A 267,066-nucleotide genomic window follows, 5' to 3' on the forward strand; every position below is an offset into this window, starting at 1 on the left:
AGACAGGTGCAGAGGCAAACAGACCTGTCACCAGAGAGTAACAGATGAAACCTCATGAAACCTTGATCCATAAGGACATGGTAGTTCTGGAGCATGGGGCAGCCATCACCAACCACATGCAGCAGAAAGCCCAGAGGTGTAACACACAGCCAGGCCCTTCACCTGTTGGTAGGACATGATCCATTGGGAGCAGCACACCCAACTGTCTTTTGTCAGCATGTGACATGGCTCGTTAGCAAATACCAGGTCTGGTCGTGTACAGGTGCTCCATAATATTACCACTGCAGGTTTCTTGGAGTCATATAGCATTGGTGCCTGTGATGCAGTTTCTACACTGCCAGTGAGCTCAAGAGAGCAACCTCTGAATGCGGAAGCAGATTTGTCCCCAGCTTCTCAGTCCTGGAGCTGAAACTGTGTCTCTAGCCAGGGCTGCCCATAGCCAGGGCTATGCCCTGCAGCCAGCCTGTGAGTGTGGGCCATGCTGAACCCTGCACTTGGTGCTGTGTCTCCCTCCATGCAGGTAGTGTCACAGCTCCAGGACAAGCAGTCTGTTTGCCTTGGCACAAGACTGCAGAGAAGACCTGGGCAGCCCAAGGGGTTTGGCCACCTCTACCCAGGTCTGTTTGGCCTTGCTTGTGGCAAGTGGCACTTGATTGTGGCACAGTAGTGCTACTTTGGTCTCTAGTCCCAGTGATCTGGGGGACCTTTCCCAAACCCATCCTTGCAAGAACAGTCATCTCACTGTTGATATGCAGCTTGTAAATAAAGCCATTTTTTAGGGCACTCTGGAAAACAATTCCTCGATTGCCTCCCAGTGTGTATTGGTGGTTCAAACCTCATATCCTAACTGACAGGATTCTTGGAGATGCAGATGGCTGCTCTAGTCTTCTGAGAAAGCCCTGAAAGGGTTGGTGTGTTTCACGGAATAGTTTGGGCTGGAACTGACCTCAAAGCTTGTTTCATTCCCCTGTCATGGGCAGGAGCACTTTCCATTATACCAGCTTGCTCCAAGACCTGTCCAACCTGACCCAGAACACTTACAGAGATGGGGTAGCCACAGCTTCTCTGGGCAACATGCCAGTGCTTTACCATCCTCACAGAGAAGAATTTCTTCCTAATATCTAAATCTTTCCTCTGTCAGTTTAAAACCACTGTCTCTTATCCTATCACTACCTTCCCCCCCACTCCCACCCCCAAGTACTGGAAGGCAGCAATGAGGTCTCCCTAGAGCCTTCTCCAGGCTGAGCAGTATTTGAAGATGTCTAGAGCCTGGGTTTTAGGGGTAAGTGACCAGGAGTGGCATCTTTCCTGAACCCCTTTTCTTTTTCCAAATCCTTCCTTCCTTAGCCACAGCAGATCTCAACATTTGATTTATGGGCTTTTGAGGAGTCTTTAAAAGGGAAAAAAAAAAGCTGTGTTCATTCAGTATGACAGAGAAATTGGAAAGGCAGGAGGGAAGATTGCTGTTAGGTCACCTCTCAGGAATGTCCTATCTGTGGAAATACTGAGGCAGCTCCCTCAGTGTAACACACGACTAGGGAGGGCTTCATGTGAGATCCCAGAGCTGCAGCTGAGCTGGAGCCTCCCTCTGTTCTGATAGCACAAAGATATTTCTCTCCAGCTTCAGATGGAGCTTCTGACATGTCCAGGAGTTGAGGTCCCCCTCGGACCTTGTTTCTCACCACTGCTCAAGGCACAGAGAAAATCAGGATGAGAGTCCTGTGGGTCAGCACGGTGGGAGGGATGCAACCCCTTGGAGGAAGGACAGTCAGACAAGGGACATTAGGAGGTCTGGGCAGGCTAGAAGCGAAATTCTGCAGCCTACCAGTGCCATCTAAACAGGGGCACAGCCCCGTGGGAAGTTCAGATGCCACAGAGAGCCTCTGCAGCCCCTGGCAGCAGTGGCTGTGCAGCAGGACAGGGACCATGCGTTCAGCTTGGGTACACATGTTGCCATGCACAGATCCATCTGTAAATGCCAGCATACAGCAGGGAAGGGAGGTTCCCACTCTTCTTTGCAGGCTGGCAGCCCTGTGGTTGTGGGAGATGCTAACATCAAGGCCCTGACATTTTTCAAGCACTCTAGTCCTCTGGGCCCACTCCCAGGGAACAGCCTGCAGCCTGGGGAGTCATGTCCTGAGCAGATGCTAGTTCCACAGCAGCTTCTGCCTGTGGGCTCCCTCTGCTCCTGCTTGTGGCTGCATCCTGCACTTTGGGGTGCTGTGCAGTGCCCTGGGCTCCTGGGCTGCTGCAGTGCTGGGTACTGAGAGTGTTTTCCTCTCCCCTCCTTCCTGGGGCACAGGCAAGGTGGACTCATGGCCAAGAGGTGCTCAGGTAGGAGCAGGCTGTGTCAGAGACACTGCAGCAGAAGCAGATCCAGGCTCCTGTGGTAGATGTGGCGCTAAAGAATAGACCCACTGACTCCTGTGGCATGGCAGGGAATGGGACAGACTGTGCTCGCTTCACAGGATCCTTGGGGGGTTCTGTGCAGGACAGGGGCCAAAGGTCAGTGGAGGGAAATGGATTCACTTATCTGGGTTTTAACTCCTACAAGCCAAGGCTGTGGTGGGGCAGGAGCTCAGTGTCCCAGTGCTGCAACCCCCACAGCACAAATTGAGCTGGACAAGGGTGGGCATGGGCAGGAAGGGTGCTGACCCAGCACCTCATGTGTGGATCTACGCTCTGGAGAGGCTCCACCAGGAGTGCATGTACATGCCCTGAGCAGGCTAAGCCCCCGAGTACTCACCAGCATTACTCCTATACCAGCACAGTCAACAGACAAGAGCCTGCAGACAGACGGATAGGCCTGCCTGTTCTCTTTCTCGATGCAGGTAAAGAGGCACAACAGAGATCCAGCCCCCAAGACCCGCACCTGGAGCAAATTGCTTCTAGCTCATAGGGAAGTGGTGTGTGCTTTCCGCATGCCAGTCCCCATACCGGCCAGCCAAGTGGGACAACTGGAGCCCTCAGTGTATGTGGCAGCACTGATCCTCCTTGGGCAATGTAGCACACCAAAAGTAGGACTTTCCTTGTCACAGGGCTCCTTCCCATCCCAGATGAAGCAGCACCCCCAGGCAGGTAGGAGGCTGCCCAGTGCCCCTGCCAGCAGCAGGATGTGAGGGATCCATCACACCTGATCCTGCCCTGGCTCCCAGCAGGATGTGAATCATGCCTGAGAAATGGGGACATGTTTAGGCATGAGTACCCTGTCCTAAGCAAGTGGCACCAGTTCTGTGCAGACAGGTGGTCCCTGTGGCTGGTCTGGCTGCAGAAGAGCTGCCATACTGCTGCCTTCCTGCTGCTGCTGCCCTCCAGCTGCACAGTGTGTCCCAGAACACCTTCCTGTGCATCAGCCTGGCCACTCTGTGCTACCCAGCCTCCAGCCACACCCAAGGACAGCCCTTAACCCATCCCTTGAACTGACCCATCATGGGTGTACCCATGCCCAGGTTCTGCCATCTCTCAGAGGACACAGCACTACATCCACCCCAAGTCCTGCTGCTCTGGCCTGTCTTCATGTCAGCCTCTGAATTAAGCAACCTTCATAGTTTCCAGGGACTTACTGTCAGGGAGGATCTTGGCACATCATCACACCCAAGGCTGCAATTCTCAGGAGTGAGAGGAGGAAGAGGAGGCAGGGAGAGCCCAACTTCTGCAGCTCCAGGCAGATGGAGGAACTTCTCTCCTGCCCAGACGAGCTGGGAACCACGGGGGTACTCTGCCATGGGGGGCCCTGGGAAGTAGGTCTGAGAGTTCCAAAACTCAACCACCATGATGTCACTGTTGATTATAGCATGGTGTCCTGTGGGAGCTGCCCTGCTGTCAGCATACAGAGGAGTGGCAGCAGCATCAGGGTTCACATGTGTATGCCATGGGCAAACAGCACAGTGCAGTGAGGCCAAGAACTATCCTTCTCCTCCCCTTTTTCCTCCTCCTCTTCCTCTCCCTCTCCATCTCCCTCTTCCTTTCCCTCTTCTTCCTCCTCCTCCTCCCCTGCCGGCCTTAGCTCATCCTACTGCTTTGGTCAGCCAGGAGTTCGTGCCTGGCCCAAACATACACCTGGGGTGACGGGTCTCTCCTCCCTGACTTCCTCTGGGACTGAAGCCAGCCAGGTCAAGCCAATTTGTGATTTTGGAAGCAGTCACAAAATACTGGGGGTGTGGACAGTGGGATGGACATAGGTCTGTGCATGTCAGAAGTTCTCAGGTGAGGAAGTAAGAAACCAGGAAAGCTTCAGGAGGAAGAAGAAGAGATGGATTCCAGGACCCTCCTCTGCCCAGTGCAGCCTGTGTGAGCCTGCACTGACAGAGGGTCTGTGTTGCCAGAACAGCAGGGTAATGCTGGCCCCACACTGTGCTCCTGTGCACAGAGGAAGGGCTATGCCCCAAATGAGATTGAATTGAATTGAATTGAATTGAATTGAATTGAATTGAATTGAATTGAATTGAATTGAATTGAATTTTAATTTAATTTAATTTAATTTAATTGATTGAATTTTCCCTGCCTGGCACTACAGTCACATCCCTACCCGTGTCTGCATTGTCCCATCCCTAAGTCAGACAGGTGCACAGACCAGTTCCAGACATGTGCTTGCACAATAAAATGCCATCACTGCTATTTAACATTATGTTTAGTATTCTCAAAGGGAACCCAAAGGATTCTTGTCCCTCCTCCCTTTCCTGCAGTTGTCCCCTGGCTGGGGGAGCCCCCAGGACCTGTGCACCCAGCCAGGCCTCTGCCCCCTGATGCAGGTTCATCTCATCCACTGAGCAATATGACCACCTTTGTCAGCACAGAACACACAACAGCATGCTGTGATTGCTGCAAACTGGTGAGATCAGTCCCTCACCTGCTGTGCATCAAAATATACAGGGCAGCCTCCCCACAGTCCTCCCAGAGCCTGGCCTGGAGCTGGAACCCTGGGCTCTCCAAAGGGTTTGTAAATATCTCCTTGCTCCACTTCATGGAATAAGGAGGTCTGCTTGGAGTCTGTGCTTGGCTGTCTGCATGCTCACCTCACCCCCAGGAAGCCCTGCATATGCTGTGTGGCGGCTGGATCCTGCGGATATGGCAGTGGGTCAGTGAGGATGTGACAGGATCACTACCTGGGGAATGGAGCCAGGAGTGGTGCAGACCTGTGGGAGCACAGGCAGGATACATGCTGAGAGCTGTGCACCCAAGGCTACTTTATCCACACTGCTCAGCATGCTTCTGCTTCCAGGTGCTCCATATAGGAAGACCACGCGCAGATCTGTCTGGAAATACCAGCAAACAGCAGGGAAGGGAGGTTCCCATCTGTCCTGGTTTGTGAGATAAGCTTGTATTCTATTTGCCATCTGTTGGAGGTTGGGCAGGTTTGTTATCTCTTCCAAGAACAATGGTTTGCTCCGAAGAGGTAATGGTTTGTTAATGGGCCATTGACTGACTCACTGCAGGGCTGGTAACGTAACACCATCCCATTGTGAGATGCTCCACCCAGAGCGGGAAGCCAAGCACTTTTTTTTTTTTTTGTATAAAGGGGTACCTTTTGGGGGGACAGGGCAGCTCTCGCTCTCTTTGCAGGATTCCGAGAGAAGCAGCTCTCGGCGGGATTCCCAGAGAAGCAGCTGGAGCGCGGTGAGGCGGCGGCGGCGGAGCTCGGAGGCGGCCCCGGCGCAGAGGAAGACCGGCCCAACTGCCACCAGATCTTCAGAGAAAACTATACCCTTCTAAAGATCACCACTTCAGCTGCAATTCATCAGCCACTGCAAGAGGAGCAGCTGTCATTTCAACCGGACTGCTACCAACACCCCGAATCCTCAGGTTGTGGACTTTATCACTAGTTTTGTTTGTACCAATTGCATTTGCCTTTTTAAATTGTTATCTAGTTTTCTCCTAGTAAAGAATTGTTACTCCCATTCCCATATCTTTGCCTGAGAGCCTTTTAATTTAAAAATCCTGGTAATTCGGAGGGAGTGGGTTTACCTTCTCCATTGCACAGGAGGTTTTTGCCCTCCTTCACAGACTCCTGTCTTGTCAAACTAAGACAGATTTTGGCGCATCAACGTGCGGCTCGAGGGCATTGAGAGGGAAAAAGGATTAACAATTCTTAAGTAATTTGGTTTTTTGTTGTGTGTAGAAACATCTTAAGCATCACCATGTGGTCTAGTTTACCTTGGTTTGGGTGGCATGTGATCATAGCTATACTTTTCCCATTTGCAGACCCTTATCTAAAAATGGGTCCTATAACTAAGGCTACTGTGTCTGTTATCAAGTTTGGCTTCTGGCTTAATTGGGTGAGGAATTCATGGATCTTTAATTTCCTCTGGAAGGCAGGTACATGGATTAATAGCTATCACACACTAACTGTATGTTTTTGGGGTTACTTTAATAACGGTACCTACTGCGAGGAAATAGCACCTGGGGAAACTTTCTCCCAACCTTTTAACCATCTTTTTGGGTCTGCTCCACCAGTTCTCAAAGGGTTAAGATCCTCTCTAAGTGCTAATGATATCATACAATGGGTGGTGTTGCTGATAGGCCTGTTATATTTAGCACTCAAAGATAAGGGAAGATTAACCTGGATAACTACCCTCACACCTACACCAGAGGCTAGGGATGCTCCTGCAGAACCTGACACTGCCCCAGAGACTCAAGATGCTGCTGCTCCAGAGCCTGACCCTGCCCCACAGCCCACCTCAGAAATGAACCACCCAGATTGGGTGAGGGTTCTGGTTAAGGAGATACGAGAGATGCTGAAGGAGTGCATTTCCCCAGCTGGTGAGAAACCAGCCCTTTGCCTTGAGGAGGGACAGTCTAATAGTACAGCTATGGAACCCACAAATGTTACAACTGTCCAGGTTCCAGCTGAACCACAAAGGCAGTCACAGCCAGCAGCAGTTGCCCCGGTAGAAACAAGGAAGTCTAAGATGAAAGCAGAGCACCCTGCAGATAGGGGCAGGAATGGAGGAACCTCACAACCCACAAGGGAGCCAGAGATTGCTATCATCGCCGAGTCCCTGACGTACGAAAGTCTTCGTAATCTGCAAAAAGACATTGTGAGATGAGGGTGTGAGGCTTATACTACTTGGTTACTCCGGGTTTGGGATCTTATGGGTACAGGCGTGCAGCTGGACGGTGGTGAGGCAAGGAACTTGGGACCCTTGACCCAGGACTCGGGTATAAATCAGATTTTTGTAAGGGAACCAGGGTCCCTTTCTCTCTGGGAGCGGCTCTTAATGAGTGTCAGGGAGAGGTTTGTCCACAGAGAGAGAATGCAGGAGCACCATCATAGAATGCGCTGGAAGACCCTCGAGGAAGGGATCCAACAGCTGAGGGAAGTGGCAGTATTGGAAGTACTCTTTGGGAGGGATGGACGACACAATAATGACCCCGACAAGGTCAGGTGTACAGGGCAAATGCTGTGGAGTCTAGCAAGTCTTGGGCCATCTCAATACACCACTTTCATTGCAACAATCAATGCTGACACTCACCGGGAGACAGTGGGTTCTGTTGCCAACAAACTTAGGAATTATGAGAGTATGATTAATGGCCCAATGCAGGCTCATATCTCAGCTGTGATTAAGGAGTTTAAAGAGGAGATGAGGGAGGAGATGAGGAAGGTTAATGCAGCACCCATGAGAGTCACAGGCCCCAGAATCAGCGCCCAACAATCCCCAGCTAGAGAGAGAGGGTACACCGCAAGGGCTAATCTGTGGTTCTTCCTGCTGACCATTGGGAAGACATGGGGAGGTGGGATGGGAAACCCACTTCTGTCCTGGCAGCATGGGTCCGTCAACTCAAGGAGGGAAACTCTAACCGGGGGAGTTCCACCAAAGTGAAGGTAGCCTCAACCTTCCGTGACCAAGCTTGTGGGTACGATCTGTCAGACCCCCTTGAAGGGACCTCTAGTATGTATGCCCAGGAAAGAAATAATAACCAGTGTTAGAGGGGCCCTGTCTCTAGCCAGGGAGAGGCACGGGAAAACCGGATCTTCTGGACAGTGTGGATCCGATGGCCTGGCACATCAGAGCCACGAAAATATGATGCTTTAGTTGATCCTGGTGCACAGTGTACTCTGATACCATCGGGACATGTGGGGGCAGAGCCTGTTTCCATTGCTGGTGTGACAGGGGGATCACAACAATTGACTCTGGTGGAAGCCGAGGTGAGCCTGACTGGGAAGGAGTGGAAGAAACATCCTATAGTAACTGGCCCAGATGCTCCGTGTAGCCTAGGCATAGACTTCCTCTGGAACGGCTATTACAAAGACCCAAAGGGACTCAGGTGGGCTTTTGGAATAGCCGCTGTAGAGGCAGAAGACATTAAGCAATTGAACACCTTGCCTGGACTGTCAGAAAACCCCTCTGCAGTAGGACTCCTAAGGGTAGAAAAACAACGTCTGCCAATTGCAACCTCAACAGCGCACCGCTGGCAGTATCGGACGGATCAAGGTGCCGTGATCCCCATCCACAAAATGATTCGGGAGCTGGAGAGCCAAGGGGTGGTCAGCAAAACCCACTCGCCCTTCAACAGCCCCATCTGGCCTGTGCGCAAATCTGACAAAGAATGGAGATTGACTGTGGACTATCGTGGCTTAAATGAAGTGACTCCACCACTGAGCGCTGCTGTACCGGATATGCTGGAACTCCAGTATGAGCTGGAGTCCAAGGCAGCAAAGTGGTATGCCACCATTGATATTGCTAATGTGTTTTTCTCCATTCCTCTGGCAGCAGAATGCAGGCCTCAGTTCGCTTTCACCTGGAGGGGCGTGCAGTACACCTGGAACCGACTGCCCCAGGGGTGGAAACACAGCCCCACCATCTGCCATGGGCTGATCCAGACTGCACTAGAAAAGGGTGAGGCTCCAGAACACCTGCAATACATTGATGACATCATTGTGTAGGGGAGCACAGCGGCAGAAGTGTTTGAGAAAGGTGAGAGGATCATCCAGATACTACTAGAAGCTGGCTTCACCATCAAGAAGAGCAAAGTCAAGGGACCTGCCCGAGAGATCCAGTTCCTGGGAGTGAAATGGCAAGAGACGGACGGCGCCAGATTCCCACTGAGGTCATCAACAAGATCACAGCTATGTCCCCACCAACCAGCAAAAAGGAAACACAAGCTTTCCTAGGTGCCATAGGTTTCTGGAGAATGCACATTCCCGAGTATAGCCAGATTGTGAGCCCTCTTTATCTGGTTACCCGAAAGAAGAATGATTTCCACTGGGGCCCTGAGCAGCAACAAGCCTTCACCCAGATCAAGCAGGAGATCGCTCACGCTGTAGCCCTTGGCCCAGTCAGGACGGGACCAGAGGTCAAGAATGTGCTCTACTCTGCAGCCGGGAACCATGGGTTGTCCTGGAGCCTTTGGCAGAAAGTGCCTGGGGAGACTCGAGGCCGACCACTGGGATTCTGGAGCCAAAGTTACAGAGGGTCTGAAGCCAACTACACTCCCACAGAGAAGGAAATCTTGGCTACCTTTGAAGGAGTTCAAGCCACCTCGGAGGTAATTGGCACAGAGGCACAACTCCTCCTAGCACCCCGACTACCGGTGCTGGGGTGGATGTTTAAAGGAAAGGTTCCTACTACCCACCATGCCACCGACGCCACATGGAGCAAATGGATTGCCCTCATCACTCAGCGCGCCCGTATTGGAAACCTGAATCGCCCTGGGATTTTGGAGATAATTACGAACTGGCCAGAAGGTGAAAACTTTGGTCTCACTGATGATGAGGAGCAGGTACAAGTGGCAAGGGCTGAAGAAGCTCCACCATACAACCAACTACCAGCAGAGGAGACCTGCTACGCTCTTTTCACTGACGGCTCCTGTCGCATTGTAGGGATGAACCGGAAGTGGAAAGCAGCCGTATGGAGCCCCACATGCCAAGTTGCACAAGCTACCGAAGGAGAAGGTGGATCAAGCCAACTCGCTGAGCTCAAGGCCGTTCAGCTGGCTCTGGACATTGCTGAAAGGGAGAAGTGGCCAAAGCTCTACCTTTATACTGATTCGTGGATGGTAGCCAATGCTCTGTGGGGCTGGCTGAGAAGGTGGAGGAAGGCCAACTGGCAACGTAGAGGAAAGCCAATCTGGGCTGCTGATATATGGAAAGACATTGCCTCCCTGGTGGAAAAGCTAACGGTGAAAGTCCGTCATGTAGATGCCCATGTCCCCAAAAGTCGGGCTAATGAGGAGCACCGAAACAACAAGCAGGTAGATCAGGCAGCAAAAATAGAGGTGTCAAAGATAGACTTAGACTGGCACCATAAGGGGGAGTTGTTCCTGGCTCGATGGGCTCATGATGCCTCAGGTCATCAGGGCAGAGATGCCGCCTACAAGTGGGCACGAGACCAAGGGGTGGATCTAACCATGGACAGTTTTTCTCAGGTTATCCATGACTGTGAGACATGTGCTGCCATCAAACAGGCCAAGCAGGTGAAGCCCCTCTGGTATAGTGGGCAGTGGTCCAAGTACAAGTATGGGGAGGCCTGGCAGATTGACTATATCACACTGCCCCAGACACGCCAAGGCAAGCGCTACGTGCTGACCATGGTGAAAGCCACCACTGGATGGCTGGAGACTTTCCCTGTACCTCATGCCACTGCCCGGAACACCATCTTAGGCTTGGAAAAGCAAATCCTGTGGAGACACGGCACACCTGAGAGAATTGAGTCTGACAACGGCACCCATTTCAAGAACAGCCTTATCAACACCTGGGCCAGAGAACATGGTATCAAATGGATATATCATATTCCCTATCATGCTCCAGCTGCCGGCAAAGTTGAACGGTGCAACGGACTCCTTAAGACTACCCTAAAGGCACTTGGTGGGAGAACATTTAGAAACTGGGAAATTAACGTGGCAAAGGCAGCCTGGATGGTCAACACCCAAGGGTCTGTCAATCGAGCTGGCCCTGCCCAGTCAGAGCCCTTACACACAGTAGATGGAGATAAGGTCCCTGTAGTACATATGAAAGGTATTTTAGGGAAAACTGTTTGGATTAATCCCACCTCAGGCAAAGACCAACCCATTCGTGGGATTGTCTTTGCTCAAGGACCTGGTTACACTTGGTGGGTAATGCAGAAAGATGGGGAGACCCGCTGTGTACCACAGGGAAACTTGGTCTTAAGTGAGAACTGGGTGTAAGATTTCATGGTGTGCAGATGGAAATAGAATAAGGGGTGGATAATGTCCTGGGTTGTAAGATAAGCTTGTATTCTATTTGCCATCTGTTGGAAGTTGAGCAGGTTTGTTATCTCTTCCAAGAACAATGGTTTGCTCCGAAGAGGTAATGGTTTGTTAATGGGCCATTGACTGACTCACTGCAGGTCTGGTAAGGTAACACCATCCCATTGTGAGATGCTCCACACAGAGGGGGAAGCCAAGCACTCTTTTATTGTATAAAGGGGTACCTTTTGGGAGACAGAGCAGCTCTCTCTTTGCGGGATTCCCAGAGAAGCGGCTTCTTCGGCAGGACTCCCGAGAGAAGCAGCCGGAGCGTGGTGAGGCAGTGGCGGCGGAGCTCGGAGGCAACCCCGGCGCAGAGGAAGACCGGCCCAACTGCCACCAGATCTTCAGAGAAAACTATACCCTTCTAAAGATCACCACTTCAGCTGCAATTCATCAGCCACTGCAAGAGGAGCAGCTGTCATTTCAACCGGACTGCTACCAACACCCCGAATCCTCAGGTTGTGGACTTTATCACTAGTTTTGTTTGTACCAATTGCATTTGCCTTTTTAAATTGTTATCTAGTTTTCTCCTAGAAAAGAATTGTTACTCCCATTCCCATATCTTTGCCTGAGAGCCTTTTAATTTAAAAATCCTGGTAATTCGGAGGGAGGGGTGGGGGATGATTATGCTCCTCTGCAGGGTGGGGGTGTAGGGAGGCAGAGATCTCTGAAGCTTGCTCTTGGGGAGAGAGGTTTATTCAAAGATTCAGGAATGCCTGAGCCTCGTGCTCTCAGGCGTAGCACGTGGCTGGGCTTAGGAGGATGGGGGAGGGGAGAGAGAAACGGAGGGTTTAGGAGAGGGGAAGCCCCAGGGAGGGAGGGAGTCCTAGAGGGGAGGAGGGAGGAAGTCCAAGAGGCCGCATGGCCCCTCGGAGCCCCCTTATCAGGGGTTCCCAGGTGGACTGGGACAAGGCATGGGCCAATGGGGTTACAGACTCTGTTTTAGGGGCAGGTACAGAGGTGCAGGATGAACCACAATCTCTTGCGGGGTGGGATGGAACAGTCCATTTCACTCCAGGATTCATCCAAGGGTAGAAGTGACATTCGGCTAGCTAAGATAACAATCATATTTATCTATCCTCTGCAACAATTGCCCCTTTTCGTTAAACTTTTGAAAAGGTAAATACAGACTTAATTACTGTTTTTGCACAACTTGGGGTACATAACATATTGCTAATGAAACTACACTTATTATTCTTAAAAAAATCAAGCTTACTTTACAGAGTTCCTTCAGCCAAGATGCAGAGCTCAAACCTTCAGATAAACTGTTTAGCTAGATTATTAATTGTAATTGAGGTGGTGTTTATTTCTTTACTGATTGTGCATTTTAACCTTTTGACTGTTTTAGTCTAATGGAAGAATTTAACTGAGGTAGTGTTATTAAAACCTTTTGGGGAAGGTTCTATAATTGACTAGGTTGAAAAAGTCTATTAGAGCTTTGTATCAGTTAGAGATATGGTATCAGAGCTTGCAGTCTTGGCCAGAGTAACCCAGGCATTTGTCTTTGGTTAACCTATAGGTGAAACTTCAATACAAAAATTTGAAATAAGAGAACAAATGTAACAACAAGGGTACAAAAGTAACATGCATGTGAAAACAAATGTCCATAGCCTTGAGTTGTTTTTGGCATGTAGTTTTCATCTCGTCTTAGCACAGTTCAAATCTGAGCACTTGCTTCTTGGTTTGCACCTGCAAAGTCATTGCCATTGGTGAGGGCACTGCCAGATTTCGGTGTATGGTAAGGCCTTACATTCTTTGCCGGGATCCATCTGAGTCCTTCGCCTGTAGAGACACAAGCAAACCCTCTCTCCCATGTTACAAGGTTGCATGGGCTTTCTATTTGTCCTGTGACTGAGGTCTTGATTAAGACTTTTATTTTTACTTTTTTGTTGTTCAGAAAGTGTCTGTAAATGGGGATGTCAGGCTGTCCTATACAGCAATTTGAAAAATTGTATGCATATGGGGCTTTGCTGAACCTATTTTGGGGTGTGGCCTGATATATTCCCCTCTTCTGTTTTAATAAGCTATTTTCTAGGGCCTCAGATGTCTTTTCCATGGTACCCCCCAACAGCTGGTAACCATAGGAGAAAGGGAAGCAACTATCTCCTGCCGCTACTAGGAATTCTCTCTCGTCCAGAGATGGGACAGCTGTCCACTCTCTGGGACTATGAGGCTTGGATATATGCCTGTCCATCAGTTGGAGGCCATCAATGATCCCCTGAGCATCCTGGGAAACTGAGGCAGCAGGGGTGGTATTGGTAGGGGTAGCACAGTTCTCCGTGGATCCTGTACTCGTCAAAACAGCTGGCAGGTGCTGTTCCTCTTTCCCTGGCTGCATGCTAAGCTGTAAGTCAGATGCAGCAGCTGCCAACAGCTGGGGCAGAGGGGCAGGAGTGGAGACTGTCAGCAAAGGCTCATGGGAGAAACCTGAGGATGAGGAGGGATCTCTCCAAGCTGAGGCTGCAGAATCATCAAATCTTGCCGGCACACTGGCTGGGGAGTTTGTGGGGTTTGTAGGCTGTGGTTTCAGAGAAGCTGCTGGTGGCCCTAGGGCAGAGGCATCCAGGGGTGGCGGGGGCGGTGGTGTGAGGGGAACTATTTGTTGCGCGGCTGGAGAGAGTTCCGGGCGAGTATCTGGCGCGGAGGGACTTAGCGGCGAACCCGGAAGTGACTCGGCGATTCCCGGCCGCGGCAGTGGCGGTGGAACTCCTTCTGGCGGCCCCGGGGGTCCTGCCGGCGCCACCGCTGAGCTCGGGGGTTCTGGTTGATCGCACATCGCGGCACGGGGTGCGTGGGGATCAGCAGGCTCCATCGGCAGCGCGGCAGAGGCGGCAGGAACTGGCCGGACCGGGGGCACCGCGAACCGCGCATGCGTGGCGCGCGTCACGTGTTCCACCGGCTGAGCCAACATGGCGGCCGCGTCTGCCGCCCCGCCAGAGCCGTCTGATGTTGGGCCCGCACCGCGGGGGGGTTGCCAGGGGGCGGGGGGTGGTGGGGTCGCGGCACGGGGCGCGGCGGGAGTGGCAGGCTCTATCGGCGGCACGGCAGAGGCGACGGGGACTGGCCGGACCGGGGGCACCGCGAACCGCGCATGCGCGGGGCGCACCATGTGTTCCGCCGGCTGAACCAAGATGGCGGCCGCATCTGCCGCCCCGCTGGAGCTCTCTGGGGTTGGGCCCGCACTGCGGGGGGTTGCCAGGGGGCGGGGGGTGGCGGGGTCGCGACGCGGGGCCCCGGGGTGTCCCCCCACGGCCGGGGCTCGGGCTGGGGTGGGCGCACCGGGCTTCCCGGTGCTTCCTGCCGCACGTCCGGGATTGGGGGCGTGGCCACGCGCCCTCCCGGCATGGGCAGCGGCGGCAAGGCAGCGGCTGCGAGTGCCGGGTCGAGCGTTTGTAGAAACGCGGCGAAGCCGCTTTGTAGGAAGCCAGCGAAAGTAGCAACAGCCGCTGCTATTAGAGGGTTTTCGGGGGGAGCCAGGGCGGGCACGAGCCCCACGGCCAGTGGGGGGGGCGGGGTGGCCGCGGGGGCCGGGACAGGAGCGGCGGCCGCGGGGGCCAGGGGTGGGGTCACGGTGGAGTCGGGAGGGGCGGGGGCGGCCACGGCGGGGGCGGGAGGGGCGGGGTGGCCGCGGCGGGGGCCGCTGAGCCCGGCGGCAGGCGGCGCGGCGCGGGGATCGGGTGGGTGCGGGGGGTGGTCGCGGGGGCCGGAGCAGCCGCGGCGGTTGGGGGTGGGGTCGCGGTCGCGGCGGAAGCGGCAGGGGTGGAAGCGGCCGCGGGGGCCGGCGGCAGGCGGCGCGGCGCGGGGGTTGGGTGGGGGGTCGCAGGGGCCGGGGCGGGGGCAGCGGGATCTGCGTCACTCAGGGGGGCGGCCGCGGCGGTTGCGGCCGGGGCCGGGGCCGCGGCGGGAGGGGGAGGGGCGGGGCGGAAGGGGATCGCGGCGCGGTCGTCAGCAGCCGCGCAGGCCGGCCACATGGCCGGGACTGGCTTTCGCGGAACGAACAATTCGGCCACAGCTCTAAAAGCTGGGAGTAACTCGCAAGCAACGGCGTCTCTCCTATAAATCTCAATAAAAAGCTTATCACCTACTGAGTCCCAGAAGTCTTTGGTAAAGGCGGCTGATCGATCAGTATGAGGGAAGTGGGGCAGGACCCATTCCAAGAGGGATTTTAACTCTTTCTTAGGCAAAGTACTGTTATAACTACGTAAAAGATGGTTCAATTGTTTATAGAGATCTCTATCTAGGGTAGAGTGGGATTGTCCCATATTTTAGACCTGTGTAGCTCACCTCGAGTTCGCAAAAGCAGAGATCCTCTCCTCAGGACTCTGCACAGGTCCCCTCAGAGCTCCGGACGTCTCTCCGGATGGCTTTTCCGTGCTCGGGACCTTCAGACCTCCCCCCTCGGGGCTTCCAGCGCAGGCAGTGCTAAGCAGTGCTCGGTGCGCTCTCTTAACGTGGCCACGTGCCACCAGCTCACAGCTCCTTGCTCGGGCAGTCCCAAGAGCTCCAAAAGCCGGCTATTCACAGGCGATGGTGCTCGAGGGTAAAATGCCTCGGCAAACTTTAAAGAGATAAGGCTTCTACGTTGCTTAGCAACGACAGCCTGTGCTCAGAGCGAAGAGGAGGCTATCACAGGTAATTACCGTGCATGGAGGTGTCGAGATTCGTGGATTCCTTTTTCTTTCACGTCGGGCACCAGTTGAGGGATGATTATGCTCCTCTGCAGGGTGGGGGTGTAGGGAGGCAGAGATCTCTGAAGCTTGCTCTTGGGGAGAGAGGTTTATTGGAGGATTCAGGAATGCCTGAGCCTCGTGCTCTCAGGCGTAGCACGTGGCTGGGCTTAGGAGGACGGGGGAGGGGAGAGAGAAACGGAGGGTTTAGGAGAGGGGAAGCCCCAGGGAGGGAGGGAGTCCTAGAGGGGAGGAGGGAGGAAGTCCAAGAGACCGCATGGCCCCTCGGAGCCCCCTTTTCAGGGGCTCCCAGGTGGACTGGGACAAGGCATGGGCCAATGGGGTTACAGACTCTGTTTTAGGGGCAGGTACAGAGGTGCGGGATGAACCACAATCTCTTGTGGGGTGGGATGGAACAGTCCATTTCACTCCAGGATTCATCCAAGGGTAGAAGTGACATTCGGCTAGCTAAGATAACAATCATATCTATCTATCCTCTGCAACAGAGGGGGTTTACCTTCTCCATTGCACGGGAGGCTTTTGCCCTCCTTCACAGACTCCTGTCTTGTCAAACCAAGACACCATCCATGATGCCAGCCACACATCAGTATCCATTGCCCTGCCCAGTGCTGCTGCTGGCAGAAGGGCTGGGGAACAAACCTGATGTAACTTCAATAGCTGAAGGTTGGTAGTGGGGTCCCCCCCATACTTCAAAGGCAGATGAGCTGCTGTCATCTGTGCTGCCTGAAAGCCAGGAGCTGGATATGTGGCAGTGCCTGTTGCCACGTGACAGCAGAGCTGCAAGTGATGCAGACCCCTGAGTGTGCTGGTGCCTGGTCCCTGAGGGGCTGTGTGACAGCAGAGATGGAGGGCAGGGCAGATCCCTGTGTGGCAGCTCTGTGGCAGACATGCAAGGATCATCTTGCAAGTGAAGATGATGTTGCTGCTGAGACTGGCAGAGGGTGATGTTATGTTAGATGGCACAGTGCTTGGAGGGGTTGGCTTTAGTTGCTTGGGCAGGGGCTGTCATGCTGCAGTGGAGCCCAATGCTGTTCAGGCCTGGAGAGTGGAGAGCTGCTGAGGAACGTAGGGGAGCAGAGTGCTCTGGGATGCCAGTGCTGCTGGAGACCCACCCTGCCAAATGGGCCTGATGTGAACCAACATGCCCAGTATGGAAACTGCTGAATCTTCTAGGCACTTCTACCACACCCCGTCTTTCTAGCCTACCGTGGCGGGTTCTTGCCTGTGTCAGATGATGCTGTGATCCTGCTCCATCCCACCCATCTTCCCAGAATGCTGGGAACTCCCAGAAAAGCAGTGAACTTAATCTCCGTGACCTTCTCTGGAGAAGCCCCTTGGTCTCTGGGTTGCTGGACAAGGCAGGGATCAGCACCTCTCCCCCTCACCTAGGAGCTGGAGGCAGATGGCAGCTGCCTGCTTTGCAGAGCCCACAGTACCTCAGGTACTTAGTCCTCTCCAGGGAGTACTTCTGGCCTTTGCCCAGAAACAAGATCGAGCCCCAACAAATTTGTCCTCTACAGAGCAGGGCTGCACTTCAACTGCATGTATGGAGCTTGGGGTCTCCAGGGGAAACCTCTCGACAGTGAGACACCAGGGCTTGGCTGTCCCTGCACTGCCTTCTAGGACCTGGAACAGGATGTAAGGACAAGGACACCACAAGCAGCTTCTGAGTTGGAGCAAGCAGCAGGACTATGTGGGGGGCACAACACATCCCCAGGGAGCCCTCACAAGTTTTTGGAGGTGCCCTGGGCATTAATCCTGCAGCGGTGTCAAGAAGCAGCTCAAACAGCTCCGCAGAGCATGCAGGGGCATCCCACGGTGTGATCCCCCAAGGCCGGTGGGGGAGGGCCTCTGGGCAGGAGGTGCTGGTGGCTCTCTGCCCCGCATCCCGCCCGCCGAGGGGCGCAGCAGCTCCTGCGGGTGGGGAGTCCGGGCGGCCCCGCTGGGCTCGGGGACACTCTGCGGGCAGCGATACACCCTGGAGTGCCATCCCAAGGGAGCCAGGCTCGAGTTCCGCTACACCGGCACCGGCATAGGGTCTGGGACAGGCGTGAGTCCGGAGCGGCACGGCACAGCACGGCTGCCGGTGCACGGTGCCGGGACAGGGCTGGGCACCGGGATATGGGAGCCGCAGGTCCGGCGGGGCGGCGCCGGGCCGTGTTGGCGGCGGCGGGGCGAGGCGGGGCGATAGGAGGCGGCGGGAAGCGGCGGAGCTGCGGCGCTGTTGGGAGCACGAACGGGAGCGGAGCGGAGCCGGGAAGGGAGGAAGCGGGGCGGGGCGGGAGCGCAGTCGAACCCAGCGCAGGGCCGCGCTGCCCCGGCCGTGCTTTGTTGTCTCGAGTCCCGGCCGCAGCAGCGCGGGCCCGACGGGCAGGATGTCCCAGGAGAACCTCCTCGGGATGGACGAGGGAGCGCTGCGGAAGCTGGTGAGTCCCCGGCTGCGCCGGGGCTCGGGGTACGCTCGCGGCGGTTCCGAGGGCGGATCATGCCTGGAGGTGCCTCGGCTCCTTGAACCCCCCCCGGGCCAGGGGCTGCTGTCTAAGGCGCGGGCAGAATGGGACCGGGCGGGCTTCGGGTCTGTCGCTCGGCCGAGGGATTTCAGAGCCATGTCTGGGAGCGGATGTAGCGCTGGAGACCCAGCGCTGATCCCAGGCAGCAGCACCTGGAGGGGCCCGCGCTGGCCCGGGTCGGGCTCCGGGCCGGGGTGAGCTCCAGCACGAGCTCTGGTGATTCCGAAAGCTCTGGCTCCCCTGCTCTGGCCGCTTTTGGCCCTTGGCTCGCAACCGCGCCTGGCCGTACCGCCTTTCCCGGCTCCATCTTCTCAGCCGGCGGATCCCGGGGAATCGTCCCCCGAGGCTGGCACAGTTCCCTGCTCCCCGCTCTCCCCTTGCGGGCTCCCGCGCTGCCGGGGCTGGCGCAGTGCCAGGCGCGCTTCCCGGGCTCTGCCCGAATGGCTTTGCATCCCACCCCCTCTTTCTGGAGCACCGGCCGGAACGCTGCCCCTGGAGCGAGAGCCGTGCGCTGCCGCGGCCGGTGGGCTCTGGGGGACGAGGGCCTTCGTGTTCCGAACACGGGACACAGGATACTCAGCCAGGTCTGGTGTCCTGGGAAGCCCCTACAACTGCCCGGCTTTGGGCAGCCCCAGGGACCCCCAGCCCGGGGCTAGGGCTGTGCTGACTGCCCCGGGGCTTGAGCCGGGGTGGCCCGGGCACGAGATGGGCAATAGTCACAGCAGGAAGCTGAGTCAGCCAGGAAGGCAGGTCTGCTGGAACAGGAAAGAGTCGGGATGCCGGCGGGAAGTGAGGGCTGTGCAGTGGATCCCCGGTTGAGCCTTGTCCTGCAACCATCAGGCAGCTCTGAGTGACGACACGCAGACCTGCCCGTGGTTCGAGCTGAGGAGCCCACTGGCTTCTCGTGGGGTGATGTCGGGGCCAGTGGATTATCCATCCAGAGGTATGGGGGTGGGTGGTCAGGGTGTCATCCCATCTTGACAGTGCTCCAGCTCTGCCATGTCCCATCTGAGGTCTCTGATCTGAAATGGAGCCTCAAGAGCAGTGGGTTTCTAGTGTCTGGCCAGCCCAGGAAGGTGGATCTCATCCTGCAGTGAGCACTGCTTCTATGGATGCTTTTTCTTTGACATGCTGAGGCTTTGCCTCCCCAAAGCACTGTGCTTGTGACCCACATTTCCCTGTGCTTTGTGGCACAGGCTGGGAAAAGCCTCATCTGAGCTGACGTGAGGCAGGGAAGGAATTCTTTTTCTTCTGGTTAGGTTTTTGGCTCCACTCAGCTGGAAGAGGATTAGTCCATATAAGGGAAAACTGCCTCTCCCACCACTTCCTCCCTTCTTCTCTGCTCTCCCCAGCTCTCCACTCTGCCTTGCTTCTCTTCATTTCTCCCAAGTGACACCTAGGCAGCAGCATCTGATGTCCCCAGGGAAACTGGAAGAAGGAGGCTGGGGGACTTGAGGTCCCTGCAGTCCCCTCACTCCTGTGCTGGCTGGGCTGGGAGCTGTCAGGAAGCCGCTGCCCTGCAACTCCTGCCATAGGCATCCATATGATTCCTTCTCCAGCTGCCCACTGGTATCTCAGCCTCAGGGAGGCCAGTTGTGATGAACCAATGGTGCAGCATAAAGGTGACCAAGGGCTTAAAGAAGCTGGAGGAGGGAGCGGTGGGGGATGGGGTGGGTGCTACTGCAAGGTGGCCCTTAGGTGGATGTCCAGAAGCAAGAGATTGTTTGAGTGCTCACAGCTGTACTGAGCTCCGGGCTGAGGTCTGCCAGCTTTGGGCTGAGGAGTGCTTCCCTCTCTCAGCCCCTCCAGTTCTTAGTCTGGTTGATTAAGGAGGATATAAATACCTTTGGAGACAAAGACAGGGCAGGCTTGAGCTAGGAAAGTTGCTGCCATGAGATCCCCTGTCACTGTCGAGGCAGGATGGGAATGAAGAGACTCTGACCAGATCAGAAGGCTGGTGAAAATGAAACTCCAATTTATTCAAAATACACTGATCTTTTATACATAGCTTTGTGAGGACCAATTCCGTTGGTTCTGAAGCAAAAACAACCCACAGCATTGGTGCAAAGTGCTTGATGCACAGTGATAGAACTTACCTATAAACAATGTGAAAAACAAGAGAGATAAAGAATTATTTACATTCTTTTCCAACTCTTTCCCAAGCATCTGCCTGGCTAGAAACTTCTGTTTCTCTCTTAGACTGAGTCTGAGTCCCACAATCCCCTTCCTCTTATACCCAGTAGCCTTTGGCAAATCGTCAATGGCCCTGAGAAGTGGCCACTGCATCCCTGCCATGTCCCTGTCATCCAGTGTCCTTCCTGCTTTCCTCTGCCCGGGGGGCAGCCATGCTCCCCATGGCTCTTTCCAAAGGTGACAGTGAAGCTTGGGGCTGTAGGAGGTGCTCAATGTGCCAGGCTCATCCGATGTCTCAAAGCAGTTTCCCCGTGGCCATGCTCCATCCTCCAAATTGCTGTGTGCTGCGGCACTCCAAAGAACCAGATGGATGCCAGGCTAATTGCAGCCCTCCTGAAGGAGCTGCCCACTGCATCAGGGCTCTGAGCACTGCTGTGTTGGGCACCAGTGGGGAAGCAGCCTATGGGTGCTGTGCCAGTGCCCTTTCACAAAGGCAGTCTGTGTGCTGAGGGGGGTGTTTTCTTGGAACCATTAATTTGCTGGCAGCTGGGCAGGGCCCATGGGACCCCGGCATGTGCCAATCCCTGAGCCTTCCTGTGCTCAGGAAGGGCAGGGTTGGGCCCCTTGGTCCCTTTGCAGCTGTTGTGGTTTCCGTCATGCTTACCCGTGCTACTGCTCATTTGCCAAAGCTGCTCATTTGCCTCATCCCAGCTCCCTGCTGATGTGGGCTTGGAATAAGGCATTTTCTCCTGTGGGGAGAAGCCTTTCAGGACCTGAGTGCAGGTCAAGTCCCAGCTGGAGCCTCCTGGGTAGGGCAGACCCGAGAGCTGGCAGGTGGGTGCCACACAGCACACACTGGTGCCAGCATGTTCCTGCACCAGGGCCTGCAGTGCTGGTGTCCCATTATGTCCTTTCCTGGCACTCACAACTTCTGCAGCTGCTGTGCACATGCCCCTTCTCCTCTCTCCCCACCTTCCCCACTGCCCTGACCCAGCTGCTGGGGCCAAGCCACTCACTGCCAGCAGCTTATTTAGGGAAGGGCCAAGGCCTTGGCCACCCAATATGCAGTTGAGGACTGTTTTCCTGTCCTCAGAGCCTTTGGATGGCTGCAGGAATAGTTGTCCTTACCACAAAGTTCTGCCTCCAGCCCCTCATTTTGAGCTGAACCAAATTCCACCACTTCCCAGCCCATTAATGCTGCCCTGTTTGCAGAGAGCCAGGTCTCCTGGCTGGCTGACATTGCTGCTGGACCATGCCTTTGTCCTGGTAGTAGTTGTCCCCACTGCAGTGGCATCCTTGGGATGCCGGCAGCCATCCAGGGTAGACTGAAAATGAGAGGCCCACACCCTCCACTGCTCTGGTAGTGCCATGGCTCATGCTCTTCCCAGCTGCTTCCCTGGCCTTGTGATGGCAGAGGTGCCTGCCCTGGATAAAAGCCCAGAGCGTGCTGCAGGTCTCAGCTCTAGTTGGGATGCTGGAAGGGATGGTACTGCCTGCTGGCCTAGTGGGCGCTGCTGAGGTGGGAAGGAAAGAGCACCCTGGCTCCAGGCAGCTCTCCCAGAGGTTATGTGTGTTTTTAGAGTTGGCTTGCCCTAGGAGTTGGTAGTCCTGGCCACTGGTATCTTCTCAGTTGGGGAAGGATAATGCTCCCTGTTGGGCTTTGTGACTGGCAAGGGTTGGAGGACCGCAGTTTTGGCTGCTGCTGGGGTGGCACATGGCATCTCTGTGCCTGCTCTGTGCTTGCTGGCTTCACTAAGATGGGAATTCCTTCCCATATCACCAAAGCAGAGAGGGCAAAGGGCAGTAGCTTCTCAGGAAAGATAGCTTCTCTGCAGAGAAGTCTGCATACAGGCAGTGGTGTGGGGACCCCCGTGTGGCTTAATTTAGGTCCAGTCAAGGGACTGACCCTGGATCCCTGCTGCAGCGGAACCCAGAGAGCCTGGCTGGGTGGCCTGTCAGTGGCCCATGGGACAGGAAGGGAAGGGACTGATGTGCTTGTCCTATGGCACAGCCATGGCTTCTCCCAGTGCAATGGAGCTTGATGCTGACAGCAGCTGCTGTTGGTCACTGGGTTTATTTTTGACAAGCTCCATGGGAAATCACCTCCTGGGTTCCTGATGTCAGGGCAGTGTTGATGTCCTACAGCAGGACAGTGTGAGGATAGCAGGGCCATGCCTGCCCTGGCTGACCTTTCACTGCAGATCTGGCTGCCTTCTGCCCCTTGAACATCAGGAGGTGTGTTCATAGCCCTCTGGAAAAACTCGAGCTGGTAGTGGGGCTGGGCTGTGACCTGATCTGGAAGAGGGGGAGCAGCTCTGCATGCCGATGCCAGGTGCTGGCCTTGGGTGGGCTGAGGAGCACCTGGAGTGCCTGTGAGATGTTCATGAGGGACATTTGTGGGGCAGTTGCGGCTGTACTTCCCACACATAAAGGGTTGGACTTGGATTTAGGACAGATCCCACTCATGGATTTGGTTCCAAGAGCCGCCTACCATCTGCTAGCAGTGAATGAGGGTGGGGAGGGCTGCAGGGTGGACAAGATGAGTCCTAGGTGGGATGCTGGAGTCCTTTCACCCAGTGCCCCCTGGGGAACATGGGATGAGAAGAGAATGAGCTCTCCTGTCCCTTCGCTGCTGGAGGAGCTGGCATGGGTAGGAGGACTCATTCCAGAGCTGGTGGTACTGGGAGGGGCAGAGCACCAATCCTTGCAGACAGCAGGACCACTGGTGGGCGTTCATTTTCCATGCTCATCACTTTGACCTTTACATGCCCGGAGGTCTCAGTGCTACAATGACAGCCCCTCCTCACCATGGCTGATTCCAGCATCCTGCCTCAGGGGAGCTATGCCCACCTCCCGCAGGGCCTGGCAGTGCCGGGCAGCATGCACTGGGCACGTGGGTGCCACACACAGACAGCGCCTTTGTCCAGAGTGTGGGCAGCTCATGGCAGTGTGGCAGAGGGCAGCACCAGGGCCGAGATGAGGGCTCAGTGGCCAGAGCCAGTGCTGAGCCCTGCCTTGTGCACCCAGCTGGAGGCCACACTGGACCTGGCTGAGCGGCGCCGCATCCGCTCGGCTATCCGGGAACTGCAGCGGCAGGAGTTGGAGCGGGACGAGGAGACGTTGGCATCCAAGCGCTTCCGCCCAGAACGCAGCAGCCACCGACAGGACAACAAGGAGAACTGGCCACAGTGAGTCCTGTTGTGAGCTGGGGTGTCATTCCCTGCCTCTGCCCTGGGACATTGGGGCTGTGGTACCTGGCCCCACTATGGTTGTGACAGATTTGAGTGAACGTGAGGGTGGGAACAGCCTGGCACAGAGCAGCTTGGTGCATGGTGGGGCTTCTTGCCTGGATCTGCCACCTGCCCACAAGGGGACTTTGCTCGCAAGCACCCATGACAGCCCCCAGATGGCCACCCCTCTCACCCTGCTCAGGTCCCAGCGCCTGGAAGAGCAGCAGCAGGCAGCCCTGGCTGCCTTGTCTGAGCAGCTTGAAGCTATCACCAGTGTGGAGGAACTGACAAAACTGGTGAGTGACTGTGTGCCAGGGCAGACCATTTGCTGGGGTGGAACTTGTGGTGGGGCTGATCATGGGTCACCCTGTGCTGGGGCTTTCCTGGGTCCTTTCCTCTTATAGCTGCGGGCAGCAGGTGAGTATGAGGAGCGCAAGCTGATCCGAGCTGCCATCCGTAAGCTGCGGGCTGAGGAGATTGAAGGTGAGGCACCATTCCCTTGTTCTGGGGGGGAAGTCCCGGAAAGTGTGAGATGTGGGCAGCTCCTTCCTGAAAACCATCTTTGCTCCCACCCAGCCGCGACCCTGGCTGGGAATGTGCAGAGCAGCCGAAGGGATGACAGCAAGCCCCGCACTGTGCCTGGGGAAATTAAAATTGTCCAGAGGGACAATGCTGAAACACCAGCCCTTACTGGGAGTGAAGAAAGCTGTGTTGAAGGCAGCACCAAACCTCCAGACACAGACAAGAGCGGGGAGAGCAGCCAGCAGGATGATGCAGAGCCAGCACTGGCTGGGCCAGAGGAGAGTGGATATGAGGATGCTGTGGAGCAGGCCCCTGCCCAGGAGCCCAAAGGCTCAGCGGTGAGTATGTAGAGCACTGCAGGGGGTGGAACTGTTCAAGATTTCACCCTTTCCTGTGCCAGCCTGTCTGGAGCACAGAGCCCTGGGCAAGTTGTACTTGCCTGTCCATAGGTGAGGCTGGAGTCTTTGGGGACAGGGAAACACAGCTGGGCTGTGCCAGTGTGGCCCCAGCAGTGGTGAGCTGGGGCTGGGTCTTCAGGCCAGGGTGCCCCTTGAGCTTCTCCCAAGGATGCTACCTGGTGGGGATCTGGGAGCCCCTTGGTGCAGCTGGTACACCCATCTCTGCTCCAGTTCTTGGGGATGGGGCTCTTTGGAGGCAACAGCTATTCATCTCTCCTGCAGCAGTTCCCTTGCGTGGGTAGAAACCTCGATTCCCTGTCCCCCTTCTCATGATGGTTGTTCCTCACAGCCTTCGAGGGGCCAGGGCTCATTCTGGAGTGAAGCTGCTGGGAGCTTTCTCGATGGGGGAGGGATAAGCTGGTGGGCAGAACTGGAAGGAATGAACACAAACTGGGGTTTTCGGTGCAGCAAGGGTGACACTGCAGAGACTCTGTGGTGGTAGGAGACCTCTGCATCCAACCCTGTGGGGTTGTCCTTTGAGGGTGAGAAGAGGAGAAGCAATGGGTGTACTCACAGCCAGGAAAGAAGGTGTGGGTTCTCCCATCTGCCTCTGTCCAGTCCTGCTTCTTCCTCCACCTGCCCCAGAGCTGTAGCAGGAGATTGCCAAAGGGATGTGGCCTTGTTCCACCTTTCAGCATTGTCTGCCTCCTCATCTGGATGTGCTGGCATGCTGCCCCCAAGCCCTGGCTGGGCTGAGACATCACTGAGCAGCTGAGAGGGCTGTTCTGCTTGATCTGGCTGATTTCGATCTGGCCATTTCCATTCTTGGGTTTGAGGCCTGGCTCTCCTATGCCCCCTCAGGGTATGGGCCCCTCTTCACCTCCCCCTGCCCTAGAGTCATGGGGCTGCTAGAGGCACTGGCACAGCCAGGACTGGCACCTTGTTCCCTACCTGATACTAGGACACCCTAGGCCTGCTCAGACTTATGTCAGAGACAGATCTGTCACCTGTGTGTGGTCCTATGTCCAGAATATTTCATCATTTGCCAAGCAGAGCTGCAGGTGCTACGGACAAGGACAGGGTAATGTAAAACTGGATGTTCCCTGCATCATGGAGCCCTAGAGTGCCTGGGCTGCAGGCATGGGGGAGGTTTGGTGTCCCCCTTCACTAGACACTGTCTCCTGCCCTGCCCACAGGATGCAGCAGGGTGTGGGGACACTTGTCCCCCTGTGAGCCTCTTGTGACTCCTGTGCTTGTCAATTCCCAGCAGCATGCAGGCAGGGACCTGGATAGCATGGGAAGAGTCCACAGCCTATGCATCCCTGGCTAGAATGGGCCATGGTGGCCCAGTGAGAGACTGGAGCAGGGCTGGTTCTACTCCCCCCAGGCCCCCAGGCGAGAGGATGTGGTGGAGGAGGAGCATGTCCCAGCTGGGATGCAGGAGCTGTGCAGCCAGCAGGCAGGAGACCCTCAGAAACCCAGTGCTCAGGGTGAGTCCCCACAAATGTCCGTGGCAGAATCCTATGTGGGTTGTGTGCCTGGGGCCAGAGCTGTGCCTGGCCAGATGCAGGACGATGGAGAGCAATACTATCTCACAAAGGTGGGCAGGGTAACCGGGTGCCTGGAGGGGCTGCAGGGTCCATTGCAGGCAACTGCAGGCTCCCTGAACAGTCTCTTTTCATCCACAGCTGTGGTTTCAGGGACCCTCATGCTCCTGGAGCTGCAGCCAGCCTCAGAGCCCAGTCCAGAGCCTGAGGATGGTGGTGAGGACCTGCAGCAGGGTCTGCCCCTGGGGCAGCCCCCAGCAGCCTGGAAAGAAGGGAACCTGGGCAGCCCTGCCAGCGCCCCAGAGCCCAGTGTGGCACAAAGCTCCAGAGGGGAGCAACTCACCCTGGGCCAGCCCAGTGCTGGCAGCCAGGTACAAAACTGGCGGCAGCTGCCGCTGCCCTCCTTGCCCAGGGCTGGCAGTCTGTGGGTGAAGCTAATTTGATGGGTGTACTGCATGTAACCCCCAGCTGAGTGCTCTGCCCCTCTACTCCCACAGCTTCATGTTGGGGTGCACTGCCAGGTGCTGGGGCCAGGTGGGAGACACGCAAGGCCATCAGTGGGTAAGTGTAGCCCTGAGGGGGGGGGTGACAGGAGAGCTGTGGCCCCTTGCCAGCTGGGCGGTGCCACCCCAAAGCCCCCCCACTCCCCTGTCCTGCAGCATCCCAGGCAGCCCTGGGGACATGACTCCAGCCCACGTGTGCTGGGCCAGGAATGTGAGTGCAGGACACGGCCAGGTCAAAGGCCACCCCTAGCTGGGGGCCAATTGCTGCCTAGCCAAGTGGTGGCAATGCCCACCCCAGCCAGGGAACTGGGTGCCAGGCAGGCTGTTTACTGGGGCTCCCACTCTGGCTGGGTTACTGCAGGGCCATGAAAGGGAATCGGTGCCAGTAGCAAACCCTGGCCTTTTGCATTCTTTGTCCCAATAAGGCTGGGAGCTGTGCATGGCTGGCTCTGACCACCCCCACCCTGGGCCCAGCACCCTGCAGGGCCTCCCCACAGTCCTGAGAGATTCCAGTGGACAGCAGTTGCCCTCTTCATACTGTTAGGAAAACCATCCCTGTGGATGTGCCGAGAGGAAATGGGGAAAAACCAAAAAGCAGCTCTCTGCTTCAAGGGTCAGGGGTGCTGCCCTGACAGGCGGAGGTTGCTGTCCTTCTGAGGAGCCCCTGGAGGCTGCTGGCTCCTGGGAAGGAAGAAGCCCTGGGAAGATGCTAGGGGTGGTGGGTTGCAGCATGGCACAGCCCTGGGGTAGAGGCAAGTGTGCAGGCTGTGACCCCCCGGCCTCACAAGGGGCTCAAACCTGGATTCTGAGAAGCTGAGCCCCCTCCCTCCATGGGCACCAATGACTCCAGCCCAAGGGCAGAGCCCTTTCTGCAGCCTTGAAGGCTAAGCTACCTGGGCCCTTCAACACTCCAGAGGTGATGGTGTGCCAGTGCCTGGTGAGGACAAGCGTGATCCCAACCTTTCAACACAGATCCCAGGGACCCCCACTGCACTGCTGGGCACAGAGCCTACCCTCTGCAGTGTGGTTTTGCATTGCAAGACAGCCCATGCCTGGGGTGCAGGGCAGCCAAAAAGTTCTGATGGATTTTGGCACTAAATTCTGGGGAGTGTGGAGTGATGAGGAGGGAGACTGCAGGGTGCTGTGCTGGGGTGGGGGGATGCCAGAAGCACCTGTGCAGTGCTCACCCTCTGCCCGCTTTGTGTCATTTCTTCCCTGACCTGTCTCTTTCCAAGCATCAGTGCCCACCCAGGGGGACACAGGGACCCCGGCTCGCCTGAATACTCACCGGTGGGAGCTGGTGCCCTCCTCTCCTTGCCTGGCTGGCCCCACGGGTAAGATCCTAGGGGTCGCTGCCTCCATTCTCTGCTTCCCGGTGGTGGGATGTCCCCGGTGGAACCTGGGCAGGTGTGGAGCTCCACAGTGCTGGGATGGCGCAGGATGCTGCTGGCTGCCCACCTGCCCTTTTGCTTCCTGCCCAGAATCCCTCCCTCCCTCCCTTCCTATCCATGTGCACGAGCATCCGGCACCAGTGGGGGGAGGGAGCAGAGGCTTTGAGGGGCTGCAGCCACCCTGGGAAATGCTGGCTGTGCGATGGGATCTCTGGGGGACAGCGGTACCTCCCGTGAGCACGTGAGGGATTGCATGCACGGTCAGGCACTCCGGGGGCTTTGTGCGTCGTGTGGGCAGCCGAGGGGGTGCTGTATGCACAGTGTGGCATCCCGGGGCGGGGCCGGCACGCATCGCAGGGGGCACCCCAGGGTGGGGGGCAGCGTGTATGGGGCACCGCGGGGCGCCGCACGCACGGTGCGGGGCCAGGTCCCGGCGGGGACGCGCGCGGCGGCCGCAGCCCGGTAACCCCGCGCCCGTCCCCGCAGCGCCGCGCCCCGCGGGACCCGCGCCCTCCCCCGCCGCCGGCTCGGTGCGGGAGCGCGCGCAGCGGTTCGGGCCCGCGGGGGCGGGCGGCGCGGGGGGGCGGGCCGGGGCCGGGGCCGGGGCCGCCCAATGGCAACGGGGGCCCCGCACGGCCCCGCCGCCGCCCGCTCAAAACGCGCGGGGCAGCGGCGGCGCAGAGCAGCGTCCGGCCCCGCGCCCCGTCGGCTCCCGCCTCGACGCCATGAAGACCTTCTTCACCATCGAGATCAAGGATGGGCGCGCGCAGCCCCTGGCGCCCCGCATCACGGCCACCCCTGGCAGCCAGCGGGCAGGTGGGCACTGATGGGGTACGGGGTGTGCAGGACAGGTGGCATCTGTCATGAGGCTTCACACTGTAGGGGTGATGGGCATGGGCCTCATGCAGGGAGGTGGGACTGGGAAAGGTGTGGATCTCTCAGGAAGGTGAGCACCACAGGGGAGTGGACATCCACCGGGCTGTAAGCCCTACAGGACTGTGCTCCTAATACGACAATGCGCACAGCTGGGCAGTGGAGCAGGTGGGTGCCAGTAGGCTGTCGGGCACTGACATTTGGTGGGCACAAATGGGTAGGTGAAGGCAGGCAGGCTGAGCCAGGCCAGTTGGGTGCTGATCGGCAGCAGGGACATTTGAGTGCTGCCAGAAGAACAAAGCATGCGTGGTAGCCCTCATCCTTTGGCATACACTCTTATCCTGCTTGGGGCATCTAAGTTCGGGGAGATCATCTGGCCCTGCAGCCTGTCCCCAGCTCCAATGTCTTACTGTGTTTATGTTTGTGGTCATTCTTCAATCCCTGCCCTACCCCATGCTCTCCCCGCTGACCTGCTGGTTCAGGGGAGCCCACGCCATCCTGCTCTGTCCCATCCCACTGCTGCACCATGTCTGTTCCAGCCCAGCCCCAGCCCTGCTTGCCCGCAGATGTGGCTGGCTCGGGATGTTCCTGTGGCCATCCCTCTCACTGGGGGGTCTTGGCTCCAGCTGAAACACTGCAAAAAGTGCCCTTCCTTGGGGAGGATGATAAGCCAGGGCAGTGAGGGGTCTCTTGCTTGCCCCAAAGCACCTTTCCCTGTGCCACAGTTCAGTGCTCACTGCCAGGGCAGGATGTGTGGGGGAGGCAGATAGCCCAGCCAGAGCCACTCCCCAGCTGTGGGGCTGAGCCTGTGGGCTGGATCAGACCCTACATGCCTCTTGCTCCCCTTGCAGAGGTGACTCTGGATCTGCGGAGCACCCCCATCCGTATTACCACCGTCCCTAGCAGCGTCAGCAGCATCTGCAACATCAGCAGTGTCAGCAGCAATGTCACCAAGGTGAGTGCTCAGGGGGTCTGTGGGGCTGTGTCCCACCTGGCCATTGCCTGGCAGCTCCAAGGGCTTGGGGTGGGGAGCAGGGACCAAGGAATTAGTGTAGGCAGCATGCTCCAGAGGCTCTGTCTTGTTTTGGTTGGTGCTTTTGATAGGGTTTTTTTCATCAAGAGACCCTGGACTTTGTGTGTGGTTGCACAGCCCCAAGTGAGCCTCCTGCACTCTGGACTGTGCCACCATGTACTCAGACACTTGGGGAGGTGGGCAGATGGGGACAAGGAATATTAGTGGGTCTCCCTTTGTTTTAAACACCTTTAAGGGTGGCAGCAACTCAGGGAAAAACCCATTGCCAACCACCCCCCCTCTGTTTTTCCTTGTGGGGATGGACCTTGGCCATGTATCTGGGGAGCCTGCCTTGGAGGGGGGCTACTCCTCAAAGGTGTCTAAAGCACCCTGGAGCTGTGAGTTGGGGTCTTTCATGTTTCTGCTATGCCATCCTGAGTGGAGAGTGCCCAAAGCCCAAGCCTGCTTAGGAGGGATTCTTGGGTGCAACTGGAGAAAAAAACCTGAAAAAAAAACCCTCTGCAGTGTCTTTGCGGGGAGAGCAGGCTGTGGCCATCCTGGGCTGGGTGCATACAGGAGACAGCCTTTCAAGTGCTTTAATCTGCTCCTGCCCATCTAGGGTAATGCAAGGCGCCCGTGTGCCGCCTTGGCAGGAGCCAGGATGTCAAACGTGGCTCTGTTTCACTCATGGCCCTGTGCACGCCTGGCTGCCTCTGCAGGAATAGCACTGTGGGAGGCCTGTGTCACTGCCAGTAGCTGTGGTACCACCTGTGGCCTGGGGCATACTGGTTGCTGTGGTACCACTGGCTTCATCCCATCCTCAGCCCAGCCCTCACCAGCATGAGGCAAAGCAGTGCCCACAGGTGCTGCCCACACCTGCCAGCAGGTCCTGCCTGTAAGCAGCTGGCTGCGGTGGGGTGACTTCCCTGTGATAATGTGCTTGGGCCTGCTTGGCCTGAGCACTTGTCAGCTCTCATTAAAGTATTAGTGGGTCTGTCTGGTGAGGTGGGGGACCTGAGACCTGCTGGCTGCCTGGCAGGGGATGCAACCTCCAGCTATGCTCCTGGTTAGCAGTGAGGAGGAGGAGGATGAGGCAGTGGTGCTGGCAGCCCTGCCAGGTAGGGCTTGGTTGGAGGACCAGCAGGCTGTAGGGACCTGCAGGCAGCAGCCGCAGCGGCATGTCTTCTCATTGGTGGGGTGCTGCCTGTACCTATGCAGGGACCTGCTCCCCCTGGGGCAGGCATTGGGGAGCACAGGGGTATGAAGACCTAAAATCCAAGCTGTGACCAAGGCCTTTGTACCAATGCCAGCCTGGGGCTGGAGATGTTGTGTTGTGGGTGATGCTGGCCCAGAGTGGGAAGGCACTTGGACAGAAGAACACAGCAGTGGTTGGCTTTTTCATTCACCCAGCGCTGCAGTGGTCAGGGCTGGTCCCCACCACTTTGTCCTACAGCCCCCAGGCTGGTATCTGGCCCTAGAAGCCTTCAGGGGTGGGGGGGCCACTTGCAGGACTCCCCTTGCTGAGCCACCTGGTCCCATAGCCGAATGTGCTGCCAAGTCTGGCGCCTGGCTCAGCACCCCTGCACGGGACCCCCGGCTGCTGGGACCAGAATAGCCCACAGGCAGGGAGCGGGCCAGCCTCCAGCCGGGGGGGGGGTGCCTGGGCCCCTATAAAGGGCAGCAGGACAGATGAGCAGGGCTCACCACAGCGCCTGCATTGCCACCATGCCAGGGCTCAGCTTGGAGGGGCTGGCGCAGACTAGGGTGGCTGAGCTGGCAGAGCTGCGGCAGGAGCTGGTGGCATTCCGGGAGGCAGCAGAGGGGCAACTGGAGCGGGCTCTGCAGCAAGTGCAGGCGCTGGTGCAGGCACTGCAGACATTGGAACAGGAGCACCTGGAGTTGCGGGCAGAGCTGGGGCGCCTGGGCCGCCATCTCGATCTGCTGGCGCCAGGGCTGCAGGCACCCCCCAGGGAGGACATCAGCACCCTCTTTCTGGAAGCACAGGACCCTTGCACCCACTTAGAGGGCACTGAGGAGCCCAGTGACCCTGTGGCCCATCCACCTACTTTCTCCAGTACGCACCAGCAGTCGATCCTGCATCTCTCTCGAAGCAACAGCAGCGTGAGTGTGGGCAGCCCTGCTCCATGACTGGGGGAAGGGAGGGGGTCACCAGCCCCCAGGGCTCTTGGGGGTATCTGTAGCCCTGGCACAAGGCATGACTGTGACAGTGGTGCACAGGGACATGGCACTGTGGGGATCTGCCACTCCTTGGGCTCACTGTGGCGGGGCTGTGCACCCACCTGTTTCGCATTCCCAGTGTGCCAGGTGGGAGGCCACAGGCAGTAGTCTTGCCCCACCACAGCATCAGGCACAGGTGGTGGATGGGCGCATGTAGCCAGTGTCAACTCCTGCTGTGGCTTTGCCATGGATCAGTTTACCATGTCAGAGGATGCAGGATGGGGCCAGGTGTGTGCATGGCTCCTCTGGCCCCGCTCTGTCATCCCTGGTGCCTCTCTGCCCTATTCTGGGCCTGGCCCACTGCCTGCTATGCATTGCTGGGGGGTTGTGCTGAAAGGGATTTGGCATCCTGACTGTGCTTGGGCCGAACTGGCCTAGATCCTGGCAGGGATGTGGAGGAAGGCTCTTGATCTCTTGTACAAGCTCTTCTCTACACTAAGTCCCTTAATTCCATGGAAATCCCTGTGCTCTAATGGTGTGCACTGGCCTTGCCAGCACCTTGCTCACTGCTGGGTAACAGCCACTGCCAGTCCAAAGCCCTGGGCAACTCCTGCCTGCTGGGGGACCCAGCTGCCTTCTACCAGGGAGCAGGGAGGATCTAGAGATATTATGGCAGCCAGACTGAAAGGAAGAGAGGGACTGCTGGACCTTCCTGGGGCATGGGGTGCTGCAGATTGTTATGTTCCCCTGCCTGCCTTGGGCGCTGCAGATGCTTGTGGCATCCCACCAGCTGAGAGCACTTATGCCCCATGTGGCACCACCATCCTCTCCAGGGTTCTCACTGCCTGTAGCACTGGGCAGGTGTCAGGGTGATGTCTGGGCCTGGACCCTGCAAAGAGGTGGGGGCATGGCCAAGCTGGCAGGGGGTCTCAGCCGCAGTGATGTCCTTGCAGATGGAGCCAGAGATGGTGGAGCAGCAGCAGGCACCAAGGCGAGAACCAGAGCTGCCCAACGGGATGGAGAAGGTGCAAGTGAGGGAGGTGGAGAGAAGGAGCAAGCTGAATGTCGAGGAGCTGAGCAAGATTGAGGATGAGGATGTTCTGGATAAGATGGTACTTCTTTCTCTGGTTCGGGCTCCTGCAGAAGGTAAAGAGACCTCAAGTTGATGGCAGAAGACTAATGATGACTTCACCTCCTGCAGTTGGATCGGACAACAGACTTTGAGGAGCGACGGCTGATTCGAAATGCCATGCGGGAGCTGCGCCAGCGCAAGCGAGGTACTCAGGGATGGTGATCTCTGCTGGGGTCAGAGAGGTGTTGGTGGCAATATAGGGCATTGAAATGTGGCTGTCCAGCTGCGGAGAAGCAGTAGGAGGGTGTGTGCTGGTTCCTCTATTGCCCCCCTGGCTTTGCAAGGCCAAAGACATCATCCTTCCCACAAACCAGTTATGGGCCAGCAGCAGCTGCAGGACCCCTGCTGCGGCAGGACCCATGGGGCCCACCTCACTTCCCTGATGATACTTGTGTTTGCAGACCAGCGGGAGAAGGAGCGGGACCAGCGGCTGCAGGAGGCTAGAAGCCAATCTGTGACAGGAAGGGCTGGCCATGCCACAGAGACCACCACCACGCAGAGCACTCAGTCAGCCGATGGCTCGGCATGCAGCACTGTCACCAAGACTGAGCGTCTTGTCCAGTCTAGTATGGGCTGGGCTGGGTGGGGAGGGGGTGGTGTGCCAGCCCTTTTGGGGCTTTGCAGAATCCTTCCCAGTGCTCCTCCCCCACAGCTCCTTTGCCATTCACTGCTTGTCCTGAGTCTGGCTAGACTGTCCTGGGAGCAGGACAGTTTTTCAGAGCTGAGTCTCTGGCTTGTCCAGAGCCTGGCTGGGGATAATTAAGGGTTCTGCTCTAGTCACTTCCCTCTGAATCCCCAACCCTGTCAGGGTGGCAGGGCCTCATCTGCACCTTCACCCTGTATCTTGTCTCCTATATCCCTGCTCTCCCAGTTCCTGGATGGCTCAAGCTGAGTGGCTGCAGGGGCTGAGAGATGTCCCAGCTCCCTGCTGCTTTGCACTTGCCTCTTTGTTCTCTGCCTGGGGGGCACATGCCCTCTGTCCTCCCTCTGCCTGCCATGTCCATGTTTCTACCACCTGGGACATTTCCCTGTTGCACAGTGTGGGTGTGAATGTGCTTGGCAGCAGCAGATGTCTGTAGGTACTGCTCCTTCCAGCCCAGTGGTTCCTGTTGCTTTGTCCCTGCAGGTGATGGCACCAAGACCTCTCGTACTACAACCATGGAGTCAAGTTATGTGAAGAGATCAGACAGTAAGAGTTTTTCTTGCCCTTTCCCCCTAGAATCCTCAGGGTGTAACCCTGGGGCATCGCTGCTGCTGAACTGTCACTGCCCTGGTGCAGGCAGAGTTCTGCCTTCCTGGCACAACTGCCCTCAGCTCCTGCCCAGGGCCTCTTTCCTTCCTTTCTCTCTGCAGATGGCAACAGGACTTTTGTTCAAACCAAATCATCCTACAGCTCCTCATCCAAAAAGACAGGCAGGTGAGCAGATGTGCCTGTGAGGAAAGCCCCACATGGTCCCTGTCCCTCATCTGCTTGCACAAACCCTCAACCCAGCTTGCAGTGTCCCCACGCAAATGTGACCCCAAAGCCTGCTGCTCCTTGAGGTACATCCATTGTGTTCAGAGGTTCTCATGGGTCCTTCCTTGGCCACAGAGATACGTCTGCCAGCTAAGGACCTTAAGAGCCACCTCTCTTCTATCCCAGGGACATGGAGGTCTCCAGAGCTCCAGGGCTGGCTATGGGCTGAGACCACGGCTTGCCCTCCTCTGGGCTGCCCACAACCCCTTTAGCATTGCCTGTCTCTCTCCCAGCATTTTTGACCGTGAAGATGAGAGTGCTTCTCGGCAGAGCAGCCTGGCCGCACTGGAGCGGCGTCAGGCGGAGAAGAAGAAGGAACTGATGAAGGCTCAGAGTCTGCCCAAAACATCGGCCTCACAGGCACGCAAAGCTATGATGGAGAAGCTGCAGAAGGAGGGTGGGAGGTGAGGCTGGGCCTAGGGCAGGCTGGCCAGGCCAGTAACTCCTGCACAAATAACAACACCCTGGAGCTATGGATAACACCCCATGTCTCCTGCCACAGTTCAAACCCTGCAGCACCACAGACTGCCGTGCAGCGCTCCTCCAGCTTTGGCGTGCCTAATGCCAACAGTATCAAGCAGATGTTGCTGGACTGGTGCAGAGCCAAGACCCGGGGCTATGAGGTGGGTGCCACATCCTCTTCCTGTCCCAAGGCCAGTCACTCTGGCCCTTGGTAACTTTGTTGCTCTCTCAGCACGTGGACATCCAGAACTTCTCATCCAGCTGGAGTGATGGCATGGCCTTCTGTGCCTTGGTCCACAATTTCTTCCCTGATGCATTTGACTACAGTAAGCTGACGCCTCAGAACCGCCGCCAAAACTTCGAGGTGGCCTTCTCTTCTGCAGAGTACGTACCTCTCTTGCCATCATATGGACTTGGGATGGCTTGGAGCAGCTTGGGGTGGCTCTCCTGCTCGCTGCTGGGCTGAGGGGGGACACATGGAGGTGATGGTGCTGAAGGTGGGTGCCTGTAGGTGTCATTCCCCCATGCAATGCTACAAGGTTAGGTGCTGTGGGGGCAAACAGCAGCTGTATGGGTAGAGTCACAAGAGGCCAGTGTATCCCAGTCTGGTGTGGCAAGGGTAGGTATGGGGGTCTGGGTTCCTGGATGTGGGGCAAAGCACCCACAGGCAGAGCAGCAGTCCCATGAGCCCACCTGGCTTCAGGCAGTACTTTCCATCCTGGGGTACCAGGTGTGGGACTGCAGCCTGTGGGGGGAGAGGGTTTGCCTATGCCAGGTTCCTCCTTTCACAGTTGTAGGGGCTCAAACACCATTGCACCTTCTCCAGTCTCTTCCCTTCCACTTTTGCTTCTGGTTTTCCTGGGTGCTGAGAGGTGGGAGTGCGCCTAGCTGGAGGGCTGGCAGACAGCCCCTCTCTCTTTCTTTCTGTCTCTCTCCCACCCATCCACTCTTCTCCTCCAGCACCCTGCCAGGGGGCAGGGCTGGGTGTGGAGGTTCCATCCTGCTGATGTCCAAGGTGGCAGGGTGAGATGGGGACTCCCACAAGCTCCCAGGGTGCCATGGTGCTGTTTCGTGGAGCGAGAAATGGGCTGTGGGCCTGGGTCTTGGCACTCCTGTTAATGGATTTTTTGCCTTAATTGGGAAACTGGTGTGTGGACTTGAGAGAGCCATCGATCTCTCCGGCCTGGAAGCCAGGTGGCCTCTCGTCCTTCCTCCTCCAGCAGCTCTTGTGAGCGTCCTTTCCTGAGCTTCCTGCACCAGGGCTGTGCCGTGTGGTTCCAAGTGGAGCTGGGCAGGAGGGCTGGGCTTGGCCCCACCCCCTCCTCCCAGCGGGTCTATATAGGAGCTGTATAGAGCGCCGCTCCACTCTGGAACCCGCTCCCCGAGCACCTGGCACACCAGAACACCTCACTCATCCTCCTACTCCTCCCCCTCTTCCGTCTGTCTTTCCCTCTGAACTTCACGCCTCTCCACGCCACTCACATGCCCCTCTCCCCCTTGCTTGTGCCCCCCAGTTTCACTGAATGGCCTTGGCATGGGGTGCCTGGAGCCCTCCTGCCCCTGCATTTGTGCATCCCCAGAGCATGCCAGAGCGGAGCAGCTGCCAGTGGGATGGGAACTGCACTGATCTGTGTCTCTCTTGTTTTCTCTTCCTCCCCTCCCTGACTGGGCTGCGGTCACTGGCTTGCCCCTCTCTCTCCCTGCACCCAGGAAGCACGCGGACTGTCCACAGTTGCTGGACGTGGAGGACATGGTCCGGATGCGCGAGCCAGATTGGAAGTGTGTGTACACATACATTCAGGAATTCTATCGCTGCCTGGTCCAGAAGGGGCTGGTAAAAACCAAAAAGTCGTAGCCCCTTGTCAGCCCCCCCCAGGACCAATGGTGAGAACCTTCCCCTCCAAGTACCTGCCCATGTGCCCACCACCACCAGGGCTCGGTAGGGAACTGACTGCCTCAGCTGTGGAAGAGGCTGGGGGATGCTGATGGGTGAGGGGCAAGTCCTGGCGGTGCCAGACAAGACCCAGCAGAAGATAGGCACAGACAGCTGGCTGGGCTCCAGCCTTCTGGAATAGCACCTCTGGGGGTTTGGGCAGGGGGACTATGTCACCCTGGAGCGCTGTTTGCTCTCCAGCTGTGGGGAGGGCAGTAGTTAGAACAGAGCCCTGCCCCCATGGCTGAGTCTGACCCAGGGGTCAGCTGCTGGGGATGCCACTCAAGGTGTTCTGAATGGTGCTGCCTGAGTGTGGGCGGCCCCCAGGATGCTGTAGCATCACTGCTTCCACTTGCCTCATTGCCCTGCCCCAGGGTGCATGCCCAGCTCCAAGATGCTGCCTGCTCATATATGGGCAGAAGCAGGAGCATGGAAAGTGTGACTCAAGGTTCAGGTCCTGCCTCATCTTGCAGTGTTTGTGCCTGTCTCAGGACATCCTGGCTGGTGCTAGAGCTGTGGCTCCCCTGGCTCTGCACAGTGCTGGCACACCAGGGCCCAAACAATGGCTTTATAAGGGCAGAGTCACTCTGTGTGCACTGCCATTGCTCCGCAACTACCCCCCGAGCCAGGCTGGCAGTGGCAAGGGCTTTCCCAAGGCCCCAAGCATCATTCCCCACCATCCCCACAGTGGCCAAATCATGAGGTGGGGCTGGTGCCAGCCAAGCTGTGGGCTTGGAGCCCACGGAGCAGGCAGCAGAGACCTAATGCAATGGCTGGGGCTATGGGACCCAGAGTGGGGGCCTCTCCTGGGCCCTGGTGCTCCCCAGGGGCTGGAACTGGCTGGAGTCACTCCTTGAGGTGGGGCTGTTCTAGGGGGCCAACATGTGCACTGCGGCTATTGCAGGAGGGGACAGGGGAGGTACAGGGCATGGGGCTTGAGGGTGGTGTTGTGGTGGGTGGCAAGCATAGGGTTCAGACCCTCCTGGTGTACCCTGTCTTTGGGGGCAGAGCCTTGCCTTGGGAGATCCTGCTTGTGCATCCAGATCCTTGGGGCAGAACCTTGAGCAGCCGGGGCCAAAGCACCTGAACTGGCCATGGCAGCAGCACGTGCTGCCAGTTTGTGTCAGCACTGCTCCTAGTGCCAATGCAGCCCTTGCTCCAGCTGCAGCAGCAGCCTGAAGAGGGAACAGTACCAGGTAGGGGTGCAAAGCCTGGGCAGGGCCAGGAAGATTGGCTACAGTGGTAGGGTTGCTTCTGTGCCCCCCACCCCTTCTCTCCCAGTAGAAAGGAGAGGACAAGAGGTGACCAGATCCCCTCCATATCCTTCCTCCTTGTCATCATGACTCCTAATCATGTTGTCAGTCCCTTCAAATGCCCAGGGAGCCCCAGCTTGGGGAGGAATATGGCCCAGGGAACTGGATAGGTGGCAAGGCAGAGTGGGCTGCCCCACCAAAAGTTCAGCAGCAGAGCCCCAAGACTACTATGGGGATGGGGACACAACCACAGCTAATCTGCCAGGGTGCCACAAGGCTGGTAGCTCCTGGAGCTGGGTCCTGCATGGACCCCTGCACTCTGGTGGGGCAGGGAGAGGAGAAGATAGGCCAAGCTGAGTGAGCTGAGGCAGGGCAGTGCCTACTCCAGCAGTAGGGTGTGCTGGGCCTGGTGCAGGTAGGCCCTATGCTCTAGTCCAGGACAAGGGAGGAAGCCAGGTTGGCAGGAATTTGAGGAAGGCAAAAGAGCAGGGCCAGAGTTTGAGGCAGGAGTAAGGGGCAGCACAAAACCAAGACCCGCCCCCTGCTTTCCCTGAACCACTTGGTAGGGTTTGAAGCAGGGGCACAGCAGACACCTGCAGCCAGGCTGGGCTTTCCCTAGAGACCATGAGCATCAACTGGAAGAGCAAGAGGAGGAGGGTGGGCACAGTTTTAGGAGGGGATGACTGCCAGCACCAAGAAGTGGGATGGAGAGCGTCTGAAGAGCCAGGGGTGCAGACAGCTAGGCAACCCCTGCCCTGGGGCAGGCACCTCCCAGGGCAGACAGCACATACTCCTGTGTCAGGAGCAGAAGGGCTGTGGGTACCAGGGTGGGGTGGGCGGTGTGTGAAAGGAGCTCAGCAGGTCTGAGGGCAGCAGTGCCCACGCCAGCAGGCCCTGGGCAGTGTGGGGTGCCCATTCCAGCCCCCACATGGGGTAGCCTGCTTGAGGCCATGCTGAAGGCTTCATCTCTGCAGGACGCTGGTGGACTGCGTGCCGCTGGTGGAGGTTGAAGACATGATGATCATGGGCAAGAAGCCTGACGCCAAGTGCGTCTTCACCTACGTGCAGTCCCTCTATAACCACCTGCGTCGCCACGAGTTGCGCATGCGGCAGAAAGAGTGCTAGAGCCTGCCTTTCCCACCCCCACTGCTGCCCTCGCCCCACAGCTGCCTGCAGGCAAGGGAGCTGCTTGCCTGGGAGGGTCTGGGGGGCCATGGGTCTGGCACTGGGGACATGAGAACTCTTCCACCAGGCCACCTCCACACATCTGCCTTGGCAGAGCTGCTTCTGTCTTGACCAGCTGTGGGCAGAGCCAGGTGGGCACTGCTGGGGATGCTCCCACCTTGGCTTGCCCCCCTTGATCCAGCCTTTTAAGTTATTTGTTCTCCAGGAATTAATTGCCCTGCAGGTACCATCCCTGTGTCCCTGAGGTGGCACAGGCACAGCTGTGGGGCCACGTCACGGGTCTGTGACTGAGCAGGGCTGTGCAGTCCAGCCAGGATCACGGGTACATCCTGCAGGCAGCGCCTCAGTGGTTCCCTTGGCCCCCTGCAAGGAAGCCTCTCTGCCCACTGCAGGCCCTGCTTGGTGTCACCTCCCTGGGGACAGCTCTACAACCATGCCAACTCCCTGCTTCCCACCTCCACGTGCATCTGAGGCACTACCACATTAGGGGCACCTGTGGGCTGGGGAGGGGGGTAGCACAAGGGGTCCCAGGGGAGTGCAAGGTGAACGGACCAAGCTGGGACAACTGCCCCCACTCTCCTCCAGCTCAGGCCACCCATGTGCTCAGCGCTACTCGCCCCTCTGTCACATCTCTACACCCGCGCTGACATATACCAACACCAGCCAGATAATAAAGGTTAATCTAGGGCAATGCCTCTGGCTCAGGTCCTTCTGCCAGTAGCATATTGCACACCACAGTGCTTGGAGAACCCTGGCAGTCCAGCTGCTGCAGGCTCCCTGCAACACAACTGTTTACCCAGCCTGGAGGGACACTGGGGCATGTACTGCTCCTCACGTCATTGATGATGTCCATAGCTGAGCCACCCTGACCAGGGTTCACTGCCCCCTGTTGTCCCAGGCCTGGCACAGAGCAAAGATCCCACGTGGCCAGCAAGGCTGTAGTCAAGTGCAGCTCTGCCCCACTGCCTTCCCTAGCTGAGGGCCACATGTCCCCACTGGGCCAGTGCAGCCATGGGGCTTTGGTTCAACACTGCAGGACTCACTCGTGGGCTCATGCCCATCCTCCCGCACTCTGTGAGAACAGCTCATCCATGCTATGGTGCCCACCACCCTCGCCCCTCTATCATGCTGGGGAGGGGTGGCACAGGAACAGCACAGTTGGTCTATAGGTTGGTATGTGGCTCACCAGCAATGACTATGATTGTGCCATCCTCTCCTGCTTCTGTGAGAAACTCTGGGGACCCAGCTCTGCTTGGAACAGAGCAGTTTGGGATGTACACCACCGAGCTCCCTCTGAAAAGATGACACAGTGCAGATGACTGCAAAATAAAAGCTTTACTAGGAGCTGGATATGACATAAACCCTGCTGGGGAGGGTAAAGCCCCCTTTTTGGGGCAGCTCTCCCACCTTTGGGACTCAGCACATCTACCCTTAGCACCTGGCACTTTCTGCTGAGGGTTTCATCCTGTCCCATGCAGGCAGGATACTGCTGCCCAGTCTATGCACAGCAAGAGATTGAAGGAATGCTCCTCCTTCTGACTGGCCAAGGATAATGGGCTCCAAGGACAGGAGGGCATCAACCAGTACACAAACAAGACTGAGGGGAGAAAACTTTGCCACCCTGTGACATCATGTCCAGCTGCCATAACGCCCTTATTCCCTACACTGGGGACTGGCTGCAGGACCCTGTCCTAAGGGTGGCACTCCTTGCTAGAGGTCTGGGTGTTCTTCCTTGTCATATTTGGGTGGGGTCTTGACATCAGCAGTGGGTGCTTGGGGATGCAGCAGTATTGGCAGAGACTTGGCAGGGGCAAACTGGAACTCCTCTGGCACAGGGGCATCAGGTGTCTCCTTGCGGTAGAAGCCCAACTCCTGCACCAGCTGGTTGATCTCTTCCCGGGTCATGTCGCTCAGGGGAATTCTCTGCACCCAGACAGGGGCTGTAGACTGGCACCTGTGGGGCACTAACCACCCCAGGCCCTGTGGCAGCAGGTGCCACACTGCCCACTCACCTCTAACTCTTCATACCGGAGGCTGAGGAGCACAAGCTCAGGGTCAGCACCAGGCAGGTGTTTCATCTCCAGGTTATGGCTGGGCAATGTGTCAAGGACTGGGCAGCACTGATAAGCCCATGTAACCCTTATCCCATCCCATCCCATCCTTCATCATATCCCCTTCTGTCCTCCGTCATATCCCATTCCTGTCTATCCTGTACCATCCTCCATCCCAGCCCATCTTCTCTCATATCCCACTGCCTTCCATCCCATCTGTTCTGTCCTCCATCCCATCCTTCATTGCATATCATCCTATCCTTCATTACATTCCCCAACTACCCATTCTCCACTCCTCACCAAACACTGTCCTTCATTCCTCAAAAAGCCCCATCCTCCCTCAGCCCATCCACTCCCATGCTTCATTCCTTTGCATCCTGTCCCTCACCGATCCCATCTCGTTGCCCACCCATCCCATCCCATCCCATCCAGTCCCGTCCCGTCCCACTGAGACCCCAGCGCTGCAGCCGCTGCCGGCGGGTACTACAACGGGATGTCCTGGGTGACGAACGCCTTCACCTGCGGAGAGCGGCCGGTCGGGCCTGGCTGAGCGTTGGGAAGCCCCGACCCCCCGCCCCGCCCCGGCCCCAGCACGTACCTCCCTGAGGCGGTTCAGCCGTCACCCGCCGCAGCTCTGCGGGAGAGGACACGCGTCACGCACCAGCGGGCACCGGCTCCGCCCGGCGCGCCCCGCGCTCCCCGCCCGCGCTCACCTCCACCTTGCCGCGGGCCAGGTCCCGCAGCACGGTCTGGCGGAGCCGGGGGTGCTCCGAGCCGCTGCCCGCCACCAGCGCCGCCGTCAGCACCAGCCACAGCCCCGGCCCCGGCCCCGGCCCCGGCGGCGCCGCCCGCATCGCTCCCGCCGCTGCCACGTCCGGCGCGGAACGGGCGCGGCCGCCGCACCGCGCATGCGCGGCCCCTCGCGCGCAAAACACTGGCGCACGCGACAGCAAACCTGGACACGCGAGCGCTCACGTGCGCGGACATGCGCAGAGGCGTGAGCGCAGTGCGTGCGCCGCGAGAGAGCCGCGAGCGCTCAGCGAGCGCGGAGCGACACGGGAGAGCGCACGGGAACACACGGGAACACAGGGGAACACAGGGACACACGGGAACACAGGGGAACACAGGGGAACACAGGGACACACGGGAACACACGGGAACACACGGACACACGGGAACACACGGGAACACAGGAGAACACACGGGAACACAGGGGAACACACGGGAACACACGGACACACGGGAACACACGGGAACACACGGGAACACAGGGGAACACACGGGAACACACGGGAAACACGGGGACACAGGGGAACACAGGGGAACACACGGGAACACAGGGGAACACAGGGACACACGGGAACACACGGGAACACAGGGACACACGGGAACACACGGGAACACAGGGGAACACAGGGGAACACACGGGAACACAGGGGAACACAGGGACACACGGGAACACACGGGAACACAGGGACACACGGGAACACACGGGAACACACGGACACACGGGAACACACGGGAACACACGGGAACACAGGGACACACGGGAACACACGGGAACACAGGGGAACACAGGGACACACGGGAACACAGGGGAACACAGGGGAACACAGGGGAACACAGGGACACACGGGAACACAGGGGAACACAGGGACACACGGGAACACAGGGGAACACAGGGGAACACACGGGAACACGGGAACACACGGGAACACAGGGACACACGGGAACACAGGGGAACACACGGGAACACACGGGAAACACGGGGACACAGGGGAACACAGGGGAACACACGGGAACACACGGGAACACAGGGGAACACACGGGAACACACGGGAAACACGGGGACACAGGGGAACACAGGGGAACACACGGGAACACAGGGGAACACAGGGACACACGGGAACACACGGGAACACAGGGACACACGGGAACACACGGGAACACAGGGGAACACAGGGGAACACACGGGAACACAGGGGAACACAGGGACACACGGGAACACACGGGAACACAGGGACACACGGGAACACACGGGAACACACGGACACACGGGAACACACGGGAACACACGGGAACACAGGGACACACGGGAACACACGGGAACACAGGGGAACACAGGGACACACGGGAACACAGGGGAACACAGGGGAACACAGGGGAACACAGGGACACACGGGAACACAGGGGAACACAGGGACACACGGGAACACAGGGGAACACAGGGGAACACACGGGAACACGGGAACACACGGGAACACAGGGACACACGGGAACACAGGGGAACACACGGGAACACACGGACACACGGGAACACACGGGAACACGGGAACACAGGGACACACGGGAACACAGGGGAACACAGGGACACACGGGAACACACGGGAACACACGGGAACACACGGGAACACAGGGGAACACACGGACACACGGGAACACACGGGAACACAGGGACACACGGGAACACACGGGAACACACGGGAACACACGGACACACGGGAACACACGGGAACACAGGGACACACGGGAACACAGGGACACACGGGAACACACGGCAACACACGGGAACACAGGGACACACGGGAACACACGGACACACGGGAACACAGGGACACACGGGAACACAGGGACACACGGGAACACAGGGGAACACAGGGACACACGGGAACACAGGGGAACACAGGGGAACACAGGGACACACGGGAACACACGGGAACACAGGGACACACGGGAACACACGGACACACGGGAACACAGGGACACACGGGAACACAGGGACACACGGGAACACAGGGGAACACACGGGAACACAGGGGAACACAGGGACACACGGGAACACACGGGAACACACGGGAACACAGGGACACACGGGAACACACGGGAACACACGGGAACACAGGGACACACGGGAACACACGGACACACGGGAACACAGGGGAACACAGGGACACATGGGAACACACGGGAACACACGGACACACGGGAACACACGGACACACGGGAACACACGGGAACACACAGCAACATAAGGGAACACACGGACACACGGGAACACACGGACACACGGGAACACGGGAATGCAGGGACACAGGGGAACACACGGGAACACACGGACACACGGGAACACACGGGAACACACGGACACACGGGAACACACAGACACACGGGAACACACGGCAACATACGGGAACACACGGACACACGGGAACACACGGACACACGGAAACACACGGACACACGGGAACACACGGACACACGGGAACACACGGCAACATACGGGAACACATGGACACACGGGAACACACGGCAACAGACGGAAACACACGGACACACGGGAATACACGGACACACGGCAACACACGGGAACAAAAGGAAACACAAGGGAACACACGGGAACACACAGACACACGGGAACACACGGACACACACGGACACACGGGAACACACGGACACACGGGAACACACGGGAACACACGGGAACACACGGACACACTGCAACACACGGGAACACACGGCAACACAAGGACACACGGGAACACACGGACACACAGGAACACACGGGAAAACACGGCAACACACGGACACACGGGAACACACGGACACACGGGAACACACGGACACATGGGAACACACGGGGACACACGGGAACACACGGACACACGGGAACACACAGGAACACACGGGGACACACGGGAACACACGGACACAGGGGAACACACGGCAACACATGGCAACACACGGGAACACACGTGAACACACTGGGAGACACGGGAACACACGGACACACGGGAACACACGGCAACACGGCAACACATGGGAACACACGGGGACACACGGTGACACACGGGAACACACGTACACACGGGAACACATGGCAACACACGGGAACACACGGCAACCCACGGGGACACACGGGAACACACGGACACACGGGAAGACACGGCAACATGGCAACATACGGACACACGGGAACACAGGAGGACACACGGGAACACACGGACACACACGGACACACTGGGGAACACACGGACACACACGGGAACACAGGGAAACACGGGGACACACGGGAACACACGGACACATGGGAACACAGGGGAACACACGGGGACACACGGGAACACAGGGGAACACACGGGAACACACAGGAACACACGGACACACGGGAACACACGGACACACGGGAACACAGAGGAACACACGGGGACACATGGCAACACACGTCAACACATGGCAACACACGGCAACACACGGGGACACACGGGAACACACGGACACACGGGAACACACGGACACACGGGAACACAGGGGGACACACAGGAACACAGGGGAACACACGGGAACACAGAGGAACATGCGGGGACACACGGGAACACACGGCAACACACAGGGACACACGGCAACACACGTACACATGGCAACACACGGCAACACACAGGGAGACACGGGAACACACGGGAACACGGCAACACATGGGAACACACGGTGACACACGGGAACACACGGACACACAGGGGAACACACGGACACACACGAGAACACAGGGAAACGGGGACACACAGGAACACACGGGAACATATGGACACACGGGAACACAGGGGAACACACGGGAACACAGGGGGACACACGGGAACACAGGGGAACACACGGACACACGGAAACACACGGACAAACGGGGACACATGGACACACGGGAACACACGGCAACCCACGGGGACACACGGGAACACACGGACACACGGGAACACACGGACACACAGGGACACACGGCAACACATGGCAACACACGGCAACACACGGGGACACACGGCAACACACGTGAACACACGGCAACACACGGGGACACACGGACACACAGGAACACACGGCAACACACGAGAACACACGGCAATATGGCAACACATGGGAACACACGGGGACACACATTGACACACGGTGACACACGGGAACACACGGACACACACGGACACACAGGGGAACACACAGGGACACACGGGAACACACGGACACACAGGACTCACAGACACACAGGGGAATACACGGACACACACGGGAACACAGGGAAACACACAGACACAGACGGGAACACACGGGAACACAGGGAAACACGGGGACACACGGGAACACTCGAGATCACAGGGGAACACACGGGAACACACGGACACATGGGAACATACGGCGACACACAGGGACACACAGCAACACACGGCAACACATGGCAACACACGGGAACACACGGCAACACATGGCAACACACGGGAACACACATGAACACACTGGGAGACACGGAAATACATGGACACACGGGAACACACGGCAACACGGCAAGACATGGGAATACACGGCGACACACGGTGACACACGGACACACACGGACACACAGGGGAACACACGGACACACGGGAACACGGGGACACACGGGAACACGGGGACACACGGGAACACACGGGAACACACGGACACACGGGAACACACGGACACACGGGAACACACGGCAACACACGGCAACACATGGCAACACACGGCAACACAGGGGAACACACGGGGACACATGGGAACACAGGGGAACATACGGACACACGGGAACACATGGACACACGGGAACACAGGGGAACACACGGGAACAGAGGGGGACACACGGGAACACAGGAGGACACACGGGAACACACGGACACACTGGGGAACACACGGACACACACGGGAACACAGGGAAACACGGGGACACACGGGAACACACGGACACATGGGAACACAGGGGAACACACGGGAACACACGGACACATGGGAACACACGGACACAGGGGAACACACGGGAACACAGAGGAACACACGGGGACACACGGCAACACACGGCAACACACAGGGACACACAGGAACACACGTACACACGGGAACACACGGCAACACACGGCAACACACAGGGAGACACGGGAACACACGGACACACGGGAACACACGGCAACACACAGGAACACACGGGAACACGGCAACACATGGGAAAACACGGGGACACACGGTGACACACGGGAACACACGGACACACACGGACACACAGGGGAACACACGGACAGACACGAGAACACAGGGAAACACGGGGACACACGGGAACACACGGACACACAGGGACACAAGGACACACAGGGGAACACACGGACACACACGGGAACACAGGGGAACACAGGAACACACGAACACACAGGGACACACGGCAACACACGGCAACACATGGCAACACACGGGAACACACGGGGACACACAAGGACACACGGGAACACACGGATACACACGGGAACACAGGGAAACACGGCAACACACGGGAACACACGGCAACAAACGGGAACACACGGCAATACGGCAACACATGGGAACACACAGGGACACACGGTGACACACGGCAACACACGGGGACACACGGGAACACACGGACACACGGGAAGACACGGCAACACACGGGAACACACGGCAACACGGCAACACATGGGAACACACGGGAACACACGGTGACACACGGGAACACACGGACACACACGGACACACAGGGGAACACACGGACACACACGGGAACACAGGGAAACACGGGAACACACGGACACACGGGGACACACGGACACGCAGGGGAACACATGGACACACACGGGAACACAGACACACATGGACACACAGGGGAACACACGGACACACACGGGAACACAGGGAAACACGGGAACACACGGACACACGGGACACATGGGGACACACGGGAACACACGGACACACGGCAACACATGGGAACACACGGCAACACACGGGAACACACAGGAACACAGGGGAACCTACGGACACACACGGGAGCACAGGGAAACACATGAACACACACGGGAACACACGGACACACATGGGAACATAGGGAAACACACGGGGACACACGGCAACACAGGGAAACACACGGACACACACAGGAACACACGGACACACTCGGGGACACACGGCAACACAGGGAAACACACGGCAACACAGAGTAACAGAGCAACACACGGCAACACACGGAAATACACGGAAACACAGAGGAACACGGCAACACAGAGGAACAGAGCAACACACGGAAATACACAGAAACACAGAGGAACACACGGCAACACACAGCAACACACGGCAACACAGGGCAACAGAGCAACACAAAGCAACACACGGCAGCACATATGAACACACGGCAACAGAGAGCAACACACAGCAATGCACGGCAACACAGAGAAACACATGGCAACACACGGCAACACAGAGCAACACACGGTAACACAGGGCAACACACGGCAACACAGGGCAACAGAGCAACACATGGCAACACATGACAGCACAGATGAACACACGGCAACACAGAGCAACATACGGCAACACAGGGCAACACACGGCAACACAGAGAAACACACGGGAATGCACAGCAACACACGGTAACACATGGCAACACAGTGCAACACACAGCAACACACGGCAACACACTGGCCAACTGTGTTGTTTTTATATTGGAGGCACTCTGGGAAGTGACTTTCTAAAAGAAGCTTTTAAAATTTTCCTGTCTCTGACAAAAAGATAAATCAGTAATTAGTTTTGAGAATCAACAACTTGTTAAACTACTGAGGAAGTTGTAAATGGCTCTGTGAAGATTCCTGTTAAAGACAAAAAAGCCCGGTTGGATCTTTTTCCCTTCTGGCCGGCAAAGAGCGCACCCAGCCGCCCGACCCCGTTCCGCGGGCCCGGCCGTGCCCTGCCCCGCCGCCAGCCCGGGCCCAGCCAGGATCCGCCAGGGGCAGCCAGGGCTGAGCCGGCTCGGCCAAGGCTCTGCTTCTGTTGAGGTTCACCTGCAACCACCGGGCAGGGGGAGGAGAAGCCATCAGCCCGGCCGTGCTGCTGAGATGTGCTGCTGCTGTGTTCTGGCCTGGCTGCTGAGATCCTAACTGCCCCCTAGCCCAGCTGCTGCTCTGGCTGCAAACTACAGAGCCCAGCCAGTGTCTTGTAACCATCTGCAGGCCCTGGGTGAGATATTAACTCTTCAGTGCCTCCCTCGAGTGAGAGAAAAGGACAAAGTACAAACACATAGAAGAACAACATGAAGACACTGATATCAGTGAAGAAGTTAAGTTCCAGATGAGAGGGATGAAGAGATGCCTTTAGTTTTAGGCTGAAAATCCTCTTATAAAGATACAGAGAAGAACATAATTGATACATCAGGCTCTTTTTCCCTGTAATAAACTGGAAAGTATGGGGAGATTAATCGTTCAAACGGTAGATGAAATGAACAGGCCTTATGCCTTTATTAATTCAGCTCTTTATTAAAAAGATCAGTTGGGCAGGGGGCTCAACATGAAGCTCACCCCCACTGTTGTAGCTTTTTCCAAGTAGCTGAAGGGTGAAAAGGCGCGCAGAGTCTGTGGCTGAAGTTCCAGCAGAAGCTGTCCCCTCTCCTTCACTCCTGGTAACACCAGGAAAACCTGCATCTTTGTTCCTGCTTCCCACAGCCCAGTCCAGGCCAGTCTTTAGGTTATGGTGACAGGTCAAACGTCGATCAGGGATGTGTTTCCCTTTTCCTCAGCCAGAGCACCTCTCCAGCCCCCTCGATTGTGTTTAATTCTCCATTTAGGGGTGTCTTTATCCCCAAAACCTGATCCCATGATTCCACAGGTTCCTCTATTTGCATCCCAGTCCTAGAATGGCAGTGGGGGGGAGTATAGGTAATCCCCAGGTGGTAGAGAAAACAGACAGAGCAATTAGCTAATTACCATTTCAATATCCGTACTTAGCTGGAAGTAGCCACTGCTCCGGGGACTCGGGGTGGGGGGTGGGGGGGGTGGGGGGGGGGCATTGGGAACTTTGTTCATTACAGTAGATATCTGGCAAAGGCCTCCCTGCTAAAGTAAGCTGATGTTAAAGTAGCTGTGATCCCATAAGTTTAAACAGAGAGAGAGAGAAGAGTGATGAAGACCCTGTGCCCCCAGGGAGAAAAGACCTCTGTTCCCAGAAATTATTCTTTCAAAGGTAGACAAAGAGAACCTTTGCTCTTAAGCAGCTCATCAAATTGGCATGGCCCATAAACACAGCTCTGGGAAAAGCTGTGAAAAATGGGAAGGACTTCACAATTGCAGATTTTCCTGGCAGCTACTATTAATAGAAATTCGAAGCCACAAGATAACTGTTTTCTTATGGAACAGTCTTCATAAATTAACAAGAGAGATGTCTCTCCCTAAGTAAATGGAAGAAAGACTATTCTAAAAGTAATAAACTGACTGAATTGTTTCTGTACATTGTTAGAGAGAAAGAAGAGGTTATGGGGGGAGAAGCGTTCTAAAAGTTTTATTTGAATTATTATTCTTTCTTGTAGTCACTATTAATAAACTTTTCTTTATATCCTTGTGAGAAACTGCATTGACTTGTTTGTTCATCAAAAGTATGAAATTAGAATAAAAGGGGGGGAAGTCGGGACATGGAATTTGCAGGCTAGACTGGTAACCACAAACAAAGATTGTGAAAGATTTTGCAGGACTGGCTGGAACTGATAACCGCAGTGGAAACCCATTGTTGCTGAAAACTGATAAACCACAGTGGAAGGAGACACACCACCCCACTTGTGAAATCCATTGTTTTTGGGACTGATAACCACGGTGGAACGAGACTCATCACCCCCACTCATGCAAGATAAAAAGGGACTGAAGAGAAGGAAAGGTTGTCAGCTTTTGGCGGAGCCAGGCTCCCAGCTGAACCCAGCGCTGTTTTGCTTGCTATCGCTTGCTGTAATTAATAAAATTATTAATTGATCTTAACAGGCTGAATCAAATTATTCGCCTCAACTTATAACAAATTTGGTGCCGTGACTCGGATCGGAACACCTGGAGAGGAGGTCTCCTGAGGAGGCGCCCCACTGCCTTTGCTTTAACAGTGGCCTTACGGGGACACTCCTCCCCGGACTCCGACCGACGAACCTAAAATCCGATAGCAAGCAAGGAACTGCCGGCTACCCCCTTAATCTTTGTGCACGAAGCCCCAGGCGAAGACACCGGATGGTGTAAGTATTTTCCAAAGGACCTGGTGTCCGGAGGAGGCCTGTTCTGGGAGAATGGGACCGCCTGGTCGGGGGTGGGGATCCTGGAGTGTGACGAGTGTGGTGTATGAGAGGGGAGCCGGCAGCTCGGACTCCCCAGGCAAGTGCGGACCTCATAGGAGTGCGGTTCCCATATCCGGCAACGGACTGGGCCACGAATTGAGGGAAGCAAGTGTGTGTGTGAGAGAAGGCACTCCAGAAGATGGATCAGAGGAAAAGCAAGCCTGCTGAACCCATGGGTGGGGGAATCCCTGTAAAACTTCCCCATATTTCAGAGGATAGTCCATTAGGCTTAATGATTAAATATTGGAATGCCTTTCCTTCTAGGAAGGGAAAAGATAAAGTGAAAATGGCTCATTACTGCATGGAAGTTTGGGGGGGGAAACAAATAAGAGGGGATCAGTTATATTGGCCAGTATTTGGGTCTTCTGAGAATTGGATCTGTCAGGCCCTAAATATTTACGTTAATTCAAAAGAACCCTTTAATCTAGAAGAAAGTGAATATGCAGCCCTCTGGATAAGAGGAGAGACAAGGACAAAATTATTTGCTCTCAATACCGAGAGGAAGAAAAAGAGGTCAAAAGAAATTGAATTACCTCCAGGCATTCCCCCTCCATACATACCGCCACCACCCCCACCTCTTCCATTGCCACCTCCACTGCCACAACTTTTATACCCCACCCCTCCCGGAACCTTCGCTAATCAACCACCCGGGTCCCTCGGCACCCATCCAAGAATTATCGGAGGATGAGGGACCGGAAGGTGAAAGGTTGGAGGAAAATATCCCTGAGGGTTCTCGGCGAGTAACCCGAAGCCAGACCCGACAAAAGGGAAAGCAAGAATTGGGTATATTTCCCCTTAGAGAGCATGGAATGGGAATGGTGCCTAACCCGAATGCTGTGCAACCAGGATAGCCTGCTCAGATTCTGGGAATAGGATATATATCCGTTCCATTAAACTCAGGGGATGTTAGGGAATTTAAAAAGGAAATGGGACATTTGTTAGAAGATCCTTTAGGGGTGGCAGAGCGGTTGGATCAATTTTTGGGACCTAATATTTATACTTGGGAGGAGATGCAATCCATGTTAGGAATTTGTTTTCTGCAGAAGAAAGAAGAATGATTAGAGAAATGGGCATGAGAATCTGGGATGATGAACATCAACAGGGACCATTAGCAGATATTAAATGGCCCCTACATAATCCCCAGTGGAATAATCAAGACCCATTACACCGTACCCATATGGGCGATTTGCGAAATATAATAATACAGGGAATAAGGAAGGCTGTCCCTCGTGGACAGAATGTACAAAAGGCATTCAAGGAACAACAAAAGAAGGATGAAGATCCAACTGAGTGGTTGGAGAGGCTGAGAAAAGCCTTTCAGTTATATTCAGGGGTGGACCCTAACACTCCTGAAGGAGAGACATTGTTGAAAGTTCATTTTGTGGTAAATTCGTGGGTGGATATTCGAAAGAAGTTGGAAAAGTTAGAAGGGTGGCAAGCAAGGGGGCTGGATGAGTTACTGCGGGAGGCTCAGAAGGTTTATGTTAGGAGGGAGGATGAGAACTACAAAAAGCAGTCTAAAATTATGTTAGCAGCTGTAAGGGAAGGACAGAGGCAATCTCCCCAAAGAAGGGGTGGTGGTCACCCAGCAGGTTTGAGGGGAGCTGGTCGACAGGTGCATGAAGTAAGACAAGGTGGAGGAGATAGGATTGTTTGTTTTTACTGTGGGAAAAAGGGACATATGAAACGGGAATGTCGACAAAGGATGGCTGATGAAGAGCAGTTTAAGGAAGATTAGGGGTGTCAGGGGCTCCATCTGCTGGGGACAAGAGAAAGAACAGAGCCCCTGGTAAAATTAAAAATAGGTCCCCAGCAGCAAGAATATGAGTTCCTTGTGGACTCAGGGGCGGAAAGATCGACCGTCCAGACCCTTCCCCAAGGGTGTAAGATTTCATCTGAAATAATACAGGTGATTGGAGCCAAAGGGGAACCCTTTGGAGTACCTATAATCAAGGATGTACTCTTAGAAAGTAACTCCAAATTAGGAATTGGGTCATTTTTATTAGTACCAGAAGCAGATTATAATTTACTGGAAGGGATTTGATGATTGAAATGGGGATAGGGATAGAGATTAGTGAGGGAGAACTGACAGTAAAATTGTGTCCTCTCCGGGCTGAGGATGAGAAAAAGATTAATCCAGAGGTTTGGTACACCCCTGATAGTGTAGGAAAATTGAATATTGAACCCTTTGAAGTAACTATTAGGAACCCAGAGATACCTGTCAGAATTAGGCAATATCCTATATCTAAGGAGGGGAGGCAAGGACTGAAACCGGAAATAGAAAGGCTTTTAGAAAAGGGACATTTAGAACCATGTATGTCCCCTTTTAATACCCCCATTTTACCAGTAAAGAAACCCAATGGTAGTTATAGGTTAGTACATGATTTACGGGAAATTAACAAAAGAACCGTTGAAAGGTTCCCCGTGGTAGCTAACCCACATACCCTTTTAAGTCAACTTGGCCCAGAAAACCAGTGGTATAGTGTAATGATCTCAAAGATGCCTTCTGGGCTTGTCCCCTTAAGGAAACTTCTAGAGATTATTTTGCCTTTGAATGGGAGGATCCAGATACACATAGAAAACAACAATTGAGGTGGACAGTCCTTCCCCAGGGATTTACAGAATCCCCAAATCTGTTTGGACAAGCTTTGGAACAAGTACTGGAAGGTTATTCTTTAGGGGAAGGGATGGTGTTACTACAATATGTGGATGATTTATTAATTGCAGGGAAAGAGGAAAAAAAGGTAAGGGTAAAACTCCTAAATTATTTAAGCCTTAAGGGACTTAAAGTCTCTAAGTCAAAATTGCAATTTGTAGAAGAAGAGGTCAAATATCTCGGGCACTGGTTAACAAGGGGAACCAAGAAATTGGACACTGATAGAATCCAAGGAATACTTTCCGTACAGGCCCCACAGAACAAAAGACAAGTCCGACAGTTACTGGGACTCTTCGGGTATTGCCGACAATGGATCGAAAATTTTAGTGGAAAAGTCAAATTTTTATATGAAAAATTAACTAATGATGGGTTATTGAAATGGAGCACCAATGATGAAGATCAATTAGAAGCATTAAAAACTGAACTAGTCAATGCTCCAGTCCTTAGCATTCCAGATTTAAAGAGATCATTTTACTTATTTATTTGTGCAAATGAGGGAGTAGCATATGGTGTATTAGCTCAGGATTGGGCTGGGAAAAAGAAACCAGTAGCATACCTCTTCAAACTCCTGGATCCCGTTAGCCGGGGGTGGCCCACATGCTTACAGGCTATAGTGGCTGCTGCTCTCCTGGTAGAGGAAGCTGGGAAGATAACCTTTGGAAGTGAGCTAAAAGTCGTATCTCCCCATAACATTCGTGGAGTTTTGCAACAGAAGGCTGATAAATGGATAATGGATGCCAGACTTCTAAGGTATGAAGGCATCCTAGTCTCTTCTCCTAAGTTAAGTATAGAAACAACGAGCCTGCAAAACCCGGCCCAGTTTTATATGGAGAACCAATTACAGAACTAACACATGATTGCCTTCAACAGATAGAGGAACAAACAAAAATAAGGCCGGATCTTGAGGAAGAAGAGCTAGAGGAAGGGACTCGATTGTATGTAGATGGGTCCTCTCGAGTTCTGGAAGGGAAAAGGAAATCCAGGTATGCTATAATAGATGGGAAAACATTTAAGACAGCAGAATCGGGTCCCCTTAGCCCCAGCTGGTCAGCCCAAGCATGCAAATTATATGTGGTGCTTAGGGCTCTAAAATTATTGGAAGGAAAAAGTGGGACTATTTTCACTGATTCTAAATATGCCTATGGAGTAGTTCATACTTTTGGAAAAATCTGGGAAGAAAGGGGACTTATTAACTCACAGGGAAAGGGGCTGGTACATAAAGAATTGAATCGGCAGGTATTACAAGCTTTGAGAGGGCCAGAGAAAATAGCCATTGTCCATGTAAAAGGACATCAAGCAGGGATTGGAAATTCGATACGAGGAAACAATTTGGCGGACCAGGAAGCAAAACGAGCGGCCCTGATGAATTTAAAGCCATGGACAGGGCTTGTCACAAGGAGAGAGGATTGCTCCACTTGTGGAGCTGACTTAGAAGATCCACCGTGTTGGGTTTGCTGTAAATACTATGGGATAGACTCAATAAAATGTGCCTGTGATACCCCTTGAAAGAAACATTGCTGGTTTCATGGACCTATTGATTACATACTAGCCTTCACTGTGCAAGAAAAGGAGAAATTAGGCCAGATGGGGATAAGAGAAAAAGAGGAAGGCAAATGGGTATTGCCCGATGGACGGGAAGTACTCCCAAAAGGGATGGCAATGAGGGTCCTACAAGCAATCCATGAGAAAACCCACTGGGGTACACAAGCCTTGGTTGATCAATTTGCTATAAAATATATGTGTATAGGAGTCTATAACCTTGCAAAACAGGTAACTCAACAGTGTTTAACTTGTCAAAAAGTGAATAAACAACAACTGAGAGAAAGACCAATGGGCGGCAGGGAGCTAGCACAAAGACCCTTCTCACACATACAAGTAGATTTTACAGAATTACCAAAGGCGGGGAGGTATAAATATTTATTGGTACTGGTAGACCATTTGACCCATTACGTGGAAGCCTATCCTACTGCCCGAGCCACCTCAAATACCGTAGTAAAAGTGTTACTAGAACAAATTATTCCCCGATATGGATTAATTGAATATTTAGACTCAGATAGGGGACCTCATTTCACTTCTAAAATCGCAAAAGATGTTTTAACGGCCTTAGGAACCCAGTGGAAATATCACACTCCTTGGCATCCACAGAGCTCGGGGAGAGTGGAAAGGATGAACGGGGAAATAAAAAAACAACTGACGAAGTTGATGATAGAAACCAAGATGTCATAGGTCAAATGTTTGCCTCTGGCTTTATTAAATATTCGAACTCAACCCCGAACTGATGTAGGAATCTCCCCATTTGAAATGCTATTTGGAATGCCTTATGATATGGAAGCCCCTACAGACCATCCATGCTTGAAGGATTCCCAGATTAAGCATTATATCATACAAATTATGAGCCGAAGGCAGGAATTGAGGGAAAAAGGGATGTTGACACAGAGGCCACCTTTAGACATTACAATACATAAAATCAAACCAGGGGACAATGTGCTTATTAAATCCTGGAAAGAAAATTCTTTAACCCCACGTTGGGAAGGCCCCTTTGTTGTTCTGCTTACCACAGGAACTGCGATACGGACAGCCGAGAAGGGGTGGACACATGCCAGTCGAGTTAAAGGTCCGATCACCACAGATGACCAGTGGAAAGTAACCAGCCTGCCTGGGGATTTGAAGGTTACCATTAAGAAAAACCGATGAACTCTGTGTGTACCATTCAAGTTGATCACAAAGGGGAAAATAGGGATATGATTACCTGCTTGTTAGTGATTATTTGATAATTTGTAATAAGGTAGATTGTGATTGTTATCCTTTTGTGTGCTTTGCGTGTAAAGTTTGCCAAGAACGGTGGTGGGTCCATTGCCAAAAGGGGAGGCCGCCAACTGGGGTCTGTACAGAATGCTATAAGGCTGAACGAAAGTTAACCAAAATTGTGTTAAAATTAGGGGAATTGGAAAAACAGTGGGTTCGTTTCGAGTCTGAGGATTGGTGGAAAATATACACAAAAGGAGTGCATCCAGGAAACTTTTGTTTCCATACTAACGAACCAACTCCATTTGTTGCCCAAATTATAAAAGGGTGTTGTCGGAGGGAACTAAAGGGGGTCCCGTGCGACCCACCCCCGGTCAAGGATAAAAATTGGGAACAGTACAAGGTTAGGCAGGAGCAGGGGAAGGGACGCCCAGGCGAGTACCGCTGCTGCCGAGAAGATGGTTCATCTCGCGGCTCGAAGCAACCGGGTCGGCGAGCGAGGCAGAGGGGAAAAAGCCAGGTCCCCCCGCAATGGAATAATGCTGAAATGCTCCAACTATTGCCAACCGAGTACTAGGTTCCCCTGGACGACCCATCTGATTGCCTCTGAAACACCAAAAAGGCAACAAACCCAAAAAGGGAAAACAGGATATTATGCAGTAAAAACAAGGTCAGGACCCCACCCTTATTGGCAAATTATAAGTATTTTAATGCTTTGTATCATACATAAAGGGGAGGGTTCCCCGGCTCTGCACCAGCCCTTTAAGTGGACGCTAACCGGAATAGATGGCAGGGTAATTCGGAGTCAGATAAGATCCGGACCCCCTATTTTTACCCCACAGTTATGTGAACTAGCCCCTGTAGAGCCCTGTTTTAATACCGCAGGATTTTACATGTGTCCAACATCGAACCCAGGAAAGGGGTATTGCAATTACCCTGGAGAATATTTCTGTGGGTACTGGGGGTGTGAAACAATAGCCTCAGACTGGCAAGCAGCAGGAGATAAATTTCTTAAAGTATCATGGGGACCCTATGGGTGTACACCTCCATAAAAGGATTCTAGTGGCGCCTTCTTGGGCGGGTGGAAAGGGAGTTGCCAATTTGTACATTTAAACATAACTGAGCCCACAGACCCAGGATGGATGGTGGGAAGATCATGGGGCTTTCGGTATTGGGAACCTGGAAAAGACAGAGGGAGCGTATTTACCATAAAGAAAGGGCCTGTACCAGCAGACACATAGGCAGTGGGCCCTAATCCTGTAATAGTTGGGGATTTAACAGCTAGGAACCTGATAACGGATAACCAAACTACAACTCCTACAACACCGCCAAGTGGGGATTCCCGGTTTAACACTCTCTGGAAATTAATGGAGGGAGTATATAAAGTCTTAAATGCTACTCAGCCAGAATTAACAGAACACTGTTGGCTCTCCTTTGATGTTAGGCCTCCATTTTACGAAGCTGTAGGGATATCTGAAAAAGCGAGACGTCTTAATGGTAGCAATCCCCCGCAATGTAATTGGAAAGATTCCCGGGGTAAAGGAATGACTTTGGCTTCAATAACAGGGAGGGGACGATGTATTGGCAGAGTACCCACACACCTGGAATATTTATGTGAGACTGTTACTAAAGCTAAACGGGAAGATACTCCAGCTAAATGGCTAGTTCCCACTAAAAACACCAAGTGGATCTGCTCAAAAGGAGGATTCACCCCCTGTATTTCCTTAGAAATATTTGACGAAACCTCTGACTATTGTATACAGGTGGCTGTGATTCCCAAAATTATCTATCACCCCAATGAATATATGTATAATGTACAAAACATCCCAGAACACCACATACAAAAACAAGAGCCTTTGACCGCACTTACAGTGGCAGTTTTAATGCTTGCAGGGGGAGCAGGTATCGGTACGGGAGTAGCCTCCCTAGTAAAACAAACAAAGGAGTTTAATTCCCTGAGGATTGCTGTAGACGAAGATTTGGAATGTATAGAACAATCAAGATCAGCATTGGAAAAGTCAGTAAGGTCCTTATCAGAAGTAGTTCTGTAGAATAGAAGAGGACTAGATCTGCTATTCTTACAACAGGGAGGACTGTGTGCGGCTCTCCGGGAAGAATGTTGTGTGTATGCAGATCACACTGGGGTGGTACGAGACACTATGACAAAACTGAAAGCAGGACTTGAGAAAAGGAAAAGGGAAAGGGAGGCCCAGCAGAGCTGGTATGAGACCTGGTTTAATCACTCCCCTTGGTTAACTACCTTGCTATCTACAATTGCGGGTCCTTTAATATTATTAGTGTTAGGATTAACATTTGGCCCATGTATATTCAACAAGGTAATTAAAATAGTAAAAAGAAGATTGGAAGCAGCACACTTGATGCTAATCAAAGCCAAATATGAAACTCTCCCTAGAGATCCTGAAGTAGAAGAGACTTTGATTCTAGCCCACCAAGAAATAAAACGATTTGATGAACAAAATTATAAAATATGAAATGGGGGACTGTGAGAAACTGCATTGACTTGTTTGTTCATCAAAAGTATGAAATTAGAATAAAAGGGGGGGAAGTCGGGACATGGAATTTGCAGGCTAGACTGGTAACCACAAACAAAGATTGTGAAAGATTTTGCAGGACTGGCTGGAACTGATAACCGCAGTGGAAACCCATTGTTGCTGAAAACTGATAAACCACAGTGGAAGGAGACACACCACCCCACTTGTGAAATCCATTGTTTTTGGGACTGATAACCACGGTGGAACGAGACTCATCACCCCCACTCATGCAAGATAAAAAGGGACTGAAGAGAAGGAAAGGTTGTCAGCTTTTGGCGGAGCCAGGCTCCCAGCTGAACCCAGCGCTGTTTTGCTTGCTATCGCTTGCTGTAATTAATAAAATTATTAATTGATCTTAACAGGCTGAATCAAATTATTCGCCTCAACTTATAACATCCTTTTCAAGTTTTAAGCCTGCTTTGCCTTCCTCCTGCTATGTGTAGTAGATATAATTCACGTCATTTATACATTGAATATTTGTTAAAGTATACACGTTTGTATTAGGAGCCCCCCCCTTACCCTCGCAGGGGAAATCTGGTGTATGTTGAAACCTGATTTACAAGTAAAAGGATGTGGCTCTCTGGAAATGGCTGTAGATACTGGACTGGATGCCCAGGCCTGATCATCTCTTGAACAACCAGAGATGGATATCTTGGAAATCCTCAGGACAGATACATGTGAATGCAGGGTTCCCATAAATTTCATCAAGGGATTCAACAACTCTGGACATCTAATTGTTCTACCTCCTTGCCAAGAAAAGAAATCTCATCAAACTATGGGACTCTGAATAGAAGAAAGGACTGATTACCGAAATCCTGGCCTCAGGCAGAATTTTCCCTATAAAAACCCACTTGTACCAGAATGGTGGTGTGGGCATAGAGGAAAACCTCTGCTGATGCTGACTTCTTTGTTGCACACCCAGTGCCAACCCCAGGCTCAGCTCTGTTCTTTCATTGTGGCTGGCTAGATAGAATTCGAATTGCAAAATAAATATTCTATTTTTTCATTTTAATTTGGCTGGACAAATTTTCTTTTATAACACTCCTAATCTTATGTCACAGCAGGAAATGAATAAGTATATTCTAATAGGTGCCCTGTCATTTAGCCAGCACTGAAACCCACCACACCAACCATGCACAGATCGGCACCACTCAGACCAACAGCAACACCAACAGCACCACACACACAGAGCAACACACACCAGTAGAGCACAGATCAACACACAGAGACCAATAACACCAACACACAGAGCAACACACACAAACAACAACTACACATACACGCAGAACACACCATTGCACTGACTGACACAGAAACAACACATACCAATGACAGCAATGTTATAAATGAAAATTTGTCCAGCCAAATTAATATGAAAAAATAAAATATTTATTTTGCAATAAAATTTTATCTAGCCAGCCACAAGGAAAGAACAGAGCCAAGCCCGGGGTCGGCCCTGGGTGTGCAACAAGGAGTCAGCCTCAGCACAGGTTTTCCCCTGTGCCCACACCCCTCCATCCTGGCACAAGCAGTTTTTATAGGGAAAATTCTGCCTGAGGCCAAGATTTCAGCAATCAGCCTTTTCTTCTATTCAGAGTCCATAGGTTAATAATATTTTCTTTTTTGGTGGTGAGGAGGAATAATTCAGTGTCTGGAGTAGGTGAATCCCTGATGAGATTTACCGGAAGGCTGGGAAGGCTGCATTCACATGTATTTGTCTGAGGATTTCCATGAGATCCATCTTGGGCCGTTTATCCGATGATCAGCACCCGATGATCAACACCTGGAGTCCCCTGGAGTCCTGACATGGCCCATCTCCTGGCCGAGCCACATCTTTTTACTTGTAAATCAGTTTCCAATATACACCCAGTCTCGCCTGCAAAGGTGGGGGAGGAACTAATACAAACGGGCATAATCTAACAAGTATCCAATATTACATATTTCATACAAGGAATGGCGCGAATTATATTTACTACACATAAGAGCAACACACACACCCCAGCACCATACAGCAACACATACATACCAACAGCACACACATCAACACACACACATACATCCTCCACACACAGCCCTGCACACCCTGACCCTCACTGACCGTGAGCTCACCATCTCCTCAGGGCAAAGCAGGTGAATGACATCCTGAGCTGCACTGGGGGTGTTGTCAGCAGGCCACAGGAGGTCATGGAGGCTCCTATGAGGCCACCCCTGGAGTGCTATGTCCAGTGCAGAGCAGTGACATTGACTCTCCTCAGTCCTTTCCCAGTTGCCACCATTGATCACAAATTATTGCAAATGCCCCACCACGATGTCAGGGAGCCACTTCCCACAGTTCCTTTGGCTCCTGACTGAGTCCCATGGGGACCTGGGAATTTTGTACTCTCTGACCAGTATCCTCTTCAGCCTCACTCCTTAATTCACCAGGGTCCTCCTCCTCTTCAAGCTCCAGCCTTCCCCAGACACTGTAGCAGGCACAGGATGAGGATGGACCTGTCACCCAGACTCCTGTGTGTGTGTGCACCCCGAATGCAGGTGTTCAGACCTGCCTGTACAAAGTGCTTCACTGGAGTACATGGGCACTGCCACACACAGGTACAGCAGCACCTAGACACAATGCCACATACACACAGCACACACAGACACACACACACCCAGCTACACACACAGAGCTGCACAGAGCTGCACACACACATCTGCACACACAGACCAGTACACACACAGCGATGCACATGCAGCACACACAGCCCATATGTAAATATCCACACAGCCGGATACAACCACACACACACACACACACACACACACACACACACACACACACACAGCTGCATGACAGTGTGTGTGCTCACCAACAATGCAACAATGGAAACACTCTGCAGCAGACCATAGACATATCTGGCACAAGCTGACACAACAGCTGCAATGGTGAACGGTCATACACACAGTAATGCAACAAGGCGGGCATTAATTTGCATGGGCAGATGTCCACAAGCAAGGACAGATATGCAAGGTTCCTTGCAGGGGCAGGCGTGCAGGGGCGGATACGCGCGCGCGAGGCCGCTTCCGGACAGGTCGCTCCCACGAGGCACGGGCCGTCACGTGAGCGGGGCGGGCCGGCAGGTGGCGGGCGCTGACGTCACCGCCGGCACGTCACGGGGCGGGGCCGCAAGGTGCGCGGGGCCGGGCCGGGCCGGGCCGCTCCGGTCTCCTGGCGCCGATGGACCCGGCCCGGCGCCGCAGCGCCGACCGGGGCTCGGCCTCCGGCGCGGGATCTCGCCCCGGCCCCCCGCGCGGCCCCGGGAGCGCGACTCGGCTGCCGCCCGACGCTGGCGTTTCGGCGGTGCCTTTCCCCGGCAGCGGCGTCCCGGGAGGCCGTAGGAGCTCCCGAGCGGACGGGCACGGCTTCGAGCACGTCTGCCCGCGGCGCGCAGGAACCGAGGAGCGGCCCCAGGCCCAGACCCCGCTGCCGCCCTTACTGTCCCCCGGCCCGGGCGGCCCCCCGTCCCCGGCAGCGCCCGGCCGGGTCACCTTCCCCGCGCCGGCCCCGCCGGAGTGGCGGGAGATGCTGCCCAAAGCGGAGTCCAGCGACCACATCGCGGCCTGGGCGGGCCCCGCCGTGCCCCGCGCCCCGACACTGCCCAAGGCTGTGTCCAGTGAGTCCCTCGCCGGCGGCTGGGCGGGCCTGACCCCCCGAGCAGAGCCGGGCGAGCTGCCCGTCCTTGCCCGGCCCCTCGGTCGTCTCGGCCCCAGCGACGTCTGCGATCTGCTGCCGGACTGCCCGGGACGAGCCCCGGAGGACGGCGCGTTCCGGTGAGTGGGGCCGCGGGGCGCTCGCGGGAACGGGGCTCGCAGTGCCGCGGGACCAGCACCCGCTGTGCCTCTTCTCGCTGTGGCGGATTCAGCAGGATTGGGGTGCGGGGCTGCAGGCAAGCTCCTGGCAGCGAGGGTGTCTGGTGCCCACTGTTCGTGCAGTATATCGTGATACAGACACGGACTGTGGAGGGAGTGCTACCTGCCCCTGCCCCGGCTGTCCCTGAGCACTAGGGCTAGCGTGGCGCTGCTCTTCTTCCCTATTGAATCGTCTCCCCTGTGACTGAGGTTCCTGTCACTACCAAAAGAGCCTGCGGGCCCTTTGCTGGTGCCCGTTGCGCAATGGCATTAATGTGTTGTAACGGATGTGGCTTTGCGTTGGTGAAGGACACCGCTGCGGGGTTGCAGCACTGCTGTCACATGCACTGCCCTGGCCTTTGTGGCTGGCAAGGGCTGGGAACTGAGATCCGGGTCCTTTTCCCCAAGAGCCTGAGCCTTCCTGGGGAAGGGTGGAAAGCGGTTTTCCAGAGACACCCTGTTTCACAGCATGCCTGTGTCAGCTGGTGGTGATGGAAACGAGGGCTCTTTGTGTTGGTTTCTAGAATTTCAGGTGCAGATCCTGGGGGATCTTGGAGACAAGGACCTGTCTCTCTCATACGGGAGTTAAGAACCTGGTGTATATGCCATGACTAAGCTTCAGCCTTGGCTACTTCTGTTGCCAGCAAAAAGCTTCCTTGGTGAATCTGGGGGCTGAACAGGGTTACAAAGAACCCCTCTGAGCCTTCGTGTTAGCCTGCTCTTCCTTTGTCCTCCCAAGCATCACAGTGGTCACCTGGAATGTAGGTACAGCCATGCCCCCAAATGATGTGACGTCTCTGCTGCACCTGAACACGGGCGAGACAAACGATGTGGATATGATCGCCATTGGGTAAGAAGATGAGGTGCAGCTCCCTCTATTCCTTCCCCTCTCCACTCTGGCCAATTGCCTTTTTGGGGAATCCCCAAAGCCCTGAGGGACAAAGAATGGAAGGCAGCCCCAGCCTCCCTTGGAGCATGGGGAGCAGGGAGGGGTGTGCATCACAAATGATGGCATGTCAGAAAAGGTGATGGAGAATCAACTCCTGGTAAAATGAGAGTGCTGAGAGGAACTGAAACCCTTGAGTACTAATTAGACATGAATACTCATCAAGCCTGAGGTTGGCTATACTGGGCCAAGTTAGCCATGCTCTTGCTGTGAGCTGTGGCAGTCGTTGGGTCAGGTCTGTCAAGGTATTTGACTCACCTGGCCAAGTCCTCTGGGAGCATTCTCCTCCTCTGCTTTTGCATGTGGTATGCAAGCATCAAGGGCATAGATCTGCTGTTCTCCAGAGGCTGGATTGGCTCCATGCCCCTGGTACACAGACCTGCTGACAGGGCAGTACCACAGCACTGTGGTGAGGCTGCTGAGGTGAGGGTGGCTGCCCCTCAAGAGACACACCAGTGGTATGTGAATTCCTGCCAAGGCCAAGGATGTGCTGTCTTTGCACAGGGGGCAGGAAGTAGACTCTGCCTATAGGTATGAGGTGGAAAAGCTGGATCTGCCTCCAGGACTGTCCCCGAGCTTCTAGTTGTGGGGGCTTAGTGGTGTAAGGGCTGACACACTGCTGGAGCCATGTTGGAGCCAGCCTGTCAGTCCCCTCAGCCTTGCAGGCCAGTGGAATGGGTCTGTGTGGGTACCAGAGGTCAACCTGAGCTAGATGGATGGGGTGAGGGGTGTAGCTGATAGTAAGGGACCTACTGGGACCATGTTCTGGCCAGGGCAGGGTGTCCTACTACTCCTTACTTCCTGGCATCTGTGCTTGGCTGTGTCCTTCCTCTGACCTGTGTCTCTGTGCTCTAAGCACTCAATATTTTTGGGCGAGACATTTTGTGATTGTGCTGTTCTCTGTGGACGTTTTTCCTTCTCTTCATTAATTGCCAAGCTGGGAGGAGCACTATTAGCTTTCTGGCTGCTGCTGCTCTGAGCTACGCAGCTCGAATACATCTGAACACCTTGTGCTGTTGGGACATGACTTCTCTGTAGAGACTGAAAGGCTCTGTAAGCCCCTCTTGCACACAGAGATGGGCTTTAGGCTTCTGCTCAGCCCTGTGCAGCTTAACTGCTTCTGCTTTAGAAAGGGCCAAGGCTTCCTGGATTCAGGGCCACTTGTGCCTCTGGCCACCACATGGCCCAAAATCATTGGAGCAAGGACATGGCTGGTTTGTGCTCTAAAATCAGTGTCTTCCCTTGACCTGCCCTTCCCACCCTGTCCTGCTGCCCAGCATTGTGCTTTGGCACCTCTCCCAAGTTCTCACTAACTGGGACACAGATGGTTTCCTGGTATAGCTGAAGGACCTTACATTTCCTTTCAGGCTGCAGGAGGTAAACTCCAAGATAAACAAGCGCTTGAAGGATGCCCTCTTCACAGATCAGTGGAGTGAACTCTTCATGGATGTGCTGAGCCCCTTCCACTTCATCCTGGTAAGGAGTCCTAAAGGAGTTGACTGTTGGTGTTCTCTCTGCCTGCCAGGCACGTGGGACACGGGAAGAGAAAGCTGGGAGGGAAGTGCAGTGGGAGAGCGGGCTGGAGGGATAGCCTGCAGCCATCCAGGCAGCAGAGACCGCTGCTGCATCCCACCCAGCAAGTTGTTTGGCTTGTGCCACCCAGCTGCCTTTCCTGCACTTTATGCTTCCCCTCTGGTGCTTTGGGGTGACTTTATGTCGCCTGCTGTATTGAACCAGGGTGAGGAGGTGAATGTGGGAACTGGCCAGTGCTGCTGGTAACAGCCTACAAGACTCAGGGCAGGCTCAGCTTCCCCAGACAGCTTCAGCTCCCCAAGCCATTTGCCTCAGAGCATATGTAAGCCCAGCATCACTGAGGCTCAGGTTTGGCCATCAGTGCTCATGAGGGTATGCACAGATCTCTGAATCAAATAACCTGTTAGTCACCTGTGGGATGGAGTGGCACATGAAGGGTGGGGGTGCTTCCTCATGGCCAGGAGTGGGGCGAGTTGTCCCCTCGTCCCCAGGCTCTCTACTATCCTACTCCAGCCACTGCTCAAATTCCAGGTCAGCACAGTGCGGATGCAAGGTGTGATCCTGCTGGTGTTTGCCAAGTACTACCACCTGCCCTTCCTGCAGGACATCCAGACAGACTGCACCAGGACGGGGCTGGGGGGATACTGGGTGAGTGTGGTCCTGGGGGGAGATTGTAAGGGGCTGTCTTCCCAAGGAGTCATGGGATCCTCTTGGTGCAGGGCAACAAGGGTGGGGTGAGTGTTCGTCTCTGCATCTTCGGCCACATGGTCTGCTTCCTGAACTGCCACTTGCCAGCACACCTGGAGAAGGCGGAGCAGCGGAAGGAGGACTTTGCCACCATACTGCACATGCAGCAGTTTGAGGGGCCCGTGGCCAACGGCATCCTGGACCATGAGTGCGTACCCCACCACTTTGCTCCCTAGTCTGGACTCTAGTGCCAGTCCTAGTCTTTGACCACCTCCATGCAGGGTCTGGGGTCTCCCCTACATCCCAGCACAGCTTGGAGATTAGGTCTTGCCTGCAGAGCTGGCCCAGCATGGACTCAGTATAGTGGGGGAGGTGTTTATAGAGGGGTCTTGGTCTCACCACATTCAGGGCTGGTACAATTCCTGCCTTACTAGCACTGTTGGGGTTTGGGACCAGTCAGAGGGGCCAGCTCTGCCCCTGTGTCCTGGCTTTGTGATCTGAATCCAATGGTGCCTCTCTGTGGAAATTTCCCCCCTTGGTTTCAGCTTGGGGAAGTCTGGCCCATTTGGCTAATGGTGCTTTGTCCTACCTACAGAATCCTGGCAGCTGGCCAGGCTGTTGGCTGAGCAGTGACCTGAGCCAGTGTTCCCATGAGCACCTGTGCTGTGGGCTAAAGGCTGCCCCGAGGCTGGGGACATCTTACCCCTGCTGTCCCTGGCTCTGGTATCCTCAGTCTTTTTTTTTTTTTTTTTCACTGTTGCCCTTGCTGCCATCCACAGCCTTGTGTTCTGGTTTGGGGATCTCAATTTCCGCATCGAGAGCCTGGACATCTGTTTTGTGAAGTACGCCATTGACAGCAATGTCCTGAGCCAGCTCTGGGAGAAGGATCAGGTGAGGGGTGTGTGTGCTGCCAGCCTGCACTGGACCCCTAGCAGTGACTGACTTTCCCCAAAACTGCCCATACAGCTGTGGGACAGGGCATGTCCTCTTGCAACCCATAGGACACAAAGGGCCCTGGCTCTCATGTCTCTGGGGGAGGAAGGGACATCAGAATCCCAGGTCAGTCTGGATGCAGATGGGCACACTTCCCTCATGAGTGTATGAAGAGCTGAGGCATTGAATTTACAGACTAGCTGCTGGCATAGATGGATAAGCCCCAAGAGCTGTGGGAGCTGGCAGGAATGGGACTGGGATATCACAGTGTGTGAGGGTGGGGAGATCTTGGCAGGATCTGCAGAGGGGTCTGGCTATATAGGGGTTGCTGTGCTCCTTGATGTGCTCTCTTCCCCACAGCTGAACATTGCCAAAAACACGTGGCCTGTTCTCAGAGGCTTCCAGGAGGGACCCCTGAACTTCCCACCCACTTTCAAGTTTGATGTGGGCACCAACAAGTATGATAGCAGGTAGGAGAGCAGAACTGGACATGAGCTGGGACTGAGATATGCAGGACCTGTGGGGCTCGGAGCCAGTGCAGGTGGTGGTGTGGATGGATGGGGAAAGCAGCCATGCTGGGGCAGGCACTGACTGGACTGTGATGTGATGGCAGTGCTGGTGCCAGCACAGGTCTGTCCCTGCAGCTGTGCCGAGTGCCAAGATGAGCTGCATCCTCTGCCCACATGTGCTGTAGTGCCAGGGAGAGGCAGATTGGGTCAGAGCCCACTGCCCTTGCCAGGCAAGAGATGCCCCTCTGTGCCCTGCCAGTGCCAAGAAGCGAAAACCTGCCTGGACTGACCGCATCCTGTGGAAGATAAAACCTCCCAGCAAGGGATTAGGCACAGGTGGGCACCGGCCCAGCCAGGGCGTGCTGTCAGTGAGCCAGCTATGCTACTGCAGTCACATGGAATACACCGTCAGTGACCACAAGCCAGTAGCTGCCATCTTTGCTGTGCAGGTGAGCACTGTCCAGGGCTACTGGGAACACAGGCAGGAGCTGCAGGGGTGGGATGTCCAGCCTTGTGTGTGGGGGGCTTACTTCGGTTCGGCAAGCTCAGCTGCCTTGGCTCTTACTGGGGGCTGCTGTGGATATATGCATGGGGTGTCTGGGCAACAGAACCAGCTCTTTGTCATGCCGTTTCTCAGCACATACCTGTCTCTGACAGTTTGCTTCCAAGGTGGACAAGCCCCTGGTTGAGATTTATGTGGCTGACGAGTGGAGCAGGCCTGAACAAGCAGTTGTCAGGTACAAGATGGCTGTTGGCTTCCACCGGAGCTCCTGGGACTGGATAGGACTCTACCGGGTAGGGGCTTGGGGGCTGCTGGGGCTGGAGGGAGTGGGGAGCACTGCGCAGCACTGTGGGGTCCCTTCTGAACTACCCCCACCAGTGAACATGGTGAGGGCATGGAGCTGTGCCCTCCCTTCCCCTGGCATCATGATGTGGTCCTGCTTCTGGAGGCTCTGGTCCAGCAGTTCCTTCTTCCCCCTGCTCTGTGGGCCCCACGGGGCCCCAGGGTATACCTGCAGGGTGGTGCAAGGCAGCTTTGGGTCACCCTCTGTGAACAGAGTGGGCTGAGCAACAGGAGACTGAAGAGTAACTGTGCCAAGTGTGGCTCACATTGTCCCACTCACTTGTATTGTCCTATGTATTGTGCACAGGTGGGCTTTCGGCACCCCAAAGACTATGTGTCCTATGTCTGGGCCAGGAGTGATGATGGGGAGCGCTGCCTGGAGAAGCAGCTGTGTGCACAGGTGAGCTGGGGCCAGCCCTGCTGTCTTGCTGGCACTTCTGCCCCCAGTGGGGGGACAATGGCCCCTTTGTGCCCCTGAATGTGGGAGGCAGGCACCTTGTTATTACCTTTTGCTAGGTATGGGGCAGGCTCATGGTATTGGCAGCAGAGATTTGTGCTTTTAGCTGGGGTTGAAGGTGAGGTGGCAGGGGGGTACCCCTGTGCCAACCTCAGTGCCCATCAGGTGTCTCTGGGCTGCAGGTGATATTCTCTGAGGAAGCACTGCCCAAGGGGAATGGCGAGTACATCCTTGGATACTACAGCAACACCTCCAGTAGCATTGCTGGTGTGACTGAGCCCTTCCAGGTGAGCACAGCCAAGAGGTGAGGGTGAAGGGGGATGGATATGGGGGGAAGGGGGGTGTCTCTTGGGGAGGCCAGCTGGTGTTGTTGTACTCAACAGTCCCTGTGAGGGTCTGCTAGCAGTGCTGATGCATGGGTGCAGATTTCCCTACCCAGGTCAGAGGAGGGCAGCAGCTCTACAGACAGCTCAGGCAGCAGCTCGGAAGAGGATGACAGTACACTTGTCCTCCTGGCTCCCAAATCCCGTAGTCCCAGTCCAGGCAAGATGAAACGTCACCGGAGCCGAAGCCCCAGCCTGGCCAAGTTCCAGGGCCTCATCCTGCGGCCATCAAGCCGGGACAGGGGTACAAGCCGCAGTCCCTCACCCCAGAGCCGTTGCAGCCTCCCCAGAAATATCCCCACCATCAATCTGCCCCAGGAGGAGCCGGGGCACCATGAAGTGAAAAGCAAGGAGCTTGGACAGGCAGCTGAGAGCCCAGATGGCAACTCGTTCTATCAGACTGTGCAGGAACAAAGTGGCCTCCAGCATGTCTCTGCTGACAGCTCCCTGGCCAGGGCTGATCCCCGGAACCTGGGCCTGCTGCCTGCACTGCGCCTGGAGATGATTGACCAGGCCCTGGGCCGGCGGCAGGAGAGTGCAGACCAGGGCTATTATTCCTGCTGGAGAATGAGCCCCACCAGCCCCCCAGGCTGTGGCTCCTCCCCAAAGGAGAGGCACAGCCCCCAAGAACTGGATAGACATAGCTGTCCCATGGGCCGCTGATGCAGTGGCTCCCTCCATCCTCCCCGTAGCGCGCTTGCTGTGTGCTTTCCTCTGCCACTTCCCTGCTGAGACACTCCCTCCTTTATTTATTGCAGTGACTCCTCACCCCTGTTGTGTGCCTGGCAGGTAGAGGCCTTTCCCCTTGCTGCTCCCAGCCCAAGCTCCTGCCCTGGGCTGTGAGGTGACCACACAGGGGAGGGTAGGCAGAGATGGTCTAATGCAGTTTGGGGAACCCCTTACGAACTTCCAAGTGCAAGGACTCTTCTCCCACCGGAGGAGTGCTGTCCTCACACCTGCAGATGGCACAAAAGGCCAGGGCAGGGCTCTAGCAGGAATGGTGATAGGCACAGAGCAAGGACCACCACAGGGTACCCTGGAGAACAAAGCTTGCTCCTTCCCTGCTCTACCATTGTGCCTCAGCCTGAACATAGTGCAAATGACAAAATAAATGGTCCTGCCCACCCCAGCTGCACTGTGCTTACTGCTGGGGGCAGGATCAGCCCTGGGGTGTGGGCCAGAGTGTCAAGAGGGGACAGCAGGCTCAACTCTTGCACCACAAATCATGCTCTGACCACCCACCTTTTATTTTTTCTGCTGCATGCAGGTACTGACCCCAGCCCTACTACCCTGCCTGGGCAAGAGGGTCAGGATTACACCTCACTGCTCAGGCCCCTCAGTTGAAGGGTCACCAATATAGGGGTGGGGTACCCTACCATCCCCCCTGCCACAGAGCACACCAGGGAAGCACAATGGGTTTCCTCTTTCCTGAGCCCTCCTATTTCTTTCCCCTTGCTTTTGGTAGTCATGGATGGCAGTTCCTTGAGAGGCTTCTCAGTCTCTCTGCCTCCTCTGGCTGTGGTCCCCAGCTCCATGCTGTCACGCCAACAGCCATGCTTAGTGCCATCCTTTGACTTGAGGACCAGACCCCAAGCAGCTCCCAGCTGCATCTGCTGTACAGCACATCTTCCTCCCCTTCCCAAGGCAGCACTGCTTGGCTGTCATCGAAGCACTGTGTGTGGCCAAGCTGGTGTCTGCTCTACAATGAGATGCTGGCACTGCTCACAGAGGGTTCCTTCTCCCCTGGCATGTGTCTTCCAATGTACATCCTTGGCCTTGGAGTTCACATGTAGAGGCCCCCAGTGTCTTAGAACCTTTTTGAGCCACCGTGCAGGTACAAGCACAGCCCTGGTCATCATGGTACAGCTGCTGGAAAAGCAAAGCTGTGAGCACCACTGTAACCCTGCAGCACCAACATCCACTGCCCCTGCCCTGCAGCCTGGTTGTGGCATGGCAGAGCAGGGACCAATGCTTGCATTACCAGTTTCCTGCTCCACCTAGCCCCTGGCCCCTCGACCTCCCCACTTACCTGTTCTGTGACCCCCTGCCTGGGCTGCAGGCAGCAGGCAGCTCTAGCACAAAGCAGTTCATGGTGATGCGGTCAGCCAGCACAGCCACGTCTGTGTCACTGCAGTGCCTTGCCCTGTGGAGGCAACGTGCCAGCCTGCAGGCACAGGAGAGCATGTGTCACCAGGTGCTGGCCGGGGCAGGCATCCCACCTCCTCGGATCCCCAGCTGTATGCACACAGTGCCCTTTTCCTCCTGGACTCACACCTGTGTGTGCAGTTGCAGTGGAGGAGCGTCCGGCTGTCCGCATTGTGCAGCTGGTACTTCACTTCATGGGGTGCAATCTGGTGGTCACACTTAGCCAGGTGCTTGTTGCACCTGCACCCCCTGCCCGGGCCTGAGGAGAGTGGGGAGGTAATGGGCACACCCAGCACATGACTCCACCAGCCTGAGGCCTTGAGCCACCCCAGCTGCACTATGCACATGCTGCCCACAGTACCAGCTCACCCTGCTGCCTGCGCCCCTTCACAGCTGGCACGGGGGTGGCTCCACACTGCACTGTGGCTGGGCTGGGTCCAAGGCTGCCATACCAAGGATATGCTGAGATTCCAGCTCCTTGCTCTGCTCCAACTGAATCCTGTCCTGACATTGTCAATGCTGTTGCACGGCCAGGCTCTAGCCCCCACTGCACTGCTGGGTGCCTGGTTGCGAGCTCAGCCTTGTCCCTGGCAAATGCAGGGGTACCTGGGCCCTGTGGTTGCTGGGCTGTCTTAGGTCTTCGTGACCAGTGCCGCCCAGGCTTTGTCTTCAGTTCCTGTCGGAACCGTTTACGCCCTGTTCTAGAGAAATTCCTTCCCTTGCCCGAGGGCTGCACAGTGGGTCTGCCCCTCTCCTCTGCTGGTAGGCTGGGGTGGTAGTGATTCTGCTTCACCATCCTGGCCAGAGGCACTACTCCATAACGCTCGCACCTGGGGACACCGCGTGCTGTGAGGTCGTGCACACCATGCCAAGCCAGTGCCCGAGGGGGCAGCCGTGCAGGCACGCTGAGGGCCGGGCACCCCGGGAACTCACCCGCCCCACCAGTACCACTGGATGCACTCCTCACTCTCTTCCAGCACAAAGCACGGCACCTCCAAGAGGTTGAAGAATGTGACGCCGATGATGTTGGAGACGGTGTCGTTGACGGCGAGTAGGCACCGCCGGAACCTGCGGGCAGGGAACCGGTGAGGAGGGTGGGCTCCCCGGGCCTCCCGTTTCCTCACGCCCCGGGCTCACCTGGCGTCGCAGTCGCAGTGGGACACGGTGTGCAGGCGGTAGTTGCGGATGCCGTAGTTGAACTGCAGCGCCGTGATCTGCGCCCAGCACTGGTCGTGCTCCCGGCAGCACTGGTCGGGGCCGCGGAAGAGCCCTGCGGAGGCGGCGGTGAGCGCGGCCCCGCGGGGGGAGACGGGGCGCTCCCGCCGCCCCCCGCCGCTCCCTACCCAGCTCGCTCCAGTTCCCCGCCGAGTTCCCCGCGCCGCACCACAGCGTTCCCGGCAGCGTCCAGCCCCGGCGGCGGCGGCGTTGCGGTCCCGCCGGCACGGGGTCGGTGCAGGCGGCACGACGCCGCCACAGCACGGACAGGGCCCGGCGCAGCGCGGCCCCGGGCGCGGCAGGCGGCTGTTGCGCGCAGGCGGCGCGGAAGGCGCGAGCGAGGAGCGGATCGCGGCGGGTCCAGCAGGCGCGGAGGCGGCCCGGGGCAGCCCAGACGCTCTCGACCAGCGCGGGTCCGGTGCCGGTGCCGGCAGTCAGGAGCGCCACGTACCGCGCGCCGCCCGCGCCCGCCGCCTCCCGCGCGCACGCGGCCCCGCCGAGCCAAGCGCGCGCGCATGTGCAAAGCGCCGCGCAGGCCAGAACCGCGCGCGCCCACATCCCGCGCACCGGCCCGCCCCCCGCTCCGCTCCCCCTTTTAACTCCGCGCCCCACAGCGAGCCCAGCGCTGATTGGTCCGCGCCGCGCAGGCCCCGCCCCGCCCCGCCCCGGGACAGAGCGGCGGGACCCAGCCGGGGACCCCAGCCCTGGCTCCTCCTCATCCCGGGCACCCCATCTCGGTACCACCATCCTGGGCACCCCCCCCATCCCAGTACCACCCCATCCCGGGCACCCCATCCCGGCACCCCCATCCTGGCACCCCCCATCCCGGCACCCCCATCCCGGTACCACCATCCCGGGCACTCCCATCCTGGCACTCCCCATCCTGGGCACCGCCTGCTACACACACCCCACCCCACGCACTCTCTCCCTGGGCACTCATGAGTGTGCTCTCATGTGCAGGACTCTGGATGCAGGTGTGTGTGCAGCTGTGCATAGGTGCCTGCACACTCACCTTGAGCACACGTATACACACGTGTGTGAGTGTATGGCCATGTGCCATGTGTGCCCAACCATGTGTGTGTCCCGCACAGGCTGTAGCCATATCCCTGCTCAAGTGTTCACTGTGTGCAGTCAGGAACAGAGCATTGTCCTGTCCAGCCTCTGCAGAAGCTGCCCACAGCCCAGGATCACACCTGTTTGAGAGTTGAGGATTGTTGAGGATGGAGCCACCACAGCCCCCCAGGGCAACTCCTGCTGTGACCTGTACTAAGGCCTGACCCTCACAGTACAAAGGTGTTGATATTCAAAGGAACCTCCCATACCCCAGTTTGTGCTTATTGCATTTTGTTCCAGTACTGGGCATCACTGGGAAGAGATGAACTCTTGTCTCTTTGCACCCTCCTTGCCTGTGTATTAGCAGGATTCTGCAAAATTCCTCTGCTCCAGCCTCAGCAGACCCCGCTCCTGCAGCCACCCCACACAGTACAGGTAGTCCAGTCACTCCACCACCATCACAGCACTTTGCTGAACTCACCCCAGCATATCTGATTATCCCAGGTAATCCCAGCTGGAGCTGCATGGCCTCCCCATTGGTGCTCCCTGCCCAGCTTTGCCTGGTGCCATGAGGACACATCCCTGGCTTCTGCTTAGCTGGTGCCCAGCAGGATACCAAGGTCCATCCCTGCAGAGCTGCTTTCCAGCTGGTGGCACAACTTACGCTGGTACAATATCCCCCTGGGAATCAGGATCTCTCTACCCTGGAAATACCTTGGGAGGGTAGCTGGGCTGTGGGGCAGAGCTTCACGTGTCCCAGAGCCCCACTGGCCCAGGGAAGTGTTGTTCAGGGTGGCCTGTGTGTCTGGGAATCCTGCTGCATCCCAAAAGGATGCTGGCCCTGCTCTGGAGAATTGGCCCACTGAAGTCCAAATGCACCTCTCTACCTGAAGCGGGGAGGGAGGGAGGGAGGGAGGTAGGGAGGGAGGGAGGGAGGTTCCTCTGGTATGTTTTTTTCTTCCAGGGCTAGTCTGGAGTCATGTCTGTCCAGGCTGATGCTCTGCCCTGCTGGGGTTCGGGGAGAAGGTCTGTGGATCCCCATGTGCCCTAACCCTAACTGGGAGACACTGGGGCCTGATGGATGGGGCTTGGCAGTGTGGGCTTACCTTATCAGGATTTCCCTGACAGCAATGCACTCCAGACAGGGCAGAGTTCATCCTGTGGCTGTGATAGGTCTGCCATGCGCCACCCATGACATCACCCCATGTGTCACAAAGGTTTCCTGTATCCTGGGAGCTGTGTTCATGAAGCTGGATGAGGGCTGGCAGGACTGGCATGCCAAGGCTGTGGAAGGGCTCTGCGCAGGGATACCCCAGATGTGGGAGAACCAGCCTTCCACCCATAGGGATCCAGAGAGCCCTCCTGAACACTGTGCTGTGCTCATGTCCCAGTGCCCCTAGGACCGCCTAATGCGTGCTTTGTGCCCCATCATGTCCAGCACCCTGGGGCTGCCCTGTGCCTGGGCTGTGTTGGCAGCCCTGTGGGGCCCCACAGGGAGGGATTCCTGGGGCAGCACAGGACAGCCTTGGCTGACAAGTGGATGACTGCTTGAGAGACAGAAAACTCAGTTTAGGTTTGTCTGGAAGATAACAGGGGATAAGGAGGGATGCCTAATGCTCTGGCCTTCACCACCCAAGCAGCCAGTGGGTTACAGGGCTGGCCCTGCAGCAGATCTCCCCACTGTGTAATCATGCAGCTGCTGCCAGCTGCTGGCACAAGGTTGGTGTCTGGCTGGACAGTGAGGATGTGGGGCTGAACCCCGGACTACCCAACCCAACAGGCAGCACTGCCAACCCTGCACCCAGCTCCACTGACGTGGCTCAAGGCTGTAGACAAGGCCAGTGTGCGGCTGAGCTCCCAAGGACACAGGGCTGACCCTGAGTGGGGGAGCACTGAGCTCTGCTGAAGATGCCAGTACTCGTGGTCCATGCAGTGAGGGTGGAGAGTAGTCCCAGCCTGGGTCAGCAGGAGGGCAGATATGGGCTGGTGAAGCAATTCTTTCACCCCTTCTTCTGCACACCGTGCTCCATTTGGGACTCCCCAGTACAAGAAAGATCCCATACTGGAGTGAGGCTGGTAAAGGCTGCTGAACTGGTCAGGACTAGAGCTAGGCTTACTTGGGCTGAAGAAGAGCAGAAATCAGACTTTATCTGCCCTGAACTCTGAGTCATGGCAGGACTCATTTCTTCTCCTTTTGCACTCTCCAGGCCAGCATGGGCATTGGGGTGATGCCTCCTATGGAGACATCTTGCAGGCAGCTGCTGGATGACCAGACTGTGTAAGTGGCTGTCAGATCTGGGACCTTATCCATGTCTCAGTATCCCCATGTCCAGCCTTGCCTTTTGTGCCAGCCAGCAGCACTGGCATATTGTATGTGCGTCACACATGGTGCTCGCCTGCTCGTGTCACCTGGGGACGGGCACCCTTGGAGGAGACACACAGCTCTGCCTCCTGGAAAAGGAATTGCTGCAGCAGAGATAAGCTTCTCTGCTTTTTACTGATCTAAGCTGGAACTTAGAGCTTTGTGAAAGGAAGCAATAGAGCATCCAGGGCATCCATGGCTCTGAACATGAAAGGCAGAACAGGGAAAAAACTTCACAAGAGAAGATGTCTTGTGAAGGTTGGAAGACACAATTCAAGCTGTAATGAGAAAAGGAATGGTGCAGTAATTTCACACCTCAGTTGATTATCAGTTCAAGTACTTTGCAGACCCAGGGAGACCCTTGAGGGCTCCTTTGGACTCTGGCATGTCCACAAGTCCACAAGGACCCATAAGTCCCTCCACCCCATGTTGGTTGGTGGGCACTCCCCAGGCCAGCAGCCAACACAGCCACCACCTGTCTGCATAGGAGAGCCTGGGTCAAGCTGTGGCCCCATGTGACATCTTTGTCCCATCTGGATCCCATCCTTTGGCACCAAGACCCCACACCAGTGCCACCCTATCACACTTGCATGACTTGGGACTGTCATCACACAGCAGCCAGAAGTGCCCCAGCCTGCTGCATCAGGCTACTCAGGCTTTCCATCAGCCTGATAGAGATGTGGGCACTGGGATGTGGTGGGAGACCGTCTCTTTTTGCTGATTTTGTGACATTTGCCTGCTTCCTGGCTACCCTGTGGTGGGCTTAACTCACCTGCACCTTGCAGTCCTGGCTCTAGGGAGAGCACTGGTTCAGGCTGGGGTGGCACTTGTGCCCATGGATGCACATGCCACCCTGGGCAAAGACAGCCCATGTGCCTGGCCCTAGGCTCAGGGAAGGCTGTGCTGGTTGTCATCATGTAGCATCTGCCCAGAGGTCTTCAAGAAAAGAGCCATCCCTCTAGGATATATTGTGTAATTTTATAGGGGGAAGAGACTCTTGCCAGATTCTCATTCCAGAAGCAGAGCTGGCTTCATCAGCTATTTTCAGTGTGAGGCTGGGCTGTAGGGACAATGGAGGTCGTCAGGCTCTGCACATCTGCAGGTCCTGCAGCTCAAAGGAGGCATCTCCTGCTCTGGGTCTTCAGCCACAGCTGCAGCCTCCTCAAGGTCTTTTCCAAGAGTCATAGAGCACCCTGAAGGCCCTGGGCAGCCTTGTTTGGGTGACCCTGCTTGAGCCAGGGACTAGAGAACCTCCACCCTCAGCAAGGAGGTTCCAGCAGTATTTGCCTTGCTTCCAGCAGTAAATAACCAGCCTTGCCTACAGGAAAATACAGAAAGCCCCAAGACTTAAGGTACACAAAGAAAACCACCCCCAATCCACTACAAGGTATAGATGTTCCTTGTAAGAGGATGGTACTTTCCTCCTACTGATAATAGGAAGAAATTCTTACAATTTTCTGTTTTCCCTTCATCCCTAGGCATTTCCTCATGCCACTGTGATCTTGGGACCACCTGGTTTTACTGCCCTGGTGAACACATCCCTATAAATTATGGAAACTACCCAGGAGGAAGCAACTCTGCAAGGAGTAGTACCTGACTGGTGCATATCACTGTACTCCAGGTGAAGGTCAGGTAAGTGATGAATCAGCAGGAGCTGGGTTTACCAAGACCAGGAGGAGCAGCTTAGAGTAGGGACCCCCTTCACAGCATGCATGGGGGCTTGGCAGGAGCTGTGGGCTGGCATGCTGGGGAGAAAAAAGTTCATGGGGTTGAGGCATTTCTGGAAAGCACAGTTGCTTTTCTTTCAATGCCCAAGGAAAACTGGGCTGGAATTATCATCTCTTTGGAAATGAGATGAAAGGACCAAAGCAGCTTGACAAGAGAAAAAATTCCCACATGCTTCAGATTTCCTTCCCATTGTGTGCAACAGATGTGACAAATGATGGGAAGGTTTGGGTGCCTACAACAGGAGGTGTGTATAGCACTGGGTGAATAATTTACTGCAAAGTCAGGCGAACAAGCCACAGCACGTGTGTGCTTGTTACTCCCAGGTGGCAGAGCAGGGCCCTGCATGCAACCAGCTCCACCCCAAGCACCCCATGGGGACTGGCAGGGCTGCAGCCTGTGCATCCTAGCCTGCAACATCCACACCACGTCCACATCATTGTATGGCTCAGCAAAGGGGTATGAATGCAGGACAAGCTTAAAAACTTGAGGATTCCTCCTTGAACTCTACATATCTCCCAGTAAAGCTAGTTTCCCTGGTTTTGGTAAAGGAAGCAGCCAATTTCAGATGGCCTTGGGCCCCAGAGAATCTCTCCTTCCCACTGGAGCTGAGTCTGGTGCAACTGAGTCTGGGCTTCTCCTGGCTCAGTCCAATGAAATTGCTGTCCTGGCTCTAATTTGTAGTCCAGCCTAGACACAAGGCAGGAATCCCAGCAATTTTTATGGAGGGCAAGCATCAGGAACAGTCACACCACAGAACCTCTGCAGATGTTGGCCAGCAGCAGGATGAGGCCAGCTGTGTCCCAGGCTGTTAAAAGTTGCCAGCAGTAACAAAGAAGGGCAGTTACACAGAGCAGCAATTCATGGAGTGAGTCCTAGAGACACGGCACGCTGCTGACACAAGGGATTCTGCAAAGGAGACTGGGAGCTTCCTTGTCCTCTGGCCAAAGATGGTAGCCTTGGCCTGTTCTGCTGTTGTCACGACCCACTGGTCAGAGGAATGATGTTCAGCATAAATCCTCACCAGGCTGAACAAAGCCACTGGACACATGTCAGGAACTCCTATGTTTCATTGTACAGTCACTGTAACTCTGGCAACCAGCCCACTGCTTAGACTCAAAAGATGTTGGCCAACAAGCCTGTAAATTCTTATAATACACTTCCACAAGGTCTAACAAGCTGTCTAACAAGCCACAACACATTTCCATAAACTTACCACTTGCACAACGAAGTTCAGCACAGAGTAATGGGGTGGAATATGGTGTGTTTGGCCCAGGAGAGGAATAAACACAGGAGAGGGAGAAAGGGAACAAAGATTATAATCAGTATGTAGATCCCATCTTGGTCTTGCTGCATGGATGGTCCAGAGCTGGGGTTGTGAGACAAAGAAAATGAAAAAAAAAGGAGGGAAAAGACACTGAGTGGGTCCAATCCACTTTATTTTCTAGTTAACCTGGTACAAGCCTTTTTTGTAAACTTAACTCTTTGTGCTGTTTTGTTCATGCATGCACAGCCAGTCGTTTCAGCCCTCCTGCAGGAAGTGTGTTGGAGGAGGGAATGGAGCATGAAACTCAGGGGGGAGCAGGAAATTGGCTAAGAATGCACTGCCCACCCTCCATGGGACTCTCTCCTACAATCACATCTTTCCAGTTGTAAATCAGAATGATTGAGACAAAACTTGCCTATGCGTGGTCCATTACAGCCATCAGGAATGGTGACTGCAGAAGCCCGAAAGTTTTGTGAGCAGCAGGAGCCCCAGGAAACCCAGCAGGCAGGGGAGTGGATCTGGCCTAGAAAGCTACCAAGTTGTGAAATACAAAGTTGTGTTTCATGTCAGGTAAATAAAGGTAACCTGTGTAATTTTAATTGTGAAATGTGTGGAACACGGCCATGGGACAGTTATAAAGATGAGTTCTAATAAACAACCGAGGAAAGTGTGGAAGAAGACTTTTGGACCAATGTTTTGTTTGCAATTAATGATTATAAGTCTTAGCTGTTTTGTAGTAAGAGTATTTGAATTATAACTTTAGAATGTTGCCTTTTGATAAGAACTTTTTTCTTGTAATGAAGTCTTAAGCTGTTTTGTAATAAGAGTATTTGAATTATAACTTTAGAATGTTGCTTTGTATTAAGGATTTTAAACTGTAGCTTTAGAATGCATAAAGGATTTAAACAAAAGAGGGAAATTAACCTATTCCCAAGCTCCTAGCAAAACAGTGAAAATATCCTGGAAAAGGAAGATGGACATCAACGTCGCTGATTAGTGATTTTGAAAAGGGAAGCTGGACATCACTATCCCAGAATAATGGTCCTAGAAGCTGGACCCCACATCAGGAAGATGGACCCCACTATCTGGGACACACATCATGGAATATACATCCTAGGATGCTGAAAACTAGAATAGATCACAATATAGTATAGAAATTGGAAATGAACCAATCTATGATCTATCACCATCATAGATTTATGATCCTGAAGTATAGAATTGTGACATCAAAAATTTGAAATAGAAACTGCTGAGAAAAGCTTATGAATATGCATGAACATGATCAACATGATCAATAAATACCAGCCAGCCCAGCAATCAGTGTGCAGTTGGAGGGGAAAACTCCCACCACTGTACCCAGCACTGTCTTTGCTCATATGTCACCATATTAATAAATAAATTGAATTGCTGCTTGATCTATTGGCTGAGTCAAGCTTCTCATTTCTAACAAATTAGCAAATCCAGCTGCTCTTCCAGAAATCTCCCCCTGGAGCATCCCTGAAGAAAGGGCAGCTCTGGCCAGGAGGCTGCATATTTTTATTCTGGATACTCATAGCACCTACAACTTTGCTTTAAATCATCCTTGTGTCCTTGTCAGTCAATTTGGAACACCAGAACAGCTTCACAGGCTCTCAAGTGTCAGGATTGCCTCTACCATGTGGCCACACCACATGCACAGTTACCTCATGACGCGTTCCTGAGGCTGATAGTCACCTTTCCTGTGTCCTGTGGCCAGCGGTTCTCCAGAAAAGGAAAAGGGCAGATTTTAATCAATTTCTTTTGGATTCACATCATGGTCAAAGCAGAACTGGCCGTTTATCTTGGAAAGCACAAAGCAAAACACAGGGCACAGGAAAGGTGACTATCAGTCTCAGGAACGCGTCATGAGGTAACTGATTCCACTCACTTTCCAGTTAGTGATGACGTAACCTCTCAGGTCCTCAAGCTGAGGTGGTGACTGAGGCACAAATCACAGCTCTGGCAGAGAGTGCTCCACTTTTATTACAGACATATCCTGGTACCAAGTGGTGACTCCTTCCTGTCAGAGTGTCCCACCAGAAGCCTTACCAGGTCGGCCAAATTCTGCACAGGGCAGAAAGCCCTCAGGTGACCTCATACATGGAGATTCTCAGAGCTGGAGTTCAATTGCCAACCTTGCACAGGGAGGAGCGGCAGAGGGATGGAGGCCACAGCTGGACTCCGGGCGCTGCCACAGCAGGGAATCCATCGCCAGCAGCGGCTCTGAGGCCTGCTGTTGCTCAGAGCTGTGGGAGAAGCGAGAAGCCCCTACACACCTGTGCCAGACTGTCCAGGGGACAGCAGTCTGTGGAGTCGAGACAAGGCTCCGTTCTGACCATGATGAGCTGGTGATGAGCTACTCCCCGAGCTGAGCCCAGCCAAGCCCAGCCGAGCCGCTCGGTGCCGTCGTGCAGCGCTCCGGGCAGTCCGGGAGGCTCCCGCTGCCCGGGGACAGCGCTGGCTCCTGTCCCCGGGACACGGGAGCTCCCGGCAGCATGGACCGTCCGCTGCACTTGCATCCCTGTGATTGCTGTGTGGGAGCCCAGCAGCTCTGCGTTCTTCCAGGGAACGGCATCCAACCATGCTGTTGAGTCAGAGGTAAAGGCCCTCCTTTGAGAAAAGGGGCTTGGAGCAAAAACCTTCCAAGCTAATCCAGTTACTTTGTGAAGAAGCTGTTTGGAAACACAGACCCTACCTGGTGGATTGTCAGAGTTGCAGAGAGATGAGCAAATCTGTGCCTACGAGCACCCAAATCTCTGCAAGCTGGATAGTTTTTCTTTCCACATAGGTTTCTCACTGCCACTGCTTTGAATCTTCCAGCCATACACTTCCTGCGTGTCCTTTGTTCTCTAATTGCCACACCAAATGCATTGTCCTGCTGTATATCCTCCACCAGCCCAGCAGCTGGAAAAGCAGGGTGGACTGTGGAAGCAGGCCATGAGGGGACTCCACAGTCTGCCCCCAGCAGCCTCAGGACAATGGACAGACTGCACTTTGCCAGAACTACTCAGGGTGAGGTGAAGACATCTGCTCTGTGCACCTAGTAGACTCCTACAAAGGTATCCTCCAAACAGACCTAAACAAACCTCTTCTCCCACACAAAGATGTGGAGTACAATGAGAAATTTGGAGGGTAGGCTGGGTTTGTCATCAGTTACCTTCTAGCACACCAACCCTCTGTCCTCCTCTCCTTGTCTTACAAAGGGTGTTCTTTTCACCTCATATCAACTGTGGGCAGGGCTTTGGTCACCCACTTGGTTTTATTGAAGTCTATTGCAAGTTTTCTTGCCAAATCTGTGCTATCACTGCTGCTCAGTGCAGAACAATATAGGTGGGAAGGGACCTTCAGAGGTTTCCAGAACAGCCTCCCACTCCAAACAGATTCCATTACGAGTGGTTGTTCAGGTTCTCCTCTACTTGAGCTTCTAGTGTCTCCAGGGATGGAAATCCCACAGGCTCTCTGGGCTCTGTTCCAGCACCTGAGCCATCTCATGGTAGTTTTTCTCTCTTGTGTACCCAGCTGGAATTCCCTATGTTCTATTGTGTGTGCCCATCAACGCTTGTCCTATCACCATGCACCTCTAAGGACCAGCACTGTCCCCTTGGCATCTTCTCATTAGGCAGGTGCTTCTTAAGGCAGCAACTGGGATCCTCAAAGCCTTTGATATTCCAGCATGAACAAACCCAGTTCCCCCACCCCTCATGCATCCCTTACTTCCAGCCCCAGCAATCCTGGTGGCCTGCAATTGATTTACTTCCGTGTGTCAGTGACATTTTTAATGTATTTACCTGGAGTGCCAGCCTGGACATAGCACCACAGAAGTTTCCTCAGGATGGAGCAGGGTTTGTGGAGTTCCACATTCACTTGCCTCCTGTTTCTGCTTGCACTCTACAGTGGTTTTGGATAATAAAGTGCAAGTTGTTGTTCCAGAAGCTTAAGAACTTCCCATTGCCTGTAGCTCAACATAAAAAACCTTTTTTTCCCAACTGAGGATGCTATTTGGGATCAACAGACATTTCCTGAGAGCCAAGTGGGGTCCAGATGCTTCTTGGGAGCACTGAAGTAGTGCAAGTATCATCTGAACTGAGCCGCCCAGGCTGAACTGCTGTCAGAGCTGGTGAGCACTGACTGCCTTGTGGTGCATTCCAGAGCTCGTCATTTTAGTGAGAGGGATGTCCTTTACAGAGTAGAGGGATATTCCGGCTTCCTGTTCCAAGAAGGCAGAACAGTGTGTGCTCTTGTTGCTGTTTACATTTTTATTTGGTTAATCAGAAGCTTCTTCTTTTGTACCAAAACTTTTGTGTTTGACACAAGAGAACATACTGGAATGCTATTTTTCCAACAAACATCACTACTGGGCTTCAGTGGGATAAAGAATGTTGCTTTTTAAGATCACTGCTCAGCTGGGTCACTGATCATTGGAGCTTTCCAGTTATGTCATTTTTAGGAGTAAAACATGGCTGCAGGAAGACTCAGAACAACTCTCTGAGATGGTATTCCCTCTAAAAACCCCAGAGGAGACTACTGCTGCTGCTGTTGCATTTCTACAGCCCTCCAGGAATCACTGTGTGCATAGTAAACATATGAAAAAAATCTCTGGGAATCTTTGAATGAAGGGTAACTAAACCAAGGACAGGCAAACCTGACATCATTGCAATTTGGGAGAAGGTGTTATGTGCAATATGGATAATTCGTGCCTATAAAGATATATATATATATAGATATGTTATATTGCCAAGGAATATTTGTATAAAGTTTTAAGCTTGCAAGACAGAGCCAAGGGATTGCCTCACATATGTCGAAACCACCACTGAAAAGAGGGAGGAGGACTTCATTTGCAAAAGCATAAAGGTATCTGCCTGGAGATGAGTCGTTCCCCAAGGTGATCTAAGGAACTCCTAAGTGATGATTGACTCAATAAATATCTAAGATTGAGATCGCTGGAGCCACTGGAAAGATACATCTCAATGCCAAGTTCCAGTAACTCAATCATGGACATACATTGCTTTCTGGACACAGTTTTGTTCAACTCAACATAGAGAAAAGGAACTCCATGAATAAGTGGAACACTGAGTAGAAGAATAGCCTGATTGCAGAAAAGTGCCTCAGGCAAAATAAACTGTATAAAAACCACTTGAACGGGAAGGTTGGTGTGAAACATTGGAGACCCTATGCTGTAGCGGTTGGACCTGTATCTCACCCAGTGCTGATTCCAGGCTCAGCACTGTCTTTTTTATTGTGGCCGGCTCAGATTGAATTTTGATCACTGAATAAAACTTATTTTTATTAATTTTTAATTTGGCTGCGTCATTTTTACCTGTAACAAAGGGATGAGCTACCAGGGCCACTGTCAAGGGACTGTCATTAGGCACCAAAGTTAGTGTCGACTTGAGACGCTTTGTATGCTGTGGCAAGACTTGTCACAAGTTAAAGGCCAGCTTCTCTGAAGCTCTAGGCTCCCTCTGGAGCCCTCACTTGTTTTAAAATTTTAAAAGATTAATAGTAATAAAATGGTCATAAAAATAGTAATACAAATTAAAACAATAAGAGTTTGGACAATCAGAGTTAGGACAATAAAGGACAATAATGGAAAAAATTATGAACACTGGGATGCTTTCCTCAAAAAAAGCATGGCTTGCTAACAAAGGATTAACACTTAAAAGCAATAACCTTTTGCATATTCATATATGTCATACATGATGCATACATTCCTTTCAAATAAGGGATTTCTCTGGTTATTGTCAACTTTCCTCCTGTTAGTGCCTCAAAGACAAGAAGGAGGTAGAATAAAGTTTGTCTTTTCCGATAAGGAGGCCTCTTGGGGATTTTGGTGTCTTGTTGCTATTACCTCTCTGCAAAGAATTTCTTGATTATGTTATGTGTAATGAATATAATTCGCACTGGTATAATATGATGTATGTAATATTTGATATTACTGGGAGGATGCACAAATTGGCACTGGGAGTTGCCCCACATATTCGAAAACCGGTCTGACAAAACCTAATTTGCAAGCTAATACATGTGGCTTGTCCAGAGATGGGTTGTTTCTCGAGGTGATACAGGAACTCCTGGGCTATGATCATCCCAGCAACGACTGGAGATTGGGATCGCTGGAACCGTCCAGGCTGATACATCTGAATGCCGTGTTCCAGTAACTACATCAGGGAGATTCATCACTTCCCAGACACTGAATTGTACCAACCCAACACAGAGAAAAGAGACTTTATGAATATGTGGGACTTTGAATAGAAAGAAAAGGCTGATCACCAAAATCCCGGCCTCAGGTGAAATATTCCTTATAAAAACTGCTTGTACTGGGAGGGTGGTGTGTGGGTACAGGGGGAACCCTCTGCCGAGGCTATCCACTCTGTGATGCACCCAGCGCCTATCCCGGGCTCAGCACTGGACTTTTCCTTGTGGCTGGCTCAGAGAGAATTCAATCACTATAATAAAATTTCATTTTTATTTTTTAATTTGGCTGGATCAATTTTTATCTATAACAATTATCTCATCTCTTTCTTGAGCTATTTAAAAAGTATCTTACATAGCATAGTTTCTATTTTAACATTGTTATAACCTAAAACTATATTTAACACACTACTTAAGAGAATTAATACAGCATAACTTTCTAACATAACACACATAATATTAATTTTAATATTTGTGAAAAGCCAATAATAATATATGTGTTTTTCATAAACCCAAAAGGGAGGAGTAGCAGCAGCCAGTGCACATGTCTATGGGGAGCTGGAACAGAGGGAGGCAACCCTAGCTGGCCCAGAACAGAGGTGGAGCAGGGAGCTGTGTGGGGCAGAAAGGGAAAAGGAGGTACTCTGGCAGCTGAGGATTGTGCAGAAAAACCACTCTATGAAAAGCCAGTGTCCATAAAGGAGACAGAGGAGTCCTGCAACTTTATTTGAGTAAGAGAGAGTGTCCAGTGGGACATAACCCTGTGCAATTTCTCGGTTTTGGAAGATGCAAATAGAAGGCAAAAATACTTGTAGAATGCGGTCATGTATTTTGGGGATGACCTCCACAATGCTGCCCACTGGCATAATAAACATACCACCTTCTAACTTTGACTAGAGAGTCTTTGTCCGTGATTTTTGGTTTTAACAGTTCACATTTTCTCTCTTGCTCTTCGATCTTGACCTGCCTTTTCGACACAAGCAGGACTCCAAAGGTGGCTAGCTCAGGTACAAAGAACAAGGGGCATTCAAGAAACTAATTAGCATTGCTGTCAGAGGTGGAAAATTTACCTTAAAAACAGCCCCAGCTTCCTATTGTGTCCCAGATGGGTGCTGGGATGGCCAGAGGCTCAGGGCTCCTTCTGTACTGCTGGTGGGGGCTTCTCCTCTGCAGATAATATCCAGAGCCCCAGACTAAGGATTGGTGGGGAGGGAGGCAACATCAGGTGGTCTGAGGACTAATCAAAAGCTCTGTGGTCTGAAATGGCTTTGGAAGTACAGACAAGTCCAGGATTGAGCAGAACATTCCTTTGCCATCCTGCATCCCAGTACCAGGAGGCCCCTTGTGAGAGACTGAGCTGCGAAGGGATGGTGACTCAAAACATTCTCCCATTTGTGGAGAGCAAGGGTGCTTTGTTAAGATGGAGGAGAGGAGCTTTTGGATATGTAATGGCCAATTTCTGATCTGATAAGACCAAGTCTGTAATGACAAAAGTTCCTGTGGTACACAGGAAAGGCATTTTAGGAAAGACTGCTTAGTTTAATCCTACCGCAGACAAGGGCAAAACCATCTGTAGGATTGTTTTTGCTCAAGGACCTGATTACCCTTGGTGGGTAATGCAGAAGGACAGGGAAACCCGTTGTGTACCTCAAAGAGACCTAATTTTAAGTAAGAACTGTGCGTAAAGTTTCATTCTGTATTTTATATGCATATATATCTGTAAGAGGGTCTTGGTTTGGGTATGATGTAGATGGTAATAGAATAAGGGGTAGATTATGTCCTAGGTTACAATATAAAGATGTATTCTATTCCCATCTTCAAGAGCTGTTGAAGCCAAGAGGGGCATTGTTTTTTCCTTATCTCCTGTTAATGCACCCATCAGTGCCTTGCCCATGCTCCCTCCGGGAGCTATTTCTGTTTAATGGGTAATCAAGGATCCACTGCATGACTCACAGAATGATAGCAGCCCATTGTGAGATGTTTCACCAGCAGGGAGGAGCTAAGCATCCCCACCTGGATATTATCTAGAGTTTGGGACAGAACAAGCAGCCCTTACCCACTGATTTCCAGAGGACAAGAGCTACCAGATCTTTTCTGTGGGATTACCACTTCAACAAGACCATTTCATCTAGACTACTACCACCACCCTAACTAGCAGGGTGTCAAGTTGTATTCTCACTCTGTCAATGGTTTTTCTTTTGTATCATTGCATGCACTTTGGTTTTGGTTTTTTTTTTTCATTTTCTTACTAAATTATATTTCTGACTTGGCATCACTCACTGGTTTTGCTTTCAAACCAGAACACATGGCAAAATGGGATAGGTCATGTAGTGAAAAGTACCATGTAAGGAAACACTGTGCCTTGAAAAAGTGTATAAAATCAGCTCATTTCTTTGAACAAATTATTCAGATTCCCTGCCAGTCTGGGTCCATGTTGCGGTCACTACAGCTCACTGCCAATCTCACAGCACAAATGGCTTCTGGAAAGACGGCTTTGTTTATTTTCAAAGATGCTCTTGAGGCTATTTGTAGTGTTCTGGAAGTGTAACAAAGGCATGTCCTTGTTATAAACGAGAGTTTATTTTAGCCAGATTAAAAAATAAAAATAATTTTATTAGCGGTCAAATTCTATCTAGCCAGCCACACAGAAAGGACAGAGCCGAGCCCGGGGTCGACCCTGGGTGTGCAACAAGGAGTCAGCCTCAGCAGAGGTTTTCCCCTATGCCCACACACCTCCATCCTGGCTCAGGCAGTTTTTATAGGGAAAATTCTGCCTGAGGCCAAGGTTTTAGCAATCAGTCCTTTCTTCTATTCGGAGTCCATATGTTAATAAGGATTTCTTTTTGGTGATGAGGAGAAAAATTCAATGTTGGGCGTTTACGGGAAGGCTTCTTTCACATGGATCTGTCTGAGTATTTCCATGATATCCATCTTGGACGATCAGCACAGACGATCAGCAGACAACGGCCCATCTCCCGGCCGAGCCACATCTGTTTACTTGTAAATCAGTTTCCAGTATACACTCAAGTCTCACCTACAAAAGGGGGGGGAAGGGGGGAGGAACTAATACAACGGGCATGATTTAACAAGCATCCAATATTACATATTTCATACAAGGAATGGCGCGAATTATATTTACTATACATAACATCCTGAACACCAGAGGACTGGACATGGCGAATTGCTCGTTATGACTGTGGCAGAGAGGCCAGGAGTGGGAAGTGTGTAAATCTTCCACCTCTAGACAGTTGTAGTGGTTATTTCCACTTTGACGTGTGAAATTCTTTTTGTTGATGCAAGTGAAGTTTGTGAAGACTGTCATGAATATTTATATTAATGCTAATTACCTTAGCTAAGAGCTGAGAATAGTTCCATCTCTTTCTAAAATAAGTCTTTTTTTGGAATCTGAGATGTTTCTGAAGCTTTTCTTTTCTGCTAGACTGGGGAAGACAGTCCTGGACAAGATCTTTGGACACAGTTGTTTGTCTACCTAGGTAAAGCTTTAGTCAAGATGTTCTTCACCTCTGCATTTCTGAACATGTAGATGACAGGGTTTAGCAATGGTGTTACAGTTGTGTTTAAGACAGTGACTGTTTCGGTCAGTTCCAATGAAACTTTGATGGATGGCTTGACATGGAGAAAGATGGTGAAGAAGTACCAAATAATTACTATGAGATAGGAAGAACAAGTGGAGGAGAATCTTCACTGGCCTTGAGCAGATGGGATGAAGTACAGTGATGATAGAAATAAAAGAGTTCAGGGTAACGACACAGGAGCCGAGGATGACAATGTCTTAGGCTGCAAATGCAAGATGTGGCTGGGGGTGTGTATTCTATTGCCATCTGTTAGACATGGGGCAGTTCTCTTCTGTTCATTGGGCCACCTGCTAAAACCAGGTGGGGCAGTTTTATCTCTTCCACGACCCATTGTCCCTCTGGGAAATATCTTCTGTTCATGGGCCAGTGAGTGTCCCTGCATGGCTGAGAAAATTCCATCATCCCACTGGGAGAAGCTCCACTCAGGGGGAGGAGCCAAGCATTCCTACCTGGATACAATCTGACATTTGGAGCACCACAGCAGCCTTTTCCCCCTGGATTCCTGGAGAAGCAGCTGTCTTCTCCACTGTATTCCCAGAGGAAGACCAGGCCCATCTACACCACCACTAGATCTTCAGAGGAAAATGACATCCTTCTACAGGATCTAACAACTGCTCCAACAGAACAACATCTGGCACTGCAGGAGGGCTGATGCCATGATTTAATGGGACTGCTGCCACCTCCCTAACCCACAGGCTATCAGGTCCTATTCTCACTCTGTCAGAGGTTTTTTCTGTTTGTTTGTACTATTGCATTTGTATTTTTAGTTTTCCTAGTAAAGAACTGTTATACCTATTCCCATATCTTTGCCTGAAAGCCTTTTAATTTCAAAATTTTAATAATTCAGAGGGAGGGGGGGGTTTACATTTTCCATTCAGGAGTCAGGGTGTTGGTAATAGCCCAGTTAAATGGTGGCTGCTCCTCCTGGAGTGGCAGATGAAATGCTGCTGAAGCAGGGATCTGTAGAAGGGCGTAGTTTTCTCTTAAGGTCTGGTGATTGAGTAGTTGGGCCTGGTCTTCTTCTGAGGATCCAGAGGGGAAGAAGCTGCTCCTCTGGGAATCCAGCAAAGGGGCTGCTCTGGTGTCCCAAAAATGCTGATTTTATGCAGGTAGGGGTGCTTGGCTCCTCCCTCTGGGTGGAGCATCTCACAATGGGATGACAGAACTATACCAGTCATGCAGTGAGTCAGTAATGGCCCATTAACAGAAGATCTCTCCCCAGAGGGAGATACTGTTCTTGGCAGAGATAAGAAAACTGCCCAGCTTAAGAGGAACTAACTGCCCACCTCCAACAGATGGCAAAGAGAATACATGCTTATCTTACAAGCCAGGACAGGATACTGCTTTTTATCATGCCAAAGATAAAAACCCCTTACATAACTGGTTCAGGACAGTAAAGCCCCCAGCCCTGGAAAAATAGCAGGACATTCACACCACAGCCTGAGGGTTTTCTTCCCTTTTGATAGGGCATAACTGGCTCAACCACACTGATGTGAGACTCTTAGAAGGTGCCATAAACTGTCCAAGACCCTTGAAGTGCCTCCACATGAATTTCTGGGGCCTTCAACCAGAGGACTGTGCATGATCCACAGTGCTGCAGTGATCCACGGTGTTGCATCTTGCATCTGTCTGATGCAGAGTCCTCCAAAAGAAAAAAGATCATCTTGAGGTCTCCCTGGGAGGAGTCTGGGGCTGCTGCCCAAGACCACAGAGTACTGTAAGAAGTGGGAGGAATCTCAGGTGGATCCCAGAAGATAAGAGTTAATGCCAAATGAGAAACAGTCACCCCAGGCTGCTTTTCTTGGAGGAGCCCTGAGTTGCTGCTGGGTTCTCAGGAGACTAAAGCAGCTGTGTAAAGCCTTCAGGACATGCCTGGGAGGAGTCTGGGATGGGTCCTTGAGGATGTACATCCCATGAATGGAAAAGAATTATCTTGGATACCTTCCCTGGACAAAACTGGGGGTACTGTTTGGGATTTCAGGTGCTGCAATAGAAGACAGAAAGACTCCAGAAGATGCCTAGGAGATGCCTAATGTAGAACCTAGAAGATGCAATTTTCACAAAGAGAGAAAAATCACCTTGGGCAGCTGTGGATGCCAGCCTAGTCAGGGAGAGAGAAATGGCAATCATTTCTCACAGTGGCTTGTGAGAATTTTTAGGGAGTTGTAGGGATGTGATAACTTGTTAGTCTAAACAATCTGAAGGTGATGTTTTTCCACTTGCCTTACTGTTCCTCTCAAGGATGGTGCGTGAAAAAGATGTTTTTATTAGCTAATCAGTCAAATAGAATGTATTGTGTTGGTCTATTTAAACTCAAGTTTCCTTTCCATTAAAGTCTTATTTTCTTCCTTTTTACGCTGTGTCTCTTGTCTGTTCTTGTGTCATTCTTGGTGCAAGGGTGACAGGCAGCTTCCCTGCATGAGTCTGGGGCTGCTGCCTGGGATATCAAATGCCTAAATTAGAGATGAAAAGACTGGGAGATGTCTGGGAGAAGTTGCTGGGAGATTCCAGCAGATACACTTTTGTTCAAAAAGAGAAAAATCTCAGGCCACTTACTTGTAGGAGTCTTGGACTACTACTCAGGATGTCAGGATTTATCTGTATTAATGAACAGACCCTGAGCTGATTGGGAGGAGTCTCAGCTGGATCCTCAAACAGAGCTTCTACCAAAGAGCAAAACATCACAGGCAACTTCTCTGGAGTAGTCTGGGTCTGCTACCTGGGATATAAGGTCTTGAAATCACAGAGCCAAAAGCCCCAGGAGGTGACTGGGAGGAGTCTTGGGGTCATCCAGGATAATTCCCTCCAGAAGAGGTAAAACATCTCCAGTTGCTTCCTTGGAGTGCCCAGGATGTCAGGACTTTAATAAGTAGAAGTAAAAATCTATTTGAACTCTGGCCAGCCCAGCCCAGCTGAATGCAGCCAAAATCAACCCAGCTAAACTCAGCCAAATGCAGCCATATGCGGCCAAACCGCTCTGCTCAAGCTGGTCCTGCAGCCCCCACTGCAGACGGGGCAGCTCCTGCAGCTGCTGATGCTGAGGCCCCGGCCCGCACTCAGGCCCCTCCCACCCCTGCCAAGGTCTCTGGGAACCAGAGAGGAGTGACTGTGGGGGAAGCACTCATCAGGTCCAGCAGGAGCATGGTGGTGTTACCCCAGGATGGCCTCCAGTGTGAGCCAGATGATGGGAGGGGGCAGAGGAGCAGAGCGCCCTGCAGAGCATCCCCTGCCCGCCTTGCACGAGGAGTGAGAGAACCCATCCCAGTACAACCATAGCGCTGCTCCATGTCTGCTCAGCCCAGAGTTCTTCCTCCTTTTTGGGATCCTTCAAGGACTCTAGAGCTATTCCTTGGCACCCAGTCAGTGCTTTTCATAGAATCATGGAATATTCTGAGTTGGAAGGAACTCACAAGATTCATCAAGTCCTACTTCTGGTCCTGCCCAGACAGCCCAACAATCCCACCCTGCGCATTCCTGAGAGTCATCTAGGATAATTCCTTCCAGAAGAGATAAAACATCTCCAGTTGCTTGCTTGGAGTGCCCAGGACATCAGTGTAGTTTTTGTTGTCTGAACACTTCTGGAACTCTATCCCTGCTCACAGAGCAGAGGCCAGTGCCTATCCCTCAAGAGGAGCTGCAGCCCCCTTGGTGAGGTCTGAATAAATCAGCCCTCAGCTGCCCCATGACAACTAGACCCTCCACCATCCTCACAAGCCCTCAATGGATGCTCTCTAAGAGATTTATAATCTTCTTGTATTGAGGTGCCCAAAAGCTCCTGGTGCCAAGCCCACAATGACCCCATGCTTGCAGTGGTCCTGTGCCCATTGAGATGCCATAGCTGTGGTGAGCTAATGAGGGCTAATGGTCCCTGCTGCTGTGTGGGGTCAGTGTGATCATCAACCCTAAGTGTAAACTGGGCTATCTGACCACCCAGTGCAGCCCATGCTCTTCCTCTCATTGTCTCCACCCTGAAAGGACTTTGGCTTCCCTGACTACAACTACAGGTGATGGCCCTGTTCCACCATCACAATGCCCATTGGTCTCCTCCTTAGATGGTTCCTCAGTGGGGGGTCAGAACTCTGGGGCTGCTCCAGCCTTACGCGTGCCATGCCACTGCAGGTACCACCAGATCAGGAAAGGTCACAGTGGAAGAGTGGATAATGTGTGCTCTGACTGAAACTATCAGTACCCCAGTTCTGAGGGACCTGCTGCCTCCATGAGGAGCAGCACACATGGAAGAGTGGGATATGTCCCACAACCCACCTGCCACCACTGCCAGTCCCAGGCTGTCAATAAACCTTGCCTAGGGCTACTCACTGCAGTGAAATGAAGGGACACGGGTGTCAGAGCTGGTGGCTGCGTCCCCATCCTCCAAACCTGCACTGCCATGGTGGGGATGTACAGCCTCCAGCCATGGGCTGCTGGTCCTGTTGCAGGGATGTGTATAGGGTCTCAGGCCCCCCACCTCACCAGACAGATTCACTTTAATGAGAGCTGACAAGTGCTCAGGCCAAGCAGGCCCAAGCACATTATCACAGGGAAGTCACCCCACCGCAGCCAGCTGCTTACAGGCAGGACCTGCTGGCAGGTGTGGGCAGCACCTGTGGGTACTGCTTTGCCTCATGCTGGCGAGGGCTGGGCTGAGGATGAGGTGAAGCCAGTGGTACCACAGCCACCAGTATGCCCCAGGCTATGGGTGGTGCCACAGCCACTGGCACCCACAGCCCAATTCCTCCCTCCTTTAAAACTACACCTGCCTTCTACCACCCATTTATTTACAGAAATTGAAAATTAAAACCACACCTGGGGCCAGCACAGACCTATGGAACCCAGTTTCAGCCACTGGAAAGTCCCAAGTCTCCCACCAGGCAGCTATGGGCAAAGACAACCCAGACCCAAGCATGGCTCTCCCCCACTTCCCTCACTGCAGGAGGGGTGTGCAGTCTCTGTGGTCTGGCCCATGGCCAAGGGGGTCCAGTACCACTCTCCATGGATGTGAGAGCATGGAGTAGGCAGGAAGAGCAGCCCAGCCCTCACTGCTGGAGCTGGAGGTTGGTGTGCAGCAGCCACTCAATGGTTTCCAGCAGGTAGGCCATGCCATAATGCCGGGCAATATTCCGGAAGACACTGACATGATCCATGAAGACCTGGGGAGAGGACAACAGGGAGGGAAGGAGGCTGCCCAGCATCCTGGTCAGCCGGGGATTCTGATGGAGTGGCTGGCCAGGGAGCAGCTCAGCAGGTGCCAGGGGTCGTGCAGTTAGAGCAGAGGCAGAGGCACAGTGCACCTTAGGGCCTCTCACTGAGCTGCTGGGCTGGGGCTGGGCAGGGCAAGTGTTGGAAATACCTGGGAGGAGATGGTGAGGGCGAAGTCTCCAGCACAGCTGCAATACACAGGCATGTGTCTCTCCTTCACGCCGTGACACTTTTTGCACACCTGGAGGCCAAGGAAGTTCAGGTGGGTCAAGAGATGAGGCCAAGCCCCTCTGCCAGTGGCCAAGTGCATGTGTCCAGGCACAGATAACCACAGGAATGGGCAGAGTAGGAGATCCCTGTGCTTACCAGGTCCTGCAGCACAAAGGCCATCAGCTTCTTCTGCAGGGCTTCCACCAGCGCCATCTCAATGGCATCAGTATCATACTGCACATGGCAGTTGGGGCAGAGCCAGCCGGGCAGCACCAACCTATCCTAGGGGCAAAAGAGAGGGATGTAAGCACCGCAAGTCCCATGCACTGGGATGGTGGAACTTGTTTCTGGAGAGGACAGAACATAAGCCAAAGCACAGGCATGCTCAGATCCACCACACGCAGCTAGAAAACATGAACAGAAAATTTGCTTTAGGTGAGGATGATCATGGACAGCAGGGAGAACTGCAGAACAAAGTTGATAAAGGGAGATAAAGTGGGTAAGATGATTGGCTGGCCTCCAGCATTGCTGTACTGGGGCTTCTATTGTCCCTAGGAGAGGGGATGCACCTGGGAAAGGGCAGGGTCCTTGCACAGGTCCAAGTCTCTGCAGAAGTTGCAGTTCCTGCAGATGACTTCAGGAAGCACATAGGAGCGGCAAGGGTCCCGAAACTGGGCTGCTTCTGAGAACTCTCCCACCTCAATGAGGCGCAGCAGGTCCCGGCGTAGTTTGTTCACCTGGTTGGTTATGTTGGTATCTAGGGAGAGGACCTGCAAGGATAAAAGCTAGGTGAGCCAAGCAGCAGAAATGTTCTCAGGACAGCTCAGATCCTTGTGACCCTCATATGGATTTCAGGGCCCAGTAAACTGAAGATACATCCTGGGAAAAGCTGCAGCAATGGACAAGGACCAGAATTTCAGTTCAGACCCCAATCCTTCAGCCAAGGGGCCTGGCCCACCCCCACTGACCTTGCAGACGTATTTGATGAACTCTAGAGCTGGGTTGTTGAGTGGCAGGTAGGAGCCAGGCAGGACTGGGAACATGTCTGAGGGCTCTCTGGCATTCTGGGAACCAGCCATCTTCTTCTGGATCTTCTGGGTGACGGTGAAGAAGCTTTGGGTGAGCTCATTTGCCACATAATCTTGTGAGAAGGTGATCATGCCTAGAGGTGTAAAGCAGACCGTTTGAACTGATTGGTGGCACAGCAGCAAGAAAGGTGGGTGCCCTCTGCCTGCAGCAGGGCTGCCCTGGGGCGTGGCACTCACCAGGCATGGCCCTCAGCTCCCCCAGAGCCTCCTGGGACACCTGACTTGTGCTTCTCCTCTTGATGGGGGTGCTCCCAGGGGTGTTACGCCGCAGTTCCTCCTTCATGCTGTGGTACACAGCCACGATGTAGGCTGGGAAGACATAGGCAAGGCTCCAGCTCCTACCCAGAGTTGGCACAGAAGGGGCACAATGACCTTGGCACCTCTCCATACTGCTCACCTGATATGATCATCAAGAAGTAGCTCTGGCAGGAGCCGGCCTGGGGCAGGAACTGTGCAATGTTCCAGTTGTTCTCCAGCAGCTCCTCCACATCTGGCTCCCCTTTCTCCTCTTCTTCTTCCCTCACCACCTCCTCTTCCCCACTCTCCTCCTCCTCCTCCAATGTCTTGCTGGTGTCCTTCTGGGGGTCCTAAGCATAGCAGTCCCTCATGCCCAGTCAACAGCCCCCTGCTCTGCTCCCAAGGGACAGGGTGCTTCCCATCTCTTACCTCCCCATAATGGATGCGAGAATCCACTTTTCCCTTGATACCTCCATAATTTGCTGGGTCCATCCAGAGCAGGAACTCCCAGCAGCGGGAGAATGAGATAGTCAGAGAGTGGAAGATCTCCTTGGAGTGGATGCTGGAGGGAGGAAACTGCAGTCAGTTCCTGTGTCAGCATAATCTCTTCTCCATGGGACACTGCGGGGAGGTGGTGCTGGCCAGGAGAGAGGGGTGTCCCCTTTCCCATTGGACCCTTGCTAGGGTTCGTAGCGGGGGAAGTCATGGCTCTCTTGTTCTTGTGTCAAGGTGCCTATACCACAGCTGGGATGCAGCCAGCCAGCATCAGCTGCTGGGCATCTCAGGCTCTCCTGGAGGTCTCTTCAGGATTGAATTCTATGAGTATACTTGGAATATTGCTTATAGAGGGCAGCTACAGACAGATCACTACTCCAGGCATGGCAGAAAGAGAACTGGGAAGCTTTGCCCCGTCAGTAGCTTTGCCAGAAAAAGTAATAAATTCAGTTTTGAGGTGCATTAAAAGGCAAAAAGTCAGCATACTCCTCCCTGGCCTTGAGTCCTGCCTCAGCCCCACCACCCAAGAGCCTCATCTCTGGGTGCACCTCACCTGTTGATGATGTACTCCATGTAGCTGATGGCATCCTCAATGTGCCGCTTCTTGGTGCACAGGATGATGCGGTTGAAGTTGGCGTAGACCACAGAGGAGCCCAGGCGTTTGAACTCAGCCACCAGCCTGCAGCAGGGCACAGTGTGGGGTCAGTGGGTGGGAAAGCAATGCCCGAGGGGCAGACGTGACCCAAAGCACATGTGTTGATCCCTCAGCCTAGAGTCAACATGTAGCAACACTGAGCAAGTCACCCAAAGAGGATGAGAGGTTCATCCTACTGCCCACCTTTCTGGCAGATCACTGTGGGTGCCAGCATCCTGGTCACTAACATCACACCTCTCCATTCCCCATCCACCAGACTGGCACACTTCAGACCTCACTTACTGCAGGAAAAGCTTCTTCATCATGTTGTGGAGCGTGCGGTGCAGTGCCGGGTCATAGAGCAGGGAGGAAGGAGAACGGAGCCAGCGGTAAAAATGAATGACCTGGTTGTCTGCATAGACGTTGTGGTATTGTGTGATCTCCTTCACCCAGCTCACCACCATGCTCTTCAAAATTCTGCCAGAGAGCAGAGACCGGCATCACCCCACCAGCCACCAGCAACACCTTCCCCCTTCCTGACAGGGGTATGTTTACAGACACACTAGAGGATTTAGAATAGGAACTCCCTTCTTCAGCCCTCAGCATATAATATGTGCCTCTACATCCTGGTGGAGCATGAACAAAGGAGAAAGCAACATCCCCACACATCTGTTAGCTGAGGCACCAGGCAGCTCTGAGGATCTTCCAATGTGTTGGAGAAGATGCCTGCCATGCATCTGAGGCCTGGATTTATACTTGGAGCACCCTACAAGCTCCACGGCGGGGGAAAGGCTAAACCCTGGGGGACCTGCCAGGATGGAGACCACCTATTCTACCTCCTCCTCTTTCTCAAGCCACACCTGAAAGTGTTGGAACAGAGGGCAGTCTCATCATAGCTGGCTGGGATGTTGGCAGCTTGGTTCCCTGTCACCATGTCCTCCAGGGACGCCTGCTGAATCACATCGAAGCTAATGCTCATGCTGGAGCCTCCTTCCATGTCATTCACGTGGTGGGACTGCAACACGGTGTTCACAGCCAGGCTCTGGATGTCCAGCTCCAGACACACTAAGAGCAGACACAACTGTCAGCAGGGAGGCAGGGAAAGGACCAGGAACACCCTCCCTGCTGCTGCCAGAAGTGCTTTTCACAAGTACAGGTGATCTATAGATGCTACTGCACTCAGAGGGCAGATGCTTTCACAGGCATGACTGGACCTTCATAGCTGTTGACTGAGCCTTGTCTTTCAACAAGACTTGGGCCTACTGACCTTCTGGAGACCAACAGCTTTCCTGCAAATTGGACCTCAGAAGAACTCATTACACTCAAACTGCCTAAGAGAGACCTGTCCCAGTGTGACCAGTGATGACCAAGTGAGCTGTCCTTGTGCTGACAACATTGCAGGTGGACTGCCAAGTGCTGCTGTCATTGGCCATTGGTAAAGAATTCCCATTTTGATGCCTAAAGATGTTTCAGATGAGCCTTCCTTCCTTGCTCCAGGACATGCCCCTAGCATCCTCCTTACAACTGTTACTACTATCACCATAGAGACTCTTTGGGGATTGCATCCACACCTCTGCAGGACTCACAAAACAGGATCCAGCTCTGCCCCATTCAGTGCTACCACCTTTCTCCCTCTTCACCTGTGGAGTAGCAGCCAGGGTTGTTGATCTCAACTGAGGCTCTCTCATCAAACTCCATGACCAGGCGGTTGTCATCAGCCTCCTTCCCCCCCAGGTCAGGGCGGGCTGTGGGGGACAGCCACAACAGGTGGTTGTGACGACGAAGGTGGCGTGAGAAGAACAGGTCGGAGCCAAAGGTGGAGATATCATCAGGGAGGTTTCCAATGGGGATGTGGTAGTACCTGAAGCACAGAGACATCAGTGGTCACTGGCATGAGCATGGCTGCAGGGAAAACAGGGACCCTGACCATCCCCTCAAGGGATGAGGCTGCTCCTGTGGTTCCACTGAGGGCATGGCAGCCTCAGGGGAGCATGGCCACCCTGGGTACCTGCTCATTTCAAAAGCCTGGGAAAGGCAGGTGTCCAGGTTGAGGTAGTGGCGAATCATGCGGCGGGCAGCATGGCGCTGCCAGTCCAGGACCGAGTAGCTGATGTCATCTACCAGCCGGATGGGGACCAAGGGGAACTCCTCAATGATGGGGATACCACTCGCCAGCTGTTTCAGGTCCCAGTTGGATTGCACAGCCACCAGTGTGGGGCCCCGGCGCTCGTCCTGCACCAAGAAGAAAGAGACATGTCCTAGTGCACCTCTCACATGCTCAACAGGAAGCTGGTTGTGTCAGGTGCCCCATTCCCACAGCAGGTCCCCACGGTCCTGGGACAGCACACCACAGCATTCCTGAAGCATGCACCCACCTCCAACACCACCAGCTGAGCGCAGGGATGAGGCAACATCCTGAGGTGGCACTGCTGCTGGCACTGCCCCAGATAAGCCCCCCACAAGCAAAACAAACACCTACTTCATGACCTTGGGTCCAGCAGTTACAAGCAGGTGTTCTTGGAACTGGTGTACCAGTGCCTTCCACAGCATCCTTCCCTTAGTCCAAACAGTCCCACTGAAACCTTCCCCACACTTTCATCTCACCTTGTAGCCCAAGAGCAGCCGCTGGACACCTCTGTAGATGGCCTTGGGGTCGGTCTCAGCGCGTACCTCAAAGGTGTGTTTGTCTGGGGGCAACAGCTCCTTGCCCACCTTCTCCAGCAGAGCCGCGCGCTCCACCGAGAACAAGGTGGTGAGGTTTGGCATCTGGTTACTGCGTACCTGGGTGCAAGAGGGACCAGGTCAGAGCAGGAGGAGAGCGAGCCTGGGATGTGCAGTGCCAAGGGCCCTGCTGAAATATGGCAGGGATGTGCGATGTATGGAGAAACCTCCTGCTGCCTGGCTCTACCAGGTCTGGAGGGGAAGGGACCTTTAAAGGTTGTCTAGTCCAACCCCCTGCCACGGACAGGGACAATACATAATTTCAGAATTGTTTAGGTTGGAAAATACCTTTATGATCAAGTGCAGCTGTTTACCCAACACTGCCAAGGCCACCACTAAACCCTGTCTCCAAGTGCCACATCCTCACATCTTTTAAATCCCTCCTGGGATGGCAATTCCACCACCGTCCTGGACAGCTGTGCCAGGGCTTGACAACCCTTTTGGTGAAGTTTTTCCTAATATTCATCCTAAACTTCCCCTGGTGCAACCTAAGGTCAACTAGACCAGGTTGCTCCAGGCCCCATCCAACCTGGCCTAGAACACTTCTGGGGATAGGGCAGCCACAGCTTTGCCAGCAAACCTGTGCCAGGGCCTCATCACCCTCACAGGGAACAATTTCCTCCCAATATCCCACCTAACCTTGCTCTCTGGTAGTGGGAAGCTATTTCCCCTTTTTCTGTCACTCCATCCCTTGTCCAAAATTCCTTTCCAGCTCTCTTTAGGTACTGGAAGGGGCTCTAAGGTCCCCCTGGAGCCTTCTCTTCTCCTGGTTGAACACCTCCAGTTCTCCCAGCCTGTATACAAAGCAGAAGTACTCCAGCCTTCATCAGAGCATTTCTGTGGCCTCTGAACTTAATTTAGCAGCTCTGCATCCTTCCTACATTGCAAACCCCAGGCTGGAGTCAGCTCTGCATATGAGCTCTCACCTGAGCAAAGCAGAGGGGCAGAATCTCTCCCTTCTCTGCTACCCACGCTGTGGGGATCAGTCCAGGACATGGGAGCTTTTTGGGCTGTCAGGGCACACAGCCAGGGCATGTGCAGCCATCAGCAGCCCCAATTTTCCACTCTCCACAGCCCTCTTTACCTTGTCCAGCACAAAGATGGCAGCTTTGCGCTGTGAGGGGATGAAGAGGCCCAGGAGTGCCTTGCTGCCCTGAGAGCTGTGGTACAGGTAGATGTGGTGAATACTTCCTAGAGACACAGAGCACAGAACATCAGTGATGCCCATGGGCGCCAGGTGCCCCAGGAGCCCCTCTCCCAGGATGTCTCACCTGGCTCCAGGTAAGGGAACTGAGCCAGTGAGCGCATCTCCAGGTGCTCGATGTTGAAGGTTTCAGCCTCTCGCCCTGCCAGGTGCCGGACAAGATGCCTGCTGACCATGCACACACAGCCCAGGTGGATCAGGGCACGGAAGAGCAGTGGCACCTGTAATGATGGGGAGAGATGTGATGGAATAACTGCTACTAAGCTCTTCTTGGGGGTTGCAGACCCAGAATAACCCAGATTAACCACAGGTAGCACATATCCAAGGTGCCTTGGCATGAGTTTGGTATTACCAGCCTTGCTAAAGGTATAGAACAGGTATCTCAAAATCCACATCTTCCCATCTAGGCCCAGATCCTTCCATGAAGGTACTTTGGAGGACATGTGGACCAATATTTGGGCAATCTTGCTGCTCTTCAACTTGTGGTTTGTCAGTCTGAGGTAGGGGCTCCATTTGAACCTCCAGATGAACAGCACGGTGGGAGATTCACCACAGATCCATCCTGTTTTATTAACCCCGTATCTATCAAATCCAGTGCTGCAGGAGACTCTTGAATGCCTTGCTGAGGAACCTAGTCCCAAACTAGCGAGAAGCAATAAACATTTCTTGCCTGATTGCTCTTCCCTTGTGCTAGTTTTAGTTGTAGAGGCCCCTCACATCTCTTCAGCAAGGTGAAGCATTCCCATCTAAGTTCCATTCCCGAAGGCAAACTGTTCCCTTTCTTGCATCTCTCTGTTATTCCTGCTGCATTTTTTGGGATAATGATCAGAACTGCACTGCAGATGTTTAAAGACCAAGACAGATCTTTCCTTCCCCTGGTCAGTGTTCAGCTGGGTTAACTATGTCTCTGAAGATGAAAACTCCAGAACCCCCTTGGGCAACCTGCTCAACAATATTTTCAGAAGTTTTTTCTGAAATTTACACATCATTTTCATATTTTAGGTTGTGTCTACTGTTGTTCATTCTTTCCTGGGCGCCAGAGCCTGGGTCCTTTTCTCCACTCTTCTGATTGAGCAGGTCCCCTGAGCCTCTTCTAGGCTGCACAGTCCAACTCACTCAACCTCCCCTCAGATGACAGATGCTGCTGCTACCCCATGACTATCTAAAACCCTTCATATCTTTAAAATTTCTCTATGCCCTTTGTTTTACTTCAGCTGCTCATTTTAATTTCCCTTAACTTCTTGGTATTTCCTCTTCCCACTTATTAAACACTACTAGAGTGGAGAAGACTCAGATTTTTCTAGAGGAAGGTCTATAGATCTAAATAATTTGGGTACATGCCAGTCACTTTGGACAAGTAATCTGAAGTTTGTTTTGGGTGCTGCTTACTAAACCGCAGCAGGGTTTGGTGGGCACCATTTTCAATTGCTGTTGGCATATATGGTTCAAACTTTTACATCACCACAGGATTTCACAGCCTCTACATAATCATTAATAGTTGTGCCTTGCCTTCAGAGACCTTTCTTCAAATTTTTCAAAACTAGAAACTTAAGGTGAATAAAAAATTTCTTTAACTATGTCCCACTAGAATTCTTCACAGGTTACACCAGTAACTTGAGTAGCAAGTCTCCCAACTCTGTGATGATCTTTCTGCCCTTGCAGCCTCCTGCACCTCAGAAAGGATTACATAGGCAGTGGCACCTCTGCTCACAGCAAAACTGGTCCTACTCAGGACTTTTAATCCATAATAAACCTACAGTGCATTTCAATATCAAATTCACCTGCCTTTATGCTTTCTTTAACTCCACTCTTATAATGGTGTGGTCTATTCTGCAGTTCTATACAGGCCAGGTCTCTTCACCACAGTATCTTCTTCATTAAATTCCTGTCATTAGCTTTTGATCTACAGGACAAACCAGTATCCTCACCGGGAGCAAGCACCCCAGGTTCCCACCTTCATTTTCAGCATTGGCAAATTGAATTTTAGCCCCATTGCTGTGTAAAGTATTTAATTTAGGTTGTTCTTGCTCTTCCTGAACTTCCAAGTTATATGCTGCTCTTTTTTCTAAAGCTTTTACAACCTTGTTTTAGAGGACATGGCACTCAGACTTTTGTATCACTCCACATATGTTGGGGTTTTCCCCAGCTTTACTCCAAATGCCCCTTCTTTTTCCTGGTTCAAATACCAGCAGCCTGGCTCAGGATTAGTTTAGAGGAAGCTCTCAATTTCTTTCCCCAAAGTTTCCTAACTCCGAATAAATTGAAATCCCTTTCTCAACATACTGCAACCCATGTGCTGATACTTCTGTGCATATGAGCATAACTCCCAGTTTCTTGGACAATGTCCAAGGTTTTGGATTTTTGGTGTCTCACCACTGGAACTCAGACTAACAAGCTACTGCTCAGCAACCCTTAAAGACGAGCACTTGAAGAGTTACCTGTGTCTCATATACTCCCTCAATGTCCGGAGCAGAGAGGTCTGCATTGATTTCATTGATGTGCTCTTGGTACATGTCTTCAGGAACAGAGTATTCATACAAGTTGTAAACTAAGTTTGAGCGGGGCAAGATCCTGTTTACCTGCCAAGGTAAAGGACAGGATAATTGGGACACATCCCACCACATGGCACCACTGCCAGGAGCCAGACTCTGAGCCAGGCCAGCTCCTGGTGCCCTCTCCTAAGGATATCAGTGGGTTATGCTCATGCATGTTACAAATTCCTGTAACAGAGAACTTGATTTCCAGGCAGGCTGGGATTAGCAGAGACGAGGGTCTGGATGAGGGATATCCATGGGGTAGGAGAATGAGGTGTTGTGTGGCAGATGCTCATAACTCCTGCTTACAGGGGAGGTGAGGTGCCTTACCTCAGTGCAAGCAGCTGTTTCCCCTTCCAGAAGGGGCAGGTCCTCACCTTCCTGTAGGCTGTTCCCTCCTCAGGCTTTGGGACACGCTGGTTGACATAGAAGACACGGGGGATGCTCAGCTTGATGCAGTGCAGGTCGCTCCCTATCACCGCCCACAACCGGAACAGCCCAGGCTGGCTGGTCTCAGTGATCTGCAGGACATGGGGCATGAGGTCAGTGTTAGCAGGAGATCCAATATGCCATCAGTGCTTACATCTACACTGCAGAGTGCTCTGGGGATCTATATGTCAGTTGGTGGCTAAAAACAAAGTGGGGGGCTTAGAGAGTCATCACTTTCAGCTCTGGAGTCCCAGTGTCCTGCTATTGTCCCAGGGCACCATGAAGAAAACTCTGCCTCGGGCTAGCCAACCAGCTTCAGGGAATGTCATCCAAGTCACTCTGAAGTCCTGGACCTGCAGCTCTGACACCTTTCTGGAGGATGATGTGGGTGACAGGGGCTGGGCTTAGGTGGCCACACATAACAAAGGTTTGTAAAAACACCTGGATGACACCAATCCACCTCTTCATTTCTACATTGTCTGCTTTTAGGCACCACTGGAATCCCATGTTCAATGCTGGGCTCCTCAACACAGGACATGGACTTATGGAACAGAGTGAAGGGCCACAAGGAGGAGGAAGGGATTGGAGCATCTTTCATATCAGGGAAGACTGGCAGAACTGGGACTGTCCATCTCAGAGCAGAAAAAGCTCAGAGGGATCTCATCCACATGTATATACCCAAAGGGAAGTGCAGAGAGGACAGAACCTGACTCTTCCCAGTGGTGCCCAGTGGCAGGACCAGACATCATGGGCACAATGCAGGAGGGTTCCTCTGCATGTCAGAAACTTCTTCCCTGCAAAGGTGAACCTGGTCCAGGTTGCCTATGGATGGAAGTGGCACTCTCCATCCTTGGAGATATTCCAGGATGTGGTTCTGGGACTCCAGCTCTGGGTGGCCCTGATTGAGCAGGATGTGGGACCAGAGGGACACGAAAGCTGCCCCAGCTTCAGCTGATGTTTTTGCTGTTCTGTGACTGTGCAATGCTGCCTGCAAGCTGAACTAGAGCTGCCTCACCAGCAGATCTACCCACGCATCTGAGAGTCACCAAGAATGACTCTGTAGGCACCTGTTTCTATCCAGATCTGCGTGAGTCTGAGGCTCTGCAGCCCCTCCTGGGCTCTCCCCAGGGCTAACACATGGGGTAGGTCAGGGTTCCTGAACTTCACTGTTTGACCACAGAGTGAAGCTTGTACCCCACACTGCTCTGTGGCAGGTCCTCTCCCCGGTACCTGCACGACCTGCCAGGGCAAGTCCAGGATGCTGCGTGCTGTCCGGCGCAGGTAACTGCTCAGCCCTTTGGAGAGGGCATCGCGGACCACTCCTCCGCCTGCCGCCATACCACCATCCTCCAGCCGCCGCCTCTTCCTCCGCTCCTGCCGCTGCCGGGCCTGCAGCTCCCACTTCTTCTGGTGGAAGCGCAGCCAGACCAGATGCTCTTCCTGAGTGGATAACAGTAAGCACAAAATCAGCAAAAGCACCCCAGCCCCGTAACATCACACCATAGAGACTAGCCCTCCAGCCCCCAGTCCCTCATCATGTTCCTGCCCCAGCTGTGAAGCCACCGTCCCCTTTTCTCTTTTATGATTGTTTTTCTGTCTCCTGGTTATATTTCTCCTTGTATCCCAGAGCTGTGTGTGTGCGCAGAGTGAGGGTTCACAGAGTGCAACTGTGAAACCTACAGCTTGTTCCTGGAAGCACCCAAGCTGCTTGGATAGATGAGTACAGACAGTCCTGGGGCATCCCCTGCACAATCTGCTTCACCTACCTTGGTGGTGCCAAGGGGTGGAGGTGGGCCCAGGATCTCCCGCCAGGACTGGGACAGCTCCAGGTCCTGGGACAGCTCTTGGCTTTCCTCTGCTGCAGGGATGCGCTTCCGCTTATTTGCAATGGGAACCAGTGGCAGAGGGATCTTGACAGCCCCAAAGTCCTCTATGTCATTAACCTGTGAGTTGGGTGGCCCCTCCACAGGCCGGCTGGCAAGAATCTGAGAGAACAAGGAGAGCAGAAGGATGGGGGCTGCAAGAGAAAAGCCTCACAGGCAGTGCCAGCATCTTCCCCCCCCCCTCTTTACCTGTTTTTTGCCTTCTGAAACAAAAAGCTCATTGATTTTTTTCTGTTTGTACACATCATTCTTCTCTAGGAGTTTCTTGTGAAGCCAGTCTGGGTGTCGGACCCGTGGCACTGGGTTCTTTACCTGCAGAGTAGCTCCGAATCAAAGAGTCCCCCACACAAATCATTCCTCCTGTCCACACCCCCACTGCCCCATACCTGCTGCAGGGCTGCAGGAATGGTGATGATTTTCTGGATGGTACTGCCCAGTCTCTCGATGTAGTAGTCCCAGTCCAGGATCTGGGAAGAGGACAGAGTTTGGGCAGTAAAGAAAGCCAAGCAGAAGGGACCCTAGACACAGGATCAAACATCCCAGTAACACCCTCACCCCAGCCATCCTGCTTTGTGGGCACAGAAAGCCACTGCCCAGGTTGTGTCTCCAAAAGTATGATCCCCTGTCCCAGATGCGGTGTCATCTGCAGGGATGCCTCACTCACCGCACGGATGTTGAAGTCCTGCAGCGAGGGGCTCTTCAGCCATTTTCGGAGGTAGTGCTTGCGCACGCTGGGCTCGGCTTGGAAGATGGCAAGGGGGATGGCCCTGGGGAAGGTATGGAATCAATTTCCCATCACCCCACAATCTACTCTCTCAGCCTGTGGAGATCCTCCAGGCTTCTCCTAAACTCTGGTGAGGCCACTGGTTCAGTGTTACCCATTGCCCTGCTCATGGCCTATGCCAGATTCAGGTGATCACCTGGCCATGTATTCTAGCTCCCTCCCTTCCTGCTACCTGCCCAGCCCCTCTTGGTTTCTCCCACACTGCCAGAAGCCCTGGCCCCTCCAGGTGGGGTTACCTCTCAGTAACAGGAGACCCTTCTGGTTTCTTGGAAATGATGAAGCGACAGCTCAGCCCTGCATCCTTCACCATCTGGTCCCCCAAAAACTCTGCCAGGCGCCTGGCAGTGCTGATGGAGGTGGACTTCTGCTCCCCGTAGTCCTCCAGTTTGCGTGACATAGACCGGTTCTCTGAGATGAGCTCAAACAGCTCTGAATCAGGCATGTTGGCAGCCTGAAGGCCAGGGAAAAGCCCAAAGTTAGGAAGAACTAATGATCAACCTTTGCTGCTGTTTGGAAGAGGAAACACCACACACAGTTGATGTGTCTCTTTACAGGGAGCCTGGGAATTGCTTCGTGGTGCAGCTGCCAGTGGGGCTCTATAGAAAAGAGGGAGTGTGGGTTTCAGGCTGGCATCAGTTTGTGCCACAGCTCAGCTGTGGCAGCACAGCTTTGTGTTGTGCATGCAAAGTTAGGCTCACCAAGAATTTGTTGCAAAACAGCATCACAAAACAAAGACTATAGAGGACCAGAACTAAACATGTTTTGTCTCAAACATTCTAAGTACTGCTCAGAATGCTACAGGAAAGGTGTGATTGGAAGAGAGGGTCCCATGGAGGTGTGGCAGTGCTGATTTGAGCCAATTCCCTGCTATGCCTTAAGACTCAGGCTTAGTCCCCTCTCCAACACACACCCAGGAGAAGGGCTTGCTGTGCATGAAAGGGAGCAAATAGGTCCCCTCCCTACTTTTTCTCCTCTCTTTCTCTTCCACTTTCTTTGTCTCATTGTTTGCCCCAGCTCTGGATCATCCATGTGGCATGACCAAAGTAAGACCAACACATATCTAAGGATGGACTGGTGATATTCTTTGTTTTCTTCCCTTTGCTGAGCAAAGCAGGGCCATCATATTCTACTTCATATTTGGTATTGAACCCTGTTGTGGGAGTGGGGAGCTTGTGTAAAGGTGTGTCGTGGCTTGTTTGTCAGGATCCTTGAGTAGTGGTGTTGTGGCTCATGTGCACCTTTGTGTGATGGTGTGCTGCAGCTTGTTAGCCAGTACCCTTGAGTATTGGTGGTCTATTGCAGCTTGTGAGCCAGCGCCTTTTCAGGAGCTTGTGGTAGGAGTTGAGAACTTATTGACATGTTCCATACAAAATTAAGGGCTTGCTTGCTTCCACTCTTGTGGAAGTCTATTGCAAGAACTAGCTTGTTGTCTAATACCTTTTGAGTTTATGCAGTGGGCTGGTTGCTTCAGTTACAGCAACTATACAATAAAACATAAGAGCTCCTGACATGTGATCAGTGTCTTTGCTCAACCTGATGAGAATTTATGATTAACATCATGCCCCTGGACCAGCAGGTCATGACAAGGACACAGTTATATTCTTGTTCCCTCCCACTCCCTTGTCTCATAGAATCACAGATTCATTTGGGTTGAAGAGCCCTCTAATATCACCAAGTCAAACCATTCCCCCAGCAGTACCAAAGCCATCACCAACCCACATACCCAAGCGTCACAGCCACACAGCTTATACATTCCTCCATGGATAGGGACTCCACCACTGCTGTGGGCAGCCTGTGGCAGAGCTGGACAATCATTTTGGAGATGAAATTTTCTCTATTACTCAACCTAAAACTCCTCTGCTGCAATTTGAGGCTGTTTCCTCTGATCCTGTCACCAGGAGAAGTGCCCAACTCCCAACTGGTTCTGCCCTATTTGTCAGAGAGTTGTAGATTAAGAATGTCCTCCCTGAACCACCTCTTCTCTAGGCTGAGCCCCCACAACTGCTCCTCCTTAGACTTTCACTCCAACCACTTCCCCAGCTCTTTTCCCTCCTCTGAATATGCTCCAGCCCCTTAAAATCTTTCTTGTCATGAGGGGACAAAAACTGACCCCAGGGTTCAAGATGCCTCACCAGCGTCCAGCACAGGTCACTGCCCTGGTCCTGTTTGCCACACTATGGCTGGTACAGGCCAGGGGCCATTGCCCTTCCTGTTTACCTGGGCACATGTTTAGTAACTGTTGATCAGCACTCCCTTTCAGATGCCTTCCCACACCCTCTGCCTGCAGCATGGAGCATTCCATGGGGTTTTTGTGACCCCTGTGCAGGACCTGGGACTTTGCCTTGTTGAACCTCACACCACTGGGCTTGGCACATACAGCCAGTCTCTCCAGATCCCTCTGCAGGGCTTCCAGCCTTCCAGTAGATCAACACTCCCACCCAGCTCAGTGTCATCTGTGAAGTGACTGAGGGTTAAAGTGGTACAGGAGACCACTGACTTTGTGCAAGCAAAGTCCACCCTCCCACAGTGCCCAACCAGCTCAGATGCTCCTTCCCAGGCTCCACCTTGGAGCACAGATTTGCTGAGCTATGCCTACCTTGCTGTAGAGCACATCCAGCCAGTAATCGGCCACCTTGGCCACGGAAGCGTAGACCTCCTCCAGGGTGCTGCCTTTCAGAAAGGCTTCGAACACAGACGACTGGAATATTTTCACCAGCTGCAGCTCTCCCCGGCGTTTCACTTCAAACCCCTTCAGCTCAGCCAGGGATCCATCCTCATTGAACACGGCGTACCTAGGAAAGAGTGTGAATAAATCTGGCCTACACCAAGAGACACATCCCCCAGGGTGCCACTGATGTCCCTCCTGCCAGGGTGCTGCTCTCCATGCCTTTGTGCCACCATCCAGCATGTTCAAAAGAGCCACAGCAGCACACACCTGGATAATCTCAAGTATCTGCAGCTTCTCTAGCAACCATTTTAGCTTGGTCTGGAAAAGGACATCAGCTCTTGCCCCAGCTCATCCACACTGACTCATCGAAACACAGGGGAAGGGACCTTTAAGATTATCTGATTTTGTGTTCCTGCCATGGGTGGGGGCTCCTTCCCCTATGGCAGGTTATTCCAAGCCCTGTCCAGCATAGCCTGGAACACTCTGCAACTGCCAAAGCTTTTCTGGGCACCCTATGCTAGGGTTGCACCACCTTCACAGACAAGAATTCCTCCCCAGTATCTCATCTAACCCTGCCCTCTGGCAGTGGGAAGCCATTCCTCCTTGTCCTGTCCTTTCCAGCCCTTGTCCAGAGTCCCCCTGCAGCTCTTTTGGAGCCCCTTTAGGCCCTGGAAGGGGCTCAAGGTCTCCCTGGAGCCTTCTCTCTCCATGCAAACACCTCCAGCTCTCCCAGCCTGGCTGGAGCAGAGAGGCTCCAGCCCTTGGAGCATCTCCATGGCCTCCTCTGGACTCAATCCAGCAGCTCCATGATTTCTTGTGCTGAGCACACCAAACCTTGATGCAGCCCTGAGTGTGAGGAATGACCTTAACTGGTGGAGGATGACCTTAACTGTATGTAAGTAAGGGTGGGAGATGAGAGCCCAAGTGGGGAAATGAAGATATCAGGAAGAGATTTAGAAAGAAGGAAACTGGCAACTCCAATGCTAGCAGAGGGGTTGAGAGGAAACTGGATGCAGCCATGACACACCTAAGGGAACATTCCCCCCTCTTGCCTTTTCTGTTGCACTGTTTTGCCTTTTACAGCCCTGAAAATTATTTGTATGTCTCAAAAAAACCCCAAACCACCATTGTGGGAATAACCAGTGAGGAGAGGGGATGCTCAAACCTGCTTGGCTAGCCCTTCTCCCACGTGTCCCCATTCCCACCAGGCACAGCCTTTCTTTCCTCCACAACCATGGGTGCCTGCAGCCACCTCCAGGCTGTTGTGCTTGGAGAGTGACCAGGAAATAAATGCCCTTTCTTAGATCCCTAAACTATAGGAATCCAGAAGCCCTGAGGGAAGTCGTACAAGCACAGCCCACTCAGAGCTCAGCAACACTGACTCCTGCAGAAGGGTCTGGATGCCTGGAGAGGGACACTGGCAGGGAATGGTGTGTGCTGAACCTTGTTCTGTCAGGGATTAAGCACAAAAACGTTCTGAATTGTAAGGACAGAGGGTGCTGGGGACAACAATAGCATGTTTTGGAGTCAGACCCAGGTCTGTGAGCTGCCACCCAAAATAATGGATGCTATAGCTCTAGCTCACATTCTTGGTTAGGAGGTGGTCATTGAGAAATCAGTGAAGTTTGGGTACAACTATCCTATAATGTGACAGTAATGGCAGAACCAGTCCTACTTAGAGTTGGAAAGGGAAGGGGAAACACATAGGAGAAGTGTTACTGGAAATCTGTGAACTCTTGAAAGATAGGAAGGCAGGAACTGCTGAGCTTAAACAGATTAGACTGAATACAAGGAGCAGTAGAAATCCTCAGAGTGAAAGTCAATGTTCTCCTGCATACCTCAGAGCCAAGCAGACAGATGTCTGGTCACTAGGTTGGAGAAATTTTGTACAGTAATTTTGCTGTTTATCTGCTAAAATTTACTGCCATAGTAGCTGGGTTTAATGATCTGATGTAAGGAACTTGTAATTTAAAGCCAGTGAGTCAAATACTACTGGCTCTGGAAGCAAGGACCAATATGCCTCACATGCACAAAGGCAATGAGATCCTTAGTCTTACAACTCAGGGAAAGAGACAATATTTCAAGCTTTGAAATCTCACCTTTTCTTCAGCTTCTTGCCCTCCTCTTTAGAGGCTGGAAGGATCATGGCCAGGTATGGACCATCCACTTCAAAAAAGATGCTGTTCTCTGAGCGCGTGACGTAGGTGAGTGAGGCTGGATCCTGCAGCTCCTGGTACTGGTCATTTGTGAAGCCTTCCTGTGGCACAGTCCCAGGAGAAGTTTCAATCTACAGCTGTTGGGTCACACCAGGGGATGCCCCTGGGACACACCCTACCCAAAGGGACACCTGAACATCCCTCTGGAGTTGCAGCACAATTTATCTGTAGCTAAATTGCTAAGGTGCTTTGATAAAAGTCAAAGCACCTTTTCTGCCTGTTGAGAAGAAAAAGGCTTTGGACCCTAAAATGGTATTTTCTTCTCTTATAGAGCCTGGAGTGAGCAGAGGATAGGTTTAGACCTTGTGATGGACTCCCTACCAGCACAAGTAAGCATGTACCCAACCTGGCCTCTTACAGACCCCCCTCTCTAATGGAGGACATTGAGCCTCTTTCTCCCCTCAGATGCTCTCCAGAGCCATCACCCCCAACATCTCACCCACTATGTAGGGAGTGGAGATGGAAGAGGGGTTCTCCCTACTCATCAGCTCTCCATCTCCTTTTCCCAGGCTGCAGAGGCTGCAGAGCTGGCCTGGACAGGTGCCAGACTCACCTTCACCAGGATGTTCAGCATGGCACCCGGGTAAGAGATGGTTACTTTTGGCTTCTTGATATTGGTTGACTTAATGACAAAGTTCTCTGGAAAGCTGTTGGGAAGGACACACCAAATCCCATCGGTATCCAGTTCTAGAGGTCTCCTAAGGAAGAAAGGAAGGAAGGCCATTTCAGGAACAGAGTGGATGAGAGGTGAGGATCAGTTCTGTGCCCCCCATTAAGACAGCAGCAGCCTGTTCCATCCACTCTGTTGCCTTCTGCAAAGCAAACCCTCAAATACAACAGCAGTGTCAGGAATCTGAATGCTCATAGAATCAGAGAATCACAGATCACTTGAGGTTGGAAGGGACCTTAAAGCTCATCACATTCCAACAACTCCTTGTCATGGGCAGGGACCACTTCCCCTAGACCAGGTACTCCAAGCCCTGTCCAACCTGGCCTTGAAACACTTCCAGGGATCCAGGGGCAGCCATAGCTTCTCTGGGTAACTTGTGCAGAGAAGAATTTCTTCCCAATATTCCATCTAATCCTGCCCTCTGGGAGTGGGAAGCCATTCCCTCTTGTCCCACAACTCCTGGTTGTTGCCCAAAATCTGTCTGCACCTTTGCTGGAGTCTCTTTAAGCACTTAAAGGAACTCTAAGGTCTCCCTGGAGCCTTCTCTTCTCCAGGATGAAAGCCCCCAGCTTTCTCAGCCCTTCTTCCTCATAGGAAACGTGTTCCATCTCTCTGAAATCTCAAGTGTTTTAACATGCTCCCACATCTGTCCAAGATACAGACAGACCTTCTTCAGCTCAGCACACACTCACCCAATCTGCTCGATCAGCTCTCTGGCCTGGGTGATGATATTTGCCCCCGTGAAGCAGACAATGCCAGCCATTTCCATGGAGTACCAGCGAGCTCTGTGAGCAGAAGAGCCACAGTTAAAACCATGACATTCTCCTTCCAAAACATAGCTGTGGAAGGGTAGGAGGATCTCTAGGGGAAGAAGGGCAAGAAACACAATACTAGGCATTATTCTCCTATGAAATTCTCTACTTATCATGCTCCAGAAAAGCTAAAAACCCACTAACTGACAAGACTGCCATCATTTAATGTCTGGTAAGAGTCTCCAGGATGAGGAGTAGTGGGTAGAAGTAAGAGTGTTACAGGCAGCACCTACTCTCATCTTGGTGCTCCAGGAAGTGACTAACTCACCAGGACAATCCTTGTTTCCAGGGTCCTCTCTAGAGGATCCTGGATGGCTCAGGGGAAGCTTACCCTTTTCGCATGACATAGCCATAGAAGGAGTTAAGGATGCACTTGTGGGCCAGCTGAAGGGAGTCATAGAGGATCTCCATGTTCTTGCAGCGTTTCACTTCAGAAGCATCTCCTGTCTCCACTGCTGCAGACAGCTTCTTCTTCCACACCTGCATACCAAGGGCAGAATCAGTACAATTCCACATATCACTTGGTGGCCCCAAGTGGTTTCCACTCAGTCTCAGTACAGCACTGCAGCTCTACAGGAATATCTTTGCCAAAGATCAGCACCATGAGTCAAACATCCCATTTTCTTTTGCAGCACAGGAGGGGTTGGCCAGAGGCACTTTGTCAGTTGTCAGATGAGAGTTGCAGCTCCCATCACTGATTGGAATTCAAGCAGCATCAGCTGTGCTGCACCATATATGCGCACGAAGAACCTGATATACTGCCTGATGCAATCCATCATGCCTAGCTAGCAGCAGAACCACCAGTGTAGGAAAAGCCTCTCTGTCAGTCCTAGGAACAATGGCAAAAGAGGCAGCTGGGAGGAACTGCAAAGCAACAGGCTCTTTAATGAACTCTGCCAGATGTATAGCCCCTGGCCTCCTAGAATAGTTTGGGTTGGAAGGGACCTTAAAGCTCATCTCATCCCACCCTCTCCCTTGGGCAGGAACCCCTTTTTACTAGACCAGGTTGCTTTAAGTCTCATCTAACCCAACTGGCCTTGGACACTTGGAGGGATGGGACAGCCACAGCTTCTCTGGTCAATCTCTGCCAGCACCTTACCTCCCTCACAAGGAAGAATTTCTTCCCAATAACTAATACAACCCTGCCCTCTATCAGTGGGAAGCCAAGAGAGTAATCCTTTGAGGTTTTCAGCAAGGCACAAGAGATCCCCAGGCTTGGCAAGACAATTTGACCAGCACCCAAGGTTGGTACCTTGTGCAGCCCCTTGAACTCATATCGGCGGTCCCGAAATGCTCGCACCGTGTCCACATAGAAAGAGTTTTCTCGTTGGCAGATGGTGGTGACTCGCTCCTCCACCTTGGTGACATGGATCTTCTTGTACGCTTTGCGGCAGTAATCTGATCAAGGGAGGAGGCAGAGGGAGATTCTCAGAGATGGCTGCCCTGTTACAGAGGGATGAGCAGGGATAGGGAGGCAGCTAAGCATGGGTGAGTGGTGGACAGCCCTATTGCAAAGGGAGAGGAAGATCCCAGTATGGAAAGATGCAGCACATCTTTATGGAGGTGGAGGGCAAGGGAGAAAACAAACTAATCATATGGCCCACCTACAAACCCAGGCTCTGCCCCCAGCCAGCTGGGTGGTTCTGCTGGACAGCTTCCCTACAGGTCATAGGATAATGTGATGTTTCTCTTACATTAACTGGCATTTTTTAGTAGCCTGACAAAAAAATGGAGCCATTCATTTCAGCTCAAATCCATGGCTCTCCAAGAAAAAGAGAAACACTGACAGAGGTACCAGTGCCTGGCTTGTCGTAGGAAGCACACATGAGTCTGTTGGGTTCCTGGAGAAGCTCTGAGACCAGCCTGACTTCACCCCACAGTCCTAGGAGGGGTGACTACTGCTGAATACCGCTCATGGTGCGGGTTGCAAAACACTGCCAGGATCATGACCTTGATTCATTTTTTTACCTGCTAGGCGCTTTTTCTCATACTTGGCTTGTTCTTCCTGGGAGAGCTCATGGAAGGCACGGGGTGGTCCATCAGGGAACAAGGGAGGGAACTTCTCCGACTCCAGCTGCTGCTGGATGCGGTGGTACTCACTGCGGCTGGCAGGCACTGCAGAGGAGGGCAGTGATCAGTCTCTCAGAGGAGAAGCAGGAATTTGGCTCCATCTCTGTGGGCTGTACTTACTGAACTCTCCTCTCCACTGCCACGTCATCCGGCGCTGACAGTTGGCACCTGGCTTGTTGAAGTCACAGGCAGCACACGTGGCCTCATCCACTATGGCAGAGGGCTGGATGAGGTAACAGACACACAGGTGTTAGAGGGGACAGGTCTACAAATGACAACTCATGCTAGAACAGGTGTTGAGTGGCAGGAGAGCACAAGTATGAACATCAGAGATAGTACTCAGTGAGTTCCCCTTTCCAGAGCCTTTCAGGAGCATAAGCTCCTCAAAACAGCTGGGTTTTTGGGAAGAGTTCTAGCTAAAGCTGTAGCTGAGTCTCTGGAGACCTAGCCATCCAGAGAAGGACAATGGAGCTAGGGAAGGGGCTGGAGCACAAGTGCGATGAGGAGCAGCTGAGGAAGCTAGGGGCTCAGCCTGGAGAAAAGTAGGCTCGGGGACGACATTCTTGCTCCTACAGCTCCCCCCGACAAGAGGGTGGACCCAGGTGGGGATCATGCTCTGCTCCCAGGGAACAAATGAGGAAACAGCCCTAAGTTGTGCCAGAAGATGTTTAGGTTGGATATTAGGGAAAAATCCTTCACTGAAAGGGCGATCACACAGTGGCACAGGCTGCCCAGAGCGGCATTCTCCTGGAAGTATTTAAAAGCCATGTGGATGTGCCACTTGGGGACATGGGTTAGTGACATGGCTTTGGCAATGCTGGCAGAGTGTTTGGACTCAATGGTCTTAGAGGGCTTTTCCAACCAAAATAATTCCGCGATTCTACAATTCCATGGCAGCTTGACCAAATTTCACACCCAGTCTCATCTGCTTCCTCTACCCTGTGCAGCAAGTTCAGCCCTTACTTTTAAGGGCATACAGAGGGACCATCAAGGTCATCTGGAAGTCAGATTAGGATAGACAAGATTGATGTTACCCACCTGCAACCTGTTGGTCAGAATGATGTTGGGGTACATGGCCCCCACGTCCAGATGATAGATAAGAGGACACTCAATTCTGTTGGGAACATCCTTCAGGGAATTCAGTTTGGCCTTGATTTCATCACAAACCTGTGGTGAGATAAAGGGAAGTGACATCAGGGCAGGAAGGAGTTAATGAATCAAATACTTTTTGAATTTGGTTCTTCTTCAGAGGGACACTCGCCACAGGCTCTGGGGATGGATCTAAAGGACCAGATCAGTATCTCCTTGACCACTGGTGCTTTAGGTTTTGATTTCAATGTCCAGAATAAGCTTTTCTATAGGGATACCTGGGAAGTGGAAGCAGCTGCTTCCTAAATATGACTTGATCGAGGACCTTTTCAGTGCAAATGTGTCACCCTTGCACCAAGAATGACACAAGAACAGGTGAGGACACAGCGTGAAAAGGAAGAAAATAAGGCTTTAATGGAAAGGAAACTTCAGTTTAAATAGACTGGCACAACACATTCTATTTGATTGGTTAATTAATAAAAACATCTTTCTCATACACTGTCCTTGAGAGGAACAGAAAAGCAAGGTGGAAAAACATCACCTTCAGATTGTTTAGACCAACAAGCTATCACATCCCTACAACTCCCTAAAAATTCTCACAAGCCACTGTGAGAAACAATTGCCATTTCTCTCTCCCTGACCAGGCTGGCATCCACACAAATGGGTTAATGGAGACAACAGCAAAGACCAGAGGTCGCCAGTCTAATGCTGCCCTCCAAGAAACTCCGGACTTGGATTTGGAGAGGGGTAACCTGCACTTTTGTAGCTGATAAGAAGTGGAGAACAAGAGGAACAAGGGCATTTGCGATATCTGAGGGGTGTCATGGTTTGACATAGAAGGGAATTTTCTCGGAAAGAAGACGGTCAAGATAGTCAGTGATTGGGGTTGGATATTGGCATTTGGGCTGACCAATTGAAGGTGGACACGCCTCTGAGAACACAGAGGGGTTAAAAGCCAGAGCTCCCAGGGGAACTCTCTCTCTTTGGCTCCGGTCAGGGTGCAGTGCAGACTCTCCCCTGCCCGGACCCTGGCTGGGTGAAGGAGGGGAAGTCCTGTGGCCTGACTGAGGTAAGGCCGAAGGGTGGAGGGGCTGGAACCAGGCTGGTCCCCTGCAGATGGAAGGGTGGAGGGAAATCTGGGATGTCTGTATTCCCCCCCAGAGTCTCTCTGGAGAGAGAGAAAGAGACAGCAAAGGTCTGTCAGCAATACACTGCTGGGTAGGAGAAGAGCTGGGGGGAAAAGGAAGGTGCCAAAATCTGGGCAAAGAGCCAGGTGTCCGGGGAAGCTGAGACTTTTAACCCTTCCTTGAGAAATGAAACCTTTGTGAAATATTACTCCTCCTCAATTTGAAAGAGAAGAAAAGAGACAGTCTGGGACCTGAGATGTTCGAAGAAGAAATTCTAGGTGGGGGGAAGATGATAGAGTGGCTTTTGGCTGGACTTTTTCTTGTTAGCCACAGACTGAACCAATTTTCTCCTCCAAGAGAGACTGTATTTTAGGAGGATGCCAGTGAGCCAAGAGACCTGCTTCAGCAGATGAGGAAAAAGACAGGAGTGGAGTGAACAGAGAAAAGTTGGGGAGGCTTGTGGTGGTGCCCCTTGTCTTCAGAGAAGAAGAGAAGATCTCTGTTCTTGAGACTCTTGGCCCCAGGGGAGGAAGAAAATGGAGGGGACTGTGGTCCCAAAAATGAAAAACTGAACTGTTGTCTTTTCCCCTCTTGGCAGAGCATCCTTGAAAAGAAAAATCCTAAGAGCAGTCTGTCCATGCATTAGTGGTGAGAGCACTATGTGTGGAGAATGTCACCATGGAAATTGTTTTTTTCCCCTCCAGACGGTGGCATGTGTGACATGGAAGCACAGAATGTGGCAGTTGTGTTTCTTTGGGGGGGTCTGCGGCACAGGAGAGACTCCTCTCTCCCTCGATGGACTAAGTATTGATTATCTGAAGGGTGAAGTATTGATTATCTGATTGGGGGTCCAAGTTGTATCTCACTGTGATTTGTTGGGATTGGGAGGGTGGGAGGAGGAATGTTTTGGAAGGTTTTAATTTTGGATTTAGTAGTTTTTTTTCTTTCTTTTCCCTTTTATGGTAGTAGTAGTTTAATAAGGTTTCTCCTTTGCTACTAAGCTTGGGCCTACTCTGCTCTATTCCTGATTGCATCTCACAGCAAATCATCTGGGGGGGTTGTATTTTCATGGGGGCGCTGACATTGTGCCAGTGTCAAACCATGACAGGGGTCTGCCTTCTCCCTAAATTCTTTCCCAGCTCTCTCAGAGCTTTGCTCCTGGTTGAACTTCTGAAGGGAAAAGTAGTAGCTGCATTCCTCAGATGGGGCAGAGACCCTGATCCCCAGGCTGGGCTGCAGGACTCATCCTGTAGATGGGCTTTCGCTTTGTAGAGCATAAACCATACCCAAACAAGCATTTTAGAGCTGCAGTCCCAGTTTCCTGCCCAGCTCAGCTGTGCTGCAGGTGCTGTACCTCCTGGAAGTTGGTGACCTGATCCAAGGGAAGACCCTCCTCTTCCTCGATGGCGTGCTGCAGGGTCTTCTCCACATGCTGCACCAGGAAGTCAAAGGCAGCAGGATTCTACAGGGATATAGAGATGGCAGTGAGGCCATAGGCAGATGTCCCTGGCTGCACGCTGGCAGTTTCTGCCCTGCACCCTTGTCCCTGCTTCGCTTGGGGACCTCTAAGCTGTAAGGGACATGTTGAGGCACTGAGGGAGGTGATGGAGGTAGCAGAAACAGGTAAAAAGCCCTCAGGATGTGTTCAAAAGCAGCTCAGTTTGAGAGAAGACAGGACTACAAGTCACAGAGGCATCATTTCCAAGAAACACTGGCTGAAAAACAAACCTAAAACCCTATTTCAACACCATCCCCTGTGGTCAACAAGCTCTGGATTGCTTGCTCCCCCACTGAAGCACAGATGGCCACTTAGAGCTCTCCTCCCATTCTGTCCCAGCCCAGCTTCAGGTAGCAAGGGTCTCCTGGAGATTGCCAAGGAATGGAACGGGCTGTTGAGGTCAGTGGTAAAATCACTATCCCTGCAAGTGTTCAGAAGACATACAGATATGGCACTTGGGGACAGTGGTGGCCTTGGCAATGTTGGATTAACTGGATTAACAGTTGGACTTGGCAGCATTAAAGGGCTTTTCCAACCTTACTGATTTCTGTGATTCTAGATGCTGCTCTAGAAGTCCAGCAGGGATACACTGGGGATGCCAACAGTGGAAATGCTATCCCCCTCCCCACCACGCTGTTCCATGAAGACCGGGGCTGGCTGCTGGCCCATTACCATTTTGAAGCGGCAGGGAATGTCACTGCGGAAGACTCCAGATTCCAGTGCTTCCACATGGCCTCCCACATAGGTCTCCGAGTCCAGCACATGTCCATCTTCCGTAAGTTTGTTGAATTCCTGCTCCTGCTTGTTGGGGAAGATGATGTTGGCATGGTAGGCCTGAACCATCAGCAGTGCCTCACACAGTGTCCCAGAGCCTTTTCTTAACACCTGCACATGAGAAACCAAATTCAACAATAGTAGACACAAATATTTCTGGATTCAAATTCAAAAATTGTAGGAGGAATTTCTTCCCTGTGAGAGTGGTGAGGCACTGGACTGGCACAGGTTGCCCAGAGAAGGTGTGGCTGCCCCATGCCTGGAAGTGTCCAAGGCCATGTTGGACAGAGCTTGGAGCAATCTACTCTAGTGGAAGTCATCCCTGCCCTTGACAGGAGGGTGGCCGAGATTATCTTTAAGATCCCTTCCAACCCAAACCAATCTATGATGCTGTAGAAGTGCTGTGCCAGCACTGGCAAGACTGGACTGTCACACAACAAGCTGGATAGCTTCAGCTGGTGACACATTTGCAACACCACTTCATCAAGTGCCTTTGCCAGCAGAACCAGGTGGGAACAGACTGACATCTTCTACATGCTTAACAGCTTCCTCATCACTCTCCCTACAGCTGACAACAGCCAAGTTGAACAAGTTCACTGACAAGCGAACTTGGCTGAGCATGGAGCATCAGCTGTACTTTCTAGCTTTCTAGCCCCAGCCCTGTACTGCCAAATGTAAAGTGTCATCTTCTTATAGAGAAACCGATCTCCAAACACCCCACAGCTGTTGGAGAAAGAAGCAGCCTCTAAATCCATCCTCCCTGCCACACATGCCGAGTACCTAGGCAGCTGGAATCAGATCTGTGGCCAGAGCATCCTTGCAGTGTGGGAATCATGGTACTCCATCCAGAAAAGAGATCATCATTTTGGAAAAGCACTCACCTCATCAGGCTCCATGGGAATGATGGTACACAAGGCGAAAATGAAGGGATGCACGTACTTCATATACATGTAGTAAGTAGCAACAGCATCAGACACAGAGTAGGTGGCCAGAGTCTGTTAAGCAACAAGAGAAGCAAATGAATCCAAATCCCATGTGAGAGTGGTTCAATGACAATGATATTTCATTGCTTCCTGCTGGACATTGTCCTATAAACAAGAAGGAAAAGGCGTATTTCTCCATAGTGTAGGTTGTAAAGAATAATGTGTTTGCTTCTGAGGCCATTCTGCTTTAGCAACAAACAGCAACATGTCAGCACTGAGAAGGAACAGGGAAGATGAACTAAAGGCACAGAATCCACCCAGTTTGGGTCTCAGAAAGCTGCTACAGGACTCAGCAGAAACTCCTGCCTATGACACCTGGAGCACTAACCCTCTCCTATTCCCCCAGCAGGTTTCAGCTTTTTGTGGTGTTTCCAATTTCAGTGGTGCTTTTCACCCCACGCTAATGTAAACAAATACAGAGAATGCACAGTGCAATGCCAGGGCCAGAATCAATTCAGGGGAATCCTGTTCCTTCTCCCTGTGAGCTCTAAGGCATGGAAGTCTGATGAGACAGATTCAGGTAATTTCTCAAAATCCACTTTAACTTAAAGACTCAGTCATAGTGCAGTTGCTCAAGGCTTGTTTTCCCATAGCATACAGGGAGAGAATACCTGAGGCTCCTCTGTGGCCATCCGGCACATCTCCTCAGGATCCAGCTCCACTGGATCATAACCCAATTTTGCTTTAGCTGCTGCTTTCAGGTTGTGACTTCCCACTGGAAGGTAACTGTCTCTCTTCACCCACCTGGACAGAATCAGAAAAATATCAGTTTGTGCAGACAAACCAGGCCTGACCTTCAAAACAGGGTCAAGATTGTGAAGGGGACCTCGACTACCATGGGGATCTCTCACCAAGGAAGCCCAGCATCCAAGAAGAGTGGATGCAGTTGGACAAGGCTGTCCAACTTTAGCTAGCCCAACCAAAACAACCCCCACTGTCCATCTCCCCACCACTGCTCATAATTTCTACCTTCCAGCTCCCTCAGTGGCTTTAAGATAAATGTTTCACTGCTGAAGAAGACCCCACCTGCAAGAACTGCAAGGACATCCAGCTGTGCTCCAGAGCCCAGGCTGCTCCAGGGGGGGAAAATGACATAAAACCCTAAAGTTTTGTCTCTCCCATGTGTCCTTTCATCTTCCCTCTATGTCAGGAGGCTGGTAGGTGAGATTAGTCTCTTTCCCTGCACCAATGGCCAAATTTTAACCTGCTCCCTTCTCCCTTTCTCTGTCCTCCCAAATCAGCAATCAAAACACCCAAGGCTGCAGGGCAAGAATAGTCTGGAAACCCTTCAGGGGAAGACGTGGCAGCTCCTGTGGAATGCAGCATGCCAAGGGGAAGACAATACAGAAATGGATTATCACACAGCTGAAGAAGGTGACACAAAGCTTCCAACAGAATGTGAGAACAGTATTCAAATACAACTGTAGGTATTTTATCTGAAGAGATAAAGATACAGCTATGTGGTAGAGGGGCAGCATTCGGTACCTCAGACAGTCCATGTGGATGCACTGGGATGCTTTGTACTCTCCTTGGCTGTCCTTTTGAAACCCAATTTCCTGATACATATTAATTCCATGAGCTGCTGCTCTTGCTTCCACAAAGGGCCTGAGGAAAGAGGAAGCACGAAGAGAAGGAGCAGAACAACCATTTTCCTGCATCTCTAACAATGGTTCCACAATTGCTTTGTTACAAGACACCTAATGCTTTTTTTCTTTTGATTTATGTCTGTATAGACTTCCAGGTAGGACTTGAAACAATCTGGTCTAGTGGAAAAGGTGTGTCTGGTCATGGCAGTGGGGCTGGAACAAATGGGTTTTCAAGTCTGTTCCAACCCAGACCATTTTGTGGTTCAAGAGGCAAACCTGCTTGCTTGTATTCTGCATCTGAAGGCAGAGGTGTGTAGTCCCTTTCCTCCTGCTTCCCCAGGCTTACCTGCACACTTCTTTCAATATCCCCCAGGTCTCTTTTGACTCTCTCCCTGCTCTCTCATGACTGAGCTCATCCATATGCTGACATTCCAACATTGACAAGGGTTTAAATGCAGCTCAGGCAAGTGGATGGGACTCTTCAGAAAGTCCTACTGCCAAGCCAATGACCACAGGCTTTGGTGAGGTGCAGGACACAGCTGTTCCACATGTGGCCACATGGCCTCCCCACACTATCTGAGCTATGGAAGGGTGTTGAGGATGGAACCTGACCTTGCCTTCTAGCAAAGGTGACACTTTGCCAGTTTAGTCATCATCCCTGATCTTACCAGTCAAAGAAGTCTCCATTGTATGTGACAATGATGGTGGGTTTGGTCTCCTGGACGTGTTCAAACCATCTCTGGATTAAATGAGCCTGTGATGAAACGGAAAAGATGTGCAATTTAAGGAACTTCACCTCCTCCACAGGGAGGCGGTGGATACCACAGAGTTTGTTCTACCCTTCCTCTTTCCTCTGCACCTAGCCCAAACCTGATCTTTCTCACCCTTATTCCCAAGAAACAAAAGCACAAGGAACCCTGCAGGACTTACTGGGTCCCCCAGGGAGTCAATCTGCCAGGGAATGAGGTCTCTGGCCAAGAAAAGCTCCAGGCAGGTAAAACTCTGCAGAGCAGAACTGACTTACCTCATCTGGTTCGTTAAAGACACAAAATGGACCCTCATACTCTGGCTTGGGAGTAAACTCAAAGTCTTCAATGTTCTCTGTGACAATCTCCCTGTTTGTGATCAGGTAGCCCTGAAGAGGTGACAAGGAGACTGTGAGGAGGACTGGAGTCACAGACAACCCAAAAATGCTACCCAAACAATGGGATGCTTTTCTCTTGAAAGCCAGAGCTTTTGTCAAGGGGAACTACATTTTGTGACTCATCTATTGAAGTGTCATTGACCATCGGAAAGGGAGGCCACAGAGAGACAACATGGGATATCAGTGTTGCCTCTCTCCTGCAGAGAAGCACCAACAACCTGGGCTGAGTTTATGAATATCATCCAGATACCAATGCTATTCCCACAGCCACACACCATGCAGCTGGCAGCATGGCCAAGCCTGGAGACAGCAGGATTAGAGGGGAATGCTGGGCTGCTTCCTGGCTTTGCTGCCCAAGCCTGAAGGAAACCATCCTGGTATCCTTACCTGCCCATCAATCATGTAGGAGATCATCATGATCTGGTCTGTGTCTGCATCAGGAAACTTCAAAGGGAGTTTGGTTGTTTCAATATCAAAGGCAAGAACAACAGGATCCTGGGCAGGACCAAATCCATTAGAAAAGATTCCAGAGCTGACTGAAAGGGTGGTTCCCATAAAACCCAGTGTTGGTCCAGTAAGTGAACCAGAACATCCCCATTAATTGTTTTAGTGCTTTATCAACCCAAATATCACTACCCAAGCCCAGTGTTTCTCCTGCCACCACGGTTTTACGCTGACAGCACATCAGACACCAGTCTGTTGGGGCAGAACATCCGCACAAAAGACACCTGCCCAGTGCTCACCGGCCTCTCCACAAGGTCATCTCGGCGGGTGATTTCGGGGGGGTAGGTGTTGCCCCGGTATCGCACGTTGTACCAGTGAGCCTGTGGAGAGATGAGGGTGGGCAGTGCATTATGGTAGGGCCACATCCCCATGTCACTCTGTCCAGCTGCTGGGGATGAAACTGTGGCAATCACAGGCAGCCCAGAAGAAAAATTCAAACTATGGCCATGCATTAATCAGGTAGCTTTTCTGTGTGCCACTAAATATGAAGCCCAATAGAACAGAACGGAGCTCTAGACATGACCTCATTGTCACCAATACTTTTGTAAAGGTGTTGGAGAGAAAAAACTTTTCTGCACTTCAGGAGTGTGACTGGGAAAGCAAAGCTCACCACATGGATCTTCAGGTCAATGGAAAGGCGAACGTGGTAAGGCACATCATACTCCCGCATATCCACGATGTTGTCCATCTGGTTGGCAATTTTTTTTGAGGCTCCTTCCTCATCTGTGCTTAGACTGCCCCCACTCAGAGCACTGCAAGAGCAGAGAGAAGCAGCCGCCTTTTACCCATGTGTCACACAGAATCACTAGGCTGGAAGAGATCTTTAAGGTCATCGAGTCCAACCTAGCCCTACCATCTCCAACTAAACCATGGCACAGAGTGTCACATCCAGTTTTTTTTTTAAACACATCCAGAGATGGCAACTTCACCACCTCCCTGGGCAGATGATTATAGTACTTTTATCACTCTTTCAGTAAAAAACTTTTTCCTAACTTCAAACCACTATTTCCCTTAGCACAGCTTAAGACTGTGTCCTCTGATTCTGTCAGTTGTCGCCTGGAGAAAGAGACCAAACTCCACCTGACAACAACCACCTTTCAGGAAGTTGTAGAGAGTGATAAGGTCACATCTGAGTCTCCTTTTCTCCAGACTAAACAATCCCAGCTCCCTCAGTGGTTCCTCACAGGGCTTGTGTTCCCAGCCCCTCTCCAGCCTCGTTGCCTCCTCTGGATGCTCTCGAGTGTCTCAACATCCATCCCAAACTGAGGGGCCAGAACTGGACACAGCACTCAAGGTGTGGCCTCACCAGGGCCAAGTACAGGGGAAGGATGACCCCCCTAGTTCTGCTGGTCACACCATTGCTGATACAGATCTAGCATAGTCCTTCCCCTGTTGTCAGTCTACCAGGGACACCCACTGGCACTGGTGATACTGGCAGCAGGAGACAGGGACAGAAGACAAATAGAAAATGTTGGATTATTTTTGTCTTGATCACAACTAGAAGTAGGGTTGCCCATTGCCTCTCTGGACCCTTTCAAACGGAATGGGCAAACTATTTGACAGGCAACCAGAGATACCATCACGTCCCATCCCATCAGCTCTGGGGCCTCTTAATGTGCAGCACAGAGCCGGAAGAACCACTCTGAAGATGTGTGGCAGAAAGGCATAGCAGGAGTCAGACCCAGGAAAGATAACTCTGATCTCAGCTGGGAAATAATCAAGAGGGTCTAATTATTAATTGGGTGGTAAGGCACTAGCACAGATTGCCCGGAGAAGCTGTAGCTGCCCCATGCCTGGAAGCGTTCAAGGCCACATTGGATAGGGCTTAGAGAAATCTGGTCTAGTGGAAGGTGTCCCTGCCCTTGACAGGAGGGTGGAAGAGATTATCTTTAAGATCCCTTCCAACCCAAACCAGTCTGTGATTCTGTAGAAGTGCTGTCCCAGCACTGGCAACTTGGTCTAGAGGAAAATGTCCCTGCTCATTGCAGGTGGGTTGGACTAGACAGCCTTTAGAGGTCCCTTCCAACACAAACTACTCTATGGTTCTATGAATTATTAACATGAGAGACTGACTGAGTCCCTTGCAGGGAGCTCCCACCTCGATAGCATGGTCGTGTAGACATCACTCGCCTGGTCCTGCTCCCTGTTTTTCCTCACAGCAGGAGAGATCTCCTTCCGCACCTTCACCAAGTCCTCCACTGTGTTGAATGACAGCTTGATGTAGTTCCTCTTCAGGCCTACCAAGTGGTTTGGCTGCAAAACAGCAGGAGAATGGCAGCTCAGGGATGGATACCATGAGAGAGGGGTGGAAGGCCTACAAGACCAATACAGGTGGAAGGATTGGCCAAAAAAGAGATGCTGATGGGTGGGACAGTAAATCACTGAGGAGAGATTCTGGTGGGTGTGTCAAGAGCAGCAAGAACCCAGCCAGCCCTGCTGCTTGTGCAGGCACCCACAAGTAGGATTTACTCAGGGAAAAAGAGGAAGAATGGGTTGAGCATGAGCAGCATCCCTCTCCTGCAGTATCTTTCTTCTTTCAACCACTTTAATTCTAGAAATTAAAGTCCTGAACACATTGTCTGAAACAACAAGATATGTTCAAGGAGAGGAATGTAATTACTGCTGATAAGCAATTAGCCATGACAAACACATTTCTGAAATGCCACAGCACCAGGAGACTTAAGTCAAGCATACTGCTTTCTCTCTCTCTGCTCATCCCTTCCTACATCATTAGACCTGTGCAAGGTCCAAAAAAAAAAAAAACTGCCACAGAAGGATACAGACCAGGTCCAAGTCCTCTTTGGGGACAGTTTCCAGCTTTGCAATCTTCCCTTGGAACTTCTTGGAGAGGAAGGAGGACACTTCCCGCTCACAGCCCTGTCAAGAGACCTTGAAGTTTAGCAGTGCATCTCTGTCCTTGGGAGGAGATCATCCCAAAGCAGGCTGCCCAGGAGGTCTTGAGCTCCCCAGGATGGTGTCTCCTTTCCTGGGGAGCTCAGCCCTGCCCCTCCTCACCTTCTGGGTGGCAATGTAGAAATAGGGCTTGTAGGGTAGGGCCACCTAGGAAGGAGCAGACAGACAGTGGTGACAGGTTCTCTCCTGGGACACTGCACCCACTTTTTCCCCCTGGCACCCACCTTGAAGCGGCTCCCATCCTCCTGGATGAAGTAGTAGTCTACTGCGCTCACTGACTGCCGGTCCTCATCCAGCACCTCCGTCTGCCCATGGGCACCAAGACTCAACAAGGTCCCTTCATGAGACTACCCCGGGACCCCACCACGAAACCTTTTCCCGCCGGGGCTTACCAGCAGTCTCCGTGTGGGACTTTCCGCCCCCCGCCCCCCCCCGGGTAGTGCCAGGGAAACATGGGAGACCAGGCAGGGACATTTGGGCTCCTCCCCCGAGTAGAGCCGGGGTCTATCTGTCGGCTCTCCCCAGGGGACCTCCTCCCCAGCTCCCTTTGAGGGGTACCTCCGTGGGACACTCTCCCCACACCCCGGGCTGTATCGGGGGTCTCCCCATACGACTCCTGCCTCCAGCCCTTCCGGCCATAACTCCGTGGGACTCCCATCCCTGGTACGGCTCGGGTGTCTGTGTGGGAAACCCTTCCCCAGGCCCTATCAGGGGATTCCCCACGGGACGCCCGGCGCCCCGTCTGTCGCCTGCTCGCCTCCCGCCGCGCCGGCCCGTACCGGATGCATGTTGATGAGCCAGCCCGTCCGCTCACCGGGCTCTGCGGGCCGCTCGAAGCCGAACAGCGCGTCCAGCCGATCCGTGTGCTGTGCCCGCTCCAGGCGCTTGAGTGCAGACAGCGCAGGGGCATCGTCACGGCCGGACCCGGCGCCGTCCGCCTGCTCCCGGGGCCCGCCCGGCCGTCGCCCCCGCCGCGCTGCCTCGGGCTCGGCGCCGTCCCGCAGCCCCATCCCGGCCGGGCCGGCGCTTCGGCGGCGCCAAGCAAGAAATTTCCCGCGCTGAGCCCGGTTCTCGCGAGAGCGAACCCCTTACAGCGCCCCGTGGCGAGAGCACCAATCAGAACGCGGCCCCGCCTCCCCCGTGGGCGCATCCCACCAATGACAGGCGCAGCTCTCCCTCCTCGTCCCGCCCCCGGCGCGCGCCCCTTCACGTCCCTGCGGCGGCCCGGAGGGAGCGGCCGCGCCGGCGCCGGGGCCGCCGGGGCCGCTGAGGGCCGGGCTGGCCCCGGCTGACCTAGCGTGTGGCTGATGCCTTCCCCTTGTGGATTCAGGTAGCAGCGAAGCTAAGCGCAGGTCCCACAGTCCTAAGTAGTATCTAACAACAGGTTAACCACAAGTAATATTGTAACAAGACGTGCAGGTAAAACAAGCAGGATAGCAAAGAAAAGCGAGATAACGGGGCAAGTAGGATAACAAACGCCATCAAGAGCAAGATAGCAAGTTCTAAGGGCACTTGCAAACTGCAAAATTAGCTAAAAACAAGTTAGACTGTAAAACAAGAAGCACCAAGGCATGTGCTGAAGATAGAGGTAGAAAGTTTAAATGTGAAGAAGCCTTCATCAAAAGATCACCAGAAGACTGATGACCACCACATAAGAACTGATGCATGCAGCAAAAGCAACAAACTCTTGCAACACCATGACAAACCTTTATGCAAATGTGAGTATGCTAATGAAATCTTGTAATTGTGACATTTCAGGGAAGGACTTTTAAAATGCAACTGAAAGCTACAGGAGATTTAAGTATTTTGGCAGAGTTCTCCCTCACTCCCAGCGCTGACTAAACAAATACCTGCTCCGTAGCTGTCTGACTATGGAGTTTTATTTTGTTGCCCAGTTCAAGAGACACACAGGTCCCAGAGACACAGACATGGATACAAACACAGGACACCCAGGACTCACAGGCACCGGATACACAGATGGCCATCTACGAGGTGCTGCTGTCATCAGCACCTTGCACAAGACCCTCATAACACCCCAGCCCCCATTCCCACACCCCTCCCTGTGCCTGGTGTCCCCCCAGTTCACATGTTCAGCAGTGGCAAAGCCCTGGCTGATCCTTCTGGAAGGGCCAATCCCAATTGGTTTCTGGATAGGCCATGGATTAGTGTGTCCCCTTTGTATAGAAAATCCCTTCTATGGAAAGCCAGTGTACATAAAGGAGACAGAGTGATGGAAATTATACAAGGTTTAACGTTTTTTAATATAACTTCAGTCAGGTTAGTTCACCTTTGTCTAGGGGAAAAGGGAATTGAAGTTTCTTTTCAAATGACTCTGTTTCACCGGCTGAAAACTGATGAGTTTAACACCTACATAGATTGAGAATAGCCAGCAGACACAGATACAAGCAGATAGGCAACCTTCAACCTCAAACACTGCCCCCTGGCATGGTCAGAGACATCTGGTCCAAAAAAGACTTATCAAGAGAACCAAGAAATGAGGACCAAATTGGCCTCGGAGGTGAAGAAATCTGTAAACAATAGGAAACCAAATACTAAGAACTGTGTAACTTGGGACCAATGCACATTGAACCAATGAATTTCTATGAGGTTTGACTGTATAAAATGTAGGGAAAATCTAGTAAAATTTATGTATCATAGAATTATTTTCTCTGCATATATGGGCAATATGTGGGTGAAATTTCTGTTGCACATTCTGGCCAGATTAAAGCAATGCCTTGACTCTCTACTGTTGTTTTGTTATCTTAAAAGTTTTAAAGTTTGTTTTTCTAAAAAATTTTTATGCTTTCTGATGTTCACATATTTCTACTAGAGTTTTTATGCAGGTTCATGTAAATAATTATTGCTTTGCATTCTGCTTTGTGGGAATAGAGAATTGATGGACTGTTAGTTTGACCAGTGTGGTTGGAGAGGTGAAATTTCACCCTCCAATCCACTGTCGCTTTTGGGATTCTATGTATTGTGGAGTTAAAAAATAAAGCTCTCTTGTAGCTCTTCATCTTTTAAATCTTGTAGCTCTTCCTTCTTTTACACACAACATGTGTGTGAGAGTTATTTCATGTTGTAGTGTGACACTCTAACACTAAAAATGGTTGTTGCAGAGTTTTTTGTTCTTGCCGGAGTTTCGGTGACACGTTCATCCTTTCTATTTGACCTGAATTCTGAGGGTGCCAGGGGGTATGGGGGTCCCACTGAATTTCAAAGCAGCCATAATCCTTTGAAGGATCCCTCCATAAATGAGTCACCCTATCCACGTCCACTGCCTTAACAATCCCATATTCAAAAATCATTTGTTAACTGATCAAATAAGTGATCAGTTAAATCTGTCAGATGGAATAGCTCAAGTGGCTAGAAACACCTCTGGCCATCCTGCCAGCTGACATACCACTACCAGAGGATATTTAAACCCTCTTGCCCAGGGCATCTCAAACACACCGACATCTCTGGAAGGACTTATAGCCTAGGGTCACTCCCCCACCTTGCAATCTCCTTTGTAGTCTGGCTATTAACTTTAGCCAGGCACCTCTTAATAGCTCATTTTTCTAAAGCAAAAAACATAAAGCAGAACATCTTGAGGAAGATCTCTGCCAATCCTAGAGAGCGCCAATTACCCCCCATGGAGTTGTTTTAGCATTTACAGGGTCAAAGCTCCTGGCATTCACTCTTTACTGCCCTCTGTAAATCAGTTTTTCCCTTTCTTCTTCCCCACGACCTTTCATTATCTCCAACTCTTCTGGTGGGAAAGACAGCAGCAGCAGCATCACTGCTTCCCCCTTCCCCTGGCAATGGTTGAGCCACAGGGAGTAAAGGGAGGATCCCGGAGACCTCTGCCAGAAGTTCTGCCTTCTGAACCTCTCCATTGGCCCCCTGATGAGTTGATCACCTGTTGTCTCTTCTGAGTACCCTGCCTGATGTCCCCTTACATGTATTATTTCCACCTCTTTTGGCAAATTCGCCACCTCCAATAGGCAAGTTTTTGAGCTCTCATGAGTGGACTATTTTTTCCCTGCAAGTTAATCTCTCTTCCCAGTTTTCCAAATTCAGGTACCAATCCACACGCATACTTTGAATCTGTAAATATTCACTACCTTTCCTTGATACACTTTGCAGGCTTTTATTAAGACATACAATTCTGTGGTCTCTGCTGAATGTGCATGGTAGCTTCCCCTCTTCTTGCAACTCCTTCCTTTTACTATACCATAACCAGAAACGTGTTTTCCTCCTATTACTCTTGAAGATCCATCAATAAACACTTTTCCCCATTTGGCCAAGGAGGGTCCTGTAAATCTTCCCTAGCTTGGGTGTGGAGATCATGACTGCATACAGTAATGATTTTCGTTTAGGTTTCCTTCCTTGGGACCAGTTAAACAGGAGACTGGGTTAAACCCTTACCCACTTCTCAATTCTAAACCCTCCTGTTCCATTAAACAGGTTTCATACTGTAACAATCTAGTGTTGGTCATCCATTTAGAATTTGATGCTAGACTTTAACAATCCCACCATCAGTTACCATCAAAGATGTGGCTGCACAATTCTGCAGACAACAGAGCCTCAGTTACTATTGGAGGAAATAGTGGGCCCTCCCCCTTGCAAATGGGTTAAATGTTTGAACACTGGAATTCCTTTGGCCCCGTTTAACATGCACATACAATTCAAATTCCTTTTATGAGTCTGGCTAAAGTTTTGCTCTTTCTGGTGTCCATACCACAACATTGGGGCTATCTGAGTTTAAAAAATCACAGAATAAAAAGTCCTTAATCCAGGTCCTGCAATACCCTATTGTTATAGATGAGTAATGCAAAGGTTGACTCTCACAATTAAAGAACAAATATTACATGTATGTTAAGAGAAGTTTTGTAGATGTATAGTTGTGTTTCCCCCCGTATTGCATTGTTATCACAAGGTGGCCTGGGTAGTCAGGACATTTGGGGAGGTTGGCTTGTTACTATGGCAACACCTGACCTCCAATCAGAATGTAAGATCTCCACCACTGGACAGCGAAGAAGGAGTCGATGGACAAGACTTTGGAAGGGGCTAAAGGGTTAAGGGTGGAACATCCATTGTGTGGATGAGCACATGGTGATAGAATCCTTTGCTCCTAGCTCTGTATTATCTTCTCTACTCAGTCTTCTGTTGTATTTTTTAGAAGGTTTTCTAACGTTGACTCGGGTAGGGGGTGTGGGTTGGAGACAAAGAGACCACTCACCCCGATGTTCAAGTGGCAAAGAGAGAGTTTATTCTCAAGCCCTTCCTTATAAAGAGCATTTGAAAAACCCGGTCTGGATACTTTCATTGGTCTGATCTCTACGCCCCTTCAGATTCTGGCCTGTGAAATGCCTGCAGCCTTGGGAGAGATGTCAGTCAACCCAGGGGCTGGTACATTTACACGGTTTTAGCCAGCCTGCACTGTGACACATGGCAGCAATAATAAAGGTTTAATAAATTATTATTAAACCTTATTAATTAAGGTTTTAATAAACCTTCTAAATTTTTGAAAGTATCATTTTTCACACTATTAATCTTAAAAATTGTCACAGCTCCCCTTCAGTACTGGGCAACAGCACCTCTATGATTCCCTGTGAACTATTAAAGAAATATGGATATTGATCTAGTACCGATATCCAACTGTGACGGACAAGCTCTAACAGTTTAAAGTTAGAAAGTGTATGTTTATTTGACACCGGGCAGCATGAGGGATAGCTCCCAAATCCACACCGTGTCTTTCAAGTGATTACAGAGCCCTCTTAGCCATACAAGTATTGAATACCCAAAATACAAATACATTTAATAATTTTCAGACATCCCATTCCTCGCTTCATATGCTAATCATTTCAAAAGCTATTAAGCATGTGTAGTTTGTTCCTTGAAATAGGTCGGTGGTCCCTTTCATGGGGAGGGGTCCCAAAATGAGGAAGTAAATGAAGTCTTCCTCATTCTGATCTTTTTACCTTTTCAATGCAAATATGACAAATGAACTCTTGGTAGAACTCCCATTCCTTGTCTTCAATTGGTTTCAGAACAGAGGAGGAAGACATAATTGTCTTACGTTCCTAAAAGCTATTTGTCAGTTTCTATATTCTTTATTATAAACCCAGCTAACTAAACATTGTGTTGACAAGAAATCAATTATTAGTTAACTACTAACCCTTAACTTCATCAAGGCCTACTTATTTATTTTAATTAACTCTAGTAAGGTTTATCTCTAACTAAAATCTTAGCTCCTCTAAAGTCTCTAAATTCCTTAAAGTTTATGTTTCATTCCCCACTTTTTCTTTGGAATGAGTAAATTCTTTTACTCAATATACAGATTCTTCTTCATCTGCCCAAGACATATGTCTAGAGTCTCTCAAGACTAAAGCATATGCTTTTGATAGTGAAGTTAGGGCTGTCATTCATCTTATCATTTTCCAATTCCAAAAAGTATTACAACAGACAAAATCAAGCTTATGCTGACTAAAATAAGCAACACAATAATAGGATGAATTAAAGTATTAAGTATGCCGGTTGCTATTGGTGACCATCCAAAAAGCACATCCTACCAATGATGAGACAAGTCTTCCTCAAATAGTTTAAAAACTCCTTTGATGGTGTCCGTGTCATGGTGTATAGTAATTAAAGTCTTTTTCCCTGCGTCTCTAATCTCTTTAAAAATTTCTCTTAGTTCCTGATGTTTTAACAATTGAGCAACTAAAGTCAAATTCATTCCTATGGGCACAGACACTATTTCTTGTACAGTAATTAAATTGGCTTTTATATACTGGTGTGACACTACAGGTGCTTGATAGGAAAAGTCGCATCCCTCAATTTTGACAAAGTTACAGACACATAGATTGAACTGAGTCTCATTCATGCTTAGATTGTCTATCATTATGGTGGGGCATGCTGTTCTGAGACAGACACAACCTTGTCCTATATATACAAAGTTGTTTGGTTGCCTGAATGCATTTCAAAGTGGTCCATATCCAAACATGTGTCTTTATTACTTTCTAACGTCCCCTCACATATGTACCCCAGTTGTCTCCTCATAGAACAGGGCTCTAGGTTGATGGTTTGCTACTTTCCTCCAATTTCTCATGCCCATGTTCTGTGTTCAGAAGGATACAACACAGTCCCCTCATGGTTTAATCCCAGGGGAACTATTGAGTGAATTAAGATCACTGATGCATTATGTATTGTTAAAACAAAGGCTGTTACTTTACTAGTCATAGGGTTATAAATGAAATTGGCTGAAGTCCACCAAGCTTGCAGTTCCTTTTCAATATCGAATGCACTATCCCAAACAATTTTATGGAGTTCAGCAGGGAATATACCCTCTCCGCCTTCCCTGATGACTGCAGTGGCTACTGACTGCCTCCATAGTTGTGCTTGAGTACACCCAAGAGCTAGTGAAATGTTTTCACTGGCTGTGCCTAATGCATTAATTATTACTTCATGGTCTTGCTCTTTGGTGTTCTCTCACTCTGGTAATACTTTGGATAAATTCCAGTGGTTCTCACCTACTGCTAGCAGGGAGGATTGTAAATGTTGCTGTAATTTAACCAAGTAATTCCCTACTGTGGTTAATTTATGCATCAGTACTTCTGAATCTATGGTGTTTAGCACTCCCAGTTCAGTCCCTGCAGCCCAGTGAGATCCCTTTTACTCCTAAAGTTAGAGGGCATTAGTTTTTGAAGCCAAATGGTCCAGTCCATGGAAGGATTTCTGAGAAATGGGGCACTCTGGCCAGATATCCAAATCATTTACCTGTATTCCCATTTCTACTCGCTTCAAAGACCATTCTGGATTGACCAGCAGTCTCTGGATTCCTGTTTTCTTAATAGCGTACAGCCCAATTCTAGTAATCGTAGGAGCTATAGGCTGCTCTTCTATTTCTGGGATAACTGGCCTTGGAGTAGTAATATTTTTCTTTTGTGTTGGTGGGTAGTCCTAGTCCTGTTCTTATGATATTCAACACACACTTGAGTGATATTAAAATCAAGATCATACCCTCTTATTGTGCATCCCTCTAGTTTTAGTCTAAACTCAGGACATTTACTCAAATATTTGTCACAGCATTCAGGGCTAATCCAAATGAGTTTCATGGGTGGATGATAAGCCTCATGGAACCCATCTTGCACAAATGTATAGTTACATCCCGAAACATTTCTTCCTTTCCACAAACATGCATTCGTGACCTTTATAATCTCATTTAGGGCCCTACAAGAGTGGGGATCATAGGCCCTTCCTTGGCACCGGTATATTCCAGTTACATTGTAGTTGTATGGTATTGTATTGGCTCCTGTTACAGCTATGACAGTGGCTATAATAGTTACAACCTTCTCCATCATTCCATAATTTCTATAGGTCCATTTATTTGCTGTCCCAGGTGAGCTTCAGCCTCAGTATGTTGTCGCCTGGTGTCACTTTCCAGACTCTCTCAGGAGTTTTCTTCACTCTGGAGTGATGGATCCAGGCCTTCTGTTCTTTGATCTTAATTGCAGTAAAGGTAGTGAGGAGCACCTGGAATGGTCCTTTCTACTGCGGTTCCAGGCTTTTTTCTGCAAAAAACTTAACATATACATAATCCCCAGGTTGTACATCATGTACTGGCCCATCTAATTCTCTGGTTTGAGTTCCAGCCACATATTTTTCAATTTCTCTCAGTTGTTTATTCAGGGCTACCATATACTTATGTAGGGTTTCCTCCCCTGCTTGTGTTGGTGTGGTTCCTTCTTGAACCGCATATGGTGTCCCATATAATATTTTAAAGGGGCTCAATTTTTCTTTGTCCTTGGTTTTGTCCAAATTCACAGTAATGCTAATGGGAGAGCTTGGGGCCAAGGTAGGTTTGCCTCTTGTCCCAACCTTAAAATTTGTTGTTTAATCAAATGATTCATCTTTTCCACTTGGCCACTCGATTGAGGATGATATGGGGTATGTAGCTCCCAGTCTATTGCCAGGTGGTGGCTAATTTGTTGCACAATTTTGGAGATAAAATGCGGCCCTCTATCTGAGGATATGGTGGCTGGAACTCCAAACCTCGGTATTATTTCTTGCAACAGTGCTTTGATTACCCCTTGGGCTTTAGCTGTCCTAGTAGAAAAAGCTTCTGGCCAATCTGAAAAGGTATCAGTTGATACCAGGAGGTAACGATATCCCCCCTTCCTGGGTAATTCTGTGAAATAGATTTGCCACTGCTGCCCAGGTCCGCAACCTTTCCCAGTTTGTCCAACTTTAGGCTTTGGGATGTTTTTAGGATTAGTTCAGAGGCAAAGGCTACACTGATGAGTTACTTGTATTACCGTACCCTGTAGTTTCCTAGCTATAAGTTTTCCTTTCAGATGGTTATAAAGGGCATCTACTCCCCAATGTGTTTTTTCATGTTCCTTTTGTACTAATGACTACAACAAATAGGAAGGCACTACAAGTCTCCCTTCCTCTGTTACAGCCCATCCTTCTTGATTATAATTTGCTTTTTCTGTTTTACTAAGTTTCTTATCCTTTTTATTGTACACTGGCTTACCTTCAATAGAAATCTTTCCATCTGGGATCAATGTTGCCTCCACTGTCTCCTCAAATACCTCATCTTTGCCTGCATCTTTTGCCTCTCTGTCTGCCAGCATGTTTCCTTCTTCCCATTCAGAGCTCACTTTTTGGTGTGCCTTAATGTGCCTGATGGCTACTTTCTCAGGTAGTTGCACTGCATCTAGTAGTCTCAGTATCTCTTGTGCATGTTTAATATTCTTCCCTTGCGAATTCAACAGTCCTCTCTCTTTCCAAATGGCTCCATGTGCATGAACCACCTCAAATGCATACCTTGAGTCCGTGTAAATGTTAATCTCTCTTCCTTTTGCCAACTTTAAGGCTCAAGTTAAGGTGATTATTTCAGCCTTCTGTGCAGAGGTGTTTGCTGATAAAGGTCCAGACTCTATTACCTCTCTGCTTGTGGTAACCACATACCCCATGTGCCTTTTTCCACTGATGACATAGCTGCTTCCATCAGTAAACCAAGTCTCAGCACCTTCAAGTGGGATGTCCTTCAGATCCGGGCAGCTGGAGTAGGTGGCCTCAATGGTCTCCAGATAGTCATGGATCACTGGTTCTCCCATACCCCTGCTGAGAAAGGAAGCTGGATTCACAATGTTAGTTACCACAATTTCAACATCATCCTGTTCTACTAGTACAGCTTGGTACTTCAGAAACCTCTGTTGTCGCGGCGCGGCATGCGCCCCCCCTCGCCGCGATACCCCGAGCGGTGGCGTGCTGGGCGGCGAGAGGGAAGAGAACAGGCGGCCGCTCCCCCCGGGGTGCTCTGCTGTCCCAGTCGGCGCGGGAACAGAGGGAGGCGACACGGGACTTGGGGGTGAACAAGATGGATTTATTCGGTGAGCCCCAAGACCTTGTGGAGAGGGCGAACAAAGGTTTTATACAGAACTCAAGAGGAGGGGAGTAGGAACAGCAACCAATGAGGGTAGGGCTGGGGAGGAGTTTAAGGCAGGACTAACATAGCACAAACCAATCAGGGGAAACAGGGGAGTGGAGTAACACAAAGTAACCAATAGGGTGTTGAGCCTCACTAAATAGACAGGGAATGGTCTGGAAGCAGGGGAGGAGGCTGAGAGGAATGACAGGGAATATTCTGGGGAAAGGGGCAGGGAAAGGGAGGATTGACAACTTGGAGAGGAGTGGGTTAGGGAAGATCTTGGGGAGATTGACAGCTGGGGAGAGGAGGAGATTGGGGGGTTGGGGGGTGAACAGACACTGAACAAATATTAAATGAAAGAAAAACACACCACCGCATCTCCCCCTTTCTTTTTACAAAAGGAAGGAGAGTTCTGGCGTTTAAACATATCAATACATCATATAAATAATATAAACTTCATATACAAGATACAGCAAAATCATATGGTAAAATTACAAATTACCAAATGGACATAAGTTGAAAACCATCAGAAAAATATAAATTAATTACGATTACGGGACTGCTTAATATAAAATATACAAAATTGTTTTTGATATACAATGCAAAAGTAAATGGACCACATGAAATAAAAATTTTGAAAGTACTTATCACATACATTAAGACACAGCTTATTTAGTATTAAAAATTAACATAGCGCAATCAAACCAAAAACCTGAATTTATGATCATAAGTGCTTTACTACCTAAAACATTAATCATAGCAAGAAACAAAAATTCGAATCACACAGTACAAAAACCCTATAAATAAATATAAACTACAGTATAAGAGAGATAGTAAATTATACATTCTTCGAAGATTATGGGCTACATAAATAGAAAGAGAATGCTTTTTAGATGTGAAGTGTCAAATAATAAAGCAGAGGTGCTGCCGACTTGCGACTGCCAACCTATCATCATGAAGGTGGAACGGCAGACTTTTGTTTCAGGCTTGGCCTCCAGGCGAGCGCAGCACAGAGGCCTGGCACTGCAGATGTTCGGTAATAAACTCAAAACACTCCCGGACCATTGGTTCTTATTACAGTAGCCAGTGCACAAAATTAAGTGTCTGAGGCACTGTGTGCTGGAAGGTAATAAAATCCGTTTATACCTGGACTTGTGCAGAGTTCATTGCCGAGGATGACCTGAAGGTACTGCGACTCTTTGAATGGTCCCGAGGCCGGGGGGGTTGACTTGGTGGCTGCCTGGCGCAGACTGTCCTGCTGGAGCTGCAAACGCTGTGGCTGGGACTGCAACATAGGTTGCACTACAAGGGTCTGTGCCTGCTGGTGGCTTTGAGAGAGAGCCTGCTGCCGCGGAGGCTGGGCTTGTCGCTGCTGCTGTTGAGCCAGTTGGAGATGGGTGGCTATGTGGAGGAGCTGGAACTGGCGGTGCTGGAACTGCTGCGGCTTGGCTCAGGTTAAGGGACTGGCCTGCAACTTTGTCTGGCTAAATTGCTCTTACATCAGACACAAAACTACCCAAAACTTGCTGTTTTGCTGCTCTGAGTAGCAATCCAAAATAATATAAATAATATTAGATGGAATGGTTAAGTGATTGAAAACAAGCAGAAATAAATATTGGAATCTAATTGAAACAACTGAAATAAAACAATTAAAATAAAATATTTGAATTTGAGTAAAACAATTATAATTAAATTAATTGGAATTAAAATTGCGTAATTGCAATAAAGAAACAATTGTAACAAACAATGATAATAAAGATAAGTAATGCGTTAAAATAATTAAAATGAATAAATCTAAGAAACAATTAAATAAAACAAATAGAATTGAAATCAGATTAACCAAGAATAATTAAAAATCAGGTGATTGAAATAGAAGGAAATAATTAACAGAATTTAAATTAAATAATTGAATTAGAATGATTAAAATCACCACTATCCAATTTAAATAGAATGATTAAATAGAATTATTGGAATTAAATAATTAAATTGGACAATTTTTTGTCTAATAACACAATCAAATAAAATAATTGATAAATTGAAAACAATTAAGATGTAGATTTAATATAAAACTATATTATTCAAATGATTCCAACAAAAACAACTAAATAAGATAATTTGAATAAGCTATATTAAAAGATCACCTAAATATAACTAATAAATTTTAAACCTCACAGCAATGCAGCAAGCCTGAAGTGACGCAGCAGCTACGTGATCCTTGTAGCAATGATGATCACAAATACAGCCTTTCTTTCTATAAAATATAACTTAACAAGTAGATTATTCGAAAAATAATTAGAAGCAAAAAGAAGAATTTGTAGTTAAATAAAAAGGAACATTGGGTAGGGTAAATTAAGGAATAGGCTAGGGGAATTAGACAATCACTTAATTAGTGATTGCCATGATTAACAGGGGAATCAGTAAGGGGTGGACAGGGATGCTGCCATTTTAGGGGGAAGACAAAATGGCGGATCCTCAGTCCCGGGTTTCGGCTCTATGTCCTTGGAGGAAGATCCCTCCCGATCCTTCCCCTCGGAGGACGAGCCCGAAGAAGAATAGGGGAATGTCCAACCCCGCCTCCCCCAATAGGAACTGGCCTCGTGCAGGGATGGTGCAGGGCCATTGGGGGAGAGATGGGACTGGCGGAAAACCAGGGGCGGAAAAGAAGGGTCAAGGCAGGAAAGCGGGTTCCAAGCGGCGTGGCCAGCGCCATCTTGGGAGGGGGTGCCGGGTACACTGCACTTGGCCTGAGCAGTGTCCGGCAGGGCCCTTGGGGCGGCTCGGCCACAGCCATCCCCAAGGGAGGATAGGAAAAGGTTTAGGAAAGTCCGAGGGGATGAGGGTATGGGGAGCTTCACAGAAGCAAAGGGAAATTTACAGGAGGGGGGCCCGATGCAGCTGGATATAAAGGGCCTCTTTTAACAACCCTCCCATAATTAACATGCCGCCCTCTTAACTGTTCCCTACTGGTGTCTTTTCTACCCCCTCCATCCAGCCCAGCATAGGGAGGGGAGGATAGAGAAAACAACCCTTTCAAGGAAAAGAAAAAGCGATCAAATATGGGTCCCCACAGAAGACTAGGGGAAAAGTACTACTCAAGGGTAGCCCTCCCCAGAAAAAGAAAACCCACCCGCCTGCCAGGGACATGCCACAGACAGCCCCCGTCTGGGCGCAGACGGGGGTTAAAACGCAAAAAGAAAAGTGGCAGACCCAGCCACCTGTCGGGGCGACCCCCAACCCGTCTAGCCCACCTTACCTTCTGGGCCCGGGTGGTGATGACTTGAATCTTTTCCTTGATTCGATGGAAGAATCGCTCTCGAACTGGGGATGTTCCCTCTCGGTTTGGCCCTTCCGGAGGCCTGGGTGTTCCCGTTAAACCAAGACTCGTCCCCGAAGCCTTGGTTTCGGCCACTATCGGCCTCTGGTGGTCTCCCTGCAGATGCTGACCGAGGAACCCCTTCTCGGTCAGCCCTTCTTCAGGCTCCCCCGAGCCACTGCCAAACCGCCCCTCTTCGCCCTTAGGTAGGTCTACCCGCCAAAAAGCTCTGCAGCCCGGCCGTGGCTGCTCCCGGGCAGGTAGAGAGCACGATGACAAGGGCGAAAGAGGGTCCCGGAGCCTCAATCTTCTTCGCTCGGCGTTCAGCTCCTCTTAGCACCGGGCAGAGTTCCCACGGCCGCAGATGTTCCTCTTCCCTCCTTCTTCTCCTGTGAGGCGGGCGCCCCCACGAATTTGCCCGTTTTTTCTAGAAGACGAAGGAGGGAACCATCCTCTGCTACCATTTGTCGCGGCGCGGCATGCGCCCCCCCTCGCCGCGATACCCCGAGCGGTGGCGTGCTGGGCGGCGAGAGGGAAGAGAACGGGCGGCCGCTCCCCCCGGGGTGCTCTGCTGTCCAAGTCGGTGGCGCGGGAACAGAGGAAGGCGACACGGGACTTGGGGGTGAACAAGATGGATTTATTCGGTGAGCCCCAAGACCTTGTGGAGAGGGCGAACAAAGGTTTTATACAGAACTCAAGAGGAGGGGAGTAGGAACAGCAACCAATGAGGGTAGGGCTGGGGAGGAGTTTAAGGAGGGACTAACATAGCACAAACCAATCAGGGGAAACAGGGGAGTGGAGTAACACAAAGTAACCAATAGGGTGTTGAGCCTCACTAAATAGACAGGGAATGGTCTGGAAGCAGGGGAGGAGGCTGAGAGGAATGACAGGGAATGTTCTGGGGAAAGGGGCAGGGAAAGGGAGGATTGACAACTTGGAGAGGAGTGGGTTAGGGAAGATCTTGGGGAGATTGACAGCTGGGGAGAGGAGGAGATTGGGGGGTTGGGGGGTGAACAGACACTGAACAAATATTAAATGAAAGAAAAACACACCACCGCACTCTGTGGAGAGAGCCAATGCCCCCCTTTTGCCTCAAGGACTGCAGACACTGTGTGGGATACTAGCACAGTCATCTTCTGACCTAGGGTGAATTTGCGTGCTTCTTGGATGTTCAGTGCCACTGCTGCAACAGCTCTGAGACACCCTGGTCATCCCTTAGCTGCCGTATCCAGCTGTTTGGAGAGATAAGCCACTGCTCTCCGGTACAGGCTTAAGTTCTGTGCTAGTATTCCCAAGGTGATCCCTTGTTTTTTGTGGGAAAACAGGAAAAATTGTTTACTCACATCTGGAAGTCCTAAGGCTGGAGCTGACATGAGGGCCTTCTTTAGTTGGTCGAAAGCTTGGGTTGCTTCTTTTGTCCATTGGAGATCTCTGCTCCCTTCCATGATCAGGGCATATAGAGGCTTAACAAGTAACCCATAGTTATAAATCCATAGTCTGCACCACCCCATCATGCCTAAAAAGGTTCTCAGTTCTTTCACTGTCTGGGGTCTCGGGGTCTGACATGTTGCTTCTTTGTGATCTTGGCCCCAGGTCCTTTGTCCAGCATTCACTTCATAACCCAGGTAAATGACTGACAGCCTCACCGGGTGGAACCTTCCAAAAAGAAAGGAAGGCTGCTGAGTGATGGATGGGTCCAGGGGCAGGGTCCTCAGAAGGGCTACATTTCAGGATAAGAGGGAAAGGAGGATTGACATAGGGATGGGAGGAGGCAAGGGAGGGCAGGACCACTTACATGGTGGAGGACTAAACTACTTAACAAACTGAACAAACTGATTAACACAATGTAACATCTCCTCCTTTTTCAAATACAAATGGAAAAGGAAGAAAACAGTCTTTCAAATGGGGGTAACCCCCATACGGGGGAGAAACTCAGATTCAGAGTAGGTGCCTGCAAACCAAGGCTGGTAGGTAGGCACTGTTTCAGTCCATGATGCATCTTCAGGATCTGGGACGGGTGGAACTTCATCTTCTAGATCAGAAGCTGATGTAGCTGCAACATGTTTGATGCTTGGGATATCTGTCGCCTTGGCTATCAACTGAGAAATCATGCGCCGGATGACACCAAAACCAATTAAAATAAGAAAAAAATAAGTAATACTAGAAGTCCTGTTTTGACAATTGAGCTCACCCATCCTGAGAATCCCCAGCCAGCTATAATGTTCCCAAGCCAGTCTCCAGTCTCCTTCTTAATGTCTTTTATCAAGTCTTGCATCTTATCAATGGCTTTCCTAATGTCCTTAGCCTTAGATGTCAAATTCATACAGCACAAACCCTCAAATTCCTTGCATTTGTGCTGGTGCAATAGCAAGAGGAAGTCAATCGCCGCCCAATTTTGAAGGGTCACCTGCCTTGTAATTTCCTCATCTGACAGGAGGCCACTAAGTACAGTTGATATAAGATTCACCTGCTTTGCCATCCAGCACTCTAGATGGCCCAATTCACCTAGAGCTTTTGCCTCAGACACCAAAGGCAAGAATAAGGTGATCGCGACCCCTTTTGGATGTGACCAATGTACTATCTCTGAATCACAATTTGCATCCAAATTGGTAAGATCCCTCTTTTTGTGGCCTAATTGAGTTGTATTTTTCTGATGCCAATCTAAAATTTGGGACATGTTGGGTGTGAACAGGCTCAACCAGCCAATAGTACAAGGGCCTCTGGTGAGTTGAGACAGGATACCCCTGAAGGCATGGTCTCCACAGATCAAAAAGGTACCTTGTGGAAGGGTACAGGGTTTTGAATTGGGGTGCAAGGTTTCTTTTACATAAGTGATCTTTGTGCACCAATTCTTCTCCATGTACTGACTCTGCCCGCTTGATTTCAATGTGTGTACTATGCAGGGGATGAGTCTCAAACATAAAATGAACACAATAAGGTGCTTTTGTGGATCCAAGTAACTCAAATGCTTGGGGTTCATCATTGGCTGTGGGTAGTCTTTCGAGGAACTTATGCCAGGGGATCAGGAGATTGTAAATAGGGAAAAAGGAAGAGGTGGCTAGTGAAGGGGGAAACTCAGTAGACTTAAATGGGATCCCCACGGGGTAGGTGGACATCAGGTTGGCAGCGGAGTCTGTATACAAACAGATGTTATCCTGTCTGAGGGCCTGTGCCAGTGTCTTCCAGACGTTTGCTTGTGGCTGGGGAACGACTCATGGTTGACTTGGGATTAAGATGCAGAGCACGGTGACTAGCCAAGCTATCATTTGGATGGAGCGTGGGGCCATCAGGTCTGGGCTGCAATTAAATAAAAAGATATTAACAGGGGTAACTTAAATGTAATTGGTCCTGCATCTCCTCCTCCTCTAACAGATTTCTTGGACTTGCTGGACAGTTTTTTCTTTGGTGGTTTTAGGGATGTAAGGCTGGGCCCATCTAGATGGGACCCATTTTAACCCTTAGGGGGTGGATACACCCTCCCCCAAGTGACCAGGTGGTAGGGACCTTGTGTCGTCCAGATCTCCGAGTCCTTGACGAGGGCTGGGGGTTTTTCTTTCAGCTCCAACTGGTGATTGTCTTTAAAGTGCCTAATGATGGGGGGAATTCAGGTTTTCAAAAGCACAATTTAGAAAGTTCAATGTAAACCAACGCCTTGGAAAGATGGATTTGAGGGGCTTCTTCCTTCGTAGTAAAATTCTTTTTAAACTCTGGTGGGTCCTGTCAACCACAGCTTGGCCCATAGGGGAGTGGGGGATGCTGGTCTTATGTTCCACTCCCCATTGCTGCAGGAAGCTCTGGAACTCCCTGGATGTGCACGTGGTCTGTTATCCATCTTAATGACCTTGGGGACCCCCAATGTGTAGAAGGCTTGTATAAGATGTTTTTTTGTGTCAAGTGCCCTCTCCCCTGCATGGGCTGAGGCATAGACTGCGCCAGAGGTGTCCACAGAAACATGTTCATTTTTGAGTCTGCCAAATGAAGGGACTTTGGTGACATTCATCTGCCACACCTCACAACTGTGTAATCCTCAGGGTTTGCCCCTGTGCTCAGCACTGGCATTTGATGTTGTTGACATGCGGGACACGTTGCCACAATGGCTTGAGCCAGTTCACAGGTCAGGTGAAATTGCCGCACAAGGCTGGGTGCATTTTGATGGAACATCTCATGGCTTATTTTTGCCTGCATGAACACATCAGGGAGCAGGGCCATCTGGACTGGTGTGGCCAAGGCATCAGCTCGACGATTGCCTTCCATGATGAACCCCAGCAGGTCTGTGTGCAAACTCACATGCATTACATAAAAGGGTTGCTCTCAGTGGGAGATGACATCAACTAATTTGGAGAACAATTCATAAAGTGCAATGTTAGATACCTCCTGCAGTACTGCATCTTCGACTCACGATATTACACCAACTACATACACTGAATCAGTAATCAAATGGTTCAGGGAACCTTCAAATGTCCTCATGACAGCGGCCAACTCAGCTACCTGAGGCAATCCTTCTACCTCAACAACATCTGCCTCCCACCGCTGAGTTTGAGGATCCTTCCAAGTCATTACTGACTTGTGGGATACTCCAGACGCGTCTGTAAAAATGGTCAGAGCTTCAAGTGAGGTCCTACTCTGAACACTCTTTAATGATAACGAATATTGGACATCAGAATTGAAAATTTTGTGGGCCAGCCAATGGAGTGAAATCTGGCCAGCATAGCTGTCTGATGCAAACTGCAGTGCTTCGTTCTCCTGAAGCAGGTGCTCTAACATTTCTTTTGTCATTTGACCCAAATTCAATTGTATGGGTATGTGAATGATGTCAAAATCGCATCCAGATAACTCCCTGATCTGCATGCGTACTTTGCGGATAAGTTCGGCCACCAGTTCTTGTGGCTTTGTCATTCTTTTGGATCAGTGACGGCTGAGGAAAACCCACTCTATGATCAAGAGAGGGTCCCTCTGGCCCTGTTCCTTTCCCTTGATATTTTGGTCCCATTGAAAGATTACCCCATGTAGTTGTGGCAGTTTCCCTAATATGATAAACCTAAACGGCAGGCCCAGTTGGTAGTGGTGGGCCTGCCTGCTGGATATATGTTCCTGAACCTTCTCTAGATCAGCCCTCGCCTCCTGGGTAAGGGTCTGGGGGAAACTAGGCCCCTCTCCCCCTTCCAACAAATTGAAAAGCGGGGCTAGGTCTTTGGTGGTAATAGCCAGCCACGGTCTTACCCAGTTTAAGGACCTACACAGTTGTTGAACATCTGCCAACGTCTGGACACTATTTTTGATAGCCAGTTTCTGAGGCACAATGGTCCTCTTTCCTACTTCAAGACCCAGGTACTTCCAGGGTGGCATCTGTTCAATCTTCTCTCCCTGGGGCTCGAACCCTGCAGCGATCAACATAATGGTCATTAGGTCAAGCGCGTGGGTAAGTATATCTTCATTCAGGGCACACACCAGGATATCATCCATGTAGTGAAGGATGATGGCATTTCCTGCAGCTACACGGACAGGGGGCAGCAAGGAGGAGACATACCACTGGCAAATCACAGGGCTATTTTTAATTCCTTGTGGAAGGACTTGCCAATGGTATCTTCTCTTAGGGGCTTACCGGTTGATGGTTGGAACCGAGAAGGCGAATCATGGAGCGTCGTCTGGGTGTAGGAGAATTTGGAAAAAACAATCCTTTATGTCTATAACAACTTAATTCCAGTTTTGGGGAAGCATTGCAGGGGACAGCATTCCTGGTTGAAGAGATACCGTATCTTCAATTACTATGTTAATTTCATGGAGGTCGAGAAGGAGTTGCCATTTGTCTTTGTTAGGTTTTTGAATAACAAAGACAGGGAAGTTCCACAGGGAAGTGGTCTCCACGATGTTTCCTTTGCTCAACTGCTGCTTCATGAGCTCCTTGAGTGCCTTTAATTTTTGTTTGTTGAGCGGCCACTGCTCTACCCATACTGGAATGTCTGTTTTCCAATTCAGTTTCTGGGTAGGGTGCTCCTCAGTGACCGCCGCCCAAAAAACCTGGGGGGTCCTAGGAATGTCAATTTTGGCCCCCCACTGGGCCATCAGATCTCTTCCCCATAGGGGTTCCATATAATCTAATATGAACGGGCGTATTGAGACCAATTGCCCATCTGGCCCCTCAATTTGTACAACTCTCCTGGACTGTTTGGCCAATTGAATGCCCCCTATACCCTGGACACATCCGGCCATGTTCTGCAATTCCCAATGTGATGGTCATTCCCTTGTGGGAATGATCATGACATCTGTCCCTGTATCTAGGAGTCCCTGCATCTTTTTGAGTTCCCCACCAAGATGAAACCCACAGGTGATCTTGGGCTTGTTTTCTCCCAGGACCCGTGCCCAGTTAACATATGGAAACAGTTCTTGTTTTAAATCACTGGCTTGCTGCTGGTCCCAAGGTGGCTCAGGGCCTGGGATGGCTTGGGCGATCACTGGTCCTTGAGGGAGGAAAACTGGAAGGTGAACACAATACAGGGATAATGCGAATCACCCCGGATCAGATGTTATCAATCCGGGGATGATATTGATCTTCTGTGGCATGTGTTTTGTGTCCCCGATGACGACATACTTACATCCTAGTCTTATCCAGGTACCTGGATCCTCCGGAGACAGCAATGAAATGGTAGTGGGTGTACTTAAAATGAAGTGGTTCCACCAGTTGGAGCCTGAAAGGAAGAAAATTAGAAAAGGTGGTTAAAATGGGTCTAATATGGGTAAATTCATAGTCGGTGTTTGTCATGTCCTGTAAGTTAGAGTCACCAGTTGTTAAAAGCCTTGGTGTGGGCATCTGTTCTTGTTTCTTCCCCCATACTGGTCCTGTGCCCACCACATTTGTATCTTGGCACAGGGAGGGACTGCGCTCAGAACTTAAGTTTTTTGAGAGGTCTTGCCTCTGTCCTTTTTTTGTCTTATCAGCTCCTCTCTCCAAGGACATTTTGGCACCCAGTGCCCTAATTCCCCACAAAGATGACATGGTTTCTCAGCTGGTGTTGGTCTTTGCAGCTTTCGGTGTCCGTGGTGGTGGTTTCATGGCTTGTTGTTGGGAAGTAGAAAAGGTGTCAGTGGTGGCAATCTGTTTTTGAGGTCTTAAACTTTGTTATTGCCCAGGCTGTGTTAGTATCTCAGATACCTCTAAGGTGACCTTTTTCTTGCAGACTTCCAGCATGTCATGCAGGGTCAGTGATGGCTCCATTGACAGGCTCAAGATGGCACTGGGCATTGGCATTCATTGCTGCTATCTCTTTCAGGACCTCCTGCCAGACCCCCTCTTCTTTTACCTGAAGCTCTACTGCCCTGCGGAGTCTCTCAACAAAATCTAGAAAAGGTTCTAAAGGAGACTGGACAATCTTTAAATAATTTTGGATGGGCTCTTTTGGTTTTAAATTAAAGAAAGCCTTTTCACTAGACTTTGCTGACTCCCAGAGTGCTCCCTTAGGGATTTCTAGCACTTGTTTGGCACCGTCCTCCCACTCCGCCTCCCCACACAGATGATCTACTGATAACCTGAGTTGGTTGCTGTGGTGGGATTGTTCCACAGAGCGGGGAGGGTACATTTCGGACCTCCTTCCTCCATGCTGCCTCCCACAAAATAAATTCAGTGGACGACAGCAAGCAGGCAAAAAGTTGCCAGAGGTCTGCAAGGGTGAGGTTGGATGAGAGTGTTGCCCTGAGGAGACCCTTGAAACACTCATTTTCACGGGAGAACTCACGCTGTGCCTTGCACAATTCTTTTCTAGACTGGTAGGGGAGTGGGAGTGGGGTCCACTGAAGGTATACACCACCCTCAGCCTGGGCTACATAGGTGACAGGGGCTACAGATAGAACAGGTCTGGGATCGTGGCAGCTTCCATCCCCAGGCCCCTCCCACCTGGTCCCACCACCATGGGAACCACCTGGAAGAGGGACCGTGGGAACCCGGCAGAGTGATCAGGGTAGGAGGGGCCAGGAGTGAGGGTGGAGACAAGGAATGGGGAAATCCTCACCTCAGGAGTGTGACTGGGGGCAGAGCCATGGGGTGGAGTTGAAGAAAGGGGAGGGACCAGGGGAGAGGAGGAGTTTGGGAGCCGGAAAGGGTTAGAAGGAAAGAGAAAACGATTCTGGGAAGAAGGAGGACAAGTGGCAGGAAAAACCTCGTGGCCTCCACCATCTCGTCCCCCTTGGGGGCCATTTTGTGACTGAGGGCATTCAGGGAGATCAAATTTAACTGAGGATTTGTGGGACAGGACTGTACATTGCTGGGAAGTATAGGGATGGAAAAGGCCCCAAAGAGTTGGGCCAGGACTCCTTGAGCAGGGGGACCCAGGATTACTTGGGGAGCCAGGGAGACGGTGGCAACCTCGTGCCGAATGGCAGGTTGCTCCCCTCAGAATCCCAGTTTTAGGGGCGGCGGGAGAGGAAAGAGGGCTAGGAGCAGGAGCATGTGAGGGCAAATTCTCAAACAGGGACTCTTCCTCCACTTTCTGATTTGCCTTTAATGCAGCTTGAATTTGCAAACTCCAAAATATTAATTTTGCTAAAGAGTTACTCCCAGATTTTCCTAATTTTGTTACCTTTTCTCCAACCAGATCCCAAAAATTTAAGTTGGCTACCAACTTGGGAGAAACTTCTGGAAAGTGGAGTAAAAGCCACCAAACTAAGCTTTTAACTTGTTTCTTTTTAACATCAACACCACCCCCCCAACAAGGATTCCGAAAACTTGGAGATAGACTCCCTTTTGGGACATGGAAAGCTTTGCACCCATTTTTAGTTGTTAAAATTCACACTGCTCTACCAAACACACCACCCCAGAGGAAACAAGAAAAAGAAAAATGAGAAAAACCTCCAGACCAGATTCCTCTCCCCCACAACAACCAAAATGGAATGCCTGGCTATACAGGGGCCCAAAGGCACTAAATTCCCAGAGACTGGAAAGGGGAAGGAAGAGAAAAGAGATAGGACTTCTCTCTATAAGGAAGAGGGAAGTGGCAAACTCACCAAACCGGCTGGAAGCAAACTGAAAAGCTCCGGAGTGATGGCCTTTGTCAGGGAGAGACTCCAGTGGTGCAAAACTGAAGCTGCCTCTCCCATCCCCCAGGAACGCTACCCTGTAAAATAGGGTCTGCTCCCACTGGGGGTAGACTGATGTCCCAGGAAAATTTTACGAGCAGTTCCGGAAAAGTCCAGTAGAAAGCCCAGAGTCTCACCCATAGGGTCTGGCACTGTTCTCAGGCCCCACATTGGGCACCAAGCTGCTGCGGTGTCTGTCCTGGAAAATGCTTGCTTGGCTCAGCTGGACACCAAGGTCAGCACTGGCCACCTTCCCAGTCCTTGGGAGGTAAGGACGGTGGCTTTGGGTTTGGAATTCCTGAGCCCCAGGGAGACCTTGCTGATGATGACAAAGGCGAGGCGTCATCTCCTTCAGATGTTTGTAATCCAACTTTATTTGGCAGTTCAGAAGAGCTACCTGAGTTGGAAGGTAAACTGCCTGCAAGAGCCACGAGCAGCAGCTCGCACAGGCTTATAACAGTGGTTGGTAACCAGGGGATGGCCCTACCGTGGGCCAATGAGATCAAACAGGGGTGTGGAAATCAGGGTAACATACATGAAGGAACACCAATGGGGAAAGAGGGTAGAAGGAGACCTGGCTGTCCAGCCTATCACTTGACATCCCAGGTGGAACCTTCCAGAAAGAAAGGAAGGCTGCTGAGTGATGGATGGGTCCAGGGGCGGGGCCCTCAGAAGGGCTACATTTCAGGATAAGAGGGAAAGGAGGATTGACATAGGGATGGGAGGAGACAAGGGAGGGCAGGACCACTTACATAGGGGTGAAGGACTAAACCACTTAACAAACTGAACAAACTCAATAACACAGTGCAACACTGCAACTTTATTTGAATAAAGGGAGAGAGGCAACTGGGGTACATGCCCATGGGGGTTTTCCAGGATGCAGCCTCCTTTTATCCTAAACTCTTGGCTGCATGTTGCCCTCTTCCCTTCCCCATTGGTTGAGGTACTAAGAAGGTACAGCCTTCCTGAACCACCTACCACATATCCTGCCTTGAACCTGTCATTTTCCCCCAAAGTTCAGGAGCTCCAGCTTGTGCGGACCCATTTGTCTATTTCAGGAGTCAAACCTAACCCTAGCCCAACTCTGGGTTCTGTAACAGACCTGCAACTTGAAGCTGATGGAGACAATAAGACTCATTTCAAAGACATTAACACCAATACTTTCACCCATCAAATTGTTTGTAAAGGAATTAGTACACATCTTTCCTATCACCTTCACTGCCTCTCTTGTCACCTCGCAGTCAGCTTTGTTTCCTCTCTGTTCCCATCTTCCTCCTTTAAATAACACATTCTTGTTGCACTGAGGTTCTTCAACCTTTCCAGGAGCAGATACACACTCATAGACTGTTTCCACAATGTTGCAGTTTAATAATGGTATTCCCCAATTTAGTGTTTGTACTGAAACATTCCAAATTATGCACCACCCTGTGGGTGGCTGGAGAGGAGAATTGGAGGCACAAAAGGTAAAAATGACAGGCTGAGATAAGAATAACTTACTGGAAACAGCAATGAAATAAGAAACAGAACAGTAACAGAAACAGAATTAATAACAGAGTGTACAAGATGGGAACAATTCACATGTGAGTGCTCACCATGTGGAATCTGATGTTATCCTGGTCACAGGCTTCACACTACGCCACCAAAAGAGACCCCTTCTCCTACCCTGTGCATTATATGAGGTGATACAGAATAACCCCTATCCTGGCCATGCCCCTTGTGACTACTGCAAAAATTAACCCTGTCATGGCTGAAACCAGGACATCAGCAATGTGCTCTCCATGTGTTTCAGAGAAGGAATAAATAAAATATAATTAGTGAGCCAGAGGCCTCATTTCAACCCACAAATACACGTAGAGGTGGGGAGCATGTCACCACTTCCCTGAAGCTCCTTTGAGCTTCCCAAACTTGCCATCTCTGCTTAGGAAAGTCTAAATTTTACCTGAGCGTGGCCCAAAAATCTCTTTGTAGATCCTTGCAGCCAGAACAGGCTGTCCTGCCCTGACTGGCATGTCCAGCAGCAGCAGATTTGGATCAGTGATGGCATTCAAATGGTCCAAAAAGGAACTGACTTTATGGATGTGAAAAACGGGATTAAAAATTTCCTGCTGGTTTTGTTCTGAATGTGTAGCAGTTGCTATTGAGTCAGACTTTCCCTGAAGATGCAGGGACCTGTGTGTCTTTGCTATTTTTTGTGGGTGTGTCACCTGGGTCCTGTGGAGTCAGGTTGCCTGTTTGCTCTTTCAGTGGATTTTGTTCATTTTGGGTAAATAGGCTGGAGAGAAATGAGGGAAATGTTTGATGTTGGGTTCATATCAACATCTGCAGTTTGCTGTGGCTTGTGCATGAGGACATGTCTTTGCAGGCAGCCTCTGGAGCAGCAGAGGCTCTGTCAAGGGGACAGACAGGTCTAAGGCATCAGCACTGGATTGTGAACCAAGGTCTCTTCTTCTAGTAACTTCTCAGCAGGTGTGACACTGGTTGATCTCTGCTGGCATCTGAGTCAGCCATGCAGGGCAGGGCTGAGACTGGATGGTTCAGAGGACTTATTGCTGCTTTGCACTGTGGATTCTGCATTAAAAGGTCAGGATTTGGGTGCTAGTAAACCTGACTGTCCTTCAGCAGCAAAATAAATCACAGAATCATAGAATGGTTTGTGTTGGAAAGGACTTTTAAAGGTCATCTAGTCCACACCCCTGCCATCAGCTGTGATATCTTCCACTAGGCCAGGTGGCTCCAAGTGCCATCTGACCTGGCCTTGGATACTTCCAGGGATGGGGCAGACACAGCTTTTCTGGGCACCCTGTATCAGAGCTTCTGTCTTATTTCCACTGAGTTGTCACCTGGGATCAGGTAGAGGTGAAAAGCTGGAATTGCACCACCAAGGAGCTCATGGGGAGTGAATTAAAGGTTTAACATAACCTTCTCCAAAGCACTCTGGGCAGTGAGAAGGTGGATTCTCCAGGACCCCAAAGCAAGCTGTCAGTCAGGGTAGCCTCTCCAGAGTCATCTTCCCAGATTTAAAGTGGTCTGTAGAATATGGGCTGGTGTGTATCTTCTGCAAGACAAACAGGCAACAAGGTTTTTATAAGTTTATATCAGGCTGCCCCTTCTCTTTGGGTCTTTAGCAGCAGAAAGGGAACATGTCCATACACAATGAAATGTTCTGCTTTAGGTGTCATGTGTGTCTTGGGTTCAGAGGGCATTGCAGACCTTTGGCAGCCTTCTTGAGGGCTCAGAAGCTGGCAGATCTGAAGGTGGCAACATGAGACCATGAAAATTACCAGACTTCACCATGCAGTGTCCTGCTTGCAAAGCTCACACACCACATACTGGGATGCAGGTGGGTACTGTGTGAGTCCCCCTGGTGTTTGATCACATCCAGAGATGACATCCCTAGGGATGACTGGGTCAGAGGCTCTGCTGATGACCAGTCTCCTGAGTTATCTCTGGAGCACACTTTGCTATTAACCTGGCAGGCTAATATAATCAGATATAAAAGAATAGGCTAGCTCTGACCTCTTGCATTCCACCCCAGAGTGGTTCAGGTGGTGGGCACAGCTGGCCAGGTCCTGTCCTGGTGGAGCAGAGCAGGAATAGCCATTGCCATCCACAGCTGTCAGAGGAGAAAAGGGCTGGAAACTCTCCCAGCAAACCCAGGTCTGACCTGCTGGACTGTTATAGTGTCCAGAGGTAACCATAGTAGCTGGGAGGAGTGTGGGGGCAAGGAGAGGCTGGTGGTGTGGAGCTGGAGCTTGGGAAGTGAGAGAAGGATGAAGGATGCTAAAGAAAAGCAGCGGAACACAGGGAAGAGCAGGGGACTTTGGAGGAAAGGGAGAATTTGGACCTGTCTGGAGAGAGGTCTCCAAGGAGCTGGAGGGGTCCGGGAGGTTGACAGGCTGAAAGATGGTGGTTTGGGACTCCCACTCCCAATCCCGTGGCTGCTGTACCTGCGAGGTGAATGAAGTGGGGGAGATGCACCATCTGCACAACACCAGGCAGTGTGGAAGAGGGATCTGGTGGGCACCTGGTCAGCCTTGCTCAGCTGCCTGTTTCAGATGTATCTGTAGATGACAGTCCCTGCTGACCTCTTCCCGAAGCTGAGGCCTGTGATGGAGTACTGGAGGTCACCTGCACCAGGGAGGTGGCTCTGCAGGAGGGAGGGGTGACTGTTTTCTGGAAAGAAGCTGACAGCTCTTATCAGGTGAGGTACCTCAAAAAGTGTTAGGTTATCTCTGGAAGATATACTTCTGGAAGATCCTGCAACACACATGTAGCCAGTTTGGGTCTGAATGGGGTGTTTTACACTGAGTGCTGCTTGCAGGGCTGTGCTGGGAAGCATACACAACTTGGCATTGAAGATCAGAGCCTTGTGAACATCACTGACATCAGTGAAAAAATAATTGACTGGAACTTCCTATACCCTGAGACCTGAAAGAAGCACTGGCCATGCCTGAGACTCGCCAGCTTTTTAATACAGATCTCGGTGTGCAGGCATATGACCCACCTAAGCCTGTGCCACTAGAGGGAAGTCATTGATTCATCCCTGCATCCCCTGGGCAGGAGAGCTACTGGGATGATCATGCAGAACCAGTTCCTGGAGCTCCAAGCTGTGTCTCACCCACTGTTTCTTAGGTTATATTTCACTATTGGAAGTTCCAGAGGGAGGAAGTTTCTGTTTCCCAAGAGAGCTGTTTGCCAAAATGTTGGTTGTTCACTTTTTTTTGAGTAAAGCCTGTGTTGATTCCACTCTACCTGGGTGTATCAGCAGGGAGGAAAGTGGCCACAGGCAGTTGAAATGTTTAGTGAGAACAAATTAGGGATGCGAGCAGGTGGAATTTGCTTTTCCAGGAACTTAAAAAATGGTGCAATGTGTGCTGAGTTAGTGCAGTGAAAGCGACAAGACTCATCTGGAGGAAGAAGAATTGCTGTGAGTAACAGGTTCTTAAGGCACATCTGACCCTGCAGGTGACAGCCAGAATCAGTCCCAGGTTGCCTGCTCTGTGTGTGGGTGTGACAGTACCTTGCCAGAACTGGCAAAGGCCTGAGCTGCTGGAGGCAGGAGGAGAAGCCTGAGAACATGAGCAGCATCCCCAGCACCAAGTGTGGTTCAGGTCCTGCTCAGTGCTCCTGCAGGATGGAACCAGGCTGGCATGGGCACTGAGCCTGCCTGGTCCACCATCAGGGTCTGTCCCTCTCTTGGGATCAAGGACAGGTCCTGCCAGCTGATGTGGTGCTACTGTGGCAGTGCGTAGCACTGGACCCCCATCCACAGTGACCCATGTGCTGCAGTCCTGACTTCCCCCAGCCCTGGAGTACTCCTTCCTCAGGCACCTTAGCTTCAGGTGAGACCTTCCCCCTGTGCTCCTCGAGAAGCATCTACCAGAGGTGTGTGAGGGCTGGTCACCAGGTCCTCAGTCTGTGTCTGGAACAACAGTAAGACTTAATGCCTCATGTTTGTGAGAAGAAGCCGTCCTACAGGAATCTTCACCCAGCCTTCCTGATCCCATTAGCTGCACAAGTCCCCTTGTATACTCTCACATGTGCTGTGACTTCCATGTCCTCCCCCATGACCTTGCAGTTCCAGCAGCCCTGCTCACCCGGCTGTCAGTGAGGACCAGAGCATGACCTGACCTGATGATTCCTTATCTTCTCACACCTCCCTGGTGCACACACAGCCACAGCCACCTGGTTCCTTCCCTCCTACCTGTTCTCCTGGCCAGGGTCCCTCTCCAGGAATCACCCCGATCTGCACCCACTCCCCCTTGCCCCTTTGGACAAATCTTCACTCACCTTCCCCAGCCCACCCACCACTTACCTGTTGGTATACTGCACAAAAACCAGCTGGAGGTGATTTCACAGTGCTGCAGGTTCAGGTCGTTCTCCATCTGCCTGCTGTTGTAGTGCAGTGTTCCTGTTTGGGCGGCCTGGGAGGAGCCCAGTGCCTGGAGCTCTTGCACTGTGGACTTTCTGTTCTGCAAAGTCCTGATGAAAATGCAGAACTGGCCAGGGCTGTCAGCCATGGTTTGCTGCTGTGCCATGGCATCTGTCCCAGCCATTCCAGAAGATCCAAGGCTCTGGCTCTTTTGCTTCCTAAGAAACTGAAAGCGCCAGGTGACATCAGGGCTCATCCTCTGTCAAAGTGCCTTCATGTCCCAGCTGAGCACTCCTTCTCCTGCCCAAGGCCCTGCCTGCACCTGCTCTGTCCCCTGGGCTGCTCCATTTGCACAGCCTCTCTCCCTTGCTCCCTTCCCTTTCTGCTTCTGCCCTACTTGACTCCTCTTCCAGGACTTTCCATGGGAAGGCAGGGCAGGGCTGTGCAGTCAAGGGCAGAAGTTTACTTGCAAGGAAACATTGAAGCAGAGGCTGCAAAGCAGCCTGAAAAGCAGGTCTGGGGATGCCAGAGGCTCTACCACTGGGTTATGGGGTCACCTCAGCACCTGCCCATCACCTGTTCCCTGCGTCTCCCTGGCATCCCAACGTGTGCCTGGGCTGGGCAGTCTTCACCTGCCCCAGGCTGCATGGGCCACCTCTTGCCCTTGTCTCTGCTGCAGTGGCATGATGGGCTTTAAATCTGGGGTGGTGGGAGGTAAAGGGTTGCAGGTTGTCATCTCCTTGAGACCTACAGTGAAGGTTGAGAGCTGAGTGCAGCACAGTGGGCAGCTGCCTGGCACTGCTGGCATGGCCCTGTCAGCCCCACAGCAAGGCACCACTGTCCCACTTGTGGCAGACCTGCAAACTGGGCCCCAGAGCACCCACTGCCACCACCAGCAGCATGGCTGAGCACTGAAGCAAGCACCATGGGGTGGCTGGGTCAGCTCAGGAGCTAGGCAGGGCCGTGTGTGGCAGGACCTACTAGTGATATTTCAGTGACCCACACTGCAGTGCGGGCAGTGGGAGTGGTGTCAGGGTGATGGAGCCAGTGCCAAGAGCCCAAGAAACAACAATCATGGAGGCACGCACTATCCAGTAGCTCTGTGAGGTTTCTGGGGAAGGAAGGACCTCTGGCCATCCATCCCTCTGGGCTCCTGCCTGGTCACCCCACTACAGGCAGAGCTGCATCTCTTGCTGTTCCTGGGGCAATGCAGCCCCACAGTACTGCTCGTGTCTCACAGTCCCATCCCTGGGGTGATGTCCTCAGATGCATAAGGTGCAGGAAAACAACTCCAAATGTTGTCCACTTGTGGTGCCAGCTAAGCATAGAATCACAGACTGGTTTGGGTCAGAAGGGATTTTTATAGGTCATCTAGTCTTACCCCTGCCACTGGCAGGAACACCTTCCACTATCCCATGTTGCTCCAAGCCCTATCCTACCTAGCCTTGGACACTTCCAGAGATGGAGCAACCATGGCTTCTCTGGGCAACCTGTGCCAGTGCCCTACCACCCTCATAGGGGAGAATTTCTTTCCAATATCCAGTTTAAATCAGCCCTTCTTCATCCTAAAGCATGGCCACCCACAGCTTGTGATAGAGCTTGCTGTCAGGATAATTCCCTGCAAACTCATTTACTGTCTCCTTCCTTGCTGGTTGCTTGCATAAAACAGTTTTTTACACTACAGGTCAAAAGTCCTGCATGCCAGGTAGGGTAATAGAGGTCTGCTAGGGGTCCCCACTGCCAGCAATACCACATCCCATGGAGCTCTGCACCATGCCCCAGGGAGGCACAGCACCACCTGCAGGGATGCTCCTCAGCTGCCTACAGACACTGGACATGGGATCATTTCTCCTGCCTTAGAATTGAGTCAGCTCCACGAGGAACCACCGTCGATCTCCAAGGCTCTGGAAGCGTATGGGTCCCTGGAGCTTCTACACTGGAATGCTTCATCCTTGGATGGTTTCTTTTTTACCATCAGTGAGAACTGCAGATGAACAGCCCAGTTAAGCCACTCATCCCACTTGGAGCAGGAAACTCAAGCTGGATATTGAAGAGCAGTGATCTGCCTGGAAAGCCCTCGGGGGTTGTATATTTGGGGTGTAAGAGAGAAGCGACCCAAGACAAACTATCTGGGGTGGGGGTGCGGGGAACCTTCCTCTGTACCCAGGGTGATCTCAAAAGTCATCCACTGAAAATAAAGAACAGATTTGGGGCATGTGACAGAAAGAGGCACAGAGAGATACTGACACTGCTAGATGACATGATGGGGAGGGAAAGAGTTTTCTGGGGAAATGAAAGGTTCCAGGCAAGAGGAAGAGAAGAGCGGTGCAGATCTTTATCTTCGGGGGGGTGGGGGGAGGGGGCGTTCAGAGACGTGAATCCAGAACGAATGTAAAATGTAAAGCAAGGGATCTGGGAAGGGAAGGGCCGGGCCGGGGTATTTCAGGTGGGCAGGAAGAGCCCCGGCAGGCGCGGCCCCGTGCGACCAAGCAGACCCAAGCGGCCCGGTGTGCCCGGAGCTACGCGTGTGCCGGGACCGGCAGGGCCAGCGGGGACCACCCCCGCCCGCCCGCGGCCGGGGCGTGTCCCGCGCCCCGCCCCGGGACCGGCCGCGCTCCTCCCGCCGCGCTGGCACCGCCGCCGCTGACCAGGTAAGCGCGGGGGACCGGTCCCGGGAAGATGTGAAGCGAGGGAAGCTCTCAGTGCAAGGCCGCTGTACGGGACCGCACCGCGCCTTCGGCTGGGGGGAGCGGTCGGCGGGGGCCGCCGCTACCCCCAGGAGCGGGGGCACCGGGGGTATCGGGATTACCGGGGGCTCCTCTACAGCCGGAGGTGCCGGCGGGGCCGGGATCGGAGCCGGGGGCAGGCGGCGAGAGTGCCGCATGTCTCCGCATCTATTCTGAGATGCAGCAAATGCCCAGGAGATCAAAGCGGCATAAAAATGGGTCGCGGAAAAAAGCTGCGTTCGTCCTGAACGGGGTTTAGGTCCCTGTGTCATGTCCTCCCGCCAGCGTGTTCTCCAAGTTTCTTTCCCCCTGGCCAGAGGGGACCATGATCTTGCCTGCACAGGGGTGAATGTCTTTAAGCTGAAGAGAGGTGGATAAGATTAAATATTAGGAAGAAATTCTCCACTGTGAGGGTGATGAGGCAAAGGCAGAGGTTGCTCAGAGAGAGAAGCTGTGTCTGCACCATCCCTGGAAGTGTCCAAGCTTGACAGGGCAAGCCCACCTGGATCAACCAGGGATAGTGGAAGGTGTCCCTGCCCATAGCAAGGGATTTGGGAAGAGATGAGCTTTAAGGTCCTTTTTAACCCAAGACATTTCATGATCCTTGTGTGTTTCTTTCAACTCATGACATTCCATGGTTCAATGAACTTCATGGTCTCCTTTGAGAAGGAACATCTGAGTGTGATGAATGGAGCTGGACTGTGGTGTTATACTGTAGCTGTAAGTTGTGGAAAACATTGCCAGGATAAACTCCTTCTGCCCTGCTCCAGCTCCTGTGGGGAATGCAGATTGCTTTTGTGCAATGGGAATCTGGCAGTGACTGCACAGCAGGGGCTTAGCTGTCTGTGGTGGAGCAAATGAGAATTAAAAGTTTCTCGTGTTGTGAAATGATTTGATTTTTCAATCGGTCACTCTTCATCTGGGGAGAATTTCCAACATTTATGATTTTTATTGGCAGATCTTTATGATCTGAACCAAATCCCATGATTAATGATTTCCAGTCTAGCTCACAGAGGTGTGTGGAGAGGTGGCAGTGATAGTGCTGCTGAATGAGCCTTTAACCTGGAGCCGGTAAATTGCTGAAGCAGCAGCCAGGAAAGCAATCCTGCCTGATAGTGCTCTGACACGGCGTTCCTGCTGCACTTCGAGAACTAGCAGGGTACATTAAACGGCAGCTTGGTAGCTCTCTGTGCTGCCGCTGACACAAACTCCCGGTGACAAGGTGAAGTGCACCAGGCCACGTCACTCCCTGCCCGCATCCCTCCCTGCCCGCGCTGAGACGGGCCGTGCAGCCCCTGGCTGGGGCCGTGAGCTGCTCTCGCCATTTTGCAGTGTTAATTTTGCTTCTGTTTCTTGGGACCATTTGAAAGGAAATTACCCGGCAAAGCCAAACCCGCTGCTTTCTCCAGGTGGGTGTAAAGCAAATCTTGGACCCCACCAGGAAGTGGCTGGAGAGGTAAAGCTTTGGCAGGGAGGGCTATACCGAGGGGGCTGGGCAAACAAGGTGGAGGACACAACAGGAGGAAAAGGAGGGGTGCAGTGCTGCTCTGGGGGTGTCAGAGTTACTGTGTGTCAGCAGCTGCGGGACCCTGAAGCAGAAGCCAGGCATCAGGATTGGGATGGGTATGGAAATGTGGGAATGGGAGGGTTGGGCAGAGGTAAGTGGAAGCTAGCTGGAGAGCTATCAAGGGGGAAGAATGTGGTGAAAAGCCAGAGAGGAAAAGAGGAGGTTGGGCTGCCAGGGAGACAAGAAAATGGGGTTCCTGTGTACCAGCCCCCTTGATTTTGGCTCATCTGCTCCATGGGCAGAGGGTGGACAGCAGTGCATTGCATGTTTGCACAGTGTTACCATGTTCTGCGTGCAGCATCTTCGAGGTGGAGGGACAAGAAGCAGTGTCGTGAACACAGGCGTGGTCCCCCAGTTGGGTACTCCATTCTGGAAGGCTGATCTGCTGGTCTGAGAACCACAGCTAGGGGTTGTGGGACTCTTATCCGTTGTACTGTGATTCCTGACAAAAATGGTAACTTCAGGATGGAGACCATCTGTTTTCATCCTCATATTATTTTAAAAATACAAGCTCTCCCTGCCCTAAAATCATGCTCTCCTGTCATGCTGTCTTCTGTGTGACTTGATTCTCTTCCCACTGTCTCCTTTTCTCTTGGCAGGCAAGCCCTGTGCCCCTCCCTGGGGTCAGAGCAGGGCTGCTGAAGGTCGTGTTGATAACACAGAGTGCACAGCATGGTCTGTGGGGTGGGGGTAGAGCCTTGGGCTCCCCAGTGCTCCAGCCATGCCTGGGCTGTGTTCAGAGTCCTGTGTCCTGTGGAGAGAGCTGCATTTTTTGGCAGCAGAGTCTGGCTTGCCCTGGAGACAGGGCAATTTGATTTTGCTGAGCCAGACCTTGCTGGGAAACAAGGGAGCTCCTCATTGAGCTGATGGGCTGTTGCATTCAGAGTGTTGCAGCAGGTGGAGGATGGACCCCAGGGTGAGCAGAGAGGGGAGTTGCAGGCAACTCAGAGTGCCAGTGGGACTTTGTGCCAGTGGCTGTTGTGGTTTTTGGGAGAGTTGGTCTCTGCAGGGTGGTGAGGATGGCAGGAAGGTGCCTGTGGGCTGTGGGACACTGGTAGTGTTGCTGTGCTCAGACAAGAGCCCAAATACTGTTTCATTACTGCTCTACACCATGAGCAGTGTGGTGTGTTCGCTGTGGGGTCTGTGCTGGCTCCTCCTCTGACAGGCTTTGTGGAGATGGACTGGGACTCTGCTACACCAGTGGAAACTTGGCTGATTTTGGGAGGGAAGGAGGTGAGCTGTGGGAGAGTGCTGGTGCACCTCTGGGCTGAAGCCTGATCCCTGGCAGGAGCACTAGGGCCAGGAGGATACTGGAGCAGAGGCAGGTGTACTGCTTGGTGAACTGCAGGACTCTTGGGATCCACCCTATATAGTTTTATGAATGTCCTCTGCCCACAAAGCAGCTGAAACTGGCTGAGGAGTTGGAGATGGAAAGCATCACTAGTGGCTGGAGTTGCACCACTGAGCACAGATGGAGGAGGAGTGAGCATGAGACTGTGCATGGTGGCACTAATGTGAAACAAGAGCGAGCCTTCAGGATATGATGGAGAAGGACAGTCTGGGTGTACTCATCAAGGACAGAGGGATGTGGAGTCACCACTGTAAAGTCTTTCTAATACTGGCACAGGTATGGAGGAACCAGGTGAGGGTGTTGGCTTAGTTCTGACTAATTCTGTGGGCATCAAACTAGAGCAAATGCCCAAAAAAGTGAGAGAAATGGGCAGCCCTTGTAAGAGCACACCATTGGCTGTGAGTCTGGTGCATGGAGGCTGGTGGTGTGGCAGGGGTGTGTGGTGGGTCAGGGTGGGTGTGTGTCTGGCTGGGATGGAGCCACAGAGGGTGATGGTGGGGCTGAGGTATGGGGTCCCTGTTAGATGCCATTGTGTGTGGTGAGGAGGTGGATGGGAAAGAATGCTCTGGGTCCTGCTGATGTTCAGGACCAGGTGGACCAGAGTCCGTTGTGTCCAGGGACCAGAGCCTGGGCTGCCCCATGAGACAGACTATGCTTTATGGGGTGGGCTGGCTGTGTTGGCATCTGTGCTGCACTTTGCTTGTAGGGTGTGTTCAAAACAGGTCTGCTGCTGAGACTGCTCCATGGCTCCTGCTGGCCTTGTGTTAAAGACAATATTTTGCATGTATGGAGAATTGGCAGCACTGTAGTGGATAGGGTATGGTTTGAGATCAGGGCTTGTTTTTTCCCACAGCAGGGACCAGAGTCAGAGCCAGCTCTTCCCTGCAAGGATGGATGGTGACACCAGATGCTCTGAGGCCCCAGCTGCCTCCTCCTCTTGTGTTCCTGCTTGGGGGATGTGGAACCAGCTTGCAGAGCTGGATGTGAATAGCTGGAACAGGCACATGGTACCCTTCACTCTGCAGAGCAGACAACCAAGTTTTCCAGATGTTGAGCTCAGCCCTTAAAAAGAGCAGAAAATAAATGACTTAACCTGGATTCTTTAGAGACATCCATGAAGAATGTCTCAATAAGAAAGTGCTGAGCTCTTCAATTAGCTGTAACATTGTTCTGAGTCCAAAAATTATCTGTGGGAACTGATAAAGCTCCTGAAGGACAAAGTTCTCGGGGCAGAAATAAGCAAATGTTTGCAGACAACAGAACCCAGATTCAATAAAAAGAAAATTTTATTGTATGCAGGAGCAGTTAAAAACCAGCAGCCCCTGTTCAGTGCAGAGCTGTTGGACATTGCCTTAGAAGACCTATGCTACAAGTGACTGAAAGCTGGAAAAACAAAGCTGCCATGGGGAAGAGAGGTGGAGAGATCACACACACAGCTGGACTCCTGTCCCTGACACAGCAGGGAATGCCTGGGCAGAAACAGCCCTGAGGAGCCTGGCAAGGGGTGATGCTTAGAGCTGTAGCGGAAGGGAAAAGCTTCCTGGCACCTGTGCCAATCTCCAAGGGAGACCCTTCCTGATCCCAAACTGGTGATGAGCTGTTACCTGAGCATGTGAGCAACCCCTGTGGCTGAGCCCTATGGCTGTCATTGCTCCAGAGCACAGCACAGCTGCCTAATTCCTTTCCTTCCTCTACCTCCAGAAGTGGGGTATCTTGGGAGTAAAAATTAATTTCCAGTCTCACCAGGAGATCATTAGTGCTGCAAAGTGTTGAGGAAGTGAAATCTTTCAACTTCTCCTGTTCACATTTTTCATGAGTGCTGCATCTGGCAAATGTGTGGATGGGTAGGTCTGTGGTGGTCTCCAGATGCCAGGAATGGATTTTCTTGTTCTTTGTATACTATCGAATCTTTCCCACTGATACCCATCTAAAAAGGTCTTGTACCCTTGAGGACCCCCACATGTTAGTGGGTCCTGTCATGACTAGTGCTGTGTCCATTCTTCAAAACTTAAGGCAGAATTAGGGTTTGATCCAGGCTGGTATATCACTGTGCTCACAGCTGGAATTGGGTCAGATGACCACTAGAGACCTCTTCCAGCCTATGTTCTTCCATGATCATGGGCAGAAGGTGCAGAGCAAGAGGTGCCATGCTGATGGGCGATGAATACCAGCATAATCATGACCACAACTGCCTTGGGGCTGCCATGTTAATGCTCCCTCCATTAAAAGCTGCTGAGAGGTGTAATATCTCTTTGATTAGCCCTTTGATCCCACTTTCTTTGAGAGACAGCCACCCCAGGGCTCACAGTGCCTCCCTCTTCCTTTGTGGTTTACATTAGTTCTCCAGTACTGAGGAGTTCTCCCTTGACCTTGGGGAAGTTCTCCTCATCCTGACAGAATATCTTTTGTTGACCTATCCTTTGAGATCCTGGTGTGTGTCTGAGAAGAGACCTTCCTCATCCTCACTTGTGTGGACCTCAGCTTTCCATGGACCTTCTCCTGCAGACTGGTGATGTCAAAGAAGAGACAACAGAGCATGTCCCAGATGTCCCACTTGTTCACCAAATTCCAGTGGTTCCTCAGAAACCTCCTCAGAGGTCTTCTAGGTGCTCTGCCATGTTGCCCCCAGCTTTCCTCCAGATCCTGCTGCAGAGCACTGCAAAGGAAGCAGAGAGGTCACCTGTGTGGAGAAGACAAAAGTCCTTGGAGTCTGGTTTGCTGGACTCATGGCAGAGATCATTCAGGCATTTCCAGCTGTGGGAGGAAGGCAGTCCAAACAACTGCCTGGGAATCAAGAGAGGAGAAAGGCTGGCTGAGCACCTGATCCTGAGTTCCCTGGGAGAATGAAAGTTGGATGCTGGTGATGGCAGGATGGGAACACCTATTGTTGTCTGATTTTCTTGGAATGATTGGCATGTTCCTGAGCTTTGGGAACCTGAACTGTGTCCCAGCAGACCTAGGGCTAGCTTGTGTCTGTCCCAAGAGGAGGACAGGGCAGCGGAGGCAATGCAGTTGTGGGAGGACCAGGGTTGTGCAAAGCCTGGAGGATCTGGGATTGTAAGACAGAGATGTTTCTTATTCTGGTAGCCATATTCAGGATCCTCAGGAGCTGGCAGCTGCTCTAGGACCTTTGTCTCCTCCATGCTTCTGCCCCAGGGTAGGGTCCCTTCTCTGAGAGCATGTGATGAGTTGTCACCAAGCCCCTGACTTCTCTGGCCTCACACCTGCTAGCCCCTGGTGCCAGGAGATCACATCAGTCATCTTCTTGATGACACTGAGAGCTCCCACATTACTGAGGAGAGGGAACTTGGGTCCAGGGCTTGAGAGGAGGGGACAGAGGGATGGGGAGGGGACAGAGCTGCTTTGAGAGGTGGAGAAACCCCCTCTATGTGTCCAGGGGACCAGGCAAGGAGACTTGTGCTGGGAAAGTGAGACGGGAATGAGAAGCAGCCCTCATGCCTCTTCTTCCTCTGGTGGCACCCAGGGCTGGTGTGGCCAAGGGAATGAGGGTCAGGGTGATGTCCACAAAATGGTGAGTGTGCAGCCAGAAGCTCAGTGAGAGGTTCTGGAGGAGCCTGGAAAGGGCATAGGGGCAGCTGGTGTCCATGTGCACCAGGCCCCCCTCACACAGTAGGTGGATCATGGCTGAGGGACTCAGTCAGCAGTGTCACAAGTATGTCTCTTCTCAGTGCTCCACAGAGGTCTCCAGCTGGAGCAAGCTGGGATGGCAAACTGACATCTCTGGGAAATGTCCATGTCACAGGGCATGGCTTGGTGCTCGTATCTGTGCCAGATTTCTAGCAGGTGATGCAGAATTACTTAGAGCAGCAGGACAGATGCTGACAGAGGCTGCAGCTGGGTGGGAGGGACCTGGGTGCCAGGTGAGGAAATGATACTGGGGCAATAAACACAAACTGATGCTCAAGGGAAAAATATTTTTTATACTTATGGTGTACTAATACACCTATATAGTTATATAGTTGCCACATTAGCTCTTGGAAAGGATTTTGGAGTCACAGCAGAGCACTTGATTAAAACAGGAGCCTGGGGCACTGCAGAGAGCAGAAGCACAGTGCTAATAATAGCTCTGCCAGCACTGCACTGCTAAGTGGTGCAGGCTCTGGATCCTGCTCTGAGCCCAGCGGGAAGTGTGGGCTGGAGTCCCTGCCTTCCTGCCTTGCTCCTGCCTGCTTGTGACAGATGGGTGCTGTTGGCCATGTTTGGGCAGTGGATACTGGGCCGAGCCAGGTGGGCTGTCTGGTCTGATATCCCTGACTTGCACTGAAGCTTGATGTTGCCATATTTTATAAGTTTTGCTGCCGTGCAGGGGAACTGCTCATGGTCAGTAGCACTAGACTGTTTCCCATGTTTGTCCTGTTAGATAATTTTCCCAGTTTCTCCTGCTGGGGAGCAGGCTGGTGTCCCTGGTTGTATGCTTGGGCAGTGCTCTCTGTGGATGATGAGTTCTGCAGATAGCCTGGTGTAGGGGCCGGTTCCTCATGCACACTAGAGTTTTTAGGGATGGGACTAGTATGATCCTCAGCACCACAACAGTTCCCTCATAATTTGGTAGCCCACTCCTTCTTGCCCTCTCTGAGCAGATGCTGAAGGTGTTCCTGTTCAGCTGTGTGCTACAGAGTGTTGTTTTGTTCAGGGAACAGATGATGAACTGTTTCACTGAGCATGGACACCTTGCTCAGGTCAGGCTGTCACCCTTCAGGACCTAGCAAGGTTTTACAGGTGATCCTGGGTTCAGCTACATTGTGTTGTATATAGGCTTATTTCCTTATCCTAACAGAGCTTATGGCTTTGGCCATGAATCCTGCAGGATTCAGCTCCGAATCAATACCTCTGGATGCCACTAACAGTGACATGGCCCTACTGTGTCACCTGAGTTGGTCTGACAGGGGAGGGTGGTGTCTCTCTCCAAGCATCTGAGACTCAGGTGACTCTAATGCATCTCCATGTGCTTTCTGGGACTGAAGCTGGGAGCAGCCAGATGGCTTCTCCTCTGATGGCATCACTGAAATCCTACCAAGAACTGTTTTGGTTTTTGCCTGGTGAACTCTAGGAGTGGAGAAGGGACACCTCTGATAGCAAACACTACCCTCTGACCCACTTTGGGAGGTGAGGATGTCTCAGTGTTTGGAAGGGCTGGAGGGACCATCAGTGGAGAAATTAGGAGATGTGAAGTGGGCTTGAGGGAATGGCTGCAGATTGCCATCCTTAAGGTCCAAACAAAACAAATGCATCTTGGATGAATGAGTGACATTCTTGCATTCAGGAATTCTGACATCCCCCAAGTCCTTGTTAAAAACAGAGCAGCTAGAAACCAGTCCCACATCAGCATCTCTGGGAGGATTGGAGAAGTTGGAGTGATTCTCTGGTGAGACATATTTGGGAGCTACCCTTCTGCTGTCCAACCCACCACCTGTCCAGGGGTCCCTGCTGTGGTCCCCCATATCTGAAACATCCCAAGGGAATGCTGCAATGGTGCCAGGGCACTGCTTGCCTGGGGCATGATCCTCTCTTGCTGGCACAGTGTCCACTTCTGCTGCAGGAAGTCTACTGCAAAGATGTGGTCTGGGTTAGTGGGGACTTGTTTTGCTCCTGAGGCACCAGTGGCAGTATTTTATTATATGCACTAAATTGTTATCCTGTATCACTGATACATCAGTGACCCAGGACTCAGGTTGCCTGGTACAAAGCCATTTTCCCTTTCTTGCTGCCGGTTCTGGCAAAGGGCCCTACAGCAGCTACTGCATGTGACATCCCCACTCTGTTTTCCCCCACTACTCACAAATCTTCCTATGTATTTATGCACCTTCCTACATGGTAGCTTTTTTTTTTTTTTTTTTTTTGCATTTACTCTTGTATAAACATTGTCACTCTACTTTTCTGGGATGCTCTTGGGAGAAGAGCTCTTCCCTCTGCATTTAATAATCCCTCTTTGCAGAGTAACAAATAGCACATGCTTGCTTTGCACCATGGGCAAAGCACCAGGCTTGTGTTCCTCTACAGCTTGGATTGCTTATTCAATGTAAAACAGGCTCTGAAGCTGCTTCTGCAACACAGCTGGGGCTTAGCAGAGGTGATGCTATGCATGGAAGGGGAGTTGGAAGTTGTGTTTTGGAGTGATATAGCAGAAAACAGAGGGACACATCCTGATATTTTGAGTTGATGTTTAAGCTAAGGAGAGAAGGTACTTGGTATCTCTCTCCTGGCACTTCTCTAATTTCTTGTCATTGTAAAGATCTTGAGGCATTTTATAAGCTACAGAAAAACCCACTTTCCCTGTCTCAAAACATAATTTGGAAATTGTATTTATCTTCCTGCCCAGATCAGAGGGCTTTTTGAAAACTATATGGCAAAACCATAGTAAATCCGTTCAATTCAGGAATGAGTAAAACAAATGAAATATACTATTTTATTGCCAGTGTGTTGGATGACTCTTTGCTGTTTTCAGTCATGGAATGGAATTGGAAAGGTTTATCTAAATTCTTAGTCTGTACCAAATCTGAAAGCACCTCAAGTCAAAGCTAATAAGAGAAACACAACTTGACTTTAAAAATTAAAAAAATCCCCAAAACCTCAGTAGTGTAAAAAAAGGAGGTTGATGCAAAATGGTCCTGTATCAAACCCCCTTTCTCTAAATAATTAATTGTTCCTAAGCCAATGGCATTTCTACATGAATGAGCATAACTGGCATAGGGGAACTTGCAGGACTGTTCAATAGAACAGACTTTTTTTTTTTTTCAATCTCTTAATAACACAAAAACTGCAACTGAAATGTATTTATGGTTCAGTCATTATATTTGTGCTGTGACCTGTGTGTTTAGAGCTTTAGTTCCCAAAGTCAAGGCTTTAGGAAGTTATTAAAGTCTGGTCATAAATGTTATGAGGCTTTTTGCAATTAAATGTGATGACTGAATTTATGAACTTCATAACTTAATTTAGCGGTGTCTCCCAGCACGGTGGCTGTCCCCACGTCTCTTGGGTCACCGGGGTGGGTGCAGGCGACAGCGCTATCCCGGGTCTGCTTCCCCTCCATGCCGCTTGTGCCGTGCCAGCTCTCAGGGAGCATTCCTACCCAACGCAGGCGGGGATCGCCGCGGGAGCCGGGACAGCTTCTGTGCCATGCGAGGATGTGCCCGCAGCCCCGCTGACCTGCCCGCGCCCGCTGCCCGTCCCGGCCGGCACCATGGGAGGATGCTTCTCCAAGCCCAAGCCAGGTGAGTGCCCTCAGCGCCGGCCGCTGGCCCCGCGGCAGAAGTAGGTCAGCGCTGGACGCTGGCTGGGGGAATGTTAATGCTCGGCTCCTGCAGGGAGGATTACTGGGCTCTTAATCCCCTCCAATTCCTCAGTGCTCTCACTCCCAGGCAGAAAGCTGTGGGGGATTGCGGCAGTGCCACGAGGGTGGTAGGTGGGTGGGAGGGGAGCTCACCCTGTACCGCGAGGGAGTCATCTCAGCCTGGTCACACTGCCATGTTCTTCACCACCCACCTGCTTCTAACTTTCTGTCGGATCTGGAGCAGAGTTGCCCCCCGTGTGCCCCAGTATAGGTTTGTGTGACAGCATATCCCAGCACAAGATGCTGGGGCTTCAGCATCTTCCTTCTGCCACAGCTTTGTCACTCTGGCACAGCCTTTGTTTCTTTTCCTGTGGGAAGGGAACGACCTGGGAAGGAGCAGGCCAGGTCCTGGGGTTGCTCTGCTGTTGGGATTTTATTTTCTTGGTGATGCTTGTCCATCTGTACTGCTTTGGTGGGGAAAGCAGCTGTAGACATGGACATTGAGGATTCTCCCTTTGCCTGGCACATTCCTTCCATGGCTGGGATAGCTGGGCTCCCAGCTCTCTGCGGCTTGGGGAAGGTTGGGTGTTTGTGCAAGGGGCAGGGGTGGTGCCATCTGCTCAGGCAAACTGGCTGGTTGAGAGGGGCCTGGTGTGGAGGTGTCAATGCTCAGCCTTATCCTGAGCAGGCTGGGCATGAACAGGCACTCCGTGATCACCCATACTCATCACCCCTGGCAGCACTGCATGGCCCTGGCACAGGACCCCAGGGAGTGATGGTCGGTCCTGTCAGTGTTCCCGAAGCTGCCATGGAGGAGTGCTCCCAGCTCCCATCCTGCATCTTGTTTTGGCCATCTCAGAGGGAGCTTAGGGTGGCCTTGTACTTATTACTTGTGTTCCAAGGCAAGAGGAATCACAGAATGGTGATGATCAAACCCGTCAGCATCCCTGTGTAGCCATTGTGGGTGGAAAGATGTCTTTTGGGGACCTTTTCATGGCAATTTGTCTTCACTGTCTGAGGCAGAAGGGATTTCAGGTTGAAGGACTAAATGGGTCAGAAAGGCAATAGAAGTTGTGCCTCACTGTGCATCCATGGAGTGAGGTCCCTGCCTATATGCAAGGCACAATGAGAAAATAAAGGTGGCTTTCCGCCCTTAACCTGTACTATGATTATGTTATGGATCACCATGAAGGTAGTATGGCACTGGACACTCTGACCTGTAAGTGTTCTTTGTGAAAGGCCTGTTTATATGTTTTCTTAAAATGTTTGAGGAGTAAAAACTCATCCAGGAATAAATACCTTTGTTGACTAAACTTGTGACAAATTCTGCTATGAGCTCCACTTAATTTTGTATCCTGTCAGCCAAACTGTGTAATCTTGGACCAGTGTTGGAATACCAATGCTCAGCTTTCCTTAGCTGCAGATTTTTGCAGCTAAGAGAGAGAGAGATATGTATTTGCATAGCAGGGCCAAATGCCTGAAAATGCCACCCTGCAATGCACCTCCATCCCTCAGCTCTGGTTTGGATTAACATCTTCAAAGGCTTTGCACAAGCCTTCCACAGCCCCTGGGTAGCTCACCACTGGCTGCAGAGCTTCACCCCAGGCTTATAAAACCTGCATATGCAAGGAGGTAAACAGAGGCATTTGAGGATACTGATTGTTCTAGCAAAGGGTTTCACTGATGCTTCATATGGGAATTGTACAGTATTAGAGCTGAGTACTGGACTTTACTATTCCTTGTCTGAATAAGAAGCAGGGATAGAATAGAGCTATTTGCTTCATCAGTGCTGTTTGCACATGAAGGGAGTATTTCGGATGCAGCCTGAAGTGAACAAAATTGATTCAGGCACCTTTTCAAGGTGTACATGAGATCTTTATATGCTCTACCTCCTTCATTACAAGAGAGACCCTCAGTCACCCTGAGCACCCTCGAGATAACCTTGCCACTGTGCACATAACACCTTTTGATGGGCAGATGAGTGATACAAGAGCTCTGGGGAGTGGAGTCCCTAAATAGCTGTGCTGCCTGTACTGCTGGCCAGCCATGAGGTGCCAACCCCTGTCTGGATATTTCAGTGTTTACTAAGAGTTTATGTTCAAACAGTGAAGTAACCTGATGTTATCTCCAATGTTGCAGTCCCATGATGCCAGATGAAGGCCCAGTTGTCAATCTCTGCATAATTCTCTCCTTGGGTTTGTCTCAAGTGTGTGATGCATTGGGGATGAGCTGCCCAGCTGGCAGCCTCCATGGTATCCCAGCACCTGCTCCCACAGCCCAGCCAGATCTAGATAACTGGTGTCAGGAATCATCATATGTCAGCTCTGTGTGAGCTGTGGCAGCTCTGTCTCTGCCCTAGATATTGGGAGAGTGGCTTTAAAACCTATAAATTTTGATTCTTCTGCTGGGATCAGTATTTGATGGCAGGACAGTTTCTTCCCTTCACATGGGGTGTCTTGGGTTGGGCTTCACCCTTGCATGTAGGATGCATTTAGCAAGGAATGTGTTCCCTGCACACTGCTGGAGGGTGCTGGAGGGGGTGCCATTGGCTGTGTGAACTGAGCTTGACTCTGAGCTTGTCCCCAGCCTTGCTTGATACCTCCCAGTTTTAGACTGTACCATTTGCTGACAGAGCATCTGGAGAGGGAGAGCAGAGCCAGACATATTGGACATGGTGGTTTTGTCATTGGCTCTGTCATTTTTAACAGAATGATAGAATTGTGGAATGGTTTGGGCTGGTAGGTCTGCAGAGACCAAGTAGTTTCAACCCCCTGCTGTGGGCAGGGACACCTTCCACAAGACCATGTTGCTCCAAGCCCTGTCCAGCCTGGCCTTGGAAGGAGGGGAGAAGTGGTCCACAGAAATGGTTTGGAGTCTCTTTGAGACCACCTGAAGTCACTGTCATTGGGGCTTGCAGTGGGAGAGCCCAGGGGATGCCTGGAGAGTGCAGCTCTGGAAGGGCACAGTGAGCCCTAAATGTGCCCCATGGTGGTGGATTTACTCTGTACTGCTTTGGGAAAATAAACCCTACTGGGGTAAACTGAGATTTCTGGCTGTGCCTGCTGGTCTCTCCAGCATCATCTCTTGATGCATTTCTGGTTTCCACTGCTTCCAAAGCTGCTGGCACCATACAGCCAGCAGCAAATTGTTCCCTGCCCTCAGTGCTGCTCCACTGTGTGCCTGCAGACCTGAAGTGATACACCCTGAGGCATTGCAGGGTTTAGGCTGGGAAAGGCAGACACACTGCTCTCCCCTTGCCAGCGCAGCTCCTCCATCCTCTATAGCTAGGCATCTTCATCTTATTCAGACTCCCCTTGGCTCAAGTCAGGTCTTGGCTCATGTCAATTCTCTCTTCACATATTAGCTCAGTATTTTCCTGGTTTGTAGTGTTTTAAGTATTGGGTACCTGGAGGTAAAACCTTTCAATGGCCTGATATCTGTAATTTAAATTTAGCCTCCAGAAGGACTCTGAGCCATAATAGGAATCCAGTCCTGTGATCAAGAAGTATTGGGGCATCTGATTGCCTTTATTTTTAAAAAATAATGCCTGTGACCCTGCACTGCAGCCTGGCCACCTGCCAGCACTCTGCTTTGGGCTTGATGTCAACAGTTCCAGTCTCACGTCCAAAGTACCTCTCCAAGAGCAAGCAGAGACTTTGTCTAGTCCCACCAGGCTGTGAATAGTGACGGAGAAGGAATAAATTTACAGAAGATGTAATGGGATATTAAGGATTGACTGCTTGGGTGAATGACATCAAGGCAAAGCACAAGAACATCGTGGCCACAAGAGAAAACCAGCACCTGAGCCAACAGTGATAAATGGTACTGGAACATGGTTCCTGATTATATGTGAAGGATGCCAGCAGTGCTCAGTCTAAAGGCTGAAAACCTGGGCAGAGAAAAATTGGGTCAAAATTTACAGTCTGGTCAAGTGCTTGTATTTTAAATGATTCTGTGACTTTGAGAAGCTGACTCAGGATTTTCAAGTAGTGAGAGCTTGCAGTGCTGAGGTATATGTAGATATGTGATATGAGCACTTGCTAATGCTCAGCTAGTTTCTCTCCTTTTTTCTATATTCTTATAAAATATTTCCAGCCCTGGCCTTCTGGTTCTTCACCTATGTAATTGTGTATCTATAGGGATATCTTAAAAATGTGCATGAATTTATGCAAACACCTACACACACATATGTATGTGTATAAGTGATGTTGGTGGCACAGGGCAAGCATGCACACCTCTGTCTCTTTCTGTCATCTATAGCTATACCTAGACATATATACATCTCTACCTATATTTTTATCTATATCATCTATGTCTATACCTTTATGCTTGTACCCATGTATCAATATCCATATTTATTTTCATGTTTCTACCTATATTCCTGAGGAGTTGCCTACTGTCTAGATTTGTAGTCACATGCCTAAAACTTTCCAAACAGTTTGCTTTAAGGTCCATACCCTCTTCTAGCAGTTATAGGATATGACTGCCAAAGAGCTAGAACACAGTGGCCCCAGCCCCATTGTACCAGTCGGACTTGGTATTAAATTAAACTTTGTTTTATAAATATTTCATTTAAATGTCATTTTCCCTGATGGCAACTGAACCAGTTGGCTGGATCAGCTCAGGTGATACTTAGCCCTGGATTCCTGGAGGGATCATCCCTCGGGAATGCAGGTTTCAGGCCAGAGGGACACCCCATGAGGGGCTGAGAGGCATGAGAAGGAGGAGGAGATGGGGGGTAAAAATGGTTGCTGAGAGGCAAGTGGGATATGCCCCCCAGAGAGGCAAGTGTTGAAGTGTGGGGCCTGAAATAGGGGAGAGAAGATTATACAACTCTTTTTCTTTTCCTCTGGACATTCCTCTGGGTGCCAGATGGGGATGGCTGAGTGCCAGGGTCCTGCTGCTTCCTGCATATGTTTTTCTAACTGAGGAAGAAAGGAAAAGCTCAGAGCTACATTTCCATCTTCATCCCTGCAGGTTCATTTGCCTGTGAACCAGTGGACACTCCATGTGATCACCTGACCCAAATGTGCTCTGGAAAACAAAGTCCTGGGGCATCAGCTGAGTGAGAGATGGGAGTTGTTCCTTGCAGAATGAATTCACTGATATCCATGTACCCCTCACCATTAGGGCTCAGAGCCACCAGCTTTGCCCAACCTTTGTCTCATCCTGTGACATGGTCTGGCTCCACAGTCTGGCTGCAAGGATGCACCAACACATTTTCTGCAGATTGACTGTGAAATCATATGACATCAGCCTCCTGCTTCTTGGGCCAATGGCTTCACTGGGTAAATGGGTATTAATTATATTTCCAAACTCTGTCCTGGAAAATCCATGTCTACTTCTCTCAATGCCCTAAGAAAGAGGTGCTTATGGAGAGCAGTCTCCTCACTGGGTGAAGCCAGGCTGCTTCTCTAGAGCTCCAGGAACAGATTTTCTCATAGCAATGTGGGGTTTTAATTTATAGTGCTCGACCTATTCATTTGCATTAACACCTGCAGTTGCAAGAGCACAGGAAAAGGTGATGTTTTCCATTGGTTCAGAGTTCATACACAGAAAATCACTTCCTGGATCTGTCTGTCACTACCCCAGTGAATCCTGCCCAGGTGAGCACAGGGATTTGGCACTTTGGCAAAAAGCCATGCATCCCTTGCCTTGCTGAGCAGGCACAAACAACAGAAATGTGCAGGACTCCCAAGACAGCTGCCTGCCTCCAGGGCGTGAATGGCCATGGCCACTTGCTTTTCTCCCTTCCAAAATGAATTACCTTCTCCCTGACTTATTCTTCTATTGTTCTCTCAATATTCTTGCAATAAAAGGTTTGGGACAGATGAGGCTGGGAAAACCCAGCATCCCTGTCATTCACAAGCCTTGCTGAAGAACTTGTTTTTACCCTTCCTCTGCCTTTCCTTACCTGTTTAGTTTGGTAACTTCAGCTTTTATATTCTACACAAATTTTCCTGTTCATGACATTTTTAAGATGGGGAAAGCTCAATGACTTCCCATCTACTTGAGTCTCTTCACCAGTCTCCGGCACTTTCCCCTGGCTTGCTATAGAACTCCCTGACATTTATTATTATATTAATGGCTTTAGCTTGATGAAGTCCCCGAGAGATAAAGTTATATTTTCCACTTTGTGATGTGAGAGCTCATCAGTAACTTCTGATGCTGCTGTGACCAGCTTGCCCAGCCCAGGCATGGAGTGGAGCATGGGGGTGTAGCTGGGTGGGGCTGTGGCAGGGAGTGGGTGAGCACTGCCTTCAGGAAGCTCATACTGACACAGAATGACAGAATGATTTGGACTACAGGAGGTCTTAAAATTCATCCAGTTCCACCTCCTGCTCTAGGCAGGGACACCTTCCACTATCCCAGGTTGTTCCAAGCCCCATGTAACCTGGCCCTGGACACTTCCAGGGATCCTGGGGCAGCCACAGGTTCTCTGAGCAAACCTCTGCCAGGGCCTCACCACCCTCACAGTAACTTCTGCATGTCCTCACCTGGGTGGCCAAGGAGAGTGCCTTTGCCCCGCACCGTCCCTGCTCCCATGTGCCCCTGGGTCTTCTCAGGGATGATTTATTGTCAGACCTGTTCACTGGTGCACCCATGAGAAGAATGGACCATCCTTGCTTCTCTCACCTACTGTTGAGGAGTCACTTCACACTCAAAACCTCATGTGGAAGTAATTTTGGATATTTCTAGTTCCTTATTAATTGGTCTCCATTTAATGAAGCAGCTTTATGCATCATGCATGTTGGCTTTCTCTTTCAGTTAACATTACCTACAAACAACTAAAGGGGTTTTTGAAGTCTGTCTGAGCCCCAGAGACCTTGGCATGCCTCATATGGAGCTGCCTGAAGCTGTTTTCCACTAAACAGGACAAGAACTGTAACTGAGAGGTTGTTTTGCTTTCAATAATAACTATATCTGCTTTCAAGAATATGCACTTTATGAAAGCAAAGTGCCCGATGCAGAAAGCATGGAGGAATAATGGGCTCAGTAATCAAGCCAAGCTTGATGTTAAATGTTTTATCTTCTAAGTCAAGCCAACAGAAAATATCTGTTTTGATGTCTGTTTCCAAGTTCAGGGAAGGAAGGAGTGATAGAACAGTGAACAGCAGCAAAAACTCTGGCTTTGTTTTAACAAAGGTTTTGGGTTATTCCTCCAGTTGAAGTGAAAATTGAAGTTGTGATACCTGAGAAGGAAAGAAGCAAGGAGGAGATGTCACCCAATGGGAAAGCCAGCCCTCTGATCTACAAAGTCAATGGGACTGCCCGGCACTACCACCTTGAGGAGCATCCAATTGCCAGCAACCCCTATCACAACCCAAAGGATGTGGTAGAAGCATCTGTGTGCCACGTAAAGGACTTGGAGAATGGACAGTAAGTGCCCAAAGTTTTTGCAGATAAAACTCAAGAAACTTTCTAACCTAATCTGAATGCCCTGTCTTGTTCTTTATGGTTGTTGTAGATGATAATTTAACTTAGTAAGCTTTTATTATCTTAAAAAATTACATCATGGGCAAGTGACAGCTGTTTTTACCAGAAGGTCTTCTGTTCCCTGCAGGATCTGCACTGGGACTTTTCTCTGAAAGAGGTGATGCTGTGTAGCAGAATTTCTCAGAAGTCTCTGCTCAACTTGTGCTAACCGGCCTAGACATTTTTAAATAAATTTATAGCCTCAGTGATTTTACAAAACAGCAGGAGCACATGGTTAGAGCTGATGGGGCAGGTCATGTGCTCCATCCTGTCTTGTAGTGCCTGGCTCTTTCAGCTGAGCTCATCAATTTGCTCTTGCAGATTTTCAGATCTTTTACAAATGAGAACACACTTCAGCTGGGCACACTCAGTGCCCTGATTTAATATTCTGAAGTCTTAGAAGTGCCTGTCCCAGTCACTGTGCTTTACAGGTGCCTCTTTTCTGGGAGTTCCATTGATATCTCAGGTTCCATTGACATCTCAGAAGGCTCCATCTGTAAAAGAAAATAGTTTGAAATAGCTTTTGTTCCACTGAGGGAGCAGTGTAAGGTGTGTGGGTCACAGCAGTAGTCTGGCAGCTGTTTGCTTTAAATTGAAGTATTGCCTGTGATGGTATCCAAGAACAATCCATGTACTATGGGCTACTTTGTGCTAAACTTAAGGGCACATAAATTTCATGGGCCGTAAATTAATTTTCTTAGGTAAATTTATCCAGGAATAAATGGGGTTTTCTTCCATTGCAATGGGAATTTATGTATTATACTATTCTACAAAGGGATGCACTGGACTCTGTTGGATTAGATCTTCTCATGATGTGGAGCATTTGAGGTTGCTTGGCTTGTATCCTGGTTCCAAATGGGACAAGGTTAATTTTTGCAGTAGCCAGGAGGTGCACAGCCAGGACCTAGAGGTTATTCTATACAACCTCATCTCATTGCTGGGGCAGGGGGAGAGAGTCTCTTGTGGGAAGAAGTGGTTTCTTCTGGTTGAGCAACTGTGGGGGACAGAGCGTGGTGCACAGGATGGTGGGGTAATGCTGATTCCAAGGCACAAGGAGTGCGGTGGTGAGCTCTGAGCTCTGGGTGAGCATTTTGGCATGTAACTCACTCTCTCTTTTGTACACTCTGCTTGGAGAGGTTGGAGATGCTGCCTGTGGGAGGGAATTCCCTGCTACCACTGGAGCCCAACCCAATCCTGCTTCTTCTACTGTGGGGTTAGCTTTTTGCTTGGGATAGCAGGTACTGAACTGGGACCTTATTAACACCTACCTCACTAAAAAAAGGGCTTTCGCCATCTGCTCAAGAGCCGGGCTGCCATGGCCCCACCCTCACCATTCTTTGCCACTGCTCTGGGTTTTGCTGCTCTGAGCCTCGCAGCCCCTGCCCTGCCGGGATGCCATTCCAGCTGCAGCTGCGGCGTTCCATATATCTTGTCTACCCCCTGGGGATGTTTGTGCTCATTCAGGCGTTCAGCTCGCTCTCCCCAGAGTCCTGCCAGGGCCCTGGGAGCAGCCTCCCCTTCCCAGCCCTTCCCTGGGTCTTTGTGTCTGTTGTTCATGCCAGAGGTGTTGTTCGCTTGCCTTGGCATCCATGCTAGTAAAGAACTGCTGCTCCTTTGCCCATATCTTTGCCTGAAAGACCCTTAATAATTTGTAGGGAAGGGGGTCATATATTCCATTTCAATGGAGCCTCCTGCCCTCCTTAGCAGACCTGTCTTTCAAGCCAAGATACAAGGGAATGGGGAAGAAGACAGAAACTCTCACCTCTGGAGGTGTTTCCTGTTAAGTGTGAGAGAAAGGTATTCTCTCAAAGATGTCAGATGCCAGTGGATGTAGCCAAAAAAACACCAGCTTTGTCCCCACCAGCCAACAAAAAGGACACAGGCTTTCCCAGGAACTATGGGTTTCTGGAGGATGTATATTCCAGAGTACAGCCAGATTGTCAGCCCTCTCTATCATGTGCCACGGGAGAAGAATTATTTAGAGGGAGGTCTTGAAGAACAAGAAGTCTTGAAACAAATTAAACAGGAGATTGTTGATTCAGTAGTCCTTGGGCCAGTCACAATAGGACAGGGTGACAAAGCTGTGCTCTACACCATAGCCAGGAAGAATGGTCCTTCTGGAGCCCCTGGCAGAAGGTACCTGGGGAGACTTGAGGACAATCCCTGGGGTTCTGGAGTCAGGTATGCAGAGGATCTGAGGCCTGTTATACCCCAAACGAGAAAGAGATACTTGCAGTTTGTTAAGAAGTTTGATCTGCTTCAGAAGTGATCAGCACTGAAGCACAGCTTCTTCTGGCACCCCAGCTATCAGTGCTGGGCTGGGTGTTCACAGGTAAAGTCTCTGCCATACATCATGCCACTGACGTTACCTGGACTAAGCGGATTGGTGTGATCACACAGAGGGCTCGGATAGGAAACCCCAGTAGCCCTGGGATCTTGGAATGTGAGAACCCCAGCCTTGTTTTGGGGCCACATGTGGTGGTGAAATTCCTCCTCCAACCCGTGCTTCCAAAGAAAAACTCCGCAGGCTTAGCTGTTCGGTCTCAAGGCAGTTTATTGCTAGTTATCTAACAGATTATGTTCTTGGACTGCAGCTATTTGATCAGTGGCCTGGGTAGAGGCACACACACACCCTGACATCCTCTCTATCTGCTGTCTTCTTCGTCTCTCTCTCCGCCCAGGGTTGCTGCTATCTTTTATAAGATATATTACGTATAACATGTTTACAATTATTCCCCAATACCTACTACCTACGTTGCCAAGTGTTTTTCTACTCTAAACCAATCTGTGAGTGCCAACATCACCAAGAACATGGAGGCAAGGAAGAAGAAGGAAGAAGGATGGGTTCAGCCCACTTTCCTCCATCTTAGAACTTCTGACCCCCATGTACAAAGCGAAAACCCCCCTGTACATGTGCTAAAACCCCCCTGTACAATACTAAAAAAATTTCCCCTCTACTTTGTAACTACTTATACTATACTATCTAACCTTTTGTGACTGCTTGTTCCACCTCCAAAGTTGGTAATTCATTCCATGGCTCAAACTCAAAATCACAGCTGTTTTTCAGCTGTCTGCCAGGGTCTAGAATGCTTCTGACCAAGGCCTAGAACCTCTAAAAATGTCTGAGGGACATTTTGAGTTCCCACATTGGAAATCATCACAAAGTGGCCCTAAGGTGAAAATTTCAGACTGTCTTCAGAAGAGGAGGAGGAGAAGGTGACATGTGCTGAGCAGGCCCCACCCATATTATCAGCTGCCTGAAAATGAAGAGCAATGTGCTCTTTTCACTGACAGGTCCTTCCTTATTGCAGGAATGCAATGAACATGGAAAGTTGTTGTATGGGGCCCTACATGGTGAGGGACAAGGTGGATTAAATCAGGTTGCAGAGTTGAAAGCTTTTCAGATGCCTTTAGATATTGCTGAGTGAGAGAAATGGCTAACACTACCTCTACAATGGCTTAGGGATAGTAGCAAATGCTCTGTGGGGCTGGCTGGAATGAGGGAAAAAGACCAACTAGCAGCACAGAGAGAAACCCATCTGGGCTGCTGAACTGTGGTGAGACATCGGTGCCTGGGCAGAGGAGTTGGCTGTCAAAATCCCTCATGTGGATGCACATGTCCATAAGAGTCAGGCACTGAGGAGTGTTGCAGCAATGGACAGGTGGATTGAGCTGCCAAGAATAAAGTGTTTCAGGTAGGTCTGGGCTAGCATCATAAAGGTGAATTATTTCTGGCTTAGTGGCCCCATAATACCTCAGGCCATCAAGGAAGAGATGCAACATGGTCTCATGATTAAGGGGTGGACTTAACTATGGACACTATATCCTGGGTAATCCATGATTGTGAAAAGTGTGCTGTGTTCAAGAAGGCCAAGTGGGTAAAGCTCCTGTGGTTGGGGGAGTGGTGGTCAATGTAGGTATGGGGAGGCCTGGCAGTTTGATTGCATCACACTGCTGCAAACTCACTGCCAAGGCAAGCATTATGTGCTGACAGTGGTAGAAGACATGACTGGGTGGCTGGAGACATACCCCATTCTTTACACCACTGCCTGGAACACCATTTTGACCCTTGAGAAACAAATCCTGTGCAAACACAGCAGGACTGAAATAATTGAGTCAGACAGTGGGACTAATTTCAAAAATATCCTTATAAACACCTGGACTCTGTTAAAACTTTGGAGGAACTGGACTTATTAACACTGGTCAAGATGTTACACCTTGCAAACACAATGTGTTGAGCCATATTCCCTGTCATGCACCAGTCCCTGGGAAAGTGGAATGGTGCAATGCACTGTTAAAAACTACATTATAATGAATGGGTAGTGGGACCTTCAAACACTGGGATCTACATTTAGTGAAGGCCACATTGTCAGTTAACACCAGAGGGTCCACCAATTGAGCTGGCCCTGCCCAGTTAAAACCTCTGTGTACTGTAGAAGGGCATAAAGTCCCCGTGGTGCTTGTGAAGAATGTGTTAAGGAAGTAAGTTTGGCTCCATTCTACCTCAAGAAAAGACAAACCCATCTGTGGGATTGTTTTTGCTCAAGGATGTGGATGCCTTTGGTGGGTGATACAGAGAGACAGAGAAATGCAATGTATCCCTCAAGGAGATTTGACATGTGAAGGTGTGGGTGACCCACTGCCACCTGTGCAGGTGAGCAGTGGCAGCAGGGCTGGAGAGGAGCAGGGCAGAGCAGAGGAAGTAAGTTGAATTGCCTTGATGGAGGAGTGAAGAAAAAGGGGGAGACTATCTTGGGAACTAGTGGTTGCACAGGGAGGGTTCTGTTCCAAGGTCAAGATGCAGCCTTACCTGGTCTATGGAAAGTGTCCCTGCCCATGGCAGGGGGTAGAATGAGAGGGTCTTTAAGGTCCTTTCCCTCACAAACCACCTGTGATTCTGTGAATATCTAGATTGACCGGGGAGCAGGGAGTATGATAGACAAAAAGATTTGGAGGGCACTTCTGGCTGCAGGGAAGGTGAGGAAGAGCTGGCTGCAGTGTGTGAGAACATACTTGGCTGCAGGTGGCCGTAGCAGGGAGCTTTAGTTCCTCAGCTAAAGCCAGGGCTAGGAACTGCCATTGGTCTGGCAGCTGGTGCCATGTGCATCAGGTGCTGCAACATGCTACCAGTGTGACAGCAGACACGCCAACACTAGATGCTTTAGGTTGAGAATAGGTGTTTTCTAGCAGGCTGAGTGCAGATCAAGATAGAAGTGCTGTGAGATGGTCCCATAGCTCATGTAAGCAAAAGGTCAAGCCAAAGGAGTCCCCTTGTAGTGGTACCCAGAGTGATTTGCTGGGATGATTCTCCCAAGGAGTGTGCTGGGCAGGGGTGTGCATGGGCATGGCATCAGCACAGGGCGCTGGCATGAGGCTTCGGGCAGCACTGCCTTGCTTTAGTGGAGTCTGCAAGCACGGAGTATGCTTTCTGCCCAACCTTTATGTCTTTCTATTACCAGCACAGCCTCAGCAGTACTGAGGTGCAGAAAGATACTGGAGGATAAACTGGTGTTATTGTACCCATCCAGTCTCATGGCAGGATAACTGGAGGGACAGAAAACAACCCCCCAGTGCTCTCACACCTCTCAAGCAAAGGTCTTTTGCAGGCCAGAGCTGAGATTTAGCTGTGCTTCCTGAATGGGGAGTGGGGTGGGAATGGGGAGTGGGGTGGGACAACAGGACTTAAACAGGAGTAAACAGCTCAGCAGGGAGCACGGCAGTGTAAATCACTCTCTGGATTACTCTGGAGTGAGTGCAGGATGGGAGCCTTGCAAGTGGCTGTGTGTTGGTTTGAAGACACCAGGTCTTGTTTTTGATTCTCTCAGTTCACACAGTTCCTTGGGTAAGCTGTAAATTCTTTAACTTGTGGTATCTTCACAGGGAGCTATGGGTGCCATTGAACAGGTTTTATCAGCTGAGGAATGCAGCAGGACTTGTACTGCTCCATTCCCCTTGTGCAGAGGGAAGAGCTCCAAGTGCTGTGTCGTACTCGGGGAGGGAGCAGAGCTGCATCTCTGAGGAGCTAGGTGGCCAAATTAATGGGGCAAAGGGCAGGGGTGGTGAGTTCTGCTGATTTTCACCCAAGGTGGCAAGGAAATTAGGAAATTGAACATTTATCATTTGAGAGTTGATGCAGATGAAGTACTTGCCCAAAGTCTGGCTTGAGGTGGGTTTGAGGGTGGAACAGAGGTGTTGGTAGGCTGAGCCCTGTTCTGATCTCCATGGCTTCAAAGCAGAGTGGGGCAAGTGTCTTTGTAGCCTGGGGGCAAATAAGGGGATTGAGTTGGGATGTTATCTGAGAAGGAATGAGCACACAAAGTCTGCCCTATTCTTCTGAGATCCTGGAACCTGGTGTGCATGAATAGCATTTCAGAATCACACATGGCCAGTGACTTCCTTGAGCAAGTGGGGTTTGCTATGGCTATGGTTATGTGTTTGGCACCCCAAAGGCAATGTGCTGGGATAGCTGTGGAGAAGGTCCTCTTCATGCAGTGGTAGCAATGAGGATTTCCAGATAAACATCAAGCTGTGTAGGGATAGGCTTTCTGGCTGGAAGAGGGGAAGTCTCCAGGGAGCATCAGCTCTGTGTTCCCTGTCCAGATCCCTGTCTGTACAAAACAAGAGCTGTCGCATAATCTCTTACTTTCTTCCATGGTTAGCTCTAAGACTGCTCTGGGAAGCAGATGCTGATAGTTATATTGGAAAGAGCTTCAGTGCCTCAGGCAGACCATGTGTATTGGGAAAGGGAGCATCTGAGAGGTGAGCAGAGACAGGATGTGCTCAGAGGAAGGTCTGATGGAGCTGGTGAAGGCACACTGAGAGGGCAGAGAAGTAAACATCTGCTCAGTGCAGAGCAACATCAGTGCCACTCAGCAACACTTGGGCACTGCTCTGCACAGCTGCAGAAATGTCTCTGCCTAAGGTCTGGGCAGGTGGAGCAGTGGAGGACTCAGTGCTGGACCCTTCTGCTCCCAGTCTCCAGCCTGCAGAGAGGATCAGTGAGCAGTCTCCTGGGAATGACAGATGGTTGAAAGACTCGTGCTCCTGTAGATAGGGCCACTGACCAGTGTAACGTGGCTACCAACACAGCCTGCAGGGCATGGGAACTCTGGCAAATATAAGCATGCCTTGAAGCTGCCTGCAGTGCAGAGCCTGTGCCCAGCCAGTCTGCAGCAGGCAGAGCCAGAGTTTTTGGGCACCATGGAGGAGGCACAAAATCTCTGGGAGATGCTGTGGACAAGTTCACCTGCATGTGGGTGGTGCAGAGGTATGTATTGCTCAGTTTATCTCTGCTGGGATAGAAGGCTATGGAGCACCTCTTAGACAACCCAAGGGTGGTAGAAAGGATTTTCTAAAATGCTGCTTTTCAGTGCTAGTGGCATCATCAATCACTCATTCAGCAGAGGGGTGTGCGCAGTAGCTCTTTCTGGCTTGCAAACAAGGTGCTTGATCAGCAAAGAGATGCTTTTGGCCAGGATGGGGCTGAATCTCAGCCTGGCTTAGCTGGTCAAAGAGGGATGTTTGGCCCAGTGAGCCTAAAAACTGTCAAGCTCAGGGTTGTAAACAATTCCTGCTGTGCTAATCACACTGTGATCCAGGGTACCACACCATGGAATCATTGAATCAGAATGGCTGGGGTTGGAAGGGATTGTTAAAGGCCATCTGGTCTAACCCTCTGCCATGGGCAGGTGCACCTTCCACTAGACAAGATTGCTCAGAGCCCCGTCCGTAGAATCACAGAATATTCTGAATTGGAAGGGACTAAGAAGGATCATACAGTCCAATTCTCAGCCGTGCACAGGACACCCCAAAAATCCCACCCTGTGCATCCAAATGCTCCTGGACCTATGTCAGCCTTGGGGCCATGCCCATTCCCTGGGAGCCTGGGCAATGCCCAGCACCCTCTGGGGGAAGAACCTTTCCCTGATCTCCAGTCTGACCCTCTCCCGGCACAGGTTCATGATGTTCCCTTGGTAACTGCTCTGTACTTCCATTTGCCATCAAAGTGTTTGGCTGAGGCATCAGTGACCAGATGTCTTTAACTTCAGAGTATGATTTAACTGCAGGAACACCGAGTATTGCACTAGGCTAATGTAGCTGTTGCAAAGCCAGCATATCTGGGATCATGGTCTGTCTGTAATTTTGCAGGTTTTGTTGGCCCTTCAGTTATATCTATTAGACCTGTGATTCCTGAGACGTGCACAGCATGTGTGCGGTGTTGGTCTTTGTGCAGTCCCATTTTGTGGAGCACAGCCCTTCTTAATACTGGCTAACAGATTAAAAGGTTTTTGGATTTGCAGATTGGTGCTGTTGATTTTTTTATAGTTTAAGAGCTCAAAGATAGTAATACCTTTTCCCAGTCAGAGTTTATCTGTTCTCAGGATCTTCTAATGCTGCAGAACTGAACCCTAATGGTTGTTTAGGTCTGTGTGGGCCTTTCTGGAACGTGTTACAGTAAGTCCCATGTTCAGCAAAACCCCATTCAGCTCTTATAGGATCATTAGAATAAACTGCCTCAAGTGATGAATATATTTTTAACTCTTCTATTAGCATTTGTAAAGCCTTTTCTGACTATCAAGCCACCACTCATTCTTGCTTTTGTTCATGAATGCATGCAATGGTCTTGCTTTATAGAAAATTCAGGAATATGATTTTTCCAGTATCCAATGGAACCATGAAGAGCATGTCTTTTACATCTAGAACTGCCATCCATTTGTGTGCAGCTGGACTGGCAGTCCAGCTGAGACTGGCAGTGTTTGGGATGAGCCTTCCCATATTGGCATTCAGCCACCAATAATCAATCATTAAGCATTAGCTCATGTCTGGTTTCCTCACCAGCCAAACAGGAGAATTATATGCGGTATGTGCCCCTAAATATAATACCCCTTTGTTCTAAATTTTTAATAGATTCATTTTCTATTTTTTTCATAAAATTTATTATATGGAGGTTTTGTGGGTTGGGATGACCAAACGTTCCTGTTTTGCAATTGCCAAACTTCTTTTGAAGGTACCATATCCTAAAATGTTTTCTTCATGATTTGTGATTGCAAATGTGTGTGAGGCCCTTTGTTTTACCCCAGCTAGCCATAAACAGACTTTGACAGTGGAATATATAATACTTTGTCCTTTGAATGCTGTTAGATGGACTCTCTTTATTTAAAACCTAAATTTATTTTTTCAGCATCTGTAGGGGTCATCACAGAGGGGGGCAGATATTTAGGTTCCTGTAGTAATTTAAAAATTCAAATGTTGTTTTCTAGGTCCTACTAAAGTAAGATAAATAGTAGATACTTTAGTAGTAGATAGATACTTTAGTATCTGAGTAGTAGTAGATACTTTAGTAAAGTAAGTACTTTACTAAAGTAAAGTAAGGTAAGTAGATATAGGGCCCATCCTTATCAGATCATTGATAGGTCATAATGTGCTGGATGAGAAGGTCCAAAGTTCACCCAGAGCTTAGTATTTTTTTCCTTTTGTGTTTTTGTTAACTCAAAACGGTTTTGGGGCTTTTTCTGCGGAGGCTTTCCATTACTTTTGTTCTCCCCATCCTTCACCATTTTGACTAAGTCTGTTACCCTGCATTGGACTGTTCCCCAAGGGCGTCACAGGGGACTCTTAAGGTCGTCCACACCTCCTTTTGCTCTTCCCAGAAGTAAGCAGAGTTTTGATCTTTTGTTTCTCTCAAGTAGGGTATGTTTAAAGGTTCTCACCCAGCACTCCAGAGGTATCTGCATTTAAGTTTTTAGGCTCCTCTCAGTAGCCTGAGTTTGCTCTCCAGAATGGCTTTCCCATTTTCTTTGTCTGGTTCCCAAGCCATGCAAGAATTTTGCCCATGTGGGGGTAATTGCCTGGGGATAAAGCTTCATTATGCATTATATCTTTTCTAATTTCATCTCATCACTCCACTAAATAAGTTTTTATCATTGCAGGACCACCTCTCAGTAGAAGTCTGGATTAGGAGCCACCTCTGTGGAGATTGGGGTGTTTCTGTTTTCACATCAAAGTTGCCTTTGTAACAGCAGTAGAGGTTTCACTAGATGACCATATGGGTAGGGAAGCTGGGTGTCCTCTTCCCATAACATTTATTCCTCCTGCTCAATATTCAACCTCACTGGTTATTGAATAGCTTCCCCAGACACTCACTCTCCACAAATACTTGGTTTCTGACTCCCCTGATTTTCTTCTGTATTTTTCCTGTAGATTTGGTAGTTGCAGGGGGTCCCAGGCCATAATTCTGTCCATGTTCCTCCTCTGCCCTCCTTGGGGTTGTTTGGACACTTTGGTCTTAATTACATGTCTCATTTTAAAATCTGGAACCTCTTCCTCTCTAGGAGGTGAACATTCAGTTGTTTCATGGTGTTCCATTCTCCCTCATCAGCATTTTTATCAGGGCTTTCGCAAAAGGCACCATCCCAATCCTCAGGTTATACTATTAATTTTCACTTTTTTCAGCACTTTTTATAGTATCAGTTCTAATTTTTCTTTGGTCTTTTCCTTAAAATCTTTTTGCTGTTTCTTTAATTGGTCATTTTTATAACTGTAAAGACAGTTATACATGTTTTCTGTCTTTTATTTCCTGTCTCAGATTATTAGTTTCTTTTATAATTTGTTCTCTCCATTGCCATGCAGTCTTTAAACATAATCTCACTACATGACACATGATACTTCTTCCTTTTTTTTTATCTTCCAGTGATCCCTCCTCTTTTTATTTAATTTCTATTATATCCTTTCCCACTCATACCAGTTGTTCCTGACCAAAGATTATCAGTTTCAAAGTGTGTCCTGTGCTGCTGTAAATATTCTGTTAAGCCTTTGGTCTCTTTCTCAAAATTATTTGCCACCCTACTGACTATGTCAGTTTGTCATGGGTGGAGTGGGAGTTTCAGACAAAGTTTATGAGAGAAGCTGTTGTTGAGTCAGGAGGTGTAGAAAGGACCCCCTGCCTTTCTAAACTTCTCCAAGAAAAGCCTTGGTCTGGCTGGATCCAATCCTAGCCCTCATTGCCAAAGGTTTAAGTCTAAGGAATTACAAAGGTCTGATTGAACCTTTGCACAACTTTGTCCTGCAGGGACAGGGATGGCAAACCAGATATATTTGTATAAGAATAAATTATTTATTTTGATAAATGATTAGACAAAAAAATCTTAATCAGAATTATGTACTATACAGAATAAAAGCTAAAGCTAATAGTAGAGTAGAATAGTGTATATTAAAGTAATTTTATTAAAGCTGGAAAACTCCATGATTATGAAATGGAGATTGATGTCACTCACCCAGACCAATGAGTGTGGGCAAATCTCCTTTGCTTGCACGTAGGAATGACCTTGAAGGGTGTCCCCACTCCAGGGAGGAATCTCCACACACACTCCAAGAAGGGATATGTTAGAAGAACCTGCTATTTGTTAGGGGCAGGACTTTAAGAGTAAAAACTGATTGTCAGTCAGATATCTGGAGTTTTTGTGGGTTGTAGGCTGGGTGTTCCAGCTTAGCGTTTTTAGGTGAGGATAATTCACCATATCTGCCCCATCTTCCTCTTTCTATCAGAATGTTTCATTTTGGGGTTGATGAGTCAGACTGGATTTAGCATAATTCAAGACCAAAAGCAGTGTGACACCCCCTCTCAGTTCACCACTGACAGCTTTGCAAAACTGGGTGTTGTTTGAGTTGTCTTACCCTATTCCTGGCAGAGCACTCACATTATAAAAACTTCTTTCTTATATGTAATCTAAACTGATCCTCTTTTCGTTTAAGACCATTCCTCCTTGTTCTTTGAGCAACTGGGAGATTTCAAAGAGAATCTGAACTCCTCCATAGCAATGGCTTGAGGCCTGCCAGGGGCCTGCTGAGCTGCTGGGGCCAGGAGGAGAGCTGATGTCACAGTGAAACCAGTTTGGTTTCTTACTCCCACTACCAGCTCCCCCAGCAGCTGGGGAGGTGCTTTGAGCTGCCTGTTGGCACAATGATGGACAAATTAAATGCTGCCACTGAATGGCCCAGCTTGGAGCAGCAGAGCCACCTCCAAAGCTGGCTTGGTGACAAGGAATGACCCACATCTGTAGTCACCTGAAGCCAGTAACAAGCAGGTTGTAGGAGGAGGGGAGCCTGGTGGGACTAGGGCTGTATTGTAGGGTGGAGTTGTGGCATCTGCTGTGAGGTGGATGCTCTGCCATCTGTTTCCATATTCCTTCTCTCCAGGATGCGGGAAGTGGATCTGGGCTGTGGGAAGGCTCTGCTCATCAAGGAGAGTGGGGAGTTCCACGCCGTGGGACACAAGTGTCCCCACTATGGGGCTCCTCTGGTCAAAGGTCAGTCTGCATCATGTCCTGGAGAGCAACCTAGGGCATCACAGGACAAAGGACTGCCCCCTGACTGTGCTGCCCACTATGCAGCAGTGCTGCACTGCACACTCAGCATCACCTGGGCATCTTCTGGCTGGGGAAGGCATGGGAGCAAGCTGGAGTTGCACAAAGCTCCCCAGAGCATTTTGTCAGCTCTGGTTTGCAGCTGCAACTGCTGCTCACAGGGTTGGGCTTCTTCTTGTTGAGGGGAAGAGGACTCTCTTTGGGCTGATGGGACCCTCTCAGTAGCAAAAAGAACATTGCTCATGTTATTGACTGAAGTGGGATGAGGTGGAGTGGTTTCCCATCTTGGCACCTAGAAATATTCATCCTGGCACTTTCTCAGCACCCCTGAGCCTAAGCAGTGGCAGAAGTTTGTGTACTGATGTGCATCACTAAAACTGGGGCTGGGAGGACACTTTGCTGGAGGTGGGGTCCTGGAGAAGACAGGGGAGCATCCTTCTGAGTGTCTTCTGGGCATTGCTGGCCCAGCAGTCATGATGGGTGTAGCAGCCATGCTCTCAGCCCCCCACGCTGGGGTGAGCCTCTTGCTGAACAGTGCCCTGGAGGTGAGAGCTCACTGTCCTTTCGGAAACCAGGCGTGCATTCCTCAGACTGGCTGTCACACGGGATCTCTCTGGGGACTTTGCTGCAGCTGTAGGTGCAGGGGGGCTACCCCTGTGCCCAGCCTGTGGTGCTGATGAGATGTGGCACTGCTGTGACTCAGCAAGCAGAGACACAAGCTTAAGACCAGTCTATGGCCTCATGGTGGCCTATGCTCTGCCCTGGCATTGTACCAGGGAGAACTGAAGTACAAGCAGCCTCTGAGCCAACACCTAGAGAAATGAAGACATGGCTTTGGGCATGCCTGTGCCTTCCAGGTGTGTGCAGTTGTCTTGCTGTGTCACAGTCTGCTCTGCCACATACATACTCTAAATCAATAATGCTCTGCTCAAGGCACCACTTGTTCTGGGTAATAGTGGGACTTCTAAGAATGACCATGAGACTCTGGGGATGGCAGCCCCATTGTGGCTGGAGAGTGAAGTTATATCCCAGAGCAAACAGCTTTGGAACTGCACCCAGAGGTACTGGAGGACCCTGCCATCCAGGGCATTTTATTAGGAATTGCTCATACAGGATTCCAGCTGGTCCCAAACATGCCCAGTGTGCATGTTGAGAAAACTCCACTGTTGCCCATCCAGGTCCACATCAGCTGTCATGTGTCCTGTAGGAGAGGTGTCATTTCACAGGATGGGAGGCCACTGCAGAGCAGCACCAACCCTGCTCTGCTGTGTTCCGTGCAGGGGTTTTGTCCAAAGGAAGAGTCCGCTGTCCCTGGCATGGAGCTTGCTTCAATATCAGCACAGGTGACATTGAGGACTTTCCCGGCTTGGATAGTTTACCCAGGTTCCAGGTGAGAGCCTTATCCTTGCAGCAGAGGATACCACAGAATCATGGGATGATCTGGGTTGGAAGGGACTTTAAGGTCCATCTCATTCCACCCCTTGCTATGGGCAGGGACACCTTCCACTATCCCAGGTTTCTCCAAGCCCACTCCAACCTGGCCAGGAACACTTCCAGGGGTGGAGTAGCAATAGCTTCTCTGGGCACTTTGTGCCAGGGCTTCCCCACCCTCACAGGGAACAATTCCTTCCCAGTAGCCCATATAACCCTGCCCTCTGGCAGTGGGAACCATTCCCCCTCATGCTGTCACTGCAGGTCCTTGTCCCATGTCCCTCTCCAGCTCTCCTGGAGCCCCTTAAGGCACTGGAAGTGGCTCTGAGGACTCCCTGGAGCCTTCTCTTCTTCATGTGAACAATCCCAGTCCTCTTCAGGGCTGCTCTTGATTCCTGCATCCCTTAGCCTGAACAGATAAGGCAAATTGCTCACATCCAGATTCAGCAGCTTGCATTTGCCCTTATTGAAACCTTGTAAGATTCCCATGTGGTCACTTCTCCAGCCTGGCCACATTCCTCTGCATGGATCCCTTCACTCTAGAGTATCAACCACACTGCTCAGTTCTGTGACTCTTGTAATTGGCATAAGCAACGTTCTATATGGCATGGAGCAAATGTTTTTCAAGGATGTGCTGGTGTCGCCAGTGGAGGGCAGCTCCTCATGCAGCTCCTTCCCCTCTGCAGCTCCCTTGCACCCACCCACAGGCATCAGATACCTCCTGGGAACCTGGGAGTGCCCAGTCTGGGAGGTCTCTGGAGAAGGAGTGAGGTAGGAATGAGAAACCATATGTAAGCTTTGGGTAGAAATCAGTTGGTGTGGGGCTGATCTGAGGCAGGAGATCTCCCAGCCTCGAGCTGGGATGAGCCCTGCCATGGGCTGAGCTGCTCCCACAGGGGACTCGCTGCCATCACCCCTTGTCCCTTAGCTGTTGCCCAGAGGGAGCCCTTGCTGCTTTGCAAACCAGCACTGTTCTGTCGCCCTCAGGTGAAGATTGAGAAGGAGAAGGTATACATCCGAGCAAGCAAGCAGGTGAGGGGCCATTGACATCAAAAAATCAAGGCCAATGCTTTCATTTTTTGCTGTATGTGCATGGGGGTGGGGGGAAATGCTTATCTTTTATCCTCAGCCCTGGGCAGAGTGATGTGTGAGTATCCAGTTTATGTGGAGGTACAAGTGGAGCAGGGCAGAGGTGCTGGGTCCCCGTTCCACCCACATCCCTGCAGCTGCTGGACACCTGGCCTGGGCTGTCCACGCTTTCAGGTCTTACAGGTGTTTTCCTGTACTTGTTTCCTTAACTTTCCTATGTTTCCTTTAGCTCAGAGCAATTTTAATTTAGCAGGCCCATGGGAAGAGGCCTCTCCCACTGGCCTTTTGGCATGGTGATGACAGAGGCCACTTGTGCTCCCTCCTGAGCCCACACCTCAGCTCTTTCTGGAGAGGAACCTGATGCAGGGGTGGAAAGGGCTCTCTTGCCCTGATGGAATGCAGAATGAAGCCCATTCAGGCCACTGCCATCTTTCTTTACATGAAAAGCCTTCTTTTGTATGTACATTTGTGCAAATCCAGTGGGCCTTTAAAGCACTTGGGTTAGAACCAGAGATGTCACCTGAATGGCAGCACTTCAACTCCAGCTCATTTCAGGATGTGATGAGGGGAAAATGGGTCTATTTGCTCTACCAGGAACAGATTTTGGCCTCTAATGCCTGGGAACAGGGGGTCTGTGCAGCAGAGCTACACTGGCAAAGGTCCATGCCTGTTCTCTGGCAGATTGGATAAGTCCATCAGCTTTGGATATCAGGTGTGCAAGCTCTGCTCAGGTTCAGGATAAAATTCCTGACAGAATTTCTTCATTTTTGTCTCACCTTTGGTGCACAAAGGCACACCTGCTTTTTCTGTTGCCCCACCACCACCCCAGCTCTGAGTAGCTGCATGGCTTTGCAGAAGATGGTGGATTGGTTTTTCTTTTGTACCTTGTACTTGTAAGGGGCAGTGCACTGGATGTTGGAATGGTATTTGGATGAGCAGGAGTTTGGAGTTCAGTACAAGGGTGTGGTTGTTCCCTTCCTATCCAAGCTGGTTTATGACACTGCTACAGCTGTCCCCATCCCTGCCTGGCTGCCCAGGGTAATGCTGAGTAAAGATAATTGCTTTTCTTCTTCTTTTTGGTGGTGACACAGACTCTTCAGACACAGAGGAGGACAAAGATGATGGCAAAGTGCATCTCCTTGAGCAACTACAACCTGAGCAGCACCAATGTGCTAATCATTGGTGCAGGTAAGGGTGGCACATGCTGGGGTCACTGTGTGTCCCCTCTCAGGCAGGGATGCAGGGAGGGGCTGTCTGCATTCTCTGCACCCTCTGTCACCCCTTCTGCATTCCTCCCCGTGCAAAGGGTCACACCAGAAAGTCATCCTGAACCTTTTTGTACTACATGCTAATGATCCAAAGGTGCCCTGTGGTCCGATCTGTGGAGCCCTGTTGCCATGCTTTGGAGTGAACCCTGGATCCTCTTCCTGCTGCTCCCTTCCCCGTTACATTGGCAACCCCTAATTTACACAGATGATGAGTGTAAAGTCTTTTCAGGTCCCCATGGTGTTGATACACCTTTTTCTCTTGGACCTTGCACATCACCATCTCATTGCATCTCCAAAGTTCTCACCACAAGATGCATCTCTGAAGATAAAAGTTCTTCCAGCTTGCCAGCAAATATCAGATCCCTGCCACATATAGCAAAACTGCCAAAGCTTTTCCTTTTCCTTTTCCTTTTCCTTTTCCTTTTCCTTTTCCTTTTCCTTTTCCTTTTCCTTTTCCTTTTCCTTTTCCTTTTCCTTTTCCTTTTCCTTTTCCTTTTCCTTTTCCTTTTCCTTTTCCTTTTCCTTTTCCTTTTCCTTTTCCTTTTCCTTTTCCTTTTCCTTTTTTTCCTTTTCCTTTTCCTTTTCTTCTCTTGTCCCAGCTCTATTTGCGTATTGCCATTTTTGTAGAAAGCCTGATGGGGTGAAGACTGTCTTCCAAGTTTCTGGAATGCCAAGGCATTAGATGCCAGGGCTGGGCCATGTTGTGGTGAAATGGAGAGTGGGAGGAGGACAGGAGCTTCTGTTCCTGGGACTGGGAGGAAAGGTCTGCTTCTGGCACATGGGTTGTTCTTACTGGAGTCTTAAGGTCACCAGATCCAATCTGGATATTGGATCGTCAAATTGGAATTATCTAAGGTGCATCTCACAGTCTGAGCAGAGGGGAAAACCAGCTTGACTGGCTTTTCCCATGCTGCTGGGTGACATTTTTCCCTTCCTTGTGCCTTTGTTGTTTGTTGACTTAATTCCAGGGTGGGACATACTGAGGCCAGCTGGAACCTCCTGGTGTGTGGCAGGTCTGGACAGTTGTCACAATCCTCAGCAAGGCACTCTACAGACAGCATTAGACACTGCTGAGGAATCTTTCTCAGGCTTTAGCAAATAAATTTACAGGTCTGTTAAAGACCAGAGTCTATTCTGATAGACACCAAAGGAGATTTCAAAGCTGGATTTGTAGGAAAGAAGTGTTAGGGAAAGACTGCCCATCCAGCCCTATGTCAGGGACCGAGATCCAGCCATGCCCAACAGAGCTGAGAGCAGTTGACTGCAGTCCCTTGCTCATGTGAGGGTCATCCTGACATTAGCACAGTGTCAGGTCTAGCTCAGGATGTTCCTGGCAGCATGCACAGAGGATGTCCACCCGCCTGTCTCTGCTTCCACTGTCCCCCAACTCCATCAATGGAAGTGTCTTGTTAATGGACCAAACTATTATGTGGTCCAGGTCCATCTTCTCTCAGTGGTGTTACAGAATTTGTGGCCCTAAAAACGCTTATTATGCAATGAGGCTTCCTTGGCTGAGAAGAGACTCCAGACTTCTCACCTGAGCTCTTCAGTCTCACCAGTACAGTCAGGTGGGCTGCGGTGGTACAGCATGTCCCAAGGCAGCTTCTTGTTCAATTTAACAAGTTTTTTTCTGTGATTAAAATAAGTGAACAAAAAACCCTTAAAGAAATAGCATGGAAAATGCTCTTCAGTGAGTCACACAACCAACACCTTGGCCATGGAGAAGGGAACACTCCCTACTCTCCATGCTTGGCCATAAATTCACCAGGAGCAGGGTGTGCAGACGCTTCTCTGACTAGAGAAGTCCAAGAGTCTAAGTGGCTGCTTATGCCCTGGAGTTTTTCAGAGTTTGTAGGCTTTAGCAGCACTCCTCAGTGTGTGTTTGTGACAATTTAGGAACAGACAAGAGGGTTAATTTCAGACAGAATGTCCCTTCTGCTGCCTCATGCATCTGCTCCAACTGGCTTCCCATGCGAGCTGTTTGGGTTGGGAGAGGCTGTGAAGTGAGGCCAGGGCTGGTGGAGGTGGTGCTTTTGGAGTCAGCCACAGTGGGTTTAGCAGCACAGGACACAGATCTCCCAAGGCCACAGACACATGGCTGACACTGGTCTCCTCCCTTAGGGGCAGCTGGGCTGGTCTGTGCAGAGACCTTGCGCCAGGAGGGCTTCTCTGACCGGATTGTGATGTGCACCATGGACAGACACTTGCCCTATGACAGACCAAAGCTCAGTAAGGTTTGTATCACTCTGGATATGCCACAGTTCCCCAGTTTTAAAATTTGCTCTAGGGTCTTATCTCGCTATTATTCATTGCAGCAGCAAGGTTCTGTTTCATTAGTCTTCCTGTCTGTTTCCCTTCAATTTTCTTCCCTCTTTGTGACTGAAATATGAAACACAAAAAAGGAGTTGTTCAAACTAAGATTACTCCAGCAGAAAAACAAGGGTATTCTTCCTTGTGTGAGTGGTGAGGCCCTGGCACAGGTTGCCCAGAGCAGCTGTGGCTGCCCCTGGATACCTGGAAGTGTCCAAGACCACGTTGGACACTGGGGCTTGGAGCAACCTGGTCTAGTGGAATGTATCCCTGCAAATTGAAATGAGATGAGTCTTTAGTTCCTTGCAAACCAAACCATTCCATTATTCATATGAATCATGAAATTATTCTTCCACGGATGTAATGGTAGCTGTCTTAGCCAGCTTGTACCTAGATGTGTTCTTAAAGTATTTCTGGATCAAAAATATTTAAAGCAATGAAATGGAGCATGTGAAAAAATGGTGTTGCCTACCAGAGTTTTTATTAGTGCCTGTTTCTTGCTGCCCAGGGATGCTCTGTGCTGCAATTATGATGATTCTCAGCTGTCATCACAGCTTGGTAATTTGATGGAAGTGCAAAGGTTGCTTTTTCTGGCACACATCCCATTTTGCATTCCAGTTTATAGGCACAGGATGATCTTTAATCAGATTTTTTTGCTGCTGATTCCTGAGCCTTTGATGTCAGACAGCAGCTCAAGCTGGACAGCAGCATTTGATCTTGGAGCCTGAAGATAACATAAGGTGAACTATGTGTTCATCCTCATGTGAGGAATGCTTACCCATGGGGACTACTACAATCGTAACATCTAATTCTACTGCCAGCACCCAAAAAAAAAGGGATTTTTGAAAGACCAGCAAACATGCACATGACTTTTGGGGAGCATTTAGGCCATTTCTGTGCTTCTGCCATTCCTGCCTGGGGTGAAGAGTAGCTGCCTGGTACCTGCATCCAACCATCACAGGGTTTGTGCTGAGGAGCTCAGAGAATCTGAGTCCCTCTTCCAGCCAGACAGCTCTTCCACTTATCCCCATGTATGAGTCTTAGACTGGCTCTTCTTCTCTCTGTTAAATATTAAGAACATTTCACATGCCAGAGATGTTGTACATGGTTTATTAAATCCTCCACTAAACACCTCTGGCACCTGCTTTTGGAAGGTGCACAAAACCCATGGAAGTTAAGACAGAATTTTTGGGTAGGCGGTAGGAAAAATGGAATTTTTCTTAATCCTGTTGTGTGTGGGACTACACCTGTACAAGCCACTGGAGAAGAAGTGCCACTGCTAACTCTGTAAGCAGCAGAGCTCTTGCTCCCTGAACCTGCAGCAGTGCTCTTCCTCTGCCCTGCTGAATGCCTGTTATCAGTCTGTCCCCAGGTCCTGCCAAGCTGTTTCCCTTTGTCTCCTTTGGACCATGAACTGTGTGTTGCCACATCTCTATTACTCCAGAGCACCAAACAGCAGCAAAAGCCATGGTGGTGCACTGTTGTGCTTTGCCCTTCCTCCCTTCCTGCACACTTTCACAGAGGGGTCAGGTGTTCCTCTCTGTAAATGTGGAGTATTCAAAGACTTTGCAGTAAAACCTGTATGACTCTGCCCCCGCCTCGAGTCCTGTGACAGCAGTCTCTCCTGAGCAGAGCACTGTCTGAAGTCAGAGTAAGGGCTTGTTCTTGTTGGTCTTGTTCCAGCCCCTGACCAGGCCACCTCCAGAGAGAAGGACCTTGCACATCCATCTCCATGGGTGAATAGGAGGGCCCTTGATTCCTGCATCCCCTGTCTCTCTTGGGTCAAGCACAAACATCATCCCTGTGTGGCACGAGTAGATGCTGCTGCTGGGCACTGTGTGATCTATAGCAGGGCTTGACCATGGCATCCGTGCCTGCTCCTGCTACACTGCAGGCAGGGAGGGGAGAACGGGCAGGGAGCAGCCCACACACCCAACAGGTACCTGATGCTCTGCTTGTTCTCAGCCTGAGTCTGACCTTGTGTCCGTGGAGTCAGGAGGACAGATGAGCTCGGGCTCAACCCTCTGCATAAAGAAGGTGTACATCTCACCCCAGTGACCAGGGAAGGTTGGAAAAACATGAACCTTTGTCTTGCAGATGAAGATGTGCAGATATGGGCCCCACCCTCTTGCTTCAGCATTCAGTGGAACTTGTGCAGCATAATTTGGGTGCTTCTGAAAATGTATCCTTGTGTGTTAATGCTGTTTGTTCTTACTGCTCTTCTAGCTTCCATTTGCCCTGATAACTGCCTGTTTTCCAAATAATCATAGAATGGTTTGAGTTGGAAGGGACTTCTAAAGGTCATCCTGTGCCATTCCCCTGCTGTGGTTTTTACTCCTTTTACTAGACCAGGTTTTGTTCTAGTCCATCACTTTCAGGGATGTGGCAGCCACAGCTTCCCTGGACAACCTGTTCCAGGGCCTCACCACCTGTGTTGTAAAATTACGCTTTTCTTTTGCTCCTGTGAACCTGTGTGTGCTGGGAGGGGCTGCATTTATGTCTGCTTTGATGACACTGCAAAGCACCTGCTGTGATCTTGCCTGAGCTACTCAGCACCAGCCCCATGCCAAACTGGCAGAGAAGGCACCAGAGCCCAGATCAGCCTCTTGTGACAACTCCTGTTTGAACAGGCTTTCATTCCAGCCCTGTAGAGCCATTCCCTTAACCCATGCAACAAGTGCTGACTTGTGCTGGTAGCAGCTGTTTCTCTACTCACCTGTTCAATCCACAGCAGCTGACAGAAAAATGGCTTTTTTTGCAGTCAATGGATTCCCACCCTGAACAGATTGCCCTGCGCCCCAAGGAGTTCTTCTGCACCTATGACATCGAAGTCCTGACTGAAATGCAGGTAAGGAGAGTCCTGTGTGTGCCTGAAGGAAAGTGCTGGTATGCAGAGGTTGTATTTAGGGAATGTGGCCACTGTCTCTGTTCTTGGCTCACTGGATGCCACTGTGTGAATTCTGGGTCTCCCCGAGCCCCTCTCTTTTTGCCCCAGAGTGCAGGTTGCCTGTGCTTGTTCAAAACACAGCTCCTGTGCTCAAAGCACAATGTTCCTGTGGCAGAAAGGCACACTGGTGTGACCGTGGTGTGCCTATCTTTGGTGACCGCCATGTGTTACCTGCCATTCCTCATGTGGATCTGGGGAGCCAGATGCCATCTGATAAGGATAATCAGCTCTTCAAACAGTGCAGAAAATGATGGCCTAAATATTTCTCCCCATCATTTTATTTATATTGGAAGACCTTCAAGGATTTTTGAAAAGGCAACTAGGAATATTTAAGGTGTGGGTTGGCCAAGCTGTGGACATGGGGGGACTAAAAATAACAGACTAACTAAAAGCAACCAATTAACTAACTAAAACTGACATGGAGGACTAAAACCTGAAAGACAAGTTGATTGGGCTGGGACCTCGGTGAAAATCTGGGATTTCTTCCCTTAACATTATTCAGGAATGATTTTAGGTGGCGGCTGTGGATGTCAAGAGCAAGATAGCTGTGTTCAAGGATGGGTTTAAGATGGAATACAACAAGCTGCTGATAGCAACGGGAAACACGTAAGCTTCGGAGAAACATCTTAAAGATCAAGAGAAACTGTTTTATCTGAGAATGTGAGGAGTTAATGCCTGGGGATAAGGGATGAAATGTGGCAGGTGAATTTAAACACTGAATTTGTTTGAGCATGGAAGAGTCAAGGAACACAAAAGATACTGGAAATGTCTGTATGTATCTACATCTACATCTACATCCACATCTCTATCTATATATCATCATCTATCTATTTAATATATATATCTACCTCATGTATTATAGAATCACAGGATGGTTTGTGTTGGAAGGGATCTTAAAATTCATCCAGACCCACCCCTGCTGTTGACAGGGAACACAAACAACTTTCCACTAGACCAAGTTGCCCCAAGCCCCATCTAACCTGGCCTTGGACACTTCCAGGGGTGGTACCAGGACATTGAACATATTTTCTTTAACAAAAGCTCCAAAGTGGAAGTATTGTAATTCTTTTAGAGGGCATTTTTGCCATATTGCTCTTCTTTTCACTCCTTGATAACACTCAACCCTGACAACCAGATAATTAATCCCTTTGAATTTCCATCTTTCATTTTCAGCAATTAAGGCTTAACACTTGCTGTTGCAGCCTTAATTAGGTGTTGCTGTTGCCCCATTCTAACAGACCTTTTGGGAGCCTTGGCCCCAGAATAGGAATTTTCAGGCTGAACCTGCTTCAGCCATATGGAAAGGTGGTATTGGTGTGCTGGGATGTTGAGCATCACTCCAGATTGCTGTTGTCATTTGTGCCCTGCAAGTAGTGGATTGGTTTGTTTTTGATTGGAGGGTTGTCAAAATTGGCAGTTTAAGCTGAAAATGAGGCATCCTGGCTCTCCTTCCTTGTGTTCCTTACATCAAGCCATAAAATGAAGTAGGAGAAATTCAGCCCCTGCATAATTAATCATCTGGGGAAGGGATGCTGTAGATCAGCCAAAGCAGGGACTCACACTGGAAACCAAAGTGCCACCGGTCATAGCCAGTGCCACAGGGTGTGAATAGCTGCTACTAGACTGTACAGCATCACAGCCAAAATGCCATGTGCACCAGTCACCTAATTAGGTTCAAAAGAGAATTAAGCCTTTGGCAATAATTTCAAAATCCTCATGCACAAGCTTGAGGTACACTGGGTTTTTAAGGTACCTAAATTATTTAGGCTCCTCTGTCCTGTTTCCAGATGTGAGTCAGATATGCAGGGGCCAGATATTTAAAAATATATGGGCTACAGTAAGTGCTGAGTGAGGGCACAGTTAAGCTGCTACAGCATCAGCAGTGTGCCTGTGGGAATGGAGGGTGTAGCCTGCATCCTCAGAGCCTTATCAAACTTTCAATATCTGACTCCAAAGCATTGCTGGAGGTCAGATTGTGTTTTCTGTGTCCCATTAAGCTTCTAAAAAATTTGTGACATGCCAATAATTGAGCATAGGCTTGTGAAGCAATGCCTATCCTGCACTGGTTGCACTGCCCCAGGAAGGAGCTCCTGTGGACCTGTGGGTACACCAGTCCATGAAGGGGTCTGGGGTGGCTGCTCAGCATCCCCTATATCACCACTGGCCACCAGCATCTGGGTTTTTCCATGTTATGTCTCCAGCAAAGAGAAAGGTGAAAAAAAGGAAAGTTGGGAATGTTCTTGGAGCCCTGAAAGGGGTGTCTGTAGTCCCAACTGGGCACTGAACCACAGATAGTTGAGAAAAGCGGCTGTATCACCCTCAGTGTTTTTCAGGCCCAAAACTCTCAGCTGCAAAGGCAAGGAGATGGAAAATGTTTTCAACATCCGTACACCCGAAGATGCCAATCGTGTGGTGAAGCTGGCCACAAGCAAGAACGTGGTGATCGTGGGAGCATCCTTCCTGGGTGAGTGCTTCCCTGGCCTGTGTCCCTGTCCCAGCTCTCCACCTCTGCCTGCAGATGGGTAAAGTCCTTTGCCCAGTTTGTCACTGCCTAGTTAGAGGTATCACCCCCATGAAACTGGACCTGGGGTAGTCCAACCTCCAGCTCCAGATGTGTGTAAAGACATTTCCATGCCAAATAAATTGATTTTTCAAAGAGGCTGGGCTGGCATGGGTATAGATATTGCTGTCTCAGTCTGAAAAGCACATGGCAAGACAAGTACTGGTGCTCATGTGGGTCAAATCTGGTGTGTCTAGAGCTAGCTTCAGTCAGGAGAGCCTAGTTAGTGTGTGGGAGCCTGTGGGCTTTTTCTCTTTCACATTTTAGCAGTGTGGTGAATTTTTTAAATTAACAGGAAAAAATCTTGTAGTTTCTTTGATGGCTCTTCTTTTTGCTTGATTTGGTTCCAACAAAATTATTGTGGGTCCTAACAAAATAAGAATGAGTCCGGCAAGCCTTAAAAATATGGTTATTGGTCAGGAAATTTGTTATAAAATATTCATGAAACAATAAACTTGTTTTAATGGTTGAATCAATATGATCTACAGAAAAGCATGTGGTGTGGGGTCCCAATTGCAAACTGCAGGTCATCAAAAAGATTCCTTTCCAAAAAACCCTCACAGACAGAAGATGTCTTGGTGGAGGTTTGTTGCAGAGGATAGATAGATATGATTGTTATCTTAGCTAGCCGAATGTCACTTCTACCCTTGGATGAATCCTGGAGTGAAATGGACTGTTCCATCCCACCCTGCAAGAGATTGTGGTTCATCCCGCACCTCTGTACCTGCCCCTAAAACATCAGAGTCTGTAACCCCATTGGCCCATGCCTTGTCCCAGCCCACCTGGGAGCCCCTGAAAAGGGGGCTCCGAGGGGCCATGCGGCCTCTTGGCCCTCTCCTCCTCTCTTGGACTTACTTCCTCCCCCCCTAAACCCTCCGTTTTCTCTCTCCCCTCCCCCGTCCTCCTAAACCCAGCCACGTGCTACGCCTGAGAGCACGAGGCTTGGGCATCCCTGAATCTTTGAATAAACCTCTCTCCCCAAGAGCAAGCTTCAGAGATCTCTGCCTCAGTACACCCCCACCGTGCAGGAGAATAATCATTCCCACAGAGGTTCCCATGCAATTCCCAGCACCAGAATTCTATCATTCTGATGGGAGAAAACAGCCACTCCCAAGAGCAGTTTTCAGACCACAGCTGAAGTTGTCCCAGCCATAGGAGGAAGGTTTCCCTTGGCTGAGGTCCCTTGTTCCATGTTTTTCCCAGGGCACTTTGGGATTTCCTGGCCAGTTCCTCCCTTTAGTCTTTAAAACCTACATCTAAGAACCCCTGAATTGGTGTGATCCCTGGTGTGATCAGGTCTGGTGGCTCCCCAGTTCTCCCATGAGGGCAGCTCCAGCCTCCCCAGTCGCAGTGGGTGAGGCTGCCCCTTGTCTGCAGCCAGGGACACAGGGCAGTGCTGGGTGTGTTAACGTGGCTGTTTGGACCTGCTTCTCTTCCCCAGGGATGGAGGTGGCCGCCTACCTCGCAGAGAGGGCCCACTCGGTGTCCGTGGTGGAGCTGGAGCATGTCCCCTTCAAGAAGTTCTTTGGAGAGAGGGTTGGCCGTGCTGTCATGAAGGTGACCTTGCTTTCCCATCTGGGGGGGGGGTTGGTAACAGAGCAGGTTTTTCTTGTTTCACTTATTGCACTAATGAATTTACTTCACATTTATTGACAAAGCTGTGATGGCAGCAGTCAGTGAGAATGGGCTGTATTTTCCCTGTTATGTTCCATGTGCTATGGAACACCTTCTAGAGCTGTGCTGGGGATGTGGGGATGCTGACCCCCTTATCAGTGCAGGTTTAGATAAGCCTGCTGGGTGGGCAGGGCAGTGTAGGGGGCAGCAGGACATCAGGACCAGGGTGGTTCAGGGTCCTGATGTCCCCTACTCTGTCCCTTGTCCCCTGTCCAGATGTTCGAGAACAACAGGGTGAAGTTCTACATGCAGACAGAGGTGTCGGAGCTGAGGGAGCAGGAGGGGAAGGTGAGCGGTGGGCAGGGACCCAGAGCTGCCATTCTCTTCCCTAGTGTGGTTTTGCTCTCACCTACTTCCTATCCCCTGAAATTCATGTTCCCGGATTTGGCCCCCAGGAGCAAACATATGCCAGTGTGGGGTGTGGGGTGACTTCATTGCTCCCACTCACCTCCTGCTGCTTTTCTAAGGAATTATGGTCATTTGCATTTCACAAAGGAGGTGAGCTGCCAGCTTGGCTTCTCGCTGCTACAGAGGTGTTTTGTCCCTAAAATAACTCTGGTGTGCCCCCCCTCCCCGCCCTTTGTGTCTCCTGCAGCTGAAGGAGGTTGTGCTGAAGAGTGGGAAGGTCCTGCGTGCTGATGTCTGTGTTGTGGGCGTTGGTAAGGGTTGTGTGGGTGCAGAGCCAGGGAGGGAGGGCAAAGCAGAAGTTGGAGGGGACATGGCAGAAGGAGGTCGCTGGGGCAGGGTGGCCAGGGGTACTGGCAGTGGTCTGCCAGCCCTGCCGGATTACCACACATGAGTCTACATATCTAAAAAGGTATTTCTAGAGCCCCCACCACAAAATGCAACTGAAAATATATTTCAGAAGTAATATTTTTTTTTTCCAGGGAGAAAAAACATTTAAAGCAGTTTCATTCTCTCAAGTAGTTTTTTACTAAGTCTTCCCCAAACTGAATTTTTAATGTGTTTTTTTTTTCTTTTTAATTGCTGCTGACAGCAATCAAAAATGTATCTCATACTATAAAATATAAGAAAATACCCTATAGAATATGATATATTTGTCCTTTACACTTTGGCGGGGGCAGGGGGAAATTCCCTTTCCTTCCCTCTTCAAAATGCTGTATACTGGAAGAATCACAGAAATAATTTAATTGTAGTTTTGTTGTTTTTATTGACTACTCTGAACTGTGAAAATGCTGGAGGTAAAACAACAACAAAAAAAAAAAAAAAAAAAAAAAAAAAAAAGGAGAAGGAAGGTGAAGGAAATTCAAAGACTGGGGGGAGGCTGAAAATTCCTGGCTGGATGCTTGAAGATTCTCTTTTAAATATAATTTTTTTCAAAATATCTGTGAAAGAGAATTAAATTGAAAATTATCTCTAAGCACTAGAAAAGGGTTGTGGGCAGACCGCAGTGATGGCTTGGGCAGGACAGGGATCCTGAAGGGCCAGAGGCTGATGCAGTGCGGGCTCTCTAGGGTTCCTAGACCTGCTCCACACTCCCAGAGCAGCTGCTGCCTGTCCCTGGGGGCAGCCCCACTGTCCTGGCAGGAGGAAAGGCCTCAGGATCAGCCCCCAGGGCTGTGGAACTCTGGACACTGCAGAAGCCTTTGCAGCAGCAGGGAAACCTTTGGCTTCCCCCCAGGTGCAGTCCCAGCGACAGGCTTTCTCAAGCAGAGTGGCATCAACATTGACTCCAAGGGCTTCATTGTGGTCAACAAGGTGAGCCCAGGGGCAGCCCCTGTGGGAGGGAGAGCAGGAGGAGCTGGGTCAGCTCTTCTGATCCATGAGCTTCCCTGGGGCTCCAAACTGCTGCCACAGGGGCTTTTCATGGCATTTTATTTGCCATGATTGGCAGAATTGGAATTTTTTAATTCTTTGGGTTGGCCTGTTCAGGGCCAGGAATTGAACTTGATGACCCTTGTGGTTGCCTTTCATCTCAGGATATTCTGTGAGATGGTGAAATTCTGGGAGCCTCACCAAGAGTGCCTGGAAACCCCCCCTGCAAGTGGGAGTGTACATCCAGACCTGGATGCTCTGGCTTAGGTCTGGCTCTGAGCTGTCCTGGAGTGGTATGGGTATTTAGAGGGGAGAAAATAGAGATAGATACATCTTTTAAGGATCTCAAAGGATCTCATCTGTTCTCCCCACCACCAGTGACTGCGATGGGAGTGGTGTTGGATTTGGTGGGTGTTGGTTCCTTAGGCAAAGGAGCATGTTGGGAGGCTGGGACTCAGTGCTATGCAAGTGCTCATCCCTGCAATAAGCTGGGCTCTATCAGCCAACACCAACAAACCCCAGACTTCTGAGAGAGGCTCCAGGACACCAGTCTATGTGTCTTTTTACTGGATAACCCACTGGTCGAGGGATACTGTAGGTCCCTGCATGTGTGTTCTCATTTGAAAATGAAGAAGACTGAGTGAAATCTCCCATGGGGGTCCCACAGCCAAGCAGGTTTTCCCTGTATTCTGAGGGACTGTGGCAGCTCTGAACCACTCCAGCTCTAGAGTTTCTGTTCATGTAGAGTGCAAACCCCACTAATGGCCACCTCTGTTCCCCCCTGCAGATGATGCAGACCAACATCCCAGGGGTCTTTGCTGCTGGAGATGCTGTCACATTTCCATTGGCCTTGAGGAATAACAAAAAGGTGAATGTTCCCCACTGGCAGATGGCCCACATGCATGGTAGGTACTTTGCAGAAAAGAGCCTTTTCCAGATTCTCAGGAAATTTCCAAACCCTCCAGGGCAAGAATGAGACAACTGCCAACAGAGAGACTGGGTAGTTGTATTGAACATTTTGAAGCATGCGTATCTTATGCTGCCTGTTGTGCTTTCATCTGTCAGCATTCTTGCCAAGCTTTGCCTAACAATGCCTCATCACCACACAGAGGAGCCCAGGGACATGCTTTCTCATATTCTCTTTGCTCCCTGGCACTGCTGCAGGAGCCTGCTCTACTTCTTGCCCCAGGACACTTAGGAGCCCACATCCTAATGCCAGCCTGGGCTCAGGTCCCCAGCTGGGCTTCCCACACTGCCAGGCTGGCCTGGGACTGTTCAGCAGAGCTCTGACCCTTCTCACCTCTTGTCAGCCTGGAACCCCTGGTGTGATGGGCTGCCATCATAGCCACAGTCTCATAGAGAGGATTCCTCTGTGCTGGGTGAGAGGTTTTGGAACCACAGCTCCAAATTCAGCCTTTGGACACCTCTCCCATGTCCAGATATGCTTCTGAAGCAGGGGCCATACCCCAACAGTCTCCATGCCTTCTAAGGGTTTGTCCATCCCATCCCCATCTGGGCAGGAGCTCAGCACACTCTCAACCCTGTCACTATTGCACAAGTTGGGAGGAGTCTCGTGGGTACATGGCTCATGGCAGTGGAGGTGACGAGTAGGAGCTGCACCACAGGAGGGAGTCTGAGCCCATCCTTGTGTGCTTCCTGCTTTGTCTTGGTTGCTGTGTGGGTTTTCTCAGCAGCTCTTCTTGGTTTTCCTGTACTCTGTGACTGCTGGTGTTGATGCTGTGACCTGAGGGCAGAGCATGGAGCTTGCCCTGGAGTGGCAGTTCCCCCATCCCTGTGCTCTCCTGCAGGCCGCATCGCCGCGCTGAACATGCTGGCCCACGGCATGGAGATCAGCACCGTCCCGTACCTGTGGACAGCCATGTTCGGGAAGAGCATCCGATATGCGGGTGAGGGGCTCCTGGGGGCTGCTGAGAGCTTGTGCTGGTGGAGGTGTCAGGGGACAGAGAAGCCAGGGTCACCTCCTTCACCTGAACCCTCCCCACTTACCTCTGCTACAGGGCTGCTTCCCTGCCTGGCTTCCGAGGGGGTTCAGTGTCTTCTCTGAAACCCATCTGCCATGAAGTGCACTTCTCTAAACAGGATGGAGGATTCACTTAAATTAGATATTGGGAAGTAGTACTTCCCTGTGAGGGTGATGAAGCCCTGGCACAGGTTGCCCAGAGAAGCTTTGGCTGCCCCATCTGTGGAAGTCTCTAAGGCCAGGTTGAACAGAGCTTGGAGCAACCTGGGATAGTGGAAGGTATCTCTGCCCGTGGTAGAGGGTGGGAACAAAGTGGTTCTCAAGGCATCTTACAACCCAAAACTCTCCTGTTCTGTGGTTTTTGGTACCTGCATCTCCTGGTGCTGGTCTGTTGGTCACTGCAGGACATTCTCCATGTAGTGCTGGAATGAAATACCCTGTCTTAGAGCTGGATCTGGAGGAATTGCTGCTGAATTCACTTCTTCTTTGCCTTCCAGGCCATGGGGAAGGATTTGATGATGTTGTCATCCAGGGAGATTTAGATGAACTGAAGTTTGTGGCATTTTATACCAAGTAAGTGTTTCTCTTGTCTATATTCCTACACAGACCTTCATCTGAGATTACTCTGCTAGGCTGGAAAATAGTTCTGCCAGAGCTTTTGTCAGTCAGTTTTGTTCACCTCTGCACACTGAGCTTGTGGAACACTTATACAAGGCCCTGGAGAAATTATGTTCAGATTGTCCAACAAGTTTAAATTGTCTTTGGACCTGGTGTCTCTGCCCTTTGCCCTCATAAACTCTGTGAGGAGATGATGGCTTCTACTGGCAATTCCTATCAAATATTTCCTTCCTATATAATCACCACATTAACGATTTTTGACCAGTGCTGGAAAGAGTGCTCAAGCATCACTGTTTCTGCTTTTGGTTTGACAAACTGAGCTCAAAAAACTCTTCTGTCTATCACAAGTTGTGAAGGTTTGAAGGAACTCAGGAGCTTTGTTACTGCTGTAGTGAAACCCAGCTCTCCCCCAGGTTGGGACCCTACCTGGGAACGCATTCTTGAGATGTGTTGGCAGCTGGGATGTGTTGCCTCAGCTGTTCTGGAGCCATGCTGGCTGTTTAGACTGGAAAGTCAGTGCGCCATGAATTTATCCCAAAAATATTTGCTGCTGTTTATTCTTCTCTTTCTTTTCTCCATCCCAGTTTGAAACTGGTGACAACAGAACATCCTTATGCTGGAACCAGAGGGGTTTCTCCAAATGCTTTCCTTAATATCAATTAGGGATCAGGAGAGGGAAACCAGGGAAGCAAAGGGCTGCCCAGCTCAGCTGTCAAACCACTTGGCAGCAGCATCCAGGCAGGGATCAGGAGGGAGCTCAGGACAGGAGCCAGCTCTGGCTTTGCAGATATCATCTCACTGCCCCTCTGTCCCATCTCCAATGTACCCCATGCCTTCTCCCTCCCTGAGGGTGGCCCACTTGCCCATGTTGCTCAGAATGGAGCGTGGCAGTTAGATAGTGCATTGGGCTTGAAGAGGTATGGGGCTCACTGCATCCCCCTAGGGATCCCCAGTGCTCACCCTCTTCTCCCTGGTACCTGCACACTTTGGGTAAACACCTGCTGCAGGGATGGGGCTCCAAATAGCACCCAGGGACCTTTGCACACTGGATACAGCTCAGAGTGTGCTGGAACCTTGTCAAAATTGCTTAAAGGGGTGGGTTTGTGCCAAGGCACCACCTGTGCTGGGGACAGCTGCTCTGGGGATGTTCCCCTCCTGTAGCCTTTCCACATGAGAGCCTTTTATCTCTTTATCCCAATTCTAATTTGAAAGGAAACATCAGGTTGTTTTAATTAAACATCTGAGGAGGCTGTTCAAAGGGAATGCCCTGAGCAAGGTGCATAATCCCTGCTCCATGACAGGGCCCCACACTGTGTGCCATGGTGGCTGGAAGGGACAGGGTTTGCCAGAGGACCTGAGTTTGGTGGGCAGACCTGAAGGTCCCTGCTGAGTGCTGTGTTGTTCTGCCACCCAGGAAGGTCTCCCGGAGCTGGTGTGTGGGTACCAGGATGGCATTCCATGCTGAGAGCCAGAGGTACTGGGAAGCACTGGCTTGTGGGGGTCAGACAGTGTGTTCCCCACTGCTCGGCTCCCTGTCTGTGAGAGGCTGTTGGAGCATTTCTTTCTCTTTCTTTTTTCGTGGTGGTTCTTCTAGTTGGTGCTAATGCTTTTGGACTGAGGACGGTCCCAAGTTGACCATTTCCTCCTGCTTCCTTCTTCTGTACCCACCCTGTGTTTGGACTCTTCTCCTCCTGGTCCTCCTTAGTTGTTGCAGGAACCACTGGTGTTTCCTGCTCCCACAGCCTGCCCTCAGCATTGGCTTTCATAATAAGGCTTCTTCTGCCCCAGAGTTTGAAGAGGAAAGCAGTTTTGTCAGAGCTGTATAGAGGCCAGTAAGAGGCTCTGTGCTGGGAGGTGTAGGGGACAGCACTCTGCAGATGTCCCCGTGGAACACTGCCTTGACAACAGACTGATGTCCTCTTGCCCCTAAGATCTTGGAGACCAGGGAATTGCTGGAATTGCTGTGGTTGTCTTCTTCATGGTTCCTCATCTCTGTTACATTGAACACTGTAGAGGAAGGGAAAACCATGTAGACACATCCACTGTGCTTTCTTCTTCCCTCAGTCTTCACAAAGACTTCTGATTGCTCCAAATTCCAGGTTCAGAATGGGAATTCTTGTTGCCTTTGAAGACCTTTTGAAAAAGAGGGATTCCTCCTGGCTTCCCCCATCTGTCTGACAAAGTGTTCAAAAGCCACTGCTGATGCAGGGTGCTCCAGCTCACCAGCATGCTATGAACTATTTTGCAAAAGGAGCAGCTACCCGATGTTGTGCTGACAGAAATGTTTGGGCTGCATACGCCTTCCTGGCTGGTCCCTTTGGGCACTGTCTGGGTTTGAGGCTGAGCCAGTGGACAGCTGGTGGCACTACATCTTCTGGTTCCCTTGTACACCTTGGTTATTCGTTGCTTGGAGCAGCACATCTCCCTCTGGTTTTGATAGATAGGTCTCTCCCACTACTTTGTGTTTCCCCAGCTGGGAGCTGGCTCTGCTCAGGAAACTGCTCTCCTTTATTTGCCATGAGCTTATCTAGGAATGGGAGTTTTTTTAAACTGTCTCTTATGGAGCTGCCCTGCTTTGTAGACAGATGTGAGAGATGGCTTTATCTCCCATGGCTGTACAGGGCTGAAGTGTCTTCTGAAACAAGGCTTTTTCTCTCCTTCCTGGGAATTAGGTACATATCCCTCCCTCCCCACCCCAGCTGCTCTTTGCTCTCTTGATTTCAGAGCTCTTTGGCAGTCAATTTAAGAGCAGATCTTGGTTTAGTGGATACTTCTACTTTTCAGTTTATTCAACAATATCATCAGAGTTTAAAACAGTTTATTCAACAATATCATCAGAGTTTAAAATCTTACCCACACATCTTCCCTGATCTCACATTGTGCATTCAGTTACCTCTTCATGAGTCAGGCTTTGAAGGTTTACACTTGGATTCACTTTGGCAAATCCCAAATGAGAACTGCCCTTCTCATTTTCCTGTGACCTTTAGCCAAGGCTCCTCCAGCAGTTTTACATCCTCTTTCCTTCTGCTTCATTCGTTATCCACTCAGCCTTTGAGGCTGTATTGGGATCCTGCTAGGGGAACAGTCAGCCATCCTGGACATCCCATATACCTGGGGACTTCCTTGCTGGGGCTGTGGGACTCAGGGGTTGGACAACCCAGCTGTCCCAGTGCCCGTGGAGCAGCTCAGAGTGGGGCATTCTGCCCATTCAGAGGTGGGGATCAGGAGGGGGATGTTCTACAGGGAAATCCTGACCACCTGTCTCTCCACTCCCTCAGCACAGGGCAGTAGTGCAGGGATCACAGCTGGGCATCCTTCGTGTGGTTCATGTTTTTATCCACCATCAGATCTTCCTTTGGTGGTGTTTCCCACAGATGCCAGGGTGCCAGAGCTGTCTCCATCACCCAGGCACCCTAGTGATGCTCACGACATCGTCAACTTTGGTGGGACCAGTGGGGCCTGCTATGCCACTCTGTACCCTCTCCTGATCCTTATTTCAGTCACCTTGTTCCAGTGCTGCTCATACCTTGGGATCAGGCCTATCTCTGGAATGGGTGCTCCTCTTTGCCTCCTTCTTCTTTCCATCATGGTGGGGTTTGGGTGGTGGAGCTGTGGCCATCCAGGCTGTCCTAACTGCTCTGCTCTGCCCGGCCCTAGGAGTGACGAGGTGGTGGCTGTGGCCAGCATGAACTATGACCCAATTGTCTCCAAGGTGGCTGAGGTCCTGGCTGCTGGCAGGACCATCCGGAAGCGCGATGTAGAGTAAGTAGACAGGCAGTGGGAAGTGGCAGTGCCAGGGCAGGGGCTAAGCACAGCCGTGGAGTGCTGGGCAAAGCTGAGCCTTTCATGCTGATCCGTCTCCATACCCCTCTTGCATCTCTCTTCCTGTTCTGCTTCCTCCATCCCCACTGTGCTGTCTCCCAGCTGCTTCCAGGTCTGGCATCCCCTACACATGGCATTTGCCTTAAACACCAGGACCCAAATCCTTGCACAGACAGGACGGGATGGGGATACTCTCTGCCTTCGGGCACTTGCACATCATCAAGGAAGCAATGCCTGATGCTGGGGCACACCTGGACACCCAGTCAGTCAAGACCTCCAGAAAGGGACTGGGTGTGTAGCCTGTACATAACCCCCCCATGCACAACCCAGCCCAGAGAGCTGGTGGTGCCAGGATGCTGGCCTGTGGTGTCTCAGCCTCCAATTCCTTGGAGCAGAGCTCATAGGCAAAGGGCATTTTTCTCCCTTCACTTTGTTTTTAAGACCATGCAGAGGAAAGAGCATAGCTTTGTGCTGAGAGTGGATGCTGGAAGGCAAATGCCATGAGGGTGATAACAGCTGGGAAGAAGCCTTTAGAGTGGGAAACAGAGCTGCTGAGGAAATGTGGGTCCCTCTCCCAGGGGTGTTTCCACATCTGGAATAAAAACAGATCTTTTCAAAAGCTCAGGGAGAGGAGCACTCCCAACTCCCAGGCAGCTCTGGCTCTCAGACTCCCTGGGCATCCCTCAGCTGAAACAGGGTTCATAAAATGACATAATAGTTTGGGTTGGAAGGGACCCTAAAGCCCATCCAATTCCACCCTGTGCCTCCTTCCCTGCCGCTATCCCAGATTGCTCCAAGCCCCATCCAACCTGGTCTGGGACACTTCAGGGATGGGGCAGCCAGAGATTCTCTGAGCAGCCTGTGCCAGGGTCTCACCACCCTCAAGGAGAAAAATTTCTTGTGCCATCACCCCAGTACATTTGGAAATGGTTGCTGGTGTTCCACTTTGTGGCTGGGAGGGAGGTGGTATCTTGTGGGCATTCCAGGGGCGGGGAGGAGCTGCTGACCCTGTGGTGGGGCTCAGGGGTTGGAGGAAGCCAGATTAAATGTGAATGTCTTTTCTCTTTTTATTTCCTGCTGCTTTCACTACTTTAGGCTGTTTGTCCGTCATGGCAAGTACGTTCAGTTTGGGGTCCTGAGTGTGCTGGATGTGAGGGAGGAAGGCAGGAGGGACAGCTACCCCCTGACTGGGCCATATCCCTAATTCCCATGTGGGGACACTGGTTTCATGGGATGTGTCCTTATTTTGCATCTCCCTCACATGGGGGGCAATGCTGGGTGGTAGGGCTGGGGCTGCCAGGAGCCATATCAGGCACAGTTCCTGTTGGCTGGGACCTTGTTTGGCTGGGGTTTGGTGGCTTTCCATGGATTTTCAGCTGAAGGGCTGCTTTGAAGTATAAATAAATAAAATATCTGAACTCAGTTTTACACAGAATTGAGGACCTGCAGGTGACTTTTTGGACAGTTTAGTGACAGGTTAAGTGAGGGCAGAGGAGGCAGCTGGTTGGTGGGATGGCCATCAAGTACTGGACTAGCACCAAGGCACACCAAGAGCATTTGCCTCTGCACGTTGAGAAACCCCTTACAGCACTGTGTATTTTTTCTCTTTTAGAACTGGAGACATGTCCTGGCTAACAGGGAAAGGCACCTAAAGCCACGGATGGCTGAGCTGTCCTGATGCTGCACTCACCATGGGGAGATGGGACAGCAGCTCCATGGCCCAGTGGGAACCCCATGGTTCAGCCATTTCCTTTTGAGACCTTTATGAACCTGGCATTGTGCACTGACCTTCCCAAGAGGATCTCACACAGCTCCTCTGCCCCTGTGCCTGCTGGGCTGGGCTGGGGCTCTGCTGTTGCAATTGCTGTGGAATGCTGGAAAAGCAGCCTACAGAGGTTTGGCACTGGCAGCGGGCATGGGCTCCATATGGCTCTGGATGCTGCCATCGGGCTGAGGGTCTGCCCCACGCATGCCCCTCCCTCCAGAAGCCCATAAGCAGTACGAGTGCCTTTGGTTGCTCCTGTGCTTTCATGCATGATGCTCCTTTCCAAACTCTTTTTGCTCCCAGCAGAGCTGCAATGCACATCCCTGCGAAGCCTGACAGCCACTCCCTTCCTGCATGGCTGCAGCACTTGTCACAGCTCTCCCTGTGCCCACCCACCCCAGGGGGCATTTGGGCAGGCCAGATTACACTGGGTGATTTCTGTGCAGCTGGTGCTTTTGTTGTCCAGGCTGGTCCTGTGCAGCCCCACCAGCAGAAGTGGGTCCCTGTCCATGCTGAGGGCTCTGGAGCTCATCAGTCCCCCTCCCAGCATCTCCTGTCCTGGAGCAGCCAAGGGCTTGGGATTCGTTCCCTGTCTCTTGGGGCCCCGTTTGGGCTGGGGCACTGGCAGCTCTTCGCCCATTCCCGGAGTGCATAGCAGGGGTACCTGAGAGCTGTGATGGCTCAGTTGCAGCCCTGGACTGGGTGGCCACCCTTCCAGTCAGACTTGGGTTATCTCTCCTTAATGCTCTCGTGGGATCAGTGCTGTTGCTGAGGTGTTATTAGAGGAAAAGTAGCTGGGGGGGGGTGGTATTTCTGGCTGTCCATTCTCTGGCAGTGACAAAGCTGCATTTCCCAGCCCACCACGCTAGTGCTCTGCTGTCCTGTTTCTGGCCCCATGCTGAAGAAGAGCCATATCTCCAGCTCAGGAGTGAACCTGGCCAGCCACAGCCCAGTGTCCATCAGCCCAGCAGAGTGGGGATTGAGGGTCCCCCTTGGAGAGACTCCAGTGCTCTGTTCTGGGGGTGACTCTTTCCCCAGCAGTGTTTTACCCTGAGTCCCAAACAAGAGGATTTATATTTTTAATTTGATTCACCCCCTACAAATTAAAGCAATACTATTCTTGAGGTCTGGGTCATGTTTGATTTCTTCCAAGACCTTGGGTTTTCATGTTGGCCAGATTGTTCAAGAACCTATTCTCTGGAGACTTCCCACCTGTGTCCAGCTCACCTGTATTTCCAGTATTTCAGATCTTGGCTGGGTAGAAATGCACCAGTGTCTATCATATCTTTGGTTGGTCTCTCCTGGTTTCACTGCAAAGCTTTTCCCAGGCGGAATGACCAGGAGGGATGGTAGCAGGATGTGCACACTCCAGCACACATCCTGTGATGAACAGGGATCATTGTGTGTCTGCTGGATCCACAAAACAATGGGAACTTGCAAGTCTCATTTCAGGTTCCAAAAGACAAATATCAGTGTTCCTGTCCACAGATCCTCCTCTGAGGGCAGGGGTGGCTGGGGCTGCTCAGCTCCTGGTGCCCCAGGCAGGGTTCTTACAGAGTGGCCTAGGGCCATGGGCACTGCCCAGGTGGAGGCAGCTGCCCGGGTGTTGCCTCACCTCTGCCCACTGCTCACAAAGATCTGGCTTTATATCCCGTGTCCTGCTGGTGGGATAGTTGGACTCAGCTTTGGCAGCTCACCAGGGGACCCAGCTGGAGTGCCAGGGGACTCTGGGACACCAGAGGGTGGCATTCCCTGCAGGTGTGTTTTCCCCAAGCTCTCTGTCATATTCTTCATGCTGGGTGAGACTGGCAGCTCTCCCAGCACAGCTTTGCTACAATGGGGACACACTGGCAGTGTGCTTTGTTTTTCAGGAAGATGCTTTTTAACCTCCTTTGCCTCTGATGAGGCCTCATTCAGTATTGTGCATGAGCTGCATAGAATGGGCATCACCCCCATGTTCACAGGGCTGAAGACCATTCAGGGGCTGAGGAAGGACCTTCAATCCCAGTCTGCAGCTGCAGTGGGGATAACAAGTCCCATTTCCTGCTTTTTACAGAGGAGTTATTTCAACCAGGGCTGGTAATATCACCCGTGACATGAGAAATCCCAGTCACTACTGTAGCTTTCCTTGGTACATGTCAGGTCACAGGTAGAGCTGGCTCAGATGGTATTGCTTCTCTGCACAGGTGTGGGGTGGTGTTGAACCTGAGACCCTTATCTAGTGCCTTGGCAAATGCTTCCCAGTGGCGAGTCTGTCCTGGAACTGGGCAAGGCTGGGTTGTGTTCTCTGCCACCTTTCAGGCACATCTTGCAACCTCTCACGCCAGGACAGAAAGTTTCCATCTCTTCTTAAGAAACTGCCTGTTCCCATGTGGAATGAGAGCCCAGCTGGGGCACGTGAAGTGACCCCCAGCTGCTCTGCCCCATGTCAGTTACCTCCACCAGACTGCCCAGGTATCATCTTGGTTGCTCACCTTGCCTGCCCATGCAGATTTGGTGCCTCCAGATCCTGAGCTCTCCACGAGCTTCTGCTCCTCAGATTCTGGGCCATGTCTGTCACCCTGCCCATGTCTCACCTGTGTGCTGGCAGGACTTGGGGGACAGATGGGGCTTAGCATCTGCCCCATGCAGGTAAGACCCCATCTGGAAAACTGCATCCAGCTCTAGGGTTTCAGCACAGGAGGGACCTGGAGCTGCTGGAATGAGTCCAGAGGAGGCCACAGAGATCCTCTGAAGACTGGAGCCAGCCTGGAAGAGCTGGCGGTACTCACCTGGAGAGGAGAAGGCTCCAGGGAGAGCTCAGAGCCCCTTGCAGGGCCTAAAGGGGCTCCAGGAGAGCTGGAGAGGGACTGGGGACAAGGGATAGAGGGACAGGACAAGGCAGGTTGGGATGTTGAGAAGAAGATGGGATGTAGTGTAGAAATTCTTCTCTGTGAGGGTGGGCAGGCCCAGGCACAGGGTACCCAGAGCAGCTATGGCTGCTCCTGGCTCCCTGAACATGTCCAAGGCCAGGATGGATGAGGCTTGGAGCACCCTGGGATAGTGGAAGATGTCTGTGCCCATGGCAGGGGGTGGGATGAGATGAGCTTTCAGGTCTCTTCCAACCCAAACCATTCTGTGGTCCTGTAACTTCAGCCAATCAGGTGCTGGTTTAACCATGCTTTCAGCCCCAGATGGTTTGGTTTTGACAGCATATGGCAGTGAGCTCTGCAATTTCATTTTAGCTTTATTCAGGAAAAGAATAATCTCTTTCTTTGGTTTCTTGTGTTCCTTGACAGTTTCTGGCCCTTAAGGACCTCACTTACAGCACTTGCTTTCACTATTTGCAGCTTCTCTGATGCACCTTATGGGGTGAGCTGAAGATCATGAGGTCTGTTGGGTAGACCTAGATCTGTTGGGTAGAACTGACAGAGTGTGTCCAGAGAAGGCAACAGTGCTGGTGAAGGGGCTGGAGCCCCAGGAACAGCTGAAGGAGCTGGGAAGGGGCTCAGCCTGGAGAAAAGGAGGCTCAGGGGGGACCTTGTGGCTCTGCACAGCTCCTGACAGGAGGGGACAGCCGGGGAGTTGGGCTCTGCTCCCAGGGAATGGGGACAGATGGAGAGGGAACAGCTCAGGCTGGGCCAGGGGAGGCTCAGTTTGGATATTAGGGAATATTTCTTCATGGAAAGGTTTGTCCAGCTCTTATACAGGCTTCCCAGGGCAGTGATGGAGCCCTCATCCCTGGAAGTGTTCAAAAAATGTGTAGATGTAACATGGTTTAGGGGTGGCTTTGGCAGTGCTGTGTTAATGATTTGACCTGATGATCTTTGAGGGGTTTTCCCACCTTAATAATTATGTGATTTTCAACTTGAAGTTCCTGAAGAACCTTTCACTCCCAGTCATCTCTGGCTCAGCCACCCGCTAACACATCATCCCCCACTGCCCTCCCCAGCACCCCTGAGCCTGGGTGGGGCTTGAGGAACTCACAGTGATGGGTAAATGCTCCATGAACCTGGAGGCCTTGAAGAAGCATTTCAGGTGAAGAGTACCATCCTCTCATGAGGCATCCTCATCTGTCAGGGGTCTTTGAGCAATATTTGTATTGATAGAGCCTGGCTGAGAGAGGGTGCAGTTGCTTCAAGTCACAGTGACGGGTACAAGCTGCTGTCACCCCCTAAAGATGCTGTTGACAGGAGATGCTCTGTGACTTGTGACTTCCTTGCAACTCCACCATGTGATTCCTGCATGGGCTTGGTGTTCCAAGGTGGGAATTCTCCTTCCTCAGATCCCCGTTCCAGGTCAGCAGCCCTGTCCCCAGGGAGCCAATGGCCATATGGCCCTGCGCATTAGCCTGGCCTGCCACCTCACTGATTCCCTCCTGGCTAATCTGGGCTGAGCCGGGCTGGTGTGAGCAGGATTGCTGTCCATGGCTGTACCCACCCCACTGCCCCCCAGCCTGCGCCGAGGCTTGGTGGCCTTCAGTGGCTCCCTCTTCATCAACAACAAGACGTGGGACAGCAGCACTGCCCACGGCTACCAGCCAGGTATGCGCAGAGGGCTCTGCACAGGGGGGCTTGGGAACAGGGGGTGTCCATCCCCATGACCCTGCACAGGGGGGCTTGGGAACAGGGGGTGTCCATCCCCATGACCCTACTCAGCACATCACCAAAGCACCCAAAGAGTCCCCGAAACCACCCAACAGGGAGGGGAGCAAAATCAAGAACATTTGCTGCAATCAGCTGCTTGTGGGACCCAGGGTCTGTTGCTCACCTCCACTGTGAGGGGGGGGTCCCTCTGGGCAGGGGGACCCCGGGGCTGGTGAGCAGCCTGCCTATTCCTGCCTGTCCTGCCTAGCTCAAAAGGTGCTGTCCAGCCTGCCCCTCCAGGTGATGCTCTACTTCAACGTCTACTACTTCCCAGTCTGGTGCCTGGCTGAGGGAATTATGCTGCACCTGAAGGTACCATCCCATGGGGCACGTGGGGATGGGAGGAGCTGCTCCTGCCAAGTCTCCCTGGGCTTGGGTGGGGGACAAAATGGGCAGCGGACAGAGGAACCTTTTCAGAATTACTGGAGTCCCAAAATGCCCTGACCCCCATGAGAAAAGATTGTTCATTTCTGTCTGCTAGAGATGGAAATCATTAACTTTCCAGGCAAGAATGGTTAAAACAGGGGGGAAGAGTAGGCAGAGCTGTGCACCAGCATGGTGAGATCTGGCAGAGCATGGAAAGCTGGGTATGGGGAGGAGGGCACAAGGCATGGAGAGCAGGGAATGGTGCATAGAAGAAAGGGAAACTGGGCATGGACAGCTAGACTTGAACAAGGCTGTGCTCCCATAACAGTACCACCTGCTGCCTTGGCACTATCAGTTCCTGCTGGTCACAGCCTTCCTTATCCTCTCGCTGGCTGAGGGCTCCCGCCTCTACTTGGGCTACCTGGGGAACCTCCAGGAGAAGGTAAGCACTGCCTGCCCTGGCCTCTGTGCTCAGAGAGGATCAGCCCAGCTGGGGGAGCTGGATTTCTCCTCACTTATGAGCCATGTGTCCATCACTGTCCTTTCTCTGGAGGTCTACCTGGAACTGTCCTAGAAGAGAATCATGGGTGAAGGCATGACCTGGAGAGAGGAATGAAAGGGACCCATTTGCCCTCCTGCTGTGTCTCTCCACTGGGGGGGTTTGACAGCATCTCACCACAACTCAATGGAGCAGGGACATCCCTAGTCCCTGGGCACCAAGGCCAGCAGAGGCTGATGCAGGAAGCTCCAGGAGCACAGAGGGTCCCCCCAGCCCACCACTGCCTTCTTGCCCTGTCTCAGCAGCCTCTGGTCTTGCAGGTGCCTGAGCTGGCTGGGTTCCTGCTCCTCTCCTTCCTGATCCAGCTGCCCCTCCTGCTCTTCCTGCTGATGGACAGGCAGGTCATCCACCTACCGCTGGAGGTGCCCATGCACAGCTTGTTCCTGACCTTCCTCCTCCCCGAGATCGTGGCTGCCTTCCTGGCACTGAGGACCATGACCAAGCATCTGGCGGCACAGTTCTACCTGCGGCAGTTCCAGGAGGGTGCGAGGGGCCAGCTGGAGCCAGAGGGCACAGGGGGACAGGCAGCCAAGATGGGATGATGCTGCATGACCCCTCCACCCCACACAGCTGATCCTGGCAAGGAGCATTAAACAGTGCTTGAACCCACAGACATTGTTTCTGAGCTTTGTGGAGACTCCAGAACAGCACCCAGGCACAGCCCAGCTGATCCCAGCCTTGCACCAGCTAACACAGCCTAGGAAAAGTGGAAGTGAGCGGTTAGCACCTCTAAAACATTCCAGCTCACCCCACAGCTGTGCCTGTCCTTGCTCAGCATCAGCCCTGGCAGGAGGCAGGAATCAGGGTGCAGGAGCCACTGCATACCCCTAGGAAGTACCAGCCCAGGGCTGGAACTTTAAACTTGGCTCCTAAACCCTCCTTGAGTTTCCCAGAGAGCTTCTGAGAATCCAGGTGGTTCACACAAAGCCATCCCAGCTGGAAGCATGCAGGGTGCCACGAGGTGCAAGAGCAGCACTCCACAACCTTATAGTTCCTCCATGGCTAGAGACAGAGCAAAACCTCCTCCCACTTCCAGAACAGCTTTATTCCATTGCATCCCTGTTTTTCAAGGGAAATCAAAGCCCGTGATTACTGGAACATGGAGAAATGCAAAATGCTTTAAGCCTCTTGTGCCAAGCAGTACCACTGCTCCCCAGCACACTCTGGGGCAGCTCTGCTCCAACACAGGCTGTCAGTGCTGGGAGCTGCCCCTAGGATGGCATTGTGCTCCAGGAGCCAAGAACTGCTGCTGCTGCCAGTGCTTCTCCAGGAAAGGCAGAGCCTAACCCCAGCAGTGCCCATCTGGGCCAGGACTGGCCCACCTCCACCAGGGCTCCAGTTGTGTCCCCATCATATCTACCTGCAGGTAGCTCTGGAGGGAAGGGTGTTTGTGGTGGAGCATTCCCAATGTCCCTAAGCTGTGGCCTCAGGCTTACCTTTAGGGGGTTTTGCCTGCAAAATGAACGGGCATAAGTATACAACAGGCATGGAGGCAGCTCAGATGGCCCTCAGCTACTCTGCTTGGTTCCATGTAACCAGATTCACTGTCCAGGACCCCCACCCCACTCTGGATTCAAGATCAGGCATTAGAAAAGTTTCCCCCCACCATAGGATGGTGCAGCTCTGGGACAGTTCACCAGGAGATGGGGGATCTCAGTCCTCAGACTTGGCCAGACAAAGCTGGAAATGACCTGAGGTAGGGCTGCCAGATCTCATGGTCTGTAGGGGCCTCCCTGTGACTCCCTGATTTACCAGGGCAGTGAATTCCCACAATGGAATCATGCTTGGTAATCTGTCAATGAACCACAGAACTAGATGTGCCCTGAAGAGCTGGTCCCTTTCTGCATGGAGTCCCAGCAGATGCTATGCTTCCCTTTGGAAGAAGGTGAAAAGCATAGAGCTGGGTCAGTTTTCCAGGTAAGGTCTCCATGGCAGCCCACTGATGGATGTTTTGACAGTAGCTGAGGTCATGGTGCAACTTTCCCTGACTCCCAGCACCAGCTGAATCCCTCTCCCAGTTCAGACTGGCAACCAAGCCCACAAGTTGAAAACTTAAAGAGCTGTTCCACCAGATTTTTTCTCTGATCTTGGGAACTGAGTTTTAACCAAAGGATAGAAAATCATTAAATCCAAAATTATTTCATTTCAAAACCTCCTCTCTCCCATGTGGCCCTATCCTTACCTCCTCAAACTTCTCCTTCCAGTAAAGGTCAGCCTTTGCATCCAGGTAGAGCAGAACCAAGTCGCAGACCACTGTAGCCTGGAGACAGACAAACACTGAAGATGGAAACTTCCCACAGGAATGCCTGGCCTTCCATCCTGGCTCGCACTGAGCCCTGCAGCCAGCTGTGAGCATTTACTGGGGCAGCGAGCCAGTCCTGCCTCCAGCCAGCTCCACTGGCTCCTCTTGACCCAACCCGGTCCCAGGAGCTGCACAGGAGGTCAGACAGGATCCTCAGGCTGCAATGGATGGACAGGGAGGGCTGTTCCAGCACCTTCACAGTGACGTATGGACTGGGATGAGCATGGCAGGGAGGAAAGGGGGCAGGTGGGGCACCTCCCTGTTACTCTGCTGGAAGGGAAGGGCTGAAAGGGCTCTACAAGGGGCTGCCCCACCACAGTGACAGGACACTGCATCCCTTCAGAATCAGAGGAGAAGCGGAGAGGAGCTGCTCTCTCCTGCCAGCAGCATCCCAGTGATGCTCTGTACCAGGATCCACACAAAAACCTGACCTCCATGAGATGTGACCCAGACAGCACTCAGGATCCCAACCCAGTGGTGCCATTACTAATGGTCAGAGGGAGACCTCAGCTGACACAGTGCCAGACCATCTCCCCTCTGTGCTGGCTGCCACTAAAAAAGCCTTGTGCCCAGGCAGGCAGGGAAACAAATAAGAAGTGGCAAATCCCAAGCCACGGATTGAAGGAGGAGAACATATCTGGAGTACTCACGGCACCAAAGAAGGCGATGCTGGTGCCAAAGCTCACGGCAGTAGGAACAATGCTGAACTTCCCAGCCTGGTGAGAAACAATGGAGGGGTAAGAGAGAGGGTGAAGAGCAGTCAGAGGGGTGAGAAGGCCATGGGCTGAGCCTTGCAGGGCAGCATGCTCAAAGTCAGGAGGTGCTGGAAGGACCCAGACATATATTTTCCCAGGCTGATTTGTAGGAACTACTGTTGTGTTGACTCCAACCCCCTCTGGTTGTCAAAGAAGGGACTGAGGTGCCTGATGACCTGGAAGCAGCAGAGGTTACTGTGACCCACCTGCTCCTGCAGGCACAGCAGGAACCTCCCTCTTGCTGCAGCTGGAACCCATGGAACCACATCCCAGCAAATACAACCCTGACATGATGTGTCCATCCCTTCACAAATGAGTCTGGTAGTTTTGTTTCTGGCTGTTCTCTCCACAGCTCCTGGACCTGCTCTCTCAGCCTAGAGCAGGTTGTTTCCCTGTCCTGCACTGTGTGCTTCACTTTCTTCAGGTACAAAAGGCACTGCTAAGCATGAAAGACCAGCTGTGGACATCTCTTAGTGTGGGAAGTGCTCTCAGCACAGGCTCCCTCTTTGGAAAGCTAAGCACTGAATTTGTGAGTGATGCTGCACAGAGTAGCACCAACATGGAATAGTTTGGGTTGGAAGAGACCTGAAAGCTTATCTCATTCCACCCTCTACCATGGGCAGGGACACCTCCCACTATCCCAGGCTGCTCCAAGCCCCATCCTACCTGGCCTTGGGCACTGCCAGGGATGGAGCAGTCAAAGCTTCTGTGGGCAACATGTGCCTGGGCATCACCACCCTCACAGGGAAGGATTTCTTCCTAATATCCCATCTCTGAGAAGCCATTCCCCTGTGTCCTGTCCCTCCATCCCTTGTCTCCAGTCCCTCTCCAGCTCTCCTGGAGCCCCTTTAGGCCCTACAAGGGGCTCTGAGCTCTCCCTGGAGCCTTCTGTTCTCCAGGTGAGGACCCCCAGCTCTCCCAGTCTGGATCCAGAGCAGAGGGGCTCCAGTCCTTGGAGCATCTCCATGGCCTCCTCTGGGCTCAGTCCAGCAGCTCCAAATCCTTCTGTTGTTGGGGACATGAGAGCAGGTGCAGCACTGCACCTGAGCAGGGCAGAGAAGCAGAATCTCACCTTACCTCCTGCCCACAGTGCTGAGGATGAATACAAGACACAGGGTGTTTCTGGGCTCTCAATGCACATGGCTGGGGCATGTCCAGCCTTAATCACACCACACCTTTCCCCCCTGAGGGTACTTGTAATCAAGAACGGATTAATTGTCCAGGTCAAGTAGAGTTCAGGTTGATCTTTGTCCGGGTGCTCCCACCATAACACCCTCAGAGAGAGACATCTACAAGCCCAGACCAGCTCATTTTGCCTAGTGAACACTTCATGGCCCCCATGTCAGACTCTTAGAGAGGGAAATCTCCCTCCTCAGGGCAATACCAAAAGGTTTTTCTTCAGATGGGAGAGATTGTTTTTTCCTGCTCTGCTTAGTCTGGAAAGAGGTGAAGAACTCACCCAGGTGGGGAGAAATGATGGTAGCAGAAACCACGGGGTTAGAGTGGGAGCAGTGGTGTGAGGAGTCAGCCCTGGGGCTGAGGAGCTCACAGTACCTGGCCGTGCACAGAGAGGTCGAAGCGGATCCCATAGAGCTTCAGCAGGTTCCGGTAGAGCTGCTGCTGCGAGCCCCAGTAGTAGGAGGCAGTTCTGTGGGAGACATTGGGCATGGCTCAGAAAGGCAGCTCCATGCTGGCAGGGAGGGAAGGGGGTGCCAGTGCCAAAGGATTGCTGGGCCTGTGGGTTCCTGCGTGTCCTCCAGGCTGGGAACTGGGCATACACGTGCAGCCATGACTCACTGGCACCAACAGTGGGGCAACAGCACCCCCTCAGCACCCAGTCTGGGTCACTGGTAGCACAAAGCTCTCAGTGTGCCCAGCTCAGGTGGGGACAGTCACAGGTCCCTGCCCTCAGGCAGGTAATGCCCTGCTCAGCTCCAAATACAAAAGAGCTACAAAGTGTGGGAATTGCCACAGCATCCCCGTACTGACAGGCCCTGCCCTGAGTTACCATTTCCCAATGGCTTAAAGGTCTCTAAGATCTTTCAGTCTGAACAATTAATCCAGCACTATCCCATGTCCCCAGGTGCCACATCTACATAGCTTTTAAATCTCCCCAGAGATGGGGACTCCACCACTTCCCTGGGCAGCTGCATCAGGGCTGGACAAACCTTTCAATGAAAAGATTTTTTCTAACAGCAGCTCTCTGTGTGTGGCAGCAGCTCTCTGGCCACAGAGAGCAGGCACAGACTTTCCCAGGGAAGGCTGTGAGAAGATCAGAGAAAGGAATTGGAAACAATTCTTATCTCCACTTGTTGCACCTGCTGTTGTGTGCATGTGGAATGTTTCAAGGAGATTTGTTTACCAAAGGGCGATTTGTTAATTGGACAGTGGATGGTGTTTGGATGGATTGACCAATTAGGTAAAAGCTGTATCGGACTGGCTGTGAGGGTTTACTGAGTTTCTTGATGAGTATCATATAGTATAAGATGATATAAAAAAGCAATTGATCAGCCTTCTGCAATCATAGAGTTGATGCTAATTATTACCCATCTGGGGGCCTGCAGTGACAAACATGCAATCTAAACACTCCCTTAGTGTCACTTCAGGCTGTTCCCTCCAATAAGGCTCCTTGTTCCCTGGGAGCAGAGCCCGACCCCCCTGGCTGTCCCCTCCTGTCAGGAGCTGTGCAGAGCCACAAGGTCCCCCCTGAGCCTCCTTTTCTCCAGGCTGAGCCCCTTCCCAGCTCCCTCAGCCTCTCCTGGGGCTCCAGCCCCTTCCCAGCTCCGTTCCCTTCCCTGGATATGCCCCAGCCCCTCCAGGTCTCTCTTATCAGGAGAGCTGCCAGGACTGGAGGTATCCCAGCAGTGCCAGCACAGATCCGGTGCCCTTGGCCTTCCTGCCCACCTGGGTTCATGTTCACCTTCAGGTCCTTTTCTGCCTGCATCTTTCCAGCCTGGAACATTCCATGGCATTGTTCCCAAGACAGAACCTGGCACTTGACCTTGTTGAATCTCACACCACTGGCTTCAGCCCATGGATCCAGCCAGTCCAGCTCCCTCTGCAGGGCTTCCTTCCTCCAGCTGATCCATACTCCCACACAGCTCAGTGTCATTTGTGACCTGACTGAGGCACACTTCCTGTCCCCTGCTGCTTCTTTCAGAGCATCCATCAGAACTGAAATCTCAAACAACTGCCATGTGCTGATCCCATAGGCCTGTGTGGCCACTGTCCCAGCATCCTCACCTGAAATTGTACCTCATGTCCTGTAGGCTGAAGGAGTACTGTGGCTGGCACTGGGTAGCGGGGTGGTCCAGGTCACAGTTCCACTCGATAAGAACTCTGATGCTTCCTCCCTGCAAAACACATTTTATTCAAGGAGAAGCATGGAATCAGATTAGCCAAATCATTAACTGTTCTGACATTCCCAGATCACATATTCCCTTAGCATTTCAGGTCGCTCCTCTGCTTCTTGCGCGCATCCTTGGGGAATTTTGAATTGCATTATATAAAAAACAAGTACCAGCAGTGCGAGGTCTACAAAGTTCTCTCCAGCTGCCTCCACCATGTCACGGACATGGAACACAGGGCAGGAGGGGTTGAAGACTGGATCATATCTGCAGCTCTTGAAATAGCTGGGGTCAGTGGTTTGTAAAGTGTTGCACCTGAGACAGGAGAGAAGGAGGTCAGGGGTGTGGGAGGTCATGGAGCCCAGCTGTGGGACTGCAAAGGGGACCCTCTCATTGGACTGGGCCCACCAATGCTCCTGCATCAGTGGGGGGGACAGTCAATGCCTTGCCTAAAGCCTCAGATGGAAGAGGATGGAGAAAAACCAGCCCAGAGGAATCTCACATGGAGTTATCCTCTATAGCATGTGCCATGGCTTTCCCTTCCACGTCTTGTGCTCCTTTGTTTCTTCCCAGCACCCAGCTCTGGTCACTGCTAGGGGTAGCAGCAGGGACAGTTCATACCATGTCTCCTGCCCTGGTAAGGCAGCACAGTCAGCGTGCCTGGGACTGTGGGGCCAGTGCAGCCCTTTACTTGCCTTCTGTGAAACCACTTTGCGAGGACTAGAAGACAAAAATATTAGTTTCACTTCCAAATGAGAACTTGGGAATGGCTGGCCTTGCCTGGCTCTCTGCAGTGCTCTACGAGGGCAGATGGACACCAGTCCCCCTCTCTGAGGTGTCCCCACCCCACCACTCTTAGAGCTGCACACCCAGCACAGCTGAAGTGACCTGTATTTACCTCAACACCTGCCCTGCCCTAACTGCCCCAGCACGACCTGCCCTGGATACCACTGGTTCCATGAGTGCTTCAGCTCCTCAGCCCCATAACAGGCTCAGTGCCAAGGCTGGACCAGGCTACATGCTCAGCCCAGCTGGAAGTACTGTACTTACTTGGAGAAGTTAAATTTGGTGAAGTGGACAGTATTTTTTATAAAAAGAGTGAAATTCTCTGCCTCAGCCAGAAGAGGTTTCCTAGAAAACAACCACCAACAAAGTCAAGTCTTACACAGTGGCCAAGGCCCCATTTCCCAAGCTCTGCAGTCTCTCCTGCAACCCCAAGATTTTGGCTACAATGGACAGGTGCAAGAAATGCTCTTGGGTGATGCCCTCTGAGTTTAACTGACCAGAAAGTCAATGCCAGTGGTCTCCCTGAGCCTGGCTGCCCCTTGGGCACGTGTGGTCAGACTCCTGGTAACACAGATGGAGGGAGCCAAAGCCCCCAATATCTGCTGTCTCCTAATGTGTGATTACCTGGGCAGGGTGCTATTCTCCACAGGACACCAGCCATAGATCTCACAGGTGGAATGGGTGGCATTAATCATCAAACATTTCCCAGTTTTTATCCCTAGAAACAAGACAATATAAGACAGGCTGAGAAAGTTGGAGTTGATCACCTGGAGAAGACTTTGGAGAGACATTAGAGCCCTTTCCAGTGCCTAAACAGGCTCCAAGAGAGCTGGAGAGGGACTTGGGACAAGGGCCTGGAGGGACAGGACAAGGGGGAATGGCTTCCCAGTGGCAAAGGTGAGTTTAGATGGGATATTGGGCAGGAATTGTTCTCTGGGAGGGTGGGCAGGCCCTGGCACAGGGTGCCCAGACCAGCTGTGCCTGCCCCTGGATCCCTGGCAGTGTCCCAGGCCAGGCTGGACATCGGGGCTTGGAGCAGCCTGGGACAGTGGAAGATGTCCCTGCCCGTAGCAGAGGGTGGAACAAGATGACCTCTAAGTTCCTTTTGAACCCAAACCATTCTAGTATTTTGTTTCTTTAGCAAAACAACCAGTACCATTGCCATGAACCACAGGGTTTCCCACGGGACAATCTGCATCTTCTGTGCACATTCCGTCGAGGACAGAGGGGCTCTGGGAGGGACAGAGAGAAACGCTGTCACTGCACTGTGCAGCTACCTGAGGCCATGCTGTCACTCCCCCGCCTTGTTGCACTGATGCTCCTGCTTCTCCAAGTGCTTCCCAAACTGTTAGAGATGAACATCCATCAGCCTCTAGCCAGTCAGAAGAGAGGCATGTCCAAAGGGCAATCCTTCCTTTCCAGAGGACTTGTGGCCTGCTGCTCAGTGGCAGAGGAAACCTCAGGAGCTACCTCAGACCTTTCAGATGGAACTGGGAACCAGCACAGAGGGATTCAGGAGGGCCCTAATGACTGAGCCCGTTAAGCACCTTGTAAAGTACCATGACATATTCCCTGGGGGTGAGCTTAGTAGACTCTAAATCCTGCTTAACACAAGTTTTACAAGAGACAGGGAAAGCTTCACCCTTACTCTGGACCTACCTGATTGTCAGGAGCAGTAAAAACCTCTTATTCAAACACAGAGAGATGATCATAGTTGGGGAAATACCACTAATACCTCCCCCAGCTATCCCAGGCCATGACAGGAGTCACCCATCAGAAACCCACTTCCCAAGCTTTGAGAGGCACAGAGCCCCAAATGCAGGAGGAATCATCAGTTATGGAGTCAGAAGTTCAGGCCTTTCCTGGGCTGCCCCAGGACAGCCTCAGCCATTCATTCAGATATAAAACCCACCAACATGATCTGGGAGGAGCAGCATCTTGGGGCTGGGTAGGGTCTCCCTAGGGTTCTAGAGTCATTATGGGATGCAGGAGAACATCTGGGTGCTGCATCAGGTGTTTAGGGAATGGATTATTTAGGGGTGGAGGACAAGGCATGGGAAGGATGGAACTTGGTAGACGAAAAGGAACATAAAGGGATAAAAGGATATAAAGACTTAAGTGCATGCACAGCTGCTGAAACAGCTCGGCTCGTGTTTGATGCTGCCTCTGGCCACAGACAAACTCATCTGCCAGCACCAAGTACTCTGGTCATCAAGAATATTAAGACAGCTCAAACTCCCTGCAAAGCCAAAAACTGCTACTGCTAAGTATTCATAGCTTTCCAAATATGAATGTCATCTACACCCCCAATGCCAGGAATTGAGGAATTCTTGGAGACCAGCATGGAGTGTAGGTGGGACAAGCATCCACACACACCCCAGCTCTGGAATGGAATGAAATCCTCAGCTGTGTGTCCTTGGCTTGCACACTGCAAACCCAGCCTGTGACTGCCTGTGAGAACGCCAAAATGCCCTACAGCACTTGTCTTCCTCCCTGTTGGGACTTTAGGAGTTCTCAGCATTTTAAAGATGGATCATTGGTGCCATTTTTCCCAGCCCAAACCCAGTGTTTCTGCTCCTCTGCAGCACTTGGCCACAGCAGGAGCTGAAGGGACCATTAGAACAAGTGGTGCTTGGCTTAGGTACAAGGTGCCAGTAGTTGTTCAGCTTAAAGGACATCTGCTGAGCTGGGTGCAGCCTGGGAGCTCAGCAGAGGAGCTGGCCTGACTCCAGCCTTAAATGGAAGAGTTCTCCCAGAGAACATATACCATTAAGTGTTGGATGGTTGAAAAACCATTTAGACCTTGTGCTACGTTCCTCCTAAAAATAGGACACTAAGATGGACACTAGTCCTGCAGCAGGGAGTTATCAAGGAAACATGACAAAGGTATCCATGGAATATGTGTCAAGGCATCCCCTTGTTCAAGGGCAGCAGAAAGCCTGGAACGGTCACACAGTGCTACCACACAAAGAGTTCAGGGCTGGAGAGGCCCCATGTCCCCTGTCCTGGCCACCACAAACAGTTCTGGTAGAGCATATGCATACACATCTTGGCTAATGAAGGTATGACAGAGCAAGTGCAGATGTGCTGGGATGCACTATGATCCAGTGAGTGTGAGGGGAACTGTGTTTTCTTGGGAATATAAATCCATTTTTCCCTTTCATCTGGTCTTCCACTGGGTTCAACTGAGTAGCAGAACCACTGGCTCTATCCCACCCCTGTGAGGCCGGGCTGGGGCAGGTCCATTCACTCACCTCGGGGCAGGTACCTTGGGCTTGCTGGATTGTGGCGATGAAATGGGTCACCAGGAAAAGCACATTTTCTCCCTGGGAAGAAAGAAGGCACTGTCAAAGGGAGGTTGACACCAGGGTGGGTCCAAGGGGATGCCGTGTGACACCATGGGCGGAAGAGGCACGAATGGGCTTGCCAGGGTTTTAGGAGGCCGGCGACACCCGCGGCATCCCCTCGCCACGATGACAAACCGTATGTGTGACCTCCCCGTCCCTGCCCGGGGCCCGGCCGTACCTGCGGGGGCCAGGTGAGGTCCGCAGCGTCCCAGAGCCGCCGGCCCGCGGCCTCGGCGACCGCCGCCCCCTTCACCTTCGTGACCAGGGCGACGCGCGGGGCGGTGTCGCGCTCCTGGTACCCCTTCCGCAGCAGCAGCACCCACCTGCGGAGGTGCGGGGGGCTCTGAGGGACCCCCGGCCGGGCCCGGCAGCGGCGGGCATGCCCCCACCCCAGCGGGGCCCGGCCAGCCCGAGGGCAGGCTCCCTACCCCAGCAGGTAGCCGAGCGCGCCCAGCTGCAGCAGCCGGTGCAGCAGCCCCACCCGCCGGTTCCGCGTCAGCGAGAACTTGGCAGTCTTGTAGTCGAGCAGGGACCCGCAGGGCGGGCCCGGCATGGCGGCACCGGGGGAGAGGCGGGCACGGGCGGGGGCTAGCGGCACGAAGGACAAAGGGGAGCACGGCGAGGACTGCGGCAGCCGCAGGGAAAGGCGGCCGGGGAAGGAAAGGGCGGCTCCGGCCGGCCGAGGGCTCCCGCTGCCCCGCCCGCGCTCCGGCCCCGCCCCGCCGCCACGGCGGCGCGGGCCGGCCGGGGCCACCTCTCCCACAGCGAGAATCCCGGCACGGGTTGGGTTGGAAGAGACCTCAAAGCCCTTCCACTCCACCCCTGCCATGGCAGGGACACCTCCCACTGTCCCAGGCTGCTCCCAGCCCCAGTGTCCAGCCTGGCCTTGGGCACTGCCAGGGATCCAGGGGCAGCCACAGCTGCTCTGGGCACCTGTGCCAGGGCCTGCCCACCCTCCCAGGGAACAATTCCCAATTCCCAATATCCCATCCATCCCTGCCTCTGGCAGTGGGAGCCATTCCCTGTGTCCTGTCCCTCCATCCCTTGTCCCCAGTCCCTCTCCAGTTCTCCTGGAGCCCCTTCAGGCCCTGCAAGGGGCTCTGAGCTTTCTCTGGAGCCTTCTGTTCTTCCAGCCTGTGCTAAACCAGTACAGACCAGTTCCCAACCAAGGAAAATTCTGTCATTCCTCTGGATGTTGAAACAAACCAAGTTTTTCATCAAGGATACATCAAGGATGCATTGCAGCCTGCCCTGATGGAGGTTCTGGGACCTACCAGAGCCCAAGGTTCACCACACGAGATGTGATGTTGGTCAGCAGAGGGGATTTGCCAGCAGACTGCTTTGAAGTGCTCAGGAACCAGAATCATCTCCTTCCCTGGATGCAGGTGGGAGGATGGGATGTGTAAATGGGTCAAGAATTTTTCTTTATGTCATCTCCTCACATTTCTAATTAATATTTTTAGGAAAAAAATTATAAACCTTCTGTTTTAAATTAATGTTTTAAAATTAGTATTTTCAGGAAGAAATTATAAACCTTCTGTACATTCATGTCAGGTAGTCCCACCTGAAGCTGCTTTCAGCAGGCACAGCATCTTAGAAATGTGTAGTTTGGACCATAAAAGAATACAGTCTTTCCTATTCATTTTTGATGATAAACCTTTTTGTTAAGTTTATTTTGTCTGGAATAGTTCTCTGAGGTCCCTTCCAGTTAATTTTCTTGTCTCTAATATCCGTGGATGGAGAAAATAATTTGATTTTGTAGTATTTTTGTATAATCACAAGGTCATGGCCATGTTTCTGTTTAACTGTAAATATTTCTGAAATGCTGTGTGCCAGATCCATGTTCTCCCTGGGTGGTGTCTTTCATGCAAAATTCAATGTCCACTCCATCCACTGCTTTACAATCTTCAGCCCTCACACATCTCGCTCACTATAGCCTCCTTCTTGAACATCCTTCATGTCTTCAGTGACCTTCTTTGGTGCACAGGAGAGAAAACAACCTTAATCCTCGCCACTTCTGGCCACCAGGAACACCCCAGCCATCCACCTTGTTTGTTCCAAGTTCTGTGCTGCTTTCTTTCCTTGTTTACCTTTGAAGGCTGCAGTGACTGCTTGTCACCACCCCTGTCCTCCTCATCTCCTGTTCCCTTTACCGTCCAGCAGTTCTCAGCTGTCGCGGCTTCAGGCATGGACATGTTTTCCCTTTCATTTGTCCTAGTTGACACCCTCATTTTTTGTCTGCCCCATTGGAAACTCACAGAACACTTGCTGAGCAAAGCTATTCGGATTTTCTGGGAGGGCTCCAGGACCCTGAGGGTGTGGGAGCTCCCTGGCTGCTCAGTATCAGCTTTCGGGCTCCACCAGCTGGAGAACGAGCAGGGCACTCACAGTTGTACTGTGAGAACCGGCCCCTGGCTCTGGCACGGTGATTAGACTTTCAGTCCCTCTTTGCTGTCCTGGCAACATGAGGTCAAAGAACATAGATGCTTCACTGTCTGGCAGCTTCTGCTTTGGGCTTGTGGTAAATGAGCTAGAAAAAGATGTAGTTTTAATCATATAGAGGTAATACAGACAGTTGCAGAGAAGTACATGAACCAACCCAAGCTTCCTTTTAACTCTTAAACTGTTTGGTTTTATGATTTTTTTTCTTAGGGGAGATTTTTGGAATGGCTACAGCAGAAAACATTGGATTAAACTTAGAATCAGCTGGAACCATTTCCATAGCCAAGGGCAGCTGCCTTGGCCAAAGGCTTGGAGCAGGGAATTGTTTTCTCTCCTGTTCTTAAACTGTGAAAGCTCATCTATGGCCTGGGATCGAATCTTGGAATTCAGAGCAAAAAATCATCCAGTATCTATGGACATATAACAGATGTTCTAATTTCTCTGTTTCTAGTTTTTTTCCTTTTTTAGAGTAAAAATTTCTGTAATGAATGTTTTGAATTGTTTAATTGCTGACTCATAAATTAATACAGATACTGTTTTATAGTGTATATATATTTTTTTTTATTCTACTAAAATTTTACTTACCAAAACAAAAACTAGTTCTTCCAACCTCTGAGGCTGAAACAGACTACATATTGGTGGTTAGTGGTGAGTTGACAGTGCTGGGTTAATGGTCTTAGAGGTTTTGCCCAACTTAAATGATTCTGTGATTCTATAAAGTTTATCTTATTTATTTTAAAGTAATTATATTATTTACCTAGTGGGGTCTGTCCTATAAATGTGCAAATCATTTTATAGTTATGAGTCTAATAAATCAAGCCTGTGCTTTTGTCTCAGGACTGTCTGTCCAAACCATTTGCATGTTGTAAATACGGGCTGCAGTCTTTAAATCTGGGCTGTCTCTAAAAACATCAGAACCATCCTGACACTCCCTCAGATTCCAGATGAAAATTTTGTGTATTGAACACATAAGCTTTATAGGGCTTGGTTTAAATCAGTGTAAGTGCTTATATTTTAAAACATTTTTTGCCATTTATTGCTTCTGTTATGTCCTTTGCCTCTAGCCCTTCCTGTGTTCTGCAAAGAAGAGATGCAAATTAAAATGCTATGAAAGAGTACACTCCACGTCTTCACCCGCTGGAGAGGATCTATTTGCCCGTGTTTTGACACATGAATTTGTTTGTCACTAGAGTCAGAGCTGTGTGGTTTTAGGTTCAACAAACCTATCAAAAAACCATTTGGGAACCTAAACACACCAGGTGACCCAGCAGTGTTATACCAGGCAGTGTCACTGGGATAGGGCCCTTGAGCATCCTGTTGTCCTGTGTTCTGATGAGGTGGCTGAGGGACAGCAAGCACAAGTCTGCCTTGTGCCCAGCTGGGATTTGCCTTCCTGGAGGGCTGCTGGGAGACGAGGGAGCAGGCAGCTGGACCTGGCCTGAAGGACTGTGTGGGAAGTTGGAGGGATTTGCTGTGCTTTGGCAGCTGCTGCCAAAGGTTGTGAGGAATGAACATGTAAGGACTTACTCTGAGAACTGTAATTCTGTTAGACTGAAATACTGGTTACTCCAAATTTACCTGCTGATCTCCCCAGCTGGAATCACCGTTCCTCTTTCCTCAAACTCAATTGTGTTCTCTCTATGTTGGAAACCAATCTTGGAATAATTCACCAGAAGACTTGTTGAATCCCTGTTCACAAGGGATTCAATGGTTCTAGTAGTGAGCCTTTTTTTTTTTTTTTGGTGTGTCCAAGTGTCAATTACATATTGTTCCTTTTTGTTTTCTTTGCTAAAGTGCCAGATAGCAGTTGGATGCCTCATGAAGGTGTTACAGCACACCAGCACTGCTGCCTCTTTCCAGGTCCTATCCCAGTCAGAGCACAGAGGTTACACAAATCCACACTGATTGCCACTACTGGTATTTTTCGAGAATTCCTGAGTAGTTCTCACTTTGCTCAGTGGTCTTTTGAAGCCTTGACTGTCCTCATCCCCTGTCACGTTTTGGAAGGATCTGCCAGCTTGTTTTGCTGCAGTGCTCTGAGACTGTTCCAGCTGCCTGTTTCTGGAAAATGAGCATTACTGCTCCAGGGAAGCAAACTGCCTGATTCCATGGGGAACTTCTCTGGTGTAAGTTACAGAGGTGATCCCAAAGTTCTAGCTGTAGCAGCTACTAACTTTGGAGGCAGAGCTGGGCAGTGGAGCCTTCAGAGTGGCTCCAGCTGCTCCCCCCACACAGAAATGTTTTTGTGTTTTCCAAGTATTTTTCTTGAGCCCTTTCGTTTCCTTTAGGATATCGAGTGTGCTGCCATGCCCAGAGGTGCATTGGTTCTTGTCCCAGCAAGGACTGGCTGCCCTAGAATGCTTTCAGCCAAGCAAGACAGGTGTGGGATAAGGAGAAATCGGCCATCCTGGCTCCAGAGGAGCCACTCGCTGCAGCTCTTTCCTGTCAGCATCTGACAGATTTTTCACAACCTCAGGCCAAGCTGTCATTGCCTCAGGAAACATTTCTGGTCTCCTGCTTAAATCTTCCTCATGGCAGTTTTGGTCCACTGCTTTGTTTCATGCGGAGGCTGTGCATGTGGGGAAGATTTAGTCTCCTTTTATAGAATCTGTAAGGTTGGAAAAAACCACTAAGATCACTGGGGCCAGTAGCTGCAGTTTTGTGTCTGTGTGGTGTGTTACATGTGGGGAAACGGCTGTTTCCTCCCTTGCCCCCAAAGCAGATGCAGCGGATGCATCTGGTGTTGGAATGGAACCTCTGCCACAAGGATGGGGCCACACCGTTTGTTCCCTCGCTTACGCAGCTCCTTGGAAAGTGCTGAGACAGGAAAAGCTGTGGCTGCGGGGGCTGCTGAGACACAGCACAAACACTCCTGGAATGACCTGGGCATCTATCTGCCTGACCACCATCACATCCTGCAGGGACAAGGAGACAACAAGACTACCTTGCTCTGTGCCATCTTTTAATGCCCTACCATTCCCCAGCTGGTGGTAGGAGCAGATACACGACTGCTGTCATCCTGAAATGCTGCGTGATGCTTACCTCATCTTGGGGCTGTGTCTGCAGGAGGAGGAGGGGAGCAGGCAGGATAATGAGAGGATTACTTACAGCTGGCATCCCTGAGCCCTGCAGCTCTTCTGTGCTGCTTTCAGAGCCAGAGCAGGGAGGAGGAGTGGGGAGGGATAATTTAGGAACATGAGGCTGGGAAGTGATTTAATTAGGACGTGGAGCTGCTCTCTCCTGAGTGCAACCCACCACCCCCTTCCAGTGCTTGGGGCTCCCTTTTTTCTCCCTCCAGCATGGACAAGGCTCAGATACGCAAGCAGCTGCTTATTCCAGTTATTAAACTGTGCACCTGTGACTCCTACTCCCCTGTGCTTTCCCAAGCAAGAGCCCAGCAATCCCTGTGGGTTCCACAACCCAGTGATCTCTGTAAGAGCTCCTGCAGCCCAAAGATCTCTGCAGCTCCCATTGGTCCCATTCCTGGAGCTGCATGGGCTGCAGCAGCGATCCTGTGCCCCAAAGCCTCCAAAATCCTCACTGGCTCAGTCCTTGTGTCCATCCCTGGAGCATCCTGGAGTTGCACCTGGGGCTAAGGTCCACAGGCTTGGTTACTCACTGCCATTTAAAGGGGGTAGGTGAGAGCCCCAACACTGATTTTCTCTCTAGTACAAATCTCATGTTATTCCCCTCTGAAGGTTCATTTTTCCTTATCCTGCTGCACCTGCCTTATGGGAACTGTCCTCCCAGGGCACAACAAATCAGCACTGCCTGGCCAGCTACTGTCCCAGTCCAGCAGCATCACTGGAGAAGCTCAGCCAGCCCTGCTGCCTGTCCACTCTCATGCTGTCTGTGGGGATTATCAACCATTAACCCTCTTAATCCAGCTCAGAGCAAGTGTGCCAGAGCTGCTTCTGCCCCATGGCTCGTAAAGCCCTTCCCAGTTCCCAGAGCCCCAGCACTGACCACTCCAGCACTGACCCACATACCTCCCTGCAGCTCTGGAAATAGATTGATTTCCTGCAGCCTGACTACATCATTGCCATGGCTCCCAGAAAACAGAGGACTTTATTTATATTTTTAAGAAAATTTGGAGAAGAATACTGCTCTGGAAAACAGGTGTATGGTCAGCCACAGGGAAGCAGCAAATAGCTGCTCCTGGAGCTCCATGAAATAGGGTTCTGGGAGCTGCATGTGGGAATGGTTTCATTTTACATCTGTTTGGAACTGAGGGTATGGATGGGGCAGCCAGTGTTTTCTCTTAAAATTACAGGCTGCCATCTTAAAGCCCTCCTGATTAAATTTTTTTTTCTCTGCTGATACAATTTTCAGGAACAAATTCCTGTAGAACGGCTGTCTGGGTGCCAGTGGCGGCTGCCATCCCCCTTTTCTTCTGTGTACATTAATGAGTAGTCAATTAAAAATCAATTAATACATGTTCTGTGCAGAGCATGTTACCACTGTAGGCTAGTGTATGACACATGAACCAAGCAATTTTGTAATCCTATTTAAAAAAAACCTACAAGTGTGCTTGGGAGGCCCCACTGGCCTTCCAGGTGCCAGAGAATTATACTCCAATTCTTTAATACCCTGCTGGCTGCATCCTCGGCACCTCCTGCTTTGCTGGGGAGGACCCCATGCTTTGTGTGCTACAGCCTAACAGGGATTTCTGTGCATTTTTAGAAATGAATGTTTTAAAATAAAATAAATATCAATGGTTACAAGGCTCATTCAGTAACTCTGATCTTTTCCTGCTTAAAACGCTGATTAAGAACCCTGCTAAGAAAGCTGAGAGATATGACTGCCGTTGACTTTCCTCCACAGGGGAACATAAAAGTCACCCTCAGCCCATCCCTCTCTGTGAGGATTTTCCTGCCCTTCCCCAGCTCTGCGCTGGGCTCCCTTCTTCTCCTGTGTCCCTGTGGATTTTTTTTACTCGCCTTTGTCCTGCTTTATTATTGAGATTAAAGCTGAGTCACTAAGGAGAGTTCAGCCTGTGCCTTCCTGGGTGCCTGTTGAACACTTGCTTTTTAATGAAGAAGGTCTGTTATCTCAGGAAGGACATTTCCCTAGGAAACAACAGTGTGGGGATGGGGGGTAACTGTAGGTTATAAATTATTCCTATTAATTGCACAAGTTCTCATATCCTTTGGCTCATAACCTTGGGCAGCTTTAGTAACCCTGTTCTGGTTCTGACGCACACTGTCCTCATTGCTCACAGTGGGGTTCAGTCCTATCCGGGTCATTATCAGGGTATTTGTGTACTGTAAGGCTCAAGTCCCAGCCTACCCCAGTTCCATGGGATCCCGGTTGCTGTGGGTCTGGCTGGAGCTTGTCCTTGTGACTGGAACCCCGGTGGCAGCAGGGTGGCAGTGGGCACCCTCCCTTTCCCCACTCCCTGGGGGGGCTTTCCTGAGCGTTGACTGGGGAGTGCTTCCCACCTTGAGACTTGGAGAAACAGAGATCACGACCAGTCAGAGCCATCGCAGAAACAGTGTTTATGAGGCTGACCAAATCAGCCCGTTGCTCACAAGCCACGACACAGAGGTGCCAAGCAGGACCACAGCGTTGGTGGAGGCAGGGCGGAGACGAGGTGGGACACGAAGCAGTGCTGGCAGACAGAGGAGTTCACCGGAGCCAGCCTATCCTACTGAGGGTCCCCACAGCCTCTCTAGGGCCCCCCAGGGACTGGCCAGCAAGAAGTAATGGAACAGCTTGCCCACAGTCCCCAGCTCCTCGCAGCATGCAGAGCATGTGGATGGAGCAGGATGCCCATGCTGCAAGGCCTGTCAAGTTGGCAGCCTCACACCTGACTGACCTTGGGCTCATGGGCAAAACAGCCAGGGGTGGCTGCAGCAGTGCTGCTGGGGACACCCCCCATGACAGCCTTGCAGCTGAGGTGACCCCAAAGCATGGGGATGAATGCTGGGGAGGGGGCAATACTGAAAAAGCACCTGCTGAGCCTGTCCCAAGCCCCAGAGAGCCTGGAAGGGGCATCATGGGGCGTTGAGTGCCCATGGTGGTGCAGGTGGTGCTTCTGGGGTGCAGGAGAAGTAGGGAGCTGGCTCCAGACACATCAGCTCAGGGATGCCACTGGGGACCTCCAGGGACAAGGGGTCCTGGGGTCCTGAACACCCATACCCTGCTCAGGACTGGGGCAAGATCCTGGCCATAGCATTATCTTCCTGTGGGCATGGCCCCTAGTCCACCCCTCAGACAGCCAATTCCAGCGGCTGGGAAGATGCAGATGGGCTTTTGCTGTGCCAGCCTCCACTGGCTTTCCTGGGGTGCCTTCCCAGCCACCCACTCTGGCATATCCCTTCTCCATGTCATGTCTCCAGTTGCTCCTCAGCTCTCTCAGCCCCAGCCTTTGAGGAGAGCAGCCCTGGGCTCAGAGATGGCAGGGGTGCCTGTGGGGATGCATGACTGGCCCCTGCCTCCTTCCAAAGGGGACTCTGCAGGAGGCAGAGGGGCTGCACTCAGGATGACAGTCAGGATGGGCAGCACTGAGCTGCCCGTCCTGGTCCCTGGGCAACATCTGCATCCCCCAGCTGCACAGATGTGCTGGCAAACAGCAGATGTGCTGCACAGTGCCAGAGTGTGCTCAGGGAGAGGTGAACAGGGGCACAGCTCCTCATGAGCAGGGCAGGCACTGGGCTGAGACCCAGCTCTCAAGTGCAGGGGATGGGGAGGGAGGCAGCCAGCCCCTCCACACTCTGTCAGAAGTGTGTGGAGAAAGGTGAGCATCCTCACCCTCTCCAGGTGGAGCCCCACACCCAGGGCAGCCCCAGTGGCTCTGCTCTCAGAGGGACCAGGAGGAGGGGGGTGGGTCTCTTGCCTCATTGCGGGAGCAGATTCTGATGCTCCCATCTCCAAGTGCCCCCGTTGGCAGGGTTGTCATCTCTTGCAGTCATCGGTGTCGGTGTCTGGCAGCCCGGTGGCAGGCTGGGAGCTGGGCTGGACTGCTTGCACCCTCTCCTCCAGGCTGCCACCTGGGAACACCACATAGCGGGCGCTGACACGCTGGGGTCGTGGCTCCTGCAGGTTCTCCTTGCTGTGCCAGATGCCATAGCCAAAGTAGACAAGCAAGCCTGCAGTGGGGACAGGGACAGCAAGGGCTCCAGCACAGCCTGGCTGCTGCCACTGTCATGGCTGGCACCACAGCGGAATGTGGCACGGATGTGGCCAGTAACCCAGTGGAGCAAAAGGCTAAAGCACCACAGGGGCTTAACTGAGCTGCATGCAGGAGGAAAAGTGTCCTGCTCAAGGTTATGAGCATGTAAAGAGCAAGGAGAGCTCCCTGAATTGCTGGGAAAGGGAAGAACTTCCTGAGCCCCAGGGAGCTGCCTCAGGAGCAGTGGGTGGTTCTAGCCCAAGGCTTTAAGGAGGATCTGAACTTTTAACAGGAACAAGCTGTAACACTCTGGGAAACAGAGAGGCTCAGGAGATGTTGGGAGACCTCGCCTTGCATCTCCAAATGGGAACCAGAGGCAGAAAGGGGCAGGATACACTTTACAAACCCATGAATGGGGGAGAGGAGCTGCCAAAGCACCTGGAGAGTGCCAAGACAAACCCTGTTCCCCCTCCCTGGAGCAGACATGGGCGCACTCACCTAAAAGGAGCCAGACAGCGAAGCGGAGCCATGTCATGTAACTGAGCTTCAGCATCAGGTAGATGTTGAGAATGATGCTCAGTGCTGGGGAGAGGGGTACCAGGGGGATCTGCAGGAGAAAAGGAGTTTGCAGGGGTGAGACATGCAGACCACATTCTCAACCTTTAAAATCATAGGGACAAAAGACAGCACTGGCAAATGTGTGGGACAAAGGGACTGTCACCTTGGGATTTCTACAAGTGGCACTTTTTTTTAAGTAAAATGAACAGCAGAGCCAGGAGCTGTGGAGCCAGGCTGGCAGGGTGGGCACAGGCATCACCATGAGGACCAAACAAGCTCCTGGTGTGATCCTGAGCCAACGTGTTCCCTGCTAGAGGAGCCAGGGCAGGGGCATGGCAGGGACCACCACTGGTGTTATGAAGCTGCAATGGCTACATCAGGGCTCAGGTGGGCTGAAAACAGGAGAGGGGGACCACAAGAGGCATAGAAGTGGTTTGGAGGCTAAAAATGGGCTCCATCACATAGATGAAGGGCAGCTAAAGTAAGGAGCTGAGACATGAGAGGAGCAGAAGAATTGTAAGGATGCAGAGAAGGGAGCCCAAGGTGGACAGGAGCCATCCCTGGGATCCATCCCATGGGATGGACACAGAACTGCTGGGGATGTCCCCTCCTGGGGACCAGTGGTCACACAGAGTAACAGCAGAGGCACCAACACTCCCCACACACAGCATCCACGAACATCCTCTTCTCCTCCTCTCCTCCCACCTCCTCCTTCAGCAGTTGTGGTGCTTTCAACAAAGTGCTGTGCCTGGGAGCCCCGCTGGTCCATCAGAGCTACTCCCACCTCCCCTCACCCCTGCAGAGGGATTTCCTGCCTGGGTCCTGGGCATACCTGGAAGGTCTGGGTGCTGTGCTGCTGCTCATGTGCCCAGATGAGGAGGAGGCTGAGCAGGAAGCCCAGACTGAAGAGGACCAGCAGCAGGGAGTAGCTCCAGGTGGGCAGGTGGAGGTGGGTGTTGCCAAACACTAAGATGGAGCAGAGGCAGATGGAAGACACCATCAAGGTCACCACAGCCACTGTGACCACCTCACCTGGGTAGAAGGCTCTGAGGAACTCCAGGTAGGGCTCAAAAGCTGCCTTCAGCTGCCCTGGCTCCCGCTGCTCTTTGCTCTTGTCCCTGTCCACCAGCTGCAGCTTGTCGGAGAAGGACTCGTACTCCTTCAGCTCACCCCCAGACGGGCCCTCATGGGGCTCAGGGTTGGGCTGGCCACTGGCCACCGGTGCAGGGACATCCCCCTTCTGCTGCTGGAAGCGCAGGACGATGATGCTGGCGGCCACAAAGGTGTAGGCCAGCAGAGTGCCAATGGACAGGAACTGCACCAGGGCCTCTAGGTCAAAGACGAGAGCCAGCAGGGCCATAAGCAGCCCGAAGACCACGATGCCAACCACGGGCACCTGTGTGCGGGGGTGCACTCGGGAGAAGACCTGAAAGAAGAGCCCGTCCTCGGCCATGGCGTAGACAATGCGTGGCAGGGAGAAGAGGTTGCTCAATAGAACTGTGTTCATTGCTGAGGGACAGGTAGAAGAAGGAAGACCCCATCAGACCCAAACACAAACTGGAGATTGTTCCCAGCCCCCAAGGCAGGAGAGTGGGCAGCTCCCTCCCACTGTTGCCTATACTCACCACAGATGGAGCCAGCAGCCACCAGAAACCCTGCCCAGGCGTAGCCCCTCCTGTAGAACGCATCAGCCAGGGCAGAGTCAGGGTCCAGTGTGTGCCAGGGCACCATCAGCGTAAGCACAACTGACACCAGGATATAGGCACCGGTGGCCAGCCCCAAGGAGAAAGCAATGGCCCTGGGGACAGCCCTCTGCGGGTTTCTGGCCTCTTCACTGGAGGCTGCGATGACATCAAAGCCCACAAAGGCATAGAAGCAGGTGGCTGTGCCAGCCATGATGCCTGACAGCCCATATGGGGCAAAGCCACCCTCCTGGGTGCTCCAGTTCTTGGGCTGTGCGAGAACAAAGCCCATAATGAGGATGAAGAGGATGACGCCCATGCTGATGGCTGAGAAGACGTGGTTGAGCCAGGAGGACACTTTGGCCCCAAAGGAGATGAAGGCAGTGGCTACCAGCAGGATGGCAGCCGCCAAGAAGTCTGGATAGCGGGCCAGGAACGGCACCTGCCAGGCACCCACATGGGTCTCGGTGAAGTTCTTGATCTTGTGGTTAAAGATGGAGTCCAGATAGCCACTCCAGGCCCTGGCCACTGCAGCCCCTCCGATCATGTACTCCAGCAGCACATTCCAGCCGATAAGGAAAGCCCAGATTTCACCCACGGACACGTAGGTGAACATGTAGGCAGAGCCTGTCTTGGGCACGCGGGCTCCAAACTCGGCGTAGCAGAGAGCAGCCAGGAGTGAGGCAAAGCCGGCGATGATGAAGGAGACGATGACGGCAGGGCCGGCGATCTCCTTGGCCACAGTGCCTGTGAGGACATACAGCCCAGAGCCCACCATGCCCCCGATGCCCAGCAGCGTCAAGTCAATGGTGGAAAGGCATCTGTTAAAGGATGTCTCCATCATGTCGTCCTCCAGGGTCTTCACCCGGTTGAGCTTCTGGCAGAAGCGGATCAGGTCAGTGGAGCGGGGCAGCCATCTTGCCATCGTGGAGGCAGATGCCTGCTCTCAGCAGAGTGAGGGGTCCTCAGCAGTGAGATCCTGCCTGGAAACCTGGTAGAGGGGCAGAAAGGGATGAACATTCCCTTGCCAGCGAGGTACCAAGTGCTGGGGACAGGGTGGAAAAGCCACCAGGGCACATTCCAGGTGTCCCTGGCTCCTCAGCCAGCATGGAGCTCAGCACAGAAGTGTGTCCTCCTCCAGGGGTGGCACAGGACAGGGACATGTGCCAGTGTGCCAGGTGACAGGCAAACCACAGTGCTCGCAGGGCAGCAAGCCCCATTAAAGCCCAAACCAGTCTGCTCTGGCCCTGATGAAGGTTCCTTGCTGCCTCCTCTCCACCTTATCCAACATCTACTTGAACTTCACCCTGCTCCCAGGATCCTGCTGCTTCCCCAGAGGCTGCAGCAGAAGTCAAAAGCAACTCCCATGGGTGTCCCCAGCCAGACCAAGAAACAGTCAGTGCCAAGGATCAGCCACACTGGCAGCTGCCATCATGACAGTGGGAGAACACAGTGCTAGGGACATTCAGGTGCTGCTTCCCACCTGCTCCATGGGGTGATTGGTGACTTTAGGGACACTCTCCCTGCCAGCTGCCCTCCTTCCTGTGCCAGAAGCCCCACACCTATGTAAAAAACTGTCCTACTCAGAGGGCTGGTGCAGCCCCACTGGAGGGTCCACATCTCAGAGGCCAAAAGGTCATGGAAAGCCCAGGAGGAGATGATGGAATGACAGGGCCGATTACGGTCCGTGAGGACAACGTGCACAAGCCGTCCTGGCTGAGGCTCCCACCCTGCACGTCCAGGTCCCCGCGACCGGAGGCGTTGGCAGTACTGGGGTCCCCAATCCCAACAAACGCAACAGGCGCAGCTGGGAGGATGCGGAGCTCGGTGCCCACTGGACACGGAGCATCCCCAGAGTTCGGGGGCTGGCTAAGGGTGGCGACTCCCAGACCGAGGAGGGTGTGTGTGGGTTCCGGATTAATCCCGGGCGGCGAGAGGCGATAGTTTCGCCCCTGCTCACCCCGCCACGATGCCGGTGCCGGGGCCGAGCCGCGGCCCCGATCCCGGCCGCGCTCCCCAGGACGCTTCCCACTGTGCCCATCCCAGCCCGGCTCCCGGTCCCGGGGGTGCCGCTCACCTGCGAGTGACGAGGGCCCGGCGCGGCCCCGGCCGCACCTGCTCCGCGCCGCCGCCGCCGCCCGGCTCCGCCCCCGGGCTCGGCGGAAGGGCGGCGGCCGGGCGAGCCCCGGCCCGGCCCGGGGGCGGCTCCTCGGAGCGGGGAGCGGAGGCTGGGGACGCCGGGGCCGCACCTCCAGCCCCTGGAAGAGGCGGACGCAGGGGGGTCCCCACGGCCCCAGGGTGGGCAGCCCCCCGGCACTGTGTGCCCGGCTGGAGCCGCACGGAAACGGGATACAGGGTGGGGATGGAGATATGCCAAAGGCTGCAGCCTGGGCTGCTGTGGAGACAGGCTGGGAGAGCCGAGCGTGTTCAGCCCGAAGAAGGCTCCAGGAAGACGTTAGAGCCCTTTCCCATGCCTAAAGGGGTTCCAAGAGAGCTGGAGAGAGGCTTGGGACAAGGACCTGGAGTAACACTGGGGAATGGCTTCCAACTGACAAAAGGCAGGATTACGTGGGATTCCAGGAAGGAATTCTTAGCTATGAAGGTGCTGGAATAGTGGAAGGTGTTCCTGCTCATGAGCTTCTAATCTAAGGTTTCTTCTAACCCAAACTACTCTGTGATTCTGTGATGAAGCAGTTATCCGAAATCCCATCCACTGGATGGATGGTCTGGATGGAACAAAGGGCTGAGATCCTGCTCCTCTGCCTCTACTCACTCTGCTCTGGAGCTGCTACCTGAAGGGCAGGCACATCCTCTGTGCTCAGGTGTTTGTCATGAAGTAACTGAGGTGTGGAGAAAGCTGCAGGAGGGGGAGCTCCTGGACAGGCCCCTCCAGCTCACAATCGTCCTGCCTGGCCAGGAGCACAAATCTTGAACAAAAGCCTGTGGTGCTTCCACCTGGCTCTGCGGGGCAGTGAAGGGTAATCACCTCTATCCATCACTAAGTCAAAAAGTGTTTCTTGTCCGGAAGTGCTTCACTTCCTCTTGAACCACCACAAACTTCTGCCTCTCCAGCCCCCTGGGGTAGGAGTCCCAAGCAGTCACCTGTCCCACCCAAGCCTGCAATGCTACTGCTCTTGTATTTCTAGAAAGTGAAGTCCCTCTCCATGTCACCCATAGTTTTATCTCCACCCTGCCCTCTCTTGTGCCCTTTGTCAAAGATAAAGGAGTCCAGCTCAGCTGGAAGGTGTTCCAGATCCCTGGTTTCTCTGTGGAGGGTCTTTGTGGAGCTTGTACCATCCTACTGTGCCTTTGTTAGGGTGAAGGAAAGGATTTGCCTTTAGGTGCTTCACAGCAGCAACACGTTTTTAATTTTCTTCTCTGATGCTCTTCTCATGCTTTAGCTAAATTTCTGATGGTTCCTTTCCTGGGCACTTCAACTGACATTATCATGGACTCACCAGTCACCTCTTCAAATGTCACCCTCAAGCTGCACCCACAACTCAAGAGCCCACACTGCAACTCTTGAGGGCTCCCACCTGAACACATCCACCTTTATCCACACTGGATCAGCGTCCTTATGTGGAGGGGACCTTGCTCTTCTCCTCAACAGCCCAAAATATAGGAAAAGGAAAAATAAACAGGACTTGTCTCTTCCTGCCACCCATTACTCACCTTCCACCAGCTCCTGGATGAACATGGAGCTGGCATGGAGCCATAGCTCTCACATAAGTTACCTTACACCTGAACAGGGAACTTGATCCTCGGGTTGCATCCCCTCTCCATGTCATTTCTGGCACACATGGAATTCTGGGCAGGCACCTTTGGTCCAGGTCTGTGGATGGCTGAAGCCAAACACATGTTCCTGGGACACCAGTTGAGAGGAGCTGAGATAGCCAAAGCCCAGCAGAACTCGCAGCCCTTGCGGGTCGCTCTCACCAGGTCTGCCTTGTGTTACTGGCACTACCACAACTGCAGTGGCACAGCAATGCTGTGGGATGGTGTCACCCTCTGGTGACACAATGACACTTGCTTGGAAAAATATCTGTATCCTCCACGTTGTACTGTCCAGCTTCAGGGGCTGAGCAAGTGTTCCTCTGCTGAAATCCCACTGATCACAAGCCATCCCGGGGGCTTTGCTCCCTTAGGATAACCTCTTCCACCAGCTACCCATGTCTAACCCCCTGCAGCTCTCCACCTTGGCCTTTCTGAAACCCAACCTGATCACTGGCATGGAAAATTTCAGCTTGGATGCAATCAGCTGCCTGGCAGAGCCATCTGCAAACAGATGGCAAAAGCAGGAAGCCCAAGAGCTGCTGTTGTCATGGCAGTGCCAGAACAGCCCCCGGCACTGGCTCTCCTTGTAGAGACATCAGCAGTGCTGGGTCACGAGGGCTCTGGACTCCATCCCTCGCCCCAGAGGGCAGCACAGTGGGGCTGAACACACGGGCCCCCAGCTCCTCCAGCCACACCCTCCATCTGCTGCTGCTCCAGCCGTTCCAGAGAGCTTATGCAGAAGAAAGGGAAGCTTCTGGGAAGCAGTATGACCCCCTCCCACCCCTCCCTAACACCTGGGCATCCTTTCCTGCCACAAGAACCCATTGTTCACCCCTGCCTTCCCTATCCTCACCTCAGAAGCAATTTCCTTGCCAATCGCTCTGGTCATAAACCTGACCACAGATGCTGACTTCACCCAGTCTGCACCAGTGGTTACCCCGTGTCCTCCCAGGAGGATGAAGGGGTCTCCAGAGGGGAATGTTGCCCACCTTGCCCCTCACCACTGCTCAGCAGTGTAGCACAGAGCTCCCACCTGAAGGTCCAGTGGCCACACAGCTCCAGGAACTCTATGGAGACCTTGCAGCAGTAGAGGTCCCATACTAGCCTGCTTTCCACATGAGGACTTTCATTCAGGAGGTGAAGACTCCACACAAACAGTAGGTCTTGTTTCCAGCTGTTGAATCACAGCAGCATCATACCCATGGGGAGGGAACACCCACACATGATGGAAATGGGAGGGGACCTCAGCCCTCCATTTCCAAAAGCCTCCTTGGTCCTTGTAGCTCTGATCTTGTTTGTCTCCTCCAGCACCAGCTTCTCCCCACCATAAGGCCACCCACAAGCTCTTCCAACACCCTGAAAGATCTCAGAGACACTCCAGGTCCCTCCCCAGCTTCCATCTAATGCACCACAAGCCCCACACTCATCGAGGACAGGACAAACACAACGACTGGCATTCAGAAAGCTGCAGCCCCAGAGAGAAAGTGTTTTATTTCTCTTAATTTGGAAACTGGTTTAAAAGAACAAAGCAAAAACTCTGCTTTCCGAGCCAGTGGGAACACTGCAAGGACCAGTCCAGGAACTCTGGGCTGAGGCCTGAAATCCCCCTTTAATACAGATACTGCTGACCAGCATACAGATAAACTAATACAGATAATGCTGGTACCAGCCTGGAGGAGACTCTGGGAAGGGTCTGCCTCTCTAAGAGATTGTTTCTGCCTGAACAACACACAGAAGCAGCCTTGGAATTGTTTCCCCCCCAGTTATATCATCTAAACACAGGTGCTCTGTGTGCCCAGTCCAGCCTCAGCTCAGTGACGGCCTCAGCATCATTGCAGGACATTCCTGGCAGGTGACCATGCTCCATCAGCTCCCAGCTGAGCCAGATGCTGCTGACACTGCTCTAAGGATCCCGAGATCCCGGGGATCTGAGAGCCATCCCCAGGCTTCCAACCACCCCTTATTCTGGGCTCTGCCTGCCCCAGCTTCAATCTAAGTGTCTCAGCAATTTCTTCTACTCCTGTAGCCTCTTCCTGACACAATACAAAGCAAAGGCATAGACAGTCTCTTGTTTACAGGGAAATCAGAGGAAAAACTCTGGGACGTGATCAGAAGGTTTGCCCTTTCAAGAAAAAGTCTTCTCAGCCTCAACTTGCTTCTGCTGCAGCTTCCGAATCAGCTCCAGCAAATTCATCTGTAGAGTCAGCTCCTGCAAAGGGAGAAAAATGTTAGTGCAAGTAGATGATCCCATTCCCTGCTGCAGGAAGCAGGAAGTACTGGCCTGTACCACCTCCTCAAGAGCTTCTTGTTCTTTGGGAATTACAAAAAAATCAACCAGGCAGCTAAACACCAAACACTTCATCTTGTTCAGGCGTTTCTCTAAAACATGGAGCAGTGACATCTTACCAGACCTGCTGCAAACTGTGGCTGTCTTAGGAATCCCAGCACTTGAGTATCCCTTAAGGATCCAGAGAGGATCTTTCTTCTTGACCATGATATATGTGCTAGGGGCTATGAGGGTTGTCCAGGTCCGCAGGCTGAGCAGGGGCAGCAACCCCAGAGAAGGTTCTCCAGGCCACTCCCCACATCCCCCACAGCATCTCCAGCTTCCTGACTCCTTCCCAGCAGAGAAGGGCAGGGAGAGGAGGGATCACTTTGGGAACCCTCTAAGTGGGATCCAAGGCAGGTGCAACACATGGCTGTGCTGGTGCATCAAATTCCCTGCAAGCATTTCATTCCCTATTTCTGGAAAACTCCCTTTTCCAGGACCACAATCTAGTGGAGACATCAACATTAGCTCACAGTTCCTTTGCCACCTCTGCTCGTTCTTCAGTTATGCCTAGTTCACAGACAGCATGGTGGAGCCAAGAACTTGCAAGTTTAGGTCTGTGACTCAGCCCTGCAGACACGGAGCTATAGAAATAAAAATCTATTTTTGTAAAAATATATCCCCTGCACAAAGAAGCATTTCATACAGACTTGGAAGGAAACCCATCAGCTGATGGGAACCGTGTGAACAGATTCCAGCAGGGATTTCTTGGTGGCACTCACAGGCACAAGCCAAGATCCGGGTTGGGCTTGGCACCTATCCTAAATGCAAAAATACACAAACCCAGCAAAGAGGAACCCTAATAAGGGTTATTACTTACAAAAACAACATGAAAGGAAGGGCAGGAGGGAAAGAATGGGCTCTCTGCATTATGCAGCTGGGGAATAGCAACACTGAAAAATTAGAGGCTTGTTCAAGGCTCCAAAACTGGGAATCAGGCAGGTGGGTGTTAGAAAATGCCTGTTTATCTTCATTTAAGCCATCTTTTCTCAGCAGTAGGTTTTTACCAAAGTGACATTTAATCAGCTGAAAAAACAGAGTTAAGAACAGCCTGTCTCTGTGTTCCCTGCAAACTTGTATGGCTTTACAACAAGACTTGGGAACTCTGAGTTTTTTTGTTCCTGCAATGGCATAAGGACAATGTGGACAAACCCAGGTGGCTCATAGTTTGAGAGCAAATGCCCTGGGGAAACTGGGAACAATTCTTTAATCACAGCCTGAGATCATCAGCTCCAGAAAGTTACCTGCAAGAGTGAACAAGATGCCTAATAAACAGTCTTGAAGTCAGTTTTCATAGCTAAGCTGAATATAAATGCAGTAAATGAATTCTTTTAGTGCTTTTCAGACCCATTTGAGAGTCACAAGACTGCATGCTGTTGGCACAATGTTTTGTCCCTCCACAATGGAAAAAAATACTGCAGGAGGTTGGGAATGCTGCCAAATGGTAGCTAGGTTTCTGCTCTTTAGTTAGGAACTGAGTACAAGTTCTGCCCAGCACACAGCACCCACCAGCAGTAAGGCAAAGGACAGACTGTTCTGTCTAGCACACCTGTCCCCAGTTTATCTACAGTGAGATTTAAAAAAAAAATAAACATACTAACCCAAGAGCACTGTCAAACAATCATGGAGTGGTTGGAAGGGATTTTTAAAGGTCATCCATTCCCCACCCTCTACCATGGGCAGGGACACCTTCCACTATCCCAGGTTGTTCCAAGCCCCATCTAACCTGTCTTTGGACACCTCCAGGGATCCAGAGGTAGCCACAGCTGCATTACCAGCCTTCCAGAGAATAACTTCTCTCAATATCCCACCTAACCCTGCCCTCTGGCAGTGAGAAGCCATTCCCCTTGTCACTCCAGGCTCTTATGAAAACATCTTGCCTGCTGTGCCCAAACACCAACCTGGGGGTTGGTGGTGATGTAGAAGCCAGACACCCCGGCCTTCTCCAGGGTGCTCTGCTGGTCGATTACTTTTTGGTCCAATTCCAAGACTATCTTTTCATCCATCATTCGCTGTTCCTCTCGTATCTGTTGCTCCATAGCCTGGAAAACATAGAAGTCAATGGGAAAGTGAACTATCTGACTTCTTCCCAGCTTTTTCTCATCTCTAAGATTTTTACTTGGAACCTGAAGAGAGCCTGACAGAGGAATGGTTGAATGACAAGGGACATGATACTGTAAAATTAATCCAAATAGGGAGGGCTACGTGACTGCTGCAAAGTTTGCATGGCCCTGAAGAGTAGATGGTGTGCAGAAAGCAGGATATTGAAACTGCTTGGTATGTAGAAGTAGATAGAGAAGAACAAAGGGGTACTAAGCTGTTCTAACTGCAAGGCCAGCTGGACAGGCATGTATCGATCACAAAGATACTTTTAAGATAATAGTACAAGTCACATAGCAACCAATCATGAGCTTGGCTTTTGCAATATGTATGAGCTAATTAACGAACATACATAAACTGTGTAATCTGTCACAATAAACTGAGACTTGATGATCATGATATCATGAGTCTTGTCTCCCGCGGCATTTCCCTCTAACAACTGGCGCCCGAAAGCAGGGACCTGATCCGAGCCTAAGGCGAGAGGGGTGCTGCGTTGGGGTTCGTGTCCTGCAGCTGGAAGGACGGCGAAAATAAAGAGAAGAGGCGAAACGCTCTGCTCCGCGCCCTGAGTGACCGCAGCGGCGAGCTCAGCCGATACGTGCTGCCGAAGCCTAAAGGAGCCAGCAATGGTACCGATGTAATCATGGAAAGGCAAGCAGCATATGATTTATTTAGTGCTTCTCTTAGAAAAAGGCAGATTAGGGGGATTGACTTAGATAAGGATCTCCCTTCGCTATTGCATCATGCTGAGTCTTACGGCTTTTTCGTTAACCCCCATAGTGTTCATAAACTTTCAGAATGGAGAAGATATAGGGATAAGTTGTGGGAATTAGTGTTAGATGAGGATAAACCGGGCAAGAAAATGAGTAAACTTTGGAGAGTGGTTGATAACGAATTGTTAATGTGTCAGGCAGAAAAGAGGGCGGTGGAAGTGATACGGACAGCTCTGGAGAAAAATAAGGAATGTAAATCCTCGCTTCTCTCCAGTGAGCCAAACCCTCCGGTTCTCACAAATTTTCCCATTCCCATCTCTGCTTCTGAAATGCCTGTACCTCCCATAGACACTAGTAGCATTGAGGTGCTGGAAATTGAGATCCAAATTGCTTTATGGCAACGGGACTGGGATCCCAAATTCACTTTTTGTGAACGGGGATCAGGTAGAACGGAGCAGGCGCGGGGCCAGACAGAGCGGGGCCGGCCAGCACCGAGCCGGAGGCGAGCCCGGGGCGGAGCGGACATCAGCCGAGAGACGGAAGGCTCCTTGTTGCCGAGCAGCAGCGCAAGGGGGGAGAGGGGCGTTCCCGGGGCTCAGCCGCGCTGGAGCCGGAGCAGGCGGGGCGCGGCCGTGGCGGGGGTGTCTCTTCTCCCATCCACAAGGTGACACAACAAGGACGGGAGCGAGGCGGCGCCGCCCCTCATCGCCCCGCAGCGCCCAGCAATGGCGGCGGAGATGGCGGCACAGTCCTGGTTGCCATGGCAGCGACAACGCCGAGAGCAGCAGCGCCACCGGTGGCGGGATCGCAACACTACAGCAAAAATTTCAACAGCATCTTCCCAATTTCTTACAAGAGTCAGAGACGTAATGAAAAAGTACAGCAGTACCGAGTGTTTTCCAAGATACCAAGAAGGATGAACATTATGTGAATCAATGTTATTTCAAATATGATATAGATAAAAATCACTGTATAAAGATAGAAATGTTAGTAATGATTTAATTACCAAAAATGTCTCTGAAAACAAAGAGTTGAGAAAATGTCATCTGATGGAATTTTAGTATTGAGTTTGTAATCTCTGTCTTTGGGTTTTTATAGATAATAATATAAGTAATAGTGATTTTTAAGTTTTATAGATAATACGATAAATAGTGATTGTTAAGTTTTTGTAAGTAATGATAAGTAGTGATTGTTACTAATGTTATATGAGTGCTTTAAAAGGATTGTCTTAAACTATTTTAAACATTTCTTGTTAATAGGTTGATCATAAAATGCGAGTTGTCTGATTTTTGTGATAAGAATTATTATTAAGGTATTAAGGTATTAAGGTGTTGTTATAGTATTTACAGTCAGTTTTCATATGTTTTATTGTCTCTTTAGGTGATTGATTACAAGATATTTTTTCAGGATCCTGTGTTTTTGATTTTTTAACTACTCATGTGTTTTCTTTATCCAATCTTTTATGCAGCTGCAATTCATCTTCCTTTAAAAATTCATTGTCCAAATTTTAGTTCAAGATTTCAGACTTCAAATTTTCAGATTTCTGAAGAAAGGGTTTGTTGTATTTAGAGAATTTTTGTCTTGAAAGAGATTTTAGACAGGTTCAATTATTTGATAGTTTGATAAAGTTTTAATAATAAGGTTTTTTACTTATAACTGTTATTTCTAGGACTTTTGTTTTATAATGTGTTAAAACATATCCTCCAATTAGAGTTTGAGCTCTGGCCAAGCTCTGGCTCTACGTGGATGGTGTGATTGACCCAAGTGTTTTCTGCATCAAAAAGTATTCAAGTCCTTTTGGCTTGACAATTTGACCATATAGGGCAGCTGAGCCTCAAAGGGAGTTTTGGAGAGACATGATCCGGACATGTTTTATCCAAATCTCTGTTGTTTTAAGGTTTATCAGCTGCTGCAGACTCTGGGATGACAATTTGATAGTGTAGCACTTGGTAACTGTGATTTTATATGTAATATTAATTGTGTATTATCTGATTGATTTTTATTTGTTGTTAGTTTCTTTACTATATGCATTGTTTTGTTCTTGATGTTTTTTCATGTTTATTATAAAGATGTTGATATTTCCATTTCTTCATGCAAATTTTAGGAAACAGAATTGAGAGAGGACCCTCCAGTCCCTGTGGGGAGTGTTGAGTTTGTTTGTGTTTTAGCAGGTGCAGAATCTGGATAGATTTCATTGAAGAATGTTAAACTTATCAATTTCAAGAGAACACTAATCTCTCCACAAGTAAATCAGAGGATGCACAGCAAAAGTGGATTGTGCAAAGATTTGTGTTTCACCCACAGAAGATTGTAGACTTTGGGTTTTTTCATAAGTGTGTTTTTAATTATGTTATAGACTTTTTTTACTAAGTTTTAATGAGTTTTAGTAATGCCTGTGATTTTTCTGTTCATTTTACCATTGCTTTTCAATGGCAAAAGAAAAAGAGGGACAATCAATTAGATAATCAAAAGCATAACATTAAGTTTATCATAAATATAGTTTGTATTTAGAATTAAGTTTGTTCCTTTCATGTTAAACAGAACAATCAAAACCATGAGAAATATGAAGTGGGGTGCACTTCTGTAATACTAACCTCATTTTTCACCCCACGAGTTGCTTCAGTGCAAGCTCTCACACAATTAAAAATCCTAGCCTACTGGACAGAAAAATAAATTAATATTTCATCTAAAATGTTAAGTGAGCTTGCCACAAATATAGGTAGTATCTGTCATGCAGTTCTGCAAAACAGAGCAGCTGCCACTAATTTACTTCTTCTAGCCCAAGGTCATAGTTGTGAAGAATTTGAAGGAATGTGCTGTATGAACTTATCTGATCACGCTACATCCATCCATAAGCAAATACGAAAATTGATCGAGCTAACTCAACAGTTAAAGGTAGAAGATAGATTAGATTTAAAAAGATAGCTAAAAGGATTGGGGATCGGACCATAGTTAAGAGACATCATCAAATATGGCATAATAGTTCTAAGCATAATTGTGATAATTTTGTTTGTTTTGCCCTGTGTGTTTACTTGCTTGCAAGGCTTGATGCAGCAGCTTTTGCAGAAAATGCTGAATGCACACCTTCTTGTACAAAAGGAAAACGGGGGAGATGAAGAGAGCCTGACAGAGGAATGGTTGAACGACAAGGGACATGATACTGTAAAATTAATCCAAATAGGGAGGGCTACGTGACTGCTGCAAAGTTCGCATGGCCCTGAAGAGTAGATGGTGTGCAGAAAGCAGGATATTGAAACTGCTTGGTATGTAGAAGTAGATAGAGAAGAACAAAGGAGTACTAAGCTGTTCTAACTGCAAGGCCAGCTGGACAGGCATGTATCGATCATAAAGATACTTTTAAGATAATAGTACAAGTCACATAGCAACCAATCATGAGCTTGGCTTTTGCAATATGTATGAGCTAATTAACGAACATATATAAACTGTGTAATCTGTCACAATAAACTGAGACTTGATGATCATGATAGCATGAGTCTTGTGTCCCGCGGCATCCCTCCAACAGGAACCCAAAGCAACTAGGCCCTGAATCTCTCCTGATGAGTCCAAGCATAGCAGTGGGCAACCACCACAGGTCCAGGTCTTAACCCCTCCACCTGCAAAGCTGCCACTCAAGAAAATGCAGGGAAGTAATGGGAACAGCCTGCTCTTTGAGTGTTTGGAGGCCAGGAAAGACCACGAGGAACTGATCAGTGTCTGAATCACTTTCTCTGATGAGTCACCACCTGAGCTATGGCTGAGCTCAGCCCAAGAACTATGTGACCCTCTCGTGTGAGGCTGAAGGAATCCTAAGAGGAATAACAGACCACTGAAGCTCATCAAGATGGCTCCCTGAACACTAATATGGAACTGGAGCTGTAAACCCTATACAGATCCTATTTATTTGTGAAATAATCTGAATGCTGGACTCTTTTTGACAGACTGAGAACATTATGAAAGGACTCTGCCAGAATAGCTCCAACCAGGAGGTCATGGCCACTCCTGCCTCACCAACATCTGCTCAAACTTCAGCAGAGAGTTTCTGTGCTGCCTCCAGAGAAGAATGGAGTCCAGCAAACAAAGGCATGCTGGAAATCAGGACTGGAAGCAGAGAGGAGGATTGCAGGGGACAAGCAGAGAACAGATCAAGTGAAGAGCCCCATGTGTACAGAGGTGATACAACCTCACCAGGCTGCACTGAACAGCAGACTTCCTTTGCAAGGCACAGGGAACACCAGGAATCATCAAACCCCCTCAAAAAAAAAACAATGACAGGCTCATTTTTGTAGGGTGGGCAGCAGAGTGAAGAGGCAGACTCTGCCCCTCTGCCCAACTCAGGTGAGACCCCCACCTGCAGAGCTGCCTCCAGCTCTGGGGGCTGAGCACAGGAAGGACCTGGAGCTGTTGAGCTAGTCCAGAGGAAGGCAAGGAGATGCTCCAAGGACTGAAGCCTCTGTGTGACCTTAGAGCCCCTTCCAGTGCCTAAAGGGCCTCCAAGAGAGCTGGAAAAGGACTTGGAACAAGGAACAGAGTGACACAAAAGGGGGAATGCCTTTAAATGGAGAGGGCAGAATTAGATTAGATAGTAAGAGAGAATTCTTCCCTGTGAAGATGGTGACACACTGACAAAGGTTGGTCAGAGAAGCTGTGGCTACCCCATCCCCAGAAGTGTCCAAGACCAGGATGGATGGGGCTTGGAGCAACCTTGGACAGTGGAAGGTGTCCCTGCCCATGGCAGGATGTGGGACTGGATGAACTGCAAGGTCCCTTCCAACCCAAACCATTCCATGATTCTGTGCTTCTCCTGCAAGAAGTAGGAAATAAATAAACCATCAGAGAGCATCAGAAGGAAGGCAACAAACATGGTGAAAGGCTTTGAGAGGAAAACATATGAGAAATAGATGGTCTGTTCAGTTGGAGAAGAGGAGACTGAGGAGAAACTCACTGAAAGTTAAAAATTCCTTGAAAGGGGAAGAGGAGGAGCAAACAGTGATCTGTTCTCTGTGGTGATTCGTGATAGGACCTGTGGGAATGACTTGAAGTTGTGTCAGGGAGGGTTAGGCTGGATATCAGGGAAAAGTTCTTCCCCCAGAGAGTGCTGGGGGAATGCTCCCCAGGGAATGGGCACAGCCCCAGGAAATGGGCACAGTCCCAGAGGCTGCCAGAGCTCCAGAAGCGTTTGGACAACATTCTCAGGGATGCCAGGGTGGGATTGTTGGGGTGTCTGTGCAAGGACAGGAGCTGCACTGGATGGCCCTTGTAGGTTTCATCTAACTCAGCTTATCCTGTGATTCTGTGAAAAGCCACAAATTTCAACATTTCATTCATGTAATTATGCCCCTTTGTAACGGGCACATGTTCAGCTGGAAACATCCATGTGGTTTAACTATTTCCACTGCACAGAAAGGCAGAAGTCACAAACCCCAGTGGCTGGTGGTTAAAATGGCCTTGGAGGGGAGCTGAATGCCTCCACCCTGCCACAAGTGGTGGCAAAAATTCAGAATTTGTGTGACAGAACTCTTGGCCATGAACAGTCTGGGAAGGGCTGAGGTATGTCTGCAGCAGGGGTACCCATGGGTCTCCAGAAAAGGTGTGACCTATCAAAGAGTTATCACTCATATGGGGCAGGAGCTACCTCTTGGAACCCCTCCTGGATGTAGACCCCACAATTAGCACATCACGGTGAGAAACCTTCACAGAACCACCCGCAATTAAGGAGGATGCAGAACTTGGATCCACTAAAAGGTGACCACACAAAATCTGCTCCAGAGAAAATATTCAGGGCATGATCTCATGGCAATAAATGGGAAGAAACTCAAGACAACTCCAGCCCCAACAGAAAACAAGGCAGAGCGATGACTGCTCCCTCACCAAAGGATGCTGAGGAAAAAACCTAAGCAAGCCCTGTCTTCACACTTTCTTCAGTCCAGGGGTTCACTCCCTTTGTGGGAAACACAACAGATTAAAATCCCTCATTCTTCAGATTTTCCTTCCTCCCACCCATCTCAGTGTGCTATTGCCTCCTTCACTTACTATGTTGGAGGACTGACTTTCTTTGGGGTTGAAAAAAACCCCAAATTTAAGTGCCTCACACTGCTTAGTGTTGGCATCTAATTCTAGTTTAGAGAAAAGTGCCATATCTTGGATAAATCTGAGACACACAACTTTTACTTCAGCCCCGGTGGCCACGGACCCTGCATGATGGGCAAAGCTTTTCTAAATGCCATGGGTTCCACTGAGGAGCCAAACATCTAAAACATACACCTTGTATTACCTGTCCTGGGAGACCAATCCCAAGCTATCTCATGGGAGCTGGTCATGGAAATCTTTAACCACAGAGAGGACCTCCAATTATACACATAACAGATATAACAGAGATGATCAATCTGTTCCCAGAATGCTCTACAGCAGAAATGTCAGAGGATAAAGACAGGAATAAGTGACTCTATTAACACTTGGGAAGTAAAAACAGAAGAAAGGTAGAGGGCAGATAGGAGGAAGTTGCACAGCATGTAAGACAAGGAGAAGTGAGACATATCTGGGCAATTTAATGAAATACTGGAAGCATTTAAAACAGGCAGTAGAGATTACTGCTGCAAGTCTAAGTTACTTAGAGACAGAAGCAACAAGGACACGCACCAGAGGTCCAGCCTGGCTTTAGTTGCCTTGACAGGAAATGAGGAATGTGGAAACACCAAAGAATCCAACAACAGCAAGCAATGGCATAGTGCTTGCCATGGGCCAAGGCAGGAAATTGTTCTCATTCACCTAATGTGGACCAAAGTAGCTTACCCCCACATTTCAACTCCACTCATTAACATAACCAGCTACTTGCCATTTTCTTACATTACAAAACTGCCTCTGTCACCAAGAGATGACAGAAAAGTCCTCTGGGACTGAATCTTTTTGAAATGCTTCAGGATGCTCTCAAACTCTTGCTGTAATTATGAAACTCGAGGTGATTCCTCATTATCAGTGGTACTCCCATAGGACAGGTACACCTATCCTATACAGGCTTCAGCCATCAGATGATGGATCATTAACGTACTGTGGAGAGCATTGCCTTTGGAGCAGGCCCCTGGGCTTCTACAATTCTCAGATCACACCTAGTCTGCACCCCTACTTTGAGGGGACAAAAGCTAGAGCAAGAGGAGGGGTGGGGAGCCTAAGTCTGTACTAGAAAGGCCAGCCAGGACAGCTGGTGTCTCCTGAGGCTACAGGATAGGAATAGCCAAACCCTCTGGAGAAGCTGCAGAGCTCCTGCAGCAACGCAGAGGGTTGTGAGAGCCCTGGGAAGGGACACAGCTCTGCAACACCCCCCCCCCACCTTCAGCCCAGCCCCTCTCACCTCCATCTCACGCTGCTGGGCTGCACGAAGCAGTGGCAAGTTGTGGGGCCTGCAGCACTGCTGGGCCTCCTTGTGCCGATGGAACAGCTCCTGCTTCAGCCCTACCATGGGCACGGGGGGGCTCAGGAGAGCACACTGCTGGCAGCTGCCCCCAGTGCCATCCCTTCCTCCCCACAACGTGCAATGTCATTCCCCACATCTCCCTTATGCCCTCACAACCCACCCCCAGAGTGCCCCAAACCTGCCTTTCCAGTGCCACCTCCAAGCCCCCCCCCCCGTCCCTCTCAGCGTCATCCCCAGCCCCCCGCGTCCCCATCATGGTCCCCCAGTGCCCTCTAGTGTCACCGCAGTGTCCTCCACTCACAATCTGCCTCCTCACTGTCACCCCCCACTCCCCCCCAGACTGTCTCCCTGGTGTCCCCCCACCCTCAGTACCCACCGAACCTCCTCCCCACCCCAGAGTCACCCCAGGCCCGTGTCCCCCCGCAGCGTCCCCATCACTTCCCTGGAGTGCCACCCCCATTTCTCCTCATCTGTCACCCCCTCTGTCCCCCCCAGCGCACCAGGGCCGCCCTCGTGGCCCTGGCCGCAGCGCTCCCCTCTCCAGCCCCCAGTGGCCCGGGACTGCCCCCACGGTGGCCGGTACCGCGGTGCTCGCTGTGCAGCTGCCGCCGCTGGCTGTACAGGTTCTTCTCGGTCAGGTGCTGGATCTCCAGAAGCCCCTGCACAATCTCGAACACGGTCCCGTCCAGCAGCGCCAGCGCCAGCTCGGACAACGTCGTGTACGAGAGGCGCTGCTGGCAGGCGCTGCGGGCACAAACCGGATCAGCGCCGGGCCAGCAGCGGCCCCTGGTCCCCCTCGGGCTCCGCTCACCTGGGCAGCGCCTTGACAAGCGCCTGCAACTCAGCCAGAAGCCGATAGTGCCGCTCCTGCTGCCGGGACAGCACCTCCTCCCGCTGCTCCTCCTGCTGCTGCTCGGCCGCCTCGAACCCGCCGGGCCGCGGCACCGCCATCGCCCCCGCCCGCTCCCTCACCGCCCTCCCGCCAGCCGCGCCTGCGCAGAGCCGCGCGGCTCGCCCGCCTGCCGCCATGTGCGCATGCGCGGCACCGCCACACAGCCCCGCTCCCGAGACGCTCGCCCCTCCAGCCTGCACAAGCCCCGCCCCCATAGACAGCCAATCGCGGCCCAGCCGCTGCCATGGCCACGCCCATCGCCCCGCCCCCCGCTCCCGGCATCCCCCGCGGCCCGGCCGCGCCTGAGGCGTGCGCGGGGGAGGCGCGGGGGGAGGCTCGGCCTGGCCCTCGGCCTGGCCCTCGGCCTGGCCTCCTGCTTCAGCGTGTTGGGCATGGCCTCATCAGCAGCGTTCCAGACGTAACTTGTCCGTTTTGGAGTGGATGAGCCAAAACTGGGTGGCAGGGTGGTTTCAACCACGGCCAAACACGTGGTGCGTCACCGCCATGGTGGGATTGCACTGTGTGTGTAATTCCAGCCTGTGGAGTGGGGAACATCCCCTATGGACACTGCGCCAGGGCCATGCTGGGCAATATTTATGAATGCCTTAGGAAGGATGATGGGCATGGCTGCCCAGATCCCTTCCAATCCCTAAAAACACATGGAGTGTTGCATGCAGGGATGGTTATGGGTCCTTCCCGTGCGTGCTGGGCTGTGGGAGATGAGAAGTGAAGGATGAGCTGTGCATTCATGGCAGCAGAGCACAGGGAAAGGTTCCTATCTTGAATTAGTAAGAGGAAAGATTAATTGAAATGGGTTAAAATGCCTTAGAAAGACTGGATTTAATAGGACTTAAAGGCCTACAGAAACTGTACTGCTGCTCAAGGGGACTGGCAATGTCAGACGGAACACAGAGCATCTCTAGCAAAATGGAGTATCCTGAAAACATCCCTGAAAAGAAATTACTTTTTTTCCCCCAGTTCAATGCCTCAGATTTCCATTCAAGGATCCCCAAATCCCAAGTGCTGGAGAGGCTTTGGGTGGGCTGGCTGCAGATCTCTCTATGCCTGGGCTACTTAGACTTTATGGAGTTAACCCTGCTGTGTTCATCTGTCCAGCTTGTCCCCTGCCCATCCTTCCCCCAGCCTGGTAGCAGCACCTCCATGGAATGATTTCCTCAGGAACCACCATGAGGTTTTGCTGTGTTGGAGCAGCCAGAGGCTGAGCTGCTGGGTAATGGGAAAAAAGGATTCTTTAAAACAAAAGCTATGAGCTGTGCTGCCTAGCTTCAACTGAGGCAATAGCCTCGATCAGGATGAAAGCATGCCCAAAACTTTGCCATACTCCTCCGTGAAGATTTGATGGCAGCTAAATATTCCCTTCTGTGTGTCACCTTCTGTCACAGATCTTGCTGTCCCGGGGAATAACCCCAGCAGCACAACCCAAAATCCCATTGATAGCCAGTGATACTCTGGTATGGTGACCAAGGCTTCATGTGAAACACAACCAGACCAGCTGCCTCCCCTGGCACGGCTTCCTGCACCGGTAAGAATGTAAATGCCACCTGCCTTGTCCCCTTCAGTGTCACAGCCTCACGAGCATGGCACAGTACAGACAGTCTCTGCCTTTACTTTGCTGCTCTCATGACTTCACTAGGCTTCCACTCCCTGCCCAAGGGTGTTTCGAGGGGCTTTCAAGCCTGGGGGTGTCTGGCTGTGGGGACCGTGAGCAGCAGCAGGCTGGAGGGAGGAGGCCATGCAGGAGGCTCTGGCAGTGCATGGCCTGGCTGTGGCAGCGGCTGTGGGGTGCCTGTGCATCCCTGTGGGTGGAAAGGGGGGTGGCTGGGCAGCTGAGAGAGGCTCAGGCCGGGGAAGAGGAAGGCACATGCCCGGAGACGCTCTCCAGCAGTGCCAGCAAGGAAGCAAGCACCATCTGGAGCCTATGCACCCCTGTGAAGGTGGAGGGAGGGGGGGGCCAGGGCCTCTGCTCTGCCACGGACATTCCTCTCCCTTCCTTTGTGTTGCAGGAAGTCTGTGCTTCCTCCCTTCCCGGCGCTGCTGCCGGCTCAATCGCTACCAGATGTGGGTCCCATGCATTTCTCATTAGCCCGGCAGCTCTGGGCGCTGCCTCGGCAGCCTGCAGGGCTGGCGGCACAAATGCTGGAACTCGGGGCTCCTGAGCAGGGATCCGAGCTGGGGTGTGCTCCGTCAGGCACCTGGCCGTGCTTTGCACTCGGAGCAGTGCTGGGCCAGGATGCTGATGGGGATGCAGGGCGAGCTCTCTGTGGGGATGGAGCTGGGACAGGGCTCTCTGCCAGGACCTGCACAAGTGCCATGGGGACAGAGGGATGTGGGCTTTGCGTTGGAGGAAGGAGCTCAGTGAGCTGGACTGCAGCTGGGCCAGCCATTGGGTACAATCTGCAGCCCTTGGCTGGTCTGGGAATGTAGGGGAGGTGAGTGGGTGGCACACACTGGGACTGGCGCTGGGGAGCACAGTGACCTGGGGTGTCCCATGCTCCGTATGTTCAAGCAGGAAGTACATCAAGATAGGTTGGGATCTGCAGGAGGCTCCTGGGGAGTGGGCTCAGGCTGAGGTGCGGTAGTCCCTGACCAGCCAGCAGTGTTTGCAGTGGTGCCACAAGCAGTTCAGGGTGACACAGCATGGGTGGAGGAAACACAGGTCTTTCCTGAGCTCCCTAGAACATGCCAGCACCAAGGACGAAACCATGGCTGCTGGACACAGGGACTTGAGAGCAGAAACAACCCTGCAGTTGGGTTGTGATGCCCAAAGAGAGCCTTAACTAAGCCTGGCTTGAACTATGAAGGGACAGATAGACCTGAGAAAGCTCCTCTGTCCTTCCTCACCCTGTCACCCCCACCATGGGGTGAAAGAGTGGCTGGGGAAGAGCCCAATGGCACTCTTCCTGCTGGGCAGAATGAGGCCACATTTGGGTGCTCATGGCCATGGGACCTCTGCACTGGGAGAGTGAGATGTTCCTTTATTTAGCATAGAAGAATCTGTGGCTGATCTTGTCCTGCTGCTGCTTCTTGAGCTCCTAAAGCGGCTGCAGGGCTTTTCTCATGCTGCTGGTGCAGAGGAGGCTGGGTAGAAGCAGAGGGACAAGAAAAACAACAGGAGTGGAGTGTCTGTGGAGCCTGGTGCTTGGGAATAATCCCCAAGAACCCTGAGAACACACCTTCCTGCAGGAGATGTCTGTCCAAGCCTGAAGTCCCTGGGAGAGCTGCCACGTCACCATGGCTCTGAGCCACCACTCCAGAGCCAGGAGTGGCCCCCCCAATCTTTGATGAGTTTGGTGTCACTGGGTAGCCAGCTATCACTGAAAGAGGCCAATGCACTGCCAGTTCTGCATCAAATATAACTTTACTGCCTTTACTGTGAAATTAGGGACAGGTCAGCATCATCTGGTCCTTGGGCTGAGAGCTGGTGAGCATCCCAACAGTAGCTCTGCTGTCCATGGCATCAGTATGGAGTGAGATGGCCAGGGCCAGTGACAGGACTGCAGCTTAGCCCAAGCCACGGAGCCTGCATTTAGTCCCTGGCTGGCGCCTGAGCCAGGGCTGGAGCCAGGGTTTTCCTGGAGCAGCAACCCCCCTGCAGGGCCAGGTCTGGGGGGCTCCTCTCCTTAAAGCTGGATCTGTCTCTCCTCAGCCAGCTTGGCTTGGATGCTTTCCTCAAGTCTTCTCCAACTCCTCTTTGAACCCTCTAAGAGCTACACCAGCCCTCTGGGGTAGGGGCTCCAGCAGCAGCCCTCTGCCTCCACCCTGCACTGGCTGCGTGGTCACCCACCGCACTGGCTTTGCCACCTATCCCCAGCCTTGCCCCCTCCTTTTTCAGGCCACTTTAACATTTTGTGGGCCCTCACCTCATCCCCTGGACAAGGGGAGGGCATGGCTGGGACTGCCAGAGCCTCAGCCTCAGGCTCACCGGATTTATTCCAATTTAAACACTGCAGAGTAAAAGTGTTTCCCCTGCTCTGGCCTCTGGAGCTGAATATCTGAACGGGAATTTCACCCCTGAGCTGCAGCTAAAATAAGACCTGGATCGAGGTAGTCACTGGCTCTTGGTGCTACCCGGTGAAGCCTACACGCTCTTCTGCTGGCTGGCTGCTGGTGTAGCTAGGAGACCAAGGCGTACTGGGCTGGAAGGGCAGTGTACATCCTTGGAAACGTGTTGGCAAACATGTCCAGGCCTTGGTTGTCTGGGCCAAGCTCCAAGGGGACTCAGAGGAGAAGCCGCAGCCATATGTCCTGTGTGCACATTCTTGGGATGAGACATGGATTCTCAGCCAGGGCAAATTCATGTGGGTTGTGGCTCAGCAGCTCAGGAGCATCTCGTGTCTTTGCCACCTGCAGAGAGAAGGGTGTCAGGTCTGTTTGATGTGAGGTGACTGGTCTTTTTCACCCCATGGACAACACCCTGCCTGGAGAGCCTGGGCAAGGGGGCAGGAGCTGCTTCCCCTGGAGAGGCTCCTGGCTGGCTGGTGCAGGTGCTCCGAGGTCATTGCATAGGGCTTCGTAAGCAAGAAAGACCTCGGATGAGACTGAAATGTGTGGGCTTGGCTGGGAGTTGTGTGCAGGGGCCATGGGCTGCAAGGGGGTGAGTGCAAAGCATGTACAGGATGCAAGTGACACAGCAGGCTGCAGGGGACACAAAGGATGCAGCTTACATAAAGAATTCAGTGAGCTGAGAAGGATGCAAGGGATGTAATGGATGCAAAATATGCTTAAAGGGCTGCAGCAGGCTATTAATAATGCAAGGCGTGCAAGGAAGCTGCAAGGGATTAAGAGAGTGCAACGGGATGTAAGAGTTGCAGTGGGATGTAAAGGATCCAAGGGATGTAAGAGATATAAAGGATATGACTGTATGCAGGGGTTGCAGCAGCCTGGAGCCAAAGCCTTCTATCCCTTGGCTGGGGCTGCCCAGTTGGCATCTGTGTCTCGCTGTGTCTGCAGCCTGACTTTGGGCAGGGGCAGGGACCCCAGCTCATGGTCTTGGGGTCCCCCTTGCTGTGCCCCTACAGTCATCAACTGAGCGGGGGACAGCTGCAGGCTGCACTCCCTTCCCCTTCCCCTCAGGATATTTTTGGGGTCTCCAAGCCTCTCAGGGGGAGAAAGCACTGGTCCCAAGGAGGTGGCTGCGGCTTCTCTGCTGTAGACAAGGGGCCCATTCAGCCCCGCGCCCCGACCCTCACCCTGCATCCTGCGCAGCTCCTCAGGGGGAGCGTGGCCAGCCCCCGGCAGCAGCCAGGGCCGATCATGTGGCTCCTAATGAAATCCAGATCCGGTTAGAGCGATGACATTGAGCAGTCATTTGTGCTCCCACACAGACTAAACACGGGCAGGCATGATGCAGCCGGGAGCGCAGGCTGGGGATGAATCAGGTACCCGGAACCTCTGCCTGACTTCCACCTGATGATTCCTCCTCTCCTGCACAAAACCCTTGGACAGAGTGCCCTCGTGCTTTCCCTGAAAAAATATGGATTTTTCCCAAATGATGCTTGCAGAGGCTGAAATAAAGGCTGAGGCTCTTGGATTTGATCGGGGATGGCTCCGTGTGCTAGATGCCCTTTGCTCTGCGTAGCTCATTGCGGTCGGGGATTAATTTGGGTCCTGGATGCCGTGGAAACACTTCCACTACTCCACGGGTGAGGGAGAGTCTAAAACGGAGCCAGGGTGGGTTTGCAGGGTGTGCGGCATGCCCAGCCGATGCCTGCGAGTGGGGGTGCGGCTGCAGCCCCTCCCCGGTGCAGCCCTCGGGGCGCTGCCCTGTGCCCCGCTGAACGCGCACTGACGGCAGCCCCATCCGTCATGGGACGGGTGGGGCTGCAGAGCCGCCCCTGGAGGTCTCGGTGGGCTGAAGAAGCATCCCCACTTTGAAGCACACGGAACGCAATGCAGTGCATGACAGGGCAGAGACGGTGACCGTGGCTTTGCCCAGCCCTGAGTGCCCATCGGTGGGGACAAAGTGGCTTTAGAGTGATGCTGTGTGAAGAGCCTGGAGCTGCTGCTGGGCTGGTGCTGGGAGGTGAAGTTCCTGCCAGATATCCTGCGGCCCCACTTCCCTGCAAGTCTGTGCTGGAGCTCCCTGAAGCCCAGATCCTCAGGGAAGTACAGAACAGCACTTGTTTGATTCAGCATCACAAAACCTGCTCTGTGGGCACAGTGTTGAGAGGTGCCTGGGGAGCACTGCCATGATGCCAGCAGGGATGGGGCTGGCACCTGGATGCTGTGGGCAGGCTCAGCCTCACCTCAACATCCTCACCTTCAGCTCCTGACTCAGAAAAACAGGTAAGTACATAAGTGTTTATGTATATATACCTTACTGTAGATGTAAAACAACAGAAGTGTATAAATCTATGTTATATATTTGGAAGTATATGTACCATGTACTGTGGGAGTATATAGGAGAGTGTGGGTGTCTATGAAAAGAAAGAATAATTAAATAAATACTCCATTTTCTCCGGAGTGTATAGGAGTGCATACAAATACATTTTTATATTATGTTATATATATATATATATAAAATATACATATATATATATAATATACATTCCAGTAATAAATTTTTCCTAATATATGTACATACAAAATGTATATTGACTTATAAAAATTGTGTATATAATATATACACATATTTTTGTGTGCGTGCATATACTCCGGGAGTATGTATTTTTATCAATGTCCTGTGTTTTGTGGCATCCCGGGCACAGGGTACAGAGACAAACCACTCCCCACCCCCCTGCCCCATTTTCTTATGAGGGAAAAGGCTGCAAATACCCACCCAGAGGCTCCACCATTCCAAGACAAAGCTGCGGGAGCTGGATCAAGGTGTCTGTGCCATGCCAGGGCTGGTGGTGCACGGTCCCAGAGCCAGCACCCATGCTCACAGGGACCCCTGGGGCACAGCTTTCTCCTTCCTGCTGGAGGCTGATGCTGGAGCTGCCATCTCACAAGAGCACAGTGCCCGTCCTTGGCTCCGCAGGTTCTGTGCTACCTGCATCAGGAGCTGGTGGGCACCGGGAGAGCACAACAGCAGCAGCTGATGGCCTGCAAAAGGCTTCTATTTCTTGCCACTGAAACACCACCAGAGCCCTCCTCAAACACCAACTGTCCCCAAGAGATGTTGATGAGGCTGCCGATGGCTGTGGTGAGGAATGGGAAATGATTGTTGGTAGTGTTGCAGTGACTGCACATTTTTGGGGTCTCAGCTGGGGTGATCCACGCAGCCTGGCGGTGGAGAGCCCAGTGCCAGCTGGATGCTGGCTGCACGAGAACATCATCCACGAGGCCTGGGGACATCCAGTGTCCCCAGTGTGGCAGCCCTGGAGCCGAGTGTCCTGGGAAAGGCAGTCAAGACCCTGCATCCACTTTGTGAGGCAAAGAAGGAAATGGCCATTTCCCCATGTATAATGTAGCCACAGGAAATGTTACCTGATTCCTATAATCCTGATTGGAGCTGCCAGCTGCCCAGACCCCTTCACACCCCTCATCCAGCATGAAATTCCCTCTGAAACCGCTGTCTCCCTTCCTAGTGAACGCTTGGAAAGAAATTTCCTGTATAGTTTTGAGAGCTCTGGGTTGTCTCCTGTGTATTTCGTTCTCACTGGAGTTTCCCTTCTGAGTTTATTTTTGGTAGGGCCTGAAACAGGAAATGAATTGTTGGCAGCAGGCTGGTTTTTATTGCTGCTCGCTGGCCAAGCCAAAAACATGTGCTGTTGTCCAACCCAACAGCCCCTTCTCTGCTTTGGGAAATCAGGAGGCAGTGGGAAGAAGATCAGTGTTGCAGTGTTCGTGGAGGAGAGGATAAGCCAAAAGTGTCACTGTGCTCCTCTGATCCCATGGATGATATGCTGGTGGGACGGAGGGCGCTTGGCTCCATCACAGCCACTCCCACAACTTCTACTCGGCCATAAGCCACCTCTTGTCACCAACAGCCCGACCTGTCTGTCAGGGAAGGTGGGTCCTGCTCTGTCTCTGGGGAAGCAGAACATCTGATTTCTCAACATTATGACTGGGTTCAGCTGGTTTTTCCTTGAGGTCAAAGTTTTCTGCCTGCCCAAAACAGCCCTGGAAAGCAGCTCAGAACAGCAAGTATGTATCATTTCCTGGTGGAACTCACAGCTGCAGGAAAATTATTGGATGGTTTTCAGCCTCTGCTGGTTTGTGAACCCCTGAACAAGACCTCCTCACTGGTGTCTATCACAGGGAGCTGTCAGTCAGAGATATCCAACATGCAGTGGTGGGAAGAAAGCCTGCAGTATGCCTGGAAAAGAGATTCATTAGCTCTTCCTGATAGGTGTGGCAATGCCTCATCCATGTCCTTCACATGGATGGCATCATAGGACATTATGGGAAGAGTCTGAGCTGGAAGGACACTGTTGAAAAGACCCTGGAAGCAGCAGAGAACCTCAGGGTGGACATCAGCTTGTTGTTTTTCCTCAGAATAAGGCAAAGCCCATAGTGGAAACTGCTGGGAAGGGCACAGGCAGACGTCTGAAGAAAGTGTCCAGATGTGGTCTCCTAGCTCAAGAGGGATGTAAGAAACTGGAAAGGCCTGGACAAGGGATATCACCATGCTCATGGAGCTGGCACACATTGCACCAGGAGGAGGGGGCAGGCCTGGGCTGAGGGTAGGATTCTGAGAACAGTCAGTGAGCAAGGTCACAGAATCACAGAATACCCTGAGCTGAAGGGACCCCAAGGACCATCCAGTGCAGCTCCTGGCCCTGCACAGACACCCCAACAATTCCCCCTGTGCATCCCTGGCAGCACTGTGCAAATGCTCTTGTGCCTTTGGCAGGCTTGGGGCCAGGACCATTCCCTGGAGAGCCTGGGCAGGGCCCAGCAGCCTCTTGGAGTGTTAAAGCCTGTCAATCAGCTTAAATTTCCCCTAACATAGCTTCATGATGTTGAACCGTTCTTGGTGGTGCTGAATGATGCAATGGGATAAACAGTCACCAGCTGAAGCTTGGAAGATTCAGGTTCAATCTTGGAATAAAATTCCTTCCCAGGAGAGTGATTCTGAAACAGTCAAAGAGGGCTGGGACATCTCCACCCTTGGAGAATCCCAAGACTTAGCCTGATACTGCCACAGCCACCCTGATGTGATGGTTGGCCTGGAGCCTCTGGTGACCTGCCTGCCTGTCTGTGACATGGGATTTTTGCATTTATCAATAGGCTGCTCACTTGCAGGCTCTCCTCTGGCTGGCTTGGACTGTGATCAGAGCCCATGGATGGGCTTATGTCTGGGTGGTCGGCTGTGCCAGGATAGCATGAGGACTGGGGAGAGTTTACAGCGCCCAAATTTCCTGAGGCACCAGCCCCAGCTTTGCTGCCTGCATGAGCAAGAAAGTGACTCAAGAGGATGCTGGGGCAATTCCCAGATTTACCCTCCTGAGCCACCATCATGAACATCATGAGCGGCTCTGCTGAGTGGTCTTCAGCACTGACATGAAGAGATGTGTATAAGGTGTTTGTGACAAACGTTGCCTCTTAAACTGTATTTAATTTTACACTTTTATTGCCTGTATTCAACTCCTTTACTTCTCTTTTACTAACCCATGAGTAGTTATTAATCTGAGTGTCTTGGAAGCCTCTTCAGTTTGTCCAACAACTGCCTCCATGGTGGAAAGAGGGGCTTGGATGCCATCCCAGGTCTCATGGATTCAGTGTCTTAATTTTTCTATTGATTTTCTCTGTTTTGTATCTGGTGACATTAAGCTCATTCATCCACTACTTTTTCTGCACTGTGTGATATCTCAGGCCTAGTTTCAGCCACTTTCCTTCATCTTCCCAAGTAAAACCTGGAGGAAAGGGGTGGGAGCTTGAAGGAACTCTGAAAGGTGACCAGGAGCCTGTGAAGCAATGCTGTGATGTCATTCTTCAGCTTTGTGTAATGTGATGGTGCTTCTCCAGCTGGTGTCAGGTACTGTGCTGGCTCCAGATACACAATGCTGAGCCATGCCCAGGTGTGGGCCAGAGCCCCATCCTCTCTTGAGTGTTCTGCTGGGCTGGCTGCAGTCCTGGTTCCATCTGGTTTCATCCCATTCTGGTGTTCACCAGCTGCCTCCATCAACTCTGAGATTGCTATGGTTGACCCTTTGGTCTGGTGGTCTTCTGGGATATCAACCCCCATGGTGGGAACAGCTCAGGATAGCTCAGTGGTGGGTACCAATGCTCCTGGCAGACAGCCCCAATTCTAATGTCAGGGAGAGTCCTGCTTAGGAATCTTGGGC

The 267,066-nt window shown here is 51.5% G+C and overlaps 10 protein-coding genes and 1 long non-coding RNA gene across 21 annotated transcripts; 5 read left to right on the plus strand and 6 right to left on the minus strand.

The window, feature by feature from the left end:
- Nucleotides 1-18,104: 18,104 nt before the first annotated feature.
- Nucleotides 18,105-39,548, plus strand: SMTN (smoothelin). The gene is made up of 21 exons (XM_021536770.3): nucleotides 18,105-18,322; nucleotides 23,567-23,727; nucleotides 23,972-24,065; nucleotides 24,174-24,252; nucleotides 24,346-24,629; nucleotides 26,077-26,179; nucleotides 26,378-26,607; nucleotides 26,734-26,797; nucleotides 27,975-28,073; nucleotides 28,812-28,946; nucleotides 29,855-29,958; nucleotides 33,147-33,305; nucleotides 33,395-33,470; nucleotides 33,727-33,891; nucleotides 34,452-34,514; nucleotides 34,679-34,742; nucleotides 35,075-35,245; nucleotides 35,344-35,464; nucleotides 35,536-35,687; nucleotides 37,014-37,187; nucleotides 39,464-39,548. Exons 1-20 carry the CDS (start codon nucleotides 18,272-18,274, stop codon nucleotides 37,156-37,158), a joined length of 2,520 nt encoding a protein of 839 aa, XP_021392445.2. The 5' UTR covers nucleotides 18,105-18,271; the 3' UTR covers nucleotides 37,159-37,187; nucleotides 39,464-39,548.
- Nucleotides 39,549-40,990: 1,442 nt separating this feature from the next.
- Nucleotides 40,991-42,616, minus strand: SELENOM (selenoprotein M). The gene is made up of 5 exons (XM_021536771.3): nucleotides 42,439-42,616; nucleotides 42,324-42,359; nucleotides 42,210-42,244; nucleotides 41,687-41,765; nucleotides 40,991-41,597 (listed from the first exon to the last, which is right to left on the minus strand). The coding sequence occupies exons 1-5, from the start codon at nucleotides 42,577-42,579 to the stop codon at nucleotides 41,385-41,387; spliced, it is 504 nt and encodes a 167-aa protein (XP_021392446.2). The 5' UTR covers nucleotides 42,580-42,616; the 3' UTR covers nucleotides 40,991-41,384.
- Nucleotides 42,617-63,027: 20,411 nt separating this feature from the next.
- Nucleotides 63,028-71,119, plus strand: INPP5J (inositol polyphosphate-5-phosphatase J). 2 transcript variants are annotated; one of them, XM_021536767.2, is made up of 12 exons: nucleotides 63,028-63,620; nucleotides 64,438-64,548; nucleotides 66,012-66,120; nucleotides 66,709-66,825; nucleotides 66,897-67,072; nucleotides 67,644-67,755; nucleotides 68,158-68,267; nucleotides 68,566-68,755; nucleotides 68,964-69,101; nucleotides 69,458-69,550; nucleotides 69,790-69,894; nucleotides 70,033-71,119. In XM_021536767.2, exons 1-12 carry the CDS (start codon nucleotides 63,028-63,030, stop codon nucleotides 70,651-70,653), a joined length of 2,475 nt encoding a protein of 824 aa, XP_021392442.2. In that variant the 3' UTR covers nucleotides 70,654-71,119. The 2 variants fall into 2 exon arrangements, with proteins under 2 accessions (XP_021392442.2, XP_021392443.2); XM_021536768.2 differs by lacking the exon at nucleotides 64,438-64,548.
- A 97-nt stretch (nucleotides 71,120-71,216) lies between these two features.
- PLA2G3 (phospholipase A2 group III) lies at nucleotides 71,217-73,908 on the minus strand. Its single transcript, XM_021536783.3, has 7 exons — nucleotides 73,479-73,908; nucleotides 73,273-73,405; nucleotides 73,069-73,203; nucleotides 72,505-72,965; nucleotides 72,265-72,394; nucleotides 72,020-72,154; nucleotides 71,217-71,859 (listed from the first exon to the last, which is right to left on the minus strand). Exons 1-7 carry the CDS (start codon nucleotides 73,906-73,908, stop codon nucleotides 71,652-71,654), a joined length of 1,632 nt encoding a protein of 543 aa, XP_021392458.2. The 3' UTR covers nucleotides 71,217-71,651.
- Nucleotides 73,909-75,018: 1,110 nt separating this feature from the next.
- On the plus strand, nucleotides 75,019-81,172 carry LOC110473851 (uncharacterized). Of its 2 annotated transcripts, none has more exons than XR_002465978.2 (3): nucleotides 75,019-75,071; nucleotides 78,244-78,397; nucleotides 80,193-81,172. It is a non-coding gene; the product is annotated as an uncharacterized LOC110473851 (long non-coding RNA). The 2 variants fall into 2 exon arrangements; XR_002465979.2 differs by lacking the exon at nucleotides 75,019-75,071 and adding an exon at nucleotides 76,343-76,681.
- Nucleotides 81,173-94,314: 13,142 nt separating this feature from the next.
- On the minus strand, nucleotides 94,315-128,039 carry POLE (DNA polymerase epsilon, catalytic subunit). The gene is made up of 48 exons (XM_021536782.2): nucleotides 127,809-128,039; nucleotides 127,254-127,334; nucleotides 127,132-127,176; nucleotides 126,901-126,993; nucleotides 126,215-126,369; nucleotides 124,727-124,868; nucleotides 124,356-124,436; nucleotides 124,000-124,107; nucleotides 123,493-123,603; nucleotides 123,137-123,222; nucleotides 122,368-122,487; nucleotides 121,494-121,626; nucleotides 120,781-120,894; nucleotides 119,798-120,010; nucleotides 118,982-119,089; nucleotides 116,450-116,578; nucleotides 115,532-115,634; nucleotides 115,310-115,456; nucleotides 114,594-114,739; nucleotides 113,673-113,821; nucleotides 113,222-113,314; nucleotides 112,413-112,557; nucleotides 111,743-111,900; nucleotides 109,572-109,767; nucleotides 107,212-107,426; nucleotides 106,856-106,958; nucleotides 106,578-106,658; nucleotides 106,381-106,503; nucleotides 106,075-106,293; nucleotides 105,539-105,748; nucleotides 104,257-104,400; nucleotides 103,784-103,924; nucleotides 101,413-101,566; nucleotides 101,226-101,332; nucleotides 100,025-100,201; nucleotides 99,429-99,652; nucleotides 99,061-99,281; nucleotides 98,281-98,485; nucleotides 97,724-97,897; nucleotides 97,340-97,465; nucleotides 96,721-96,853; nucleotides 96,452-96,641; nucleotides 96,232-96,363; nucleotides 95,935-96,128; nucleotides 95,536-95,736; nucleotides 95,123-95,248; nucleotides 94,908-94,997; nucleotides 94,315-94,707 (listed from the first exon to the last, which is right to left on the minus strand). Exons 1-48 carry the CDS (start codon nucleotides 128,037-128,039, stop codon nucleotides 94,594-94,596), a joined length of 6,891 nt encoding a protein of 2,296 aa, XP_021392457.2. The 3' UTR covers nucleotides 94,315-94,593.
- Nucleotides 128,040-128,269: 230 nt separating this feature from the next.
- On the plus strand, nucleotides 128,270-230,779 carry AIFM3 (AIF family member 3). Of its 6 annotated transcripts, XM_021536753.3 has the most exons (21): nucleotides 159,422-159,835; nucleotides 168,444-168,576; nucleotides 175,802-176,015; nucleotides 188,307-188,416; nucleotides 189,754-189,863; nucleotides 190,892-190,936; nucleotides 192,085-192,181; nucleotides 194,383-194,495; nucleotides 197,333-197,419; nucleotides 198,033-198,124; nucleotides 199,852-199,982; nucleotides 201,520-201,635; nucleotides 201,969-202,040; nucleotides 202,348-202,411; nucleotides 203,395-203,471; nucleotides 204,316-204,433; nucleotides 205,337-205,435; nucleotides 206,007-206,082; nucleotides 209,785-209,889; nucleotides 211,045-211,065; nucleotides 211,562-212,838. In XM_021536753.3, the coding sequence occupies exons 2-21, from the start codon at nucleotides 168,546-168,548 to the stop codon at nucleotides 211,599-211,601; spliced, it is 1,818 nt and encodes a 605-aa protein (XP_021392428.1). In that variant the 5' UTR covers nucleotides 159,422-159,835; nucleotides 168,444-168,545; the 3' UTR covers nucleotides 211,602-212,838. The 6 variants fall into 6 exon arrangements, with proteins under 6 accessions (XP_077643226.1, XP_077643227.1, XP_077643225.1 ...); XM_077787098.1 differs by lacking the exons at nucleotides 211,045-211,065; nucleotides 211,562-212,838 and adding an exon at nucleotides 230,454-230,779 and having other exon boundaries at nucleotides 158,566-159,835; XM_021536762.3 differs by lacking the exon at nucleotides 211,562-212,838 and having other exon boundaries at nucleotides 158,566-159,835; nucleotides 211,045-211,384.
- On the plus strand, nucleotides 216,120-217,875 carry TMEM17 (transmembrane protein 17). Its single transcript, XM_077787286.1, has 4 exons — nucleotides 216,120-216,237; nucleotides 216,476-216,651; nucleotides 217,034-217,147; nucleotides 217,525-217,875. Exons 1-4 carry the CDS (start codon nucleotides 216,120-216,122, stop codon nucleotides 217,804-217,806), a joined length of 690 nt encoding a protein of 229 aa, XP_077643412.1. The 3' UTR covers nucleotides 217,807-217,875.
- Nucleotides 218,289-228,498, minus strand: P2RX6 (purinergic receptor P2X 6). 3 transcript variants are annotated; one of them, XM_021536766.2, is made up of 12 exons: nucleotides 228,230-228,498; nucleotides 227,980-228,124; nucleotides 227,709-227,780; nucleotides 225,611-225,686; nucleotides 225,079-225,172; nucleotides 224,719-224,799; nucleotides 223,842-223,983; nucleotides 223,565-223,674; nucleotides 221,876-221,969; nucleotides 220,217-220,282; nucleotides 219,447-219,524; nucleotides 218,289-218,716 (listed from the first exon to the last, which is right to left on the minus strand). In XM_021536766.2, the coding sequence occupies exons 1-12, from the start codon at nucleotides 228,352-228,354 to the stop codon at nucleotides 218,678-218,680; spliced, it is 1,122 nt and encodes a 373-aa protein (XP_021392441.1). In that variant the 5' UTR covers nucleotides 228,355-228,498; the 3' UTR covers nucleotides 218,289-218,677. The 3 variants fall into 3 exon arrangements, with proteins under 3 accessions (XP_021392441.1, XP_031362109.2, XP_077643228.1); XM_031506249.2 differs by lacking the exon at nucleotides 218,289-218,716 and having other exon boundaries at nucleotides 219,158-219,524; XM_077787102.1 differs by lacking the exons at nucleotides 218,289-218,716; nucleotides 219,447-219,524 and having other exon boundaries at nucleotides 219,677-220,282.
- Nucleotides 230,780-235,726: 4,947 nt separating the features above from the next.
- Nucleotides 235,727-241,757, minus strand: SLC7A4 (solute carrier family 7 member 4). Of its 2 annotated transcripts, none has more exons than XM_021536751.2 (5): nucleotides 241,675-241,757; nucleotides 239,541-240,588; nucleotides 238,948-239,424; nucleotides 237,856-237,964; nucleotides 235,727-237,334 (listed from the first exon to the last, which is right to left on the minus strand). In XM_021536751.2, exons 2-5 carry the CDS (start codon nucleotides 240,520-240,522, stop codon nucleotides 237,154-237,156), a joined length of 1,749 nt encoding a protein of 582 aa, XP_021392426.1. In that variant the 5' UTR covers nucleotides 240,523-240,588; nucleotides 241,675-241,757; the 3' UTR covers nucleotides 235,727-237,153. The 2 variants fall into 2 exon arrangements, with proteins under 2 accessions (XP_021392426.1, XP_021392424.1); XM_021536749.2 differs by having other exon boundaries at nucleotides 238,748-239,424.
- A 3,086-nt stretch (nucleotides 241,758-244,843) lies between these two features.
- Nucleotides 244,844-256,933, minus strand: LOC110473846 (protein DGCR6). The gene is made up of 5 exons (XM_021536748.2): nucleotides 256,733-256,933; nucleotides 256,505-256,665; nucleotides 255,859-255,959; nucleotides 247,602-247,742; nucleotides 244,844-245,580 (listed from the first exon to the last, which is right to left on the minus strand). The coding sequence occupies exons 1-5, from the start codon at nucleotides 256,870-256,872 to the stop codon at nucleotides 245,497-245,499; spliced, it is 627 nt and encodes a 208-aa protein (XP_021392423.2). The 5' UTR covers nucleotides 256,873-256,933; the 3' UTR covers nucleotides 244,844-245,496.
- Nucleotides 256,934-267,066: the final 10,133 nt, after the last annotated feature.

This window comes from Lonchura striata, chromosome 18, assembly GCF_046129695.1.
Source record: "Lonchura striata isolate bLonStr1 chromosome 18, bLonStr1.mat, whole genome shotgun sequence".
Lineage (NCBI taxonomy): Eukaryota > Metazoa > Chordata > Aves > Passeriformes > Estrildidae > Lonchura > Lonchura striata.

What these genes read in the sequence shown, in the direction of transcription:
- AIFM3 (XM_077787098.1), top strand. Translation starts at nt 168,546, where the DNA reads ATGGGAGGATGCTTCTCCAAGCCCAAGCCAG. An exon ending in ACAGACCAAAGCTCAGTAAG is followed by an intron (nt 194,496 to 197,332) that starts GTTTGTATCACT and finishes CTTTTTTTGCAG; the next exon opens with TCAATGGATTCCCACCCTGA. An exon ending in ATCCGGAAGCGCGATGTAGA is followed by an intron (nt 209,890 to 230,453) that starts GTAAGTAGACAG and finishes TTTTTTTCTTAG; the next exon opens with GGGAGATTTTTGGAATGGCT.
- PLA2G3 (XM_021536783.3), bottom strand. Translation starts at nt 73,908, where the DNA reads ATGTGGGCGCGCGCGGTTCTGGCCTGCGCGGCGCTTTGCACATGCGCG. An exon ending in CACTGCAACTGCACACACAG is followed by an intron (nt 72,155 to 72,264) that starts GTGTGAGTCCAG and finishes CTGTGCCTGCAG; the next exon opens with GCTGGCACGTTGCCTCCACA. An exon ending in GGCAGGGGGTCACAGAACAG is followed by an intron (nt 71,860 to 72,019) that starts GTAAGTGGGGAG and finishes TTGCTTTTCCAG; the next exon opens with CAGCTGTACCATGATGACCA.
- SMTN (XM_021536770.3), top strand. Translation starts at nt 18,272, where the DNA reads ATGTCCCAGGAGAACCTCCTCGGGATGGACGAGGGAGCGCTGCGGAAG. An exon ending in ACACGCAAGGCCATCAGTGG is followed by an intron (nt 26,798 to 27,974) that starts GTAAGTGTAGCC and finishes TCTCTTTCCAAG; the next exon opens with CATCAGTGCCCACCCAGGGG. An exon ending in CCAAGACCCGGGGCTATGAG is followed by an intron (nt 35,465 to 35,535) that starts GTGGGTGCCACA and finishes TTGCTCTCTCAG; the next exon opens with CACGTGGACATCCAGAACTT.
- P2RX6 (XM_077787102.1), bottom strand. Translation starts at nt 228,354, where the DNA reads ATGCCGGGCCCGCCCTGCGGGTCCCTGCTCGACTACAAGACTGCCAAG. An exon ending in GCGCTCGGCTACCTGCTGGG is followed by an intron (nt 228,125 to 228,229) that starts GTAGGGAGCCTG and finishes GCACCTCCGCAG; the next exon opens with GTGGGTGCTGCTGCTGCGGA. An exon ending in GACATGAGGTACAATTTCAG is followed by an intron (nt 221,970 to 223,564) that starts GTGAGGATGCTG and finishes TGTCTCCCACAG; the next exon opens with AACTGCCTCCTACTACTGGG.
- INPP5J (XM_021536767.2), top strand. Translation starts at nt 63,028, where the DNA reads ATGGACCCGGCCCGGCGCCGCAGCGCCGACCGGGGCTCGGCCTCCGGC. An exon ending in CCGGAGGACGGCGCGTTCCG is followed by an intron (nt 63,621 to 64,437) that starts GTGAGTGGGGCC and finishes TGTCCTCCCAAG; the next exon opens with CATCACAGTGGTCACCTGGA. An exon ending in AGAAGCAGCTGTGTGCACAG is followed by an intron (nt 69,551 to 69,789) that starts GTGAGCTGGGGC and finishes TCTGGGCTGCAG; the next exon opens with GTGATATTCTCTGAGGAAGC.
- POLE (XM_021536782.2), bottom strand. Translation starts at nt 128,039, where the DNA reads ATGGGGCTGCGGGACGGCGCCGAGCCCGAGGCAGCGCGGCGGGGGCGA. An exon ending in AGGATGGGAGCCGCTTCAAG is followed by an intron (nt 127,177 to 127,253) that starts GTGGGTGCCAGG and finishes GCTCCTTCCTAG; the next exon opens with GTGGCCCTACCCTACAAGCC. An exon ending in GGCTATGTCATGCGAAAAGG is followed by an intron (nt 113,315 to 113,672) that starts GTAAGCTTCCCC and finishes TTCTGCTCACAG; the next exon opens with AGCTCGCTGGTACTCCATGG.
- SLC7A4 (XM_021536749.2), bottom strand. Translation starts at nt 240,522, where the DNA reads ATGGCAAGATGGCTGCCCCGCTCCACTGACCTGATCCGCTTCTGCCAG. An exon ending in GGCTGCTGGCTCCATCTGTG is followed by an intron (nt 239,425 to 239,540) that starts GTGAGTATAGGC and finishes CCTGTCCCTCAG; the next exon opens with CAATGAACACAGTTCTATTG. An exon ending in CGCTGTCTGGCTCCTTTTAG is followed by an intron (nt 237,335 to 237,855) that starts GTGAGTGCGCCC and finishes TCCCCACTGCAG; the next exon opens with GCTTGCTTGTCTACTTTGGC.
- LOC110473846 (XM_021536748.2), bottom strand. Translation starts at nt 256,872, where the DNA reads ATGGCGGTGCCGCGGCCCGGCGGGTTCGAGGCGGCCGAGCAGCAGCAG. An exon ending in CCCAGCAGCGTGAGATGGAG is followed by an intron (nt 247,743 to 255,858) that starts GTGAGAGGGGCT and finishes TATGTTTTCCAG; the next exon opens with GCTATGGAGCAACAGATACG. An exon ending in ACATCACCACCAACCCCCAG is followed by an intron (nt 245,581 to 247,601) that starts GTTGGTGTTTGG and finishes CTCCCTTTGCAG; the next exon opens with GAGCTGACTCTACAGATGAA.
- TMEM17 (XM_077787286.1), top strand. Translation starts at nt 216,120, where the DNA reads ATGGCTGTACCCACCCCACTGCCCCCCAGCCTGCGCCGAGGCTTGGTG. An exon ending in TGCCCACGGCTACCAGCCAG is followed by an intron (nt 216,238 to 216,475) that starts GTATGCGCAGAG and finishes CTCCACTGTGAG; the next exon opens with GGGGGGGTCCCTCTGGGCAG. An exon ending in TGGGGAACCTCCAGGAGAAG is followed by an intron (nt 217,148 to 217,524) that starts GTAAGCACTGCC and finishes CTGGTCTTGCAG; the next exon opens with GTGCCTGAGCTGGCTGGGTT.